General features: G+C 41.6%; 1 protein-coding gene and 1 pseudogene across 5 annotated transcripts; one reads left to right on the forward strand and one right to left on the reverse strand.

Moving 5' to 3' along the window:
• Window positions 1–10,171: 10,171 nt before the first annotated feature.
• Window positions 10,172–188,749, reverse strand: OSBPL3 (oxysterol binding protein like 3). 5 transcript variants are annotated; one of them, XM_047831566.1, is made up of 24 exons: window positions 188,449–188,749; window positions 141,746–141,867; window positions 100,200–100,438; window positions 78,021–78,137; window positions 77,787–77,840; window positions 76,700–76,813; window positions 73,221–73,388; window positions 72,542–72,665; window positions 70,599–70,702; window positions 70,318–70,410; window positions 69,118–69,274; window positions 59,455–59,585; window positions 56,076–56,183; window positions 48,339–48,473; window positions 47,333–47,426; window positions 43,450–43,700; window positions 40,630–40,767; window positions 29,990–30,053; window positions 25,499–25,577; window positions 23,922–24,066; window positions 21,218–21,362; window positions 19,399–19,525; window positions 17,641–17,763; window positions 10,172–13,942 (listed from the first exon to the last, which is right to left on the reverse strand). In XM_047831566.1, the coding sequence occupies exons 3-24, from the start codon at window positions 100,290–100,292 to the stop codon at window positions 13,846–13,848; spliced, it is 2,661 nt and encodes an 886-aa protein (XP_047687522.1). In that variant the 5' UTR covers window positions 100,293–100,438; window positions 141,746–141,867; window positions 188,449–188,749; the 3' UTR covers window positions 10,172–13,845. The 5 variants fall into 5 exon arrangements, with proteins under 5 accessions (XP_047687522.1, XP_047687521.1, XP_047687523.1 ...); XM_047831565.1 differs by lacking the exon at window positions 141,746–141,867; XM_047831567.1 differs by lacking the exons at window positions 70,318–70,410; window positions 141,746–141,867.
• A 74,499-nt stretch (window positions 188,750–263,248) lies between these two features.
• On the forward strand, window positions 263,249–264,360 carry LOC125160858 (homeobox protein NANOG-like; annotated as a pseudogene).
• The last annotated feature ends 7,092 nt before the right edge of the window (window positions 264,361–271,452 follow it).

Genomic DNA, 271,452 nt, shown 5'->3' on the forward strand with positions numbered 1-271,452 from the left:
TCTGTGCTGACAACCCAGAGCCTGGAGCCTGCTTCAGTTCCTGTGTCTCCCTCTATCTCTGCCCCTCCCCTGCTCATGCTCTTTCTCAGAAAAAATTAACATTAAAAAAAATAATAAAGACACATTCCAGATATATCGCCTCTGTTCACAACTTTATAGTCAGGATATAGTCACATGGCCGTACCTAGCAGGACTCTGGGAAATGTCATTAGCTGGTAACCATGTACCCAACAAAAACTTCCACTTTTTGGATTAAGGGGAGAATAAATATAGGTAGGACATCTAGCAAACTGCCATAGTACTGAGCAGATAATACTTCATAATGCCTGTTATAGTCCACACCCCTCTTCTAAGTGGTTTTCTGCATAAGTTGTCATACTGGTACCACGTGACCCTCTGCCCAGGCTCTCGCTGAGTAGAGGAGGGCTGGGCCTATGACCCAAGTATGGTCAGTTACAGTGTCGTCAGTAGTTGACGAGATGGCCTGAGGCGACAGTCTTACCCACCAGGATGTGACCTTTTCTAGAAAAATTGAATTCTGAATGTATTTAGTTGCAGAAGTTGAAAGATATATAGAGAGAATTTAGGCTGTACAAACTGAACAAGCAGAAGCCATGAGAGAGAGAGAAGATAGTCAGGTAAGAGGTTGTTGGTAATGTTAGAATGGCAGGTGTAGAGGCAGAGAAGCGCTCAGGAGGGATTCACTTGTCCTTGAAGAAGAAGAGATGATCTTATTTTTTTAAACATTTGTTTATTTTTGAGAGAGAGAGACAGAGCAAGAGTGTGGGAGAGCAGAGAGAGGGGGAGACACAGAATCCAAAGCAGGCTCCAGGCTCCCAGCTGTCAGCACAGAGCCCGATGCAGGGCTCGAACCCACGAACTGTGAGATCATGACATGAAGTCGGATGCTTAACTGACTGAGCCACCAAGGTGCCCCAAATAGATAATCTTATTGATGAAAGTAGGTGGGATGCTGTATAATCTTCCAGTTCCATAAATAGGTTCCAGTTTCTAGAGCCCCAGGAGTAAGCCTGCTCCTACATTCCCTGTGACACCTTAATTTCAGTTCCCAGGTTGGGGAAGTGATAACATGGTATGTTGTGTTTGTGTGTGTCTGCGTGGGTGGGGTGTCGTTCGTGTGCATTCAGCTGGGAAAAAAACAACAAAAAATGGCCTAATGTATAAGGACATCTGTCATTTCACATATCAAGATGTACAGAGATAGGGCAGCTCCAGGAGGGCTGATTCAGAGACTCGACAACATCATTGCCAGCCTAAGCTCTGTCTGCCATTTCTCACTGCCAATCTCCGCCCCCTGGCATCATCCTCAGGCTCACCTTTTCCTGGCTCCAGGATGACTGCAGAAACAATCCACACAAGTGATGGGCCAAGGCTGGAAGGGGGATGGTCCTTACTTTACTCCCTTTGTCAAACTAAGGAAAACATTTCCAAAGCTGCCAGCAAATACCGTCCCTGCCTCACCTCGCTGCCCAGAACTGCATTCCATGTCCATTCCCAAGACAGTCACTGGAGGAAGAATTGCCATATAGACTTCACCTCATCAAGACGCTGGGGCCAGGGATGGGGCTTGGCTTCCTTTCAAACACAAGGCTGCCCATATCGAAATAGAACCCAAGTTCTGTTAGTAACTAAGAAGGAGGATGAACACGTGACTTTGGGAAACCATCCATAGTGTGTGATACGGGTCTGAAGGTGAGCTGGCTCTTTTGGCTAGCCTCATGGGGGAAGGCTAACCTTCCCCCTTCACATGTCTGGCGAAATCACATTGAATTCCTTAGTGTTGCAGGTTAGAAATGTAATTTTGCCACCTGATACTGTCTGGAGTAATTGACACATCAAAGGCCAGTTTAAAACTTGGGATATCAGTTAACTTATTTGTAATGCAGGATGCACAAAATGTCTCTCCAATGGCTGGAAAACTCATGTTTACTATCCAAGACAGAGTAGCTAAATATAGCCCAATTAATATCCAGAAAGTTTCTTGGTTGAGCATAACATCAAAGCAAAGGATGCAGGATGGTCTGTGTCCTTCTATGTCTGTGCGACATGCTTCCATGTTTCTTTTCCATTGCACACATTATTTTTCTTGCCTAGAACATCCTTATTGTCCTTCCCTGCATAAAAATGCCCATTCAAATCAACTCCAACATCACATCTGTGAAATCCTCCCCAATCCCCTTCCCAATAGATCCAAACTCCCTTTGTTAAGTTTCCATATGTGGCCAATATTCCTTCTAGACCATTTCCTCTACCAGTGTAGTATAATTCATAGTCATCTTTGTCCGATGGCAGAGTGAGTGGCTCTTCTGGAACCTAGAAGTATCTAGAAGAGCGGTTCTCAGACTTTGGTGTGTATAAGAATCACAAAATCAACACAGGACTTTCTTTTTAAAAATCATATCCTTGGCTAGAATATACACTATACACTATAGAATAAAATAAAACTGGCTGTCTTTGACATCTAAGCTTATTTCTAGTCCAACAAATTAGGGGAAACAACCTACAGCTGGCATACAAACCGTACCTATTGTATTAATGATTGGTGGCAGTTCAAAGAACATATTTATAGAATGTAGTACTAAATACATTCATATTTTTCTACACAGCTTTATTGAGATATAATTTCCATTCAATAAAATTTGCCAAAGTAAAAAGAAATCATATTCAGGGGAACCTGGGTGGCTCAGTAGGTTAAGCGTCCAGCTCTTGATTTCAGCTCAGGTCACGATCTCACAATTCATGAGATCGAGCCCTATATCAGGCCAACACTGAGCCTGCTTGGGTTTCTTATTCTCTCCCTCCCCTTCTCATGCTCTGTCTCTCTCTCAAAATAAATAAATAAGCATTAAAAATTTTTAAATCATATTCTTAGGTCCTATTCCCAGAGTATGACTCAGTACATCATGGATGGGGGCAGGAATCTGCATATTAACATGTACCTCAGTGATCTGGTAGCCAGAGTCTAGGCCACATTTTGGGAAACACAGGCTTGGCTGATGATCTTCCTTGCATATATTGTTCTAGTGATGGAGAAATTGCTGTTCACCCGGAAGGAGGCCTTTTTCTCAAGTGTACTGAACGGGCAGTCACAAATCTTTCTCTGTAAAACCTTTCCAAGGAAATCAACAAAATCTCCAAGTTTCTGCCCAAGTCAGTGTGGTTCAGGGGAAAGACCACTGGACAAGGAATTAGAGCAGGAGTGTCTAACTCAAGACAGTCGTCTAAAAAGTGTAGCTGTTTGAGCTGAGGCCTCAAAGAGAGAATGTGTGAGTTTGGTAGATATGGCAGAGTATCCAAAGGCATAGGGACCCAAGGTTGCACATAGCTCAGGAGAGAATAGTGCATACAGGGCAGTGATGAGACGACTCAGGGAAGTCACAAGTCAGTAAATCTGTTATTCATTTACAGAGTCTTATAAAATAGTAAATGTGATCATTTACTGAGCCCTCATTCTCCATTAGACACTGGGGTAAGCAATGACATATATTCTGTACGGCTTAGTGCTGTGTTTCTCAACACCAAATTTGGTCTCAAGACCAAATATGCTCTTACAACCGATATGTTCTCCAGAGAAACTTTATACTCTTGAAAATTATAGAGAAATCTAGAAAACTTATATTTATGTGGGTTATACCTATTGACATTCACTGGCAATAGAGAAATTTAGAAATTTAGAACTGAGATATTTAGAAATATGAATTAATTTAAAATATCAACAATAAACATACCGTATGTTGACCTACAAACATACTTTCAATGAAATAGAACTACCACTGCCAAAGCAAACAAACAAATACAGGGAAGAATAGCATTGCTTTACATTTTTGCAAATATCACTAAATGTCTGGCTTAATGGCAGACAGCTGGACATAACATCAACCTGCTGCATTCTCATGTCTTGTAGCTTCTGGAAAAGTCCACCGTACGCTCATGAGACAATGAGAGTGAAAAAGGCAAATGGTGTCTTAATATTATGATGAAAACATAAGATCTTGCACTTCCCCTGGACGAGTCTTGAGGGCCCGCAGGGGGGCCCAGACCACTTTCTAAGAACTGCTGGCTTAGAAGCTAAGAACACCTGAATCCTGGCTTTATCGAGTATGAAGTTGTGCCTATGCGCTAGTTACCTAACCTAAGTCCCAATTTTCTCTTAGGTAAAGCAGGAATGACAAAGGAGAGTTGAACTAGTGATTGGCACAAAGCGCTCAGCAGACGGCACTAATCTGGAATCCTCATAGGTGCCCTGGGGGTTGACTCCAGTTTAGAAATGAGGAAGCTGACACTCAGAACAGCAGAGTCCTGGGCTCAAACCCTAGTCTCTCTGACCCCAACGTCTGGTCTTATGACCACTGCGTTACACACACCCCATGCTGAGGTGTTCTGAGCAGAGAAGGATTATAAAGAGATTAATGATATAATCAGACTTTAGAAAAATCACTCTCTTTGCGGCTTGGAGGATGGATGGGAAGGAGTTGGGACTGCAGACAGGGGCTCTGTTTGCCAGACTGGAACTGACAAGAGCCTGACCTGAGGCAGGGGCAGTGGGGCTGAGGATGAAATTCACAGGTAGGCTGGGCAGGACTCAGTCTCAATGTGTGGGAATGAGGGAGATGGTGGAGTCTAAAATCTCTTCCAGTTTCTCAGGGAACACATCCCAGCAACTGTGTGTGACAACATATTCAGAGTATTGTCAACCAGGGAACTTGGTTTCCAGGCTCAGTCCCAAAGGCATGGAACACCCATGTAGCTGACCGTCGTTACTTAGTCTCTGACTTGCCCAGAGGTCAAACTGATACAGCATAACCAAAGTCCCCACTATATAACATTTTGAGCATTTAGCAGGGCCAAGGTCCCAGGTATACAAACCACTCTTATCTGGAGGGATATTCCAAAGGCTTGGAGGGCATCTCCCAGGAGATGGGCAAGGGCCAGTCTTTGTTCACACGTGCAGGGTTTAAACAAGCCAAGCCTGCTGCATTACCCTTTACCACACACCTATATCCAGTTGCCTACTTAAGAGTACCTCTTGGAAAAAATCACCGCCTAACTTTTTTTACCAGAGCACCCAGATCGACTCTGTCCCTAGCATTCCTTAGCTCATGGCAACTTCATCCTTCTAGTAGATCACAACACAGAACTTGGAGTTGCCCTTGACCTCTCTCCTCACACCTCCAAATCCAACTCCTCAGCCAGTCTTACTGATTCTATCCTCAAAGGATCGCCAGTTTCTTACTGCTTCCCTCTACTCTCACCACTTTTGCCCTGGCCCTAACCACCACTGTCTCTCTCTGGATTGGGCTCTTGGTTTTGCCTGTGCCTGCTAGTCTCCACCAGGTAGCCAGATCATAAGTTAAATCGTGTTCCTCTGCTCAAAACCCTTCACTGACTTTTAATTTCACTCAGAGGAAAAACCCAAGCCCTCTGATCCCCAATATCTCCCAGCCCTCATTTTGACTTACCATCCTGCCCCCTCCACTCATGGCTCCACCTGCACTGGCCTCCCTTGCCACTTCTCCAATAGCACCAGCCACAGCGCCTCGCTTCAGTCTTGTATTTGCTGTTCCCAGAACTTTCTTCTGCTTTTCCTCTGCATTCACTTCAAGTCCCTTCAAGTCCTGGACTAGTGAAACCCTCTCTCACCACTCCCTGTAACATGCAGTAGTAACACCCTCCAGGCTTGCCTCTCCACATCCTGGAGAATCTTGCTCTGCAACACTTTCGTGTCTGTCGCATCACACACTTGTCCGTTTACGTGCCACCCCCACCCTCTGCGCACTAGACTCTAAGCTCCAGGAGAACAGAAACTTAATTTTTTCTCTCTCTGCTGCATTCCCTGTATTGTTGGCTGGATGAACATGTAGAGGCCAAGGACCATCTCGATAGGTTTGTGACAACTGCTCACTCTTGGATAATTTTGATTCTACAAAAGCATGATGATTCAGAAGCTGGCAGATTTTGCTAAATATGTGATCATCATTGTTCCATACAGCCAAATAATTCCCACTTTCAGGATAAAATAGAAAAGAATATTTTTTTAATGTTTATTTTTGAGAGAGAGGGAGAGAGCATGAGTGGGGGAGGAGCAGAGTGAGGGGAAGACAAAAGGTACAAAGTGCGCCCTGCGTTGACGGCACAGAGCCTGATGTGGGGACTCAAACTCACGAACCATGAGATCGTGACCTGGGCCGAAGTCGGATGCTTAACCGACTGAGCTACCCAGGCGCCCCCAAAAAGAATACTTTAAAACAGATTCTGCAATTTGTAGGTAAGCTCTATGAGGACAGGGACTGTGTCTGGCACCTGTTTGGTGCTCATGGATATTTGTTGATTGACCAAAGAACATTTCCCCTGTTCTTGAGAGCACACAGTGGCAGCATAGAGAGAAACTTAAGAATAATCTTTCCATTTACTGTTGGGGTTGAAAGAGACTTGTATAGGGTAAGTGACCTACCCAAGGTCTCACCACTAACTAGAATTAGGTTTCCCAAGTCCCAGCCCACGCTTCTTTCCCATCCTTGAATTGCCTGTGTCAGCCTCAGAGACCTGAGGAAAGCTTTGGAGAACAAGTTCTCGTTCTTGGAAGGCACAAGGGTGTTGGGGTCCCATTGTTTGCCTCTCATTCTGTAGCAGAAGGAGCTGCATTCAGACCAGAGATTGCTTATGTCCCCATCCCGCTATTAACTACTTGTGTGAGAGTTTGGTCAAGTCGCTTAACTTCTGGTCCTCAGCGAACCATTCTGTTACGCGGGGGATTACCTAAATGGGGCTGCCGTGAGGCTTCTGCAGTGCGGCTGCAAACCTGTAACCCACACTTCCACTTACAAGTGAGGAAAACACAAGGCTTCCATCTTGTCCGTAACTGATCTGGTTTTCCTCATGAGCCCTTCAGTGATTGATTGGCAAGAAAAAATTAACTCAAGATCCAATTTTGTTTAAAGCTTAGTTTAAATGGGCACAAATTCCAGGACGAGACAATGAAAAGGTTCTGGAGATGGGGAGTGGTGATGGTCTGACAACATGAATGCCCTCAATGCCACTGAACTATACACTTAAAAATGGTTACAATGGTAATTTTTATGTATATATTCCACAATAAAAAATTAAAATAGAGGCACCTGGTGCTCAGTGGGTTAAGCATCCGACTGTTGATTTCAGCTAGGGTCATGATCTCACAGTCATGGGATAGAGCCCTAAGTCAGGCTCCATCCTGACAGCACAGAGCCTGCTTCGGGTTCTCTCTCTCCTTCTCCCTCTGCCCCTCCCCCCTCTGCCCCTCCCCTGCTCACACATGCGCGCTCTCTCTCTCTCTCTCTCTCTCGCTCTTTCAAAAAAAAAAAAAAACCCTTTATCTATTCCGGTAATTCACATGCTCTACTCTGGTAATGCTTAATCACTCTTGGAAAGATGATCAACCCCTCAGATTCCTCAGGCTTAGGCTTGCTTTCCCTCACTAAAACTGTGTTTGGTTACGTAAGTGGGTGAGTGGGTGCGGGGAAACACTGGAGATGGCAACTTATGTGATCTTGCAGCAGAGGAGGAAGAGTGAGGTCCTGGCATATGACTTCCTTGGCCTGCTTCAATCCCCAGGGGTCCCTGGAGGCTGCCTGCCAGGGCTCACCACCCTTTGTCTCATAGCTCCTGGCTGAGGAAACCCCAGATATTGCTACATGTCAAAACTTTCACTGTGGTGTTAGTTGGGAAGCTGAGTTGTGGCTTAACTGGCATGGAGAGGAACCGTGAGTCACATGTGGCATTTTCCCCACCGCCAGCCTCCACCATTGCCAAGTCCTCTCATTTTCTTCACTGTCTGCGGTCTGTCCCTCCTCTCCGGGCACACCTGCCGCTCCCCTAGTCACTTGGGCATTCTCTGTACTGAGCCTTCTTAACCACACTGGTTGTTGACCCACCACTGGCTTCCCACCAGACTGGAAGCTCCAAGGTAGAGGGAGGACTGTATATTCCCAGTGTCTGCGACCATTCCTGGCTCAGCAAATTTTTTCAAAGAATCCCTCACAGCAGCTGCTGGTTGCTCCCTCTGTGCAAGCCCTTTTTAAAGCACCCATCAGGTGTCACAGGAGAAAGAAGCGGCAAGGCCCTTACCTTTACATTTCGAAGAAGGTATAAAAGCAATATACAACATTTCATGAAAAGAAACATGCAGCTGTGGGCCACCTGGGTGGCTCAGTTGGTTAAGTGTTCAACTCGATTTTGGCTCAGATCATGATCTCATGGTTTGTGAGTTTGAACCCTGCATCGGGCTCTGCACTAACAGTGCAGAGCCTGCTTGGGTTCTCTCTCTCCCTCTCTCTCTCTCTCTGCCCCTCCCCTGCTCATGCTCTCTCTCTCAAAATAAATAACTTAAAAAAAATGTGACAACAACAAAAAATATCACAGAGAATCAGAGTTGTTACAAAGCATAACTAACCATAATTCATCCTTGGTAAAATAACTCGGAGTCAAAATGATTTAATAAATTCTATCTTCTCAAAAAAGAAAAATTGGCTCTTAAGCGTATTTACTTACTGAAAATTCCTCTGAAAGCCCAGATGTGAACTCCTCCAGTGAATATAAGGTCCAGGTGCTTGTATTTCTTTTCTTTTTTTAAAATGTGTATTTATTTTGAGAGGGGGCACTGGGGAGAGGCGGGGAGAGAGAGGGAGAAAGAATCCCAAGCAGGCTCCTCGCTGTCAGCACAGAGCCGGAGCTCATGACCTGAGCTGAAATCAGGGGTCGGAAGCTCAGCTGACTGAGCCCTTTAAGGGCCCCCTGCAGGTGCTTGTATTTCTGTTCACCACTGCCCGCCCCCTGCCCCAGCAGCTGAACTCTAAGAACTGGGGTTGCCTGCTTGCTTGGGTTCAGCCACCAGGTAGGATGGAGGCCATTGGAGACTGAGGTTGGGACAGTTCTTCCTTCCTCTGGGCTGGATCTTCTAGCAGAGCCGTCCCTCCACCACAGCTCCCCATGGCCCGATGGCCCCTCCCTCCTCTGAAGCTTCGGCTCCTTCAGGGCGGCAGTAACAACTTCCTGCTGTTGCTAACATGCCTTTAACCTGTGAGAAGCCCCTCAAGTAACCCCTTCATTTTCATCTCTTTAAGTACTGGAATTAGATTTGGTTTTCTGCAGGGACCCTTAGTAATAAGTCCATAATAAGAAACCCTTGCCTGAGTGTGCAAAGGACAGTGATGTCCTGAGGTGCAGGGCACTGGTGTCCATTCATCATGTTAATGCTGGTATTCTATTGGTACAGCTAGAAAATAATAGGACTAAGTTTGTAAACCAATGGCCTGGAACTCATAGATTCAAAATTTATTGCCTCCTTGAAGTCGACACTTCTAGATGCTTTAAGACCTATTTCAGCAATGGCCAACATGTTAAACGGCCAACATGTTAAAATATTCTCAGGTTGCTTTTTAAGATTTCCGTTAGTGTTCATAACCCATTATTTTGAATGAGGTTGGTAAATAGTCCTCCTTTGATGGCAGATTCGATTCAGATCAACAGGCAATATCAACACATATTTGAAAATTAGCAATAATTTCATTAGGCTTCTATCCAATTTTCACTAATTATCCTCAAAATGTCTTTTATACTTTATTTTTCTTTTAAGCCAGGATCCAACCAAGTTTCATAAATTGCCTTTGGTTGTCTAAGTATTTTTAGGGACACAGAGATGTGAGTTTATGCACATAACTGCGATCCAGTGCCTTGTGTAACATGATGTATTTATCTTGTCAGTGAACCAGGTGGGCCTTTAGTGAAGATGAAGAATGTTCCTAGCATTGCAAAGGACACAACTTGGATATGGGAGGAGGAGAGGAGCCACTCATAAGGGCCGTTAAATTGGTGTAAGCAGTCAGCACTTTCCTTTTTCATGTTAGGGCCCGCAGAAAATCTTATTTCCATAGTGTGCTGGGGTAAACACAGGGCTCCCTCGTCCTGAGGGCTGGGGGACCTACATTGGTAGTACATCCTGAAAATGTGCGGCAACTTTTTGGGTTCCCAGTTTATGTCTCAGGGTATTCTTATTTCAAATCTCTGTCATTTTAGGTAACCTGGTGTGTTTCTTCCTCCAAAGAACCTAGTTTAGAGTCTTACTCTGTCCCTTTCAGCAGCCACTAATACCCATTAATCTGGAAAAACAAAGACAAAGTTGGCCTTTTTCCATGTTGTTTATTCCCAGTCAACTAGCTACATGAGGGGGATAAACAAATTAGTAGGAGCTTTGTGGAGATAATGAGGTATGGGTGGAAGGGTGGGATTTAAACAGAAAATAATCTTATACACAGCTAGATAGAAGATTTACAGACATCCTTTTTTTTTTTTTTTGTAAGTATCCTCTGAGGGTAACAGAGGAAGATAAAACCATCATGAGTAAAATAAATTAGCAACTTTTTATCATTGCATAACCCAAACAGAAGTCTCAGGAAGTGGTTTGCATTTTCTGTCATGATTTACAGATACTTATGTGATACATATTTCCAACACAGGGAAATAAAGACTAACACCGAATAACAGATTCATATATGCAGAGGGAAGTTGAGCACATGAAAATAGCTATCATCTGGTAGCAAAAATAGATTTATGCTGATGTTAATATCAAAATTAAAGACATTCAAATAAATTATGCCAATACATTGGAACTATTATTCCTAACATCACAAGAACAACTTTATTGCTCCTACTCACAACTTTAAAAAAAAGGTCTGAGAAAATTATACGATAGTTTGAGGGCATGATAGAACTTCTGGAATATGTTAGTAAGCCTACAACAAAATTCAACAGCGAAATAAAAACTTTATGGTTTTTCTTTTAGGGTTGACACTGTTGATGGTCGAACAAGACCACTCATCATAAATCTGGAAAATACGGATGAGGGACGATACTTGAAGTTCAAGTAAATGATTTACTGATGGTAATTATAAGCAGAATGTGAGAAAGGCAGCAGCTCAAATAAACAATCAAGTATTTTTGAGGTTTGTTTTTCTCTTCCAGAGAGCCCCACAGGAAGCAAACAAAGATTGTGGGCTATTGGGGTACTTTCCTGGATAGATAACTGGACTGTTGTCCTAAAGTGAACTCTGGTTCGATTAGTACCAGAACTGGCCTGACTTTTGGGAGGCGAATGGCATGGAGAGCCGCCTTGTGATTCTGATTATTACATTTGACTCGGGAAATACCAGACTGTGCTTTGGGGTCAGCAGAGGGAAGCCATGTGCTGTCTGGATACACTGGAGAGTGCTGGTTTCTTTCTGAATGAATCACCTGCAACTTGGGGTAATCGATAGTGGCCATAGGAACTTCTGAAGTACAATGTGGTTGACGGTGCAAAGTCCCATTCCCAAGAGTATCTGTGTAATTCCCCATGGATTTGGGATAGACTCATCAGGAATAAAATGGAGGTTGGTTACAGCATATCTTAGATGGTGCAGTGACTGCTATTGTTTAATTGGGATTTTCAAAGTTCAGAAAGTCAGATTCTACTTCAATTCTTCCCAAAGAATGCCACGTTTGTTTTCTTTATCTTAAAAATATGAAATACTCTTGAGCTACAAATGACATGGGAAGGTGCTTTTGAGAATAGGGACTAAAGGAAAAAAGAAGCCATTTCCCCCTCAAGGTACTTTTAAGATTGTAACAGTATGACTCACTAAGCTGTTTAAATTTTAGAAAAGCCCTTTACATATGCTGGTACTAGTAGCTTTTTAAATTTGCATATAGTTCTGTACTATATTCTAATTCACCTCTGTTTCCATCTCAAGTAAGAGGACTACAAAGGTGGTATTTGGTCCATTTATCTTTGTGACTCCAATATAAAGCATAAAATCAATTGAAATAACAGCACGGGGACAATTAAAAAATTTCCAAATACTATATAACAATGCTACACCCATTCAGGTTGCCCATCTTGGTTTTGTTGTTGTTTCTTTTTTGAGCCAGCCTCTGGAGGAGGCCTATTTCATAGTCGATATGGCTAAAAGTCCACATTTTCCTTCACATTGTGAAAACTAGGTTTGTTTTCCCCTAGAGTATCCTTACATCTACAGCCTGCTTCTTCCTCTCTGTGAGCAGACTTTGGATATATGCTTGAAAAGAAAAGAACAAAGCACGTACCAAAGAATCTGATTGTGTCCTTTAACTGCTTAGAAATGGAAATGACATTCACATTGTGTTCATCTTGACTTCTTGATAAAATGGAATGAATGAATGTAATATTTAAGGAACCATTTGTTGTTTTAAAATGCTAATCATTTGCAAATTCCAAAAGGCCATGACTCACTTTCAGTAACTCTACATTTTGAAAGTGCAATACTGTCCAACTAGTTGATTATTTGGTGTAAACTGAAAAAAATCATGTGTTCTTTTTTCCTGATACTTATTCTACTTTTCATTCCTAGAATTCTACATGCTCTGAAATTATTTAAATATCTGTAAGTGTTTTCTGGCGAAAACTGTTTAACACACCATTATACTTGATATTCCATAGGACTGTTATGGACAATAGAGTCAAAGACTTAAAAATTACGCTTTGGTTTTAATGTAATCTGGGCAGAAGTTGGAACTACTTTGATAACACACTTCAACTACTGCACAGATTCTATTATTGTACTTTAAAATAACATATTTAAAAAGACAAAGTTTCCCCTTTCAGGAGTTATCATCTGTATTATTCAAGACTGCTGCAAGACTCACAAAAGAGGGAAATGAGTAAGAAGAAAGTGTAGGAAAGAGATAAGACAAAGCTTCATCAGAACACAACACAAAGGAAGAACATCAATTCTCTATATTTGTCTATAAGGCAGATGGTCAAACTTCTTATACAAGATCTAAAATATGGTGTTATTAAGAGGTAGAAAATACCAAAACAGTATTTAAGAAAAAACTGTTGAGTTCTTGAAAACAGTTATTTTGCTAAACTTTTAGAAAGTCAAACTGCTGTGTGGAATGCACCGTATGTTTTATGCTAAACTGGAACATTCCATACTCAACAGAAAAGTAGGGAGTGGGGAATCTAGGGGTGGGGCTGGGGGGAAGCAGAAAACAGTTTCTTGTCAAGAATTTGGTCCTCACTAAGGAGAGATTTCCTACTGTGTCTCTGGGATGCCATTATAGTGTTTAACTAATGGGCATTTCTCAGATTGACAATTTCTCTGAGTAACAGGGTACAGTTTTGCACATAAGGCAATAAGAACTCTAGGGAGGGATGAGCTCAAATGCTTTTCCTCTTCAGGAAGGTGCCATATCTATGTCATATAAAAACGTACATCCTACTAATCTCCTACCAGCCTCCCAACCACCAAAATGGAAGTATTCTTCGGACTCCAGCACCAGCAGAATTGTTCTGGATGAGCAATTCAAGAGCTGTCGGAGGCAAAAAGATATCTGAGCTACCAAATTAAACTTGGGTAGCTTACGCATGAGTGAGTAACCCTGGGTATTCTTAGTTCTTAATGCACCTGGGAGAGATAAATTTTTTTCTCCAACATAATTTTATAAGGCATGAATTTAATTTGAATTTTCCTAACCTTTGGAAAATTAGTGTTAAAGCTTCTTTTTTAACCCACACATTAACATTCAGTCTTTCATTTTTATTAAATAGCTTATATATAAAATGAAATATCAAGGTGTTCTACATTCATATAAACAATTGTGATAACATTTGAAATTATAAAGGAAACTATTGAAGAAAATACATACTTAAATACAATGCTAAGCTAAGCACAGGTAATCATTCTAGATAATTTCTTTTAAATATATAGACACAGGTTTGTGGCTTCAGAAAGCAAACACAGGAGAAGTACAGGTGTATCATTCTTCTTTCCTTTTTCACCACAAGACAGGATGGTCCAGTTTGGAAAAACCAAGATCTTTTCTAAGTTCCAAATAGGTGCCATTGCTCACCCAACAGTCATCATTGGATTTCCTGTGAAGGATAAAAGAATTTCTTGAAGGCTACTGAAAACACTGCCATATTCTCTCCTTCCCTTTCCCTCCTTTCTTCCTCCCAACCCTGGGCCAGGCTATCATTCTTACAGACATACAATGTCCCTGATAATCTCATACGGGAACTATGAGGGAACAGGAAGCCTGGAGGCCATTTTGTCACTTCTGACTTTGACTTCTCAAACTTAGAGGCTGTGAAAAATGGTGCTTGAGAGAAGCATGGATAAGGGAACAGTTTGTCATATATAAAACATGGCTGGGATGACAGCCACACCTTGGGTGTGACTATGGAAAAGCTACAAATCAACTAGATTGTTCAATGAAGTGATAAGTTAACATTAAAAACAAAAGGAATTGGAAGACATAAGAGTCAGGAGAGAATAGCCTTGGTTCACTATCCTTTGAATAGATAATATATTAAATAGATGAAAATTCAAAAGGTACAAAAGGGTAGATAGCTAAAAGTTTTCTTCTTATTCCTATCTCCCAGATTTCCAGTCCTTTTCTTCAGAGGCAATGATGATCTTATAAGCTTCATTCTTTCAGGGAAATTTCATGCATGTGTGAGCACGCATGCATACACATACATACTCCACTCCTCTCCCATTTCTTCCACAATGACAGCACTCTATGGTGTCCTACCTTTTGAGTTTTTGACATAACAATATATATTGGAGATCATTTTCTGTTGTCACAGTAAGTTCAGCAAACTACAGCCCAAGGGCCAAATCCAGGCTTCTGCCTATCTTTGTAATGCTGTTGTTTTTTTTTTTAAGTTGAAATATAATTAACATAAATTGTTATATTTGTTTTAGGTGTACAATATATTGATTCAACAATTCTGTACACAGCCATTACATCAGTGGTCACCATAATAAGCGTAGTCACTATCTGTTACCATACATTATTACAATATTATCAACTATATTCCCTATGCTGTGTTTCTCATCTCTGTGACGTATTTATTTTATAAGTAGATACGCTTTAATCTTAATCCCTTTTTATTGGAACACCACCATGCCCATTTGTTTAACTGTTGTCTATTGGTGCTTTTATGCCGCTCAGTGGGTTGGAATAATTACAACTAAGACCTTATGGCCTGCAAAGCTAACAATATTTACCATTTGTATTTTATAGTCCCCAAAAGTTTGGGGACTCTGTGGCAATAGGTAATCCTGATTTTTTTTTTTTAAGTTTATTTGTTTATTTTTGAGGAAGGGGAGGGGCAGAGAGCAAAGAAGAGAGAGAATCCCAAGCAGGCTCAGCACTGTCAGCACAGAGCCCGACCTGGGGCTTGAACTCACAAACTGTGAGATCATGCTCTGAGCCGAAATCAGGAGTCAGATGCTTAACTGACTGAGTCACCCAGGTGACCCTGATTTCTTTTTAAACAGTCGCATGATATTCCATTGTAGAAATGGACCACAATTTAACAGGTACCTTACTGGTGAGCCTTTAGAAGGTTGTTTTTAATCTCTAGCTATCACAGACATATGTTAATAATAATATGATAAACATATAACAATATGTAATTTTGTACATATGTGAGTATAGTCACATTAAAAATTCCAGTAAGTAGAACTATGTCAAAGAGGGTGTACATTTATAATTTTGACTGATATTTCATATGCTTCAAAAGCATAAGTGGAGAGTGCCTGTTTCTCCAACCTCCCAGAAACAGGGATTCTTATCACACTTGTTTCCCTATTCTAATAAAGGGATGTGTCTAAAATAAGCCAGTCTGCATACCTAGTACTTGACTATGAAACAGAGGAGCCCAGTTCTATAGGAACTGTAGTTGCCACTTGGAATTTCTGTGGACACTTCCCTTGTTCCCACATTCCTCTGTCACCTCTTTGCCAGGACCACTACTGCTGAAGAATTCTTGCCTTTTCTCCAGCTCTTCATTTGCCACATCTAATAGCGTGATAATTTAACAGACAATCAAGAGGAAAAAGAGCCACCTGGCTGCATCCATGTTCTGTCCTTTTCCATTCCAGACATAATTCTAGATGGTTTCAACAACAGCCTAGATAATGGTTTATATTTTGCATTTAAATGTTAATTTATTTCCCATAGAGCTCCACAGACTTTGTGGACTTTCACATTAGGTAAAATTGATGACTCTCCCTACCTAGTTCTTGAGACAGTTTAGTTACCTACAGTTTTTAATGACCCTGAATATACTGCAATGAACATCTTTATAAATCTAATTTCCCTTGTTTAAAAATGACATGAGGTGCGCCTGGTTTGCTGCGTCAGTGAAGTGTCTGACTCTTGATCTCAGCTCAGGTCTTGATCTCAGGGTTGTGAGTTCAAGCCCCATGTTGGGCTCCATGCTGGCCGTGAAGCCTACTTAAAAAAAAAAAACAAAAAAACCCACAAAAACTAGACACAAGACCCTAGATGATTTATGAAAGAAAAAGAAAAAATTAGCCTACTTAAAGGTATATGTGTATATCTATCAATTGATCAGCAAATCAACTGATCAGTCTGTTAATCTATCCATTTATCTATCTCTTGCCTTTAAAAAATAGTTAAAGATGTCTTGTTTTTAAAATATTTAAACAAAGTTATGAATATTCTGGGATGAAACTCTGGTTGATCTTCATTTGCTTATCTCCTGAGTCTGGGGAAATGATCAGAAGGGATCTGGCAAAACCCACATTGACTCTAGGGGGAAAAAGCATTATATTTTGGGGATGAATAGTACTTTTTGCTATTTTGGAATACAGACTTTATTTCTGCTGCTGACAGATTAGTAGCTAATTCCTCCTAAAAGTGTTCATGTTATCCATTAAAACACAATGGCAACCAAAACAAAACAAAAACAAAAAGCAAAAAACCGAAAAACCAACCAACCAACAAACAAACCCCAAACAAAAAAACCCTGGCTTCCCTGAAAGCAAGACTGGGGTGGAAGGGGTAGGGCAGAAGCCTGTGGCTTTTCTATGTGCGCCTGTTTTAATGTTGATTTTTTTTTTTTTTTATTAAACGAATAAAAAAGCCCCTAAAACCATACAAAGCCCTGGCCAGTAGTCAGGAGAGCCAGGTGCCAGTCCAGGACATTTCACTGGGGCCTCCTATGTTCCCTGGGCCTTTGCTTCTGCCCAGTTAATATAAAAGAGGGGGTAAAGGGCTGATGATCTCTGATGCCCCTTCTAGATCTTTAAGTCTATTTTTAACAGGACTTTAATGGCAAGTTATTTTAAAACTAATAGTAAATGTTCCAAATCCAAACTGAAGTGTTTTGTAACTTCTGCAATTCAAGAATTAGACCACTTGCAGGGCACCTGGGTGGCTCAGTCCGTTGAGTACCTGACTCTTGATTTCAGCTCAGGTCATGATCCCACGGTCATGAGATTGAGCCCCATATTGGTCTCTGTGCTAAGTGTGGACCTGCTTAAGATTCTCTCCTTCTCTCTCTGCCCCTCTGCCCAACTTGTGCTCTCTCTCAAAAAAAAAAAAAAAAAAAATTAAAAAATTAAAAAAAAAGAAAGAATTAGACCACTCAGAATTTCCATTTTCCAGGGGAGAAGTTTCTGTACTCTGAAGCAAGAAAAACACCAAGAAGGCTCTCCTTTGGGGAGGGGACAGCCCATTTACTCTCTTCATACTGGAAGCATCAGGTGTCACCAGTACCTATCCACCAATGACCCACACAATATGCACACACACCTGAAAAACCGCGGCTGGTGTTCCACATTATTTTCTTCTAAGACCCGTCGCCTTTCTCTCTGTAGCTGTTCAATCCTCTGCTTTTGTATTTCAGCTTCTTCCAAGTTCCCTTCTTCTAGGAACCTGAGGCATTAGGGAAAAAAAACAACACAAATTCTGAGAAAATACTGTTAATCATTACTTCTAGAGTTATGTATCTAAGACTGGATATTCAAAATGCTTCCCTATAGGTAAGAACCCCCCTTCAACCTTTAAAACAGTATTTTGAGGTAGTTAGGGAAGACATCATCATCATCATCATCATCATCATCATTATTTTAAATGTTTATTTATTTTTGAGAGAGGGACAGAGAGTGAGCAGGGGAGGGGCAGAGAGAAAGTAGGACAGTGGATCCAAAGTGGGTTCTGCACTGACAGCACAGAGGCCGATGTGTGGCTCAAACTCATGAACTGCGAGATCATGACCTGAGCCAAAGTCGGACGCTCAACTGACTGAGCCACCCAGGTGCCCCAAGATATTATTTTTTGAACCGGAGCCATACATGGCTCAAAAAATCAGATCTATAAAAAGGAATTTGTCCCTTTCATCCCCATCTCTCATCCCACCTGTTTCCTCACCATACCTTTTGCCTGTAGCCTCAGAGTACATCAAACTTTTGAATCTTGCTACCTGATACATTAAGAATTAGTATGTTTTTTAAAAATGCATTTTTAAAATGCATTAATATGCATTAGTATGTTTTTAAAAAATATGCATTTCTTGGGGCACGTAGGTGGCTCAGTCGGTTAAGCATCCAACTCTTGATTTCAGTTCAGGTCATGATCTCACAGTTCGTGAGTTTGAGCCCCACATCGGGCTCTATGCTGACAGTGCAGAGCTTGCTTGGGTTTGTTTTTTTTCTTTTTTCTTCTCTCTCTCTCTCTGCCCCTCCCCTGCTTGCTATTTCTTCCCTCCCCCCAAAATAAACTTTTTAAAAAATTTTTGAAAATATGCATTTTTCAGTGGGACTAGGCATCTTTTCATATGTTTAAGGGATATCTGCATTTCCTACTTTGTGAACAGTTCATTTTCCTATGTCTTTTTTTTTTTTTTTTTTTTTTTAGTGAGTTAATCTTGATTTTTGAAACCAATTCATGAAATGAGTTGAAATATAGATTTCCCAGTTTGTCGTTTGTCTTTTTGACTCTGGGTATAAAAATATTTTTTTACTTTGCCATGAAGAAGTTTGTTTGTTTTTTTTAAATAAAGTCAAATATATAATTTTCCTTTTTCCTTTCTGGGTTTTGAGTCTTAATTAGGCCCCAGGGCAGAGATAATTATTTCTATTATACAGAATAGGAAACTGAGACTAAGAAAGATGACACAGCTTGTGGCCAGCAAACCTAGAATGAGAAGTTAGGTTTTGTGCACCAAAATAATTTAAATCTGAAGTGTAAAGGAATTGGGTGTTTTTCACTCTTTCAAATACACAGTTATAAGTTCTATATTATTATAGGCAGTAAAACTCTTAAAAATAAACACTTTGGGGGGATATTTCAATAGAAATAAGGCTTTACTGATGAATAAAGGCCAGGCCACATATAGAATTAAGCTGGGCTCCATACCTTCCATGACATGATTGTTTTCAGTCCTCCTAGACCTCTACTCCTAACGACATTGTCTCTCTCCAGCTCCTCTGATGGCCTGGGAGTTGTTAGTAAGACTCTTTATAAAGAGTTTTACATCTCTGGAGATAAAGATCTTTAAAAAGTCCTTACCTTTGGTCTGGTCTAAATCGAGTGTCAGTAGGTGGTAATAAAGACTTTGACAATGGATCCATTTCATTTAATTCTAGGGCAAACTGTGTGAAGCCATAATATTGCTCATAGCCTTTTGGCATGGGATCTAAAAGAAAAAGAAATCATTCATTTCCAACTTCCTTTCATTTACATTACATTTTAATTCCTTCACCTTTTTCATCTCAAACCAGCTATTATTTTTTCTCTCTCAGCTCTAAATTCTTCCATTTCTATTAAAATATTCTGGCTAACAAATAGGTGTTGAATGTTCCTCCATAAATCTTTTTCTAAGTTTTCTTCTACCTACAAGGATAAGACCTCTTTTGTGTGGTCAGATAGGGAATTTATGTAATGCTCTGAAGTTTTTATACTGTGCAAGTTATAAAAATAATTTGTTACAAAAATAAACATGTGAAAAAGAACTCTGGGTCCATGTTTTCCTGACTAACAACACTCTCACTCTGGAGAATCAATTTTTCATTTAAGAAATGTCAAATCCTCCTGGAACTCTGTCTAGTACCTAAAATAGTGTTGAACCCATAGCAAGTGGTCAATGTTATTCTTTTTTCCATTCCTGCCCTTCCTTTTACCAAGTCTTGTCCCTCCATATCTTACACATTTATATTTAAAACTAACTCAGTGGAAGCCGGGAATAGACGTGGGATTATACCGGCAGAAATACTGCCAGCTGGATGTCAAGGGGACCGAATGAAGTAAGGGTGTTGGACCACTGGCATTTTACAGGATGCTTCCATCAAGTTACCCAGCTGCAAACATGTGTTAACCCTCAAGCAAAGGGAAGAATGAGTGGGAAGGTGATTCAGAGATTATCAGGGCTACCACTGCCACCACAGGCCCAGACGACAAGGCCCAGCGGGGGAAGGATGCCTCCACCCTTCAAAGGATGGGGCCACTGCCACAGTTTCAAGCTGCCAGGCTGCCACCACCCAGAGCCTTGGGCCCCTGCAATGTATCAATGCTACATTGGGAGTGACAAAATGTGTCCTCAATGGTCTGTGCTCTTGACACAGCTAAGTTGCCTGTATAACAAACACGGACCATCCTACCCCTTCCTTGTTAAGTAACAGCACACATCCTAATGATTTAAGTCACTATTAGAATGGTTTTGTTTTATTTTGTTTTGTTTTTATCAGCCCAAAGCATTCTCGTGGTGGTATCTCAAAATGATGGTTTTATAATATGACCAAGACTTAAAAGATGGACAAACGTCTTAAAAGGTTTTGGGGGACATGTTATGAAGGTTTGGATTCCCTAGCCCTTTCTCCCCACAGCTGCTCAAGGGCTATTTTTCTAGAATTACAAGAGACATCAGAGTGGTTAATGGTATTGGGTGAATCCGGGAGACCCCTGACTTTTGTAGAAGCCCCAGGTCACTCTTCTTGTCTACTGACAGTTTCCTCTTTATTCATTCTTACTCTAGAATGACTTCCTGTGCTTCACTAACACTCCTTAGTGCCCAAGATAGGCATAGGAGTGATGTGTGTGGCCTGGAAGATTTCCTCAGAGAGAGTGACCACGGATTAAGTGACCAATGGCTTTGTTCCAGGATTAAGAACCCAGGACCTAGCAGGCCAAGTGAGGTGTTGTTGAGAAGCATAAGGATGAGGCTGAGATAATGATTACTGAATGAAAGAAGGGCTGGCCGCTCAAATGGAGTTCAAAGCAGGTAGAGGCTAGAGGTACGAGACAGACACTGCTGCCAGCCCGCCTGCGGTTCCTCTGGCCATGTCCCCTACCAGACAGAACTGGCCCAGAACTGATTAACCCGAATACTAACTTGCTCTCCAGACACAAGTGGACGAGGAGGAGCCCCCACAGTAGATGCTTTCATGCCATTTCCCGAAGAGCCGATGCACGGCTTTTCCATTCTTGTCAAATACCGTACCTTCAATCTCACGGGCATTAGTGCTCCAGTATTTTGCCTAGGATTCAAATATAAGTTATCTGTTTAGTACTTTGGGGTCAACTTATTACAGATATTAAGAGGAAAAGCAAAGGAAAGAGAAAAAAACCACAAGAATGATTCTGCATTAAAACTTTTTGTAAACCAAGAAGGAGGCTCCTTAAAATTGGTCATAATAAAGCAACCAATTTTCAGTTTCTCTGACTATTTCTCCCCCAAACTAGATTTGTTCATCCAATCCATTGGAACATTAGGCAACCCTTGTTTACACTGTGGAATGGTCCTGGTCTGAGAGAGCAGCTCAGCTCAGCTCAGCCTTGTGGGTTTTATACAGTACCAAAAGGTGGCCAGCAGAGGGTGGTCTAACTCCCTAGAGTTGTGTGGTTTTTTTTTTTTTCTTTTTTTAATCTCCCCATTACCTGGCTGCCCCAAAAAAATCTCTAAGAAAGAACGGAAGGCATTACTTCATAAATCAAAACTCCCAGTGCTATTTTCAGCCAAAACAGAATCCATATTTGGAAACCAATAAAGTTGAGTGGCATTTTGGGGCCATATTCTGGTGGTTTGGTTTCCCCCTTGTGTGTCTACGAGGAAGATGGAAGGAAGGACAGAGTACAGCAGCATCACACAGCTGAATCAGAAATGTAAACCTGAGGTCTCTACTCAGGTAATAATGGAGGGAAGTGGCAAAAGATACCATCCAGGCTCTTAAGTGTATTCTGAAGCAGGAGTCTGGTTTTCTATTATAGACATTTGCTGACAAATCCAATGCTGGCAATACAAGGGGATGCCACAGAGGAAGGGCTGTGCTCCATTGGGAAGGGCCACATCTGCTTTCAGATTCTCTTTCAACACCAGAGGTACGTCCAGTGTGCCAATCCCCTCATTTCTTGTAGCCACAGAAATCTATTCTCTGGCCCTAAGTGTGTGAGTACTAAGTAGACGGTAGAAATGGGATTCAAGCACATTTCCTTGGGGAAAGTGCTGAGAACCAGGTGGCCTTCACCTGGGTCAGGGTGCTGAGCTACATGAAGTTTTCAAGGCAGAGTCATTTTTATATTACCTCAAACATTACTAGTCTGATTTATAGGATATAATAAAGACCTCCTTCTATCTCGCCATAATATCCCCTACAGGCTACAGGTGGTGCAGAGAGGTCCTGCATGAAATGCCACAATTAGAGCCTAATCTCTTGGCTTCTGATTTTGATCTTAATTAAATGCAAATGTTCCTTTAAGACCATGTTAAGTACATGATAATTTTAAGGGGAAGAGGAATCTAAGGGAATTGAGGCACTTGGAAAGGTAAGCAGACTATTCCACGCTTTTGCCTTTGGCCAATCTGTTCATTTACCCTATGAATGTTCATGAGCCTTTCCAGACATCAGCCTACAGCAGTGAGCAAGATTAGACCAGGCTTTTGCTTCTCCAGAGTCACGGATGGTGAGGCGGGTGTGGGGAACAGAAGATGAAAACACACAAGTAAACCAACAGTGAGCAAGCTAACTATAGATGGGAATAAAAACTTTGAAGAAAATGGGATATGATAGAGACTAAGAAGACAGGGCTGATGATGAAGGATCTGTGGGGAGGGCTCCAAGCAGGAGGAAATGGAGAGAGAGAAAGGCCAGTGTGGTCAGAAGGGGAGGAAGTGTTGGTGGAAGCTGAAATTGGAGAGGAATGAGTGTGTTTGTGTGTGTGTGCGCGCGCACATATCCATATAGAGGCAGGTATGTGTGCATGTGCGTGTTCATATATGTGCGGCCAGCTGTGTGTGTGCAGGTGTGTGTGTGTGTGTGTGTGTGTGCATGCACATGTGTTCGCATGTGTGTGTATGTGCCAGTGTGCGTGTTTGTGTGCATGTGTGAACATGGGGGGGGGCGGTGGGCAGTGCATAGTGCACAGGGCCTTGTGGGCCATTGTCAGGAGGCAGGCTTTTACTCTAGGAAAGACAGAAGTTGTTGGAGGAATTCTGGGATATACAGTGTGACTTTTGTTTTTTTCATTCTAGTAAAACATAAATAACAAAATGTACCATTGTGATCATTTGTAAGTGTACAATTCAGTGACACTAAGCACATTCACTATGTTGTGTAACCATCATCATTTTATATTTCTAGAGCTTTTTCATCTTCCCAAACTGAAACCGTGTATCCATGAAACACTAACTGCCATTCCCCAACCCACCAGCCCCGGGCATCACCATTCTACTTTTTGTCTCTATGAATCTGACTGCTCTAGGTACCTCAAAAGTGGAGTCACACAATACCTGTCCTGTGTCTGGCTTATTACACTTAGCATAATGTCTTCAAGCTTCCTCCATAAGGTAGCATGATGCATTACATTGTATAAGAGTCCCTCTGGCTGCTAAAGCGAGGACAGACCACAGGGGAGTAAGAGTGGAAGGAGGGAGGCTCGAAGGCACCACAACCCTGGTCCAGGTGAGAGGGGTTGGGAGGGGGGAACACCAGGGATCCCCCGACATTGCTTGCCTGATGGCACAAGGGTGAAGGTGAAAAGTTCCCTGGGATGTCCCGTGCCCGGAGGCCCTGCTCTGCCAAGGCCTTTCTGGCGGTTACCTTTATGAAATTCACTTTGCAGTGGCAGGAGTCATCATTCAGGTTCTTGATGACAATCTCCCCATAGTGCTCAATCCATCTCTGCCCGCTTAAGATGTTATGGATGCAAGAGGTCACTTTGTTCCACTCAAAATGATCTCCAAAGCTAAAAAGGAGGAAATGGTGGCATTAACAATTCCCAGAAGAGCCAGCAGCAAATGCAAACAGATATTGCTATTAAAAAAAAAAAAAGTCACATAATGAATTACTCCTTCCTTCATTTCCAGAACCAACTGGGTGCCTAAGCCATGCTGGGCATTCTGACTTCCACTCCCCCAGGAGTCATCCGTGTCACAGAGGGGAGCAGCAGTCAGAGACGGCCACTCTGGAAGCTGACAGGGACTTCACTGGAAGCTGGTGATGTCCTCGAACAACCCACTCTCTCCTTTGACAGAGGAGAAAACTGAGAGCCAGAGGTGACTTGCCGAAAGTCACCAAACTAGAAAACGGAAGAGGCAATGGGGAAGGTGGGGGCATCTTCCACAATCTGCTCTCTACACACATGTGCACATGCATACACACATATGTGTATATATGTGCACACGCATACATATGTATATATGTATATGCAAAGACACATATCTATGTTATATCTATGTTATAGATAAATCTTTCTTTAAAAATTTTTAATGTTTATTTATTTTTGAGAGAGAGACAGAGCGCAAGCGGGGGAGGGGCAGAGAGAGAGGGAGACAGAATCTGAAGCAGGCTCCAGGCTCTGAGCTGTCAGCACAGAGCCTGGTTGCAGGGTTTGAACTCACAAACCACAAGATCATGACACGAGCAAAAGTCAGACGCTTAACCAACTAAGCCACCCAGGCGCCCCTGTTTTATATATAAATCTTACACATATCTTAAATCTTTTTACAATGAGAAAGTATTCAGACTTACAGAGTCATATAATAATTATGAGGATAATGATAATAAGACCAAACACTTACATGGCATATACTATTTGCCAAGTACTCTTTAAAGTGCTTTATGTACATTATTCCTTTAATCTTCATAAGCCCTGCAAAGTAGGTGGTTTATTTCTCGTGTTTTATAGATGAGGGAACTAGTGATCAGAAAGATTAAGTAACCTGCCCAAGGATTTGCAATTAGTAAGTGGCAGGGTGAGTACACGAGTCCTATTAGCCCAGTCCCGGAGGCCACACTCACAGCCATTTGGCTTTATAAATGAGTACCAATAATCTCTGTAGGATCAAGTCCATATCTTTCTTTAAAGGAATTCTGACAGTGAGGTAGGGCAACAATGTTAAGGCAAACCACCATTCTTAATTTTGTTAGAAGTGGAAACGAGTTTTAAAAGAGCTTTTTTTTTTTTTGTTCAATGAACTTTGGTTTCCAGGTGGCATTTCCATTTGAAGGAGAGAAAATGTGAGCTTGTCAAAATGAGGTACATTTGAACTTACTGTCAAACCAATGAAAAGGGAAAAAACATATACTCAACACCATGGGGGACAACGGGAGTCCCATTCCTAAAGCTGTATCTTGGCCCTAAATTCTATAAAGTTCCTAAGCACAGAAGAACTTACGCTGGCAGAGTCACGTGGGTGGTGCCAATGGGGACAATTTCCATGGATTTGCCCCAGAATTTGTTTTTCCATCTCACATCTGAAATGAAATACCAATTAGTACATATTTAAAAGGAGAGCCACACAGATCAGAGAATTCTTAGGCTGCATGAATGATCAACCACTATATAGAACCTCTTCATAATAAAATTCATTATTATACAGGATAAATTTTCATTCAATATATGTACCAATTGAGTATCTGGAACAGAATCGGGGAACTAAAATTATAAGGTAAGTTCCTTCCCTTAGAAGAACTCACAGTATGAAAGGGAGACAAAAGTGAAAACAAGTAATGCCCACAAAGAGAGGCACAGGCTGTAACTGAGTATGTTTAAGAAGAAATGGAACCATAGAAGTAGGAATGACCAATATGGGTGGGGAAAAGCATCAGTAGAGGCCTGTCTGAAGGGGGCACTTAGACTGGGCTCTGAAGAATAAGCAGGAGTTCACTAGGCAGGAAAAAAAGCAATAGAAGGCAGAAGACAGCTTGTTCAAAGGGAGAGAGGTATAAGAGAACATGGCGTGGTTCTGTCCCACAGGTCTTGGATTGTTCAGCGAGACGAGCTGAAAGACAGACTGAGTACAAAAACAATGGGCCCTAGAAGCCAGGCTAAGACATCAGGTGTGTATACGCTGGGGGAAAATAAGATGTTTGGTTAGACAGAAAACTCATGCGATTAGATACAGACTTTGCAGAGGCAATTGGGACCAATACAGAAAATGGACCAGGAGCACAAAAGATGAGAAGCAAGGTGACAGGTTACAAGGTTGCTGTAATTGCTCCAAGGATAAGTGAGGGTGAAGTGACCTAAGGCCGTAGCAGACAGAGTAGAAGGGAATGATCCCAAAACCAGGAAAAGAAGTAGGAATAGAACTAGCTGACAAATTAGATGCCGATTGTGACAGACAGGGAGAATTAGTAGATGGTCTCATAGTTTTCTCATTTGCATAAATGGTGGCACCAACTGGAAGACACAAACGGAAAAAGAACAGAGTAAAAACAGAAATTTTAAAAAAAGGAATAGAAAAACAATGGCAGAGAGGGTGATCCCTCTGACTGCTGCATGACAATACACAGACCATAGGGGAGCAAGGTGAAAGGAGGGAGGCTGGTAGAGGGCCGTGGCCATGATGCAGGGGAGTGATAGGGCTGGGAGCAGGCAGCCCTTGGCCACATGATTTCACGTCTATAAAATATTCCTAATAGGCAAATCCATAGAGATAGAAAGTAGGTAAGGGATTGCCTAAGGATGGAAGAGGTTGATGGAAATTAGAAGCTGGGGTGGGGTAGGTACTGGTAGGTAGGTGGGGGTGGTTTCTTTTGGAGTGATGAAACTGTTCTGTCGGTGGGAATGCAAACTGGTGCAGCTGCTCTGGAAAACAGTGTGGAGGTTCCTCAAAAAATTAAAAATGGAACTACCCTACGACCCAGCAATAGCACTACTAGGAATTTACCCAAGGGATACAGGAGTGCTGATGCATAGGGGCACATGAACCCCAATGTTTATAGCAGCGCTTTCAACAATAGCTCAATTATGGAAAGAGCCTAAATGTCCATCAACTATGGATGGATACATACAATGGAATACTACTTGGCAATGAGAAAGAATGAAATCCTGCCATTTGCAGCAACACGAATGGAACTGGAGGGATTATGCTAAGTGAAATAAGTCAGTCAGAGAAAGACAGATACCATATGCTTTCACTCACATGTGGATCCTGAGAAACTTAACAGAAGACCATGGGGGAAGGGAAAGGTGGATAAAGTTACAAATAGAGAGGGAGGGAGGCAAACCATAAGAGACTCTTTTTTTTTTTTTTAATTTTTTTTTTTCAACGTTTATTTATTTTTGGGACAGAGAGAGACAGAGCATGAACGGGGGAGGGGCAGAGAGAGAGGGAGACACAGAATCGGAAACAGGCTCCAGGCTCTGAGCCACCAGCCCAGAGCCCGACGCGGGGCTCGAACTCACAGACCGCGAGATCGTGACCTGGCTGAAGTCGGACGCCTAACCGACTGCGCCACCCAGGCACCCCATAAGAGACTCTTAAATACAGAGAACAAACTGAGGGTTGATGAGGGTGGGAGAGAGGGGAAAGCGGGTGACAGGTATTAAGGAGGGCCCTTGTTAGGATGAGTACTGGGTGTTGTATGGAAGCCAATTGGACAATAAATATTTAAAAATGTTCTAAAATTGATTGTGATGGTAACTGGACAACTTTGTGAATATACTAAACCTCAGTGAATTATACTTTTTAATAGGGGAATTGTATGACATACAAATTTTATCTCAATAAAGTTGTTACCATAAAAAGATAATTGGCTGTTTAAAGCAAAAACAGTAATGTTGTATTGTGGGGTTTATAACGTACGTAAATAAAATGTTATGTTCACAGTAGCACAGAGGTCACAGGTTAGGAGAAGGGAAATGGAGGTATACTTTTGTAAGTTTATTACACTATATGTGAAGTGGCATATTACTTGAAGATAGACTATATTAAAGATACATAATATAAACCCTAAAGTAACAACTAAAACAATGAAACAGAGGTTTTAGCTAATAAGCCAACAAAGGAGGTATGATGGAATCATAGAAAGTACTCAGTCCCAAAGAAGGCAGAGAAAGAAAACAAGGTGAACAAAGAACAGATGCAACAAACAGAAAACAGATAATAAGAGGCCACATTTAAACCCAACTTCATCAATAATCATAATAAGTGTAACTGGTTTAAACAACCTGATTAAAAGGCAGAGAAATGTCAGATTGGATTAAAAAGCAAGAGGGGCACGTGGGTGGCTCAGTTGGTTCAGCGTCTGACACTTGATCTGGGGTCAGGTCGTGATCTCACAGGTTTGTGAGGTCAAGCCCCACATTGGGCTCTGTGTTGATAGCATGGAGGCTACTTAGGGGATTCTCTCTCCCTCTCTCTCTCTCTCTGTCTCTGCCCTTCCCCTGCTCGCTCTCTCTCTCTCTCTCTCTCTCTCTCTCTCAAAATAAATAAATAAACTAAAAAAAAAAAAAAAGGCAAGATTTGGGAGTCATGAGCCTATGGGAATAGGTGGGATTGCCCAGGAAAAGGCTGATGAGAAAGGAGAATGGAGACTGAAGAGAATACTGTTGTGTAAGGTAAGGGGCACACAGAAACTACTTGGGAGAAAATCCTTCCCATCACATAATACATCACATCATCATCATCATAATATGCTTCTGTGGTCAGTGACTCTTAGCAATTAGGAAGTTAGAGATCTTATAAGAATTCTTCCCAGAGGGTTTCAGTGAAAGTTAGAGAAGTTTCTAATCAAGCTTCAATTCTAAACTTTACTGGCAAAGATTCCGAAAGGGAACTACGGTACTTGCAACCTAAAGCGATATTGTCTCCAGAGAGAGGAACTGAGTGGCTGGGGATTGGGGTGGAGGGGGGGGATTATTATTATTATTTTTTTTTGCAAAATATTCTTTTATATCTTTTAACTTTTATAGGGTTTTTTGAAAAGGCAATGTGGTAACTCAGGTGTTATCACTGTGAGCAGAGAAAAATGCTTTAAAAACTGATGTGTGCTCATTGTTTGAAAATCATTGTTTGAAAACCCAGGATGTTCAAATTCTCCTCCTAAAGTACACTCTGCCTTTTGAATAAATATAAAACTTAATAAAATTAATTAATCCATTTAGGAAATATTTTCAGTCTTATTTATTCTTCAGAACAACCCACCCTCCTCCCAAATCCAAAATATAAACTGAATATAGGGACAACAACTCCCCAACTAAAAAAAAGTCAGCAATATAAAATGTGATGTTTAGGGGTGCCTGGGTGGCTCAGTCGGTTAAGCGTCCGACTTTAGCTCAGGTCATGATCTCACAGTCTGTGAGTTTGAGCCCCGTGTTAGGCTTTGTGGTGACAGTTCAGAGCCTGGAGCCTGCTTCCGATTCTGTGTCTCCCTCTCTCCCTGTCTCTCCCCCGTTCATGCTCTGTCTCTCTCTGTCTCAAAAATAAATAAAAACATTAAAAAAAATTTTTTAATAATAAAACGTGATGTTTAAAAAAAAAATTAAATTTTTTAAAAGCAAAAAGAACCCTGTTGTCTAGACTCTGATAAATGCCTGTAAGTATTTAGTGTCTCTTAAAATACACAAGGCATTTCAAGTGGCTGTGGAATTAGAGAAAAAAGTTACAGGAATAAAATGGTGGTGGCCTAGACATAGATGGAAATTTTTTTTTTTTAAGGGAACAACTTAAATTATCCTCCTGAATCCTTAATTATGAAGTAGACAAACATCAGTAACTGTTCAGAGATGAAGGCATGAACACCAAGTGGTGTAATCCATCCGACAAAGCCCAAGTCCAGGGCATACTTTTGATCTTAACAAGCACTTGCCATAGTTCCTGATTAAAACAAATCTATAACATCACAAAAAATGATGGAGGCCAAATATATTAGCACATTACCTTGCCAGAAAACAAAATTTCCAGACTCAGCGTGACATGCAGAGATAGGTGGATGGTGGCTGACCTAATGGAAGTAAAATCCAGAAAACAAAAAATTAATTGACTTTCACGTCTCATAAAATCCATTCCTTCACCCTTGGCCTTGAGATGTAACAGTGTGCAGTGTCAAAGCGAAGAAGTTTAGTTTTCCTTCAACAAATCTGTCCTCAAGAGGGCGCTCCTGATACACTCAGCCCTGATTTGCTCAAATTCCTCAGGCCTAAGAAGAAATCAGATGATGGAAGCATCTGGAAGCTCTGGGAAAAACAGCCAAAGAGGCAAATGTTGAGGATAAAGAGATGTTTTGGAAAGTGTGAAGCAAAAGCAAGGGCATGCAAGGGCGCCTGTTCATAAACCATATAATCTGACACTGGCTACCAATGTCAAAATCTCTATTAGCTGTTGTGAAAGTACCTGCAAATGTTTTAATTAAGATGTCAGATAATAGATATTTTAGAATGCTGCTTCTGAGCCACACTAAAATGCTCCAGCTCAGATTTTGCTCCTTTGAAAGCTCTGTATCACAAAGCCCAGCCTCTTTCCAAATCACCTAAAAGACTGATTGATCCAAGATAATTTTTTAAAAGAATAATGTTTCTATAAAAGAAAGAGCCAGGGCACCTGGGTGGCTCAGTCGGTTAGGCATGTGACTTTGGCCCAGGTCATGAACTCGCAGTTCATGAGTTCGAGGCCTGCATCAGTCTCTGTCCTGACAACTCAGAGCCTGGGGCCTGCTTCAGATTCTGTGTCTCCTTCTCTCTCTGCCCGTCCCCTGCTCTGACTCTGTCTCTCAAAAAATAAAACAAAGTGTTAAAAAAAAATTTTTTTTTAAAGAGCCAAACAATCATTGAAGAAATGTTAGCCAACTGCTAAGATACACATTTTATTCATTTTCTGTCAAGATAAAAATATCTTCAGTAAATAATGTAATTTTGTTCTAGGAAAGAGAATCCCCTGGAATAGAGACTATGGCACATCCCCCTGTGTTCTGTCACTGGGGTCATTATTTCTGTTTTATTCACTAATGAAGAAGCTAAAGGAAACATGGCTCCTGAGTTAGATTTCCTTGTTATCTTAGTAACTCCAGGCATGTGAGTGGCGAATGTACCGTTACTAGGATTCAGTACCAGTGAAACCAGAGTTATGCCGACAACAATGTTTCAAAATTTCTGTGACTTAGCTGGTTCTCAGTGAAGTATCTTATACTTAGAGCATCTAGCCTAATACCTTCACGTCACACGTGAGGAGACCAAACCCAGAGAAACTAAGTAACATTTCCCAAACACATTGAGAGGGAAGAGAGAGAGGTGAAAGGCAGCGGTTTTGGTGCGTATCAGTGGTTTCCAGTGAGGAGGTGACTCCTCTTACCTTGCTCTGGACCCTCAGCTGTAACAAGGAACATGATATGAAAACCACTCATAGGTGCCACTCTGCTGGGTGAGGAACTCAGGGAGAGAGCCGTGCCACATACACATTTAACTGATGGCATTTCAACTGTGCCAGCTTGACCCGATTTCAACAGGGCAGGTATCTTTCAGGTCTCAGTGACCATAAATCCTAGTTCTGATACAAGGTGGGAGATGCAAATTTGCTGTCCCTTGGATGGTTTTAGTTACCACAGACCTCTTAAGAATGTAGCCCCTCTCCAAACAGACACAAGCAAAGACGCTCAACAACACTCATCATCAGGAAAATACAAATCAAAACCACAATGAGATACCATCTCATACCGGTCAGAGTAGCTAAAATCAATAACTCAGGAAACAACAGATGTTGGCGAGGATGTGGAGAAAGGGGAACCTTCTTGCACTGCTGGTGGGAATGCAAACTGGTACAGCTGCTCCGGAAAAGAGAGTGGAGGTTCCTCAAAAAATTAAAAATAGAACTACCCTATGACCCAGCAATTGCACTACTAGGAATTTATCCAAAGGATACAAAAATGCTGGTTTGAAGGGGCACATGCACCCCAATGTTTATAGCAGCGTTATCAATAATAGCCTAAGTATGGAAAGAGCCCAAACGTCCCTCAATGGATGAATGGATAAAGAAGGTGTGGTTATATATATACAATGGAGTACAAGTCGGTATGAAAATGAATGAAATCTTGCCATTTGCAACAATGATAGAACTGGAAGGTATTATGCTAAATGAAATAAGTCAGTCAGAGAAAGCTATCCCATGATTTTACTCGTTTGTGGAATTTGAGAGACTTAACAGATGATCATAGGGGAAGGGAAGGAAAAATAAGATAAAAATGGAGATGGAGGCAAACCATAAGAGACTCTTAAATACAGAGAACAAAGTTGATGGGGATGAGGGCACTTGTTGGGATGACCATTGGGTTTTATATGTAAGTAATGAATAAAAAAAATGTAGCCCCACTCTGTGCCTATGGGATTTTTCAGGTCATTTTTTACTTCCAGCATGCTTTAGAAGCCTAACTCCTAAAATGCAACTCTCTGCTGGCCTTCATTGTCTTCCTTTTTATTTTTTAATATAATTATTTTTTTAATGTTTATTTATTTTTGAGAGAGAGAGAGAGAGAGAGAGAGAGAGAGAGACAGAGCATGAGCAGGGGAGGGGCAGAGAGAGAGGGAGACACAGAATCCGAAGCAGGCTCCAGACTCTGAGCTATCAGTGTAGAGCCCAGCTCCGGGCTTGAACCCACAAGCCTTGAGATTACGACCTGAGTCGAAGTTAGATGCTTAACTAACTGAGCCACCCAGGTGCCCCATTGTCTTCTTTTTTAATTGAACTCCTTTGGAGATACTTTTTATCACAAAATGTTGCAAACCCATCCCTCTTTTCTCCCCACTGCCTCCGCACCCCTGCCGACCCCACACCCACTCCGGACTATCAATGAAAGCAGTGGAGTTAATTTTTAAACCTTGGGATCATATAAAACTAAATGAGGCAAGACAACACCCACACCCTACTTCTCCCCTCCCTTCCCCCTGTAGCAGGTGAGGAGCTATGGAATGTTCCCCCTCCCCCATAACGTAGGCATATTTTAAAGTAAACTATTAAAAGGCGATCGTATTTATTCCCGCAGAAACAATGTAGTAAAAAATGTAGGATTCACAATCTTGATCAAGAATTTGGCATTTAGTAGGTGGAGCCAAATGTAAACATTAAAGCAAAATACAGTATATACAAACTATAAACCTCTTCTGTAATAATTTTAAATCCCATAAAACAGGGATAAATACACTGTCCACATGAATTACAAAAGAAGCCCTATCAGTCCATAAAGCATATATATGTCCCATAAAAAGGCAACCTCGACCTTTTAAAACTATTATGTCAGATACATGAATCAGTGCTTCGCAGAATGACTTTACATGGGTTCAAAGGATGTTTCCTGAATGAGTAAATCTCAACATTCACAGTATCAATGCTTTTGCTTTTTTTTTTTTTTTCTGGCTTAAAAAGGCCTTTGGGAGTGATTTATTTGGTGCACATTTCTTTTAAGAAGTTTACAAAGCTTCTCAGGAAAATGAAATTGGTGTCTTCGTTTTCTTCGATGTATTTCCTCACAACAGGTATTTATTCATGAAACATTTCTGGAACATCTGCCATGTGCTACACTAAGTGTCAGGGAACAAGGGAGCACTTTTGGGGTTCCATAGATATAGGTCCTAACCAGGCAACATCATCTACTGGCCGAATGGCCTTGAGCAAGTTTTTAAACATCTTGGGCCTGAGTGACCTCATCTGTAAAATAGGGCTAATGCCAGTGACTTTGCAAACAAAAAGAAGACACAATTAACATGTCAGGATCATCCACTGGTATGAAGTGGGCGGATACTAAATTTTAGCCATTTTTCATGAGTAGTATTTCCACTTAGTTATCATGGTAACCTTGTGTCTTCACTCGCCTTATTTTATAAATTAGGAAACAAAGGACCCATCCAATGCTACACAGTTACTAAGTGACAAGGGGTGGTGCTTTACACCAAGGTCTTCTGATTCCAAATCCAATGCTCTTTGCTTTATGTCCTAGCTGCCTCTCTATGGCTGTTCTCAAGGCTGAGCTCTGGTCACTTCCCAAAGCCTCCACACACCATTAAGTTCCCATCCCGAGGATATTTAGACAAAGAATCTTTGGAGTCTGACCTTCTATTCTGAGTCTCATTTATTTCTTTGTAAAATGAGGTCTGAGGATCCCTCTGACTTCAAAATGCTCTAAATCTAACATCTATTCCCAATGGTCTTCTTCAAATCCCAGCATCAGTGGATGTCAGCCAAATGGAAAAAGATTATACCAGGGCTTAGACTAACTCAAAGGGCCCATCGAAAGGGGGTAACTCAAGGTTCGTAATTTAATCTTTGTTGATGGCAATCTTTCTAAAATCTACTGGAGTAGAGAATGATGGGCACAATCTAACCTTAGTATGGGATTTGATTGAGTTTCTATTCCTGTTATATCTTAACCCAGATGTAACCCAGAAAGGCATTGGATTTTGAGTTTGGGTCTGAACTGACCCAGTCCTGAAGCAGACACTGTCCTGTCTGTCAGGCTACTGGATAAATCCAATTTAAAGGGGTTCTTATCATCCCTCTCCACCATCCCAATCAAATAAGAGCACTTTCTAATTGGTAAAGATTCTCAAACATTCAGGAAATTAGTATATATGGTTTTTATTGTGCAGGTATTTATATGCATCTTTCTTTCCACAAGCCCAAAACCAGTGAGTTCCCCTAGTGGTTGAAAATTCTTAGAATTTATCTGTATATCTCAAGACTTACCTAATCATTAATAATTTCTGATTAGAACCTAATCATTTTTGATTTATATTTTGAATGTACTTTATAGAAGAGGCAAGTGGTATGGGGAGAGGCAGATGGGGAAAGAGTATATTTCAATATTTGTGTATTTTTGTAAGTATATCTTTTTTAAATTTAGAAAAATATCCCTTAGATACATCACTTCTGCAGCTGTCCAGAGACCTAATTTTTCAGTCTTCCTAGCTCCTGACTCACCTCCTATCTTGAAGGTCAGCTTGTGGAAAAGAGGACAAGTGCTAGGTAAGAAATCATGCAGAGAGGGACCAAGTGGCCATTCTTCCCACAGCATTTGTCATTTACTAATCAGTAAAAAGAAAGAAAAAAAAAAAAAAGAAAAAGCATATGATATGTCAGGCACTGTCCTTGTCACTGGGGATACAATGAGAAATCAAAGAAACAAAAGCCTTCATGATTGCAAGATAGATAATAAAGAAATGAGTACATAATTTTTCAGTTGTGCCATGCGTTAAGAAGAAAGCAAGGCGTGAGGATGGGGGGATGGTAAGCGGGAGTGCTGTTCCAGACATGGTGGTAGGGGCAGGACTCTACAGTGGAAGTGTCTGGGGCTAAGAGAAATAAGGAAGTTAAGCACGTGGAAAACTGGGATAAGTGCATCCCAGACAGCACGGGCACTGCTCAGGGCTGGCAAACACTCCGTATGTTTGAAGAGGGGCAAAAAGTGCCTGGAGCTGAATGAGCAGAGGTGCGACAGGCATGCTCTCTGGAGCTAGCATCTTGGTGGGGCTTTCTGGGGCCATGGCCAGGAGTTTGGATTTTATTCCAAGTGACAAGGGAAATCACTGGAGGTTTTAGAGCAGGTGTTACTTGCATTTTGAAGCAATCGCTCTGGCTGTTGGGTGAGGAATTGGCTATGGAAACAAGAGACCAGTGAATGAGTCTATCACAACAATCCCAGTCACTGACTGCCATTGCTTGGGCTTGGAGGCTAACCCCAGTGGGGGAGGCAGTGAAAATGGCTGGCTTTGGAAGGAAGGCTTCTGAAGGAAGACCCCAGGATTTGCTGATAAATAGGATATGGATTCTAAGAAAAAGCTATTAAGGATGACGCCAAGGCTGCTGGCCTGATCTTTGGGAGAATGCAACTGCCAATTATTTTCTCTTCCCCCATGTTCAGAGTTAATCACCTGGTTTGACAAGCACGTGGCTTCTTGCCAAAACAGAAACAAAAACACGTGAAGCGAGGACTTGACCCAGACGTGAAAAGCACTGGTTTACTTGCCTTGTATTCCATTTATTGCTAGTTTTATTTGAACAGCCTGAATTTCCTTTCTGATAACGTCTTTAAATAAGATGCCACTTTAATCAGTAGTAACTAACTCTGCCTACTAGTAGATCAAAGAACCACTGAGGGGTGACGGGCTGGGAGAGAAGTGATAGGAGTGGTATTTATAAGTCTGTCCAAGAATATATGTTCGGGGTTCTCTTGATGAGTAACCGAAAAGCAAGAAGGGCTGAGGCTGGAGATCAAAGGAAAAAATACTTCATTTGAACCTGTTACATTTTAGTAACCTTCAAAAACTCCATTCAGCTTTTCTGTCACGAACTCTCAACAGTACATGGCTGGGGGAGGAGGGTCCGGGGGGTGGGATGAATGGTAAAAATGACTCGAACAGTGATCGGACAGCTGAAGTTCCAGATAATCAGGGATAGCCACTTTTAGGTAATAGCTTAACTGCATATCCTTTAGATACCAAACCTCTCCCAAAGGTATAAAAAGAGAAGCAAAGTTAACTGAAACAAGTTTTCTGACCTGTCCAGTCCCTGATGAAGCCCTGAGCCAGCTTGCTAGCCCTTTGCCAGGCAGCAGGGGAACTGAGTAAGGAAGAACCTACCAGCAGGATGCTTAGTCCCTGAGGAGAAAAAGGGGGAATTCAAAAAGGACTTCAGAAAAAGGAAGTCATTTTTGAATTCCCCTTTCTCTGAGCTTATTTAGACAACCGAGGCTGAATCACATTTCTTGGCACAAAGCAAACTCCTCCCCAGAGAAGGTAGAACTGCCAGGGGTTAGAACACAGACAGGAATGTTTATGACTTACTCCTGAATGCTGCTCATTCACAAAGACCACTCCCCAGACCACAGTGGGAGCTGGGAACAAAGTCCTATGTGGGTTTGGAGGATGAAAGGTGTAAGTGACAATGGCAGGCAAAGTCCCAGAGTCTGATCGGCGCACATAATGCTCTATTCCCATTGGTAGCCAATGGCCTTGGCAGCTCTGAGTAACTACACTTACAAGAGACTCCAAGAAAGGTGAGGCAGGGAGGCCACCGGAATGGAAACATTCCAACATTTCTGGTGCAGGGCACTGGGAGATGCTAATGTTCCAGGCCTCCGTCTTCTTGCCTAGAATTGATCCTCACCTCATCTGCCACACAGCGGGTACTTTGAAGATCAAATAAGATCCTGCACAAGTCCGAAAAGCATAAAGCACTCCGCAAACCTAACAGTTCATTTTTCTGAGGAAAATGTGAACAGCAAATGCTTTCTCTGGTTTCTGACCCCATGAGTCATTTTCATATTGCATTTGGGGGTTGCTTAGGTGAGAAACAATACAGAGGAGCAAGCTGTGATGCAACCAAACTCTGCGAAGTAGCAATTACTTCAAATTTTTTGGCCTCTGACTGCGTCGAACATCCACACCCCCAACCAAACCACAAAGCAACAACATCCAAAGGCTTCCGGAAAAGGACAGACACTGCTTTTCAAATCTAGAAAACTCAGTGGAAGAGCTGAGTTGCCCTAGTTTCCTTCCAGGTCCTTTCACTTGGATACATGGTTTCTATCAAGGTCCTTGTTAGAATAAACTTCCACCCTAAAATACTCATTTGGAGGTCCTACCCAGTTTATTAATCATTCGGTAAACTCTACTCACTGTGGAGAGGTGTAATAAAGCAAAGAAGGCCCCAAACTCTGAAAGCTGACGTATTATCACACGTATATAATGCATGACGGTAGAGTCACGCTGTCTCCATAAAGGGAGACTGTCTCCTAGGCCGGAAGCAGAAAGGGCCATCCTGGCAGGTGCCGGCATGAGACACAACAAACACCCTGGCACGCTCTTTAGATGTGTTAAGTTAGGTCTTCTTGCACAACGGGTCAGCTGGTCATCATAAGTAAGGGTGAGGGGGGAGTGCAGGAGGCTGAACTGAAGAGTCTCCTGGTGGCCCGGAAAAGGAGCCCTGGACAAAACCCTTTCCACTCCTGGGGCAACGGGCAGCGGAGCACATCAAATTCCACAGCCACCTCCCCTTCTTATTGTACACTTACCTGGTGATTAAATTCCGGGTTCCCAAGTGACCTGTTTATGGCGAAAGTATGCTGGGTCATGCAACCAAGGCCCTCTGGTCCCCATAAGAGGTCTATTTTTTTTTATAGTAAATGCATAGAACAGCACTCTTGTTTATATATCAGTTTCCTAAAGGATTAGCTAGAGTGAGTCTGTGCCTGAAAGACTCATCCATTCTTGGGTATCTGAGGCCATAGGCTAAATTCCAGACGGGTGAAGTGGCTCCATCATGAGCAGGACTGCTGGTGCTACCATAGGGACGTCAGCTGTGAGGACTCCCGGCCGCCTCGTGGCTGACTTTCTGTCAGAGACTCGCCAGTGACAGGATGCCCTCTTCAAACCATTTGAATTAGTGGAATAGATACAGTATATCTTATTTACTATTCTTGACACTGCATATTAGAAAGCACTTTAAAAGCTGCCTCTAAAAATGAGAGCAATAACCACGTGCTGAACGTTTACCGTCTTCAGTGCAAGTATTTTATATCTCAGTGTATTATTTCACTAGAGCCTTACTGCGACCTATGAGTCGCAGCTAAGCACAATCATTCCTATTTTATAAAGACACTACTGAGGCTCAGAAAGTTGAAGTAGCTCGTACAAGGCCACACACAGAGCATGTGGTGGGGTTAGGGTTGGAAAGCGGGTCTACGTTACATCGAGCACACCTTCTGCTACTAACAATGACTAGATGTCTTTCTTGCTTATTTCTTTGGGATCCATTTCATGGAACCAAAGACTAAGTTATGTAATGCTCTTTCTGTCTTTGTGCCCATGTGCCCAGGAGCTCTGCTTTCTCTCTCCATGGCACCACTGGAGGTACACAAGCAGATCCGGAATTTGGCCCTGCCCTGTCAGGGGCTCATGGGATTGAAGCTCAGCTTTACACCAGCTCACGTTACTAACTCTTTCCTTATACCACTCATCCTGTCCTGATTGTCTGCTGTAGTCCGGGCTATTTTTGGCCTTTATTTTTTCGCATGAACGCATATAATGCCATGGTAACCAAATTATATTTTCATTTATTCTCATTCCATTTTAGCATTAGTATTTAAATAACCCAGTTGAATCTGAATCTAATTATCTTACCCTTTTAACTACTGATTTAACCCCCCGCATCCCCAATATCAGTGTTTAATTTCCTGTTTTAGCTTCTAACTGGCAATCTACTAAAGATGTGCTTTGGGATTATTGTATATTCATTCTCCTTTGGGTTTCAGAGAACACTGCTTGTAATTTCTAGTTGAGACAAGCACCATACTCTTAAGTCTGTCAGCTATACCAGCTTTCCTTTCCTACCCCCCAAATGCAAATCCACTGATAAAGGGGGCAGCAAGACAACAGGAAGGAAAGCAATATTCTAGCAAAAATCCACCCATTTTTCCTCAGTTTTCTAAGAACTGGGAGGAGAGAAATGTAGCGAAGCAACTGTGTTCCATGTTCCTGGGCTAACATTTAGGGACATACAGAGGGCAGACGTGTCCAGTCGCTGTCATAAGCAGGGGTGAGAGGATTATTTTTTATTATCTGTATCAATGCATCCTATCTTAGCGAAATAATTCCATATTGACAGATCCTTGAGAGGTTCCCAATATTCCGCTATTACCAACTACGCTGTCATAATAACGACAGCAGACACCCATCTAAGGCTTTATACTCCATGTATCAGACACCGTTCCGAGTGCATTGTAGAGAGTATCTCATTTAACTGTCACAAAGCCGTCTGAGGTCTGCACCACTGTTACTATTTCCACTTTAAGGAGGAAACTGAAGCTAAGTAATTTGTGCTGGGTTACAAACAAACCTGTTGAGAGCTAGAGCTGAGATTTGAACCTAGGCCAGCACCAGAGACCCTGCTCTTTGTTCCTAAAAATTATTACCTGCTAATGCTTAGGTGGGCAAGTCTCATGGAACCTCAAGGAACTCAGGCTACATAAGTATAAAGTATGTCCATCCATTACAGGAAGACCGACACTGACCCCAGCCCCCAGCCCACTGCAGTCTCCCCACACCTGGAACAAGGCTGGATATGTGTGACATGCTCGGGAAAGATTCAGTGATTAAATAAATATATGAATGAATGGTTCCTCTTAAATGGAATCAAGAATAATGCCGTTATTTGATGCTATCCATTCTGATGGGGGCATTCATCCTCTAGAAGGACAATGTCAATGAGTAAGGGGGCATCTTACTTTAAACCTTAAATCACAGTTTGAAAAGTTGCCTCACTATGACTTTACACAAAGGGTGCTGTTGATGCCTATGGTCAAAGGCTCGCTCAGCATTGCTAGTACCTTCATGTGCCTGGGGGCAACTAGGTTTCAGGTGAAGGGAAATCGTTCCTTCTCTTTATGTGTAAAAGCACTGTAATTATCTAAGTTGCTTAAAGCCAGCGAAAAGTGGACAATAAATATTTCAAAAGCAGATGTAATAGAAAGCGTAAGCGACTCCTCTAGCACCAGTGGACGAAAAGGGTGTACATAACAAACAGAAAGGGTACATATCCACCTGCTCTGAGAAAAACCGGAAGCCTTTGTCCTCACGGATACACTCATAGGTTTCTCCAAGAACAGGATTGAAGGGCTTGCTCCCAGCTCGGAAATAGCTAGATGCATATGCTGATACAGCAAAGGCTGCCACGTACACCTGAGGAGAAGGAAGAAAGAACTTTATTATTTCTTGGTCTCCAAGAAATCGTTTTACAAACACATGAAGAAAATAAAACCTTTATTTCTCTCTTTATGGTTTGTTTTGGAAAGCCAACAATTTGTCTCTGGTTTAGAGACCACCAAACTAACTTTGGCTTAAAGTTGCAGGTTTAAATAATGTCCATCTTGGCCTAGAGACCAGTGAAGCAAACATTTTCAAACTGTCCATCTGTTCTGATGCCTAAAAAGAGGCTTTCAAGAGGATGATATTTATCAAGGGATCTACCCTGTTTTTGAGCTGTTAAGTTCAGTACCTCTAAACCTGACGAAATCTGAGAATCCTGATTTTCAGGAAGGAGAAAGAAGAGCATAAAAAAAGCCAAACTTCCCCAAATCCAGGAACAAGCAACCCTTCCTAATTTGATACTGTAGAAACCTACAAACTCATTTTGACAAAAGAAAATCTGTGATAGTAATCCCCTGTCTGGGTAACAAGTCCCAGGACAGGGCACAGTGCCTTTAAAAGTGTCTTGCTTTCTGGGAGGAAAAATGAAAAATCAAAAGATAAAGGAAGGAAAAAACTATAGGTAAACATGAAATAAGCACTCACTGTGAGGCTGTCACCATCAAGTTCTCCTTTTGGGGCATCAAGGAGATGCGTTATTCTTTTTGCCTTTTTTGGCGAGGGGTGGGGTGCAGAAATTGAACCTAGTTAACAATCTCAATGTCTCCTCTTCCCAGCACATTTCATGAGGTTTCTTATATTGTGTGTTGGCGGGGTGGGGGGAGGAAGCTGAGTGTCTTTCACTAGTCATCTAACTTTTCTTAAGCCTTCTGCAATAGGACCCACCTTAACCACTCACACTATAGAATACTGCAGAGCATCTGGTTAGCTTACAAAAACTCAGTTCAGGAGGCTCAATTCTGTCTTTGTTCTCAAAGTCCGGGTATCTGCTCTTCTCTTTGCTTCCCCATATGTGTTCTACTGGCTGAAGAAAGTTCACACTGCCTCTCTGGAATGTTGGATCGACCCTGAATCACCTTCACAATTTAAAATGTAACAACATTTATGACAGAACCTGGTGTCATCCATAATGCTGGGTCGGGGGAGAAGTGAGGGAGGGGAACAGGCACAATGAAGCATACTCCTTTGAGGCAACATGAGAGAGAATCTATTCAGGGGCATGAGCTGACCTGCAGGGCAGTAAACAACCCAGGGACAGGGTTGCTGCACAATGCCTTCCTGCACTTTCCCTTCCAGATGCATTGTACTTGAATGCAAAGCCTTCCCTCAAACTTCTTCTCAAGGTCAATTCCACCAATCAATCAGCTGACATCCTAAGGGGCTCTCAATCACCACAAGAATGAAACACCTTGAAGAATATTTTCATCTTCAAAGCCAATCTTTTCTTTAAAGAAAAGAGCTGTCCACGAATGTTGACTTTTCACACTTGCTTTAGAAGCTACTTGCCTCCCTTTGTTCAGCAAAAATTCTCTGGGAAAGGGTAACAAAGAAGATAACACACACACACACACACACACACACACACACACACACACAGCTTGTTATTTTCTCTCTTGCTCTTATTATCATTAGGATCAAGAAAGTCTCTTTGATGGAGAAGTCCCTGGAGACTGTGGACCTGCAGCGGGATGTCTCTTTCATCCATAGTTAGATTTCCCCTTCATCTTCAAATCACTAAAATAATGAAGTTTTAATGAGGGTCAAAACTAGGGACTGCTTAGAATTTAGAAAAGAATGGTGTCCTCCATCAGTGAGAGGATGACTTAGGGTTAGGTCCATGAAGCCCAGGGGGTGTGCAGACTCCGATATGGCCCATCAGTAAATGCCCAGGACAGAGACTCTGCATTTGGGGGAAGACACTGAAGTCCCAGCCTCCCATTCAAACAATGACCTTACTGCAGAGCAGGTAACATATGAGGGAGCAAAAAGAGGGAAGAATACTCATTTTCAAAGAACAAATTCAGCTGGTCACAGAAAGGGCTGATTTGGCCATCATCTTATAACCATGGTCCCCTTATCTCCACCCCATAAGACAGGAGAAGGATGTGAATCACACCACTAAGTGTTTCTAGGCTCTAAGTAGAGCTTTAAAAAAAAAAAACAAAAACTTACTCTACAGAATACGAGTGGGGGTGGAACAATAATCTTTCTTACGTAAAAACCTCGAATGTTATTTTTCAAAAATCTAGTTGCTAGTGGGACAACTCCCAAAATAAAAACATTCTCAAGGGAAATTTACCCTGGAAAAGAAAAACAGCACAAGAAATTAAATTCTGTCCACCCGGGATAGTAAAAATAAACACACAGACAGCCCTCAAGACAATGTTTTACAGCCAGGCATAACAGAACCATCACTTGGAAGGTTCTGGAGAAAAAGGAAGCATAAAACCACAGAGCAGAACTACCCACAGGCACCAACTGTCACAGAGAAGCTCCCCCACATGGCAAATCCTATCGAGGTGACTGAAAATAACCAGGCACAGGGGAACTAGATGTTGGTGAGAAATGAACCAATTTCAAGGATAATCCAAACGAAAACCAGAGGAGCCGGGGAGCTCTGACCCTGCCCGTCTTAGCTTTGCCGGGCCCCCTGCGAGGGGCCGGCTGACTCCGGAGCAGGGGCCAGACAGCACAGCCGGAAGAGTGACTCCTCACCATCCTTTCCAAGGCGCTGGGGACTTGTGCGGCCTTGTCCAGAAGCTCGCTGTACTCCAGCTCCTCGCAGAGCCGCTGCAGGGTGTTCAGCGGCTCGTTCAGCTCCACCGGCATGGCCACCTTGGACAGGTCCTTCCCTATGTTGTTCCTCAGGATGTTCCACAGGCTGATGTTACTGGCGTTGGGACACGGAGCTGGCAAGCAACTTCTTCTTTTGGACTTTGCGTCCCCACCGCTTTCAAGCACAGGCCCTGAAAGGGACATCAGCCTCACTGTCTCTAGAAGACTTTTCATTTTATTATTTAGGTAAAATCAAACAAACTAACAAACAAAAAAAACGAAACCGTGAATAAAACCCGACCCGACAAGTACTCAAGTTTACTATTAATCTCAGTTATCTGGAATATGACCGAATGTCAGAAAATAAAAAGAATTCTGCATGGCTAAATGAAGTACCCAAAATTACATGCACTAAAACTCACGGAGTTTATTCGCAAGGGAAGTCTTCAAGTTCCTGCTCAGACGTTAGTGACTCACCGCTTATATACACTTATGATAAAACTGGAAACTAGATTTCTATGCTCACAGCAGTTTACTATTTATACCTTTAAACTCTTTAAATTTTTAAAAAGCACTTGAAACCCTGCTTAACAACACTTTTAAGCTCTTTTTAAAAAATCACGTCCAATTCTGATAAAAAACAATTGTGCTTACTACAGAAAAATGATAAGGGAAATAGCAGTCGTCCATTATCCCACTACCTGCATATAATAGCTGTTTATGTTGTGGAGTGTTTTCATGTAGCATTTTCTCCATCCATATAGCTCATACAGCACGTCTAGTTTTATGTTCTGCTTATTAACATAACTATTTCTCCATGCTATTCAAAATTCTTCCAAAATATCATTTGTAATGACTGTAAAAAAAAAAATTCCATGCTATAGATATGCCATAATCGACTGAATCATTCATCTACTGTTGGACTTTTAGATTTGTTTCAGTGTTTTGCTATGATGCAAAAAAAAAAAAGTATTCAATATTTATATTCTTGATATTTGATTATATCTCTGAGTATTTGCTTAGGATATATAGACATGGAATTGCTATGTCAAAGACTATAAACATTTTTAGACATTTGATTCAGATGATCAGATGGCTCCTCAAAAAAGGTACATCGATTTCCCATTTATCAACAGCATATGTGTATCTATCTCCTGAGGCCTTTTCAGGCTTGTCATCATTCATGTTGAATTTTTGGCAAATTGTTGGGTGGACGGTGTTATTTCCTTGCTGTAACTTGCATTAAAAAATTCCTAGTAATTCTTTCATGAATATTTCTTCTTTTCTGAATCATCTGTTTTCCTATTTACATATTAAGGCATAAATTTTTTGTTTTTATATTTGTTTTACAATCAAATCCCCATTTGACACTGATCTTTAAGTTTGGTCCATGTGGTTAGCTGACACATAAAACACTTACACTTTAGGTATTTACATCTATCAATCTTTTCCTCTGTAACAACTTCCATTGACTCAGGCTCTGAAATTCTTTTCCCATGCCAGCTGAGCCTATTTTCAAATAAAAGCTTTTGCATTACACCAACACATGAGAAACAGGCATTTTATTTCTACATATTTATTTATTTAAAATGTTTAACATTTACTCATTATAAAGCCAATCACTCTGAATAGAGAGGCTGCTTTGAGGAACAGAAAAGTATGAAACTGGGGTCACACTTTATAGTCTCATGTTAATCTAAGCATCCAATTAATTGTTGAATTGGTGTAAGCAAAAGTCTGATTTACCCAAGTAAACAGCTGCAAATGATGGTAGTTTTTAAAAACAGTTTTCCATGTAATCTCAAAATAGTTTCTTTGATTCTGCTAATCCAGATTTTGAAACAACACTAGATGAGTGACTACTACCAGTGAATGAATAATACCTATCTAGCAAGTCTTCAAGCATTTTACATATATTATCTATTTTTACATATACTTTACATACATTATCTCTTAAGTAACTTGCACTAGAACACATAACCAGTGAGTGCAGAGCTGAGGTTAACCAAGGAAGTCCGGTCATGAATCTATATTCCTAACCCCTGAACCTCCCACAGCACCCATCATGGTGATAGATCCCAATATTTGCCTCCTGATTTGGGGAGGAAGAAATTAACAGGAATCACTCTAACTATCTAGCATTTACTATAGGTTCAGAGAAACTCTAACATCATAAATTATCAAGAACTTGATCCAATCCCTATTTCCTTTTGTAGGCAAAGCTGTGTCGTATGATGCTAAGGTTAGGTCTACATCCAATCTTTTCAGTAGAGTACTGATGTTTAGAAATCTAATCTTCCACAGAGACAGTTAAACTGAAGGACACCTATTTTGCCTCCAAATTCTGCTGACGAAGAAAGCTGGGTTTGGCCCAGTGTTTGTTGAAGCCAAGGCAATGCACTGATCACCATTCCAGCCAAATGGCTGTGGAATAAGATAGAACCAGCTTTGACTTCTATGCTTTTCCTGGCTGATGTCACCTCAGCACAGCTGGAGTCTTAGGGCAAGTCTTCTGTTTCTAACCTTGACCTCTGAACCCTCTATTCCTGTGCTCCCCTTGGCCCCTCCCTCAGGCCTCAAAGAGAAAAAGACTTCAACATTTGTCCATCTTCCTCATCCATAGTGGGAGTGCCATTTTATCGTGTGTGCTGTTTGTCAAGGGGATGTGATGTTTCTTGATTTCTCTTTCAATCCACCTCCTTGTTTTTCTAGAAAAACAAGGAGCTCCTACATTATTGGTCTTCTCCTTTGAACCAATGGACTTTTCCACCAAAGTGTTCATCTCTCTGGAAACATTTCAAGCAAGATAGAGCAAAATGAGCATCAGACTTCCAGCAGATATGATGCTAAAAGGATGTACTTCCAGAAAATGGTAAAATTACCTGCCTTTTTTGTGGTCCCCAAAGTGTAGGCTCTTTGGCATTCATATAACAATTCATCATCATATTTCACACATACTTTCTGAACTGGGAAGCACTAAAATACAAAAAGCCCCGACATGGTCCCTATCCTCTGGGTAGATATGAAAATAGGTGGTGCTCTGGGTACCCAGTATGTGGCAGAGGCCAACCTGGAGACCCCGAGGCACACTGAGTACCAAGACTGGGAATGTCTGATGCTACAGGACCCATGCAGAAAACTGTCCAATGGGCCAATTCTTCTTAAGCACATTTTCTGAAACAGACTTCAGTATGCTTACTGAACTCCTAAATCAGAGCTATTTGGGGATAGGCAGACACTCTAGGTACCCCACAATGCAAACTAACATTTCCTCAGCATCGTTTTGCTCTTGGGATCAAACAGTAATAAAGGGATGTCTTAGATACCCTGACGGCCCATCCCCCCCTTCTAGGAGGTAGCCATTTGTTACTTTTAAATGTGTTATCTTAAAGAATCGGAGGTTGAATTACCACTTAGATCAGGTGTTCTTATTACATAAGCCTTACAGAATTCCTAAAGCATGAAAACCACTAGATATCTAAAGGCAAAAAGCTATATTGTAATGTGCTTGCTGAGAGAATGTTTGACCATATTAGGGGTATCTATTGCACTAATTTTTGGTATTTATATGATAACTGGTATACCCTTACTTTATAAAATCAAACTTTTCATGGGCAGACAAATTTATTTGAATGAATATATATTTCACATGTCAGTGCTGATTCCCCACCTAGATTATATAAACCTCAAGGATGGGGACCATGTCTTAATTTTCTTATATAAAACATGTTACAGTTCTATACCTGCAGAAGATACTCTATTAATGCTTATTAGTATTCACTGAAGATGCAATCTTTCAGAGATCAAATAATTTAAATCTTACCCAAGGTCTGTCTCTCATTATCTAAATCATTACTGAGATTGTCTAAGGAAAGGTTATCACTTATGTCACTGACATAGGAGTCATCCTCAGAAATCTATGGGAAAAGAAAAATACATTTGAGTAAGAATAAACAAACCAGATTTTCATTAAACCTTTACTCCAAATCATCAAACATTTTGAATCCCATGTTAAAAACCTACAGAAATAATTTTGGATTACTTTCATAGAGGTCCAAATGCCAGTCTGCCTGAAAGCCGTTCACGGCAAACACCTGTTATTAAAATTTTTATACTTTCTTGAGCAGTTATCACAAAGAAAACACTCAAGATCTTAGTTATTACAAAAAATTCTTATTATTTCAGACTGCACTTTCAGAATTTGCTAGTGTTTGCACAGAATAATTACAATTTGTCTTTCAACTATTTGTGGGGAAAAAAAAGGATCTTCCATGGAAATTAAATAAGATTAGTACTTCTATATGAAAGGTGTAAAATCATCAATTCACATTTTCACAAAGCAATGCCAACTATGATACTTGCTTATTTAGGAAAGTATGATTTTTATGCATCAATATAAAACCGTATTATTATATATTATAAATTAATTATTATAATAGCCATATTAAAATAATTATAGTAAAATAATTGCATGTTATAAATTAATATTGGTCAAATTCAGTGATTAAAAAAATAAGATACTAATTTCCAACCCTGTAGTAGAAATATTACATTATGAAATAGCTAATAGTCAAAATCATTAGCCACTAATTGAAAAGAGGTATAACAAATCAAGAAACAGAAGTGAGGAAGTACCCAACACCTTCTACTTTTGCAACCTTTTCCCTGAGGTCTTGTATCTTTTCGTGTTTTCTTGGGGGGGGTGGGAGTTACAAGAAGATCCTCAGAATGCAATGGCAGAAAGAGCCCACTGAGTTTAGCATTTCTAAACAAATGAGTAAAGCAACAAAAGAGATTTTGAGGCACCTAACTGAAAACAGTGCTCAAACCTCATTTTCTGAAGAGCTTGGAGATAACAGAACTTCCTGTGCATCAAAAAACTCTGAAAGGGAGTCAGTGATGGAGAGTCTACTTTCATTGGAAAGCTGATGGACCAGAGCTCGGTTGTCATCTCTGGAGTTTTCCTATTTGAAACACAAACACAAAAATGCATATAATTAGAAACAGTCTCAAGAGAAGCAAAAATAAACAACTGATTTCGCTGCATGATACACAAGGTCACAGGCACATGCAAACAAGCAGCTCAAAGCAGAGGTCAGCTCCAAAGTCAAGGAGAAGCAAGCCTCACACAAAACAAAATGAAAAACAAAAGTGTCCCCCACACGGACACCTCACTTTATAGGCACTATCCCTGCTTAGGCACCTGCAACAAATCTCAAAGCAAAAAGAAACTGTCCAAGGTCAGTCTCGGTTCCAGTTAAGAGGGGGAAAATTCTAACACTCTCTGAATCATATCCTCTTATTCTCTACCACTGCAGGATGTTTCTTTTCATCCTAAAATTTCCTCTGAATTGTGCTCAATGTATGTCCTTGCGTGGCTGATTTGCAGCCACAATGCCTTTTTCTGCCTCCACGCTTTCCCAGAAGCCAATATGCTGTTCTTGAGGCGTCCCTTGACAAATACACGGCGTGTTTTGGTCCAGAAGTGCCCCTGGTGGCAGATCATTCATTATTCATGGATGAATGAGATAAATTCTCTTTGTCTCTCTCCAACCACAAATAACTCTGAGAGGGATGGAAACTCCCAATCCCCTTGATAAACCTCTCTACAAACAACATAATGGGGTATCATGATTTTTCCCTCTTGCATGGCCCTCCCTTCCCTACTTCACTGGGTCTAAACTTCCCCGCGGGGAAGGTCCTAAATACTTTGTTTGGAAATGTGCATTCTATTCAATTTGCAAGTGAAAATTTAATACAACTCAACAAATTGAGCAACTGCTTTATGCTGGCTTTGGAGAGACATAAGGATGCACTGGCCTGAAAGAGTGGCGCAAAGAATGCACTCAACATATGAGACCAAGACTGTAGAAGAGAGGGTACTACAGAAGGGAAGAGGAAGGTGAGGCTGATTCTATTTCGGGCTTTGGTTTGGAGGGAGAGGTGACACCTTGAGGAATGTTCCCCAGTCTAAATTCCTTCAATTCAGAGAAGATTGTTGCCCTGAACTTCCCTACAGTTCACAATTCTCATGGGGCTGATAAAGGAACAGCTTCTGCATCACATGTATGTCATAAAGGAGTCTCAGAATATTTGGAGAGCAAAAGTTACAGCAGATTATGTCTTTTCCAGAAGTTTTATGAGTTCAGGATACGCTCTTCAGTCTCATAAACAAACTATATCCAAGATGGGGATGCGATAACAGAAGGACCATAGCAGATTTTTATAATTAGTAAAGGACAAGTGGTCCCTTTATGAAATGTTTACTTCAGGAACACATTTAAATGGGTACCCCTTCCTCTTGGATTCTTCCTACGTAAGACACCTGGTTATTCAAAGGTCTTACCCATTTTAATACCCATAAAGCCTTGAGAAAAGCAGGCTTCTTTTCTGCCCTGACAAAGAGACCACATTAGGCTCTATAAACAAGTGCCATAGCTGTCACCTTCAAGGGAAAGGAATGTCTCCTCAAAACAGGAGACACCATAGTGAATGACTGAGCGCCTTTAATGCTCACTGAAACAGCAGAATCTTCCTGTGTCTTTTGGTGTGTCGCTGCCACATAAGACTCTAATGATTTATTTACTTGTTCTGTTCATTAATTCATTACTAGTCGCTCCTGCTCTCTATCTTCCTTCTCCTAGTTGGATGGATCAGAAGGATTTCTTGGCTCACCAGCAATGAAAATAATATACCTAACGCTAGCCCCTTCTGACGTTCTACCTCCAGAAACGTCCTATCAATACCCACTGAAAAAAAAAAAAACTCAATGGGGCTGCAGCAGCCCCAAGCCTCAGCATACTACCTTACACACACAGGACCGCACTTGTTACATATCAACCTGCTCGGTTCACTTCAACAATTTCCCCACGAGGTTGGAAGGCCTCCATGGTTGTCTATCATCTTTTTTAAATCAACAAAGATAAACAGAAAAAAAGGGAATGAAGGGAACACTCATAATCCTATCACACTAAAACTACTATAAGCATTTTTTAAGGAAATATAAACTATTATTATTTTTTAAATTTTTAAAATTTTAATTTTTAAATTTACATCCAAATTAGTTAGCATACAGTGCAACAATGATTTCAGGAGTAGATTCCTTAATGCCCCTTGCCCATTTAGCCCATTCCCCCTCCCACACCCCCTCCAGCAACCCTCAGTTTGTTCTCCATATTTAGGAGTCTCTTAGGTTTTGCCTCCCTCCCTGTTTTTATATTATTTTTGCTTCCCTTCCCTATGTTCATCTGTTCTGTATTTTAAAGTCCTCATATGAGTGAAGTCATATGATTATTTGTCTTTCTCTGACTGACCAATTTCACTTAGCATAATACCCTCCAGTTCTATCCACATGGTTGCAAATGGCAAGATTTCATTCTTTTTGATTGCCGAGTAATACTCCATTGTATATATACATACCACATCTTCTTTATCCATTCATCCTTCGATGGACATTTGAGCTCTTCCCATCCTTTGGCTATTGTTGATAGTGCTACTAGAAACACTGGGGTGCATGTGTCCCTTCGAAACAGCACACCTGTGGCCCTTGGATAAATACCTAGTAGTGCAACTGCTGGGTCGTAGGGTAGTTCTATTTTTAGTGTTTTGAGGAACCTCCATACTGTTTTCCAGAGTGGCTACACCAGTTTGCGTCCCCACCAACAATGCAAAAGAGATCCTCTTTCTCTGCATCCTCGCCAACATCTGTTGTTGCCTGAGTTGCTAATGTTAGCCATTCTGACAGGTGTAAGATGGTATCTCATTGCGGCTAAAACCACTATAAGCATTTTGATACATTTCTCTCCCATCTTTTTTATACATATAGCTTTGCTTTAAAATAATTGTGTGTGTGTGTGTGTGTGTGTGTGTGTGTGTGTGTGTGTGTATAAACTTATATAAATATATAAAACTGGGGCAAATGGAACTGAGTAGTGAACATGTTCCCCAGTCCATTGATTTATATATAATATATATTTATAAACTTTCCCTAAACAACACTGTACCATAGTCATTTTTCAAAATTAACATTTATCTTGAGGATGAGATAACATGTTTAAAATGGAAAAAAAAGAAAAATGTAAATAAAATACCTATCACTTAAAGCCTCATTGCCCAGATGTGGCCCCTATTAACCTGTTGGTGTACTTTTTATTATTAAAACGTGTGTGTGTGTGTGTGTGGTACATATATGTGTATGCATGTATATATATTATATAAAGATACAGATTTAAGTTTGAAAAACTAGATCACACTGTAGTCTTTATATAGTCTGCTATATTCATTTAACATTATATTACGAACTTTTTCACAGGATGTTAGCTTCTTGAGACATTAACTTTAGTTCATAGATAATACTTTGTTATATATGTGTGTCACAAAGTGACACTTTTATGTATTAGAAATTAAGGGCATTTCCAAATTTGTAAAGATCATGAGCATGTTTGCAAATGTCTCTTGTAAACAATGAGATAATACTTGTATCTCACTATTTCTTAGAATCAGTCCTCAGAAGCAGAATTATTAAAAATGTTAGAGGTAATACATATATGATTTAATCACATTAACAAAAGAACCTCTGTTTTCTCTATATCTTTAAGGGCATAGGATACTATAATTTAGAAAAGCTGTATGTTAAACAAATTGTTGTAATTTGCACTTCTTTGTTAAGAATTAGGTCTAACATTTTTTTCTTAAAAAAAAAAAACAACCTATAGAGATGTTGACATTAGGGGAGGGTACATCAGGGTGGATGGGACCTCCCTCTGCATTTCTTTGCACTTTGTTGTGAATTTATAAGTATCACAAAGTCAAAAGTTTCAAAAGAACTGTATGTATTTGGGTTTTTTGGTGAATTGGGTCCCTTTCTTCATTTGTTTATTGGGGTCTTAAGTTGCTTATTACTTATTAATTATTTACATATTAAAGACATTATCACCTAGTTAGCATTATCTAAGTCTGTCATTTTCACTGAAAATATTTTTCCTAGTTTATTATTTGTCTCTCATTTTTCCATATACACCATTTCTTTCCTAAAACAAAGGTCAGATCTAGTTAATGTGTCTTTTGCAATTTTTCTATTGCTCCCAAATTTAGACAGTCCTCCCTACTCTAGCCATTTGATAAATATTTACGTCAATGGATTTCAGTTTGAGTTTTTATATTTAACTCCAATTCACTTACAATTCATTTTAGTGTGCAATGTGAAGATTTAAAGTGCTCAGTCAAAAGATCGCCTTTGAGCTGTGCCAAACAAATTTGTTGAATGATCCATCTCCTGCCCATTGCTTTTTTTGTTGCTTTTATCATGTGTTTGTTTCTTTTATGTGAAATGGTTTTTACGTCTGAGATAGTTTTTCAGTCCATTCTCACACCATCCCCAGCATATTTCCACTGCTGGCCTGGCACATTTCCTCAGTATATAGCAGGTGTGATGTTATTGAGAAAACACTGTGCTTTGGGCTCACCAGATGTGGATTGACATCCCAGCCAGGTCTCTTATTAGCAGTGTGCCCTGGGGGAAGTTATTTAACCTCTCTGGTTTCCTTGTCGCTAAAATGAAACTACCATCACCTACCTCATAGAATTGTGGTTAGGTTTTCGTGAGTTAACGCATTCAAATGCACATGGAATAGAGCAAACAGATAGGCAATTGAAAGAACTAAATTCCCTGCTTCTCTTTCAGATGTATCTTTAAAGTTCTTGCCTACTTAAGCCTCTGAAATGGACTGTAGATTAAATAGAGTATTACCACCAAAGTCACCTAGCCTTTCATTTGGAACCTAAAATAATATAAGAACTAATAAGCTGAAAGTATTAAATATTCACATTCAAAAAGATAAAATATGAGAACTTACTAGAATGTGGGAGTCATTTCGATGGGAGATGGGTAATCTGAGCAAGTCGAACGGAAGGGAAGGGAAGGGAAGTACAGAAAACAGAGGGTCCTAGGTTGACCTCACTGTGGGGACTGCCATTCCTTAACAGATTGCTTGGGGTGTCTGTGAGCTACCTAAGAAAAATAAACAGGAATAGAATTTTTAAGCTCTTGGGGCGGCCACTTCCAGTCACTCTCTGGTTTCCTGAAGACAAGAATGGCTTTTCCATTTCTGGGAAAGTGAGCCTGAGTCACTCAGTGAAAAGCAGGATAAAACATGGAGAATATAAAATTACTGAAAGAGGAAACAGCAAGGACGACATGCCATCAATTCAAGACTTCAGTCTAGTGTGGCAAGTGTGAATTTGGGGGACACTACTGCTCCTCCTCCAGGACAGTTTACAGCATTTAAGCCTTCAGGTACATTCCTTGTGAGATCAGTTTAAAAACATGCATTTAAAAAAAAAATTTTAACATTTATTTATTTTTGAGACCAAGAGAGACAGAGCATGAACGGGGGAGGGTCAGAGAGAGGGAGACACAGAATCTGAAACAGGCTCCAGGCTCTGAGCTGTCAGCACAGAGCCCGGACGCGAGGATCGAACTCACGGAGCGCGAGATCATGACCTGAGCCGAAGTCGGCTGCTTAACCGACTGAGCCACCCAGGCGCCCCAAAACATGCATTTTGAAAAGACTGATTCTGGTTTCCTTTCCAAAACACAAATAGCCCCAAGCATGCACACTGAGCATAAGTACATAGAACCATAAATGAAGTGTCAACTTGCTTAAATAAATGTAGTTGGTGGAAATGCTATTTAAAAGGTAAGCACTGGGGCACCTGGGTGGCTCAGTCGGTTAAGCGCCCAACTTTAGCTCAGTCATGATCTCACGGTTCATGGTTTCCAGCCCCACGTCGGGATCTGTGTTGACAGCCCAGAGCCTGGAGCCTGCTTCAGATTCTCTGTCTCCCTCTGTCTCTGCCCCTCCCCTGCTCAAGCTCCATCTCTCAAAAATAAGTAAATGTGTAAAAAAAATTTTTTAAATAAAAATAAAAGGTAGGCATTGCCTCCCAATAGACATAGAAACCCCACAGAATGCCAGTGTTTGGTGGCAAAGAACACCCATGATGGCCAGTCGTGGAGACTGAGCCCTGCTTCAGCTACTGTGCAGATTCAAAAGAAAGCCCAACTGGGGAGCACATTTCTTTGCCCAGGCCTAAAATGAACGTCACCACAGGTCATGTTCGGGTGCCCAACTTTAAAGACCATTCAGTTCAGGTATGGGTTTAAATGGCTGAGAAGATCTGTTGGTGGGGAGGGAGTATGTAGAGGAATGTCGTGGTCCACCACTGACACACATCTCAGAAGTAGCAGCAGGCCTGGGAGCCTCTGCAGAGAGAGGGTAGGTCCCTTGTCAGAGAAGAGGGTCCCCTTGGCGTGCGGCCACGTGACTATGGATGCCCCGGCCTCGCCCTCGGTGCTGACCAATTTCAACCCCTAGTCTTCTCATTGCCTGTACACATGGCTTCCCACAGAGTAAAGAACTATGTGGGGGTTTTGTTTTCTTTGAGGACAGGAAAAGGAGGAAGAGGGATTAAGCTTCAACGTTGGAAACTCCTTTTATTAATTTACAGACAACACTCACGTATACACACACACACACACACACGGACATACACCCCTTGTATATTACCTTCTTCCCCTTTTATTTCAAATGTGCTCAGTCCAATAGATTTGTTAATAAAAAATTTAGCAATTCTGAGACAGGCATATAAATATGATAGCTAAAAGCAGTTTTAGGCCTTATTATCCCTTTTTTACTTATTTTCTGAATAATCCATTTATATTTTTCTGCAGTTTCTCATTTTAAACCTTCAAAGAACATTTTGGATAAACATCCTGTCTTGAGAAAAGACATTTTTAACATACTATTAGTGGACCAAGACACTTCAACTGTAATACAATATTTTCTCCCTCAGAAAATACAGCTGTGCTTTTTTTTTTTTTTTAAATTTTTTTTTTTTTTCAACGTTTATTTATTTTTGGGACAGAGAGAGACAGAGCATGAACGGGGGAGGGGCAGAGAGAGAGGGAGACACAGAATCGGAAACAGGCTCCAGGCTCCGAGCCATCAGCCCAGAGCCCGATGCGGGGCTCGAACTCCCGGACCGCGAGATCGTGACCTGGCTGAAGTCGGACGCTTAACCGACTGCGCCACCCAGGCGCCCCCAGCTGTGCTTTTTGAAAGAAAAAAAAAAAATCACAGGAGACGGAGAAGGGAAAGCCACAAAGAAAGGGGAGGGGGTTCTCACAGAGGGAGCAAGGGATACTGGCAGGGAATTAAGATACCGTAGGGCAGAGAAAATTAGGTCTCTTCAGAAGTAGCAGGAGAAAATGTTTGTCTTTCCCCATTCCAGCAAAATCTAGTAATGATACTTAGGAGGAAAATGGGGTAAAGAAATACAAAAGGAAGAAGACTTCTTGGGGTGGGGAGGGGAGGAAGCAGTTTAACAATGCAGGAGGCACATATTCCAGAAAGCCTTCAGGGGCTCCCAGACCCTGCAGCAGCTGCCGGAGGTGGGCAGAGATGTGAGCACCACTCCCGAGAGGGAAACAGGGGCGACGTGACAGAGGATGTCAGGTGAGGGGGTGGCGGTCGTGGAAACATTCCCAGACGAGAAGCCTCACCCACCTCTGCCAGACTGTCACCCGACTTGGCAGCAGCAGGGGATTCGAGCAGCAGAGACTCAGCATGGATTCTGCATGAGCGTTCTTTAAGGTCTGTGTTTTGTGCTAGGGCCTGGAACATGTTAAAAATAGTGGGGCTCTGTTAATAAACGGATGTATCAGAAAAGCACAGCAGTGGGTCCAGTGGGATGGAGCCTTGAGTGGGGCACTTCCTGGATTTTCTCCTTGAATGCTATCCCACAGGATACTGGTTCGGAGATGCGAGGGGGATCAAAGATACTAAACTTTGGTAGTGATGTCCCTTCTCTAGTCTCACTTCTGGGGATGGAAGAAAGGGTTGACGAAGCTTTCCTTTTGGTGGAGAAGGAAGTCACCAACACCTTCAGCTCTTACTGAGGCCAGGGGTTTCGTGGCCCCTCATCCTCCTCAGATCTCTCCCAATGATCCCACGCTTCTGACACTGCTCCCACCCATTTTGATTGGATGTCTTTAAATGCTATCTAATTTTCACACCAGTTTTACTGGATCTTGGGAAGTGTGCTTAAAAACAGTATTCTGAGGAAGATTAATTTTATTATTTTCCAATACAGGTGATGATAGTTTTCTTCATTCTTCATGACTAAGACATATTATTGAAAACAGCAACAATGTACTTTCACTTACCTGGATAAAGGCTAGGAACCAGGGTCCTGGGAATGGGGGGAGGGATGTGAGCACACACAAACCCACCCCTGGGCAGGTCTGATTCCCTGTCCTAACCTCCCAGTGGGAAGCAACTGGCTTGAAGGTAGAGGGAGATGTTTCCAAATGATCTGTCTTTGGAAAGGAATAAATGTGCCTGACTGTGACCCCCAGACACTCCCACAATCAGCTCCTTGGGTGCTTGTACAAAAATCGGTCCTGTCTGTCTGTCTTCCAGGCTCTATTCCAAGAATCTCAGATCCTTTCCCATCCATTAGTGCCCACAGGGTCTACCTGCTGAGACCACAGAAGGATATGGCACTGTCTGGCCTACTGCCTGGGTCTCAAACAGGAGGTTGGTTTTATTTTTTATAACCAGGAATAGAATGGGCTTTTTGGAAATACTGAGTAAATGTTCTTAATTCACACAAGTACATGTAACAATCTCTATGGGTAGTCCCTTATTTCTGACCAACATGTTGCTGGTATCTAAGTGTAAGTGGCTAGAATCTATACCAGTGGCTATAATCTTAGTATGGCCTGAAAAAAAAATGTGTTACTTTAGCAGCTTCTCTTTCCTTCATAAGCCACGGGCAGAAGGAGAATACTGACTGCATATACAGCCCAAACATATCCATTCTGATAGCCTTGAGATGGCACTAAAAATTTTATTTTTAAAAAACAAGTCTTGGGGCACCTGGGTGGATTAGTTGGTTAAGCATCTCTTAGTCACCAAGCAACTCTTGGTGTTGGCACAGGTCATGATCTCATGGTTTGTAAGTTTGAGCCCTGTGTCAGGCTCCCTGATGACAATGCAGAGCCTGCTTGGAATTCTCTCTCTCTCAAAATAAATCAATAAACTTAAAAAAAAAAAAAAAGTCTGGAATCTAATCCAGGATCCAAGCCGAAAAGAGGAAAGAAAGGATCATTCTGTTATATCTTTAGTTTCCAAAATCCTGGACATGGGGGAGAATTCCTTATCAAAGGTAACAACTTTGGCCTAGGATACCCCTGCCCACTACCAGACAAGCAGACTAACAAGATAAGGCTAGACCTCCAAGGGAGGAGGGCGGGAGAGAGGAAGACCACAGTGAAAGGAATTCTGGGGAGCCCATTAGAGGAACCTTTTAAATGCACAAAAAGTCAACCTACCGGGAACAGCAAAAAAAGCTTTTTAGCACTAAAAAATAAACTCAAAAGAGAACTCACTTTACTTTTCCCAAACCAGAGTAGCACCCAGTATGGCTGTCCACTACAATCCAAAAGGGGGTGTTTCTATTTCTGACCTTAGAAAACCCAGAGTTCCTCAGGGTGGATGACATTGAGACTCTCTACATAGACTAAGCCCACATTATTTTTTTTATTTCTTTCAAGGGTAATATACTTGGAACTTCCACTGGCTAAATATTCCTCAAGTATGTTTCAAGAATATGTACTACTGCTAATGTATTTCCTATTAACGTCACACCAAAATCATTACTTTACTTTTCTCAGTAACATGATGAATCGAAAAGATGAATGGATATTTTCTAGTTCTCTCAAAGCCTGAATTAGCCTCTGAAAACAAGATCCTAAAGTCCATCTGCCCGACCTGACCCTAAATAAAAAGTTCAGTATTGCTTCATCTAGTAATTTTCACTTCAAAAGTGCACATGCTTTCTCTTTACAATAGGAATTCTAAAGGACAGCAAAGATCAGGGGCAAATAAGTATGTAATTTTAAAATTTCTCCAGCTTTTCAATAGATACAGAGTGAGCAACCAGACAACATCCGCTATTCAAAGTAAAATCCTAGTGGAACCCAACTGGAATCAGGGGGAAAAGTAGAGAGAGTGAATAACAGAAGGGCTTAGTGAAAAACATCTGAAGCTTGGCCGTGATTTTCGTTGTTATGAAAACACAATGGTTATCTGACATTCCATATGACTCATCTCTTTGTGCCTGTACAGGAAAAAGAAGCTAAATGTTTTATATTACCCAAATCAAATAAAATAACTTCCAAATAACTTTGAAACGGTGGTAAACAGGATGAGTGCTGTGCAGCAGAAAACATAAAAGTGAATTCGAAATTGTCCTTCTGTTATCTGTCATTTGCAAAGCCAATCTAAGCATAAGAAATCTTAGGTACATCGGGTACCTGGGTGGCTCAGTCAGTTAAGCCTCTGACTTCGGCACAGATCATGATCTCACTGTCTGTGGGTTCGAGCCCCGCTTTGGGCTCTGTGCTGACAGCTCAGAGCCTGGAGCCTGCTTCCGATTCTGTGTCTCCCTCTCCCTCTGTCCCTCCCCTGCTCACGCACTCTCTCTCTCTCTCTCTCTCAAAAATAAAGATTTAAAACAATTAAAAAAAATAAAAAAGAAATCTTAGGTACAGAAATCTCCAAACTGTTGGATTTTATATCAACAGACAAATGTCTGTGAGAGTCACACAAACACACAACAAAAGCTTTACAGAAACAGAAAAAAATCAAGATAAATAGAAGGAAACCAAACTTAAAGTATCTAATGCTCAATGAAATACTAGCTACTAAGATTTGAGTAGACTCAGTTTTGGTATTCAGAATTAGCAAATCTGATGAAAGGTTAAAATATCATTTGGATAATTTGTTTGGTTTTCTCATGAATTTTCAACACAACCACGGAGTTGGAAAATACAAATAAATAAATAAAATCATGAGCCTGGCCACATGACATGCAACTTACAGATGACAGGGCGTGCTTCAGACCAATGACCTGGGCCGAGGGGGAGGAGGAGACGTCCTGTTCCATCAGCTGCTTGAGTTTTTCTCTCTCCGTTGATATGGTATTAAAAGCTGACCTTAAAGTGAAGTAAACTATAAAGATATAATCATTATAAAAAGGAATAAAGGAAGAGGCTTAATTAAAAACAAGATAAAGAGAGATGTATTTCTTTTTTTTTATTTATTTTTTTTACATTTATTTATTTTTGAGAGACAGAGAAAGAGCACAAGTCGTGGAGGGGCAGAGATAGAAGGAGACACAGAATCCGAAGCAAGCTCCAGGCTCTGAGCTGTCAGCACAGAGCCCGATGCGGGGCTCGAACTCACAAACAGTGAGATCATGACCTGAGCCAAAGTTGGACACTTAACCGACTGAGTCACCCAGGCGCCCCAAGAGATGTTATTTCTTACAAAAGAACTTAGAAAAGTAACAGCCCTCAATAACGAACTGAATTATGCAGCAAATGCACACTAATTGACTTTTAAGAAACACATCTGGAAGGCACAACACCAAGTGGGAACTCTAACTTAAACTATGGACTCTGGGTGCTAATGATGTTTCACTGTAGGTTCACCTGTTGTAGCAAATGGACCATGCTGGTAGAATGTTGACAGTGGAGGAGGTTGTGTGTGTGTGTGTGTGTGGGGGGGGGGGGGGTATATGGGAACTTTGTACTTTCTGCTCAATTTTGCTATGAATCTAAAACTGCTCTCAAAAAAAAGTCTATTAAAAAATTTAAAATCATACACATTTGTCAATTCCAGCCGCCCTAATCCACTATAAAATCCCAAGAATTTATGACTTATTGAGCTATTTTGAGACTTGAAAGGACACTTCTGGATTCTCAATTATCAACATTTAGTTTTGTTTGTATCCCCCAAGACTGCAAATATTTGGAAATAAAGCTCATTGCTTGTTGGGGGAAATGGTGACAATCCAGCCAAGAAAGTAGACAGCACCTTAACCAGGTGACCAAAATTAATCCCCCGTGAGGCTCAGCTGGACTCCAGGTGTAATATCTTGAAAAAGATATACCTTTGTTTTTGTTGTACAGCAACCAGGGACAGACAACTCCAAAATGAGGAACACCTTATTTTTAAAAATTGACCTGATTCTCCAAAAGTATCAATTTCACAAAAAAAAAAAAAAAGTTGAGGAACTGTTCCCAGTTGCAAGACACTGAAGAGACATGACAATTAATGCAGTACATGATCATGGACCAGATCCTGTACTGAAGGGGAAAAGTACCATTAAAGGGCATTATCGGGACCATGACAGCATCTGGACATGGAAAATAGAATAGACGAAAGTATTGTTTCAACACAAAATTTCATAACTAAACTGTGGTTAAGTAACAGACTATCCCTATTCTTAGGAAATATACACTACGGTATAAAGGCATACAGAAAGATATCATGTAGGATTCCCACTCTCACACGGTTCAGAAAAATAAACACATGCACGCATGTGCACATATGGTGTGTGTGTGTGTGTGTGTGTGTGTGTGTGTGTGTGTGTAAAGAGAGAGATAAAATATATGTGGCAAAATATTAACAAATGATAAATTTGGGTAAAGGATACATGGGACTTCTTTGTATTCTTCTTGCAACTTGTCTATAAATTTGAAATTATATTAGGGTATTACCTACCCTCTTTCTTATCAGTCTTCCAACTGCTTGACCCAGAATCCTCCAGCTCTAAGCCTGGCATCCAGCCACTCTGTTCACTTTAGTGAGAGCTTAGCACCTCTAGGAGCTCAGCGGCCTGAACTAAAGTTTTTAAAAACCGCTAACACACATGACAAAAAAATTCATCAAATTTTGACCACATTGAGTTATCTCCTAGGGATGGGGAACCACCATCTAAATTACTGATCATGGATACCCTATTTGGATATTATCTTTCCAGTCTCCTTTACTATATTTTGTTTTAGAAAGGTAACCAAGGAAGAGACAGAGACATACTTCTTCTCAGATGGCCTGGCATATTATTGAATTCCACAGGGTTGCATTTTTAGAGGCATTGTCATTCAAGAGTGGCCTATTTAGTATCACAGAAACTAAATACGTATTATTGACTTACTTCCTCATTTCACAGCCACAAGGACAACTGCACCTCCCTATAGGTTGTTGCTGAACTTGTCTGAGGCTGTGGTGTTCAGGGATGGATTTAGATCATCTTCATAAAGTCATGGTACAAATAAGCAATTTGTTTAAACACACACACAGTTTCCTAGGTTATTAGTACAATTCATGTCTTCTCTTTTGCCAACAGAAGACAGGGTAAATAGGTACTAAAGGCCAATAGGCATCAAGTTTTCTAACAATGTCTACGAAACACACTCAACTCTGATTTAACCAATTTCATTGAGCAAAATAATGGGCAGTACAACCAAGTAAGCAACAGTGTGGGCTCTGAACCAGCCCTGGATTCTTCCCAGCTCTTTCACTTATTCACTGCATGACTCTGGACAAATATATGCCATTCCTGAACCCCAGTTTCCTCATTTGTAAATAAGGGTCATAACAGTGTTTGCTTTGTAAGATGATTATAGGGATTAAATAAGGTAATGCAGCAAAAGCAAATGACCCAATGGATAGCATAGAATAAATAATCAATGTTGCTGCAATAATAATAGTGATGGTGATAAAAGCAACATGGAGGCGAGCAGTGGTGACTGCATTCTCTTGAAATATGGGCAGCAGTTTTAAGGGAGTCCTTGGGTCTCTTGCCGGGACAACACTGGTAAATAACTGCACACAGGATGCAGGGTCTATGAATGAGGGAATGACCAGCGTCTGTTCAGCAGAAGAACATTCTCAGCTGGGGGGCAACAAACCCCACAAGTAACTCAGCATTTTACGTCCTAGTAGATAGACAAGCCCCCCAACACACACGCTCCAGAAGACACCCATGCCCATCTGAGAGGGCCCCGGGGGAATACCTCTTCACTATCATGGTTTCATTGTTGTGTTTTGGTCTTTTTTTAAGATTGATTGATTAATTGATTGATTGATAGAAAGCAGGGGCAGAGAAGGAGATAAAGAGAATCTGAAGCAGGCTCCATGCAGCACAGTGCAGAGCCTGACACAGGGCTCGAAATCATGAACCACGAGATCATGACCTGAGCTGAAACCAAGAGTTGGGTACTTAACCAAGGGAACCACCCAGGTGCCCCTGTTTTTTTGTCTTTGGCCTAAGTTTCCTTAATGTATTATGACAATTAAGTTGTTCTCTTTAAATTGGGGTATAATTAACATTAACATTATATTAGTTTTGGTGTATACCATGATTCGGTATCTGTATCCACTGCAAAATGATCACCACAATAAGTCCAGTTAACAACTGTCACTTCACATAGTTACAGAGGAAACATTTTTCCCCCCACGTCACATGTAGTGCTTTAAATGAAGTAAATGTGGCACTCAGCTGGCTGGCACTTTAGCAGATCAATTCCTCTGGCTTTCAGATGGCCTGCCGTAAAGCAAGGCTTTCAACCTGATGAGAACATTCCATTTAAAGTTGGCAGAATATACACCACTTGGCTCAAAATGGATAGCTGACAAGACTGCAGCGGGCATAAAATAAGCAGAAAGAAACTCAGATAGTCACTATATTGGGTTTTAAGGTGTGAAGGGCTTTCTAAACCACCTGACAAAGGAGCTTGGAAGACCAGACCGCCATGCACTGAATTTCTTAAATGACTGCTTAGGCCCACTCAGAACTCATTCACAGCATAAGGATCCAGCATACACAGAGGGACTGCTAGAGGTTGATCACGGGAGACGATATGTATATTAATCATTAAAGACACATGATCCCAGAAGTGAGGAATATTGTCTGTGACAGAATGCTTTCTTACTAATTTCTAACATGATGCTAGAGAAAAATTAAAAAACTTACAAAGAGAGAAAATCCAAATACATATATCACATTTATGGATATCTGACAACGAGCAAAACCACACAGAAAGTCTTCAATGCTCAGAGCCACAGAGAACCCCAAAGATCACTAAGGCCACCTGCCATATAGGATGACCAACTCCTCTCCATCTCCAAACTTTCTTGTCAGTGGTTTTGGGCCATGTTTGCCAGGGCATTTGCTGTCTCCTACAGCAGTCTGTTCTGCTCCTAGACGCTGATGTGGGGAAGGAAGCCCTCCTGTTCCCAAGTCGAAATTTTCTCAGGGCCTCCTCATTGGCAAACCAAACTACCTCTTCATTCAAGTGGTGTTCAAATATCAAAAGGCAATTCTGACATCTCTATTTACACGTCTTTCCCAGACTGTCTTTAGCCATTCCTCAGACCGCCTCACTGTACTAAGAGAGTGGGACGCAGGTTGAGTTTTGACAGAATGGAACGCCATAAGCCTCAGACTATTGACTCTTGGTGACCACTACCTTTCCCATTTCTACAGGCTTCCACGGTATTCTTTTATTGAGTTACACGGTGAGAGTACGGTTAGCACGTTTGGATGGTGAAAGGTGGTACTTAAGGACAGCTGTCGTCTTAATTTACCTGAACTCTATTGTTTAATGTGTTCCTTCTCCAGGAGTTTCTCAGCATCACAAAAAAATAGGTCTTGGGGAAGACAGTTAGGAATACCATGGACACCACTTCTATGGAGGCAGTGTGGTCCAAAGGAAAGACATTTTGTAATAAGGCAAATGTGAACTGAAATCCTACCCCTACCTATTTGTTGCCATTTAGATTTTGGACAAATCCTTGGTTTTCACATCTGTACATGTTTCTAATGCCCACATCTCAAGAGTGCTTTAAGGAATCAGTGAGAAAATATGCTATCATATAGCACCCAACCCAATTTTTCATTCCCTTTTTAATGAAAAGCACACGTACGAATTTTCTTTAAAATGATAACACATCTAAAAGATCAGACTTGATCTTCTGAAATCTGCTTCCTCTAATTTTCAAACCTCATAGGATATCCATGGTTCAAACCTCACAGGCTATCTAACTGATATTCTATCCAAGTGGTCCTTTCATTTAGATACAGTAGGTAATTTGACTGAATGGTCCTACTTACTTTCTGATAATTTACATAAATACAATTGCTCAGCAGATTTTTATGCTGAATCCTAAATTATGTTTGATAAATGATCTGGCTTTTCTTTAAGTTCTGTATATCTTCTGACTTTTAATCTGTGACATGCTTGGCTTTTTATCCAATGCTTCCATAAACTCAAAACAGTTCAGAAGATGATCCTTCAACAGTTAAAAACTCAGCACAGCAAAAGAATCAGGAACAAAAGGACACTAAATAATAAAATACAGTTTAATTTTGTTCTACTTTTAACCTTTTCATTTGTAAATGAGGATTTCCCTCACCGAAAATGCCCTCGGGAAGTATCATTAAACCTACCTGCAGAAGTATCATTAAACCTAACCTTTTTCATCCACAGTAGAACAGAAATGGCCACTTCCAGGGGCACCTGGGTGGCTTGGTCGGTTAAGCGGCCGACTTCGGCTCAGGTCATGATCTCACGGTCCGTGAGTTCGAGCCCCACGTCGGGCTCTGTGCTGACAGCTCACACCCTGGAGCCTGTTTCAGATTCTGTGTCTCCCTCTCTCTCTCTGCCCCTCCCCTGTTCACGCTCTGTCTCTGTCTCAAAGATAAATAAACGTTAAAAAAAAAAAAATTAAAAAAAAAAAAAAAAGAAATGGCCACTTCCATACTCTGGACCCTGTTCTTATCCTATCCCTTGCTTTCCCACCCTAAAACTGTTCACCATATTCAGTCATTCCTGTTTTGGCTACTAATAGAACCCTGTCTCATAAAACCTTCTTGTACCAATAAGCGACAACATGAATTCTTTCTATTCAGGACAAAATAACCAATCAGAGAAAAGAGTTACAGAATCTGAGACCCAAAAGTCAGTAGAACTGCTGTAGGACATTTAATGGATGAGGCAACCAAGGCCCAGAGACATTAACTGGTGAGATCAAAATTCCACAGCTGATCATAACAGACTGGCCTAGAATGAATGCCTGTCTTCTGACTTTTAAAAGCATTTTATGGGTAAAGTGTTCCACGAAATATATTTGGAGAGATGTAAAAGTTAATATATGCAATGTAAATTCCTTAAGGACTTTTAAGTTTTAGTACTTTTTGTTCTCTATTTGCTTACATGTGTGTCAATTATGCATGCAAAGCCAGACACATGAACCAATGAAAACTATTTCAACGATACGCCGTTAAAAGTCAAATTTAGTTTATAATATATAAGAAGGACTTTTTCAACGATGATGGGTATACATTAGCTGTCTACCCTTTGATCTAATCTTCTACAAAACAGGCTTCAGATGCATTTAACAAATTAAAGGAAAAGTAGGTTACAGAGACTATGTTACAACATCCGTGGAATTCTTACGTTTAGTTTACTTGCTCCGAATCACAATCAATGGATTAGTCATACAGTCAAGAAACTGCAATAAAAACCATCAGTGACAAAATCAGGCTCACACAAGGCAGACAGGTCAAGATGCTGTGAGCTTGAATGCATGGAAGTGAGAAAGCACGCAAGGTCACAGAACTGAGGACAAACCTGAGCAGTATCTATTCCACGAGGCCTCTGAGTCCCAGCCTGTGTAAAAGGGACTCCCAGAGATCTTTTCAGTGTGTGCAACTGTACTTTAGAACCACAGCAATGAAACACAGCTTGTTAGGCTCCCTGTGGAATTCAAGTCTGTAAGCCCATGGGGCAAAGGCTGTTGTTCAATAAACACACCTGGTCTTTTCTCAGAGCACAAACCTTGACCTAGTCTAGGTATGGGGCAGCCCTGCAGCCAGCTGTTTTGAACAAAGCCTGAAAGACAAAACAGCTGGCTGGAGCCCAGTGTAGACTTTCTGCAAGGTCGAGCCCTCTGCAGGAGGAAAGGATCAGCGGATTGACTCAATACAGCAACCTCTCTCTGTTCTGCCGAGGAAGCAGCTTCTTCAACGTCTAAAATTCAGGATATCCCTTCTCTGAGGAGGCATTATCTTCTCAGTAAAAAGACGGTTTGGGTTGTTAAAAAGTAGTGCTCTTTTGCAGGAATTCCCTCTCACAAAGCCTAAAATGCAATGCCGTAATTGCACTCGACCCTTTAATACTAGAGAACATGCAAGAGCCTGCGTGAAGAGCTTTGAAGGGGTCGGGGGAAGCAATTCTTCCCATTTCACAGGTCGTACAACGGTATTGCAAACAGTGACAGAGTTCTAATGGCAACTAGAACAAGGGTTTGAGGTGGGAATTTTTAAAGGACGTGAAGTGGTTTCCTCATAGCCACATGCTTCATGTTTGCGGGGTAAGGGAAAAAAAGCTGAAAGAATCAGTAAGGTCATGGGAGAAAAACATGGGGCTGGGAGAAGAAGGCAGTAGATCTCGTACCTTCTTTTCTCTCACTTCAAACACTGTCCCCCGCCCCCACTTAAAACTTTTAAACCCATTTTCTCCTTTAAAAAATAACACACCGGGGCACCTGGCTGGCTCAGTGTGTTAAGCAGTCTGGCTGTTGATTCCGGCTCAGATCATGATCTCACGGTTCTTGAGACTGAGCCGCGTGTCGGGCTCTGTGCTGACAGGATGGAGTCTGCTTGGGATTTTCTCCCTCTGACCCTCTCCACCTCTCGCACACACGCTCTCTCTCTCAAAATAAATAAATAAACTTAAAAAAAAAAAAAGGCAGTAAGAACATAATAAGTACTTATAACTCTAGCCTCCATCACTAAAATGCTGGTGTAGATCCTTCCAGACGTTTTAGTATGCCTATATATGCCAGATTTATAAAGTTGGGGTTTTTTTCTAAAAAATAGAATCATACCTATATCGTTTTGAGACCTGTATTTTTACACAATGGTATGTTGTGAACTTCTTCCTATGTCTATAAAAGTAGCCCTGGTCACCCCATCCCTCAGGGTGGTGAGACACAGGTAAGGAGCATAGACTGTGGGCCAGGGAGGATAGGATACAAGTCTCAGGTTGTCCACTTTCTACCGCTATCTTACACAGGAAGCTCTTCAGCTTCTTGAAGGTTCAGCTTTCTTATCTGTGCAACAAAAATTACAATAACATCTGCTCCATAGGTTGCTTCTAGAATGAAATGAAACAGTGCATGGAAAGTGCTTAACAAATACCTGACATAATAGCTATGTGCTCAATATGAGGTTGCTATTTTTATTATTGTGGCTGTCGAGTCTTCTACCGTGTAATTATATTATATTAAAAAATGCAATTTCCCTATTGTTTGGTATTTAGGTTATTTCTAATTTAAAAAAAAAATTCTATTTTGAAATCATCATAGATTTATAGGAAGTGGCAAAAGTAGTATAGGGAAGTCTGGGGTACCCTGTATCCAGTTCCCACGGGGGTAACACCTTACATAACTATGCTACACTATCCAACCCAGGAGAACTGACATCTTATTCAGCCATCACCAGTTTTACATGCTCTTATGTGTGTAAAATATAGGTCAAGGCAATTTTATCACATGCATGGGTTCATGGAACCATCACCACAATTAGGATCAGAACTTTGCATTACCACCAAGATTCCTCCTGATACCCCTTCATAATCACACCCATACTTTTCCCCTTTCCCTCCTCCCTCTCCCTAAGCCGTGGCAACCACTAATCTCTTCTCCAGCAACACCATTTTATCCCTTCAAAAGTATTAATAGGTGGAAGCATATACTATGTCACCATTTGAACCTGGCTTTCACTCATCATAATGTCCTTGAGATCCATCCAAGGAACTATGCATATCAGTATCTGTTCGTTTGTATTGTTGAGCTGTATCCCACTGTGTGGACGTCCCATAGTTTGTTTAATCATGCGCCTGTTGAAGGACATTTGGGTTGTTCCAATCTTTGGCTAATAGCTAATACAAATAAACCCGCTCAGAACATTTGTGTGTAGGGTTTTGTGTAGACTTAAGTTTACATTTCTCTGGGATAAATGCCCAGGAATGTGAATGTTGAGTTATATGGTAAGTGCATGTTTAGTTTTATATAAAGCTGCCAAACCATTGTCCAGAGTGGCTGCCCCATCTCTCATTGCCGCCAGCAATATATGAGAGATCTAGTTTCTCCGTGTTCTCACCAGCATTTGGTACTGTCTTGTTTTGGAGCTATAATCGGGGTATGGTAATCTCATCCTGGCTTTAATTTGCATTTCCCTAATGGCTAATGATGTTGAACATCTATTTCTAATTTTTGATATAAGCAGTGCCACAATGGGTATCTCTATTTGGGTGAATTTTAAATTAATTCCTACGAATGAATTCTTCAAAATGGAATTGCTGGATAGATTTTTTCTTTTTAACTTGAAACATAATGTCATACTGCTCTCTGGAAGAGTACCAACTGATAGCCCCCATCAGCAGCATGTGAACCACTCAGCTTTTAAAGAATACCTAACACTCTCACTATTTCCCCTAAGGGCTTAAAAAGAAACTTCTTGTCAATACATTCCCTAGTACCCGAGAAATAAAGTAAAAATTAGATTGCCCCAAATCCTAACAGAGCAGAAAATGAACCAACCAAGATTCCCTCTCCAAGGACATCCCACATCCAGACATGCATCTAACATTTTCATCAAACACATTAGGAAGAAAGAAAACTCATTTACCTTTATGAGCAATATGACACAGTTCTTCTTGCATTTTAGAAAACTCTGATGAGGTTTCAGAGCCATCAGAATAATTTTTCTCTTCTCCAAAATCTAATGTTGACAAATTAGGGTTGGAGGAATGTAGTCTTACTGGGCCAGGAAAAGGTTTAGGGACCTAAAGTGACACCAAAGGGAGACATTTCTTTTCAGATGCAAATGGCTTAGAATATTTACTGTTTCTAAGATTAGAAAGTAGTGCAAGAAGAACATTTTCTAGGTACATCTTTCTGTTGAGATAACTTAAAAATAAATGAAAACCCAGGAAAGCACTTTCTCCAGCAACTTGCTCTGGCTTCTTGCAAAAGAAAAATGGGTGAGAAATCACATGTTCTTTTGAAGATGATAGAAGCATTAAAGCTCTAGGTTGAAATGACAGCTAAAGCTGCCAGGCTCTTTCCCGTTGATACTCAATTCCTTCCTCCTGGCAATAATCACCCAGTATCTATGTTGTTAACAGTGCATAGGTTTAAAAATGTTTCTTTAATTTGCATCTGGTGCTTCTACAAAAGCAACTTCTCACATGCTTGTACACAAATCACTCTTTGCTTCAAAAGTTCTTAATCTCCACCCCTAAGGTGCTTTGAACAAAGAGTGTATAAGAGTATAGCAGATGACTTATCCATTACGCTCCTGATTTATTTGACCCTAACAATGTCCCAATTTAATATGCAATGGCTGAGCTGCAAATCTTGGCCTCTGGCTTGGCTGTGCACTGGGAAAGTAGGTGGCCAGTGTAACACAGTGAAACTCTGATGGGAGTTTGGGAGGTTGGAGACAAGAGACAAGACAGAGTCTGCACAATGTCCCATTTCCAGAGAACTCAGTCAGTGGGCTCAAAGGGATGAGTTGTCCATGGACTGGCAGGAGAACAGGCGGGTCAGAGCACACACACAAGGAGGGAAGAGGGCAGGCAGGCCAAGCATATATAAAGGGGAAACCAAAGTCCTAGAAATGGCTGCAGCCCCTCCAACCTCATACCATTTTCCCCTTACCCAATTCTACTACATGCTTATCCTAGTATCCAGAAAATCTAAGTGATTAAATTTCCCTCTGCCCAGGGTATCTATGAGAACAACTATAGAAAATCCACTTGTCTATTCTATTTGAGTCCAAGCAGCCCCCAGCATGCGGCATGGAGAGCAGGGAAGCGATGGTTACCTGCAGTGTTCCTTTAGCATCTTTGCCAATAGCTCTGGACCGCCACCTCCTGTGTGATCTTTTTTCCTTTTTAGGACTCTCAAAAGCGCCACCCTTTGTTTCAAAACAGGAAAGAGAGCACAGAAAGTAAGGGAAAACTGCAAGCAAAGTGCCCACCTCCATCCCCTTGAATTTGGCTGAAGCAACCGGCCAGATAATGTCCTACTGTTAGTACGAGGCTGGGGAGGAGAGAGGAAAGCAGGAAAACACCAGAATGCACACAGAAGAGGGATCTGGCTGACCTGGATGGCGTTGATAGCTGGCGCCGAATAGGTCCGATGCAGGACGTCCATACTTTGTAGGAGCTGGCTCATTTCCACCAGGTAGGCATGACAGTGTGCCAGGTCTGGGGGACAGGAGCAAAAGGAAGCTTCATAGCTCTTATCTTGGCATCCAGGTTTTGCTATGCTAGTGCCAACTACCTTCTGTACTCGTCTATACTATTTGATTTTCATCTGTACGGGGAAGAAATTTTATTTCCTTTTTTACAGAAGAGGCAGTACACTGTCACAGTTAAGCGCACAGATTTGGAGCACCAGGCTGCCTCGGTTTGAACACTTCATGAACTGTGAATCTTGGGTGAATTCTGTAACTTCTCTGTGCCTCAGTTCCCTCATCTGGGAAAGGGAGATAATTATATACCTGCTTTCATATGTTGAATGGTTGACATATGCGGCATGCTTGTAGACTGCTGGCATACTGTGAACACTAAATAAATCAACTATCATCATTATTACCATTATTTCAAGTATTACATCATCTGCTTATAAGGACTCCAGACAGGCTAAATGAATAAAACAAAATGAAGGTTATATTGGTCTCTAAGGAAAACTGTGGATCAGGGACCCATATGCGACTTTGATGATCCTCTGCAGGTTGACCTCAGAGGAACTAACCTAAGTCCTCATACCAATTCCTCCGTCACTAACTCCAAAGATAGTCCTTAATCTGCCGCTCACTGGATGATGCCTTAAGAGAGTGGCTTTCAAACTTTGGCATCACCAGAATCAACTGGAGAACTTGTTAAACCACAGATCATTAAGATCCGCCCCCCACTCCGGTTTCTGATTTGGTCTATCTGGGTTGAGCCTGAGAATCTGCATTTCAAATAAGTCTGTAGGCCAGGCCAATGCTGCCAGCCTAGAGGGCACTTCAAGGACTACCTGTGCCAAAATGTCAGTCCGTGAAGCTCTTGACTGTGAGGGCCAAACCTATATGGCTCCAGGTGTGACAGTATCTTCATTCAACAGGAGAAAATGCAATTTTCAAGGCCACCACCTGGTATAGTGGCTCTCAATCATGGCTCTGCTTTAAAATCAACTGGGGAAATTTTTAAAATTATCTATGTGCAAGTTCCATCTCAGATAATTAATTCAGAGTGTCCCCAATCCCACTGGTGACTTGTTTTGGGTTTTTTTAGTTCCCTGGGTGGTTCTGAGCTAATTAGGGATGAGACCACTGAGCTTCCTTATGGAAGAGTTCTTAATCCTGACTCTTTATCAGAGTCATTTGGGAAACTTTAAAAAATTAGTCATACCAAGACCCCAGTCCAGGCCAATTTAAAGACACTCTTGTGAACAGTGGGTACTCTTACATTTTAAAAGCTCTCTTGGGGCACCTGGGTGGCTCAGTTAAGCGTCTGACTCTTAGTTTTGTCTCAGGTCATGATCTCATGGATCATGAGTTCAAGCCCCGCATCAGGCTCTGTGCTGACCGTGTGGAGCCTGCTTGGGATTCTCCTTCTCTCCCTCTCTCTCTCTCTCTGCCCTCCCCACTGCCGTCTCCCCCAGTCTCTCTCAAAATAAATAAATGAACTTAAAAAAAAAAGCTCTCTTGGTGATTCTAGAGTACAACCAGGGTAGAGAATTCCTATTTTGTGGGGATCTCCATTTGGTTCACCCACTCACCTTTAGAAGTGACTCCCAATCTTAGATGTGCACCCCTGTCATTTTTGGCACTTAAAAGAAATAGCACCCTTGAAGACTGTGATCTAGTAGGTCCAAATGGAAATCAGACCTGAGTGCTTAAAGAATATGAAAAGCCACCTGTGTGCACACACACCCAGGCACGGATGTCAAGTTCAAATGTAGACCATTGATAGGGAGACTCATCCAAGGTGTAAATACTAACCGAGTCCAATCTACAAGCCACGACTGCAAGAAGCAGAGTTTTCAAGTCACTTTACCTTTCGAGCACTTTTCCATGTCCTCTGAAGACTGTAACCATATTGGAACACGGGTCTCACCACCACAAGAAAATGATAAATTGCTTCCAGTTTGAATTGAATTCTGCTTTGATATACTGCTACGCTGTTGCACAGATGACAAAAGCACATTATAAATGAAAACAGAGCCCAGTGAGAACACTTTAGGGTAAAGGACAACAAAGTAAGCTAGTCGCTAATGGAAGCCATCTGCCTGTAATGGGGAAGAAGCTTCCACAAAGCGCTCCACTAGAAACTTTAAGCTCTGGCTGTCACCTCAGCCTGGCCAAACCATGCTGTCGTGCCTTGGACTGTGGTCCTTAATTTCTTCTTCTGTCAAATGATAATCATGACAAAATAATAGCATAAATGTTGGGAAATTTTGTAATCCTGTACAGCTATAAACATACTTACTGCATTTTACAAGCAGATAAGAAAATCAAAGTCAAAATGGTCAAGGGAAATCTGGAAGAATCAGGACTATTAAATCCCTCCTTATGTGCTATTCTTCAGTTACTGTCCCAGAGATAACGGATACTCCTCGGACCCTGAGTCTGACCAACTGGACAAACAGATTTCTCCCCACAAGCTGTTCTTCCTTTAGTCAGAGCCCCCCATTTGGGACACCCCCACACAAAGCCACTCCCTTCCTTTAAATTACCTTCCTACTTGAAATGGAGTCTAAGACACCAGACGCAGAGTCTGTGACCGTGGGTCCTTGGAAATAGTGATTAACGTCATGTGGAAACATGGCGATTTCATTCTGACGATACATTCTGTGGTGGCGGAGTTTAGATACCCACTCATCAAAGATTTCTTCTGACTTTACCTAAATGATATTAAATTGAAAGAGGGAAACAAGAGCGTCACTCACTCAAAGAAGCAATTATTCATCAAATTGAGACACCCTCTGTTTTCATGTTGGCACATGGAGAAATGTAGAAATATCAGTTTGTTGATTTAGTTTATATTTACGTGATTTATAGGAGCAAGTTTGAGGAGGAAATGGAGAATAAAAATGATCGAAACCTTCACTTAGGCTTTCAATGAAAGGGCCCAATTGTTATGCTATTATTACAAAAGCAAAACATTACTACTTATATTAAACAAATCAACTAGAATTCATATTTATCTGTCTCTTAAAGCATTTCCAAGTTCACATGTCCCCACTCCTCGTATTCTTACTGAAGACACTAGCACTTTTATAATTCAGACTTTTCAAATCAATCTTCTCTGAACTGGAGCAAATTTGTAGATTCCTCCTAAAATATTTAACTTGTTAACCTTCTCTGACAAAGAATACATTGCTCAGGAATGCGAAGGTTATTTTGAAACACATTTCTTCTGTCCTTGGAAATAGAAAAAAAAATCTGGAAAAGTATTATTGGTGATTTCCGAGATTTTTCAAACACACCTACACAAACATTTAGCCATTTTCTCCATAAATGAGTATCTATCAAAGTTTACTTCCCACAAAGAATAATGTTTATAACTAGCAACTTTTATTATCAAGTATTTCATAAAAGCACTAAACAGAATGTAACAAGCACCTATACAGTAGATATTTCTTAGTAGTTAATGCTTTGTGTGTATAAGGGTATATTAATATTTTCAAAATGAAAAATGAGAAATATCTATATATTAGAACAGAGACTCATGAAGTGGCAACTTAAAAATCATCCAAAAGGATGCATGGTAGGTTAACTTCCAAAAAGAAAAATCCAGGTCAATCTGTTAAAATCGTCTCTAATGCTACTGCTGAGAGCAAGGATGTGGAAAGAAATGTCAGCAGCCATCACTCATTTAGGAAATGGTATGTCGGCTTTTAGGTTTATTGTGTTGATTAGAAGTACATACAAGACTTAAAACCCCTCCAGGTGCTTATTGAATAGATCACTTATAAGAAAAAGCAAAACAGACTTAGATCTTTTTGTCTCCCCCTAAATTATGTTCTCAAAATGTATTTCATTTCCCAGATGTGGTTACAGCAGGAATTTTACAGGAATCTTCTGTCATCCTTTGCACTGATCTGCTCTTAGAGGCCCTTAAAAAATCGGCACCCAAAGTATTCATCTTGACTCATTTTTTATTGGTTAAATGAGGCAGAATAAAAGTACTTTATTAAATAACTGTTCAGGGTTCTGTTCCAAACTCACAAGTAGTTATAGGACTGTAGGGAGACACCCACTTAACCTCTCAGCCGCCCAGACTCTTCATCTATAAAAATAACAAAATGGGACTGGATGGCCACCATTTAAACACTGCCAGACTCGGGGCACCTGGGTGGCTCGGTCGGTTGAGCGTCTGACTTCGGCTCAGGGCATGATCTCGCGGTCCGTGGGTTCGAGCCCCGCGTCGGGCTCTGTGCTGACTGCTCAGAGCCTGGAGCCTGTTTCAGATTCTGTGTCTCCCTCTCTCTCTGCCCCTCCCCTGTCCATGCTCTGTCTCTCTCTGTCTCAAAAATAAATAAACGTTAAAAAAAAAATTAAAAAAAAAAAAAAGCTGCCAGACTCTGAGGCTATTAAGGAGGACCCTCAGATGACCACACATATCCACACTAACACTCACAGCTGACGGTCAAACAAATGAACAAGAAATACGAACAGAACTTAAAGTGAACCAACACAGAGAAATATTAAACTGTATTTATCATGATATCAGTATTCAATGTTATTTTAAGGCACTCTGGTTCTTTAAAAATTAGGAATTAATCATTACTTTTATTCTGTTAACTAGAATAAGTGGATGAACAAGAACCTCTTAATTCCTGACCATGTCATAGCAGTAGTAAGAGTCACTGGAAGTACGTGGAGAAACTGAAACTATTCTAGAGGAGAATGATCTTTGGAACAGGGGGTGAGTGGGATATTCTTTCTTAATTTTTTTTTTTCAGTCATTCTCAACCAAGGAACATTTGGCAACGGGAGACTTTTTCTGGCTGTTATAATTGAATGGGGCTTGTTACCAATATCTAGTGGGTAGAGGCCAAGGATGCCCCTCAACATCCTATAATACACAGGACAGGCCCCACAGCAAAACCCTCTCCAGCCCATGATGTAAGTAGTGTCAAGAGTGAGAAACCCTCCTTTACACAAGTAACTAGGGGCTAAGGCTAGGAAACAGTATAGATTTGACCATCCTGTGCAGTCAATCAAGCACCTGTCTTATGCATATGTTGGCATAAGCACCACATATATGCTATGGGAAGAGTATGGGGCATCTTAAGACGTGGAACTCATCATCTCATGCTTTCATTTTTCCATCCCCCAGCTCTAATTCCCAATATTCCAAGTAATTTGCACAAGTAACAAAAGAGTCTTAATATCTTCTCAATTAATTCCTAACATTCGGGTACCACCTAATAATTATACACAAAAACTAAACCTATTGAGCTTACTGAAGGCTGGGCATTATGCCAAGTTTCCTACATGCATCCTTTTCTACATGGGCTCTATAATAATTCCCATTCTGGGGAAGGGTGGTGAGGAAACGGAGACTTTCAGGGATTATAAAATGTGCCAAAGGCCAACAGCTAGTAAGTAGCCAGGTCCAGATCTGGTTCAGAAGCTCTTATACCGTGCTTAGAACCATCTACACCAGCTGTAAGGGACAGGGCAGAAGATGGTAGTTAAGCAGCTTTCAGAGGTCCTACTTGGAAGCCCATACTCAAGGAGAAAAGTTCCTGACATCCGCTGTAGAATGAGAATTTTAATTAGCTGAAGTGGTAAGACTAAATATTCAATATGGTGTTTCAGGGAACGTACGTTAACCTTTGGTAAGTGGTTCTTCACTAAAGTAGGTACAATCTGGGGGAAGGAGGGGTTATTTGGAAACATGAAGATTTTTTTTATTATTGATTGTTGTCACAATCATGGTATGTATGTGGGGGGGATACCTAGGGGATAGGGGACAAAGATGCTAAACCTTTGGCAGTGTGAGAGACAGTCCTGCACAATGAAGAACCGTCCCATTTAAGATCAATAGCATCTGTTAAAATTACTCTCACAGTGAAGATCTTCTACACGTTGGTTGGATCATTTGAAATATTCAAAAGCCATCACCAACAGTACTATAACTGACATCCCTTTGCAACACAAAGAAACTGTGCAGTAGGAGGTAGCATCTGGGAAGCAATCTCACCTTCAGATGGTAGATGTGCTCTTCGGTATCCAGATCTATGCATTTTGATGACTTCTTCACAGACATCACTGAGAGCCCAACGTCAATGCAGCCATGAAGCTTCTCTCTCTCTATCTGCCGAGATGCGGAGAGGGCCACTTGAGGTTTGTGGTGTTAAAAACAGTAGTAACATCCCTGACGTTCCTTTCCTCTAGCCTCACTTTCAACATCCACTAATATAAGTATAATAACTATGACTTATCAAACATCTGGTGTGAACCAGTACTGAATTAAGTGCTGCACATGCATGATCCGTTTTAGTCTCTGAGGGGTTCGGTAACAAGTGGCTGGCACAGCCAGTGAGTGAGAAAGCGAGAAAGTAAGTGACTGACTCCCACAGCAATGGATTCACCAGTTAGCTGTACTGCCTTCCACAGAATTAGTTTCTAGTATCTAAGTTCATTTGGAAGCGATTTAAAAAGAGGAGTAAAGGCAGAAAGCTAAGACAGGCCACTGTGGGTGAGGCATTTTCTACAAATTTTCTACAAGCAACCCTACAAGACAAGAACTCGAGGAGTTAAGGGAAGTGAGAAAGAAGAGAGAAGTGCTGGGTGAGAGAAGGACCCGCACAAGGGGCAGGGCCAACAGTCATTCCAGCCCTCGGGGGCTATCTGCCTAGTGTTAACACAACAGGGAAATTCACATCACCTTCATCAAGGGCCTTCTCCACCAAACCCCCTTGGTCACTGTAAGAGTGGGAGTGATACTTGTATGTTTTGCTCCGGTTATCTCAGGGGGAAAACATGTTTTCCCACCCAGACAACCCCTCAGCCCAAACCTAAGACCAGAAAAGACCCCTGGATGTGCAGTTAGGTGTGGAGAGGAGACCTTCACCCTTCACTTGGTGGGCAAACTGAGCCCACCCAAAACCCAGGGCCGGGACACCGTGGAGCACACACCTCTGGTCCATGTGAAAGAACTATTCCTCCCTATGGTTTCCAGTTCAGAAAAAGGCCATCCCCAAATGTGTATGATTTCATCCATGGGGTGACAACAATTAGCCCTGCAGAGTACTTTTATAACATATTTGATTAATAAGAAGACTTACATCGGTTTGGCTCTTGGCATATTTCAAGATTCCTTTGTCCAGATAGAAAAATCTCTGTGGGGAAGAAAGTAAAATTCACTAAGATGTTCCATTTAAAGATCCATCCTTCCCTGGGTCCCAATTTTCAACTTCAAATTAAAGGCAAGTGCCTGAGAATCGACTAAGTACAGCACCTAAGTACTGATGAGGGCAATGTGGGAGCAAATAAAGGTAATGTCAAGGGCAATGTCTTACCTTGTGCCAGCCTTTCAAGGGCCATTTCCTCTTTTTCAGCAAGAATCCTTTCTGCATGGGTGGCTCCTGGGTGTAACTCATCTCTCCTCTCAGCCCTTCTACCACCTCCCAGCTGTCCTGTTCCAATAAAACGGCTCGTGTTTAAATGGCTACCTTTAAAAATAATAACCATGTTCAGAAGCACTGTGTCCTAGTGGGAAATCCATCCAAGACGGTGAGGTTGGCTGGGTTTGTTGGGGAGAGTAAGTTAAAATTTAATTTTCATACAGGTCCTAGACTTCATGGATTTAACACTGTAATTTAATGGCATCAAATTTGATTTTTTTTTTTTTCCAAAAAAAAACCATTGCCTAGAAGGGAATGTTTCTCTCTCTTTTGGTGCTTGAACACAGTTAATGGTAAAGCTTTTACTCTAAATTCTATTTTGGTTACCTTTGACATCATCACACATTTACTGTTTACTCGCCACGAGACTTCAGTCTGAATTTTAACCAAAAGCTACATAAGTCAGGTGGGAATATGAGAAAACTGGCTTAAGAACTGGCTGAAAAGTATGAGATGGAATGCAAGTTGGTAAACACAACAATTTGGTCGAAATGATGATTCAGTTGCAAGCTAATCTCTTCAAATTCCAGATATTTAAATATTGGAAATTGTAAAGCATCAAAAAGGTGTTTATGAAACAAGCATTTTTACCCTTTGTTCCCAGAAATGTCCTCCACACCCTTCTTTTGTTTCAAAAACTTTTGGGGGGAGGGCAATTTTTGCTCTACTGAGCTGTTTGTAATTTTGAAGAGATACAAACAGTTATTACAACCAATCTTCTGTTGTTGGCTATCTAGGTTGTGTCAACTAATTGACTGAAAAAGGATTTAAAAGGGAAACACTAAAGATTCTGAAAATTTATTTTTAAATGCTTAAAAATGCACAAACTATTGCAAAACTACCAAGATAGACCAAAATTGACAATACTTTAGAGGCTGAGATAATGGATTTTTATTTTACTAATGGATTAGCATACATGAAATGTACAGATATTAAGAGTACAGCCTGATGACCTTCAACACCTCTACCATCAGTAACTACCATCCAGATCAGTCAGAAACATTTCCAACACAGGATAAATAAGTTTGGACGAACATGTCCTTCCCCAAACCCTCCAGCTTTTCTCAGATATTACTGGCCTATAACACACATAAGTTGAAAGTATACAATGTGATGAATTGATACACCTCCATCCTCCCCATCACTACCACATTTGGGGGGGGGGGGGGGGGGAGCAGTGATAACATTCCAGATCTACTTTCTTAACTCTCAAGTATATAATATGGCATCGTTCATTACAGCCACCATACTGTACATTAGATCCCCCAGGATTTATTCGTCTTAGGGCCAGGAGTCTGTACCATTTGACTAGCATTTTCCCAGTCCCACCCCTTCCCACCCCCGTGAGAGACCATTCTACTCTCTCTTTCCAAGAGTTCAGCTTTCTTAGATTCTGTATATAAGTGGCAACACACAGTATTTGTCTTTCTCTGACTTATTTCACTTAGCATTATGCCCTCAATGTCCACCCATATTTTTGCAAAGGGCAGGATTTCCTTTGTTTTAACGGCTGAATGATATTCCCCTCTTGTTTGTGTAACTCATTTTTTTTTAATCCATTCATCCACTGATGGACACTTAGGTTGTTTCCTTGTTTTGGCTACTGTGAATAAAGCTGTAATGAACGTGGGGTGCAAATATCTCTCTTCAAAAAACAAACCTGTTCTTTTGGCTAAGATTTCATGTTGACTAACTTGCTCTTCATCAAATCTCTAGACTGTAGGCAAGGATTACAGGTAGAGGCCAGAGGAATCAGGGGATGTGACAGTAAGTCTGGACCGGAACCAGGCAGCAGAAGTATTATGATTCAAGTCTCAGGGAACAGTCTAATGGGAGGGCACGGGAACCACAGGGGGTCCTGGGTGCTCTGGCTCATTTTCTGTATTGTCAAGTTCAACACGTGGGAAACACCTGATAACAGGAACACTCCTCTATTTTAGCCAGTGAACTCTTTATATAACAATCCTGGCAGACCTGCCTTATATCTGATTGCACTTTACAGTTAAAAGGTACAGTTAAAGGTACATTCCAGACTTTTGAAATGTGGTAGTGGCATCCCAAGATCTGGAGTTGTAAAAGGGAATTCTTCAATGGAAAAAAGCAAAGCTTATCTTTAGTTCTTAAATTAGAGGACTTTTTCAGAAAGGTAGTGATGTCAAATGAGATTTCTTTATAGCATTACCAATTATTCAAGGTCAGTTATATCCAGACAATAAATGGAGAATTCATATTATTAAGTTTTGAGAAGCCACATGCACACACGTGCAGGTGCACACACACATACACACACACAACTTCTGTTCACATGTATTTCAGCTTAAAAAGCCACTCCTCAAAATTTAAAAATGTTAATGAATTTTTAAGGTTAAGTTAAAAATTCTACCTCCTTTAGGAAGCCTTCTTCAAAGGAAAGTAGTATTTCATCCTAGAAACTCCATCAGCATTCCATCTTACTTTTCCAATGGTTCAGTGCTTACTTATGATAGTATATGTGAAATTTTATCATCCCTACTAGACAACAGACTCCAAAAGGGTGTCAAATGTCTGGTTCACTTCTGATTTCTTCACAATGCCTGACCTGCTGTCCTGTGAATAATATGCTTCTGATCGGCAAATAAGTAAACTTGGTCTTGGAATAACACTGCACACAGATTTATGTTCTTGGAATATCAAATATTGGTATGCATTTGAAATGTGCCCAGTATCTTTGGGCCAAATGACTATTTACAAATTAAATACAGCACATTCATATTTGTGAAAGAGGGTGTACGTGTGCGTTATCATTGTGAAATGAAAATCTATGGCTCAAAACCTTTTGGAAAGTACTCTAAGGAGGACTAGGTCCTTTCGATTTGTTTTAAGATACCCAAGCAGAAGGCAACATGCAGTGATAATACTAGACAATCACGCGCATCTGCTCAACACATTCAGTTGTGCAGAATGCAAATGCCGAGAGGGATTAGACGTTTATTGCATACTTTGCAAAACTGAAAAAAAAAACGGAATGAGATCATATCTGTAGTTGAAAGAAAAACAAGAATTAAATTTCAAAAATGTTTCAAGGATTCATGTTAGAACTAGATCTCTCCTAAATTCTTCAGACATAATACATTCCTGCCAATGAGCCAACGTGGAGGGCAGGGAATTATACTGCATTTGTTGGCATTTAAAGTAAATAAGCCAGAAAGGGTTTGCATTTATTCTAAACCAATATCATCTTTTTTCCTCACTTTATTTCTACCTGGGCTCAGAACTTAAAAACTCTTACCAGGTTGGAAAAGCCAGATTTAAAGTATTTAAGAAAGTGAAGACTCTTCTTGACTGAGGAAGAAAGCTCTGTAGCCAACTCCTTTTCTGGGCTTGCCATCCAACTCCTCCCCTCCCAACTTCCCTGTCTGTCACTGTCCTTGAGTCATGCTGAAACCTGAGAGCCAATATGCAGCCAGCCTTCTCAGCGGGCGGGGGTGGGGAGGACAATACTCTCCCCTCTGCGGCTGCTGGAATCATGGGGGCACTTTTAGTTATCATGGTATCTCTGGTCTAATGGCCGAGATCCAGGAATGGTAAATGTCCCACAATGCCTCAGTCTTTTAGACAATGAAAAAGCTGTCCCACTCAAGACTTTCCAAAGTGCCAGTGGACATTTTTGTGGGTGAAACCAGTTTATAATTACTTGAGCACAGAACTTGACTCTGTCTCACATCCATACCAAAGTATTTCTGCATGGTTTTTATACACTTAGAATTCTTGGTGATGCAACTACCAGATAACTGAGGGAAGACTATATTTCCTTCTGTTTGAGACTTTAACAAGCATCACACGCCATTTTGGAGAATTGTGTCACTGAAGGCGATGCCACTTGTGGTATTTAAGTTATTAGCACAACACACCTGTATGGGTCTGCATCAGTAGCTGCCACATTTTATATACATGTATATCTGACCACATCATTATATCTTCTGGTATAATCACATGGGGGCTTCCATACCTTAAAATAAATATTTTAGTATGAACCACTTTGAGCTTTCCTTTATATTATAATAAAGCATTATATTAATATTTTCAAAATTATGTGTGCAGATGTTAATAAATTAATAACATAATATAATAATAAATTTCATTTGAGGGGAGCAAAGGGGTTATTAAAATAATGGTCATAATAAGGGGACATTGTTTTGGTGGAGTTAAGAACCACTGTTAAGGGGCGCCTGGGTGGCGCAGTCGGTTAAGCGTCCGACTTCAGCCAGGTCACGATCTCGCGGTCCGTGAGTTCGAGCCCCGCGTCAGGCTCTGGGCTGATGGCTCAGAGCCTGGAGCCTGTTTCCGATTCTGTGTCTCCCTCTCTCTCTGCCCCTCCCCCGTTCATGCTCTGTCTCTCTCTGTCCCCAAAATAAATAAACGTTGAAAAAAAAAAGAACCACTGTTAAACCTGACACAAATTCTATGAGAAGAAACGCCAGGCCAGGACATGGCATAGTGAAATTGCTTTGCAAATGAGAGGGCTTAATTTCTCATAAATAAGTACAATTGGTTTTATCCTCAAAATGTTTATCTTCTGTGTCTCTTCTGTGTCCCTTCTGTTCCCTAGGCACCACCCTGACCCAGGCCCTCATCCAACGTGGTTTCCCAAGGCTCTCCACTTCTATAATCATTTATGGGGCTCCATTATGCCCTACCCTCCATCCAATATAAAAATGAATATAATGTAACGCATGTCTTCGTATCCACTTCTGTGGTACATTTATATTGTTCCAGCCTCCCAGAATCGTCTCTTGATCTTTTCCACCTATGCAAACGCTTCAAAATTTTAGCTCAGTTTCTGAAAGTTTCCTACATTATCCAAAACACATCAATCGTATACTCCTGTAAATACAGTAGCAATATTACTGTCTGCTACCAGATAACTCAGGGTTTAATTAATTCATCATTTTTTTTCCACTTTTATCCCCAAGGATAAAAGTTTCTGAAATGGTTTCTCCCTGACCATCTTTTCAACTTGCTCTTTAAAACCCCAGCAATGAACTAAATATGCATAAATAAAAGAATTCTCCTGGGCTTATTAATTGTTGGGGTTTCAAACCAGGAAATGGATTAAGTTCTCAAGCCAAGTAAACAGTACTAGGTAGTTGGTTAACAAGGAAGAATTAAGTTGTATCCACACTTTAATATAGCCTGCCATTAAAATTTTTTTTATTGTTTATTTTTGACACAGAGAGAGACAGAGCATGAGTGGGGGAGGGGCAGAGAGAGAGGGAGACACAGAATCCGAAGCAGGCTCCAGGCTCTGAGCCATCAGCACAGAGCCTGATGCGGGGCTTGAACTCACAGACCGCGAGATCTTGACCTGAGCTGAAGTCGGATGCTCAGCCGACTGAGCCACCTAGGCGCCCCTATAGCCTGCCATTTAAAACACAAAAGGGTAGTGCCCCGGGAAATACTATCAAATGGGTCTACTAACACAACACATAAATACAACAATATAAACAATAATAACATAAAATAACTGGAGAACACTTTCTAGCTCCATGAAAGCAAGAACCTTTTCTATCTTGTTCACTACTAATAGGGCACAATAGATATGAACCAATATGTTGAACAAATAAATGAAACACGATAACTAAATATATTAAGCATGTACTATCTGCCAGGTAATATACTTACATTATTGCACTTAATCCTTGAACGAGCCTGTGAGGTTGGATTAGTATCCTTATTTTTGGAACGTGGAAACTTTCGGAAATTTTTGGAATGAGGAAGAGAGCATCAGATAACTTCCCCAATGCTATAAAGCTACCAAGTGGTAAAGCCACCTGATTTCAGAACCTACATTTTTAACCATTCTGCTACGTTTTATAATATATTGCATATTCTGCTATAATTTAAATATATAAATTCTGATGATGTACCAGAGTAAATGCCAAGCAGTGGCCAAGATCCTGAAGCAATTTGAAGAGGTTAGGAAGCTTTGTCCTATGGATAGAAGACAACCAAGTTCTGGGGTCCTGCTCAGAGCTACCACGTTTCCTATCCTATAGTCCCACCAAACTGGGGCAGGAAATCAGCCTGTACATTTTAACTCAGCCAATTCTTTGCATATTTTATATTTCGAACGTCTTCGCCATCTCCATCTTAGCCTGCGAATTCTCACTTGCCCCAAACCTTCTCCTTAGGGCACAAAGTCTCTCCCTCCTCAGCACTTATGCAAATCTCAAATGAGTCTCTCTTTGAGCCAGAAGAATGTGGGTTCTGTGAGGACAGGGACAGGGTCCTCTTTGTAGAGATCTCACTATTGGGGACATAGGGGTCCTGAATAAATGAGTCATTGATTGAATGAGTCTGAAGAACAAGGCGGGTATGAAAAGGGGCCAACAGAGCCCTCAGGGCGAGGGATTTTAATCATGTGTGCTGGAATGGGGTGAGCGGGTACTCAGGGCAGAAAAAAAGCCAAGATGCCGGCTTCTCTGGACTAAAGGGACCAGGTGTCCTGAAGTGGCTGTTTGTGCTCTGCACACCTGGTGACCAGGAGTAGGATATGTACCTTGAGCTGAATGCAGCACAGGGTGGACTTGGGCCCCCAAAGATCAAGGTCCTGCTGACTTAGCCCAACACAGCTGAGCCAATCTCCCGCCCTGGGGGTGTCAGGCTAAAAGCTCACCAAGAATACAAGGTAGAGAAATGTGACAGGGGTGGGGGGGGGGGGGGGGGGGGAAGCGGCTTCTTAAGGTTTTTGCCTCAGTTTAACTGAAGACAGTCTGGCACTGTCGTCCGGCATTAAATTCAGTCTCTTTTACTGAATGTCAAAAAAGTGCCAAATATAGAAAGCTGCTTTGTGGCTGGAAAGGCAGCTAAGCATTCATCCATGCTCACGCGCTGGCACAGTTCATTTCCATATTGCTGACTGCACGAGTTGAAAGCGCTCCCCCTCCCCACAGCACAGCTGTCTCCACAGTGTACGTCTCCTCTGAAACTTTCAAGGGCTGGATTCTCTGCACTGTCCTTGTAGTGATGTCAGAAATAGAAAATGCCTTAAAACTTCCATTCTTCCTGCAGCTGAAGACTGCTGCGGAAGGAAGTTTGGTGGCTGCCTCTCTCTATCTGGCATGACTGGGAAGTAGGCTGTTCTGATTATTTATTTAATCTGCTTATCCGGTTTTTAAAATTCACAAAGCAGTACCCAGCATTAAATCATATGGAGCATAATTTCACATGTCTTTAAGGACTCTAAGGGCATTTCCGATTTTGTGAAGCCTTGGGATCATCAATATCATCTTTTAGGATTGTACTGTGAACGTATGGAAATACCTGTCAATAGATTTTCAGTTAGTATAATGACAGCTTTAACTGATGCCAGATCAATTCTGTACTTATATTTCAATCGCTCTGAGTTGGGGTTGTTACTTCTTGTCCAACTGTTTCTTCCTCAGCTAAAAATTTTTGAGCACCAGCAAGCCTGATAACAATAGCAATTAAAAGAACAAATTAGGGGTGCCTGGGTTAAGGATCCAACTCATTCGGTTAAGTGTCCGACTTCAGCTCAGGTCATGATCTTGCGGTTTGTGAGTTCGAGCCCCGCACGGGCTCTGTGCTAACAGCTTGGAGCCTGGAGCCTGCTTCGGATTCTGTGTCTCCCTCTCTCTGCCCTTCCCCTGCTCATGCTCTCGCTTGCGCTCTCTCTCTCTCTCTCTCTCTCTCTCTCTCTCAAAAATAAATAAACATTTAAAAAAAATTTTTTTTAAAAGAATTAGTTGGGGTGGGATGATCTAATGCAGTGCTTCTCAAAGTGTAACGTACATACCAATCACTGAAGATCTTGTCAAAATGCATATGTCACGTCAGTAGGTCTGGGGCGAGTTCTGAGCTTCTACACCAGCACAGGTGAGGCCCCTGCGGCTGGACCACAGGCCACGTAGAGTAGCCACGCTCTAGGAGCCCAGGCTGTCTTGAAGAATTGGGGTTTCACTTGATAGGTTATGAGGGCCAAACCAGGACTAATGGGGTGAGAACTATAAGGCCCCAGATCCCACCTCTGCATCAAGGACAGATCATCCAATATCTAATAATTAGCACTATGAACAATAACAAAAGTGACACGGGCAGCTCTATGAAAGATCCAGTTCCCTAATCACTGGAGACCTCCATCAGAGGCTGGCAGAGGGACTACAGAAGGATTCCTAGACCAGGAAGGAGGTCAGAATAAATGAGCCATAAAATCCCTTCTAAATCTTGTATTGCAAACTCATGTCATATAAAATGGGTACGAAGCCTCAGTTATTCAGAATGAAAGTTCTAAAAATCAGGTGTACAACACTATGCCAACAGTTAACAATATTGTCTTGTGCGTGTAAAAACTTATTAAGATAGATCTCTTGTTAAGTGTTCTTACCATAATAAATATATAATAGAAATGAAATAAAATAAAAATATTGACTGATAAAGCCTACTAAAAGCAAATAAAAAACCAGTAGCATTTGCTTCTAACTAGTAACCTCAGGTATAATCCCTGATCTTAGGATCTAAGTGAGAAGGCTGAAGAAAAAGGGAAGGCTGGGCAGGGAAGAGCCCACTCAGACTCAGAAGGCTATGCGGGGAATAGAGTCATGACCTGCCAATGGCCATGTCTTTCCTCTCCTTTAACCCCCAGAGACACAGCTCACCAACCCACACCTGGGCAGGTGAGGAACACCCAGATGACTTCAGTCTCCCAAATGTGTTAAGTCTTAATTACTTGGGTAGTCACAGACCAAAACACTCATGCCTTGATTTCTTAGATAATGGAGCATATGCACTCAGTCTTGGGGGTGAACTTTTGAGATAGCACAGGAGGTAAGGGAAAGAAAAGGAAGGTCATTGGCAGCAGATGACATGGACAAGGCAGAGAAAAAAAACATGTGAGCTGTCAGCTCTGTTGCTGACTCCACCTGAGGTCCAAATAAGAGAAAAAATCCATCTGTGCTAACCACTGATGGATTTATAATTAAAATAGTATTAATAAAAACCTTTAATGTATATATAAATATTATTTCTACCCCGTTGAGCACTCAGCAGTTACGGCTGCAATTACACTGGTAGTTTTTTAGGATCTTCAAGTAGATTTGTGGGTTATTAATATCTGTTAAATATCCCCCTAATTGTATGTAAGCCATTCAAGACTCTGGACAGCATCTTCTGTGCACTCTTTTCTCTGTAATGCTCTGCTCTGTCAATGAGGGCCTCTTGAGAGCTACAGTGACCATTAAAGATGGAGACACCCAACCCATAAATGTCACTGTGCTCTGGCCGTGCAGCCCACCAAAAGAGTGAGGCGATTTATTGTCACTGTAGTAGTGATGATAGTAATACAAATAACAACTACTACTTGTTGAGAATCTTCTATGTGCCCCCAATGACTTTATAATGGAGGTATTATGACTCTTATTTTACAAATAAGGAAAATGAAGGGGCGCCTGGGTGGTTCAGTCAGTTAAGCACCTGACTTCGGCTCAGGTCATGATCTTGTGGTTCATGAGTTCAAGTCCCACATCGGGCTCTGTGCGGACAGCTCAAAGCCTGGAGTCTTCTTCGGATTCTGGGTCTCCCTCTCTCTCTGCCCTCCCCCATTCACACTCTTTCTATCTCAAAAATAAATAAATATTAAAAAAATTTTTTTAAAGAAAATGAAGCTCCAAAGCAGTCTACCCAACATTACAAACTATTAAGTGATAGACCCCATTTGTGGGCTGCAGACCACACGCAGAACCTCTCTATTCAATGTCCACCCTGGATAAGATCACCTACAGTACATTAGAGTCCATCCAAGGCCACCTACTGCCCTGCCACTCCGGCCCCTCGCCCCCAGCGCTGCTACCTCTGGCAGAATCGGTCTATCTCTGGCAGCACGTTCCTGCACCGAATAGGCACGCAGGTTAACCAGTGAGGACAGAAAGACTCTGTCTACTCAAGGGACTCAAGAGTCTCTTTTGCGTTTTCTTTTTCAGGGTGCAGAAGTAATGATTTGTGTTCCCTCATAGAGTCATGGAACAGTTCTTCTAAACCTCCAAGTTGGAAAGAGAATGTGGAAGTCACCCACCCAGCTCTTTCATTTTAGAGACGAGGAATCTAAGATAAATGGTTTGCATAGGGCCACAAAAATGAGTGAAGGACTTCTGAGGACCAGGACCAGTCTTCCAACTCCAACCTAGTGCTCTGCCCACCGCCCCTTTCTAAGAATTGCCTCCCTGCCTCAGTGGCAGACACCCTCATGGAGGAGCCCCAGGGCTCACTCATCACACAGGAGCAGGTGCACGTGACGACCAGGAGAATCTCCCATACAGATTGCTAGGTGAATGGAACTTGGCCAGAGGCACAAAGGAGGGGAGTTGGATACCTTCCAGCATCATTTTAATACTTTATATTTTATACCTTTTCGTTAAAAAAAATCATAGTGTCTTTGGCATATCGTAGAGTGTCTGAGCCTGAAGAGAATCACAGACTGTATTCAGACATAACATTTTTCACCTCAATTACAGGGCACACAACTCCTGAAGAAAACCCACCTCGTTGCTGGGTGGCGCTAGCTGATAACAGTGTTTTCTCTGACAAGTGTGCTCAAAACTGTTTTTTCAGAGCTAATTGAAATTTGCAATCAAAGTAGAGACACATTTTGGCTAACTAATGCGCATATAATTTAGAATCATAGGAGTAGGCGCCAGAATAAACTCTTCCTGTCCTGATCCAAATCATCAGTGATTTCTTCCCTCAGTCTGTAGAAGAATAACTGTTCTCATAACGAGAACCTAGCGACAGGATAAGATCCTGGAGAGCCTTATGACTCAAGGAAGGAAAGATTTTGCTGTTAAGTGAGTTATATTCTGGTTTATCGCTGACCTTCTATTTAATAGGGCAGTCTTCTACTCAAAGGTCTGAAGCTTAGCACCAGGTACTGGAGATTAAAAGATGTAAAACCAGTGCCGGCCCCTAAGAAGTTAGCATATATTAAAAATAAAAAGATACCACGAAGCTGAAAACCTGAAAATGCTGAATGGGAGATTCCAAGAAATATGCTGTAGGAGTTCTTGAGCACAATCACACAAGCCAGACCCACCTTAGGCGGAGAGCTTGAGCTGGCAATCAAAGGAAAATGGACACAGAGTGAGGAGCAGCGTTTCTGAGGCTGTCTTAACAACCGGGTGGCTTAGCACAAAAGCAATTTAGTCTCTCACAGTTCCAGAGCCAGAAGTCCAAAACTGAGGTATCAGCAGAGGTTCTAGAGCCCCGGGGGAGATTGCGTTTGTATTAGCTAAGGTTGGTATGATAAAATACCACAGATTCAGTAGAGGCTGGGAAATCCAAGATCAAGGTGCTGGTAGATTTGATTCCTGGTGAGAATCTTTTCCCTGGTTTGTAGACAACTGCCCTCTGGCTGTGTGCTCGCGTGGTCGTGTGTGAGAGTGAGCTCTGGTGTCTTTCCTCTCCTTTAAGGGCACTAATCCCTTCAGGAAGGCACTACCGTCATGACCTCGTCTACACCTAACTACCTCCGGAAGGCCCACCTCTCAATAGCATCATGTTGAGGGTCAAGGCTTCAACATATGCATGGGCCAGCAGGGAGACACAAACATTGCAGCCCATAATAGCATGATCTGCCTCTTCCAGTTTCTCATGGCTTTTGGCATTCCCTGGCCTGTAGCCACATCACTCCAATCTCTGACTCTGTGTTCACATCACCATTTCCTCCGTGTCTGTATTTTCCTCTGTGTACTTCATATAAGGACACTGGTCATTGAATTTAAGGCCAGCCTGGATAATCCAGGATGATCTCCTCATCTCAAGATCCTTAAATTAATTACACCTGCCAAGACTCTCTTGCCAAATAAGGCAACATTCACAAGTTCCAAGAAACAGGCTGGACATACCATTCAGGAGATGGGGACAACATTCAGCCCACTACCCGGCAGTAGGAACTGCTAAGCCAGAGTTTTGCCAGGGATGTGCTTCCTCTGGCGTGGAACAGAGAGAAGGGGGCTTTAGTTGCGCTGTGGGATTGTGTACAGATGCGAAGGGAAGATACAACTGCATTTGATCGTGGAGTCAGCATATGGAGGACTTCAGGAGGACGTCAGATTATCTAGAGAAGTCTTCTGTTTTGCCTCTGTCCTACTTCTTATGCTGTCATTTCTGGGCCTTTAGCATTTTAATATCACCATATCACTGAGGTAAATTTAGACTCTCTCCTTCCTAGGAAAGGGCTGTTGAGTCCATTCAGTTCATATCTGCATGTATAGCTTCTAGAACCTATAGCAGTAAGCTGTGTTCTCAACAAAAACCTGTGGGTTACCATTCAGCTTCCATGTATCCTGCACTATGGCTGATGCCAACCATAAATAAATAAATTGACTTTCTTAAGGCACCCCATGTCGTTTCTACTAAAGTAGTGTTTCTCAAACCCGCCAGCAGATATTTGCTGAGCTTGTCATCCTGGGATTGCATAACAGCACAAACAGGTCAGCAACTTCCAGAAGGGTTTCAAGAGTTCAATTTCTCCTGCTCTTCAGTGTGGCATGTAGCTGACGGTCTACTGTTTGCAGACATGGAGAGTAACAAAGAGGTCCCAACAACTCAAATATGTCATTTTAGCTGACGTCTTCCCCTCTCTCTTCTTCAATCAAATGTTTGTTTGCCTTTTCCTTCCAAGACTTTGAGTGGAAATGTAATGAGAATTGAGCCTTGTATCTTTGCCCTCCCTACTTTCAGTGTATCACATCCAGTGTGACTTGTTTAGGTATGACCAAAAGGTAGGCAGTAAGACATAAAAGGCCCAGAAAACGAAAACCTGGAAAACTAAGACAGAAACATATAGCTAATTATTTTTCTCTGTTGGGCCCACCAGAAACACAAAAAACAAAGAAACAGCTCTAGACAGACACCTCAGGGATCCTAAGGCCCCTTCCCTCATGGATGTTATTCTTATCCCTGCATTCACAGAGATGTTAGCTCATGGAGGTTTGTTTCAACAGCAATCATTTGTACATAAGGCACCTGGAACTTGAATGAACTTATAAAGAAGCTTTCTAGTACCTAAAGAAATCCAGTTTTCTCCAAATACATGGTTACCTGCTCCCCTACCACTTAGGAGAGGTGTGATGAACAAGTCGGTTAATGTCTCTGAGCCATATTTTTTTTCCCAAAGTGTAGAAAATAATATGGATCTCACTCGGTTGTTTTGAGACTCCAAGAGACAGTGTGAAAGGATAGTACAAACTGTAAAAATGGTAACAGGTAACTGGTCATTTCTAACGTCCCTTGCTAATACTCTTCCTCTCAGAGCAGCCCAGACAGAAGCAGCCAAGCCATTTGACTCCACCTTATAGCTGAAAGGAGGAAGCAGGGAAGCAGTCACCATGTGGTATTGCTGGAGGGCTCCAGGGCCTCCTGCTTATGGAAGGAAGGTGAATGGTTTACGTATCCGACACTCACACCACCTACTGAATGCAGGCTTTCTTCTAACGAAGCAGTTTGCACAGTCTTATAAGACACCAAGGCACAGAGGGATTAAGTAACTTGTCCAAGGTCAAACTGTTTATAGATGGCCCAAGATTTAAACTCAGGCCATCCACCTCCCAAGCAAGTTCATGCTTGTTGCCTGTCACCTTTTGTGACCATCCCAGAACAATTGACACAATCATGAATCGTCACATGCCTCCTCCTTGACTGGCCCTCTTGGTGGTGTTTATACAGCTGAGACTTACAAAAGGCAGCTGTCAAATTGCAGTGTCTCTAAAGACATGATTATTTAAAAGGAAGAAGTAGGACTAAGCATTTTCAATGCCCAGACAGCTGAAAATATAAACACCTGAGCACTGTAGCTTCAACTCACTTTTCACCCCTTGGCATATCCTCTCCCATTCAGCCCCCTGTCTTATGGGTTCTGGCACCAAACACAGACAGCCTGGGCTCCCTGAAGCACAGCATAATCTAATAGCCTGCCTAAATAAACTCTCACCGGGTGACCCTGGGAGAACTACACCACCACCCCAGATTGGCCCAGGGGCAGGACTGTGGCAAGAGCAAACTGCATAATTGTATGGAGACTTACCTAGTAATGACTATCTCCATTTCAAATCCCCTTGAATCATGAGTGAAGCCCTTGCCAACTATTTTAAAAGGATTCACTTTCTGATTTCCAGCTTATTATACAGCAAATACTAACAACACATAAAGTAGAAAGTAAGCATGCTCTCTTTACAAAGCAGTCTTCCTGACAGAGGCAATTTCTTTTTTTTTCTTTTTTCTTTTTTTTTTTTTTTTTTTTTTTTTTTACATTTTTAATTTATTTTTGATGGAGGGAGAGACAGAGCACAAGTTGGGGAGGAGCAGAGAGAGAGGGAGACACAGAATCCGAAGCAGGCTCCAGGCTCCGAGCTGTCAGCACAGAGCCCGATGCGGGGCTCAAACTCACAAACCGCAAGATCATGACCTGAGCTGAAGTCGGACGCTTAACCGACTGAGCCACCCAGGCGCCCCGCTATTTCTTAATTATAGTGGTCTATTCAGCTGTCCTTTGTAGCTTCACAAATCCCTGCCCAGGGTCTTTTAATAATAGCTTCTCAATACATATTGGCCGAAGAAATAAAACTTGGGCATGTAGGACCTCTTTCGATAAAGACAAAACTTATTGGGGCGCCTGGGTGGCGCAGTCGGTTAAGCGTCCGACTTCAGCCAGGTCACGATCTCGCGGTCCGTGAGTTCGAGCCCCGCGTCAGGCTCTGGGCTGATGGCTCAGAGCCTGGAGCCTGTTTCCAATTCTGTGTCTCCCTCTCTCTCTGCCCCTCCCCCGTTCATGCTTTGTCTCTCTCTGTCCCAAAAATAAATAAACATTGAAAAAAAAAATTTTTTAAAAAAAAGACAAAACTTATTCATTCATCTTTATCTAGCTCAGTCTGGCTCCTGAAATGTGTTATTTTGAAAGTTCTAGGAAGGAAATGTAAGGGGGCAGTGGGAAAAAGACGAGAGGAAATTACTCATATTTTACAAGTTTGGAAATAGCAATTCTCTCTCCCACTTAGGTATCCCTTAACCTACTTAATATATCCACAGAACTTTGCAAACAGTCATCTTTCAACCTAGCAACTGCATGCTTATTCAATTCATTAATCCACACTTACCTAATGTCTACCATGTGCCAGCCTAGGTATTTCATATTTATTATTTCATGTAGTTCTCCAAAGTAAGCACAGTGATCCTAATTTCACAGCTGAAGAACGGAGACTCAGAGGTTTTATATAACATGGCAAGGTCACCCAGCTAGCAAAAAGCAGAGCCAGTGAGTGGGAATGCAGGTCAGTTTCGACAAAGACAATCTTTGCTTCTGTTCCATACTTTCCAATAGAGTGCTTGTGCAGAGACCACGGGTATAAAAAGCATTTAAGGATTTCATCGTTTCGCAGAAGAAACTCAATGTCGAAGCCTTTGTTCATTTTTGAAGATCCTCACAATATGTCACTGGAGGAGGGGAGCTCAGGAATTTGTGGGCCTTTGCTCCCATTCCCCATGTATACCTGGCCATATATTCTAAGCTACCCTGTTGGGTATTTGCTGCTGGCATTCAGCAATTTGCATCTGCCATGTGCAAAGCCTTGTGCTGGGTTCTGTGAGAACTAAAAAGATGTGTAAATAGAAACCCAGGACTCTGAAAACTATACACTCTTTCAACCAATGAATTAATCAAAAGAGGGTTATCCACGTGGGGAGAGAAAAGGGCAGTGGGTAGGTAGCCTGGCATTTGTCAGGCTCGAGGTTCCCACACAGAACATGTGTGAAGGCCTCTCTCAAATCCCGTCTGGAGGCCCGGTAAAGTTGGGGTGCCCTCTTTCTCTGTTCCTCTTCTGTCATGAATGAGCTCTAATCTGCCTTTCACACCTACCTCACCCACTAGACAATGCCACCAATGACCTCCACAACCAACAGTCATTCTCAGGCTTCAGTTTATGTGATCTATCAGCAGCCATTTAAAAGTAAATGAATTAGGGGCGCCTGGGTGGCTCACTCAGTTAAGCATCCAACTTGGGCACAGGTTGTGACCTCATAGTCTACAAGTTTGAGCCCCGCGTCAGGCTCTGTGCTGACAGCTCAGAGCCTGGAGCCTGCTTCAGATTCTTTGTCTCCCTCTCTCTCTGACCCTCCCCTGCTTGCACTCTGTCTTTCTCTCTCTCGAAAATAACTAAACATTAAAAAAAATTTTTTTTAATAAATAAAAGTAAATGAATTAAAGTACTGCACTTTAACATAGATTGCATGTGCCTCAGCAGTGATCTAGAGTGAGCATACATTATTTTTATAAAAGTTATTTTTAAAGTGTTACAGCAATAAATGAAGATTCTTTTCCAGAAAAAAATCACAAAATTCAAAAGGACAGAACAGTTTCCCATGGATCAGTCTAGCTAAAGGGGTAGCTGAACCAAAGCCCGAGACAGGGAAGGAATGCCAAAGCAAAGACTGACGTAGAACACTGTATAAATAGGGTATGAGAGCGACAGTCAGCCGGGGACTTCCTCAAGGAGAACAGGTTCCTAGCATATAGGTAAAGAAAGGCACTATATCTGAAGGATGCTCTGCTCTTCTTCAAAGACATCCACTTCTTCCACAGACTATCAGGGTTCTGGAAACAAGACCATTTCCATTCTGGCTCTGGAGCTGACCTGGGTTCAAAGGGAGATGATCTGTGATTGTAAGAGTTTCTTAAATTTATAGAGGATCTTTCTCCCAAGAGTTTCAACAGTTTTTTGGTCAGCAAAAACACTCCGTTTTCTCTCACAACAACCCTGCATAGGAAGCAGGAGGAGAGCTTTGTCTCCATTTTATGCAACAAGAACTGAAGCAAACTTCACTTGCCTAAAGTTCCTGCAAGTAGCAGAATCCAGAGACTATAGCAGAGATGGCTTGATTTCAACGCTCTGATGTCACTAGGGGGTGACCAACGTGGCACCTGTGCTGCCGTTCACCCTGCCTATGGGAGCCAGAGCTAAAAGCAAGGCACTCTCTCCCACTGAACTCAGACTCAACTGTAGAATCCTTCTCAACACAATGCTCTAAGCAGCTATGACCAATGGACAGTTGCTGGCATGGGAAGAGACAAAAAGCATTTACACCCAGAAAGGACAAGCCTCAGTAGAATGGAATAATAGCATTAAGAATTCACCAACTCTTTTCACTTGTTTTAGGTATGGATTATGCCAGGTATTGACGATATCAAATGCAGCCCCTGTGTTAAATATTCTATTACATTCTTCTCTAGAAACATTTTGTTAATGTGTATAAAGGAAGGCACTTTTTATTTTAAGCATATATATTCATATGTACATCGTATACTTCTGTGGGCTTTTGTATACTCAAGAGGTATGGGTAGGCACACGTATGACACCTGTACAAGTTTCTGGGGCAAAAAGCAGACCTATTTGCTATGAGCACTTATCTTTTCATAAATAAGAATGAAGTTCAAATTAATGTTAACTATAATAACAAAAATAAGCGTTAATATTAACTCGGCACCTAGTTTGAGTCTGACCCTGGATTAAATGCCTTAGTTTTTTTTAGTTTTTTATTTTTTAATGTTTATTTATTTTTGAGAGAGAGACAGAGGGCAAGCAGGGGAGAGAGAGGCAGAGAGAGAGAGAGAGAGAGACGCAGAATCCAAAGTAGACTCTAGTTTCTGAGCTATGAGCACAGAGCCTGACGCAGGGCTTGAACCCATGAATCACGAGATCATGACCTGAGCCAAAGTCAGACGCTCAACTGACTGAGCCACCTGGGTGCCCCTAAACGCTTTAGTTTCAATCTTCACAATAATCCTATGCAAAAAGAACTGTTATTATTCCAATTTTACTGATGAGAAAACAGAGGCTTAAGTTTCGGTGTTAAAGGTCAGAGAACCAATGAATGGGTGGAACCCAGACTTGGGAGTTCAGGTTCTAATCACCGCACATACCTTCCTCCCCAAATTATCTAGGTAAGATTATATTTGCAGGTTGTTTCCATACTGACAAAATGAGACATACCGTATTTAAAATATCAAAAGCCCTAGGGGCGCCTGGGTGGCTCAGTCAGTTAAGCGGCCGACTTTGGCTCAGGTCATGATCTCGAGGTCCGTGAGTTCGAGCCCCGCATCGGGCTCTGTGCTGACAGCCTGGAGCCTGTTTCAGATTCTGTGTCTCCCTCTCTCTGACCCTCCCCTGTTCATGCTCTGTCTCTCCCTGTCTCAAAAGTAAATAAAAGATGTTAAAAAAATTTTTTTTTTTAAATATCAAAAACCCTAGTATTGGGGCGCCTGGGTGGCACAGTCGGTTAAGCGTCCGACTTCAGCCAGGTCACGATCTCGCGGTCTGTGAGTTCGAGCCCCGCGTCAGGCTCTGGGCTGATGGCTCAGAGCCTGGAGCCTGTTTCCGATTCTGTGTCTCCCTCTCTCTCTGCCCCTCCCCCGTTCATGCTCTGTCTCTCTCTGTCCCAAAAATAAATAAACGTTGAAAAAAAAATTAAAAAAAAAAAAAACCTAGTATTTAAGTTAAAAGATGATAGAACCCTTCTCCTTGGGTTTTCATGGTTCCAAGCTGTAAACTCTGTCTTAGGTCACATGTAAAAGCAAAGACACCAATCACAATTAACGCCCAGGTCTCGATCATTCTGTCCTTCAAGGAAGCAAGCTCTTCTAATAGACATTTAGATGAAAGACACATAAAGGCCTAGCTCCTTGAGATCTTACGTGAGGAGGCTCTGGGACAGGAAGGACAAGTTCAAATTCACTTCAAGAAACAAGGACAAGGGGAAAGCCAATGCAAGCAACCGAAAGAAAGCCAGTGTAGCTGGAGTATAGAGACTCTCCATGTCCCCTGGTGATGACGAAGGAGAATTTAAGACAACCAAGTTTTTCAGCTAGGTCTGTATTGTAAGTTTGCAGTTAGTGGCCCTCTCCTGGCTCCAAACAGCAAAAATATACAAAGTTACAAGCATGTAGGGTATGTGGGGGGGTGGGGTCTGTGTGTGTGTGTGTGTGTGGGTGTGAGATTAAAAAAAAAAACAACAACACAAGATTAAACATCTCTGTCGCTCAAACACAAAATAGAAAGGCAGACTGTCCAGGAGCCCTATTTCTGTGGGTAAATGGGGCAAAAACTCTGGCTCCAGCTGGCCTCACTGCTGGAAATAAGCAAATAAGGAGGGGGAGCTCCACACCACAATGAAAGGGGGCTTGAAAACTCCTTATCCTGGGAGGTGGCAGGAGGCAGACCACCACCAGACTTGACCCATGTGTGCTGGCTGCTGGTGGATCTTGGATATTCGATCATCGATGTGGAACAGAAACCCCAAACTGCAAATACAACACTTGGCTCTGAACCGGGGTCCCCAGAGGTGAGAAGCAGGAAATAGCAGATCCCTAGATACGGCAGGGTGAGTAGCAGAGAAAGAACATGGAGAGGCAAACTCAAGATGACACTCTAAACCATAATTCCAAAGCATATGAGAAAAACCAGCCTTTTAGAGAGTCCATTACAGTCAATATCAGACTTCTGCACCACTCCCCCACGAAGTGAAAAGACCAGAACTAGCTAATAGTGACTTTAAACTGGGGCTTTAAAAACAAGTAGTTTGGGGGCACCTAGATGGCTCAGTCAGTTAAGCATCTGACCTCTGCTCAGATCATGATCTCATGGTTCATGAGTTCAAGCCCCATGTTGAGCTCTGTGTTGACAGCTTCAGATCCTGAAGCCTGCTTCAGATTCTGTGTCTCCCTCTCTCTCTGCCCCTCCTCCGCTAATGCTCTGTGTCTCTGTTTCTCTCTCTCAAAAATAAATAAACATTTAAAAAATTAAAAAATGGAAAAATAAAAAAAATAAAAACAAGTAGGTTGTTGCACAGATTATCAGATTTCAACATTGCTCACATTAAATTTCTTTTTTGTTGTTTATTTTGAGAGAGAGAGAGAGAGCCCCTCCTCTTAGTCTTCATGGCATAAGCTCAAAAGAGTCCTTTGAAAACCAAAATTAATCAATTCAAATAACACAGTAAAAGAAGTTTCTGTGGTATTCAATCGTAGGATGTCACTGCACTGTTCCAATTCCTCTGGTGTTATAAGCACTGGCCATTGAAATGAATCATGTTCTTGGAGCACCTGGGTGGCTCAGTCAGTTAAGCACCAGACTCTTGATTTTGGCTCAGGTCATGATCTCACATTCATGGGATTGAGCCCTGCGTCGGGCTCTGCACTGACAGCATGGAGCCTGCTTGGGATTCTCTCTCTCTCCTCTCTCTCTCTCTGCTCCTCCCTGCTCCTTCTCTCTCTCTCTCTCTCTCAATAAATAAATGAGCTTTAAAAATAAATAAATAAATAAATAAATAAATAAATAAATGAATCATGTTCTTTCTCCTTTTATCCAAGAGGGAGATATCAGCGGATGCTACTAGGTGCAAAGGGTGAGGGAAAGATCACATATTCAACCTCTAATCCCAATCAGAATTTTGGCCAGGGAAAGAACCACCCCCCTACCCCTCCACCCCCATGGAAAGCTGGCAAGGAGGGCGAGCATACAGCTACCCTTACGAAACTGGAACTCCAAAAGGAGTCATGATGCATTAGCCAAGGACTAATTTTAGCCTTTTTTTTTTTTTAATCAGAGACAGAAGTGATTACTGTGCTGAAAAAATTTATCTTCCTAAACCCCTCACAGGAGATCTTGGAGGGCTCCGTGAATGTCCAGCCTCAGGCAAAATCTAATGTGTCTACAATCACAGATTCTGATGACATGAAGCAGCACCATGAGGTGGCAAGCTCCATGGCCCAGGCAGTGTTCAGACGGAGAGACCCGTGATGATGTGTCATAAATGTGCGGACGTGCCTGCCGTGGGAGGTCGCCTGATCGGTGCTTCCAAATCTGGAACCAAGAACTCTCTGGGACAATTCCTAGGCCAGCACTTCCCATGAGGGAAAGATATGCCAACACAGCCAGCAGATGCTGAAAAGGCTCAGAGACCGTTTTGATTGTGAAGCCACAACTTCTTGACACAACTTCTCTCTCTACTGAACTTATGGTGGTAGAATTATAATGATTCATCTGCATTTACCGCCACTGACCTAAAACCCGCGAGTTCTGCCAACAGATTTATTAGAAAGAAAACCAAGAAACGACATAGAATTACAGCTGACAGTTATTTAGGAGTTAATGATTCAGTTCTTTGCTTCACTTTTTTCTTCTTCCTACTTAATACCTTTTGACCACTGCTCTGTGGATTCGATTCCCTCATCCATGGAGAAATAAAGCAGGTAAGACTCAAAGTCACCAGCAGGGCAATCTGCGCTCAGAAGCGGTCGTAAATGACTTATAAAGGGAAGGAAGAGGAGGGCAAGAGGATATTAAACTTACTGGAAAAGTGATTGTGGGGGTTTTTTGTTTGGGTTAGTAGGGTACAAAGGAAAGTGTGGACTCTGGAGTCAGACTGAGCTGTGGTTTCTTATTCTGCTGCTTACTAGCTGTGTATCCTTGGGCAAATAACTCAGTTGGTCTGACTCAGCTTCCTCATGGAAAAAAAAGAGATATTAATATCTGTGTCAGAGGACAGTTCCAAGGATTGGATGAAATAACGCAAAAAGCCAAATACAGTTCCTTCCCATCTGGTGAGCACTCGAGCTGCATTATTAAAATTACCTGAAGTTTGGGGCGCCTGGGTGGCTCAGTCGATTAAGCATCTGACTCTTGATTTTGGCTCAGGTCACGATTCCATGGTTCATGAGATTGAGCCCTGCATCAGGCTCTGAGCCTACAGTATGGAACCTGCTTGGGATTATCTCTCTCCCACCACCACCCCTCAGCTCCTCCCCTGCTTATGCATGCAAGCGCTCTCTCTCTCTCTCTCTCTCTCTCTCTCTCTCTCTCTCTCTCAAATATTTTTAAAAATTACCTAAAATTTACTCTTCTCATATAATTAAGGTATGACTGAAAGCAAATGCTATTACACTGAATAGTAGAGGTTCCCAAGTAAATGTACACATCTTAACCTGCAAATTTCTTGGTATATATTTGCATCTTAAAATTTGCACTGGTTAAACTTTACCTGTCGACTTCCCTGCTTGGAGGAGCAGCTACTGGTGCTCCTTGAAGGTGAGACCAGTTTTTGAGACACCCCAAGGTTCTTCTCATCACTCATCCTGAACAGCAGGTCACTTGGCCCCGATGCAACTCAAAATGCCATCCGAAGACAATACAGGAGAGTATGGAAGTCCCACACAGGCAGGTGGCTCAGTTCTTATCCAATATGTTTTGACAGCATTTTGGATGACCCGTAGGAAATCTCTAAAAGCAAAAGAAAAGGATTACAGAAAGGTCAGAGGAATCAGACACCATCTATGATTAGCCACTGATTCTCTACAAGTGGTTTGTCTACACTACAGATTACAGAGCCATGCTTAGCCATGTCAGGAGCTGTGAAGGAAAAGATGTTTTACACCCATCTTTTATTGGAAATCATGTATAGGTGGTTCGTCATGTAGCTTTGCGGTATGACAGAATTACGAACACTGGTAAGAAAAACATGGGTCCAGACCCACACAAAATCAGTATATACAAACCATCCCAAACCACTGTGAGATACCTAAGCATCGTTTTTTAACTGGAAAATAACAAGTGCTGGAGGAAACTGGAACCCTCGGGCATTGTTGGTAGGAATATAAAGAGGTACAACAGCACGGCTGGAAGCAGTTTGGCAGTCTTTTTTTAAGTTAAACACAATCATCTGATCCATCAATCCTACTCCTAGGCACATACCCCCAAAGAACTGAAAACAAGTATTCAAACAAAAACTTGTACAAAAATGTCCATAGCAATGTTATTGGCAATAGCCAAAGGCAGAAACAACACAACGTCCATCAAGTGACGAATGGATTAACTACCTATGGTATACACTGTGGTCTGAATTTTGTGTCCCCCCACCCCCACCCCTGCCCACCACCAAATCCCTATGTTAAAAATCCTAAGCCCAATGTGATGCCATTAGGAGGTGGGGCCTTTGGTGGGCAGCTAGGGCCTGAGGACACCGCTCTTATGGGTGGAATCAATGCCCTTATCAAAGAGACCACACAGAGTTCCCGAGCAGATACAATAAGTCTGCAACCTGAAGAGGTTTTGGGCTCCCAGCTTCCAGAACTGTGGGGAATAAGTTTCTGTTGCTGTCTGTAGTATTCTGTTATAGCAGCCCGAATGGACTAAGGCTATATATCCATACAACAGAATATTACTCAGGAATTAAAAGGAATGAGGTAGTGATCCGTGATATAACATGGATGAACCTTGAAAACATTATGCTAAGTGAAAGAAGCCAGACACAAAAGGCCATATACATATGTTTCTGTTTATACGAAATACCCACCGTGGGCAAATCCTTAGAGGCAGAAGGCCAAGTCGTGGTTGCCGAGGGCTGGGGGAATCGGGAAACAGCGTATGACTATGCGGTTTCCTTTAAGGGTGATTAACTAGAACTAGATAATGGTGATAGTTGCACAACACTGCGAATTACTAAATGTCACTAAATTGTACACTTAAAAATGGTTAAAAATTGATTTTATGTGCATTTTACTACAATTAAAAAAAATCTCTGTTTTTTGAGGGGATGGGGTGGAGGATTTGTTCTGACAAAGGTTTTGGAGACATCCTCTCAAAACACTATTTCATTGTGTGACACAACTGTAACGGCAAACAGAATTTCCCGTATCATCTATTAGTATACTAGTAATTGAAACGATAATCATCTGTGGTGTCCACACTACTTAACGGCCACATCCTAGAGTAAGAGTTTCCCATAAACACAATCTCATTTAATCAACCGTTTGATGGGAGGGGATTAGCTCACTTTTCACAGTAAAGTGAACAAATCTTAAGCACACAGACATCTATCAGAAAAGAAACTGAGTCTCTGAGAAGTTACATAACTTGCCCAGCCATGCAGCTGCCAAGAGACTGAATTCAGGCTAGACCCCAGGGCTTTAACCTTGCTGTCGGAAGTGAGCGTGCTTTAATAGCCAGGTCTGGCGATACGCGCTACTGCCCAACTCTGCGACCTACAGAACTGAGGAGCTGACGGGAAAGACTCTGGAGGAAGCATGTCATACGCCAGCTTTGCAGAGGTACTGCCCCATCCCTTCCCCCAGCACAGTACCAATCTCTAAGATGGCAGCGTGTCTACAGTGGAGAAGGGGACAGACCAGGGCAGACACAGGGACACCCCTTACAAGTAGCTAGCTGGGTTGCCACCTGCCACCTGCCACTCTTCAGGGGTGAACCCCTTCATCCACAGCCCTGAGTTACGGGTGACAGACATGTTTGGTTTTGCCTTCAGCAGGCCAGCCTTTTATGTGACGCACTAAGTTCAAATAAACTGTACAATTTTCCCAGGTATGTTAACAACAATAAAAAAAAATTACATCCAATCCAAAAACAAATTTTTTAACACTTATTTATTTTTGAGAGACAGAGAGCAGAGCATGAGCAGGGGAGGGGGAGAGACAGAATCCGAAGCAGGCTCCAGGCTCTGAGCTGTTTGTTCGCAGAGCCCGACGCGGGGCTCCAATTTATGAACTGCGAGACTATGGCCTGAGCTGAAGTTGGACGCTCAACCGACTGAGCCACCCAGGCACCCCCAAGTAGTCTAATTTTAGAAGACGGATGTTACATAATTGTCTATCAGCTAGATATTATATCAAACCTTTCGTTAATTAAGTACATAATCTCCTGTGCCTTTCATTAACACCAAGTTCTTTAAAACTGAGTATACTAATAAGGACCTAGTGTTGTACGAAGTGATGAATCACTAAATTCTACACCTGAAACCAATATTACGCTGTCTGTTAACTAACTGGAATTTATTTATTTATTTTTTTTATGAAATTTATTGACAAATTGGTTTCCATACAACACCCAGTGCTCATCCCAAAAGGTGCCCTCCTCAATACCCATCACTCACCCTCTCCTCCCTCCCACCCCCCATCAACCCTCAGTTTGTTCTCAGTTTTTAACAGTCTCTTATGCTTTGGCTCTCTCCCATTCTAACCTCTTTTTTTTTTTTTTTCCTTCCCCTCCCCCATGGGTTCCTGATAAGTTTCTCAGGATCCACATAAGAGTGAAACCATATGGTATCTGTCTTTCTCTGTATGGCTTATTTCACTTAGCATCACACTCTCCAGTTCCATCCACGTTGCTACAAAAGGCCATATTTCATTTTTTCTCATTGCCACGTAGTATTCCATTGTGTATATAAACCACAATTTCTTTATCCATTCATCAGTTGATGGACATTTAGGCTCTTTCCATAATTTGGCTATTGTTGAGAGTGCTGCTATGAACATTGGGGTACAAGTGGCCCTATGCATCAGTACTCCTGTATCCCTTGGATAAATTCCTAGCAGTGCTATTGCTGGGTCATAGGGTAGGTCTGTTCTTAATTTTCTGAGGAACCTCCACACTGCTTTCCAGAGTGGCTGCACCAGTTTGCATTCCCACCAACAGTGCAAGAGGGTTCCCGTTTCTCCACATCCTCGCCAGCATCTATAGTCTCCTGATTTGTTCATTTTGGCCACTCTGACTGGCGTGAGGTGATACCTGAGTGTGGTTTTGAATTGTATTTCCCTGATAAGGAGCGACGCTGAACATCTTTTCATGTGCCTGTTGGCCATCCGGATGTCTTCTTTCGAGAAGTGTCTATTCACGTTTTCTGCCTATTTCTTCACTGGGTTATTTGTTTTTCGGGTGTGGAGTTTGGTGAGCTCTTTATAGATTTTGGATACTAGCCCTTTGTCCGATATGTCATTTGCGAATATCTTTTCCCATTCCGTTGGTTGCCTTTTAGTTTTGTTGGTTGTTTCCTTTGCTGTGCAGAAGCTTTTAATCTTCATAAGGTCCCAGTAATTCACTTTTGCTTTTAATTCCCTTGCCTTTGGGGATGTGTCGAGTAAGAAATTGCTACGGCTGAGGTCAGAGAGGTCTTTTCCTGCTTTCTCCTCTAAGGTTTTGATGGTTTCCTGTCTCACATTTAGGTCCTTTATCCATTTTGAGTTTATTTTTGTGAATGGTGTGAGAAAGTGGTCTAGTTTCAACCTTCTGCATGTTGCTGTCCAGTTCTCCCAGCACCATTTGTTAAAGAGGCTGTCTTTTTTCCATTGGATGTTCTTTCCTGCTTTGTCAAAGATGAGTTGGCCATACGTTTGTGGATCTAGTTCTAGGGTTTCTATTCTATTCCATTGGTCTATGTGTCTGTTTTTGTGCCAACTAACTGGAATTTAAATAAAAGCTTAAAAAAGTGAGTATGTTCGGGTGCCTGGGTGGCTCAGTCGGTTAAGCGTCTGACTTCGGCTCAGGTCGTGATCTCACAGTTCGCGGGTCTGAGCCCCACATCATCGGGCTCTGGGCTGACAGCCCAGAGCCTGGAGCCTGCTTCGGATTCTGTGTCTCCCTTTCTCTCTGCCCCTCCCCTGCTCATACTCTGTTGCTCTCTCAAAAGTAAATAAACATTAAAAAAAATTTTTTAGATGATTATGCTAAAGCCATCAACTACAACCAACACAATGAGAAATATCAACATCTCAGAAAATAAAGGTACTTGCAGCTGTAGAACTCAATTCCCATGTTGCTTTCATAGAAACCCCCCCAAATCTCTGTATTCATTATTTGTTAGATCCAACAATAACTAAAACTAAAACCAAACCAACCCCAGCTTCTTCATAAAGTTAGCTTTACTTGTGGGTCATGACTAATTGAAGTCAGAAGCCAGTGCAGTCAAGTTCAAAACTGCCAAGAAAGGCTGTACAGATATATTAATAGTTTGTTTAATAGCATGTTGGCTGTTGCTGTTTAAGAAAGAGAAGAGGAAAAAAAACATGACGGGAACCCCAAACGATGAACTCTGTGTGTTGGGGGTGGGGGTGGGGGTGCAGCCATTGCCATGACAACTGATTCCACAGTGGATTGGGAATACCAACCAAGGGTTTCTGTTTGTGTGTGACAGTATTCTTTTCGTGTTTTAAAAAGCTGAGGTTCTGACAGGGAGAGTGCAGGATGAGGGTTCTTGTATAACAGGTGCAGCAAGAACAGAAAGGAATCCTCAGGGAAAAAAGAGTCACAGGAATCCTGAAACTGCCAAATTAGAAACACAATAACCCTGTCCCAGAGTCAACTGATATATAGGGTCATCTTTATCTCTCAGCTCTGCTGCATTTCCCCTTGGAGGAGAGAGCTACCAGGGCCAGGGCTGTGAGCAGGCCAACCACCATACTCATTTAAGTCGGTAGTTAGAAGTAAGGCTTCTCCTCAAGTACAGAAACCCTTCGTGGTGCCTCCTTTTCTCCTTCAGAGAAATAAGAGGGTGGGACTCCAGCCCCTCCCACATCCATCCGGAGTGAGCCTGGGATTATCACCTGGGGAAATATGTCTTGTTTCATCAGCCAGAACCTTCCTGCCTCGCCTCATCAGAAATTCAGTTAAAATCACTAGTTAAAATTCAGTTCACTTATGGCTCAAAGGACAAAAGAGGTCAAATTCTGGGGAAAGGACATACTTAAAACACGGTAGGTCAAAGTGTGAGGGCAACAGAGGCCTGAGACTAAGGTGCCCTAGGAGCAAAGTGGTCATGGGGAATGAGGTTGTTATTGTGTCCCCCTAGGGGACCCCAAGGGCTGCCCCGGGTCATCGGAGGGAAAACCTTGATGGGAGTCCCAATACAGAGGACCTTAACAAAGAGGGGTCACACTGAAGGTTGGTGTCTTCTACTCCAATTAGCTGACTTCACGGTGCTGACCTAGCAAAATGGGGAGGACAAAGCCTTTAGGGGCGACAGATATAGGCCAGGGGCTGCTGATTCAGGGGTGTATGGATGATGAGGCGGGTACAAAAGAGCTTTGGTGCTTCCATCTCTCCATGACCCTTCTGTGGAAAACCTCTACCTGAAGGGGTCTGTATAAAATATAATAGTTTCCCTGCTCACACGCTGTGAACATGCTGTGAAGGATAATAATTTATTTCCTCCCTTATTTTTTTTTACTGAGGCATAACTTACACATAGGAAAGTGAACAAATCTTAACCACGCAGACAGCTCTATGAAATTTTACAAATTTACAATTTGCAAATACTGAAATAATCACCACCCAGATCAAGAAATAGGATGTGTGCAGGGGCGCCTGGGTGGCTCAGTCCGACTTCAGCTCAGGTCACAATCTCCAGGTTCATGAGTTCCAGTCCCCGCATCGGGTTCCATACTGACAGTGCAGAGCCCGCTTGGGATTCTCATTCTCTCTCTCTCTCTCTCTCTCTCTCTCTCTCTCTCTGTCTCCCACTTGCACGCATTCTCTTTCAAAATAAATAAACTTAAAAAAAAAAAGAATGTCTGCAACCTCCTCAGAAGTTTCCTTCATCGCTTGGGCATTGATCTGACAAGTTGGGGGTGGGGGGAAGGGGGCCTATCCTCCTGCTGAATGCTTAGTACCTGACCTCTCTGGCAAGTACCTGTCTGTGCCCCAGGGACGGGCAGCTGGGGCTTCTGTCTAATCCCCAGGGAGAGACTGCTGGGACTTCCCGAACTTACAGTAACAGCTTGTATGACTGCTCATACAACTGTGATGCATTACAGATTTTAGTTTGGGACCTGCTTTCATTTCAACAAACCACCTGTTGCCAAATCCAACAGGTGTGAAAAGCTCAATGTGCTTAGGTCAATTTTAAAAATGTCCTTTGTGTGCTTCTGAGATGAGCTAGGTCCTCTCTCACCATTGCTCCTCACCTTAGGAGCAGAGGGGTCAGGCCCAGGTGAAAATGGCGTTCCAACTAAAAGTCCAGTGGGCATGAGACACGCAAGCATGGGGCTTCCATTAGGGAAAACAGAATTCTGATTTCCACCAAGAATGGGGAAGAATAAATGATCATGGCACTGCCATGCCTTTTGGCAACAAGGCTGATTTTAAGATTTATTTTGGCCATTTTCCCATAAAAAAGAATACATGGTTTAGGAAAAAATGCAAAGGAGACGTACACAGCAAGATGTACGTGCCTTGGAAGCAGCCAGACCTAGGTTTGAATCGGTGCTCCCTTATTATAAACTGTGCACCCTGACAGATGTAGTAACCTCTCTGATCTTTAGGGTTTTTATGGAGGAAATGGGGCATCGTGAGGATTAAATGAAAAATGAGGACGAGGTGTCTGGTGTGGACAGAATAGATACTCCACAGATGTTAGTTCCGTTTCCTCCTCTCCTGGCTCCCTGAAAGTGGCATATACAATACCAAATTAGATCCTATACTTTTCTTGCAACCAAATAAATAAGTACAAACAAATAAGGACTCTATGGAATTTTAAAACATATTAACATTTCCCCAAATCCGTAACACAAATGTGAACAGATTTTGAAATCAACAAAGCAGCATGCTTACTTTGAACAAGACATAAATGCAAAAAGATAAAAGCCACATTATTAAAAAAAAAAAAAGAAAGAAAGAAAGAAAGAAAGAAAGCCACATTATTCATCATTGGCCTTCCAAGAAACCAACTTAATATTAACTAGTGGGTTTGAAACAGTGGCGTATAACACAGCTATTTTTTATTCTATTAGGCCTGGGGTCTGCACTCACACACTTGGTCATGTTTGGCTGGGAAACAGGTTTTGCTTCCATCCTTGAAAACAACTCGCATGAAGACCAGAGGGCATATAGTTCTAGTTAACTTAAAATTTCCCGGTAAAATATATCGAAAAATTATCTCCGGAATTAACACCAGAAAAATACATACTGGAATATCCATTTCTGATCTTCTGGTCTTCTTTGGTAAAAGAAAATTATTCAAATCCTGGGTGTTCAAATCCAAATTATCCAAATCCTTAGAAATGATGCCCACTGAAACACCTTGATTTTCAAGATGTTACATGATCAACAGTAGGGCTTTGGTTATTTGGCTCTAAAATCCAAAAATTGATCAGAGGTTTCTGGAAGTGGGTTCTAACCACAATGCCCTCAAATAGCTGATCCCGGACCTCTGTGTTTAATGCCGGCCAATCTGACTACCTGGATAGCTGGCCTGATGCTGGGATACTGCTGACTATCCCTGGGGGAGGGATGAGTACCGAGGCTCACGAGACAACCTCATCTCCAAAGAAGTCTGTCCTAGAGGGTTTTTCATGTAGAGTTGAAATCTGTCTCAGTAGGACACATTGTTCCTAGACCTGCCGTCTGCCATGACAGAGGACGAGATGAATAATTTCTTTTTCATCAACACCTGCATTGGAACCAGCACCATCCCTATCCTATCCAGCAAACCTTTTCCTCTCCAGAGCACACAGTCACATTTTCATCCGCCATTTTGTATGTCAGATCATTATGATCAGACATCCAATTCTGATTAGACTTCAGTTTGTCTGTGCTTCCCCAAAAATGGTGCTCAGATCTCACAACAAGCTCCAGGTGTGGTCTGGCTCAGAGTAGGAGAGAGGGGAACACTCGCCTCCCTTGCCATGTGCACACAGCAACTGTGACCCAATGCCTCAGTTTGTCTTAGCTTTGGGGATACCTATACCTCTTCCTGGCACTTGCTGTCTTGACAGTGTTCTCCAGGACTCTGAAGTGATAGGGACTGTGGAGAAGCTGGGCTTTTCTTTCTGAACAAGACTCCCTCCTTTAGCTGAAATTCAGGACTTGACTATTCTTTTTTATTATCATCTATCCTTATATTAGTTTTGACCCATGATTCCAGCCTGTCAAGACATTTCTGGGACCAGTCGCCATTCAGTGTATTTGGCCGGCTTTTCCTCTGTGGAAGCATTCACAGACTGCATAGGCATGTGAATTCTGTCTTCCATCTAATAAATTATACCGGAAGACTTACTAAGAAGAGCATGAAGGGCATTGAAATCCTCTCCATAGCTTGATGTTAATTTATCCCTTAATTCACACTTCTGGGTTCAAATGTGCCAACCCACTCTAACCCCCTAACGGTATGGTCACATCCAATTTCTCAAAGTGTCCAGATCCATCTTCTTCTAAGTCTCCTGGATTCTCGTTTAAAATGCAGACTTTGGAAGCTCTACTTTGGATGGATCAAATCAGAGTATCTGGGGATGGGCCTGCTAACCTATATAAGTAACACATTCCTCATGGGATTCTGTGCATGACACAGCCAGTAGTCTTTAACCCTTCTTATTTTACCGAGCCAATCTTTCTGTTTGTGTGTCTGTGATAAGCAGAGTGGATAGGAAGCCCAAAATCCCTTTTATTATTCTAGACCTGCGGTTTTCAAAAAGTGGTCCTCAGATCAGCACCATCACATGGGCTTCTCAGAAATGCAAATCCTCACACCCTATCAAAGACCTGCAGGGTCAGGAGCTAAGGGTGGGACCCGGTAACCCATTCTTAGTAAGTTTTCTAGGCGATTTTGATACACAAGTTTAAGAACCACTGTCCTAGGTTAATTTGCTACCCATGGCATAGATCCTTGAGGCCTCTGGTATCTATTTGTCAGGAGACTGGAATGGACCCTGAGCTCTCCTCTGAGGAAGATTCTGTCCTGTTGCTTAACTATTCCTTTAAACCAGAGATGGCAAATGCCAGATACATGTGCTTCCAGTCCCCATTCCCATGCTTACTCACCATGGCAAATTTTCTTAAACAACCCTTCAAGAAACTTAAAGAAGAGAATGGGCCAGATAGATCCTATCCTGCTGAGGCCCACATGGGCATGATGGGGTACGTGGAGGCCCCTGCATTCTTTTCTCACGATTAGGAGCCTTCATTTCATGAGACACTAACTGCCGTCTGATCACAAAAGTCACCATATACTGATCTGTCCTTGATCCTCAACACAAAATATCTACACTCGAGGCTCTTGCCAGATATCATAACCTCAAATGCTGTATTGTCCAGACTCTATAGACCCGTGGATCTCAACTCTGACTACACATTAGAATTATATGGGGAGCTTTTAAAAATGTTAATGACCAGGCCCTATCCATGATCTAGTATGGTGGGGCTAGACTTTAAAAGTCCTAAAACCTCCACAGGTGTCTCTGATGCAGATCCAGAATTGAGAGGCATGAGTGCTGATCCAAAAAGCTAACACAGTGTGTGCACATAGCTCATGCCAGATCATCACATAGAGGAGTTGGTCAAACGGCACTGCCTCATCTCGGAAGAACTTCTTTGCCAGCAGTGCCCTCTGGGCTATGCCCTTGGCCTACAATGAGAGAGGTCAAATATACAAAAACGAACAATCCACCCTATGATCTTAGGAAGCTTTATGGAATAGTGTGATAATTAAAGCCACAAGCTCTGGATTCAAACTGCCTGGGTCCCCAACCATCCGTATTAAGTGGCTTTCAGCAAATTTTGAGCCTCTCTATGTCATCAGTGTTCCATGTGACAAATGGAAATAATGAAAGGATTGCCCCAAAGGGGCTGTTTAGGTGATTAGAGGAACTTAGTGTACAGAAACACATGAAAGGTGATGGCCAGTGTATGAACGATGTTGTTGTTAGTCTTGTGCACAACATCACAGCGGCTGCTTTTCTCTTAGCATCAGAAAAATAAAAAGGATATTTATAAATATCCATATTCTGTGGGGCACCTGGGTGGCTCAGTCGGTTGAACATTCAACTTCAGTTCAGGTCATGATCTCACAGTTCGTGGGTTCCAGCCCCGCGTCTGGCTCCATGCTGACAGCTCAGAGCCTGGAGCCACCTTTGGATTCTGTGTCTCCCTCTCTCTCTGCCCCTCCCCCACTCACATTCTGTCTCTGTCTCTCAAAAAATAAAGCATTTTTTAAAAATTTATAAATATCCAAATTCCTATCCCCCTAACGTTAATAGGTCTCCATCCTTATTTATACAGTATTTTATTTTTATACCTACCATTTTCCTGGCTTTTAAAAAAATTATCTAATAATATCGTAGCATACATTTCTTTCTCCAGCTGGCTTATTTTCACTTACAGTCATTACACCTGCACACACTCTAGTTCATTCCTGTAACACGGTTTCATGGTATGAGTCTCCTTGTTGAACTTACTCTTCCTTCGGGTTGTCTCTTTGCTCTTAGAAACAGTGCCGCGGGGTCCACCCCTTGTGAGGGTGTGGTGTGATTTTCTAGAAGAGAGAGGACCTTCACAAGAAAATTTCCAGGTCGTGGTGCCACTTCTAAATGACAGGCGTGTTCTCCGCTTTTGGACCCTGGGAACTTATGTACGAGAACATACCCCTCTTTTTCTGGGGTAGCAGGACAGACAGAGTCAGGTTAGTGGCACGCTGCTGCTGAACGACGGTGGCCAAGAAGGGCATTTCTGTGCCTGGCTTACCTTATTGTCACTGTGTTCTAATTCTCTCAACCTCCCACTATTTGCCTGGGTAGTGTGTGTATTCTTGGGAACCACTTCAAGTACTTTATGAAATAAGACAATATTTATATTTAATTTTTATTTTAAGCTAGAAAGTTACACAAGCTGCTGTTGGCAAGATGTCCTGATAGTGGGCAGTTTTCTACTCAGCTCTCTAGGATGCCTCCGTGTTGTCTTTCGGGGGAGCTGCAGGCCTCAGCCTGACAGTCCAATTGCCTCGAGATGCTTGGAACAAGTGAGCGGGGAGGGAGGGAAAGACACACAATAACCCCCAGCTCACAGGATTGGAAAGGAGCGTATCAAAGGTACCCGCTGGTGAAGAAAGGGAAGAGGACAATTGGGGGAGATCCTGGTGGCCACGGCTGCTCACGCTAGCCTTTCCAAAGTGTACAGATGGATGACTCAAAGCTGGCAGGGCTTCTAGGACAGAGCACTTACACACAGATATGGGGAAGGAGGTAAAGGTACCTGCCAAACGATTATTATGAAAAGTCCATGTCCTACAACCTAGATGAATCCCGTCCCTACACCTAGATGAATCCCCTCCCAAAAGAGGAGCTTTTGACTCAGACCTTAGTTTTCTGCCTGATTCACAGGGATCAGGAGAGTGGCTTTTACTGCTGGCATGATTTCATGAGGCTGTGTCCTCCTCCCCAGCTACCACATTCTCACTATTTTGCCTCCCAGGTGGTCCCGAGGTGGTAGATCACATGTATTAGTCCGTCCCAAGCCTCCCAGAACAAGTTCCTGAGCTCAGAATGACCTTCCCCCAATCCCCACTTATCAACTGGCAGAAAGATCTATCATATCTGTGAGGTTTTTAATTTTTGATTCATTTTTATGATCCAGTAACCAAACCACAAGGGGAAACTAGAATAATTCAGGATGACTTGTCTTACGTAAACCCAAACTGACTCCTTTTTTAAACATAAAACGTTCACCTGATTAGGAATACTACATTAAAGAATTCTGCCATGGATGGACAGAACTCATCTGTATGCAGTTGGGATTCTGACCCCTGGGTGCTTGTGGGAGGATCCTACAGGGTGGTACCATGTCCTTAGCATGCTTTAATCATAAATGTAGGGGTAGGACCTGGGCAGCAGTGGTTTGGTAAGAGTTCCCCAGGAGATTCCAATGTGCAGCCAGGATTGAGGACCACTGCTCTGGAGTTTCCAGAAATTTCCTCTCTTTCTAATGATCTTGACAGCATCTACCCATTTTTAGGCTTCTGATACCTATCGCAATCCTTTTCATCTGACACTACTTACTCTCAGAGGTTCAAGAAGACCAAAGTAATTCAGTTTTGGTTTTGGTCTGAACTGGCATCCAGAACCTGTTTCACAGGGCTAGGTACCTATTTCCTATTCCTTCACCTGTCTTGGTTTTCAATTTCCTCTTCTCTATGTGTATTCAGTTCTTTTCATAGTACTTCTCCTTTTGAAAATAGAGGTAGGGGGAAAAAAGTGGAATTGGAACAATTCTTTTCACTCACGATGTTCTGCAAAGAGCAAGTTTCCACACTCAGAACCTTACTTTTATTTGTTCATCTGGCTCTGGATATACGTTTTGTAGCTTTTAACCACTTTTTGAAAGCCTCAGCTATTTCCTGACGTTAGTTCTGCAGACCTTATTCTAGCATGCTCGCGTAACACTCTTAGTTCGTTCCTCTTAGCTTTCAAGTGTGGCTCCCTGGCTCCTGTTTTTCTCTCCAGGCACATAGGCATTGACTCAAGTTTGGTCCTTCATCCACTTTCTTCTGTGAGCTTTAGTTCTTAATCATCTCACCCATGCCCCTGACTTTAGTAAGGCAGCTGTCTACCCACTCTGCTATCTTCACCCTCCTCCAGACCACAGCCTGGTGGATGGCCCCTGGGTTTGTCACTGGAACCTGAAGCCTACTGCTTACTTCGAGAGCAAACTCATCCATCCTTCATGCTGATACCTGGGCTGAGTTCCCAGAAATCCAAATACCTCAACCCTTGCATTATTTTCTCAGTCTTAAAAATTAAACAATCATCAAAACAAGTCAAGAGTTTATCAGAAATTAGTGGAATGAGGGGCGCCTGGGTGGCTCAGTCGGTTAAGCATCCGGCTTCAGCTCAGGTCATGATCTCGTGGTCTGTGAGTTCGAGCCCCGCATCAGGCTCTGTACTGACAGCTCAGAGCCTGGAGCCTGTTTCAGATTCTGTGTCTCCCTCTCTCTGACCCTCCCCTGTTCATGCTCTGTCTCTCCCTGTCTCAGAAAAAAAAAAAAAAAAAAAAAAAAGTTAAAAAAAAATTTAGAAAGAAATTTGTGGAATGAAACTTCCAGTGCTTTTATCAGCACATTCGGCAGCCCCTCTAGACTTACAGTCTCTGGGGAGAAAGCATCATCTGTCTAGTAATCCATAATATCGGTCCTACTACAACAACATTTCTGTGGCTTTTTTCTCTCTTACCCAGAAATTCACCTTTAAGGTCTGGATTTTCATTCGTCTACTTCTTTAAAGCAAAATATTCCCTTCTAGAATCATAGGTTAGCCATGAGAACCACCCTCACCTTCTTGATGAGATGAATCAGACCATCTTATCTATGTCCAAATTTTAATGTTTCCCGTTTATTTTGCTTAGTCCTCATAGGCTGCACAGAGGCCGATAATACACAACCACCCTGCTTCCCAGGTGTGTTTATGAATTGCTAAAGTTCTCCTCTGTTACCGCACTCCCCCTTTGCTATGCCTATTGTTCTCCATCCAATCAAGTTTTAATGTTTTTTCCATGCCATTAAATTTCAGTTGAACTCTATTGATCAGGATGGCAAGTCTCTTGCCAAACATGCTCATTCTCAAAGATGCCATGAGGCTTCCCCATAAACCAAATCTGTCTGTCAACACCACCTGTGCTATGGTTATTTGTCCACTTTCTATATCCTCTTCCAACTCACGGGCTACCTTCCTCTGAAAGGTAGAAATACCACATGGCCCCCTCGAGACCTTCAGTTTCCTACCATGACATTACAGCACTAGACATTCATTTGAATTTTTGACAGTTTAGTGTATTTTTAACCAAACCAGTGAACAGGGGTGATAGTTGGTACATCTATGTGGTCAGGTTATTATGCATCACTTGGGTTACTGCTCACTGGTATCCATTCTCTCTTTGTTTACTAAGAGAACTTTCAAGCTGTACTTGGCCACAGGGTCATCTGAATAGAAGCTACATTTCCGGCCGTCCTTGCAGCTTGGTGAGGGCTTATGACTAAGTTCTTCCAATGAGGTACCATGGAAGCTGTGCTAACAAGAGATGTGCACACGCTCTCTGCCCTTTCCCCATTTCTGAGGGCTGAGACACGGTGACAACTAGACCCAGAAAATGAAAGTCATTGGTGGAGGATGGTAGTGTCACTGTGCCAGCTCAGGAATAACCATATCCGGACAGTTACATGAGAGAAATAAACTTCCATCTTGTCAAAAACCACTGAATTTGGGGATCTCTCGGTTACGGTGGTTTAGTGCCAATAACGTATGCCATCATTATGTCAATGATGTAGCATACCTAAAAATTAGGAATCTTGGTCACCTCTGTACCCATCAACAGAAAGGTACCAACCAGCCATTCCCTGGTCAGCTTCCTGGGCCAGAAACAGGGGCCCCTGAAACACCGGCAGTGAGAATCCTCACAGTTTGACAAAGTAAAGAAAGCTATTGTTTTCCAGTTCTAGGGGTATCTTCTCCTGGAACAACCCCATATTCTTGGGCTTTCGGGCAGAGATCCACTCCCCCAAGCGTTTTTTCTTTCTCCAGCTGGACACCCCGCTTCACGTTGTATGTGCCACTCACCCACGAGGTCCCGAGAGCCGCTCTAGAACAAGATGTTCTGTGTGGAGAAGGTGGAGTCCACAGGTCAACCCCTCCATGCCTGAATGGCACAATCAGAAATGGTCTGTGCTCCCTCCTCCTACAGTGTGCCCACTCTTACTTGGCATGCCACATCTCAAAGAGAAGAAACACTTATGGATGCATGTGGGCTAATAAAGTTACAGTGAAAATGCAAGAAGCCAAAGGAGAATGGCTACACTGATGAAAATCCAACTCAGTACATGTCTATAAAGTACATACTGAACATCCACAGCTGTACTAACCCCGAAATGATGGAAACTGAGTGACTGCAGCTGAATGCAAGGAGGAAACCACTCTGATCAAAGAGATAAGATGTGTGTAGATGAAACAAATGAGAACCCAGTTCAGGGCGGGATATCAAGTCGGTGTTGTGGGCAGTCACTGGTGAACAGCTCAGTGGGGTTGGAGTTGTGAGCAAAAGCTTGAAAGAGATGGCCTGCAGGGAGCAAAATGGGAATAGGACCCGACCAGGTAGAGGGGAAGGTGGAGGCGGAGAGGACACCTCATGTAATAGTGCTCAAGCCCGGCTGCATGATGGAATCACCCGGGGGAGTTTCTACAAAATACCAGTGTCACCCCACTCAAACCAATTCATGCAGGCTCTCTGGGATGAGGTCTCGGCCCAGGCGAAGGCGTCTGAAAAGCTCCCGAGGTGATCCTGATGCACGGTGAGGGTGGAGAACCACTGCCCTAAATCTTGCATCCAGAAATGATAGAAAGATTTACTCCACAGAACTGCCTTCCTTTATTTTGGCACTAAATTTCATTTTAGTATCTAACGCCAGACCTACGTCTACTGCATCTAATTTATAGCAAATTAAAATGCAAAACAGGATGTGACTTAGCAGTTTGAAGGGTAAGAAGAGAGAGCGCCACCCAAGAACTTAAAATAACATCTGGTGGTTTGAATTTTATCAGTGGGTGTTGTTATCCATCCTTAACTGACAACTGCCGGGGGAAGCGGGGTAGAGTTTTAACAATTGGCAACCACAAGCTGCGTTTCAGTATTTATCTAAAAAGACGATCAACTGAGTCAGTGTGAAATGTGAATACACATTTTAAAAACTTCTCTATCTCCTTTAAAAATCTACTAATTGTCTTTTCAGAAATGTAAACATGAAGCTAAACGTAAACATGAATAATGCTCCAGAAGCACTAGCCGAACCGACTCAAATGACAAGAAACTAAATACCTAGTGGCTGGTGTATCAGATGTGCACATTTGATGTCCCTTTGTCGGCCTGACTAAAAATAACGCTAGGATGGAGAATCTAAGCTTTAAAAAAAATTCTATGAAACGAATTTCTCGATATACAGTTTGGGGGGGTCCTTCCAGAACTGCTATAAAATAAACAATGCCTTGTAAGAGGCTCGAAAGAAAGCAAGAAATCACTAAATTAGTGAATGCAGGCAGGGAGAAAAAGGGACATAGGAAATTTTTACACACTCCTAGGGGAAGGACTGTTGCAAGAAAATGAATGTGCAACACATTTAAATTGTGCAAGCTGAACAAAATTACAAGGAGAACTGGATGGAAAAGGCAGAGAGAACAGATTTTTAAAAACTGGGGTGGATATCAGGAGACTAGAGCTAAAAAGGGAAGAAAAACGTAAAAGCACCTCTGTAACTAATGCTGACAATGCCACGGTTATTTTTTCTCTCCAGTAGTGCACAGACCAGAGGCTATTTGAAGGCAGTGTCTTATTCTTTTTTGGTTTTATCTTCTAAATTGCCTACAACTGGACAGAACCTGGCACGTGGCAGGTTATTTATCAAATTGATGGCCTGTGGGTCCCCTCCCCCATTACATTAGCCACTAGGAGGTTTTTACTGAAATTTATTTTAATCTCAATACTGGAAAAAGATACAAGTATCCCCATTTATCAGACGTAAGAATGTGGGGTGCCTGGGTGGCTCAGTCGGTTAAGCGTCTGACTTCAGTTCAGATCATGATCTCACGGTTCATGGGTTTCAGCCCTGTGTTGGGCTCTGTGCCGATAGCTGAGAGTCTGCAGCCTGCTTTGGATTCTGTGTCTCCCTCTCTCTCTGTCTCTCTCTTTCTCTCTCAAAAATAAATTTTAAAAAAAATTGAAAAAAAAACTTTTTTAATAAAAATTAAAAAAAAATAAGGCTGAATGGATCCTGTTTAGAAGCTTGTATCTTATGAAGGCACTACGAAAGAGTAGTACGTAATAGAAATTACAAGAAAACCTAAGTCAGAATGTGAGGTGTAAATAATGTATCTAAACTCTAGCTGAATTCCATTAAATTAATGTTAGAAATGATTGTCAGCGGCCAGGATCCTGCTCTTCATCCTGAATTCCCTTGTGTTGTGCAGGGAGGTTAGCACACTGAAGGTGTTTCAATACCCTACTTTGTATTCAGATAGCATCTCTCATCAAAGAAGTCCCACTGCTATGCAAATAGCAATCCCCCACCAAAGGCAGGGCAGCTCCAGCACCCAGCAATGACAATCATCTCCTGAAAAGGAGAAGTGCCCCAGTTTCTAGACACAGGTCAGATCTCAAGCCTTATTTATGGCTCAGAGAGAGCTGATGCCAATTCTGATTCATCATTACCAGGTGTGGAAGACATATTTTTCAAAGATTACAACACAAACATACATTTCATCTCCAAAGATTCCTTACAAAGTAACACTGACACCACTCCATTGATTTCTGGGGTCTATGTTCCCTTCCCTTGAACCTCAGTGGGCTTGTCATTATGGCTGAAGTGACACTATGTGACTTCCAAGGTTACGTTAGAAATGGTAACACATGGGGCGCCTGGGTGGCTCAGTTGGTTCAACATCTGACACTTGATTTCAGTCCAGGTCATGATCCCAGGGTTGTGGGATCAAGCCCCATGTCAGGCTCTGTGAGGAACATAGAGCCTGCTTAAGATTCTCTCCCTCTTGGGCGCCTGGAAGGCTCAGTCGGTTAAGTGCCCAACTTTAGCTCAGGTCATGATTTCATGGTTCATGGGTTTGAGCCCCTCATCGGGCTCTGTGTTGACAGCTCAGAGCCTGGATCTCACTTCGGATTCTGTGCCTTCCCTCTCTCTATTCCCCTCCCCTACTCATGCTCTGTCTCTGTCTCTCAAAAATGAATAAATGTTAAAAAAAAAAAAGATTCTCTCCCTCTCTCTCTGTCTCTCTCTCCCTGTGCCCCTCTCTGCCTGCTCACACATGCTCACTTGCTTGCTCTCTCTCAAATGAAAGAAAGAAAGAAAGAAAGAAAGAAAGAAAGGTTAACACAGCTTCCACTTGATGATGTGTCTCTCTTGGGATGCTCACTCTACAACTTAGCCATCGTGACATAAGGAAGCCCAGACTAACACTTGGAGAGGTCCATTTTGAAAAGAAGTGAGGCCACACTCCCACAGCAGCTAACAGCCACCACTAACTCTGAGGCATGTGAGTGAGTCTTCAGAGGTTCCTACCCCCTGCCTTCTCACCATGCCAACCGACAGTGAGTGGAGTGGGATCCAACCTCCCTCCGTCCCGCCCTCACAAATCCTGTTCATATTGCAGGTTTGAGGGCTAAATGTCAATGTTTTAACCCACCAAGTCTTGGGGTCGTTTGTCACATGGCATCAGATGACTGTAACACTAGGTGGGAACCCCTGGCAGACTCCCCTCCAGGTGGGAAGCATGAGAACATGGGGTCAAAAGACAGTTCAATCAGTGGTTATGTCTCCTTCTTCTGACCCTCAGGCCAGCAGGCTCCTCCTACCAGGGCATCCTGCTCCTGTCGTGTAGGTCACCTTTTAGCACAAACCTTAAAATTTCTCACATACACTTGGGCATTTATCAACTGCTTAAGCAGTGAGTGGCTGGGAGTAAACTCTCAGCTTGCAAATGAGCCACACAGAAATTCTTACTGAGGTCATAGGGTCAGCATGGGCATATTAGGACAGAACCCAGGGCTGTACTCTCCATCAAGAGCATACATCCAGAGACTAAGAGGAAAGTGAAGTAAAAGTCCTAAGCAGATACGTTTAAATATTTCTAAAGAGCGGTTTTATTGTTAAATTAGAGAGTCAAAATCCCAAGAACCATTGAATCCTTTGGTAAGAACACTGACTAGAACTAAGAACTCTTGGGCCTTGGCCAGAGAGTTGTCCAGCTGACCCTTCGGAGCAACGATCTAATCTGGGCCACACACAGGGTTCCCAGAGGGCACCAGCGAGGCAGTAAGAACACCGCCTCACCATCTGAGCTGGAGCATATGAATGACTGAAAGCAGAGGGAGGGAGGAAAAAAACCCAGAAGACCAACTCATAGGGGCTATAATGAGCCCCGGATGATCATGAAATCATGATCAGCATATAAACCGAAGCTATCCAATAGAACTTTTAGGTGCTGTCTGATACCACAGTCTCTTCCCCACATGTGGCGGTTGAGCACTTAAAATGTGGCCAGTGCAACTAAGACACTGAGTTTTAAATTTTATTTAACTTTAAATAATTTAAACTCACATAGTCCCATGTGGCTGGTAGCTGCCATGTCAGAAACACAGCTTTACCACACCATTCTGAGCGGCTGATTTTTCTCTCCACTTTCCTTTGGCACAGGATGAGAGAACACCTCGGGACGTCTGGCTCCTGAAATCCTCCAGATGTGTGCTCACCCATACCAACTAGAAAAAGTCAATGGCTGCTGTACAGCTGAATCACCATAAAGGATGATGGCCAAAATTTAAATGTTGTAACTCATCTGGGAAATTTTCCTTCCCATCCTCTCCATCGTTTGGAGAGAATGAATTAAAAGGTGAGATGGGCTATTAGTTTTCTACATAAGATCAGTGGGGAATTTTAGTAAGAAGCCCAACTTTAACAGGTACTTCAAACTATGCCAGTACAGAGATGAGCTTCTTTAAAAAGATCAGATCCTCAGGGCGCCTGGGTGGCTCAGTGGGTTAAGCATCTGACTTTGGCTCAGGTCATGATCTCGCGGTTCATGAGTTCGAGCCCCGTGTTGGGCTCTGTGCTGACAGCTCAGAGCCTGGAGCCTGCTTTGGATTCTGTGTCTCCCCCTCTCTCTGCCCCTCACCCACTCATACTCTGTCTCTCTCTCTCTCAAAAATAAACAAACATTACAAACATCAGATCTTGGGGCGCCTGGGTGGCGCAGTCGGTTAAGCGTCCGACTTCAGCCAGGTCACGATCTCGCGGTCCGTGAGTTCGAGCCCCGCGTCGGGCTCTGGGCTGATGGCTCGGAGCCTGGAGCCTGTTTCCGATTCTGTGTCTCCCTCTCTCTCTGCCCCTCCCCCGTTCATGCTCTGTCTCTCTCTGTCCAAAGTTGTAAAAAGTTCACATGTCATTTAGGAATGGCTTATAACGGCTGCTTAGTTGTAAGGCAATAGTCGGTGATAGGAAAAAATCATATTTTGGAACAACAACAACAAAAACAGTTAATTCACACAATTATCAGACACCCATTTTTTTGGTAGATAAAAATATTTACCACTTGCTACTATCTTCAGAAGGCATCAAAATCCACTCTCCACCAGCCAGGTGCCTTTTCACAGAGTGGGGAGTGAACGTGAGAAGCCTTTTAAGAGTGGTCCTGCACAAATGACGAGGTCCTAGAAACAGTTCCACAAAGCTGTCCAGCAGTTACCATCTGGCCTGCAGGAAAGCTGTAAATGTGGCAAGCAAATAGGAAATTCACCAAGAAAACAGCCAGTCTCCCAACAGTCAAGGGCTTTTATAATCTGATGTCTAATTTACCAACTTAAACTTCTTTCAGCCACTGCCCAGTATAATCACCACCATTTCAGGCAAGCAGACATTCCTAAAAGTTCGCAATTCATGACAGGCATATTCTCACAAATTGCAAGAAGACTGTAAATCAGCACTACCTCTTCAGAAGACAATGTGGCCACAGCAAGGTTGTCCTTCAAAAATAAAGGCAATAGGCAACAGTTTCCAAAAACAACTCAGAAAATATGGCATCCACAGGCCCTTCCCCCACCCCCCCAAAAAGAAAAACCTTAATGACAATGAAGCCCACCAAATGTTAAATTACCAAGAACGACAAAGTCACGGAGAAAAGACCAATGGTTAACAGTGCACTGATTAGGATTAAAGAAGCAGGGGAATAACCAGGGGAATTAAAGCTAGTGAGTGTTAAAAGTATAAATCCTGAGGCACCTGGGTAGCTCAGGCAGTTAAGTGTCCGACTCCAGCTCAGGTCATGATCTCACGGTTCATGAGTTTGAGTCCCACATAGGGCTCTGTGCTGATGGCTCAGAGCCTGGAGCCTGCTTCGGATTCTGTGTCTCCCTCTCTCTCTGCCCCTCCCCTGCTCATGCTTTGTCTCTCTCTCTCTCTCTCTCTCTCTCTCTCTCTCTCTCTCTCAAAAATAAATAAACATTAAAAGAAATATTTTAAAAAGTATAAATCCTAACAAGATTAAAAATAAAACAAGTGACAGACACCTGAAATCAGGGAGGGACGCCAGGCAAAAGTGTCAGATTGTTTATTATATTGCCATAGTGTGTGCAACTCATTGGACTCCCAAGCTGTTGGAGGTGTTCGTCTTTCTTCTGAACTAACAGAACTAACCCTCTTCAGATAAAGGATAACTTTTCAGAAGATTGGCAATTTATTTTCCTTTTGTTAAATGTAAGCAAGATCAACTAGAATAGTTTTCCTGTATAACTGTTTAGTTGGACCTCAGTCTTACACAATTATTTCTGCCCATTGTTGATCTATCCATCCCCCTCTGTCCATCTCTCTCACTCTATGCATAGAGGCAAGCCTGAAATCAACGTCAACACTGGTTATTTTCTGGTTGAGATTTTTTGGGTAATGTTTTAATTTCTCCTTCGTATTTTTGTTTTGTTTTGGTTGATTTTTAAAAATAACGAACACGTATCGGGGATATAAAAATGAAACAACAATTACTTTTCTGATTTGCATGGTCCATTTTCCCCAAACAGTCACCGGATCCATGCTTCTCTTATTTCCCCAATACTCGCCAACCTCAGATTTGGACTCGAATACCCTCAGCAGTCCTTCATCTCTGATCCTTCTTTCTTTCTGGTTATGTCTCTGTTGTTTGAAAAACATTCTGCTCCTGGACAGCGAACTTGCCTGTGTCATACCCTGCCTCCACCGTCATCAAGGAGGGCAAGGCAGAAACCCCCAAGAATGTAGATGAGAAAAAACAGTGGTGCTTAGGTCTTTTCACTAGAGGTCTGACTGGAAACCGTTGACACTGGAAATCTCATCTGGGCTGCTGTGCCACCACAAGGGTGACATACCAACCCACAGGATTTACCAGAAGTGAAGGTAGCTATACCACTAAGTCCTCTTCTAACCTCTATCTCTTTCTCTTTCTCCCTCTCTCTCTCCGCTCTTCCCCACCCCCTCTCTTTTAAAGACAGTTAAATAAATAAGCCCCCATCAGACTTGGAAGCAAGAAGGAAGGGTGGGTGTTTGGGTGGAGGGAGGGAAGGTAGAAGGGGAGGATCCGAGTCGCCTGCATCCACATTGGTGACTGGATACAGTCTGCTCTACCCCAGAACTCCGGGAAGGCATCCAGTCGTAACAAGCTGGGTCTGACAACCCAGAGCAAGGTGGCTGTCCATGCTTTGTTTATGCCATAGAAGTCAGTGGCCTTGTTCCCTAAGGGTCCTCTTTCCCCTGCATCTTCCTGTCCTTTACCTTAAGGGGTATGGATCAGAGCAAAAAAGCTGCAGAAATTAAATTTGACAAATTCATCAGATCAGGGATTAATAGGCACTACCTAAACCAAGCTATGCATGTAACAGATTAAAAATAAATAAATATTTAGATCCTGGAAGGTAAGGTATTTTATAAATTTTATGTACATATATATGGGTTTCAGGAGTTTGATTAGAGCTCCTAGTTTAAAAGCTGACTTTTTTGGACAGGCTTCTTAGTAACACAACGGACACAATCAGCTTCTACGTATACCAACAGTCATGACTCCCTAGAAACAGGAACTCAAAAAGAGTATAAAATCAGAGTTCATGTCTAAAAAATTAAGGTGTTACCCTGGATCATAATTATTCAAAATGTGCTCTGCTAAATACCAGACCCACAGGATTCTCTGTGGAGAGAAAAATAAGTCCCCCCACACCAGTCACCTTGGGAACTGCTGCTCCTACCTTCCCTCTTGAAGACACAGTGTAATATATGTGGGCACATTAAAGGCTCTGACAAGTCCTGCAGTTAAAACAAATACCAAATCTGTTAAACAATTTTGTTGAACCTATTCCAAACCTATTTGACCATGGAATGTCTTCTTTGAGGTGACACTTAAGATATTCCCTCAGCGTGGCGATCCTGTCTAGCTTTAAAACTCAGTTATCCTCTGAGTCCATGAAATGATCTGAACCTTTACCTTTAAAGGTTGGTCTATCCATCATGCAGATAATAGCTTAACATGCACAGACACCATTTCTTGGTTACAATTCAGGCTCACAACAGCCAGTAAATAACATTTAGATATTCTTTGCTTATAATTTCATGTCTAGACTTGGTCTAGAGAAACCACAAGAAACCATGACAATCATATAAAAAACAAAAGCAAGTCTCAGAACTGAGGACACGGTTCCCTATTTGACCCAATCTTCCCCTAAAAGCCCTTCCCTTGTCTCCCATTATCACATACCTTCCCCCAAACCCAACTTCCCAACTCCCGTTCCCCTATTGCTTTCTCAAATTTATACTCGGGACTCAGTCCTTTCAACTTCAGTCTGAAATTGCCCCGAAGAGGAGACATCTGAATGGGAAGTATGGCATCATTTGGAGAAAAGAAGTAGCACTCCAGAGAAAGGTACTGTAAATTGACTGGACAAATTGCTAAAAGAAATCTTGTGGAAATTATCTCAGAAAGTAAGCACTTATGCAACTGTTATGCAGGCTCACTTAAAAACAAACACATCTCCAGGGGCGCCTGGGTGGCGCAGTCGGTTGAGCGTCCGACTTCAGCCAGGTCACGATCTCGCGGTCCGGGAGTTCGAGCCCCGCGTCGGGCTCTGGGCTGATGATGGCTCAGAGCCTGGAGCCTGTTTCCGATTCTGTGTCTCCCTCTCTCTCTGCCCCTCCCCCGTTCATGCTCTGTCTCTCTCTGTCCCAAAAATAAATAAACGTTGAAAAAAAAAAAAATTAAAAAAAAAAAAAACACATCTCCAGTAATCTGCACTGTATTTACCCAAATAAAGAAGAAAATGGGATCAACACTTAGTATTTACTTAACAAATGTTTACTGAGCACTTACTATTGGTCAGGGACAATTCTAGACGGGGATCAAACAGTAAACAAAGCCTGAAACACTGTACTACAAACAATCCTACAGACCAGACTAGAAAACTTAACCATATGATAACCTTGGGGAAAACAGTTTCTAAACTGAAGAAGGCTGATTTTAAGGAAGACCTTAAAACCATCTCATAAGGCACAAAGAAAATTTTCTGGCATCCATGAGAAGGGAACGGGAAAGGCAATACATACTTATTTTGGACCTTTTATTTCCCAGACACCATGCTAGATGCTTTTACATATGTTTAGGATGTTTAATTCTCAGAATGCTGCCTTGACTTAGGCTTTAAGCTTCATCCTTACAGTTAAGAAACCGAGACAAAGCTAGTGGTCAAACTTTTGCAACATGCCCGGTTCCAAATCCATACATTTCATACGTGGATAGTGAGACTCAACCAGAAACAGAATTCAAAGCTGCTTCAAAGCAACATTTCTCATAGCACTTTAAGATGGCAGAGAAAAGATGTATCAAAACGTGTGATGTAAAAGAGTGGACATCAACATCGTATCAAGAAATAATCTTCACAAATCTGTAGGAATCACAGTTTCCAATTTTAAAACTTACTGCAAAGCTACAGGAATCCAGCCAGTATTCAGTGACTTAAAGGGAGGCATACAGATGTAGGGAACAGGATTGAGAATGCAGAAATTAAACCCACAACGTGGTCAATTCATTTGGAACAAAGGTGACAAGACAACTTAATGGGCAAAGAACAGTCTTTTCTACAAATGGTGCTGGAAAAAGAGTGGATATTCTCATGTAAAAGTGGATATTCACAATGTCATACCATATAAAAAAATTTACTCAAAATAAAGACCTAAATGTAAAAGCTCAAACTCTAAAATCTTTTAAAGAAAACACAGGGATAAACTTTCCTGACCTTAAATTAGGTCATGCCCTATTAGCTATGACACCTAAAGCAAAAGCAATAAAAGAAAAAAGTAGTAAGTTGGACTTTATCAAAATTAAAACCCTTTACGCTTCAAAGGATAACATCAACAGAATGAAGACACAATCCAAGGATGGGAGAAAATATTTGCAAATCATATACCTGAGACAGGTCTAGTATCCAGAAAACATAAAGAGTTCTTACAACTCAACAGTGAAAAAGCAACCCAATTTTTTTTTAAACAGGCAAAGGACCTGAAGAGATACTTCTCCAAAGAAAACAACACAAATGGTCAATAAGCACATGAAAAAACCCCTCAACCTCATTAATCATGAGAGAAATGCAAATAAAAGCTACAAAAAAATACCACTTCACACCCTTTAGGATGGCTGCGATAATAAATAAAGAAACCAACAAGCCCACGGGCATGTCAGCAAGGATGTAGAGAAATTGGTGGGGATGTATACATTGGGAAACTGTCTGAGGGTTCCTCAAAATGTTAAACACGGTTACCATACGAGGCAGCAATTCCACGCCCAGGTATATACCCAAGGGACTTGAAAACATATGTCCACAGAAAAACTTATGCAAGAATGTTCACAGCAGCCTAATTCATAAACATTAAAAAGTAGAAAATCCACGGGGTGCCTGGGTGGCTCAGTCGGTTAAACGTCTGACTTCAGCTCAGGTCATGATCTCACAGCTCGTCAGTTCAGGCCCCACGTTGGGCTCTGTGCTGACAGCTCAGAGACTGGAGCCTGCTTCAGATTCTGTCTTCCTTTCTCTCTGTCCCTTCCCCGTTTGTGCTGTTTCTCTCTCTTTCAAAAATAAATAAACATTAAAAAAATTTTTTTAAATAAAAAAAACTTTAAAAAAAGCGGAAAATCCTATGTCTTAGCAACTACTGAATGGATAAACAAAAAGTGGAATATCTATATGTTATGTGTTGAATGTGTTGTCATCCCAAAATTCATAAATTGAAGCCTAATCCCCAATATGATGGTTATTTGGAGGTGAGGCCATTGTAAGCTAATTAGACCATGAGGGTGGAGCCTTCATGAACGAGATTAGTACCCTTCTAAAAAAAAAAAAAAACAACAACAACAAAAAAAGAAACCTTGCTTCTCTCTGCTCTCAGCCACATAAAACTATAGGAAGACCATAACCATCTACAAGCCAGGAAGGGGGCTCTCATCAGACACTGGATCTGCCGGTACCTTGACCTTGGATTTCCCAGACTCCAAAACTGTAAGAAAGCAATGCCTACTTGCTATTGAAGCCAACGAGTTTACAAGTCATTTGTTAGAGGAGCCCAAACTGACTAAGATACCATATAATGGAATATTATTCAGCTATAAAAAAGAATAAAACATTGAGGCATGCTACAACATGGATGAGCTTTGAAAACATGCTAAGTGAAGGGAGATTAAAAAAAAAAAAAAGGCCACATATCATAGGACTCCATTTACATGAAATGTCAGAATAAGCAAATCTACAGAGACAGAAAGTAGATCAGTGGTCTGAAGGTGGGCAAATGGGGAAGAACAGAATTTCTTTTGGGTGACAAAAATGTACCAGAATTAGATGATGGTGATGGTCACACAATCTTGTGAATTTACTTAAAAAAAAAAAAAAAAACAAAAAAACAAAAAAACAAAAAAAAAACACTGACTTATACACTTTAGAGGGGTAAATTTTTTGGTATATGAATTGTATATCGATAAAATAATCCCCCCTCCTAAAAATAACCTTTGAATGAAACAGAACCAGACACTCAGTTATCCATCTCTCCACAACAACCACTGGCACGAGGTAAATCCACTTTTGCTGAGTCAGATATGTGACACTGGGATCTAGTCCTAAGACCCAAAAAAGAACTATTCTGTATTCTGAAAGAGACGACGCTTCGGTGGGAAGTTTTACGAACCCCCTGCCGTGACTGCTGTAAAGCAGGATATTCAATTACAAACACATGAGCAATGTTAATATCAACATGGGAGCCTATCGCTTCAGATCAGTCTACATGAGGCCTCTGAATCTAGATGCTCTAGTGAATGCACTGGAAAGGAGAGAATGAAAGAGCTAAGTCAAAGGTCAAAGTCAACTCCAACACATGGAGACACCATTACAAATGACAAGAGTGGCCCACCCTGCATGCCTCATTAGTCATCCTACGAATCATGAACAGATCACGGACACGCCACTTCAAGTGAGAGGTTGCTGACAAGCATACCCAGAAGTGAAACACAGGGTCTTCCCTCCAAGATCTCGAAGCCGTTCTTCTCTGGAAGGCAGTACCAGCCTCTCCCACCAAGGGCCTATTTACAAGCAATCAGGGGTCTAACGAAAACCCTCACCGAATGATTAAAAGCCAAATCTGGATATGGTATTACTTTCAAGCTCTGAAACGGTTGATCTTTGATCTGTATGCCTGCTTTACATTTAGCAATGACTCAGACCCACGTCATAAAAAAAAAAAAGAAAAAAGTTTACTATGACTTTAATTCTCAGAAATACCGCCATGTAGGTTAAAATAGATAACGTGTACACACATAGTCACATGAGCCAACCCATCACCAGTCAAAAGAACGCGGAGCTAATGAAAAGCCTGAATCTCATTGTCTACAGTAAAAGAGCAGGATAAAACTGAGCAAGCACAAGTAATTCCAACTTTTGAGAGGTTATGTTCTGAAAGGCAGTTATAACTCAGCTGTTTGAAACTCAAAGCATTTTTCCCTAGAAAGCTGTTAGCTTGTGATCATATACTCAGGCTAGCCTAGAGAGACCTATGCAATGCACTTATAGTAGAGAGACGACGGCACTTCTTATAGGGAGGGAAATGCCTTCCAGGTTCAACTCCAGAATGCAGTTCAGCAGCAGCACCCCAACCGCAGCATCCAGAAATAGGGTGGGAATGCTCTGGTCCCATCACTCCCCAGATGTTCCAAACTGGTGGACAAATACAAGACACAGTCCACAGTGGGAACCCCTTCTTACTCCCATGCAGACACAAGAGTCCTTCACAAGGACCTCTAAGGCTGGGAGAGTCTGTGGTTCTTTGCTCCTCTCCCAAAGTTCTAATTTCAGTAAATGTCTGCTTATCCTCCGGAAACGAAAGCAAACCAAAGAATTCACAGTGCAAGGTTTTTTTCAACCTTTGTTGAACTTCAACATTCATATAGCAAGTCGTATTGCTGAATTTTAAAAAATACACGTTTTAGGGGCGCCTGGGTGGTTGTCGGTTGAGCGTCTGACTTTGGCTCAGGTCATGATCTCACGGTCCGTGAGTTTGAGCCCCACGTCGGGCTCTGTGCTGACAGCTCAGAGCCTGGAGCCTGTTTCGGATTCTGTGTCTCCCTCTCTCTGACCCTCCCCCGTTCATGCTCTGTCTCTCTCTGTCTCAAAAATAAATAAACGTTAAAAAAATTTTTTTAAATAAATAAAAATAATAAAAAGAAAAATACATGTTTTAGAGAAGATACACGAAAAGTGGTGGATTTCAGCAACTTCTCCAATGTTTCCACGGTCACTGTAGATTCGCTTTTCATCACTCCTGTATCCTGCACCTAGTAGAGAGGCTGCACATAGCAAACACCACAAGGACACCCATGGAATCTGTACTTTTAACATCATCAGTATTGTACATGTCATTTACTTTTAAAATACCTAGCGTTTGTACACTGTGACAGGGACTGACAGGATTGGCCTAGCCTCAGAAGAGATACCACTTCGGTGAAAAATAGATAATAATGATTACAAAATAATAACTGGCCACAAATGCTATAGTGTCTGGACTGTGTCACAAAGAATTCCAGGGGCGCCTGGGTGGCTCAGTCAGTTAAGTGTCCGACTCTTGATTTTGGCTCAGGTCATGATCTTGCAGTTGTGAGACTGAGCTCCATGTCGAGCTCTGCATGGACAGCATGGAGCTTGCTAGGGATTCTCTCTCTCCCTCTCTCTCTCTGCCCCTCCCCCTGCTCACTCATGCACATTTTCTCTCTCTCTCTCTCTCTCTCTCTCTCTCTCTCTCTCTCTGTCTCTCTCTCTCTCTCAAAATTAAAAAAAAAAAAATTCCAACAGGAAGCAGTGAGATACACTGGGGGAAGCACAAACTTGGGTGGTAGAAAGGCAGGCTTGACCTCACCACGGCATGACTTTGAAAGAGCTCCCTCTTTGTGCCCCAAGTTCCTCAACCACAGAACTAGTCTCACTCGGGGAATTGTGTGGCTGAGTGGCCAAGGTGGGAGGGAAATTAAATTTTCAGTGGATACCCTTGGTGACTTCAGAATGTGGTTTCACAAATTTGAACCACTCATTGAACAACTGAAGTAACAGGATGCATCAGGAGACTGACCGTTACAACAACCCCACATGAGAACTGGGAAGCATGGAACAGCTAAGGCCACCTGTCCGAAGCCCTTCTCTCACCACCTCCTGGCTCTCCTCTGATGTACCCTGAGCTGCCGGCTCAGCCCCCAGTTTAGTCTGACCTCATTCTAGTCTGACCACCTGGTTCTGACTCACAGCCTTGCCGTTCACCCTCCTGGCTAATCCCCCAGCCCCGCTTCAGGTTTTCAGGTCAAGGATCTTTGTCTCCGCCACACTAACCACAACCTGCCATGCGTGCACTAACCTGGAGCTTCTTGGGTAAAAGTGATAAATTGCCCTCCTTATAGAAAGCCACAGGGTTGATTCTGAATACAAAGTGAGCTTATTACCTTAGGGTCAATACAGAAAGAGGAAAAAAAAAAAAGGAAAGAAAAAAGAAATGGCAGGGATGAGTTAACACTTCTAGGAGCAGAAAAAAAGAAAAAGAGAAAAGCAAACCTGTTTAAGTAGGACCATCAGAGATACTCTGCAGTATACCCCATCTGCCCATCCTGCACACATGGGGTCGAAGATGGGCCAGCCCAGCAAATTCTTCTTCACTTCAGGGACAGCAAATCTCATCCTAAGAGATAGTTTCCATCAACTGTGATAGATTACCTTTCAAGAGAGGGTGTGCAGTAATCTTTCTTGGATAGGCCCACAAAGAACACAAGACACGTTTTTGAGTTGTCTTGGCAGAGAGGAGCTCATCACGATGGGGGTAATGGGGAAGGTGGTGTCAGGACTATACAGAGTCTGGGGTGACTGTGGCTCAGTTGGTTAAGTGTCTGACCGGCTCAGGTTACGATCTTTCGGTTTGTGAATTCAAGCCCCGTGTCGGGCTCTGTGCTGACAGCTCAGAGTCTGAAGCCTACTTAGGATTCTGTGTCTCCCTTTCTCCGTGTCCCTCCCCTGCTTGTGCTCGCTCGCTCTCTCTCTCTCTTTCTCTCTCTCTCAAAAATAAATAAACATTAAAGAGAGAGAGAGAGAGATGACTATACACTGTCTTACGATAGGCACCAAGCAAACATGAGAGAATCTCAGGGCAGGGAAGGCAGACAGAGAGGGACTGAAAGACGAAGAGAGACAGGCCGACCAGAAACACAGAGGAATGCAGAACGAGGCTCACAGAAAGACAGACAGACAACACACACAGGCAACAAGACACAGCCAGGGGCAAAGTAAGAGAACAGAAGAGACAAATCAGATGGAGAGGCCAAGCGGGGTGGGAGGCCTGGCGGGGGAACGCAGACTTTGGTGGATTGCTGCCATGTCTGAGGCCTTGCCAAGTTCCAGCTGTGCTTCCTATGGCCTGCCCTGGGCATGACCTGTCACCCCCCCCCCAGTCATGCAACAAAACCCTCCTTACCTGACCCAGTTGTATGTTCTATTTCCACATGGAAAATTAGAAAAGTAATTTAAAATGTCAATACCCAATGATGGGAAGGACTGGAAAATTTTGACACCTATTACTGATAGCAGTATAAATAAGTAAAAATATTTGGGAAACCTATTGAGCAATTGTTTATCAAAATGTTATAAACTACTCTCACTCAATATTTATAATAGGGAAAAAAGTAGATACAATCTTAAGGCCCAACAGTAGGGGAAAAGTTAAGCAAATTAACACTAGAATATATTATTTCATGTCAGGAGTAATACTGCCTCTAAAATCATCTGTGAGGAATGTAATCTGTAAATCGTTCATGTTGAAAGAAACATGCTAAATATAAAAGTTCAGAAAACTAAAAATATGTTATAAAGATCATACACTTAACATTCAAAGAGATAATGGGGGACTACATTTGGATGGCAAACCGAAGGGGTTTTTCCCTTTCTCCTTCTTATTAATGGACTTTCAACATTTTAATAAGAATATATTCAGGGGGCGCCTGGGTGGCTCAGTTGGTTGGGCGGCCGACTTCGGCTCAGGTCATGATCTCGTGGTCCGTGAGTTCGAGCCTCGCGTCGGGCTCTGTGCTGATGGCTCAGAGCCTGGAGCCTGTTTCAGATTCTGTGTCTCCCTCTCTCTCTGACCCTCCCCCGTTCATGCTCTGTCGCTCTCTGTCTCAAAAATAAATAAACGGTAAAAAAAAAAATTTTTTTTAAAAAGAATATATTCAGGATGATATATCTAATCACTTAAAATGAGGCAGAGGAAACAGTGAGAATCTATTCCCTTCCACTTTTGCACTTGATTTTCTCAGGCTGTGACTCACCCCTATTGCTATGGTCTCGGTATGGATTCGTGCAAAGAACTGCTACTCCAAGAACTGGGGTCGCCCAGTTAACCTTCTTGCCAATACTGTTACGGGGACATTTATTTACTACACATGCCTGCCCACCTTGTATGAAACTGAGTTTAACTGGTGCAGATACACTGATGGGGTGACTTCTTACTTTCCGAGGCAGCCATTCCACTTTTAAATGTTTTTTTTTGTTTTTGTTTTTTTAAATTTTTTTTGTAACGTTTATTTATTTTTGAGACAGAGAGAGACACAGCATGAATGGGGGAGGGGCAGAGAGAGAGGGAGACACAGAATCGGAAGCAGGCTCCAGGCTCTGAGCCATCAGCCCAGAGCCCGACGCGGGGCTCGAACTCGTGGACCGCGAGATCGTGACCTGAGCTGAAGTCAGACGCTTAACCGACTGAGCCACCCAGGCACCCTCCACTTTTAAATGTTTTGATGATGTCAATGATGTCCAGCTTAATCTGCATTCCCGAGGCTTATGGGAAAGGCCTGTCAACCTCCCGGAAGTCAGGAGACTATCCCGTGTCCCACAAGGTCCCCTCTTCCCCCAGATATTGAGACTTATAGCTGTGCTGCTCAAAGTTCTGCCCAGGGAATCAGACTTGTCCTGGCTCAGGCTGGTCGTTGATTTTCCCTTCTTTAGGGATAATTCAAAGTAGCTACATATAGTTGTCACTCGTGTCCCCTTTTTCATTTCTTTTTTATGTACATACGTGCATACATGCAAAGGGGACAAGGGAGGAGGCATATAGTAATTTACTGTTTTTACATATGCCTTCGGGTCTTTACATCATAAGAGCACAGGAGACCTATACATATAATAGACATTCAAAAGTGTTATTAACGATTACTAAATGACAAAAACAAGTAAGTAAATAAAGATTACTAAGTGCCACAGAATTCAAGATTTTAAATACCACATATGTGAGCATGGGGTCTGAGCAAAAGGAGCCAACAGATGAAACATATCACCCTGGTAGGTCACCCCTTTTAACATGCAGCCCAGAAGCATGGGTAGACGGAAGGTAGTAAGGTTGGTGTATTTACCTGACTTTCTTATTTGTCATCTAGGCCTTGGAACCCTAGAAAGGATGCCTACCTATGTCATAACGTGGCCGGATGCCTTTTCAAGACTGGAAGTAATATCCTAATTCCGACCCCAATACTCCAAGGCCCAAGGCATTTCCTACACCTCTCCTTGCTGGGCCTCTCAATTAATAACAAAAACTTTCTTCCTTCCAAGAGGCCAGAAGGCAGGCCTGCTTGAAGCGAGGTATCAGATGATTTCTACAAGGACGGCTTTTCTTTCAGATTCAATTCCTGAGGATGGAAAACTTCACTGCAGGAGCAATCGCTAGCTTCTCGGGGCTACAAATGCATTCAGCAGTTCCTACTCCCATGGGAATGTTCCACTGCCCTTCTCTGTCAACTGTTTGTGGCAAACAGTATAGCTGGTTTGCACAGAAGAGGAGAAAAGCAGGAAGAGAGCAGGTTCTACTAACTGTGTTTAAGTAAGGTTTTCTCCTTTATGCTTCAGTGTGGCTAGAGGCCAGAGAGCTGGCTGGTTTGACATGGACAAGCCCACGGCCATGATCTTCCCCGCATCTGTGACACGAGAAAGGTTAAGTGGAACAGCTGTTTCGGCTTCCGTGGATCACTTTTAAGACAGAGTGACACTTTTAAGACAGAGTTTTAAGGTATAAAACTTACTCTGGTACATTAAAATGATCCTTAAATAGCTCTAGAGTAAAACCTTGTCAGCCTTCAGGGTTGCACCCGTGTGGTGAAGAGGCAGACAAGATTGCTAGGTGGACCCCTCTCATTTGGGACGAGTGGCCACTGGAAACTGTTACATCTTTACGACTAGAACAATGACCCTCTGAGGGTTCTGAGTTGAGGGAAATGATAGTAACTATTCGCAGCTATGGAAACAGTGTTTACGAGATGGACACCCTTCATATAAAGCTCTGCGGTACTTGGTTTGAACATGTCAGGACGTGTCATGCCCCTGTTCAAACGTCTTCAGTGGATACTCATGACCTACAAATAACAGACAATCTGGCTGTAAATCAGAATCATCTGTGCACATTTAAGAAAACCAAACATGCTCAAGTCCTCTTCCTGAAGATGCTAATTCAACAGTCTCGGGATCTAGGTATGAACATTTTAAAAACAAGTTTTCCAGACGTTTAAAACACACTGGATCGAGGGCTACCTGTTTACAGAAAGACGTCTCAAGCCTTATGTGCTACCCACAAGCCTCAATTCCCATAACTAGCCACCTCCAACTTCACCTTCCAAGGACACCAAACCACGTGCAGTTCTGCACAAACTGTCCCTGAGCCTTTGCAGGACCCACCCCTGCCCCCATTGTGAGTATGAAAGATTAGCCACCATCCAGGTTGCAGCTCAAATGAGGCTTTCTGACCATCCCTCCCTAACATTTTCAGATACACAAAAGATACAAAGGAATGTAAACATACCACTACAGAAATCATCAAATCACAAAGGAAGAGAACAAGAAAAGAATAGAGGAACAAGGGAATTACAAAAGAGCCAGAAAATCATTAACAAAAATGGCAATAAGTACATACCTATCAAAAATCACCTTAGGTGTAAATGAACTAAATTCTCCAATCAAAGATGGAGTGTCTGAACGGGTAGAAAAAAAAACAAAAAACAAACAAACAAAAAAAACCGACAGAAGTAAAGACACATCGACTGAAAGTGAAGGAATTAGAAAAAGATATTCCATGCAAATAGAAATGAAAACTTGGATAGCTATACTTCTACCAGACAAAATAGACTTTCAGGCAAAGACTATAATTAGAGACAAGGAAGGTCATTATATAATGATAAAGAGGTCAATCCAACAAAAGGTGTAATGTGTGTAAATATTTATTATGCACCCAGCATAGGAGCACCTAGATATATAGAGCAAAGGTTAACAGATCTAAAAGAAGAAATAGGTAGCGATACGACAATGGCAGGGGGTCTTAATGCCCCACTTCTGTCAATGAATACATCATGCAGACAGAAAATCAGTAAGAAAACATTGGCTTTAAATGACAAGTTAGACTAGATGGACTTAACATCCCCAGGCTGGCATACCCCAACCAGACAGCCCGTGCACATAACTTATGCTAGCAATCACATTTGTCACAATGCAGTATTTATTTGCATGCCTCCTTACTGAACTGTGAGCTCCTGGAGAACCCACATTACTCTTTTTCTTCTTTATATCCTGCTGTCAGGAAAAATACCTGTCATATGATAGGTACTCAATCAATTTTTGGTGAATGAACTAATAAACACACCCCTGTGAAAGTAACATAACCAAAAGTGTAACAAAGGATCCTGTTGGCATTCTTTTGTTTCAGTTGAGGAAAAGAAAACTTCAATAAATAAAAATCACATTTTTATTCAATTAGATTCTCCATAAGGTGCCTTGGGTTCTAAAAGTTACTTAATAATCGTCAAGCACACTAAAGGGAAAGCTCTTGGGAATCTCAGACTCTGCTAGAAGCAATGCGGCTTTCATCTTATGTCTAGAACTCATTTCAAGGGGACTCCGATGACTTCAATTCTAGTCTCAGATATTGCTGAAAGAAGTCTCTGAAAGAAGCTTGCAGGAGAATTGGCAAGACAAAGATATATTGTATATGCAGTTGAGACTTTTCTGAATAGCATTTTGCTAAGCTACAGGCTTACAGAATTTAAAATATGACTCAGAACATCGACTGTGATGCCAACATTTCTATTTTTAGACTTTTTAGCAGAGAATATGGCTATAAATTCAACCTACTCAGTCTACAAATCCTCTAAACTTCCTCCTAGAGAACAGAAAAGCACTTGGCATTTCTCCGGGTATTATTTTATTTGCATATGTAGTTATGCTGGTAAAATTTTGGTAACTAAAGAAGAATTAATAACTGAAGCTCTAAATGATTCCCATGATTACTGCTTAAGTTGGCAAAATATCCTCAAGCACAGAAGAAACTTGCTCATGGAAATGTACATGGGTGGATTGTTCAGTTTTTTTCACCATGGTAGGCTTGCTTGTAGTTACATCTGTGTTCTCAGACAAGTGCCACAGGGACCATCACACAAGGACCACAGATATTTTGAGAGAGAAAACGGGACCACAGAAAATTCAATGGCATAGTCAAAATATTTTATGCTTTATACCAAGTGTGCTTTGCTGTTTGACACCCTGGCTTCTCATGATCCTATTTCTTATTTTTTAAAAATTCAACTACATTGAGGTATGATTTATATACAACAAAATCCACCCCTGTTAAGTGTATAATTTGATGATTTGGACACAGGTATACACCTATGCCAACTACAGAGCACCTCCCTCGCCAAAAAGTGCCCTTGTGCAATCAACTCCCACACTCACTCACTCCTCGGATTTCTGTCACTTTCAGTTAGTTTTGTCTGTTCTAGAGCTTCATATAAATGGAATCATGCAGAATTTGCTTTTTGTGTCTGCTTTTTTCCACATGGTTTTGGGTTCCAGCTACGGTATATCAGCAATCCCTTCCCCTTCTTTGCCGGACTAGTATTCCATTGTATAAATATATACCGCAAGTTATCTGTTCACCAGCTGATGAACATATGAACTGTTTCCAGCTTTTAGTTGTTATAATAAAGCTGCATTGAATATTCGTATATGGGCCTTTCTCTTGGGTAAATGAATAGGAGCAGAACTGTTAGGCCACAGGGAAAGTGTGTTTAACATTAGAAACTGCCAAACTGCCTTCCAAAGTAGCTGTGTCTTTCTCTACTCCTACCAGCCATGCCTCCTGACCTCTCCAGTTGCTCTATATCCTAGTCAACACTTGATATTGTCAGTCTTTTACATTTTAGCCATGCTGGTGGATACAGGTGTACCTCATTGTGGTTTGATTTACAAGGTATGAAACCTGTTTCCTTCAGCATTCAGTCCTGGAACTGAATGTTACCTTACATGGCAATATGGTATAATAAAAGATCACTGGGTCAGTTTCTGGAGTCTTGAATTTTATCACCAACTTTGTCCCTAAACAGTTGCATAATGCTGTAAAACCCATCCATCCTGACCTCATTTTCCCCCCTCTCCATAAAATGGTTAAGTCAGCCCAAATGAGTCTTAAATTCTTGCTCTAAATAAAAATGAACATAAGTGAGTTTTATCAAAAGCAACAAATTCCTTTCAAAATAGTTATGCATTATTTTTACATAATGTCCCACAGTTATCAAAGAGAATTTGTATCAGGGCACCTGGGTGGCTCAGTCGGTTGAGCGTCAGACTGCAGCTCAGGTCATGATCTCGCAGTCTGTGAGTTCAAGCCCTGCATCAGGCTCTGTGCTAACAGCTCAGAGCCTGGAGACTGCTTCGGATTCTGTGTCTCCCTCTCTCTCTGCCCCTCCCCTGCTCACTCATGTGTGTGTGTGTGTGTGTGTGTGTGTGTGTGTATGCAGTGTACTTCCAAAGGCCTTTTATCTATCAAGGGGAAAAGGAAAATAATCCACCTGCCATCAATTCAATTGATCATTAACCTTTCCTGGGTCACTAAGATCTTTAAAAGTCTAATGAAAATTAGACATTCCAGAAAAACAATCCTATGGCTTTGCATAGCCCCAAGAGATTCAGCACCATGAAGGCCTTCTGTGGAGCCTTAAAGGCTCAAGGACCCCGGGTTTAGAAGAAGGGCCCAATGAAATAAATTCATCAGTGTGATTTCTGCTGACAGTAATTCAAACATAGCCTATATATCCAAAAAGAAGGCAGCAAACCTCTCCTAATCCAAATCCCCAATATATACATGGTATAAACTGAAGATTTTTTTGTTAATTCCAAAAAGTATTGAATATTCTCTCAAGAAGTATATGTTCAGAGGTAGAAAGTGAGTATTGGGGATGCTCCTGGACATCCATTCCCCAATCATGGCCCCTCCAACATCAGAGTAAGCCAACAAGTATGCATAGTCATTTGAGTGGGTGATGTCAGTGCCTTCTGTTTCTAGAATAGGTTTATTCTAAAAGGAGGAATTCATTATGGGGCACAGAGGAAGGAGAGTAAATGGCTAGAAAAATGTATGTGAACAAACTGATATGATTTAATGTTGAGACATTCAGAAATCTGGGTGAAAAAAAAAGATAATTTGAGAATTCTGGCTCATAAGGCAAGTGTCTGTGGTAAGTGGAATAACAACCCCCAAATATATCCACAGTCTAATCTCTGGTACCAGTGAATGTTACTTTATATGTCAAAATGGACTTTAGAGATGTGATTAAAGTAAGGCCCTGGAGACGGGGAGATTATTCAGGATTATCCATACAGGGCCCATGCAAGCACAGGGTCCTTACAAGAGAAAGGCAAGAGATCAGTTAGTAGACAGCAATGTATTGAGATGTGAGGATGGAAAATGAGATGTGATTGATGTGGGGCCACGAGCCAAAGAACGCAGGTAGTCTGTAAAAGTTGGAGAAAGCAAAGAAGTACATTTTCCACAAAAGCCTCCAGAAGAACACAGCCCTGCTGACAAACTGATTTTAGACTTCTGACCTCCAGAACTGTAAGGGAACAAATGTGTATTGTTGGAAGCCACGAAACTAAACAATTTAGTTCTGTTACAGCAGCAATAGGAAACTAATACATTCTCCATCTTTTTTTTTTAGATGGTAAGGAAGCAAAGGGAAGTATGAAACTGCATATGAAAAAAGTATTTTCTGATGAACAACAAATACCTCCATTGACAAGGCTAAGAATAGTTCAGATGTGGCTCTGAGCTAGCAACACATGAGAAAGTTATGTGAAAGACATTGAACTAGGAGTTAGAAAATATGGATTCTCATCCTTGCTCTAAGTACAGCTATGTGTCATCAGGCAAGCACAAACTCTGGGTCTCAGTGATTGACTTTTAAAATGAAACACAGACTACACGAATTGTAACGTCTCCTTAACAAAGGCCAGAGGACTTTCTCTACTGATTAGTTCTAACCAGCAGCTAAGTTTTCACATTACCTACTTCTTACATGTCTTATCTGAATCCTTTTACCACCTGTGAGGCTGGCCACACATTTCCTGTTCTCACCTGAAAGAAGTGATATCATTTGCTCATCATCTTTGGGATTTGGATATAGGTCTGTCTGACTGGAGGCCGCCTTCTTATCCACTGTTTTCTGCTGTCTTTGATGGCCACCAACACAAACCAGGAGCATGGATATGCTGGAGAACATTGCAGGGCAGTGAGAAGACTAAACTGCCTCATATCCAAGCATTTTAAATGCCATACATTCAAGAATGAACTTTCTGGGATGACTTTTTAAAACAAAAGAAACCTTTCAAGACACAAGGTGGCCTCAGAGGGCAGACACCCAACTGTTCTATAGGGTAAAATGCTATGTCACAAGCCAGTGAAACGTCTTTCCTTCACATTCAAATTCCACACTGGGCCTACACTGCTGCAGCCACTCCAGTCTTCACGGTTCACAGGAGGAGAATGGAAAGGCTGCTGCCCAAAATAGTTTAATAAGGCCAGCAATGATTCATGGAGTAATAACAGGCCAAGCAGGCAGATGCCTGCAGAACTGGGGCCCAGCTGAGAGGGGGGTTCATGGCTCAAGGTTACAACAGAGAACAAAGAGGACATTCATTACACATGTTCAAGGAGGGAAAGATCATTAGTACCACCTGCAAAATCCCAAAAAGGAAATCAAATGTGAGGTAATTCACCTTGACAATTTATTAATGCCGTCCTAGAGTTTAACGGCTTTGTTTGTTTTGAGAGAGAAAGAGAGAGAGACAGCATGAGAAGGGCAGAGAGAGAGGGAGACACAGAATCCGAAGCAGGCTCCAGGCTCCATGCTATCAGCACAGAGTCCAACGCAGGGCTTGAACTCACAAACCGCGAGATTATGACCTAAGCTGAAGTCAGATGCTTAACCAACTGAGCCACCCAGGTGCCCCAATGCTGTCCTAGATTCTAAAAGCAATAGACTCATAAAGGTCAAAAGCAACCATGCAAACAAAAGCCTTTAGCATGTCTTCTCTCTCAAAGGCTCTCTGATTTAGTCTCAAAATTTATCTTATGTTTATGAATAGTTGAAAAGAAACAGAAGATGTAAAGGAGAACAAAACTACTCAGAATATTATAAAGATACCAACAATCATAGGCCAGTCTAAAAACCAAACTTGAATAATGTCCCAATACAGAACACTTAGGTCATTAATGATATTTCTGATTATACTTCTGTTCCCAAAGAAAACTAACAGTTGAGCAAAAGTTTAAGCATGCTATGCAAAAAAAAAAAAAAAGAAAAAAAAAAAGAAAAAAAGAAAAAAGAAAAAAGAAAAAAGAAAGAAAGAAAATTGGCTTTTTGATAATTAATCTATCTTAAATTCCAGTTGAAGCAAGTATTTGCATATGCTTCCAGTTCTGATCTGAGGTCAATGTTTACATAATTAGCTATTAGACAAGTACACAGATGGGTAATTCACAAAATTAATCACTATCTGCTTTTGCTATCAGAATTTGGTACTTCAGTCAAAGAGAGTCAAACATACCTATGCAAAGATAACATATAAGAGTTACATACAGCACAAATGGAAAGGGTAAAAGAATAAACACTAAAATGCATTGGCATTACAGTGGTTTAATCTAGAAATAGCAGCATGGATAAGACGAGAAAAGCAAAGTTTAAAAGAAGGAAGAGACAGAATGTGATGAAGCGGATGAGAAAAAGCAGGCCATATGTGTAATTGCTCTAAAATGGGACTCTGAGAGAAAGTCAATTTTCTCAGCTGGAGTCAAAAGTAAAGAGTCTGGAAGTGATGGAGGAAAAAGGTCATGTGAGAGCAGTTTTTTACATGTGAAAAGGTAAATCTCACCACTTCAATGAGTTTTTCTGCCTGCCTCTGGTATAAAATACCAACATCCATGACCTCAACACATTTTTATTCAAATGCTAACAGATAACCACAGCATGCTCAACACTGATCTCATGGACAAGTAGAAGTCTTCTTTGTTGGACATGTGAGAAGCAATAATCTTTTCATTATATTCCTCTCCTGTGTCTGAGTTGGAAGCTTTAATGACAAATGACTGAGTTCCTGAGATCAAAGACAAAATTGCCCAGTAATAGAAGTAAAATGAAAACAACTGTCAAAAGACAACAACAAGAAAAAAATACCTACAGCAAATATTAGAGTATAAGGTACCTGCTGAGCCAAAATGGAAAACAACCCTCATTTAATAGGTACTTTGCCAAAAAATATATCTTTGTTCCCCCTAAGCACTGAGGAGTAAGAAGTACATTATGTTTTCCAGAAACCTGTGTCCAGGCTGGTCTTCTTAAAATCAGATTAAAAATCAGGATGAACAGAGGTGCCTGGTTGGCTCAGTTGGTACAGTATGCCACTCTTGATCTTGGGGTCATGAGTTCAAGCCTCACAATAGGGTGGGTAGAGCTTACTTTTTAAAAAATCAGGATGAACACCACCAGAAAAACTTAGTATAACTACTCAGATGGTTTTATCCTTTAAAGACTATAAAACTGAGTTTGCCATGCAGCTCACCTTTGAGTGAATCTTCTAGAAAAATTTCACCCTTGAGAAGCAATGTAATGACCTATGTTTTAGACAGGATGCACTTTCATTTATATCTTCGATTCCTTGGTGCAGAGTTCAATATCCTTGGGCTTTGGGCAGATGGAAAAAACAGAAGTTACAATTTTGCTGAAATGCCTTCTTCCTGAGAGAGTTAATAGTCCCCACCGCACAGGGCTGACTCACTTTATGTAATGCATGATCTTGAAAATTGTAGTCATTGAAAAGTGATTTTTAAGAACATAGTAGTAGCTTTTTCTTTTTTGAGATAAGATCCCTTTCGAAAAATACGTACAAGTTCGCTCATCACAAAGTTATTTGTACGAATAAAACCTCCAGAAAATGAATGGAGAATTGGTTATATAAACTATTGTATATCCATACAGTAACCTGTAAGACACCCATTAAAATAGTAAAACAAGAATGAGGAAGATTTCTTTAACTTAAAAAAAAAATTATTATAGGATCACAAGAAGTTGCCAAAACAATGCAGTGTTCAGTGTACCCTTCACCCAGCTCCCATCAATGGGACTAGTTATGTATAACTAGTCAAAATCAGGAAATTAACATTTGTACAACACAGTTAGCTAGACTAGAGACTACTCTGATTTCACCAGTTTTTACATGCACTTATTTTGTATGCATGTACACAGTTTTCTATAAAATTTTATCACGTGTATATTCATGTACCCATCACAACTAACCTACAGAATTGTTCCATCACCACAAAGGAACTAAAACAGAGAGCCTTTTGAAGTACAACTAAGTGTTAACATGTCTTAATCTGGGTGATGGTTAACACCATCTGGTGATATGGGTGATGCTTAACATTTATGTGTTTTAGAATGTAAGTTGCCTGAATTTAAAAAGAATGATGATGGGGTGCCTGGGTGGCTCAGTTGGTTAAGCGCCTGACTTCGGCTCAGGTCACGATCTCAACAGTTTGTGGGTTCAAGTCCTGCATCGGGCTCTGTGCTGACAGCTCAGAGCCTGGAGCCTGCTTCAGATTCTATGTCTCCCTCTCTCTCTACCCCTTCCCCTGCTCATGCTTTCTCTGTCACTCTCAAAAATAAACATTAAAAAAATTTTTTTTAAGAATGATGATAAAGCTTTATTGATTGACATGGACAAATATTTCAGATTAGGTTAAAACAAGTTATAAAACAGTCTTTACGAGAGGATCCCGTTTTCGTATAATTATATGTCTCTATGTACCCAGAAAAAGAAATCCCAAAATGCTAAAATTTAATTATCTTCTAAAAATTATATTTTATGTTTCTGAATATTTATTTTGTAATGTATAAGAATTACTTTAATAAAACAGAGGGAAAGACACCCCCCCCCCATGCATATATTTTCAAGGAGGGAATCTTTTTTTTTTTTATCACCACCTAATTCATTCTTAGGTTTCTCCTGGTTGAAAAGTTAACTTTTATACCTCCAATACAATCCTTTTTATCACTCCTCTAAAATGCAATGTCAGTCAACTTTACAATGAATGGGCCTCAGGCTATCAGTTCTAGTAAAAGATGAACTTGAAAAGGCCTTCCTCCTGAAGCTCAGTGTGTTAGAATATGTCGTGATTTTTCAAAGGAACCTGACACACTAAATACAGACTGTATTTAGGGCTAACTTTTCCTCTCACAATTTACAAATACAAAACAAAACCACTACATTCTTTAGATACAAACTTCAATGATCACAGACCATGGGCTAACTTATACAAAAGGGTTCCACGGACCTCAAAATGCAGAAGACAAATATCCTGCTCTTAACAAGGTCAAAATTGCAATTCAATAAGCCAAGTTCTATACCACCAGCAAGAATAAAGTCATGGGATGGGGGCCTGGGTGGCTCAGTCAGTTAAGCCTCCGACTTTGGCTCAGATCATGATCTCGCAGTTCATGAGTCCCATTCCTCTCCCCTTCCATTGACTGGCTTAGGCAAGGGCACGTGATACAATCCTGGTCAATGGGAGCCCAGGGCAGTTTGAAGAGGAAATACATCTACCATGCTATGAATGGCAAGGAGGAAAGACTAAAGAAGTGGGATCCTAATGATGCTGTCAAACCATTACAATAAGCTAATCTGAAACTGCCCTACTTCTAGATTTCTTTTATGTAGCCTCTAATTTATGCCTCTTGTGTTTGGGTTTTCTGTAATTTAGGCCAAAATCATTCCAAATGATGGAATAGTCAACAGTATCAAACTTATAGACGGGCAAGATGTCATTGGGAGGCCCTGGGACATGGGATTTAGAATGGAATAACACAGTTCTGTCACTGAGGGGGGGAAGTATCAATAACTCTGGGGGCTGCATATAAAGTTGGGAAAATTGCTCCTTAGTGACCTATTTCTAGATAAAATGAGGGTAAGTTCAAATGCTGAGAATGAGATGGAAGAAAGTTGCATCTTTTTTTTTTAAGTCTATTTATTTTGAGAGAGAGATAGAATGCGTGCAAGTGGAGGAAGGACAGAGACAGAAAGAGAGAGAGAGAATCCCAAGCAGGCTCTGTGAGTGCAGAGCCCTACGTGGGGCCTGAGGCAGGGATCAAACCCAGGAACAGTGACATCATGACCTGAGCTGAAGTGGGCCCCTTAACTGACTGACCCACCCAGGCACGCCAAAAGTTGCATCCTTAAAGAAAATAATAAAGGTTTAGAACAGCTGCTACAGAAAATGGGAAGGGATGCAACTTTGGACCAGCAAAAAGATTTCCAAGTAATCTCTTAACTTCTGTTAACCTTAAAATCATACACTGGAGTAAGGAAGCCAGCGGCCAGTTATAGAGTGAGTTCAGAGTTAGAAGAGTCTGTGGTTTCAATTCAGAGATGGAAAGAGAAGGGAGTACTTCTATAGAAGGCCAATCGTGAAGAAACTGCTGTTGACAGAGTGACAGTCATCTGCCAGTGACAGATAATCAAAACTATTGACTATGCCGTCCAGGTACACCAGGGAAAAAGTGAAGGAGTGGGGAAAGTAAAGGCCAAACACAGAAAACAGGGTGGGGATCAAGGGAATAAGTACACAGACAGTGTGAAGAACAGGTTTAGTGGGAGAACGAAGACAGGAAAGGTAGAGGCTCTGATGGAGGGAAAGGCATCTCAGAAGCGAGAGTCCTAGGCCACTGAGTGGGCTGTCGAGGTGGTGTGGAGAGGAAGGTCACTGACACCAAGGAGACAGGGCACGGTGAATGAGGACATCAGATTAGTCCCCAAAACAGTGCAGCCCAGGCCAGGAGCCCAAAGGAAATCAGGAGACAGTTACAGAGAGCTGATACCCGCCCCAAACAATTCTTCTCATGTTTCTTCTCGTTTCTGGACACTTATGAAATCCAAAGATTCTTTTAAGGAGAACTCTTCTAGCCTAGGCAACGGTTTCAGGCAGGTAGCTTTTTACAGATGTATACAAAATGTGACCATGAACCCTAGGTAAATCCTAGAAAACCCAGTCTATTACCAGATAAGTCCTCCTAATTGGGTCTTCCTTCCTACCAATTTAAAATGCCCTTGAGGAATGAGGTGGGAAAACTGCATTTAAGATGTTTCTTAAAGTTTCTGCTTCCAGCATTTCCCTTTTTTCTTTTCCCACTGCCACCTGACAGGCTCTGGTACAAATTACTGATCCTTGCCTAGATGACTATAATAAGCACCTGCCTAGCTTGCCAACCGCTGGGCGCTCCTCGCTCAAACCAAACCAGTCCTCTTAGAGTAGCTCTGTGATCACATCTCTCCTCCCTGCAAATATCTGCAGTGACTCATCATGGCCCAGGGCGCTGACTTTCAAGGTTGAGCTCTTACAGCCACTACATTCCCTGAGAGGGTTCCACGTGCTCCCACTATGGAAATCAAATGAGGCAATCCTTTCTCAAACTGCAAGAAGAAAAAAAATAATAGATGTAACAGATACTTTTCCTCCATTTTAAGTTTCTCTCTTTTTCACCAACTCCCTCTTGTCCGCATTACCATCTAATAGAAGAGATACCTAATGTAACGTAATGGATTTAGTTACTTGAAGCATGAGTACATCATTTCATAGAATTCTTCTGTGTGCAAATCTTGCAAACAAATGATACACAAAATAAAGTCTATCTATGTACAGGTGGTATTTGAGGCCCTCCCCAGTTCTGACCCAACCAACCTCCCTTTCCAATCTTATCTCTCACACTTTAGTCCACTTACCCTAAATGCGAAGCAAGCTGGACCGGCTTCCTAGTTATTTATATCCACACTGATCTCCCTAAGGACACAAGCTGCGTGTTGCTCACACTTCTCTATGTCACATAGAACACAACAGGAAGGAAGAAGCTTTGCTCTGCAGGCCCGCTGCTGATCTGCTTCACATACTTTGGCCACAACCGTAAATGAATGTTGAGTCCACCTGACTCAAGTAACCTTACCTTAAAAATCTCAGGAATTTATTTTATGAAACTTTAGAAAGAAAATAATGGATTACCTGAAAAGAACAGAACTTGCAGAGTATGGAATACTCTATGCCAAATGTATTAAATAGTCCGGGTAAGTATAGACGTTCTCATATACCACAATAATGAGTGCAGAGATCAAAATAAAGAGAAGAGCCGCCCCTCCTGACACAGCATTAAGTTCACTAGAAGCCGTGGGTGACTAAACTCATGACCGTCCAGCTCCTATCCAGACACTTTGCTGCTTTGTTCCCTGGCTTTAGATCCTTCACAGGCCTCTACTCTGCCGCATGACAATCCACATATGCCATGCTGCTGGTCATCGGAATAGGAACGTCCTGGTAGCAGGTCTCATTTACTCAGAGAGAGAAAATTCAAAGTCCCGAAATGGGAAATTAGGACAAATGCGAAATACAAATGTTCCTGTGCTTCTAGGATCGTGGCCATTCTTCTTCCTGTTGGGTGCAAGTCTTCAGTCCCTTTGCTGAAATCTTTGAGGCCAGAAATATATAGAATTGGTTTTGTTTTTAATTTTAGAAAGGTAATATGGCATGTATGTCATATAAGAACAGCTCCAGCAGGACCGGGAGTGGCATCTCATGGTCCAACACAATAATATTTTTATAGCAAAATGTGTGAACGCTCCTATTAACTCGAACAAAGACCACACATAAATAGCTTCAGGCCAGACTTGGCCATCAAATGAGCTATAAAACAAAACAAAACAAAATAAAACAAAATCAAAACCTGTTGCTATCCAGATTCACAATTGTGGGAAGAGACCGAGCTATAACTAACTGTGCAATGCTGAGCTTAAGGAGGTGACCATTGCTATTGTCCCTTCTGCAAAGACAGCAGGCTGTTATGGCAATGCCTGCCTGGAAAGGCCATCCTCTGTGGCTCAGAAGAGAACTCGGATTCAGGGACCACAAGAAATTTCCAGGTCAGATGGATGCTCAGAGGGCTCCCCCCATAACTTACAAATTTCCTCAATTTATTAGTTATTTTAAGCGCTATATATCACTAATACGTATCCTGACTGTGGCAGTGCAGGGTTTTAGGATTTAACCGATTTATGCCACTTTCATAATTGCACTAGGCACAGTGCTGTATGGCAATATTCACACCCAAGAATCTGACTCATTCCACAGTGCTCTGGTTCAGATCATAGCAAGTCATGACACAGTGAGCCACGCAAGAATGCTTATGTCACAGAGGCAGCTTTACATATCTGCTTGCTACTCCTACAAGTTCAAGGAACAGAGAGGAAATAATTCAGTCTGTTCATTCATTCAGTCATTTCATTCCAAAACAAAAATCACAAAAAAGGACTCTAGCTTCTCAACTGGCCCCTCTCCACCAAAGATTATTGAGCATGAGGACACGCCCATTTACAACTTTCTAGGACCCAGCTTCCTGGTATTTAGTAATCAGCAAGTTCATCAGCATAAAGTTTAAACAGGAAATAAACAAAAATGAGCCAGAAAAAAATGGGCACATGCAATACCCAGGGATGTAAATAAAAGCGTTTATGTCAATTTGCCTCATTATTTATGTGTGATGTCAGTTTGCATTTCCACAGATTAGGTTTCGGCATAAAGGCACACCTGTATTTGACATAGATTGGAGGAAACATAGCCCAATATTAAAACCAAAACCAAAACCTATATTTCTCTATATTCTCTATATTTCTCTAAAGTCTTCAAAGCTTACAACTGAGAAAGGAGAATCCTTTTTCTCATATCAATAAATAGGAAATGCTCACTCTCTTTCAACAGTCCTATGAATTGCGTAAGTTGCTGGGATGGGGCTTGGGATTTGCCAGATACATGGATCCACATTATCTGCTCCTTTTGGAAGACCTATCTGTAGTGACACCTAAAAATTATTTCCCCCCATCCATATCTCCACCTTCAAAATCACCCCTACAACAAGATACCAAACTCACAATGAGAAATGTAGCACCTCAAATCTCATCTTCATAGCTTCTATATTTGCTTTTCTAGACATTTTAATGACCTAAATAAGAACATACTTTTCTAAGAAGGCCATTAAAGAAGATCAGGGTTAACACCATAAATCTATATCTATGCATATCTCCAAGGAAACCCATCTAATATTAGAGCCATGCTAAGAAACAGATTCAATTTTGAAAGAAACCAGGCAAGTAGAATTTAATAAAATGGAAATGTGACTCTAAGAAGAGCTTTCATGTTCCCTGATGCTGACTGTATCCTCACTACGACACAACTAAATTGGGATGAACTACTGAAAATGTCACTAACCAGAGTCAGTATTATAAACAGATATGACTTTGGCTGGTCCATTCTGAATCTTCCTTGACACTCATCATTGTACTCTGGGGTAATCCGTGTCTGATGCTTACCTTGTGTTTCAGGTTAAGCACAAACTAGAAGAGGCAATAACAGTCAAATTAAGAATCCTTTACTCAACCAGTCTTCCCCACACGAATATGAAACTATAAGTAGTCAATAATTTCCTTTAAAATGCAAAACAAAAAAAAAAAAAAAAGGAAGAAATTAAAGTTTGTCAATCTGAAGTCAAGAATAATTCAAGAAAATAATTTTGGGGCGCCTGGGTGGCTCGTCGGTTGGGCGGCTGACTTCGGCTCAGGTCATGATCTCGCGGTCCGTGAGTTCAAGCCCCGCGGCGGGCTCTGTGCTGACAGCCCAGAGCCTGGAGCCTGTTTCGGATTCTGTGTCTCCCTCTCTCTCTGACCTTCCCCCATTCATGCTCTGTCTCTCTCTGTCTCAAAAATGAATAAATCCTATAAATAAATAAATAAATAAATAAATAAATAAATAAATAAAAGAAAATAATTTTATTGGTGAGAAACCAAAGATTAAAAAGCTATTTGACTTGGAGGGATAATGGGGTGATCACATTCTTTATATTCTAAAATACCACTTTCTGGTTACAAATGTGGCTGTAACATCTTACTTATTACACTTATGATGAAACTTTGAGCAAGAGCTTTTATTTTCTTATTTGCATTAAACTTACCTGACTCAGTTACTTAGATTACAATGGTGATGCTAAGAAGAAGAAATTTCATGTGTTAAAAATGTCTTTAAGAATCAAAAATCTCAAGGCACCTGGTTGGCTCAGTCGGTTGAGCATCTGAGTCTTGATTTTGGCTCAGGTCATGATCTCAGGGTTCATGAGATTGGGATTCTCTCTCTCCTTCTGTCTCTGCCCCTCTCCCACTTGCACACAGGCATTCTTTCGCATGCTCTCTCTCTCAAAATAAATAAACATCTTTTTAATATAAAAAAAAAAGAATTAAAAGCCTCAATAAACCTGACCCCTCTCTCCCTCCTAAAAGACAAGGAATGCCAAGGACTCTTCTGTAGGCTCTATTTTATCCAAAGGTTTGTACCACAAAATGGTATTTGTATTTTTCTCATCTGGGCAAGGTATGTAACTCCTCTGTGAGGCCATTCTTATTTAACAGTGACATATAAATTAATGAGCAACCTACATCTACACTGTCATTAAAAATACTTTAGAAACCAAAAATAACCAGCAATAACTCTGGCCCAGTGAGTCAACATCTGATTTTTTTTCCCCGAAGTATTCCATGGTTAGCTTATTTCTTATATTTGAGCAAGCAACATCCATAAGCCAAAACAGCCACCACCAAGTTACTTGATAAATTCCACTGAAGGCACTATTTGATAATAAAGAGACAAAAGAAAATCTACTTTATTTCAAATCAAGCACCATTTCTCTTCCACATGACAAGCTTTCCTCCCTTCAAGCAAGTCTTCTTTTTCCAGGCTGAGCATCTCCATTTCATTCACTCATTTCCCACAACAGTTTCCTGTCTCTTCTCCATCCCTGCCACTCCCCTAAGGACAGAATCTGTTGTGAGTACATGTTCTGACCACCTGACATAGTGTCCTGTATCTACTCAGTCAACAAACTCTTAGTGAGCATCAAGTGTTACTCTAGGAATGGAGGATACACCCCGGCAAAGTCACTGCGCTCTCCAAACTTAGCATCTCATGGAGCACCTAGAACAATGCTTGACACAAAGTAAGCACTCACTAATTATTTTTAAAAATATCTCTCATGAGGGGTGCCTGGGTGGCTCAGTCGGTTAAGCGTCCAACTTTGGCTCAGGTCATGATCTTGCGATCCGTGAGTTCAAGCCCCGCGTCGGGCTCTGTGCTGACAGCTCAGAGCCTAGAGCCTGTTTCAGATTCTGTCTCCCTCTCTCTGTCCCTCCCCCATTCATGCTCTGTCTCTCTCTGTCTCAAAAATAAATAAACGTTAAAAAAATTTTTTTTTAATATCTCATGAAATGTAGTACCTGCATTTGAACACGATGATTCCAAATGTAAAGTTTGTGTTAAAAGTGGCATACTTTTATATGTGTTATAATGACATGATTACTGACAGCTAGGGAAAAGAAAAAACTAGTAGTAGGTGCAAGACTTTGAAAAGCTTATCTGTCTAGACTTTCTTTGCAACTCATTGTATAGCTCAAGGACATAACTACGTTAGTCACAGTGTAAGATATAAGATGTTCATGGTTCATAAGAGGTTCAAATTATGTCTGCACTCTGTTCAAAAGTGCAGATAATACATTTTAGAGAGTTGCAAGACACAGATGATTTGAAAAATTTTATTTCTTTGTACTTGTTCCAATTACTATTGCTATTTACATTAGCAACTTTGAACAACTATTGTATATGGCTCATAATTCAGAAGGGTCAAGAACTTAGGAAAGGCTTGGCTGGACAGTTCTAGTTCAGGGTCTCAGATGCTAGATGGGGCAGATGTCATCTGAAGGCCCAATTGGGTGGATGTCAAGATGGCTCCCTCACAAGGCTGGGAACTAATGCTGGCTGTTGGCTGGGAGCTCCTTCACATGGCTTTTCCAGCACGGAAACCTCAGAGTAGTCCTATTTCTATACCACACTTAGCTTCCCCAGAACTAATATCCCAATAGAAGTAGGCAGAAGTTTGATGGCCTTTTATGACCTAGTATTATAAGTCAAATAGTGTCATTTCTGCCATATTCTATTGGTTGAAGCAGCCACAAGCCAACTCATATTTAAGAAGAAGGGTACACAGGCCCCACCGATCAATGTCAGGAGAATCCTGGCCACTTTTTAAAAACCGCCACAGTTCTTAAGGGATAAGTTTCAATTATTTTTAAAATGTGGCTAGGTAAAATACTGCATTCTAGATATGAGTCATTATGAGGGAAACATTATCTGTTACTTTGCTCAGTCCAAATGTCTTCTTTTATTAAATGAGTTAAGCTTACCCAATTGATTTGCTAACAAGAGAGTCACAGAACAGCTTTCAAACTTTGGTACTCCTAAGCAACAAAAGGCCACAAGAGCACGGAAGTCCTGCTCTTAAGGACTTCTTAAGGACAGGTTCCAGGCCCACCTTACCCGCTCCAAGTAGCAATGATTTCTCCCTCCTCTTCTCTGCTCCCTTCACTTCTCATCATGTACTTGGAATTGATGAGCTACAGAAGCAGGTGGGAGCAGAGGCAGTGAGAGAGACAGAGAAGAGACTCCATCTTTGTGATTAGTTTTGTAAGGATAAGAACTATCTGAATTCTTTCTATCCCACAGCATCTAGCAGCCACCCAAAAAAGGTCTGCTCTTTCACCTGTGTTCAGAGTCTTAGTGTTCATTATTCTTGCCCCATTCATACCTTTAAATAACTGAAACAAAGAAGACAATCTGGATGACAGAGGCTGGACTACTGAGTTCTAGAGAGGCTAAGAGCTGTCTAAAGCAAAGATGGGGAGTTGCCCATTGCTGACAATGGTCAAGTCAAGGTGTGTAAAGAGGAGTAAAACACCACAGGGAGATTGGACTCAAAGACTCTCAAGGGCCCTTCTGAGCAAGAGCTCCATAACTCCATAATATAGGATTTATAAAATAAAAGCAAAATTGAATTCCGATAAATGTGTTACAAATTAACTTCACTATCCTTCCAAAAATGTATTAAAAATAGAGAAAAAGATGGCTAGGAAACTCTGAATAAAGCATCTTAGTTGGGAGGGCATGGGGGAAACTCTCTGGAAAACAGCTTTTCTAAGATGTGTATGGAGAGTATACGGTTGCATATGATTCAGCAAAGGAAACCAGTTGTTCTTAGTGGTGGTATTGCCACTTAGTCAACAGAGCAGTAATTAACTGAACAATATTCAGGAGAAAGTTTTAGACGTGACTGTCATGATCTGCCATTGAGTTACCGAAAGACACCACAGTCATGATTTCTCTGGGGCTCCATTTCTTCCTTGTCAATTTCTTGGCACCATATACATTCTCACTGTGAAATATCATTAGGCAATCTCACCACACCGGGAAGAATTAATGTTAGCAGCTCGGTGGGAATCCACCTAGAATTTACGGATCTATTCATTTACATTAATGGAATCATGTTTTACATATTGTTGTATGTAATGTATACTACAGATTTCATTTAACAACACATTCTGGGTATCCTTCCATGATACATAGAGACCAAAGCATAGCTTCATAGTATTCATTATATACTGTGTTTCACCAATTTTAGAAAATGCTTTTTCCTACATTTTAACATCTCTGATATTAGGTGTGCCTCACATTTAATGGCCACCATAGTTTACTTGGCAGCATATTTTTCTTCTTTAGTGGTACATTTTCTTAGTGGCAAATAAATTAATGGTGGATCTTAGTATTAACAGCCTTTGATTCAATGATATAGTCAGCTGTACTTCAAATGTACTTTAAATAACCAATCTACTTTTGGTGTTGGTGTTGACAACAGATACTCTTGATGCCCCTTGTCACATTCCCCCTGCCCAGTTCTGATTTTGGCCATAGCCATGGTAGGGAATTCCAAGTGGGGTAGATACAGGCTGACAACTCCCACCACAGGCAATACAAGGACCTCCTTTGTTTTCCAGGGCCATCTCTGAAGCTAAACACCAACTAAGTCTGACGACAGAAGTATGAAGGCATTCATAGCCTAGATTACAACCTCAACCAGGAGGCTGCAGGGGAGCTGTGTAAATGCACTAGCCTCCTTCCTTTCCAAAGGAGGAATCAGGGGGTAGGATCAAGCCCCAATTGCCTATAGTATCAGCATCACTACACATTCTAATTTTGGCTTTTCCTCCCACCCTACCCCTTCCCCTGTTCCCTCAATACTGCTTCTTGAGATTGTCTCCCAAATAAACTACCAAGCACACAACTTCTTCCTTAGGCAGTGTTTTGGGGGAAATCAAAACTAAGGCAGCGGTCATTTCGGTTATCTCTAGGTCTGTTTCTTTACCTATAAAATGAGAAAATGGAACTAAAATCCCTTCAAACTCTCACATTCTTAGACTCTAAGGGATCTCCTTCTTTATATCGTAATGAGGGTGACCTCTTCAACCCAGAGGAGCAAACTGCTTCTTACTTTCTCCTGAAGCTTGGTAACCCGTCATCATACCAATAAGCTCTGATATTCCGAAACTTAATCATGAAACTTCTTGGTAAATATAGGACCAGGCCTTTGAAGTAGGACAAAGAGGAAGCATGAACCACTCTTAGATGCCATAGTTGATGAGTGATCTGCTTCAAAATGGTGATAATCCCATTAACGAACTCACTAGACACATCATTAACACAGAGAAATATAAGCCTAACAGGAAAGCTGACCTTACTGACTATTTAAACAGCCTCCAATTTTCCAATGTTTTATGTTTCAAAAGTATGTTTGTAAATCAACTGCTCAGCATTTGCAATTTACTTTTCCTGCAGAAATGCTATAAATGATTAGGCTCCCAAGCCAAGTCATTGAAAGTATTTATTCTGCAAAAGCACCAGCAAACAAGTTCCTAAGGAAACACATAGTTTTACCATGCTTCATTTCTTAACCACAGAAAGTATTTAGTTATGCAACCAAGACTCCCAGAACAAATATTTACCCCACCCCAACACAAAGACTACAAACACACATTCTGGTGAAAGATGATTTCTCAAGAATCAAAATGCCTATACCATGTTCATTTAAGTCCTTATAATTGGTGTTGAAGTGAAGGTAAATCAAGAAAAAAAACCTTACTCTCACCAGAGCTCTCAAAGGTGAAAACAGAGACAATTAAGTTCAATAAAACACGTAAAACTTCTCGGCCAAAGATAAGAGTCAAAGGAAAGAAAAAGGGCCATTCAGAACAAGTGTGCTCAGAATTAAAGTGGTTATATAATATGGAACTCAGATCACCACAAAGTACTGTTTAAAGTCAATGCCCAACAGCTGAAAACCAAGTTACAAAAATCACAAGAGACCAAATCTGAGTTTAAAAAAAGTTTCATATTTATATAAGGTTAAGCCTTAAATCTTAATTAATAGATCAAAATTGCATCTATATGAAATTCTATAAAAACCATACAAATAGTATTTGTTCACTTAACATTTAAATCAACCACCAACCACCACCACCCACCCTCATAAAAAGACTGTCCTGATACTTGCAAATCACGTATCTCACAAGGAGTCAATATCCAAAATATAGTAAGAACTCATGCAGCTCAACAGCAAAAACACCAATCTGATTAAAAATGGGCAGAGGAACTGAATAGACATTTTTCCAAAGAAAACATCCAGATGGCCAAAAGGTACATGAAAAGATACTCAATGTCACTAATCATCAGGGAAATGCAAATCAAAACCACTATGAGATAGCACCTCATCCCTGTAAGAATGGCTATCATCAAAACAAGAAACAAATACTAGCAAGGATATGGAAAAAAGGGAACCTTGTGCACTGGTGGTGGGAATGTCAATTGGTGCCACTGTGGATAGTAGTGTGGAGGCTCCTCAAAAAATTACAAATAGAACTACCACATGATCCAGCAACTCCACTTCTGGGATTTATCCAAAGAAAATGAAAACACAACCTCAAAACGCTATCTTTACCTGCATGGTGATTGCTGCATTATTTACAATAGCCAAGATATGGAAACAACCCAAGTGTCCATTGTTGGATGAATGGATAAAAAAAGTTGTGGTATTTATATACAATGGAATATCATTCAGCCATAAAAGAAGGAAATCTTGCCATTTGTGATGACAACATAGATGGACCTGAGTGAAATAAGTTAAAGAAAGACAAACACTATATGATCTCACAGGTGAAATCTAAAAAGAAGAAAGGAAGGAAGGAAGGAAGGAAGGAAGGGAGGGAGGGAGGGAGGGAGAAAAAATGAACTCATAGGTACAGAGAACAGATCGGTGGTTGTCAGAGGTGGGGATTGGGGGGTGGGCAAAATGAGTAAAGGTGATCAAAAGATAAAATCCTCCAGTTATGAAATAAATAAGTCCTGGGGATGTAACATACAGCATGGTGACTACAGTTCATAATACTGTATTGCATATTTAAAAGTTGCTAAGAGAGTAAACCTTAAAAGTTCTAGGAAGGAAGAGGAGGAGGGAGGGAGACTGACTTTCCTAACACCAATTAACTGATAACTGGGGCATCAGGGAATAGAAAGTGGATAGGAGAAAAATGAAGAAATCTGGGATTGTGGAAATTGTCAAATAAATTACTCATAATCTTATGTAAAAATCTTTTTTAATGCCCTAACATAAGTGGATCCTTAGGTGATCTTTTCTCAAGTTTCTTAAAAATAAAAATGCTTTTAAAGGAAAACAACTCCTTGATCAAGTAAAAAGTAAACCATAATTATTTTTTCAATTGTGCACAGAGGATTTGTATTTAATTTCATATCCCTTCCAGTCAAAAGAAGAGAAAAATGAAAGGTAAATGCAAACCAAAACCGTCACAAAGTGATATTAACTATATATATATACAGCCCATGGCTAAAAATGTGGACACCAAAACAAAAAACACTCCCAGAGGCAGGAAAAAAAATTTGATTACAAAAGCCAGAAGATTATTAGTGCTTAGGACCTAAACCTTATTATTGTACATGTTCTGTTTTTTTTTTTTTTCTTTTCCCCCAAGTTCCCTAGTTTACTGGTAAAGACGTAAGAGTTGAGCTTAAAGAAACAATATTCTTTCACTTTTTTCTCCCATGTAAGGGCTGACAAAAAACACCACAGGGGAGAAACCTGTATTAATCATCCTCATGGTTTGCAAGAAAAGCTCTTTATTAATTTCTGTCTAAACAAATACAAGTAAACAGAGACAAAACACTCTAGACACTACCTGCTGCAAAAGCTCTCAGAAATCAGACATAACACCCACAGTACATCTTTCAGCTTGAATGAATAAACACTTCCCGCAAGACCTCAAATGTTTTCATTTTCTTAAAACATAAAAGGGAGTCATGTTAGTTAAGCATGAATGAGACTGTAGAGAGCTTTTATATTGTTGATAGCAGCAATTCTTGGAGATACTATTAACTGGATTATATCTCCGAATAACTAAAAGGAAGAACATTAGTGAATGTGGAGGGGCCTCCTCCCAGCCATTCTTTGAATGCTTTGAAAACAGAGCTCAGGCATGGGTAGCTTTAGAATGCAACAGTCAAGAGGCACTTGAACTACCCAGGTACCAAAATGACACACAAAATTCTATGAATAAGGCTAGTATTTGATTGGGTTAGGATCAATAATCTAAACAAAATTAAGGAAAAGAATTTAAGGAGCTAATTAAAACATAAGTAGGTCCGCCTTTTATTTTAGGGGCAGGGAAACTGAGGCCCATAGACAGATCTGACAGCAACCATAGAGCTGCTTATCTAGGTCTATCTTGTGACTGCTTTGACAGTCAGTACGATGCACTATAGCAGATAGAAACCTCAGAAGATAAGCTCTAATGTTCCCTGTCTGAAAAATTATTTTTAACATCTTTTCACTTTGTGTGTGGTTTTTGTTTTTTGGTTTTTGTTGCTGTGTTTGTTTGTTTGTTTGTTTGTTTGTTTTAAGCAAGTTCTAGGCCCAAAGTGGGACTTGAACTCACAACCCTGAGAACAAGAGTCGCATGTTCTACCAACTGAGCCAGCCAGGTGCCCCTGTTTTTAACATCCTTAAACAGTACATACAATTGGGTGACATTTTTGGTGTCGTTCTACTAATTAAGGAAAGCCTCCCTGAGCCATCTCAAGCAACTAGGTGTTAAAATTTTTCACCTAGTTCAATGTAATTCATGCCAGGCAGACATATATTTATAGACAAAATTTTACAACATTCTTACTTCTATGTTGTTAATTCTATTCTTAATTCAACCCTAAAGAGATTATGCTTAGGTAATTTCCAGGATTCCCCCACCCTAACAATCTGCAAACCACCATCTACATCTATAAATAAGAGTACCATTAAGAATACCGTCAGAGTTCCCAGATCTAAACATCCCCCAACAAGTTCCCTTTCCCCTCCTCCATCTCACCCAAAATAACTCTGCACTTTTTCAAACGCAATACCACCCTAAAAGGTGAAAACCTTAACTCACTTGAGTAGTGTGGCTTCATCAATCTAACTGTTCTGGTGACCCATCGACAGCTCGATTCCCAATACCCAACCATTTGTCAGCTTTGCCAGGGAATCAGTCCGTATCTCTCCAAAGCAGGCAACTCTTCCCCGGGTTTTTTTGTTTTTTTGTTTTTTTTTTTTTCAGGGAGAATTACACCAGCAAGTTCTAATTTCCCATCCCTGAACGAAAGGTTGCTCAGAGCTTGAGTTTTACTGCCCCTTATTGAAGTATAGCCTGCCTGCTGATTTACAACCAAATTTTCAATCATCACCTTAAATAGGAGTTTATTAACTGAGCACCTGTTATTATTCTCAGTATGACAGCCAAATAGATTAACAGAAAAAGGATTTAGTGAATTAAAAAACAGTCAGATGGTATCACTGATTAAGTACTTTGTGGCCATGGCCAGAAGCTTGCTTTACACAGAAGCTGCAGATTTATATCCACTTCCCATTTCAGGACCTGGCACAACAGATCCTCAGTAAATGCTGCATGAATGAATGAAGATAAAACCCCACATCACTTCACACCAAGTCACAGCTGAGGCTCCATTTTATAGATGGTCAACGCCATCTGGCACTGCATTACATGCTCAATGGCATGAACTAGAAGGATGCTGCATGTAGCCCAGGATACCTCTTGCTAAACTGTTAGATACAACAGTTCACAAAGAAAATAATCTTCATGCTAATCAACGTGGCAACAGTGATAGACAGTCGGAAACACATCCTCCATCGTTGGGACAGGCTTTAGAAACACACTCAGAGAAAGGGTCTGGGTAATACCGGGGAGAGCAGCCCCAACTAAATCACATGCTTTTTTCCACTCAAGACCATTCTTCCTCTTTCATTGTATTCCGCTCTACTACCTTCCCCAAAAATTACAGTTTTCGTGTAGGAAAACAAAGGAGCTATGAGGTCCAAATATACAGTCACTCAAGCCAAAACACTGTCCTGAATCCCAGGAATAAACTAGCTGCTTTATTAAGTTACAAAAAGTCTTTCGAGTCAAACATTTTGGATTGTTCTATTTTTATGAATTTATTATTTATTCTCTGTACCAAGACAGACCGTTATTTTTTAATCCTTTCTCCATATGGATGTCAAAATCTTTCAGCCTCAAGGTAAGGCCTCAAACCAAAATGGCTTTAAAAGTCCCATATAATTAAAAAAAAAAAAGTCCCATACAATTATAAATGTTGTTACAGCTACTCTTATGCCAAGAATCATGTTACACCATTTGAATTCATATAAACACATTCCCTGGAGACCCATTTAACCTGAGCATTTCCACTCCAAAGACAGTATTTAGACAAACAGCACTCTCACCATTCCAACCATATCATTCAGTGCTGCCTGGACAATTTTCTCATACAGGTCAGGAAAAGGAGAGGAGGGGATCTGCAAAAAGGGAAGTCCTACAATCCTTCTCACCCCACCTCCTGCAGATAAACTTAGGTTCTGTCCAAATAGCATAGTAAAAAGAATTTAAAACTTCACCCCTAAACAAAAACAAAAATAAAACAAAACAAAAAAATCATTCTGCACTGACACATTCTCTTTGCATTCAAACCTAGAAAAAGTTTTGGCAGGACTATGGTGGCCAGACCATGTTACCTAGAAATAGTAAGGGTAGAAGACACATCAAAAGGATTTTTTTTTAAGCATAAGAAATATCATACTGAGTCTGGTAAGTGGTCACTCTGGCCAAGGGTTCTTGCCAATGGGACCAAAGGGGATGGAGTCAAGGATAAAGCAATTGGGCAAATAAGGGAAATGTTATTATGCCCTCCATAATCAGGACTTCAAAGACCCATGATATCCTCTGATCACCAGAAGTTTCATGAGAATAGGGATTTTATTTTGTTTACTGCTATACATAACGCCAGCACTTGAACAATGTTGGGCCCATAAGAGGCTCCCCCAAAAAACTACTTCTGAATTAATACATTGTTACAGTGAATTTGCTTAAAGACAACAGCACATGAATTTACCAATTAGCTCCCCAATAACAAGGCAAAAAACACTTAAACCTTTACCGTAAGACTGGGTGCCACCAGGTCATTCAGGGATTCATTTATCCCTGCGACAAAGATACACTGAGCACTGCAATGTGCTGGGAGCTTTTCTCTACTCTGGCTTTATTGCCCACCTGCCTATTCCATGTACTTGTTATGAAGAACTGAAGAGCAAAGACTAGAATATCTGTTGCCTTCTTCCTGTCTTCCTTCTCTTAACTACCAAATCAGAATCTTCTTTGGTCTTGGTCTTGTGCACAGGATGCGTGTCTTTCTCACAGAAGGTGTTTTTGTTTACAAAGCTGGTCTTATTCTACTTAAAACTTCTGGATTTTGTGTATTCTTCCTTGCGAATTTGGCCCTTTTTCTAAATTTTTTGGTTTTCCCAACTGTCTTTAGGCTACCTGCGTAATTTCATTTTAATAATCAAATTTTATTTTTCAGTGAGTACATACTGTTTTGTTCCTCTACTTTTTAAAAACTCTTTTACTCTCAGCTATTACTCTCTTCTCATGGAGTTCCTCTGGTATTGAAATTTCTTTTTACGATAGATTCTCTCTGCTCTACTGAATTTCTAGTTCCTGGGTTCATGGCTGGCTCCACCAACTGAAGTACTGAGATCTTGGGCATGTCCTTTCACATTTTTTTTTCCTCCTCATCAATGCCTCCCCCAATCCAAAGCTCCAATGTTAAATACTCAACAGAATGTTCTAACTGCGTATCAGTGTAACTGGAATAAATCATGTCCTATCTGTCTCACCTGGCACCTGGCACTTGGTCAAATAAGACCAACTGGATAGGAATGGTTTCTCAAACCATTCTAGAAAGTTTGTCTTTATACTTGAATAGGCCCTTTGCTTCTGACAAAAGAGTAATTTAATACTCTGAAAGGAAGGGGTCCAATCCTACTGAAGCAACATAATTCGCTCATGTGGTCTTTGTTGAGATCATGGCAGAACAGACACAGACAAAATTCACCCTCATCAACTAAGATTTGTGAGAAACAAATGCTTCCCATCGATACAACAGTACTATACTTCCAGACCCCCAAAACAAACAAATCCACAGGTTGCATTAAGCAAAGTGTTGTCAAGCCTTCAACCACCTCCTTCTTAATGAATTTCAACTTTTTCACCCAGAGATAGTTTGAAACCCAGCTCTAATCCAAATTGAACACCTGAGATCTGATCACAGCACTAACAGTGGATGCAGATAAAAATTGCTTTAAAAACTTCTCAAATCACAGCTTCAACTACTATTATCAGAACATATTCTTTCTGCCTAAAACTACCTTCACATTTCACCTTTTGCCCTTTTATTAAAATTCTAGTAAAAGAAGTCATTTCTTAAATAATATACTTGATGGCCTCAAATCTAATATCAGCCACTGAAAGATTTTGTGCAAATCGCTTAAAGATCTAAGTCTCAGGTTGCTCATTTGTAAAACAAAAATAAATTCTGCTTCTTCACTTGGCTATTGTAAAGATTAAAAGAGGGAACACAGGAGAAAGAAGTTTGTAAACCCTAACAGAATACACATAAGCATAGTTTTGAGACCACACTTCAAAGTACTTTGTGATCTCATTTCCTATTGGGGGGGCAGGGGATAATTTTTCTTATTCTGAATGAGTAATACATTCGCTCGGTTCAAAATTTAAAAGTTGCCAAAGGGTGTATAGCAAAAAGTCTCCCACCTAATTCTCCTGTCAGGGAGCAACTAATGTAATCAACTTCTTATTTATTTTTTCAGATACATGGGCATTTTCCCTCAATTTTTAAATAAAGGCTATTGTACTATTCACCATTTCACACCTTTCTTCCAACTTAACCATACATCTTGGGAATTGTTTCGTTTCCATATATCCATTGAGACAGAGAGACAGCCATTCTTTTCACTGGCTGCACAAGAAGCCATTGAGTGGAGGAACCATGACTTACTTCCCCGTCTCCCACATTTAGGTTATTTCCAATCTTTTACTGTTACAGCCTTTTGCTCATATATAAACATATTTGTAAGATACATTTCCAAAAGGGAATTGCTGGGTCAAAATGTATACACATTTTCAACTTTGAAAAAGACTGCCAGATTGCCTTCCATAAGAGCTCATAGCAATTTATTCTCCTTCCAGCCATAAATGGAAACAATTTCTCCACATACTTGTCAATACAATCTCTTGTCGAATACTGTTGTTAAGTCTCAGCCAATAGGAGAGTAAAAAATGGTATCTCTGTGTGTTTTAATTTGCTTGTTCTAATGAGTTGTTTTGGTCCTTTATTGATTGATAGTCGCTCTATGAATATTAAGAAAATTTATTTAACTTTCCTCCTCTATATCCCTCTGCACATTCTAAGATTCAGGCACTCTGTGCTGCTTGCTACCCCTAAATGGGTGGCATTTCCCAAAATGTGGCCCATTCCTTCTAGTTCCACTCATAAAATGTTTTGACAGTCAAATTTAAAGGCATTTCGTTGTTTATTCCTCCCACAGGACTTAATTCCTCCTTCCTTAGGGAGCCCAGGGCGCAATGTTAGAACTTTATATAGCATCATTTCACTCTGCTATGTACATATAGGAGCTTCTTAAAGTTTAACACCAAATTCTCCACCTTAGCATCCCCTATGATGTCCAACACATTTGCTCAACTAATGTGAGACGAAAGATTGAATTAGAAATAGAAACTGTGGGAGTGCCTGACTGGCTTGGGCTGAGGGGCATGTGACTCTTGATCTCAGGGTCATGAGTTCAAGCTCCATGTTGGGTACAGAGATTACTTAAATAAACAAACTTAAAGAAAAAAAAGAAAGAAATAGAAACCATGAATTTCTAATTGTATGTGTATCCTTAACCTTCCAAAACAACATTGTAAATCTAATGATGGGGATAATAAAATAAAGATTTAGAGACTTGTTCTTTGGCCTAGAACATCACATCACAACTTAATAAATGCTAGTAAAGCCTTCTTCTAAGTTTTTTGTTTAATGTTTGTTTGTTTGAACACCAAAATCCTGGCTGTGACTTAAATGACTAAAGAACATAAGTAAGATCAAAGTATTTTTGTAAAGCAATATATTAATTCCCAATAAGCCCAAGGAAAGGGAATTCACTTCTTTATTAATCAAGGAAATGCAAACTAAAAATCACAAGATACCATTAAACAACGAACAGAATGGCTGGAATGAAAAAGACAAAAAATGTCAAATGTGAATATAGATCAACTAGAACTCTGATGTACCACTAGAGGAAATGCAAATGAGTATAGCCATTTTAGAAAACTGTTGGGGGAAATCAATTTAAGCTACATATATGCCAGCCCTGTAGCCCAGAAATTCTACTCTAGGTATATACTCCACAAAAGCACACATGCTGCTCACCAAAAGCTGTACAGCAGCATTCATCATAACAGTCTAAAATGGGAAAAACCCAAATTCTATCAATAGAATTGATAAATTTCGGTACGTTCATACAATGGAATTCTAACAGCAATGGAAATGAACAAACCACAATTTCACACCAGAATATGAGTGAACCTCACACACTCAAAGAGTCTATACGATCCTATTTATATAAATTACAGAAATAGGCAAAGCTAATCTGATGGTGCTACAAATCAAGAAAGCCCTTTGGAGTAGGCATAGGGACTGGGAGATATATGAGGGAGCTTTTGAGGAGCAAATAATATTCTGGTTTTCCAGATCTGGATGCTGGTTACACAGATGTGTTTACCTTATGAAAACTCATTAAACTATACATTGGTGCTTTGTATACTTTTCTGCACATGTATTCTACCTCGGTAAAAAGTTTACCTAAAATACAAGCAATAGGCTAACCCTCCAAAAGAGAATATATTTCTCCCAAAATATCTTTCATGAATAAATGGGTTCTTTTTAATGTCATGGTGATTACCAGCCACTTGGAAACCCACATGATGTGCATTGGTTTGACCCAAGAGCCTACTGCTAAGAAGAGATCCCAGAAAAAGCAATTTTCTATTTCTGAAACAAGGCAGGAGCTGCAAATGGTATTCAGAATTGTTTGATTAAGGAAAAAAAAATGAGATGACCAAAGGAGATCAGCTGTAGGGAATGAGCAAAGATTGCAGAAAAGATGAAAAGAAACAGAAGCTCCTTAAAATGCACAAAAATAGCAATTACTCCTAAATGAGACTTCTGTTGAGCTACTAAGAAAAAACCAACTATTTATTCCAATGCAGATATGTGCCTCAGAACCCTGCTTCTGTCCCAGTATTATTTTAAAACACTGCACAACAGACAAAGAAAGAGAGAGTGCCATGGGAGTAGTAATTAATGGCAAATGCAGGTGTCTGAGTAGAGGAAAACCAAGGGAAATGAAACACAAACCCTTCCACTTCATTAGTGTTCTAAAAATATTCTCGTAATACAAAGGCATGCCCTGCATATGTAGTATATATACATGAATGAGAAACCTAATCAAAATGGTTTTTGTGAATCTCGACCATAGCCCAGATACAAATACTTTAGAGATTCAAAATGGAAATTAAAAAAGTAATGGCACTGAACCAGTCAAGCAGTGCTTCAAGTAAACACAGAAATAGACAAAATAAATGTAAACTCAATTGTGCTAATGAAGGCAGATTTTTAAATTTTTTTTTTATTTGGAGGTGCCTGGGTGGCTCAGTCGACTAAGCATGTGACTCTTGGTTTCAACTCAGGTCATGATCTCACAGTTCATGAGTTCGAGTCCTGCATTGGGCTCTGTGCTGGCAGCGTGGAGCCTACTTGGGATTCTCTCTTTCACCCTCTCTCTCTGCCTCTCCCCAACTTGCGCTGTTTCTGTCTCTCTCAAAAATAAATAAAATTTAAAAGAAAAATCTTTTCTATTTGGCTGTGAAATATAAAAATAACACACACTCCAAGACTGATGAACAGACACAAACACTTATCCTCTTCTGAACTTGACATTACTTCATGTTTAACTTGACCTCAACAGGACTCAAGAAAGCAAAGAGAAAGAGCTGAAGTCCAGGCAACTAGTAGAGGGAGGTGACTTTGCAGTCAACATTCAAACTCCTGTTGTAAAACTAGACATGAGAAAGATGATTAAGTAGAATTCACATAATCCATCACAGTTCATGTTGGTCAATGTACAAACTGGTTTTGCACAGAAACATAGCCAAGGAGGTAGCCCTCCAGGAAAAAAGAAAAGAAAAAAGATGGGATGCTGTCAAAGTTTTAATTACATAGATTCCTTGATCTTATCTTATCTACCTTCAGGCAAAGGTGCTAATAAGCAGTGAAATTTGCAGAAGACAGGTAGCAACAAGGAAAACAAGCAAGAGATTTGCATAATCAAACTTTCAGGTAAGTTTTTTCTTAAACCTGGAACTAATAATTCTTGGATCATGTAGGGGCGCCTGGGTGGCTCAGTCAGTTAAGCGTCCGACTTCAGCTCAGGTCATGATCTAGCAATTCGTGGGGCTCTGTGCTGACAGCTCGGAGCCTGGAGCCTGCTTAGGATTCTGTGTCTCCCTCTCTCTCTGCCCTCCCCCACTCGCGCTCGGTCTGTCTGTCTGTCTGTCTCTCTCTCTCTCTCAAAAGTAAATAAACATTAAAAAAATTTTTTTTATTATAACTCTTGGCTCATGTAATGATAAAAAATAAAAACTGGTCTCCCTTTATAGGAAGAAGGACTAGAAGTAACTACATTGATCTGAGCTAGAAATAGCAGTAAGGAAAAAAAGATCAGAAGTTACCTCCCTTCCCCCAATAGCAAAGCAGATTTATTACAGGCATCTCTGCTGACTATTCTGCCAAAACCAATCATAAATTGTTTAGCTTTGACATAGGTTCAAAGAGAGGATCACCATCATCTAGCCAAGACCAACTGAAACTGGCCTTGAAATGAGCAAAAACAGCAAGAAGAGTATCTGCTGAAGGCCTAACGAGGGCTGGCAGTCAAGTTAGTACATTAATCAAGGAATGACTAGGCAGTCTCTCTAAAAGAACTCACAAGTCCACAAAATAAATGAGTAGCTTGAGAAGGGGCTAAATCAACAAATGTATAGAGAGCATGAGAGCTGGGCGTTTACTCACCCACCAAGCATTTACTCTAGGGTTAACAACACTATGAAGAATGGACATCCATTATTTTTGCTTGTCCAGCCAATTCATCTGTCTGGTACCAGCACCTAAATTTCCCCTTCCCTCTTCCACAGGAAACACCAGAGACCCACCTGGCCAATGACAGCCCTGATAACTCTGGTTCCAGTCACTGGCTCAGAACTAGGAGCATGACGAAAGGCAGGGGCAATTGGGGGCAATAAACGTCTGCAGAATACAGTTGCTTGGCATGTAGGAAATAAGCCAGTAGCTGTTAAGAGCTACTCAGGTGCAAAAATTCTGCCTGAGAATGAGGCCAGATAAGAACAGGGTGGAAGTTGGCAAGAAACAGGGCCCTAATGACATGGTTTGAGCCCCTAGATCCAGCCATGCCTGAAGGTAGACCTACTCTTGGACTTTTTGCAACATAAGCCAGCACATTTTCTTTTATTTTTTTTTTATGCTGCCTTTTATTTTTTTTTTATTTTTTTTTTATTTTTTTTTTAATGAAATTTATTGACAAATTGGTTTCCATACAACACCCAGTGCTCATCCCAAAAGGTGCCCTCCTCAATACCCATCACCCACCCTCTCCTCCCTCCCACCCCCCATCAACCCTCAGTTTGTTCTCAGTTTTTAACAGTCTCTTATGCTTTGGCTCTCTCCCATTCTAACCTCTTTTTTTTTTTTCCTTCCCCTCCCCCATGGGTTCCTGTTAAGTTTCTCAGGATCCACATAAGAGTGAAACCATATGGTATCTGTCTTTCTCTGTATGGCTTATTTCACTTAGCATCACACTCTCCAGTTCCATCCACGTTGCTACAAAAGGCCATATTTCATTTTTTCTCATTGCCACGTAATATTCCATTGTGTATATAAACCACAATTTCTTTATCCATTCATCAGTTGATGGACATTTAGGCTCTTTCCATAATTTGGCTATTGTTGAGAGTGCTGCTATGAACATTGGGGTACAAGTGGCCCTATGCATCAGTACTCCTGTATCCCTTGGATAAATTCCTAGCAGTGCTATTGCTGGGTCATAGGGTAGGTCTATTTTTAATTTTCTGAGGAACCTCCACACTGCTTTCCAGAGCGGCTGCACCAATTTGCATTCCCACCAACAGTGCAAGAGGGTTCCCGTTTCTCCACATCCTCGCCAGCATCTATAGTCTCCTGATTTGTTCATTTTGGCCACTCTGACTGGCGTGAGGTGATACCTGAGTGTGGTTTTGATTTGTATTTCCCTGATAAGGAGCGACGCTGAACATCTTTTCATGTGCCTGTTGGCCATCCGGATGTCTTCTTTCGAGAAGTGTCTATTCATGTTTTCTGCCCATTTCTTCACTGGGTTATTTGTTTTTCGGGTGTGGAGTTTGGTGAGCTCTTTATAGATTTTGGATACTAGCCCTTTGTCCGATATGTCATTTGCGAATATCTTTTCCCATTCCGTTGGTTGCCTTTTAGTTTTGTTGGTTGTTTCCTTTGCTGTGCAGAAGCTTTTTATCTTCATAAGGTCCCAGTGATTCACTTTTGCTTTTAATTCCCTTGCCTTTGGGGATGTGTCGAGTAAGAGATTGCTACGGCTGAGGTCAGAGAGGTCTTTTCCTGCTTTCTCCTCTAAGGTTTTGATGGTTTCCTGTCTCACATTTAGGTCCTTTATCCATTTTGAGTTTATTTTTGTGAATGGTGTGAGAAAGTGGTCTAGTTTCAAACTTCTGCATGTTGCTGTCCAGTTCTCCCAGCACCATTTGTTAAAGAGGCTGTCTTTTTTCCATTGGATGTTCTTTCCTGCTTTGTCAAAGATGAGTTGGCCATACGTTTGTGGGTCTAGTTCTGGGGTTTCTATTCTATTCCATTGGTCTATGTGTCTGTTTTTGTGCCACAGCACATTTTCTTTTAAATTGTCTTTAAGCTCAATGGGTTTCATTACTTACAAACAAAATGCCCTAATGTATCACTACTGCCCTAGTCCTTTAAACCCCTTTGTAGGAATAATTTTTCAGCCAGAGAACTCACCCTCAATTATTAAATTATTTTTAATTTTTTTTTAACGTTTATTTATTTTTGAGACAGAGAGAGACAGAGCATGAACGAGGGAGGGTCAGAGAGAGGGAGACACAGAATCCGAATCAGGCTCCAGGCTCCGAGCTGTCAGCACAGAGGCCGACGTGGGGCTTGAACTCACAGATCACAAGATCATGACCTGAGCCGAATCGGACACTTAACTGACTGAGCCACCCAGGCGCCCCTCAATTATTAAATTTTTTAAAAATACCTTTGAAATGAAACATTCTGAGAAATGGATATGAAATAAGTTTGTCCCTTATTATTCCCTACATTTTAGGAACCTTTTGGTGACTGGATTATTTCCTCCCCCAGAGGAAAATAAGCTTCTCAGGGTAATTGATTATTCACACCAGCTCCTAATAACAGGTTGTTTGGGCCTTTAGAACACCAAAAATCTTTTTGTTCAGCTCTTTGTGCATCCCAGGAGTTCACAGGATGAAGTAAAATTTGAAGGTTTTTGCTGCTTGAATTCAATTCTTTCTGCCCCCTCCATTGAAAGGGGAGAACTCCACTGAAGAGTGCATGAATTCTACGAACCTCCCTTCTGTCTCCACTTCCCCAGAGAACAGAAGCCAGTCGTATGATTGAACCTCAGTTGCTAAGTGCTAATGTAAGCAGTAACATACTATTGGTTTGTAAGTTGTCCACCATTACAAAATCCCATTCTAATTGGAAAACACACACTTGCCATGGCAGTTTCCACAAAGAATCTGGCCAGTACTCTCTTATATCTATTGTGAGTAGACAGCAGGACATCCGGTTGAGTTCACATCTGACTACGCACAATGTGGGTGAGGTGGGACTGTGCTGAACTAGGTTCTGAGTGGAAAATCTGCCAACATAAAATGATAGAAAAGACCCAGGACTGGAAGTCTAGAGGACCTGGACCTGGTCCTGGCACCAGCTTTGCTTCCAACTATGCATGACCCTGGATAAGCCATTTCACTGTTTAAGATGCTGATTTCCTTACTTTTCACATGTGATGAGTAGAAATGGATCAGTGTTTTCACTGCGGATGGTGACTCAGGTAGCAGATGATGAAATCAATTTAGTGGATCAAGACCAACATTAAAAACACTATTCTAGGGCTGAGGCAGGAATCACACAAGATGAGTCTAGAGCATCTTGTAGTTCCAAAAAGTAAGAACATGTTAAAAAAAAAAAAAACCCGACAACGATGGGTTTATGTCAAAGAAAACAGGAAGGGTGGCTGGGTAGCTCAGTCGATTGAGCATCTAACTCTTGATTTCGACCCAGGTCATGATCCCAGTGTCCGGGGATTGAGACTTGTGTCGAGTTCCATGCTTAGCCTGGAGCCTGCTCAAGATTCATTCTCTCTCTTTTTCTCTCTCTCTCTCTCTCTCACTCTGCCCCCTCCTCCACTCTCTCACTTTCTAAAAATTAAAAAAATAATAATGTTTTAAAAAAAAAACACAAGAGCCAACTGAAAGTGCACCTACTAGTCAAAGCTGGTACAATTATAGTGACAAAATAAATAAAGCACTATTGGATTATAGCCCAAAGTATAAAATAAATATCCATGAATCCACACGGATATAAATACTGCTTAACTGAATAAATCAATAAATGGAAGACAGACAAACCTCACATGCAGAAAATACCAAACAATGTATGTAGATATTCCACCTTCAAGGAGGTGAACATAACCCCCCACTCCTTCCGTGTGGACGGCACATAGTGGGTTGGGGAAAGAGTGACAGGACAGTGGAGAAACCTGGCAAACACTACCTCAACCAGGTGATCAAGGTCAACACGAACAGCGATAAATCATGTTGACAGTATGTACCCTCAATATGATGCGGGAAGAATGGCACCTCACCTCTGTAATCTTTCTCCCAGAAACCCATTAACACTAATCTAATCATGAGAAAACCAAGAGACAAATCCCGAGTGAGGGACCTTCTATAAAATGCCTGGCCAGCATGCCTCAAAACTGTCAAGAGCATAAAAAACAAGGAATCCTGGAACAGAAATAGGATAGCAGGTAAAAACCAAGGAAATATGGACAAAGTAGAGACTTGGGTTAATAATAATGTATTAGTGTTAGTTCATTCACTGTGACAAATGGACCTTCAAAATGTCCAACAGAATTGACAGAGGAAATTGAGTGTGAGGCATAAGGGAACTCACAGCTTTTCTGGAGATCTGAAACTGTTCTAAAATAAAAAGCTATCTTGGAGTTGGAGGGTGACTAAAACAAACTCTGAGCATTATCAGAGCAGCTAATCTCTAAGCTTTTCAGTGGCTTTAAAGGCTAGTGAAACTAGAAGGAACTCTAAAGCTACAGTGAGAAAATCTAGACGCAGTCTCAGCTCTGCAATTCGCACTCAACTTACCAAGGTGCTCAGTCTGATTTTCCCCAACTATGTAACAGGGTTTAATACATGTCCAGCCTACCTCACAGGGTTGTTTTGTTGTGAGAAGCAAAGTACATATGTGAGTTACAAATGTGGAAATACCATATAAGATATGGGGGTTATGATAACCTAACCATGATGTTAACCAGAATTCTCTGGTCCCTTCCCAAATCAGAGTAGACTCAGGGTTACTGAAACTCAGTCTTCTGCCTACTGAACCAGTATTTGGGTTTTCAAAGGGGTCTCCAGACCACCAGCAGTAGTATCACCTGAGAACTTGGAAACAGAGTATCTCGGGCCCCACCACAGATCCACTGAATCAGAAACTCTGGGGGTGGTGGCCAGTAACCTGTGTTTTGACAGGCCCTGAAGGTCATTTTGGAGCTGCTGAAGCTTGGACCCACCTCCCCAGAGAAAATGACAGATAATCGTGATAACTGTGAGGCCCATTCACATGGGTCACATTCCTCTAGCTGGCTTCCTGCCCAACTAGCAAATATGCGACTCTCCAGAAACCCCCTCACATCTACTAACACTTGGCTAATTCTCATAACTCCTGAGAGAGTGGAGGACAAACAGTATTACCCACAGGGATGTAGGGAAGTCCGTGATATGCTAAACCTTGTGCGAGTTAACTAGCTAGAGCAAGACACAAGTACATGGTTATTTTTCCCAAGTAATCTGTGAAATTCTTAGCGATAAAGGAAAATCAGGGCACCTCTCAGGACCATACACCAGTTTACAAACACCCAAATTCCAACATTCTGTCCTTCTGGTCCCAGGCAAATTTGTCAAACAAGGTGTCTTAATCTGTGGATCAGAAAAGGTAGATAAACATCCATCCACCCTATCTACATGCACCTATGAAAACAAAACCTTTAAATGCCAGAAAACAAAAGAGACTTCCAGGCCCTTAAGCAAGGCACAAAAAATGCAGAATGAAAAGTAATAAACAAACTAGAACACTACTAGAAAAACAGGAATTACCAGTCAAGAGAGCCACATTTTAGCAGGTTTGCATGAAGTCCATGCAATCCTTTCCAGAACCACGTTTAGGCCACAGCTATTACCCTTTTCCTTGTTAACTCATTATTGATATTATTCCCAAGGATACACATACAATAAACGTAAGACAATACTGGGCTAGAAAAAGATGGAGTTAAACACCTAATTAGGGTGAATTTCACACTGCTTGTGCACAGGTATATTTACAAGGTAGGAGAGCTGCTGGCACGAACAGTGTCTCTCAGAAGAACAGACACAGGACTTGCTTGTGTCTGGAGACAGAAATATTATGTCTCAGCACAACTCACAAAGAAAACATATGCTTAAACATATATGTCACCCAATAATCATTCCTTCATTCACCTCCACTTTCCTTATTCCTCATTGACAGTCTTCTGGAAGATAGAGACTGTATCCCATAATTTAATGACAGATGAAAAGAAACAAGATAAATGACATGCCTATCTCATAGGTAAATTCGCCCCGAGTGAACCATCACAACTCCTGCCTGCAGATACTCGGAATACCTGTATTCATAGGCCATCTACATGATCTAGCTTCTCCTGTTTCCCACCATCCCTCCTCCCCACCAATGAACACACAGTAACACAGCATTTGAATACCAGCCAGACTAGTGAAAGCATATTCCCTAGCTCAGAAACACTCTGTGGCTCTCCGAATGCAGAAAACGGGGTAGCTGTGCACTGCCCTCAAGCTTCCCTGCATCTCTATCCTCCAGCTACGTCAGACAGCACCTCCTTCGGCCATTGCTCAATACTCCCTCTGCCTGAAATGTCTTGACCTTTAAAATCTTACCACCTGCTCTATTAACATCCCCCCCAGGAGCTCTCTCCAAGTTTACTCTTTGGAATTACTCTCCTGCCTTCACTGGCAATCATGGAAGTAACACTCCCCTCCCCCGCCATTGAGTGATTCCAGGAATTAAATCAGGTAACATTTTTTCAAAAAGTACTGAGAATAGTGTCTCACTTTTTGTACATAATCCATTAAAGAAAGCTACTGTTATTGTCATTATAGGGTCCTCCTACCCTTCCCCAACCTACCTCCCTCTTAGCTGGCTTTCCCCAAGGGACCACATGCATCCATCCCCCATTCTCTCCGGACACCTGCCCAAAAGGTTGTACAGCTGGGGCCTCCCTTGGAAACCTCAACTGCCATAATTTCAACTAAAACCACAGGCTCACAGAGGTGACCACCAGCTTTACCCTCTCTTCTGAGTTACCTGCTGGATATCTCCACTGATGTCACCCATATACTTCAAGCTTAGTCTGTTCAAAACCAAAAGCATTCTTTTTCCCTAAAATCTATTCATCTTTCTATTTTCCCTTATAGTGTTCATGGCACCTTAAATAAAATAGTCATATAGGCCTGAAATTCTAGAGTTACTTTTTTTGTTGGCTTTAATATTTACTGCAGAATAATATATTTATGTGGAACCAAATTTGAGAGATACAATTTCAGTCTCACACTTGTCCTTTGCCACCTATTCTCCCTTTCTTGGGGAATCTGATGTTACCAACCTCTTGCAGATCCTTCAAAAGATAGTTTATACTTCTGATACACAGTGGGTATGTGTATCAGAATACCTGCTTACCAACCAGTTCTCTGGAAAAACAAAAACAAAAGCCCTGATTTATTGCCTTTGCTGATTTCCATGGTGTAAAGACTCCCACCATGGCCAATGTCAAAACAACCAATGCAAAGTCATTGGCCAAGGAATTAAAAAGAGATGCACACAAGTGGTTCTCACAAGCTGGTAAAAGCTGGCTTCAGCCCACCAGTTTAGGACTGTGTGTACAAAAGCATAAATATGTACATGTCTATGTATAGATAGATACAAAATATATTCTCAGAGATTGTTCCTAATCAGCAGCTGTAGAGCTGCCTCTTTTTTAACTGCTCCATCATTTATTAACCAGTCCCTACTGATGGACAATTAGATTATTTGCAATTTTTTATTTATTTGCAATTTTTTATTTATTTGAACAATGCTGCAATAAATAACTTTCCACATAGGTCATTGTGCACATACACATATCTGTAGGATAAAATTCATAGAATTGTTATGGCGGGTTCAAAGGGTGCATGCATTTGCAATTTTGATAGATCCTGCCAACAGCGCTACACAGGGCCATTTTCACTTCCATCCACCCTAAATAGTGAGTCGTCAAATAGGTTACTGCCAACAGTGTTAACACATCTCATTATATTTGTCAAACTGATAGGTTGGAAACAGCATCTTATGAAAGTTTTAATTGGCATTTCTCTTTTTATTTATGAGGTTATGGTTCTCATATGTTTAAGAGTAATTGTGTGCTCTTTTGTAAACTGTCCATATTCTTTGTCTCTATAGTAACTGTTCTTTCTCTTACTGATTTGTTGTAATTCTCTATATACTTTTAAAAAAATTTTTTTATTTACTTACTTTGAGAGAGAAAGCGTGCATGCGTGCACACCAGGGAAGGGCAAAGAGAGGGAGAGACAGGATCCCAAGCAGGCTCCTCGCCATCAGCACAGAGTCCGACACAACCCTCAAACCCACAAACCTTGAGATCATGACCCGAGCCAAGATCAAGCAGGACACTTAAACTGAGCCACCTAGATGCCCCTGTAGTTCTCTATATCCTGATGAAATTACATCTCTGTGACATGTATTGAAATTATATTTCTAAGTTTATTCATTGCCTTTGACATAGTTTTCTTTTTTTCATTTCAAGATTTTATTTAAATTCAGGTTAGTTAACATATATGGTAATACTAGTTTCAGGTGTAGAAGTTAGTAATTCATCACCTACATATAACACCCAGTGCCAATCACAAGTGCCCTCCTGAACACACATCACCCATTTAGCCCATCCCCTGCCCACCTCTCTCCATCAATTCTCAGCTTGTTCTTTATAGTTAAGAGTCTCTTATGGTTTGCTTCCCTTTTTTTTCCCCTTCCCCTATGTTCATCTCTTTTGTTTCTTAAATTCCACATACAAGTGAAGTCATATGGTATTTGTCTTTCTCTGATTTATTTCACTTGGCATAATACACTCTAGCTCCACCCATGTCATTGCAAATGGCAAGATTTCATTCTTTGTGATGGTGAAGTAATATTCCATTGTATATAAATATCACATCTTCTTTATCCATTCATCAGTCAATGGACATTTGGGCTCTTTCCATAGTTTAGCTATTGTTGAAAATGCTGTTATAAACATCGGGGTGCAGGTATTGCTCTGAATGTGTATTTTTGTATCTTTTGGGTAAATACCTAGTAGTGCAATTGCTGGATGGTATGGTAGCTCTATTTTTAGTTTTTTGAGGAACCTCCATACTCTTCTCCAGAGTGGCTGCACCAGTCCGTATTCTCACCAGCAGCACAAGAGGGTTCCCCTTTCTTCACATCCTCACCAACACCTGTTGTTTCTTGTGTTGTTAATTTTAGCCATTCTGACTGGTGTGAGACGATATCTCATTGTGGTTTTGATTTGTGTTTCCTTGATGAAGAGTGATTTTGAGCATCTTTTCATGTGTCTGTTAGCCATCTGCATGTCTTCTTTAGAAAAGTGTCTGTTCATGCCTTCTATCCATTCTTCACCAGCTTGTTTGTTTTTTGGGTGTTGAGTTTGAGAAGTTCTTTATAGGTCTTGGATAGTAACCCTTTATCAGATATGTCATTTGCAAATATCTTCTCCCATTCTGTTGGCTGCCTTTTAGTTTTGTTGATTGTTTCCTTCTATGTGCAGAAGCTTTTTATCTTGATGAAGTCCCAATAATTAATTTTTGCTTTTGTTTTCTTTACTGCCAGAGACCAGTAAGAAGTTGCCGCAGCCGAGGTCAAAGAGGTTGCTGCCTGTGTTTGCCTCTAGGATTTTGATTCTTTCTTGTTTCACATTTAGGTCTTTCATCCACTTTGAATTTATTTTTGTGTATGATGTAAAAAAGTGGTCCAGTTTCATTCTTCTGCGTGTAGCTGTCCAGTTTTCCCAGCATCATTTGTTGAAGTGATGGTCTTTTTTCCATTGGATATTCTTTCCTGCTTTGTCAAAGATTAATTGACCATATAGTTGTGGATCCATTTCTGGATTTTCTATTCTGTTCCATTGATCAAAGTGTCTGTTTTCATGCCTTGTCAAAGATTAATTGACCATATAGTTGTGGATCCATTTTTGGATTTTCTATTCTGTTCCATTGATCTAAGTGTCTGTTTTCGTGCCAGTACCATACTATCTTGATTACTACAACTTTGCAATACAGCTTGAAGTCAAAAATTGTGATGCCTCCAGCTTTGCTTTACTTTTTCAAGATTGCTTTGCCTATTCAGAGTCTTTTGTGGTTTCATACAAATTTTAGGATTGTTTGTTCTAGCTCTGTGAAAAATGCTGGTGGTATTTTGATAGGGATTGCATTAAATGTGTAGCTTGCTTAGGGTAGTATAGACCTTTTAACAATATTTGTTCTTCCAATCCATGAGCATGGAATGTTTTTCCTTTCCTTTGGGTCTTCTTCGGTTTCTTTCATAAGTGTTCTATAGTTTTCAGAGTATATATCTTTTACCTCTTTGGTTGGGTTTATTCCTAGGTATCTTATGGTTTTGGTGCAATTGTAAATGGAACTGATTTCTTGATTTCTCTTTCTGCTGCTTCATTATTGGTGTGTAGAAATGTAATAGATTTCTTGGGGTGCCTGGGTGGTTCAGTCAGTTAAGCGACCAACTCTTGATTTCAGCTCCAGTGATCATCTCAGGGTCATCAGATTGAGCCCCCGACTGGCTCCACACTGCGCATGGAGCCTACTTAAGATTCTCTCTCTCTCTCTCTCTCTGCATCTCTGTGTGTCTCTCTCTCCAAATAAATAAATTAATTAAACAGAAATGCAATCGATATCGGTACATTGATTTTATAACCTCCAACTTGGCTGAATTCGTGTATCAATTCTAGTAATTTTTTTGGTGGAGTCTTTCAGGTTTTCTACATAGCGTATCATGTATGCCTTTGGACGTAGTTGTTTGTTCTGGTTTTTTTTTTTTAAGTTTACTTTATTTATTTTGAGGGGTAGGGAGGGGCAAAGGGGGAGAGAGAGAGAGAGAGAGAGAGAGAGAGAGAATCCCAAGCAGGTTCCGTGCTGTCCAGTGTGGAGCTGGACACAGGGCTCAATCTCATGAACCATGAGATCATGACTTGAGCCAAAATCAAAAGTCAGACACTAAACCAACTGAGCCACTCAGGCACCTCTTGACATAGTTTTAAAAAAAAAAAAAAAATCTGGCCCTGCAAACATTATATGTAGTCAAATGATTCAATCTTTTGTTTTATAAGGTCTAGATTTTGTGTCATATCTTGAAAGAATTTTTTAACGCCATTATCATTAAAATGACATTTTGGTTTTTTTCCAAGTTATTTCAATGTTAAGGTTTGCATCCATGTGAATTTATTTTAGTGGAAGTTACGATGTAAGGCTCTAACATTTTTACCTGATTGTACCAACTCTGCTTATGATCTCCCATTGGATCCTATTTGCCTTCTCCCTCAACCCCATCCCTCAGATCCCTGGAGTTCCAAGGGGCCGTCATCCTAACCTTCCAGCGTTTCTGAGTGATCTTTCGTTTCTTCTCCATTGTTACCACCCCAGTTCGGGCTCACCGTGCCAGCACTCCTAGCCTCTGACGTTCTCCACCAGCTATAGAATACTTCCTCAAAGATAGCTCCCACCATGTCACCTCCTTGTTCACTGTCTACAGAATAAGACCAGGATCCACTCCAGTTGGGCCCCAACCTACCTCTCCATTCTCATATCCTGTCACTTTTCCCATAAAAAACAGTCCACTTTTCCTTAAAACAGTAATTATCATACTAGAGGGTTCCTCACTCCTTAAAAATGCTACACCCTGACTCATCCAGCATTCTCAGCAGGCTGTGCTTTCTACATAGTCCTCTGTTCCCTTCCTTTGTCCCAATACTATGTGTCCTTTGAAGCCTGGCTCAAATGCCCACTTCTCTGCAAAAGCACCTCACATTGCTCTTTCTGCGCTTCTCTAGCATGGCAATACCTTGTTCACAGCAAGGACCACCCCTCCTTGTCTCTCACAATGTTCCTTAAGAGCAGTGGCTGTGACCAATTAATTTTTTCATGCTCCCTGCTTCTACGTAGCACCTCATGCACAAGAAATTGTTTTTAATGAAATGAAAATGCCTTTAGTGCATATCAGAATCACCCGAGGGGCTTGTAAAAACACAGATTGCTGGGCCCACCTGCAGAACTTCTGATTCAGTAGGTGTTGGGGGGAGGCCCAAGAATCCACATTTCTAACAAGCTCCTGGGTGATGCTGATACAGCAACTGCTAGGACCCACTTTGAAAACCACTGCCTCAAACCACATCACAAACCTCAAATTGAAAGCCTTTAGAAACTAGGACACAGTATGTCCAAAAATCTCATGGAGAAGGAAATCTTCTCAGGCTGGGTGTCATTTAGATATGGGTAGATTTTTTCTTGTCCATCCAGTTCATCCTAAAAAGGTAGTGAATGGCCCATGACCACCAAGGTAGAGACACTGCTATGATTAGATCCATTCTCTGGCTCCCAGTCCAGTGCTCTCCCCGCATTGAGGGGCCCTCTGGTCAAGGGCCTGGCATTAGAAGCAGAATGACCAGACTGTTCCCTTAGTGACTGTGAGTGAACTACTTAAGCCACTCTAGGCCTGTGACAGTCAGGGGTTGAGCGGAAGCAAAAGAAACCAGCCTGGCAAATGAAACCAAACACAGTATCTTGGAAAACTACCGGTGTCATGAGCACGCTATGCAGGCGCACATACAAGTTGTGTCTTTCCGCGATGTCGGTTTTATTCAATCCTAAAGCAAAGTTAATCATAATTATAAAGCAGGTTCAGGATTCCAAACTCAATGACATTTCACCATGTGATTAAACCTGCCTTCTTACACAGCACACAGAGCAGAACCTAAGACAAACCACACAACAGACAACAGAAGGGTGTAGGAAGTTAACGAACCAAATGTGAAGTCAATCTGCGAGCATGTAGTTGAGATAAGGCCTTGGGCAGGCCCAGGTCAGCTCTGGGCACTAACTGCTTATTATGTTCAAGCAGGAAGGATCTCGGTTCTTTTCAGCAGCAGTTGTCTTTTTTTAAGGGGTTAGGACTCAAGGATCTGACAGTTTGCTGCAAAAATCCTCCCCTTTTTAAAGGGATTGAATCGGTCATGGGCCCCTGCAGACCTCCTCTGTTTCTGTTTGTTATCAGTTCTGGGGTGTCAGCTGATGCTGGTCCCGGAGATACCTCATAGCTGCAGTACCTTTAACTCTTTGCGTCATTGCTTGACTGAGGCCCCTGCTTGACATGTGAGACTCCATTTTGCTCTCTACAACCAGTTTAAGGAATTTAAGAGGAGGCTGGAGAGGCCAGCACTGGCATAGCTTCCTGGGAATGGAAGCCAGGCCACAACAATGTGGTACAGATAGGAATGGACTTGTCAGGACACACCCTCAGCAGCAGAATCTCCATGGCCCTTGGCACTCACCCAGAGTCCAGCAAGAGGCATGTGACTGGCCTGGCTCACAGGGCCACCCATGGCCAAGGAGAATGGAGCCCTGGTTCTGGACTCAGCAAACTGTAGGCAAAGAAGTGATTCCTCAAATGGAAATCAGGAAGGGTAAGTGGATGTTGGACTACTAAAGAGCAAGTAATCGCTCCTGAGCCTCTGTTCAGTCATTGGTAAACTAAGATGATGATAGCCACCTTACAAGTTATTGAAAATCTAACAAGATAGTATAAGCAAAGCACTTGGGCTGGCATGCGGTTGAGTGCTTCACAGTTACTAGGTGCCATTGCAATTTTCATTATTCTTTGTAATTATATGCCTTTAAAGGCAGCATGGCTCCAAATCCCCCAATGACTCCAAAGGATACCTCAGTTAATTCTATAGACAGCAGAAATCTGCTTGAAGCAGTCCTGAACCTGTGAGGAAAAAATCCACTTGGGTCTTCCCCATATTCTTTGAGGCTTTCAAATACCCCACACTCACTGCATCTCAGATGCTAGACAACGGAGCAACTCTAGAATTTGAGCCAGCAAATGATTTTAAGCTACTTTCATGGCTTTGCTAGAGAACAGATTGTTATATCTCATTCAGTTTCAGTTACAAAGGTGGTAAAAACTCAACTTTGGATTCAATTCCCAGCAGCAAATAAACAAACCTTGTGTAGCAACAAAGAAAGCAATTCAAAAGCTCAGGACAGGCATTAAACCCCTCCTTCTAGTCAGTTCCACCTGGCCTCCGGCAAGCAGTACAAAGACACAAAAAGGGTAAGATTTTGCTTGGACCATCATCCTCGGAGGATCCCGAACCCCATTATCTCCCCTCCTCCTTCTTCAGACAATCAGCAGCCTGAATCATGACCTACAGAAAAATAGAACTTTCCTCCCCAGGGCCCCAATTAAAATCCAGACTCATTCCCTTTGAGCCACATATCCCCACTGTAACAAACAAATTCTCTGTGATTGTTTAATATATCTGTCCCCTTTGAAACTGTAAGCTCCTCGAGGGGAGGTTCCACTTTTGGACAGTTCATCACCATATCCTATGTACACAATGTGGTACCCGACACAGCGTGTGTCCTCAATAAATAGTTCTTACATGTCTGAGCAGAAATCATATTCCATGTTTTCATTCCAGGGAGGCCTTTACTTCAAGTTTAATAATGTCTGTGAGACTAAAAACATAATATTATTTAGTGAGATTTAAAAAATAACTCTTGCTTCGAAACATGTAAGATCACTCCCCACTCACAAATGATTTGGAGAAAGAAATTTGTTTTATTACACTTATACTGTAACTTTACATTTCCTGTATTATAACATTTGATACCAAGAAAGAAAATAAGTGTGGGAATCTTTAATGGCACTATATTTTAATACATATGTGGAGAAATGTTATATTGAGAAAAGTGACCCACACATTTTTGAAAAGTCAGGTTTTAATATGTTAACTGTAGAGAGTAAACAAAATAATAAACTTGATTTTATACTGACAGTCACAGATCCCTTGATGATCTCTTGGGCTGTTCATGGTGATTTAATTCTGTTCTGCTTAACAGTAAAGCTATTTTTCAATTCAGGTCCACTCTCTAGGAGTAAACACAGACATTCAGAGAACAACATGATAATCGTCTAAAAAATTTTATATGAAGGCAATGTGTTTCTCAGCTGTAAATCCAGGTATTGCTATTTAAGAATCATATTCCACTCATATTTCAGGGGTCTTGGGGAGCCTAGAAACAATCACATTCTGACTCACAAACAAACAAATTTAGGCAGAGTGACTATAAATCAAGTCCAGAAAAATTCAACTTCAGGCTATAAACACTATGACTAAGAACAGTGAAGTTACCATTGCATTTTCTGTATTTCTCCAAGATGAAGGAAATATTTAATCAACTTTAAAACAAAAGAATCAGATAAATAACTAAAGGAACAACTCCCTCATGCTGCTATTCCATCTATTATAAAAGAATTTTTAAATTTTCACATACAAGCAGCCCAGGAAGGGCTGTACAAGGCTACAGTCTGCCTGTTGTAAGCTTCTACAAAGAATGATCTTTGAATAAATCCATATTTATCAATCTTTTCACATAAGAGGAATCATTTCCGAAAAATATTTTACTTCAGACTTTTTTTTTTTTTAATGTTTATTTAGTTTTGAGAGACAGAGAAACAGAACCTGAGTGGGGGAGGAGCAGAGAGAGAGGGAGACACAGAATCTGAAGCAGGCTCCAGGCTCTGGGCTGTCAGCACAGAGCCCGACACGGGGCTCAAACCCACGAACCGTGAGATCATGACCTGAGCTGAAGTCGGATGCTTAACCAACTGAGCCACCCAGGCGCCCCTACTACAGACTTTTAAAAAAATTCAAATGTCTTTGATTTTAACTTACGAAAAATCTCCAACATATGCAAAAGTATACAGCAACACTGTCTCAAAAGAAATGTAATATGACCCATATATGAATTCTAATTTTTAAGAAACCAGTTAAAAAAAGTAAAAGAAAATAAGTAAAATTTGTTTTAATTATATATTATCATAATATATCCAAAATATTATCATTTGAACATATAAACAAAAAATATTGAGATAATCTTATTCTTTTTTGCACTCTTTGTATATTACCCATACTGTATATCTCAATAAGGATTAGCCACATTTCAAGCGCTCAACAGCCATTTGTGGCCCATGGCTGCCCTAGTAAACAGCTAATATAGACAACAGTACTAAAAATCTCATGAATTCTCCAGACAGCTAACAGACACATGAAAAAATTCTCGAGGGGCGCCTGGGTGGCGCAGTCGGTTAAGCGTCCGACTTCAGCCAGGTCACGATCTCGCAGTCCGTGAGTTCGAGCCCCGCGTCGGGCTCTGGGCTGATGGCTCGGAGCCTGGAGCCTGCTTCTGATTCTGTGTCTCCCTCTCTCTCTGCCCTTCCCCCGTTCATGCTCTGTCTCTCTCTGTCCCAAAAATAAATAAACGTTGAAAAAAAAAAAATTCTCGACATCACTCATCATCAGGGAAATACAAATTAAAACCACAATGAGATACCACCTCACACCAGTCAGAATGGCTAACATTACCGACTCAGGCAACAAGAGATGTTGGCGAGGATGTGGAGAAAGAGGATCTCTTTTGCATTGTTGGTGGGAATGCAAGCTGGTGCAGCCACTCTGGAAAACAGTATGGAGGTTCCTCAAAAAAATTAAAAATACAACTACCCTACGACCCAGCAATTGCACTACTAGGTATTTATCCAAGGGATACAGGTGTGTTGTTTCGAAGGGGCACATGCAACCCCATGTTTATAGCAGCACTATTGACAATAGCCAAAGTATGGAAAGAGCCCAAACGTCCATCAATGGATGAATGGATAAAGAAGATGTGGTATACATATACAATGGAGTATTACTCAGCAATCAAAAAAAGAATGAAATCTTGCCATTTGCAACTACATGGATGGAACTAGAGGGTATTATGCCAAGAAAAATTAGTCAGAGAAAGACAATCATATGACTTCACTCATACGAGGAATTTAAAACACAAAATAAATGAACATAAGGGAAGGGAGGCAAAAATAATATAAAAACAAGGAGGGGGACAAAAAATAAGAGACTTAAATATAGAGAACAAACAGAGGGTTACTGGAGGAGTTTGGGAAGGGGGGTGGGCTAAACGGGTAAGGGGCATTAGGAAGACACTTGTTGGGATGAGCACCGGGTGTTATACATAGAGGATAAATCACTAGAATCTACTCCTGAAATCACTGTTGCACTATATGATAACTAACTAGGATGTAAATTAATAAATAAATTAATTAATATTTTTTTTAAATCCCATGAATTCATCACCCAACTTCCATAATCATTAACTCATAGACAGCCTTGTTTCCTCTAAACTCTCTCCCCAACCTCAGATTATTTTGAAGCAAATGCTAAAAATCATAGCATTTCATCCATGTTCAAATTTCCTTCATCTTTTTTTTTAACAGTTGTACATTTGTTCAAATTGGAATCTAAACAATCAACTATGAGGATCTCTTTTTAATGACATTTTTGATGACACCAACATAACAGGAGTTGTACTTTTAGTAAAATGCTTCCTTCATTCAGATGTTTATTCCACATCTATCTTGCGTCAAACACTGGTCTAGTCCCAAGACACAACCACGAACAAGACTCAAAGGAACTTGTGGCTTAGTTCCTGCCTGCACAATAGGACCACTCAAGGCAGCTTTAATAAACAGTAACAGTTCCATCAATGGGCAAATGGATAAATAAAACATGGTATTACATACAATGGGGGCGTTATTAGGCAATAAAACCGAATCAAGTACTGATTCATGCTGTAACAGAGATGAACTTTGAATACAATATGTTTGCTGATAGAAGCTACACACAAGACCACAGAGTGTGATTCCAATTACATGAAATGTCCTGGATAGGCGAATCCATACAGACATAAAGTAGGTTAGTGGTTTCAGGGTGAAAGAAGAGACTGCAGATAGGGGCGGATTTCTTTGGGGGGGTGATGAAATGTTTTAAAATTAATTATGGTGATAGTTACACACCTGTGAATACACTAAAAAATCATTGATTTGTATACTTTAAGTGGGTGAATTGTATAAAATATGAATATCTCCATAAAGCTATTATTTAAAAATAAGTAACTAGATAAAGTATGTTACACACAATGGAATACTACCCAGCTATCATACAGAATGAGAAGTCCTTTAAAACAAAATAATTCCAGTGACCAACCCTCCTTACCCCAGCCACCTGATCCAGAAGCTTAGGGAGTGGGGCCTGGGTAGGGAAAATTTTTTAAAAGATCCCTAAGGGATTCTAATGTAAGTCAAACAAGAGTCAGCGGTTTCAAGGAAGATTCAGTCAAGTGATCAACAGTTACAAAACGGTATGATAATGACTCTCTATAAAATGGGTAGGCAGAGTGGCAAGAGTGTTCTCCGACTTTAACTTGGAGGTGGGAGAGGAAGACTTCTTGCAAGTGAAATCCACGCTGAAATGTGATGGACGAGTGGGAATTAACCAGGTGAATATGGGTGAGAAAGAAGAGATTACAAAGACGGAAGTTTGTGCAAAATGGGGAGACCAGAGCACATTATGCATAGCCCTGGGGATACAGGCAGGGTGCTGCATTTAGTTCAACGTGACTGGAAACCACAGAGCAAAGTGATGAATGATGAACTGTGAGCCAGAGGTGATTCACAAAGGTTCTGGTAAATCAGGTTACAAATGTGAAATGCTCATTTATCAACAAAAAATTGACCAAGATATAGTTCAAATTCCATAAGTTTTAATTCATTTTTAATAACACCACCATATATATGAAAAAATAGTGCATATAAAAGGCTTTTATTCTACAATGTTTATTTGTGAATGGGTCTGAGATCTCCTTACAATATCTCCAAGGTGAAAACAATCAGAATGGGTACCTCCCCAGGGATTTAAATAACTAGGATTTCTTTTACTTCATCATAAGTTGATGAAGGCATTACAATATTGTGGATCAAAAAGTAGGAAACAAAATGCCACATTCCAATTACATTTTTCACAGAATATTCTAACAGAATATAACCAAATACAATCCTTTCATATTCTCTTTTTAATTGAGCACCTGCTGTGGACAGGATACCACACTTAGTGATCTGAGGAACAGAAATAGAGGAAAGTGTACTAGCTGTGCTTTTAAGGCATTTACAATCTAGTAAGGGAAGCAATACATTTGAATAAATAACTAGGCCAGGAGGCAGAGGGGTGGGGGGATTGCTTGGGTGGGCGGAGGTAGGAAAGGAACAAAGTACTAAAGGAAAGAAAGAAGCCAACATATTCAGTGGTCAGAAACTAAACTGAGGGCTCATTTTTTTTTTTAAATGCTATGAGAGATTAAGTTCAAAGACATTATTGTGGCAGAAGTGGCTTATGAGTTCAGCCTTTAAAGAGTTGGTTTTTCACAGCTAGAGACAATGAAAGAGCTTTCTAGGCAACGAGAGTGTATGGGCCAAGGCAAAATGCTCAGTTGCTGAATAAAGTGCTCAGTTGCTGCCGGTGCACAGAGTTGGGGAATGAAGGGGGAAGGCGGGCCCTGAGCCCAGGCTGCAGAATCCTGACTATAGGCTGGGGACTCTACACTTAAATGGGAAGAGAAAGGACTTGGCGTTTCAGGCTCAGATCCACCTGTATTAGCTGTGAAGCAGCCTCATCTGGAGCACAACTTTTCCAACCCTGACCCGGAATTATAATAACAGTGCCTGCTCTGGTGTTGCTCTGAGGACTAAAGGTAGTAACTCATATACGGCACGCATGACAATAGGGCACAAGACGTTTGGCAACTACTGCTGCTGTTATTAATGTTATTACTATTAACTATAGAAGCCACTCAGGAAGTTTTAGCAACATAAGGACAGCACTTAAAGCATTGACCTGAATGTGATATGAAGGAGACACTATAGGAGGAAAATCTGCCTGTAAGTAATGGTAGGACAGTGCAGCAGTCCTAAGACCCCGAACTGAGATGGTGCAGGGGCAATGGGAATGGATCCATGTGAAAGATGCTAAGACAGGGACGAGAGTTGGGGTGAGCTTAAACGTGGCCTGAACAGTAGTGACTGGAAAGTCAAGAGGGAATTTTCCAGAAGAAAGGGGTTAAAAAGCGGATGAGTAAGATGTAGACAGAAAAGAAATTCACAGAGAACTAGACAGCTCTCAATTATGCCTGGAAGGCTCTATCTTCCTTCCTGTGCACCCCCCCATCACTTCTGTGGACATTCTGGGTTGGAGGGTTCCCCAACCCTCGCTGGAGTACTCCTAAAATGGAATTAACCATTAAGAAAATATAGTACTGCCAAGAGGCACATTATAAAACTGGATTATCCAGACTCTCATGCAGGGAAAAATGTTATATTACCCCCTAAAATGGGAATGGAAGAAGAAAAACAAATGATCGCAAATTCCTTTCCACCCTATTTTGCCATTAGCCCTTTAGGCATGGTAACCTTAAAACTCTTATCTAACTTCTCCTTGCCCTCAGTTTTATTACAAGAGTACAGAGCTGAAATGTAGTTATTTTACTAAAAGGTTGCTGCAGAAGCTTTTAGAATTAGTAGTGATTTCTGACTCTCCTCTGTTCTACATATGGGAACAGAGGAACTAGCTGTCTTTCCAGCACTTTCCTTAAGAAGCATAAAGCATTACTGCGTTCAAAGTTCATTTACCACAGTGAATAAAACCCATCAGATTTCTCTTTAGACTTAAGTGAAAGGTTCAATTTAGATTTAGGTGGAAGAAGAATTTCCTTCCCTTTTATATTATTAAAAGTCCCCCATCTACCAAGCCCACAAAACCATAAACTCAACCACAAAAATCAATGGCAGTAAGAGTCTCAACAATTCAGAAAATAGTACAACTAGACACGTGATATCGTCAGTGATAACTTTATAGCCCAACCTCACATGGTTTTAATATATTGTATCATTGGACCCTATCCTAAGTTAACAACTAATTAAGCAGTGGGAACAGGAGAGATTTCTATGTAGTTGAACGATCTAAAGATTTGGAGTCAGAAAAACCATTGACAAAACCGAGCTCAGCAATTTACTATTGACCCTGGGCACGTTCCTGAACCTAGGCTGCGGTTTTTTGATCTGAAAAAACGGAGACAACCTCACAACATTGCCTATAAGATGGTAAAAATTAAATGAGATAATACAACCTACTGCAGCCTGGTAGTATCTGTCCTACAACATAACTATTAGCTATTATTGAAACTGTTACCTCAATGACAAATATACAAATAACAAATATTCTTTTGGCTAAGCAATACAGTTTTGTCACAAATAAAGTTAAACAGAGTCACCTGGGTGGCTCAGTCAGTTGAGCATCCGACTCCGGATCAGGTCATGATCTCACGGTTTGTGGGTTCAAGCCCGGCGTCGGGTTCTGTGCTGACAGCTCAGACCCTGGAGCCTGCTTCGGATTCTGTGTCTCCCTCTCTCTCTGTCCCTCCCCCACTCTCTCTTTGTCTCACTCTGTCTCTCAAAAATAAATAAATGTAAAAAAAAATTTAATAAAAAAATTTAAAAAAACAAATAAAGCTAAACATCTATTGGTTTTAATGGTGAAAAATACATTTTAATTTCTTGGAAGTGGTCCAGCACAACAGAAAACGGAATGGAATTCTAGTTCTGCCAGGATAATCCTGGGGAAATTGGTTAACCTGCTAGAGCCTAACGTCCCATCTGCTTAGAAATACCTAATAATAACATTACAGTAATGTTTAATGAGGTAATCAATATAAGTTTCCAGCACATATCCAGTTCTTAGTAGGTACTCCAACAATAGTAGTTACTGGTATTTGTTAATTTTCTGAATAGAAAAAAAAAAAGGATAAAAAAGCATGAAAATCAAAACCAGCTATGTAATCACCATTCTTCATATTTTACAGAGAAGTTTTTATTCGTTTATTCCATAAATTTTTCTTGCAGGCACTGTTGTTGACTTTGGGGATGCAGCGATGAACATGACAAAGTCTTTGCTTTCCTGGAACTTCCATTCTGGTAGGGGAAGCCAGACAGTAAACAGCCCAAGGCGATCGTTTCAGAGCCACGAGGAACACCAAACTGGGAAGGGGGTTGGTAGGCGAGGGGTAATCGTCATTTAGCTAGGTGCATTTCTGCCCAGGCCTGCGTGAGTGGTCTCCTTTGGCCAGAAGGGGGAACTTCATCTTGTATGATGCTTAGGGGTAGAGTGTGGTTATCAGAAGTCAGACCTACATTTTTTCCTGTCTGTGTGAGGATCTCTTTTGCAGCTGCAGCTTAAAATATTTCTAAACGACTCAACCCAGTTCTCAAAATCTGAGGCTCAGTGCAACATCAGCGGGGGAGGGGGAGGCGGTGGAGGCTTCAGATGCACTTCAGCACAGACCCCTTCAAATGCACAAACTTTACAGACCCCTCGGCTAAGGGGTTCCGACTGAGCCTGGTAGTTTGTGAAACGGGGGAGGAAGAGTACAAGTGTGCAGAAGGTGGCTGGCAAGTTCATTAACCCGGTTAAGAAGTATCTCAACGATCTACCATTATGCCCTCCGATGACTCTAGAGGCTGCAAACGCTTCCCAGGACGCTGGAAGGCCCGAAGGGGCGGATGCCCTCAGCCGGGAAAACCGGGAGTGGGGCGGGCCGAGTCAGGGGACCCAGGCGAGCCGGGCGCTGCAAGGCCAGCGTCGCCCGCGTCCCCCCAGCACGCCCCATCCCGCGGATGTGGTAAGGCCGCGCGCTCGGCCCACTTAAACAGGTTTCCTTTGCCTCTCGCCCCGGCGCCGCGCCTCTCGGCTGCCCAGGACAGCCTCTCCGTGCCGAACCCTCCGGCGCCCGGACCCAGGCCCCGGCGCTCCGAGCCTTCTCGCCGTGGATCCTGGCCAAACCGTCCCTCCCAGGACGGAGCTCCAGGGTGGGCAGCACCCCGGCCCTACCTCCCCGGAGGCTGGCGCCGGCCCCGACAGCAATCTCCTGCTCGGGGCTGCCCCACCAGCCAGGAGCGACAGGAGGCAGACTCTGGTCCTACCGAGACTGTTGGAGCCCCTCAAACCGGGGTCCTTGCGAGCCAGCACCGCCTCTGGCCCTCACCACCCCAGAACCCTTCTGGCGAGCGTCCCGGCGCTTACCTGCAAGCTCCGCCGTCGGGGACTCCGCCTAGTTCTCCGGTGCCCGTCTCCCGGCTTCGCCCGCAGACCCGGGAGGAGGCAAAGCCGGCTTCTCCGGTCCCCCTGCAACGCGCAGCTGACAGTTCCCGTGCCAGCAGCAATAGACGGCGGCGGGGACGGCCACTAGCGGATGGACAGCGGGGCCGGAGTTCGCGCCGCGTACTGGCCGCCGTGCGCTGGGGTCCCCGGCGATGCCAGGATTGCCGGCGCTGCGAACGCGCAGCCGGTTCCCAGTACTTTGCCCAGAACTTCGCCGCGCCGCCAGTAGATTAGCAGGAGGAGCACAGCCAGGGGCGGGACGAGGAGGAGGAGCCTGCGGGGGCGGAGCCACACAGAGGAGGGCCGCGGGAGGCGTGGCAAAGTGACCACACTCCCACCAATCGGGAGTCGACCCGAGGAAGGAGGTGGGGCGATGGTCTAGTAAAAAGCGAGTGGTTTCCGTGACGCAGTCGGGGCAGTTGGGACCCCCTGGTTTTCCGCAGGTGGGAAGGGCGGAAGGAGGGGAGAGCTGCCGCAGCGTCAAAGAGGGGCTACTGGCAGCTCAGCGCGCAACCTGTGTGCTGTAGTTGCTCAATAAATGTTGGTCGAGTGGCATTTCCAGGACAGGGAAGGAGGGAGAAGAGAGGGCGGTGTGGGAGGGGCTTAAGGAGAATGTTCCTGGGGATACACGTGCGAACAGGCAAAGAGGACTCCATCTCTTGAGGAAGTCAGAGGCAAAGGGATTGAGAACGGAGAAAAAACGTGGTGAAGGGAGGTTTGCAGGCATTGGACGACGAAGAGCAGAATCGGTGTGGGACCCCGCCCAAGACAGTGACCCTAACATCCAGAGGCAGTGGCGCAGATTGGTGCCGAGGCCCCAAGAGAAGACCTGAGGGGAGTGTAGTTGTTCTGTTTTATGCTGTTCCTGTGCAAAGGGGAAGGAAGAGAGAGCATCATCGTTACAATTAAAATGCCAGAGCCCCTTGGTAGATGAGGAAGTCCACCCGGCTTAACTGCCCAGTCGCTCCTCGGCCTCCTTTGATCCTAGCGTGAATGCAGCAACTGCTCACCTGGGGTCAGTTTGGAGCCTGCAAGATGTGCGAGTGCCGGAGGTGGCGGGGTGGAAAAGGAATGACCAGTTACGGGGTGCCTGACTATGTGCGCCTGAAGCAGATGTGGCCTTGCTTCAGGGATAGCGGCACACCAGGTTCCTGCTCTCAAGGAGCTTACGTCTTGGTGGGGAGACATACCATAAACCAAGAACATACACAAATATAAACAAACGGGAAAGTAAGTACTGATGAACTATGAACACTGACGCAATTGCTAAGCAGAGTTTTCCTAAAGTGTTGATGTATGAGACAGGGAGCTGTGAAATGCCCTGAGGGCCTCTTGGAAGAGGAGGCTTTTTTTTTTTTTTTTTTCCGGGTAAGAGGTGCCACACCCCAGTCTCCGGGAAGAGCGTTCCAGGCAAAGGAAATGGAAAACGTAAGCTGTTTTAACCTCCCTGAAGACCCATGTAACTAACCTACCAGACCCAGCTGAACAAGGAGTGTGGCTCGCTAGGCTCCGTGCTTGGCACAGACTACAGGCTCCAAAATGTTAAATTCCAGCGCCACACATGACCTGTGGCGCTCGACGTATTTCCTAGTCTCCCAACTACCCCAAACTGAGATGTTTAAGTCTCTTGCCGGAGCCACACTATTCACATGTCATTCGTAGCTCTCGGTTTTTCCGCTCTCTGGAACCGTCCCCGTCGCGGAATGTCTGGGACCGTCGGTTTTCGATGTGGCAGGCGGCGAGCGAGGTTGGGAGGCCGGACACGCGGCAGAACCAACTGACTGTGCTGCTGCCCTCGTCGGACACACGGAGAACCTTAGCGGAGATCTCAAATCTTAGTGACTCGGGTATTCTTAAGTCACCCCCCTCCCCCACCGGCACCCGAGGAACGCCAGGTGGATGAACTTGTCTGGCAGGTACCCGGACCACTCATTCCGAATTCAAGGAGGCACCAGGCCCACGCCCCTCCCGGAATGTCTGAGAAGCCCAGACTTTGTTTTCCCAGTCCTTCCTCCATTTTTCCGTGATTCCTCTCCGACAGAGAAGCTCGCTCTTTCCTCCTCCTCCAAGCTCTTTTTTCTTTTTTCTTTTTTTTTTTTTTTCTTTTTTCATTTCCTCTCTCCACCTCCCACTCTTCGCCCTGTTTCATTAGCATTGTTTTTTTCCCTGCGGGAGAGAAGCCTTAAATCCTAAAGGAAGTGATTTGCATAGGGCGTCATTGTTGAAACTAGCTCACTGTTCTTGGCTTTCTCTTCAGTTTCTTCCAAATTCACCAAGTGTGTCTATTTGTTTTTTTCTATCCGTACTTGAGGCAGTTAATTGGACAGGATGAGAGAATTATTCATATTCATATTGTCCCCTGCCTCCAAGAAAAAAAAGGAATAGTACTGTGCCTTTTCATGGTTTCATTTCCTCTTCTCCTAAACAAGCTTCCAGGCTTACCAGCTCCTAAGACACAAAAGGAAAAAAAAAAAAAAAATTGAAGTTGAATACCATGCAGAGCTAATTATTCTTGAAAAAGCTCATTAATGTCCTAAATTAGCTTTCTCCTCAGAGTTTTATTTTAAAGCAAGGACCCGAATGTCTACTCTGGTAGAGATTAATGGTGCCATAGTAAGAGCTTCTAAAGACCTTCTCCTTTGAACTGTTGAACAAATACTTGTTATCTTTGGAGACATACCCACCACGGTGGGAATTTTGCAGAGCTGGCTGAATGTTCTAAGCTTCTGAAATTCATAATAGGTAAGCAGACATGTCTTGAGCATACATATTTTGATGGTAAAGGAAGCTGGTGATAATAGAGGCTCATGGTGGGGAACCAAAGCAAGACCGAATCAAGACCGAATCAAGATTACCTGGGTTCCTGTCCTGCATGGCCACTTCCTGACTCTGAGAGCACCTTTCTTCATTTTCTCATTTTCTTCCTGTGAAATAAAGGCATTGGACTAGATCAGGGGTGACATATTTTGCCTTGTTTGCTGCCACTCCTGTCCATGCCTCAAGCCAGACATCACTATGGAGTCAAGGCTGTCTTTCCCACTGAGTCCAAAAAGGGCCTCAGAATCATTCTCAACACTGTGCTTTCAGAAGCTACGACTGATAGATCAGTGTCAGCATGTAGGTGATGCAGATTTATCATGCTGGGGTCTTATGATCTTTAAGTTTTTTAAGATTAAGATCTTAAATCATCATAAGATGAGAGCTTCGATCTTCTAGAATGGTGACTCTACGAGACCAATGTGATGAGAAGGAATGATAGGCCATCACCTCATCAATCCCTTTTATGAGGGAGAGGAAGAGTTTCAGCATCTTGACTAAAATCATACAGCCCGTGAGTGGTTAGAGGTTGGGTCCCTACCCTCTTAAAGTGTCTGTCCTCTTTTTACTACTGTCCCCGTCAATGGGAGGTGGAAGAAACACTAGTCCAAAGCAGTATGGCAACCCTCCCCATCCTGTACCCATTTTTTCTTCTCCTTCACTTTAATCTGGAGTATGAATCAAAGTATTTAGTGGAATAGTTACAACACATTCTAAGCATTCTTTCAAAAGTGTTAGTCCTCATGACTAAGGCACAAGAATTCACCAATTCCTCCATTCACTATAGATTGACAGCTTCCTTTGTAAAAGGATCCATTCTTAGCAGGCACTTTAAGAGATCCAAAGATGAATCAGTGGATGACCTGCCCTCCATGTTTTTATAGTTTTGTCTATTGGACAGATCAGAAATGGATATATATAGCTCTGATACAGGCTGAAAAATAGAAAATGTCCTGAGAGAGGTACCAAAAATATGTTTAGAGAAGGAAGAAATTATTTGGGGAATTGGGAGCAAAGAGTCACTTCCTGCATGTCTTTGTTGACATTTTTAACTCTTTGACCAAACATTCTTATGTATTACAGCCGAGTTATCCCCTGTAGAGGAAGTTGCGATGTTGTTAGGCTTCCTGGTTTAGACACAGTTTCTGCTTAGTTTAAGTGGATCCTATCAGTGCAGCTGAAAGGCACAGTTCCTTCTGACTCTCATAGCATTTGTCATCAGATGTTTAAAATTTCTGGGATGGTCTAGAGGAAGACTGCTCCTCTTTAATGACAACAGTCTAGCTTTCTCCCAAGCATCTGACAGAACCAGTTTTTCAACACCTGATACCTTGGGAGCATAGGCTACTTGTAAAAAGGAACATAAAAGGAGTGAAGGGACATCAACGTCATATACGTTAAGCCGTGGAACAGTATTTCCTTCAGGACTGAATTACCTCGGAAGTCAGGCTGAGCGTTCCATTATCCATTAGGTACTATCTTCATAGCACACAGACATCCAACAGTAAGTATTCTTTTTTGGTAAATACTAAGTATAATAACAGCCCACACGTATTAAGCATTTATGTGGCAGCCATTGCCGCAGTTAAGCTGCTAAGATGACTGTCACTCCTGCCACCGCCAGGAGGCCGCCTGTCAAACCAGAAAGGCTCAGCAGAACTGTTGGAACCACACCCCTCCCGCTACAAGCCACACCAGCAAACCCCGTGCCTCGAATCCTGCTTCTCCTTTGTTACCTCATTTCCCAGTTCATGCCTTGCATAAAGGTAGCTGGTTGGTACACTCCAAATCCCAGTCACAAAAGTAGCTGCAAGGAAGGCTGGGAAATGGGATTTTTGGCTTTCCGGCCTCTGCAGTAAGGCACATAAGGAGGAAGTTGGGTAAGACTTGGAGTGAACCAAACCACAGCATCCACCGTGTCTTTTCCTTCAAAACTCCAAGAGTGTTGGCAGAAAAAAGATTTACATGTTATACCTTCTTTGATGTGTTTCAGTTGTTACAGAGTAACCCAGAGGGCCTACTCCTTTACCAATCCCCCTAAATATCCATCTCTGTCTCCACCAGCAACACCACTGTTGTCCAAACCACCATCATTTCTTGCCTATATTTCATTGGGTGCGCATCTTACATTCCCCTCTGGGTTATAAACCTTTTTTTTTTTTTTTATTCCAGGATGTATTCCCTTCTCATAGCACAGTGTTCCTCCCACAAAAGATGTGTTACAATTGTTTATTGAAGAATTGTATAGACCTATTTTCCTCAAAACTATAATCTAAATTCACTTAGCAAGGTAGTAAAATTATATTCCTTTTGTCTGCTAGAACACTTTGGCTTCAATAGAAAGTTCTCTTGTTTCAAGAGAAAACCAATTCAAAATCACTTAAACAAGAAGGAGATGTTTTACCTCCCATAACAGGAAGTCTGTACACATAGTGACTTCAGTATCGGTTTATTCAGTAGCTCAAACATGTCAGCAATAGACCCAGGTTCTTTCTGTCTTTCTGCTCTGCCAGGTTCGCCCTGAGGGCTTCTTCCTCAGGCTGGATGTGAAGCAGATGCAGCCGTTACCAACATCATGTTCAGAGGCAGAAAGAAGATCCCTTCCTTGAGTCACATTCTATAAGAAGCCTCTGCTACAAGTCCCCCAGCCAGGTGATCTTCATGTTTCATTGGCCAGAATTGGGGCACACGCCCATTCACACTTAAAGCAGTCACTGGCCAAGTGTCAGCCATGATTGATTTAGACCACAGGCTCATACCAGAACAATGAAACAAAACAAAACACTGGAGTTCAATTAGCAAATGTTGTAGAATGTGTTACATTTCACCAATATCCTCTTTCACTAAGACAGAATTATGATCCCCTTCCTCCCACCCACAACCCCATCCCTACCACCCACTGAAGAAGTCTCAGTCTTGGCCACATGACCTACTTCGGCCAATAAAATGACAGTAGAAGCTTTAAGAGCCAGTCCTTGCTTTGCTATGCAAACGTCCCCTTACCATAGGCACCAGCACTATTCCAGTGAAGGCCTCCATCTACCTGGCAAGATAAAGTGGCAGGAGTTGGACCCAACTGAGCTGAAATGCTCTCTCAGCACAAATGAGAAATAAACTTTTGTTGTTACATCGTTAAAATTTTGGAATTGTTACTAAAGCATATCTTAACCCCTTCCTACTGTGATAGCAGGAAAAAGCGGGAGTTAGACATTGAAATGCACCCCAGAGGTTGCTGTGTTTCCTTTCATTCCTAATAGAAAGTATCACCTGTATGAACATAGAAGTGACATGACACAAAGCAGTCCCTTGGGCACAGCAGCTGCCTTAGTTGTGCTTTCCCAACTCTCCAGTCACCAGTCACAGCATCACCGCCCTTCCCTTCACTGGAGTTCACGGCACTTGTTCTGAATTTTCCCTTCTCTTGCCAGTCTCTTCCCATTTGCTGTCAATTTGTCATAAAGGTGACTCACAGGCACATTGCTGCTTCTAAGCCCAGCCACCTGTCAGGGATAACTCCGCAATTCCTGCACAAGTATCCATTCTGGTCTTCCTGCTTACACTCAAATCCACCGGGCTCAGAAATGTTGGCACGCTCTTCTTCATTTACAGTTTTCTCCCCACACACAATTCTACTTCTCAAGAAATAGCCCTCAAAGGCACTTGGGTGGCTCAACCAGTTGAGCATCCGACTCTTGATTTCAGCTCAGGTCATGGTCCCAGGGTTGTGGGATCGAGCTCCATGCCGGGCTCTGTGCTGAACATGGAACCTGCTTAAGATTCTGTCTCTCTGCCTCCCCGCCTCCGAGCCCTCCCCCACCCCCCAGGTCCTGCCCCCCCACCTCGTGCTTGCTGGCCCTCTCTCTCTCTCTCTCTCTCTCTCTGTCTCACACACACACACACACACACACACACACACACACAAAAGATTCTCTCTCCTTCGGCCCCTCTCCCCCACTCACACACTCACTCTCTGTCTCTAAAATAATGATAATAATAAAGACATTCTGTTGCAGGTCTCTGTAAAGCCATGTTTATTTCCCATACCTAATACTAAGTTTTGATGGAAATGCATCAATGTGGTATCATAATCATCCCTGCCTTTTTACCCAGAAAATACTGACCATAGTTTCACTGTTAACTTTCACTTATGATTCAGTCTCTATTTCTTACATTGATTGTTGAAGTGATACAATGATGGCCTCGAGAATTACTGGGATATATAAGGTTATCCACCCTGATGCACACTGATTCCTGGTGCTTTTTGAGTTCTTATATATTAAAAAAAAATAATAAAACAATAATAAGAATTTGTTGAACTCTGACCATGTTCCAGGCATTATTCTAAATGGTTAATTCTCATTTAATCATAAGAGTCCCAAAAGATAGGTACTATTCTCACCACCATTGTAGAGAGTGGCAAAAGTCAGGGAACACATGAATGTTTCTAGCAGCATTATTCATAATAGTCAAAAAGTAAAGACGACCCAAACACCTTTACACTGATGAATAGACAAGCAAAATTTAGAATATCTATCCAATGGAATATTATTTAACCATGAAATAGACTGGAGTACTGATAATATGTCTAATGTGGTTCAAATTTGAGGAAAACTTATGCTGAGGGAATGGAGCCTTTTACAAAAGACCACCAAAAGAATTGTAAAATTCCATTGATATGGAATACCCAGAATACATAAATCCATAGAAATCCATGGAATGCAGATTTGTGGTTATCAGGGACTAGGGGGAGGGGAGAATGGGGAGTAACTGTTTAATGAGTATGAGGTATGACTTCGGAGTGATAGGAATGTTTTACTAGTAGATAGGCGTAGTAGTTGCACAACACTGCGAATATTCTAAATGCCACTGAACTGCTCACCTTAAAATGGTTAGTTTTATGTTATGTGAATTTCACCTCAATAAAGTAATTTTTAAAAAGTCAGGGGACAGGGAAAGAGTCAACATTTAAAAAATGCTGCCTAGAGAAACAAATCATAAAATAAGGAGTGTTACTTTCCCAAGGAAGGCTTTGATGTCTATTGAGAGCAGTTTTACAGGTTAAAGACATATATATATATATATATATATATATATATATATATATAATAAATGTACTCTAGGCCATGAGGGAAGCATACAGGGACTGTACAGGGACCTTTGTTTTTAATTTTTAAGTTTTTTCTGGGTTTCAGAAAGCTGGGATTACTAGATAATCAATCCTTCAAAACACACTTCTCTCTTCTGGCTACATTTATTCTACATACATTTCAATTGTACACAGTTTGAAGGCCAAGAATGGTTTCTCTACCTCTATTGCTCTCTGCTTCCTCAGACCATGCTATGTATACCAAAGGCTATCAGCAATGCATGTCTGTTTATTGTAGCTGGATCTGCCCTCCTGGCTAACACAGCTGCAGTCACCTCTCTGCCCATTCCTTAGTCAAAACAAATGAGTCACACAAAAGCCAGAAGCATTCTGGAGTTGTCATTCCCAAAGTTGGACAGCAGAAAATTGCCCTCGATGCCTGGGGCTGCCAGGTTCTGGGCCATGTGGGCTCCACCATAGATGAGGGGAAATGGGTGAATCATGGACTGTTCATTAGCATATCTGACCCCAGACCATTTGGTTCCTGAATCTGTCCTGAGCACCCTGAGAATGATCCAACTGGTAAAAAAGTGCACTGAGAAATTCCAGGGTGTGGCACAGAGTTCCAGCTTCTGAAACACCTAGTCTGGATGAGAGACTCACTTCAAAGAAATCTCTGAGAAGCACATAATAGAAGTCCAAGCTTCAGCCAATAACTCCCTGAGGACAGTCAACCTCAGCTTCCTGTATACTCCTTGTTCATTATTCATTTTTGTTTCCCTTTCTTAAAGAGCTTTAGGTCATTCTCTAAAATGTCATGCCTCTGAAGTTTTGTTCTCTTCAAGCTTTGGGTAACGTTTGTATATATTTCTACAGCATCTATCACTTTAGTAAAAACAAAGCTTGGCCTAAATCTACGAAAAAAATTGAATTTTCCAAATGCGTTATGACCTGAGATCGGGTGCCACTTAACGGTTAAGGAGAAAACAAAACTGGCTTAATTAATGTCAGCTGGCCAGTCCCTGTTTTCCAGCACCCTCGTGGTTTCTTAGTGTGTTTTCCACGAAAGGTAAAATAGTCTCCCATTTGTTTGATTGACTTTTCCTGCTTGTAACCCAGAAAATTATTTTTTGTAGAGTAGACTATATTCTATAGTTACCTCAATGGGGGTACTATCACTTGAATGATGTAAAAGTTCCAATGAGGTCAAGCAACCAGTTTTGTAAACATTTGGCTTAAAGAGTCTTTTATTTCTGCTAACAACTGCTTCTCTGTGTCAAGGAGCCCCGAGACCACCTCCACGTTGGAGGATTCGTTATGAGGATGCACAGGACCCAGCACCCAGCCATACTCATGGCTATGATTTATTCCAGCAAAAGGATGCAAAGCAAAGCCAGCAAAAAGAAAAGGCACATGGGGTGAAGTCTGGAGGAAACCAGCCACAAGGCACAACTAAGAATCCTCGCCCCATAGTGTCACACGCATGTCACAGGATATGCTTAATTTCTCCAGCAATGAGTGTTGTGACAAGCCAGTGAAGGGCCACCAACAAGGAAAGCTAAGTGTCAGGGTTTTTACTGAGGGCTGGTCCCGTACGTACCCCCTGCCTAGCATATGCTGCAACTCCAGACGCCCAGAAGGAGAGCAGGTATTGAGCCTAAGCCGCATGGTTTGTACCAATACTTCAGGCACAGTGAGCCACTCTGCAGTTAGGGAATTGTGGGAACTTTCCCCACATCTAAGTTCCCGATGCCAGCCAACAGTCAACCTCGGAAGCAAGCCTTTCACAGGATAGTAGTGTGAGGCCTGTCATTAACTCTTTTCCGCACATCTTCTCTACACTTGAAGCGTGTCTTACCTACCCACAAACTTCCTTAAGATCATGAACTTTCTTTGCTTCTCAAGAGTGGGCGGAGCAGGTGCATTTTCAAGGACCTCTTTTCTGTCTTGGCTGTGTGTTCACGGCAGGACCCACACAACTGCTTTCAGCCAAATGAAGCAACGTTTTCCTGGGAAATGTGCAAAGTTAGACTGCGGGAGCTAGTGTGGAAGCCCTTCTAGGGCTGTTCACAGAACAGCCAAGGCACGTCAGTGAGGCCTTGGCCACATCAGAAAATAATGAGTCCGCGTATTCACTCTCATTTTTTTAAAGGGCCTTACTCTTCAGTGGCATATATAATCTTCACGTCCATCTTGTCCGTTCTCTTGTCTGCCATCAGTGTCATTGGTCATCATGAGATACATACCAAGTAGTCATCTGTTTCTAAGCACTTGCCCTTATTTTAATAATGAGCAAGAAAATAAGTCCGTCGTTGCCTTCGCTAATGGAAGGGAAGTCACATTTTCAAATAATGTTCATAATAGAGAAACGAAGGCCTCATAATGTCAGCCAACATGCCAGGGACATCCCACAGTGTCATGGTAGGGACGTAGTAGCTGAGTCTGTGCAGCAGGTGTTGCCCCTGGTTTAGGAAGAGGATGATCACCAGCAATCCTATGGAGCCTTTCCTTCAAAGTCGTTGCGGGTTTGGTTTATTTTCCCAAGTATGATGATGGATTTGTGTTGCTCAAGCTGTAGGTTGGGAGTGGAAAGAATAGAATGTTCTTTATTCTGCAGTGAAAAATCGGTATCTTGGCTTTTCGCAGTGCCTTTAATTTGCAACTGAGTGGACCACTGCTATGGATTGAATCATGGCCCCGAAAATTCGTATGTTTAAGTCCTAACCCCCAGTACCTCAGACTGTGGCCTTGTTTGGAGATAGGATCTTTACCAAGGTAAATTGAGGTAATTATGACTGGTCCTGGTTCCACATTACCAGTGTTCTCGTAAAAAGGGGAAATCCAAACACAGACACACACACAGGGAGAACACAATGTAGAAAGTGAGGCAGAGATTGGGATGGCATGTCTACAAGCCAAGGAATGGCAGAGATTGCCAGCAAACTACCAAAAGGTGGAGAAAGACGTGAAGCAGGTTCTTCTTCACCAGTCCCAGCAGGACCAATCCTACTGACAAATTGCTCTCAGACTTCCGGTCTGCAGAACCACGAGAGGATACGTTTCTGTTGTTCAAGCCACTGTGTTTGTGGTCCTTTGTTACACCAGCTCTAGCAAACTTAAGAGGATGAGTCATTCAATTCAACAAAAGTCAACAGAGCCCAGAAAGGGCAGAGAAGACAATTAGGTGCCATGGGGGTGAAAACACGCTGTGGCATGCTGCAGGGGGATGGGGAGAGACAGACAGACACCCAGGCGGACACACTGCGGGCTGCCGGGCACCCCTGCAAACTCCCGGCTTTGTTTTGTCTGTTTTCAGGAGGATCCCTTTCTCCCCAAAAAGTATCTATAAATAGTTTATACTGTTAGGTTTAACTAAATAATAAGAAACAAAAAACAAAAAAAAAACTTAGTAATAATCAAGATTGCTTGGGGCGCCTGGGTGGCTCAGTCGGTTAAGCGTCTGACTTTGGCTCAGGTCATGACCTCGTGGTCCGTGAGTTCAAGCCCCGCGTCGGGCTCTGGGCTGATGGCTCAGAGCCTGGAGCCTGTTTCCGATTCTGTGTCTCCCTCTCTCTCTGCCCCTCCCCTGTTCATGCTCTGTCTCAAAAATAAATAAACCTTAAAAAAAAAAAAAAAGATTGCTTAAGGTTCTAATCCATTAATAATATTGATGACCACAAACCCTTCTTGAGGCTTTACACCTATGTAACATCTCATTTAATCTCACACAAACTCTGCAAGATGGCTCTCAATTTATCCTCATTTCTCAGACTAGGAAACTGGGGTTCAGAAGCTTCACCTCTTATCCCAGGTTACACATTTCTCATGTGACAGAACCCAGTATGGCTCCAACACACTCAACTCCAGACAGTGTTTTAACGCATTTGGTCAGTGGCCACATCAGGATCATTCTAGTCACTTGAAAGAATAAAGAGTTTGGGACCCAATCCCAGAATTATTGAATTACTTAATCCCTGCTCCTGAGAAATCTTTGTTTGTTTGTTTGTTAACACAAAGTCTCCTGGTGCCTCTGATTGACAGGCACTGGTGTTTTTTTTTTTTTAAGATTAAGAAAAATAATAGTCTCAACACCCAACGTGGAGCTCAAACCCACAACCCCAAGATCAAGAGTCCCATGCTCCACCGACTGAGCCAGCCAGGAGCCCCTTGACCGGCACTAGTAATGCAGGAAATGAACTCTGCTACCTTTGGAGAACTTTCCTGCACTTATCCCTTTAGAATCAACTGAGTAGCTTTTAAAACTCCCAACCTCCCCTGTCCACCTGAAGCAGAGCCCCCATCAGTGGTCTAGGGAATGATCTCTAAACATGCCCCAGGTGATTTGAATGAACAACCTCTACTGAGAACTGCTAGTGGGGCATCCATGCTTTTAATTCAAAATGTTGGACTCCACCTTAAAAACCAAAAGGCAAATCTAAACAACAACCAAACAAACTTTGTGTTTTTAAAAATTTTTTTAATATATATTTTTTTTAACATTTATTTATTTTTGAGACAGAGAGAGACAGAGCATGAACAGGGGAGGGGCAGAGAGAGATGGAGACACAGAATCTGAAACAGGCTCCAGGCTCTGAGCTGTCAGCACAGAGCCCGACGCGGGGCTTGAACTCACGGACCGTGAGATCATGACCTGAGCTGAAGTTGGATGCTTAACTGACCGAGCCACCCAGGCACCCCAAAATTTTTTTTAACGTTTATTTATTTTTGAGAGAGTGTGAGCAGGGGAGGGGCATAGAGAGAGAGGGAGACACAGAATCCGAAGCAGGCTCCAGGCTCTGAGCTGTCAGCACAGAGCCCCATGTGGGGCTCGGGCTCAAACTTGTGAGTCACAAGATCATGGCCTGAGCCGAAGTCAGATGCTTTACCGACTGAGCCACCCAGGCGCCCCCCCCAAACAAACTTTTAATAGCTAAAGGTTTAAGCCATCTGAAGGTAGAAAGACGATTCTGATCGAGAAAAGAAGACCATGAAATCAGTGGGCACCTGAGGAGGGAATAGACTGAAGTCAAAGGCGGAACACTAATAGATAAAAGGCCAAAGAGCAAAAGGGGGAATTTAGGACAAGATGTTCTGACTTCACAATTAGCCTTAAATTGACTTCCGGAAATGCTGCTTCAATATCCAAAATGCATAGCACAACTTCTACAGCAGAGAATTATCTGGTTCAAAATTATTTGGTCAGTAGTACTGAGGTTGAGAAACCCTGGTTTAAACACTATCATGGCCTTGAGCTTAACCCCGCTGAACCTCACTCCATCTTCCCCTATGAAAAATCGGGCAAATAAAACCTATGGCACAGGAGTAATACCTAAAACTCTTAAGAAGAGCTTACTATGGGCCAGACACAGGAAACCAAGACATAGAAGCTGACGTTCAGAGAGGTTGGTGACCAGCTCCAGTTGCACGGCTGGCCTCCTCCCTGAGCTCTAATCACAATGTTGTACGTCCATTGGCAACAATTTGTTCATCTGGAAAAGCTGAGGTGTCAAAACAAAACAAAACAAAAAGTTGTAGCCAGAAGCCAAGAATGGAACAGAACTGACATCCGAGTATCTCCAGAGGGTGGTGATGCATTGCGATCAGTGAATAATAGTCTTGCTGAATGTAAATGGACAATCTAACGTCACTTTTTCAGGAACAAAAAACCCTGACTCTAGCTTTTCAGAATCTTAGGGTATTTAAAATTTCCAACACTATGCCCTTTACTGCTGCCAAACCAACAGCTAAAGTGCTTTAGCTAGAAGCTTCTTGCTCAAATGGGTTTCTTTAACAGACAATGATGGCTCCATAAACATAAGTAATAAAGGTCTTATCTTTTTCCTTTTGTGGATATATACTTCCATTGCTTTTCTGTCTTCAAACCTGCAACATTTATTTTTTATCCTGAGAAAGATTTTGTGAACATAGCTTACAAAATTCTAATGTGGATATTAGATATGGCTCTAACTCTGGACATATTACCCAATTTTCCTGGGTTTAGAAGTCCAGATTTAAAGAAAATACATTCTCAGTTGTAAGTAATAATAACAGCCAATTATTGCATGTATATCATATCCCACGTGCTTGACATGTACTATTATTCCCATTTTACAGTTGAGGAAACTGAGACTGTTTCCTGACAATGGCTTGCCCCATGTCACAGGAAATGACAAACTCAGCATTTAAAACTGGGGCTCTCTGAATCTGAGCCCTGACATCATGCTGGACACCCCAGCAATGACAAGTATGATGCAAGCACAGTGACCTACCATGACAGCCTCAAAGAAGAAATGGAAATTCCAAAAGTAGGATTAGTCATATGTCTTTAGGATGGGATTTTGTCTACTTTGCAAAAGGCAAAGGGTGGTTAGTAGAAGTAGGGAATTTGGAGTCGAACTAGACTTAAATCCCACTTAATGAAGTGACATAATCTCATAGTGATATAGTTTTCCTTTGTAACTTTACCAAAATTATAATTATATATTTATTTGTGTAATTATATGGAATTTCTCCCCCACATGCTCCAAGAAATTTGAAGGCCTGGGTTTTTGGATTTGTTTTCAAAGTTTATTTATTTATCCTGAGAGAGAGAGAGTATGCAGGAGGGGCAGAAAGAGAAACAGAGAGAGAATCCCAAGCAGGTTCTGCACCACCAGTGGGAAGCCTGATTCAAGACTCGAACCCACAAACCGTGAGATCATGACTTGAGCCAAAATCAAGAGTCAGACGCTTAACCGACTGAGCCACCCAGGTGCCCCTGAAGGCCAGGGTTTTTTAACTTTTTTATTCCCTGAACCTAGTATAGAGCCTGGCACATAGTAAGTGCTCAATAAACATTTGTTAGGTAGGAATGAAGAGAGGGAGAGAGGGAGGGGAAAAGGTCACTGTTTGATTTTGAGTAAGTCCCTTAATTCTTCTCCCCTCAGTAACCTTTATAATGGAAGTGTTTACAAATGCCCAAATTACCTCCTTGGGTTGATGCTGGACAATGTGATGAGTCTGTTTTCCACATAGTCCAGTCTCTGAATAGTGTTGGTTTCAAAGGAATGTAGTTCATCCACAAAATATTAATTAAGAAGCATTTCCAATCCTTGTACCCACCTCATGAAAAGCCTTCAAGTTGCCCCAAAGCACTTCAGGGCACATACTATAATTCACAGCACATCCTATACTTTTCAAGCTCCTCTGGGATCTCTGATACACTACATCACAAAACTTTCTCGAGCCTCAGACTCACGCGTATGCTTGCAGACCTCAGTCCTTTGCCACACAGGCCTCTCTACAAGGTTGCCTCAGGACATGGCAGCTGGGTTTCCCCAGGGTGAGTGAGTGATCTAAGAGAGTGAGAGACAGTGTGTTCAAGACAGAAACCAAATCCTGTTTATAACCTAATCTTGGAAGTGACATCTCATCACGTCTGTCCTATTCTGTTCATTAGGAGAGAATCAATAAGTCCAGCCACACTCAGGAAGAAGGGATGACACAGGGACATGAATGCTAGTAGGCAGGGATTTTGGGGGGCCACCAGAGACTGCCTACCTTATTCCTTTAAGTTATAACACAGTATTCCAAACTTTGGACAGACTATAATTTCCTAACTATTAGCCATGATTTCTTGTTTATTTTCTTGAATTTTCTTTTCACATCCTGCTTTTTGTTTGATTGGTTCTACCTTTTTCTCCAGTGTTTTGGAACTTATACATGGTATTCGTGTTGACTAATTGATATGTTTGTCAGGATCTGTATCTTACTACCTACCTAATCCCAAGAATAAGACAAGGCTCTTAGGATGCTTTTACTTCCCATCTACTTCTTTATTTTCTTAAAGTCATCTACACTCTTAGGTCTAGATGTCTGCTGTCCCATATGGTCACCCTAGACACATGGGGCTATTGAGCACTTAAAATGTGGCTTGTCTGAATTCAGAAACACTTTGAGTATAAAATACACACTGGATTTCCAAGACTTAGTATGGAAAAAAAAAGTAAAATACGCCGTGAATAATTTTTATACTGATTATATTTTGATTATATTTCTGACGCTGGTGTGCAGTCAGGGTTGAGAATCACTACTGGCTTTAAAATACACAACAGTGGAAGAGGAAGAGGAAATGAGAACCTCTTATCAATAGCAAACATACCTACATTATCTGAAAATCAGAACAAACTAGTGAATGCACACATACACACACACCCTTTTAAAGCAGACTTTAAAAAAACACAACACAATAGGTTCACAGATATGTGGGTTGGTTGGCCAGAGTTTTGTGCTTAGAAATAGAAGATATGAGGAGTCTGCAATGGCTTTTTAAAATGATTTAATATTAAATTCTAAACCATAGCAAAGATTAGCTAGCCTAAGCCTGGCCCCTACTGACTCTAACAATCACAAGACTTTGTGACTTTGACCACAAGATTTCAAACCCTGTAGAAAAAAAAAATGTTCTTGATGGTGTCTCCTCCTCTCTGTCCATTCAATGGATGCTGCTGGAAGACTGAGGACATTGGGGATGAAGGGCTTTGTAGTCTGAAGACCAAATGTTCATAAACCCTAACTCTGACCCAATTTTCCGAACATGCTGAGCCAAACAGAAAAAAAAATTTAGACTCTAATGTCCAAGTGCTTGCAACTATTTTGGAGGAAGGGAACAGTGGAGAGGAGTTCTGTAGTAACTCTAACCATTGAAGGGGATTTCATAAACAGTCACTTGTTTATGTGCTAAAACTTGCCCAAACTAACACCCTTGAGAGATGAAAGAAGGGTCTTACATATGTTGCTAGGAACCAGCGCTCAGTTCTACAATGAGCTAGAAACTCAACCACCTGCAGGACTGAGACAAATGATCAAACACAGATGACACACTGGTAATGAAAGGCAGTGGCAGCTAATTAAATCTTGAATATTGATCACTGTGGTTCTCAGGGTGGCCTTCCTACTTGACCATTTGTCCTTGAATTCCAACAGGCACTTTCCAATTTACTGCAAATACGTGGGATCTGGTTTTGTAGTTTATTATCAAAAGCAAGCACTGCGGCTATGTTAAAGCCTAGAGGGAGTGCGTGTGAACAAATTTCTTTTCTAATCTTTCGAAGCAGAGAAGTGGATATTTAAGCATCCAGAACCCTCAGGGTCTATGTGTCATACCTCCCACCTACCGTATATCATCCTTTAGAACATGTATCGTCAAACACCTTTCAAAGTGCTTTCAAAGAACAATCTCTTGGGACAGGCAGGAAGTATTACTGACCCCAATTTAGGAGGCACCTGTCAGGAGAACTTCAGCAGCAAGTAATGGAAAACCCACTTTACATAATAAGAAACACTTATTATCTCACATAACAATTGCAAATAAAGACAAACTAGTTTTTCCACAGAGGAGAGGAAGTCAGTTACAATCACTACCTGACAAGATGGAATTTACATAATACTGGTTACCTACAATTTACAAAGAGTTGCAAAATAGCAACTGGAACTCACCAATTGCAGATATGAGTCAAAATCTTAACTAACTTAACTAACTTAACTAACTGAGCCACCCAGGCGCCCCTCCCATTTCTATTTTAAACAAGGTTTCCTCTACTCATTTTCACACAACCAAAGAGAGAGTTAGCATCAAACTCAGACACTAACGAGAGTGTTGGCACACTGGGCCCAGAGTGATACTTGCAGAGAAGAACATGTCCCAGGGTCAGAATTTGAGCAAACTTGAGGCAGGCACAGGAGGGGTCTGAGCTTGAAAGAAGTTGCAGAAACTAGATGGTGAGGCTAACTCCAGAGTCAGGTTCCTGGTGAACCTCTATTTCAGTTCTTGGAGATCTGAGCAAAGCAGTTGGTAGAAGACAAAAGGGTCAGGAGAAGTCTAAGAGCAATCTGGACCCAGTTTTGGGATGCAAAGTCAGGGGAAGGGGATATTTACTGATCACCTACAGCATGACAAGCACTCTAAACACACATCCTCCTTAATCCACTAACGACACTAGCAAAATTATGCCTGGCATATTCTGCTTATGCCTTCAGAGCTACTTCTTACCGTTCTCCACCTTTGCACCTGGACATCATCAATGGTTCTCCAAGTGTGATTCCCTGATGAGCTGGATCAGCATCACCTGGGAACATGTTAGAACTGTAAAATCTATCCCCCATCTGCCCCCATTGAATCAAAGTTTGTTTTTCAGCAAGACCTGCAGGTGATTCTGATGCTGGCTCAAGTGCCCGAACCACTAGACTTCATCAGAAGGTCCTCTTGCCCTCTGGATTCAGGTTAGGTTCATCAACCAGGAAGCACGTGTGGCAGGTGAGAGGGAGGAGGTGTCTGAGCATAGGTTACTTGTTTCCCCAGCTGCTCACCCGTACGGTCCCATCAGTCTCCACAAAAGGTGTAGCTCCTGTCGGGTTGGCCTCTACAAGATGTGCTTCCTCTGTGTTCTGGTAACTGATCCTCTCTTCTTACACGTAGGGGTGGAAATGACCTCCACTGTTTCTAGCCATGAGGTATGCACTATCTCTGTGCACCTTAACTTTGCCTGCAGACCCTTTATTACATTTTGTAGATGCAGTCTCTTTAATAATTTTACCAACTTCAGGGTGCCTGGGTGGCTCAGTTAGTTAAGCGACTAACTTTGGCTCAGGTCATGATCTCACAGTTCCTGAGTTTGAGCCCCGCATCAGGCTCTGTGCTATCAGCTGGGAGTCTGGAGCCTGCTCTGGATTCTGTGTCTCCCTCTCTCTCTCTACCCTCCTCTGCTCATGTGTTCTCTCTCTCTCTCTCTCTCTCAAATAAATAAACATTAAAAATTTTTTTAAATAATAATTTTACAAGCTTCTCAAATTATGTATTTAGAAGACTAAATGTTGAAGGTATGCTTCAAAAAAGGTATGTTTCAAAAAAGAAACAGGTCTTCACAAGTTAACTTATAATTTTAAAGTATTAGAATCTAGAATCTCAAAAGGCTGTTTTGGAACTCAAAAGAGAAAGAAGATTCCAAAGTTTATTCATAAGGGTAAACAGACTAGTATAGTCAAAATCGTGTGTGAAAAAGATGAAAATGATTGGAAAACATACCTAGCCCTGCCCACAAAAAGCCCACACATTTTTTAAAATTTAAATATATATATATATTTATATACATAATTTTAATTTTAATTTATATCTATATATACTTGAACTGGCATACAAACCAGTGGATCAGGATAGATAGCTAAAAAGCAAACCAAAGTATACAAAATGACTCAGTTTATTATAAAGGAAGCCTTATAAATCAATTAGAAACAGAAGAATCATGCCATTAATAAAAGGGAAATTGACTTAGGTATTAGTGGGAAATAAATCTATTTAGATTCTCACCTCACAATATCATCCAAATAAATCCTACATGAGTCTAAGAGCTAAATAAATAAATAAATAAATAATAAGATAAAAAAAATCACCACAAAATTAGAGGAAAAATACTTGTCCTAAGACTTTTTATTTTTTAAAAATTTTTTTTGTTTTTAATTTTATTTATTTTTGAGAGAGAGAGAGACAGAGTGAGAACAGGGGAGAAACAGAGAGAGAGGGAGACACAGAATCAGAAGCAGGCTCCAGGCTCGGAGCTGTCAGCACAGAGCCCGACGTGGGGCTCAAACACAAGAACCGTGAGATCATGACCTGAGCGGAAGTCGGATGCCTAACCAACTGAGCCACCCAGGTGCCCCTCCTAAGACTTTTTAAACCTAAAGTAAATGGAAAATAGTCACAAAAGAAGAAATTATATGATTATATTAAAATCTTTTAAAAATAATTACAAGGCAGGGGCGCCTGGGTGGCTCAGTCAGTTAAGCGTCAGACTTCAGCTCAGGTCATGATCTTGCGGTCCGTGAGTTCGAGCTCCGTGTCGTGCCCTGTGCTGACAGCTCAGAGCCTGGAGCCTGTTTCGGATTCTGTGTCTCCCTCTCTCTCTGCCCCTCCCCACTCATGCTCTGTCTCTCTGTCAAAAATAAACATTCTTTAAAAATTAAAAAAAAAAAGTTCAGTCTCATTGAGCATCAGAGGATGCAAATTTAATACGAGGAGAATATGTTCAGGACCTTGAGGTGTACAAATTTTCTTTAAAAGGACACAAGTATTAACTATAAAGGGAAAACATGGATAAAGGAGTCTATTGAAATGGGCATCTTTTGCTAATGCAAAGTATAGTGAATATAGATAACAATACTGTATTGTAATCATCAAACATGTTAAGAAACTAGACCATACTTATTCCAACCATTAAGGATAGATATGGATAGAAAGGATAATTATGTGACACTATAGGGGTGCTAATTATCACTACAATGGCAATCATAGTACAATATATAAATGTTTCAAATCAATATATTGCACACCTTAAATTCACACAATTTCATATGTCAAATATATTTCAATTAAAAAAAGAAAAAATTGACAGAGGAAAAAAAAAAAAAGTAACCAAAACCAGACTCTTAACTGTAGAGAACAGAGGGAAGGTGGGTGAGGGACAGGGTGAAATAAATCGAGGGGATTAAGAGTAGTACACTTACCATGATGGGCACTAAGTAATGATGTACAGAACTGTTGAATCACTGTTTGTGCACCAGAATTATGTTATATGTTACCTATATTGGAGTTAAAAAAACAACACTGAATACATGCTGCTGCCCAATCGCAGAAAAGGAAAAAAAAAATTAATTAAAAAAAAGAAAAAAAAGCGTATCTTTTGTTCATCAAAATACCACTCAAAGAAGAAGGCAGCAACCCAAAAGGTAGAAGATACTTGATACCTTACAAAGGATTTTAATCTAAAATATTACAATTGTGGGGTGGCTCAGTCAGTTAAGTGTTCGACTTCTGCTCAGGTCATGATCTCACAGTTCATGAGTTCGAGCTCCACATCAGGCTCTCCTCTCTCAGTGCAGAGCCTGCTTCAGATCCTGTCTCCCCCTCTCTCTTCCCCTCCCCAGGTCATGATCTCTCTCTCTCTCTCTCTCTCTCTGAAAAATAAATGAACATTTAAAATAAATAAAATATTAAAATTGCTTATACAAGTCAATGAGACAGACAATTTAATTTAAAAATGGGCAAAATAAGGACTCCTGGGTGGGACCTGGGTCGCTCAGCCAGTTGAACATCTGGCTCTAGATCTCACTCAGGTATTGATCTCAGTGTTCTGAGTTGAGCCATTGAGCTCCACACTGGGCATGAAGGCTACTTAAAAAAAAAAAACATTTTTTAAAAAAGGACAAAATACTCAAATAGACTATTTACAAAAGAGGGTATTTCCAAATGGTCACTAAACACATGAAAAATAGTTCAACTTTACAAATCACCAAGAAATGCAAATTAAAGCCACAATGATAAATCCCTACATAGCCCAGCCAAGAAGCTAAAGTGAAAAAAGACTGATATTACTTTTAAAATGTTTATTTATTTTGAGAGAGAGAGAATGTGTGCAAGCAGGGGAGGGGGAGAGAGAGAGAGAGAGAGAGAGAGAATCCCAAGCAGGCTCCAGTGTCAGCGCAGAGCCCGATATGGGGCTCAAACCCAGGAACCATAAGATCATGAGCCAAGATCAAGAGTCAGATGCTGTATCAGTCAGATACAGCAGTCAGAAACTAATACTGTTTCTTTTTTTTTATTTATTTATTTACTTATTTTGATAGAGCGAGAGAGGGGATCCCAAGCAGGCTCCACTCCCAGCCTGCATGGGGCTCAATCTCAAGACTGTGAGATCATGACCTGAGCCAAAATCCAGAGTCGGTCACTTAACCCACTGAGCCACCCAGGTGCCCCAAGATTAATAGTATTAAGTGTTAACCAAAATTTGGAGAAGTTAGAGCTCTTATATACTCCTGGTAGAAATATAAATTGACACAACCATTCTGGAAATTGCTTTCTGGTGGTATGTATTGAAACAGAATATAGGCATAATCTATGGCCCAGGAATTCTACTCCCCGGGTCATGCCTATCAAAAATGCATACATATAGTCACCAAAGGAAATGTACAGAATTGTTCTTAATCCCAAACTGAAAACTCCCAGATGTCCATTAACAGCAGAACAGTTATGTACATTGTGATACACTGTAGTTATAAAATGGAACGCTGCACCTGAATGAGAAACCAAATGGGACTAATCTGTTGTTAGAAATCGGAATGGCGGTTATCCCTTTGTCAGTAATAACAGGATTGGGGGATGAAGGGGCTTCTGAAGATGGTGAGTGTTGTGGATGCTGATTACTTAGGTGTGTTTGCCTTGTGATAATCAGACACTTTTCTATATATATCTTTATGCTTCAATAAAAGGGTTAAAAATAATAATCAAATAGCATTTTTTGTTATTTCTAAATTGATAGTTCTCAAGGTTGGCAAGGGAACAGAAAATGGGTACTTTCATATACTGTTGGCAGAACTACAAATTGATTCTACCTTCCTGGAAAACACATTAAAAATATGCATAAATTTTTCTAAAGTCTATGCTCTTTGACCGATTAATTCCATCTACATGAATCTATCTTAAGGTGATTATCCACTCAAAAAACTGACAAGGAAAAAGATTTATGACAGGATGTAAAACTATGCCTAAAACGACGTACACACAATACAATCCCAACTATTTTAAATACATTTAGAACAAAAAGAAAACACTGGAAGGAACCATGCCCAAATATGATTGTTATGTGTTGAATGTTTGTGTCCCCCACCTGCACACACACATTCATGTGTCAAATCCTAATCCCCAATGTCATGGTATTTGGAGGTGGGGCCTTTGGGAAGTATTTAGATTTAGATGAGATCATGAGGGTGAGGCTCTCATGATGAAAGTAGTACCCCCCCTTTTTTAAAGTTTGTTTGTTTTGAGAGAGAATGAGCAAAGGAGGGGCAGAGAAAGAGGGGGATAGAGGACCCAAAGCAAGGCCTGAACCCACAAACCATAAGATCATGACCTGAGCTGGAGTCAGATGCTTAACTGACTGAGCCACCCAAGTGCCCCAAGAGTACCCTTTTAAGAAGAGATGTGTGAGCTTGTTCACTCGCTCATTCGCTCTCTCACTCGCTCACTCACTCTCACTCTCTCTCTCTCGCTCTCTCCATCATGTGAGGATACAGTAAGAAAACAGCCATCGACAAGCCAAGAAGAGAGATCTCACCAGAACCAGACCATGCAGGCACCCTGATCTTGGACCTCCTGGCTTCTAGAACGGTGAGAAATAAATATTTGTTGTTGGAGCCACCCCAGTTTATGGTATTTTGTTATAACAGCCAAATTAACAGAGCAAATTAGGGCAGTGATCAATAGTCAGATTTGGGTTTATGAGATTATGAATATTTTTTTAATCTATTCTTTTCATTTTTTTCAAAATTTCTACAATCTTTATGAATTACTTTTTAATTTCTTTTTAAGATATATTTCTTTATTTAAGTAATCTATACATTTAAGTGGGGCTCAATCTCAGAACCCTGAGATCAAGAGTCACATGCTCCACTGACTGAGCCAGCCAGGCGCCCCTAAGTTTTTATTTCTATAAAGCATAATTACTCATTCACACATGAGTGACTAAACCCCATTGCACAAGTCAAACAAGAGAAAGATAAAGTAAAACATAATAAGTCCCCTTTAACATATTCTCACCAATCCCCCTTCCCCAAGTTTGGTTTCTTAAAGATAAGGACCAAGAAAAATTTATATGTATCTTTCCAGGTATTTTATTTTGTATTTGTAAACATGCATACATATATAAGTAAATATGCATATCAGAGTTTTTTATTTTATTTATTTACTTTTATTTAAATTTTAGTTAGCATACGGGAGTAGAATTCAGTGATTCATCACTCACATACAACACCCAGTGCTCATCACAAGTGCCCTCCTTGATACCCATCAGCCATCTAGCCAACTCTCACCCACCTCCCTCCCTCCCTCCATCAACTTTCAGTTTGTTCTCTGTCAAGAGTCTCTGTGGTTTGTTGCCCTCTCTTCTTGCTTTCCCTCTACTTAGCATATATTCATCGATTTTGTTCTCTTAAATTCCACATATGAGTGAAATCGTATGGTAATTGTCTTTCCCTGATTTATTTCGCTTAGCATAATACATTCTAGCTCCATCCGTGTCATTGCAAATAGCAAGATTTCATTCTTTTTTTTTTTTTAATTTTTTTTTCAACATTTATTTATTTTTGGGACAGAGAGAGACAGAGCATGAACGGGGGAGGGGCAGAGAGAGAGGGAGACACAGAATCAGAAACAGGCTCCAGGCTCTGAGCCATCAGCCCAGAGCCTGATGTGGGGCTCGAACTCACGGACCGCGAGATCGTGACCTGGCTGAAGTCCAACGCTTAACCGACTGCGCCACCCAGGCGCCCCTAGATTTCATTCTTTTTGATGGCTAAGTAATATTCCAAAGTGTGTGTGTGTGTGTGTGTGTGTGTGTGTGTATGTGTGTGTGTGTGTGTGTGTGTGTGTGTGTGTGTGTGTGTGTATACATACCACATCTTTATCCATTCATCAGTCAATGGACACTTGGGCTATCTCCATAGTTTGGCTATTGTTGATAATGCTGCTATAAACAGTGGGGTGCATGTACCCCTTCGAATCTGCATTTTTGTATCCTTTGGATAAATACCCAGTCATGCAATTGCTGGATCACAGGGTAATTCTATTTTTAGTTTTTTGAGGAACCTCCATATTGTTTTCCAGAGTGGCTGTACCAGTCTGCATTCCCACCAGCAGGGCAAGAGGGTTCCCCTTTTTCTGCATCCTCACCAACATGTGTTGTTTCCCGAGTTGTTAATTTTAGCCATTCTGACAGGTGTGAGGTAGTATCTCATCGTGGTCTTGATTTGTATTTCCCTGCTGATGAGTGATGTTGCGCATCTTTTCATGTGTCTTTTAGCCGTCTGGATGTCTTCTTTAGAAAGGTGTCTATTCCTGCCTTCTGCCCATTTCTTAACCGGGTTGTTTGTTTTTTGGGTGTTGAGTTTGAGAAGTCCGTTATAGATTTTGGATACTAACCCTTTATCAGATACGTCATTTGCAAATATCTTCTCCCAGTCTGTAGGCTGCCTTTTAGTCTCGTTGATTATTTACTTCTCTGTGCAGAAGCTTTTTATCTTAATGAGGTCCCATTAGTTCATTTTTGCTTTTGTTTCCCTTGCCTTCAGCAACGTGGTTAGTAAGAACTTGAGGCAGCCAAGGTCAAAGAGGTTTCTGCCTGTGTTCCCCTCTAGGATTTTGGTGGTTTCCTGTCTCACGTTTAGGTCTTTGATTCATATTGAATTCATTTTTGTGTAGTGTAAGAAAGTGGTCCAGCTTCATTCTTCTGCATGTTGCTGTCCAGTTTTCCCAACGCCATTTGTTGAAGACTGTCTTTTTCCCATTGGCTATTCTCTCCTGCTTCGTTGAAGATTGGTTGACCATATAGTTGTGGGTCCATTTCTGGATTTTCTATTCTGTTCCATCAATCTCCGTGTCTGTTTTTGCACAGTACCATGCTGTCTTGATCATTACAGCTTTGTAATATAGCTTGAAATCCAGAATGGTGATGCCTCCAGTTTGGTTTTTCTTTTTCAGGATTGCTTTGGCTCTTTGGGGTCTTTTGTGGTTCCACACAAATTTCAGGATTGTTTTTTCTAGCTCTGTGAAAAATTCTGGTGCTATTTTGATAGGGACTGCATAAAATGTGTAAATTGCTTTGGACAGTATGGACATTTTAACAAAATGTGTTCTTTCAATCCAGGAGCATGGAATGCTTTTCAATTTCTTTTGTAAGTGCTCTACAGTTTTCAGAGTATAGATCTTTTACCTCTTTAGTTAGTGTTTTTTAAATTATTACTTACGAACAGCCTTCAGGAAACTGGCTACTCCCAGTATAGTGTTTTGTTTGACAGACATAATGATTTAAAAGGTTGCATAGCTACACAAATAGTACTCTTCTACAACATAAACAGCTTGGCACCTGTTGTCATGTACCGGGCCCTTCACAGTTTTAATATGTGCCTGACCTACCTAGGTTTTTGTCTTTGTCACCCTCATCTCTTTAACATATTGCTTTGTAAAATTTTAAAAAAACACAAAACCCCCCACAAAACACCAAATAATAAATATGTTTGCATATCAGTATATCTGCCTCATTCTTTTCCACTTAGCATTCCATAGTACCCATTATTTTTATAATCAAGATTTTGGAAAGCACATATTTTATTTTAAAGGAGTTTAGATGCAAATTTTCAATTTGATTCAAGTTTCCAGAATGTGTTCTTGTCTCACATAGCTCATTAGGTATGAAGCAGGAAGTCTTTTAGTCCCTGTTTAATTTTTCATCAAAGATGGTTTGTGAAAGGGTGCATCAGTGATCTGGAAGGCGTTCTTATACTGAATGCTACATCAAGAAAGACTCCTGTTTGCACAGTGGAAAAGCCAAATTATTATTTAGAAACTCCCTTGAGGAAACTTGCTTTTTGCACAGAATGGATTATTTGTCTAAATGTCAAAGGACTCTCTATAATTTTTGTAAATATTTCTCATGCCCAGAAAACAGTTGGTTGAATATTTTGTGATTCACAATTGCCTCTGTCATTCTAGATATAGCTTAAATCTTTGATTATACTCAGTTCCATACATTTCTGCATACTGTCTTGTATTATACATTCCAATCATTTCATTTAAATATTTAAGCCCTGAATCCCCCAAATATGGTAATTTCTTGGAGAAAAGGATTCTTGAATCTCTATGTAGACAAAATAAAACCCAGGCACCCACCTGGCTCTGTCTCAACAGGGAGTTGCAGACTGATTCCAGCAGTCAAGAGTAATTAGGAGTAATTCCAATCTTACTGGCATCTCTCAAATATCATTAAAGTGGATCCAAATCATAGCCTATGGTGACAGTTCTCCAAATGCTCTTTCCCTAGTCATCTGCATTACCTATCTTTCTCAAAAGTCTGGCTAAATGCCTTTCTTCCTGTAGCTCTCTCTAGTGTCTCCCTTTCCAAAGCCAATCCCCATCCTCGCTTCTCTGTTCTTCCCAATGAATTGTCCCCGATGCATTCTTTGGAACCCTGGAGTAGGGGGCAGACAAGGAAGGGCACAATCCCATCAGACAACACCAAAATAAACCTAGCAGGAGGGGAGAAGGCATGAGAGATGGAACAAAATCTAGATAGTTCTGTTTAATATATTTTTTGTGCATGTTAACTAAACCTACCATGACTATATTTTTCAGATGAACAATTTATATGCACAGTCAACAACAGGGCAACATATTGAAGCTCAGATTATTTTGGAAAATCAAGGGAGAGGTTTTTTGTGGTCTGTTTGTTTCTTAAAAAGAGGAAGAAAGTGACATGTATTGAGTGTAAGATACTGTGGAATGACCCATTCGCATGTGATTTTGTTCAACTGGCACAACAACCCTGAGAAGAACATTTTATATGTGAGAAATGTAACAGACACCTTTAGTGTATCTGTCCATCCATCTCCTAAGGAGCCCTGCATTCTCCAGGGATTGTCCTGTCAAATTCCTGGTCCACAAAGGGACTGGCTTCTCTGGCCAGCTCTGACTGGACCAGAGGTGTGAGCATGTGACACAAAGTGGGCCAATCAGATATTCTCTCGCAAAAATTTGGAATTGCGATTCAGAGAGGGAACCAGAACTTGTAAGACAATTAACCCTCTCCGAGAGTGGGTCCTGATGTCTGGAGAATCGTTGTTGGAGGATTGCCATGGTGGGTCGGGTCGTGTGTTGAGAATTCAGTCAACTCTAGAGGCTGGGAGAAGTTCATGCCCCTGCTTACAAAGGGTGAGAGATGGATAAGTCTGGTGGAGGTGAAGTGGGTGGGGAAGGGGAAACTCCGGGGCAAACTTGATGTTGTGTAGGGACAAAAGAGAGGAGCCCTTGATTGGCGCATTGCTGGGAAACTTTGGGAACACTGGAGAGATTTGGAAAATACCCTGGGCAGTGTGCAGGGTGACCCCTTCTCTGTCTTTCCCTTGAACTCCACAGTACAAGTGGCTGAGTTGCTCATGAGAGACTCCAGAGAGCAGGTTGTTTCCAGAGTGGTGCTAAGTCAGGTGTCAGGGGTGGGACAAGAACAGGGAGTGAACATGGGGACAACCTGCATTATTTGGGCTGAGTGGGTAAACTCAGGGGCTGTGGAAGGTCCATGTGGAGAGGGAATGGGTAAAGCTGGATAACAGAGAGCGAGGAAATCTGACATGCAAAGAGAAAAAAAGGTAACAGAATAAAAGTCTTGTTTTGTGGGTGGTGTTTTGTTATTCCCAGGTCTTGGTTCAAGTTCTTTCCTGCCCTTGCTTTCTGGATGACATACTGTGTACTTACTATAAATTCTCTTTTTTAGTTCAGCCTAGCTCAAAGTTGGGTACGGTTGTGGCTGAAAATCTTCATAATTACAAGGAATCTATGGTTGCTAGAGACTAAATTGGTTGAGAAAAGTTCTGTGGCTACTTAGTGGTAGGAGATGGGGTTCAGACCCTGGTGCACTCTCCCCCTCACGCTCTGCTGAGTGACACTGGCCAGACTGTTTATCCCACAAACACAAGCTAATGCCCAGCCTAGTGGGGTCCCTTCCCCCTGCCCAGAACAGGCTTAAAGGCCATTCCTTCATCACATTTAGGTCTCAATTCAATTGTCGTTCAGAGATACCTACCCTAACAACCTCACCTAAAATAGTCACTCTCCAGCCTCTTTCTGTTTTATTATGATTTTTTTCCCCAGCGCTTATCACTACCTGAATTTATGTTACATAGTTATTTCTCTATCTGCTCCCACCAGAATATAAGCTCCTTGGGGGCTGGGATCAACTCTTGTTCATCGTCATATTTTCAGTATGCTGGCTGAAATAGTATTTGACTTACAGAAGGCACCCAACAGATATTTGTTTAACCACTTCATTAAAGTCCAATCTGTTTGGGGCACCTGGGTATCAGTTAAGTGTCCAACTCTTGATTTCAGCTAAGGTCATGACCTCACGGTTCATGGGATCAAGCCCCATGTTGGGCTCTGTGCTGACAGTGTGGAGCCTGCTTGGGATTCTCTGTCTCTCTGTCTCTCTGTCTCTCTCTCTCTCTCTGCGCCCCTCCCCCACTCCACTCTCTCTCTCAAAAATAAATAAATAAACATTGAAAAAAACAACAACAACTCTGATCTGCTTCTGACTTCCATGCTATTTTCATGGTCTCACAGTGCATGATACAATTCTAGAACCACTGGATTAAGGATGAAATTCATGTCTGAAAGGCATGGGGAAAGTTGGCTCATCTTCACAAAGGGACGTGCTGGCTATTCACAGGGACTGAAGGCATGAGGGAAGTTGAGGCAGCATGCTGTGGCCCAGCCTTTATATGAACCGAACTGAAAGTTGGTAAATTCATCTCTAGCTGTTGTCTCCTAGTTAGTTCCCTGGCCTGGGCAAACAGAGCTCCAATGACAGTAAAAGTACTCTTGTTCCCATGGTGCCACACGTTAAATTGCAAACGACATCTACTTTGCTCTTGGGTTAATATTATTTTCTGGGTCCGTTCCATAAGGATGCTCACGTTTGTCATTCTCACTGTCCCTGAGCTCACGTGTCAGCCTGAGGCAGGTTCTGGCTTGCTGAGGGTACCCTGTCCCTCCAGGAGGAAACCTCCTGGAGACTCAGTTGGAAGCTGAGGGAGGAGGCAGACAAAATAGCCCATGCTCTCATCAGAGCCTCTCCAGGCTCTTTCACTGTGTCATTCTGAAACCACACTATCAAACAGGGAGTCACTTTGGTTATGGCTTGTAGATCCTGTCCCCCACCTCTAATGCATATACCAATGTTAATGATGGCTCCTAACTTGTTACCCTACACATGTGTTGTTTCATCTATTGATTAGTTCATACCTGCACATTACTCTTAATGACCCTAATGTCTTCACTTTCACAGCACCTAGTAAGTAAGAAACTCACCATGATGAAATAAATGGCTGGATTGGGTTCTTCAGCTAGTTAGTGTGGCAAGGCCAGAATTCAAACTCAGACCTCTAGGCTCCAAGATCAGGGCTCTTCCCACTGCACCTGACTCTCTATCTTTACATTCAAAGGATGGTTTTGCTATAATAATTATTTTTCATAACTATGTTGTGTTGCTAAATATGCAGAATCTTTGAGGGCCACAAATTCAGGGAAAGCTAAAGATAAATCAGCAGCCTGTAAAAGACACTTGGTAGCGTTTATTTGGTAAATTACAACACTAAGTCAGACATTTCCCCAAGTTTGGGTGATAGACTCATTTCTCCTGAGAGCCGAGACTGATGCAATGAAAAGATTTACAGCACCCATCACCACTGCCCCGGATGCAGTGCCTGGAGACTTCCTAACTAGCAGCTGGAGTCAAAGTCACCAACTGGTTCAGTTCCACAGATAGCAAAGGACACTTCGCTCCTTAACTGACTCCTACCAAAATTAAAAACCTGGCGTTGGAATGGCCGAGCAGATGTCTTTCTTTTACCAGACTCCTCATAGAAAATAAAGTGGTGAATCCAGTAACTCTCTACCTAATTCCAGCAACTTTAAAGATGTTAATAATTAATTCCAATTTTCCCTCCCTTCCACCACTCACTCATGCCAGACAAAGGGGAGTCAATGTTTGTTTGAACTATCCAGATAATTGCTTATTCTTTCCACTTGCCTGAGCATGTTCTAAAAGCATAGATATCAATTACCACCAGGAAGTGGTTTTCCCCCTTACGTCTTTGTTTTATCATTTTTTTTAAAGTGTAATGTGATCAGACGGATAGTTCCAGTGCCCAGAGGCTGAGACATGTAAACAGATTGGGATGGCAGAAGGAGAAGGGCCCTGACTGTATATGGAGATCTACAGGTGGGAGACAGGACTTACACGAAAGAAAGACAGCAGGAATAAATGTCCTTACACTTTGCCTTTATTTTTTTCAATTTTTTTCTTTTTTTTTTTTTTTTAGTTTAGAGAAAAAGAGAAAGGAGAGAGGATCTTAAGCAGGCTTCATGCTCAGAGCAGAGCCCAATATGGGGCTCGATCCCACAATCCTGGGATCATGACCTGAACAGAGATCAAGCGTTAGATGATCAACCGACCGAACCACCCAGGCCCCCTAAACTTCACTCTAAAAATCCTAGTCTTGTACCCAGCAATTCCACTTCTGAGAATTTATCCTTCCATCAGTGGGGGTTTAACCTGAAAAAGAGCAATCTCTCTGAGTGGTTACATCAGGGCTGTCCAGAGTGGAGCACCGTCAAGAAGCCTCTCCAGCTCCCTAGCCAGAGAGGAAGTAGGTGAGAGGACCAGGGTCTAGGGTCACCTGATGGAAGCGAGGACTTCAGTGCACCTGCCGGGCAGTGGTGGAACCACTGAGGAGAGAAAGACTCAGTGCAGGAGCCCAAGGCCCCTCCACCCTCTCCCATTCTTACCTCCCACCGGACAAGTCCCCCCTGGAAATGGACGGACACAGGAATCTGAGGAGGCCAGCCTGCAGGGTCTTCCCACTGCCAGGGACACAGAGTCCTCAGGGAGGGTAAGAAGTGGCTCTGAGGGCTCATAGGCCCAGGAAAGCAACCTAGAGTGAAACAATATGTATTTTGATAAGTAAATTGCTTGCAAATGGGTAGGTGAGGTCATAGATGCCTGTCCCTTCTTACAAAGAGTTTAGATTTAAGAGAAACGAGATCATCAGAAGCACTCCAGGAAAAGAGGTCCCGGAAATGTAACAAATATATGTGGAATAAAAGCTAGAGTTCAGATAGATGAAAGTAGAATACATATTTGTAAGTAATAAGAGACAGAGAGGGGAATAACCCTGGCCGAAACAGAGAAAACAAGCCAAGGCAAACTACACACTACGGTTTACTTTCTCACAAATGAGCTGGGCCTTATTCATAACAGTAGAGTGTCAAAGTAATTCCCTGCGTGATGACGTGAGTGGGGCCAGTGACAAAGAATCATAGAAGGTATGATTCTCTATCTTGAAGTCTTAACTGCATGTCCAGGCACATGTTCAGTATCCGGAGACTCTGGACTTTATATACTGATAAATGATCAGAAATAAAGGATGAAATGGACAAAGCGACAGTAACACAAGGGGTCATGATGAAGTTGGGGTATAGACCTCTAGGGATGTGATCAGAATGATTAAAAATCGGCAGGCAACTCAAAGGGAGGACTAACAGTGATATCCTAATTGTTATTTGGCCAAGAACAGCCTAAACAAACAAACAAACAAACAACCTATGAACTACAAATACTGTATATCACTAAAAAATAGTAAGGTAAGAAAAATCTTAGAATAAGGCCAGGCCTTTAGATTGAATACATTTAGATAAAATAACACTATGTTGTCTGATTTTTCTCCTTTTGCTACAAGGCTGTTTGGTAACTACCGGATTTTATGACCCCTGAACCTCTTCCTATTCCCAAGATTCTGTGATCCTGCCCTATTTTGTTAACACAGCTTGTTTTCTGTAGAAGGCACAAGCTGAACAGATTCCTAGAGTTAAGAGCAGATTTATATTTAATTGATATCTTGCCAGGTGATTTACTCACCATCCATCACCACTATTGGCAGCAGGAAAATTGCTCTCCTCAAAGGAAAGAGGAAACGTAGCGGGCACACCCTCATCCCCTGCAGACCCCTTCACCATGTTTGTGCCAGATGAACATAACTTCCTTTGGCTGCAGTTCTTTGGACCACATGCATCACTTAACCCCCGTGTAATCAGTGTCCAAGTTGGTCAGAAGTTCAGGGTCGGCCCTGGTGCAAGAAACATTGTCTAAACAGGGATGGTGATGGCTCCGCAGCCTCTCGTTCTTTTTGAGAATTTGACTATGAGATATATGTGGAGAGAATTTAGTTTCCGATTGTTCTAGTGGTGGTACTGTTGTGAAGGTGGAGATTTCCTGATGCCAAGAGAGGTAGCAATTCTCTCAGTGGCTTACTATCTGCAGTGTAGCTTTGTGAGTGGTTCCTGAAAGCCTAGTCTTGAGCTTACTTTTCCCCTCCCAATGACTTGATAAGCCACGTAATATATCCGCAGTAAATCCTTTCCTGCTTGAACTGGTTGGAGTGGATTCTGTTCTCTGAAATTGAGCCCTGACTGATAGAGATGTAATTTCTGCATTAAAGGCATTGCAGCCTTTTGGGAAGAGAGGCATGTGAACACGTCCCTGAGGATGTTGCTGTAATTCAGGTGCATACAGAGTACCCTGGACGCAAAGAAGAGCAAATATCTAAACTTGAGGGTGCAAAGGAATGATTCACTGAAGGCAGCACTGAAATCTGAAACACTGAGGAGGTTAGCAGAAGCACAAGAAAAGGAGGGCATTGCACACCAAGGAAATGGCAAAGATACAGATGAGAGGGTCAAGTTAGAGAGTTGAGTTGAGGGGCAAGGACAACGAGAGAAGAGGCTGGTCAGGTTGTAGGTGTGTGTGTGTTAGAGCTACAAGAAAGTTTGGACCTGTTCTGGCGCAATCCATTTATCTTACATATCCGAAAACTGAAGCCAGAGAGGTGACATTGACCAGGTCAAGACCAAAAAACTAGCTTCCATGTCCATGCTAGAGCACAGATCTTCTGACTCCCCAGGTCAGTGTCCTTCTAGGTATTATGTGTTAATTCCTAAATGTATCGCGCAGTGATGAATGTTATAAACAACAGAATAGAGAAAGTGGGTGAGTGACAAAATGTTCAAAGAGCTAAGAAGGGCGAGGTTGTTTAGGAGCCCCTGTGAGTACCCTGAGCCAAAGTGGCAAGAACTCTCTGACTTCGCTCTTCCATGTAGCAGGAGACTCCTGTGGCACATTCCTGTCCATCAGCCATTTGCCTAATGTATGCTTCCAGTGGCCCATGTAGGTCAGTCGTCATGGCTGTTCTGTAAACCAAAGACGCCTTGGTATCCTGATCACTGGACATAAAGGAAGAAGACGAGAGAGACTCTTGGTCGGTAGAATCACTCAGATCTGTGCTCAAAGCTGCTTTTGGAAAAAATTGTGAGGATTATGCTCTCCCCTTCATCCTCCACATCCAAAAATCATTTATCAGTCTCTTCAACATCCATCCATCCACCTATCCATCTGTCCAACTGTCCATCCTTCCATCCCTTCATTTATCCACCCACCTATCCTTCTCACCACTTATCTGCTAATATCTCTATGTATTTATTCATGTATCTACAGCTGTAAAATGTCAAATCCTCACCTCGTGCTTCCCCTATGTCAGGCAGTGCACTGTGATGTATTGTTTTTTTATAAATTTATTTATTTTGAGAGAGAATGAGTTGGGGAAGGGCGAGAGAGAGAGAGAGAGAGAGAGAGAGAGAGAGATTTCTAAGCAGGCTTTGCGCTGTCAGCGCAGAGCATGATGTGGGGCTTGAACTCACAAACCATGAGATCATGACCTGAGCTGACATCAGGAGTCGGTTGCTTAGCCAACTGAGCCACCCAGGCGACCCTGTGATACATTGTTTTTATCTCCATTTTACAGATGAGGAAATTAGACACAGAGAGATTAAGTCACTTGCCCAAGGTCACACAATTCCTATCTATCTGTCTACCTTCCTTTGTGTTTACATCCCTTCTCGTTCCTTGAAGGGTGATTCATCCCACTGATGACAGAGTTTGTTGCTTCTATTTTTCAGTTACCTCTCCACCTGTCTCCTTTCAAGTCAGTTCAGGCTTCCTCCCCAGCCACTTGGCCAGCTCCTGATTTGGGATGATTGCAGTAGTGTTCCTACCAGTCGCTCTGACTTCCTCCACTTCCTCTCCCTCCACGCTTGACATGTTTCCCCAGCACAGGTAGAGTGATTTTTTTAAACAGTGTTTCTCCAGGGAGCTGTCCTGAGCATCGAGGATGTCTGGCAGGCCTGGCCTTGGACCACTGTTAGCAGAGGCACCCCTCAGTCACTGTGAGAAAGGAAATGCCCCCAGACATGTTCGGACATCAGCGTTGAGAACCTCTGTTAAAAATCCTACATAAGATCATCTCTCTTAAACCTACTTAAAATCCTTAGGTGGGTTTTAACAAACAAGTATTAAACAAATATTTGTTAATCCCTTCCCATACCAGGCACTGGGCTAAGTGGTGGGGAGATAGCAGTGAACAGCCAGTCACGGCCCCGTCCTCATGAAGCATACTATTTAGAGGGGATGCCGGATATTGAACAAATCCTCACGGATGAGTTCAATGTGGCACAGAAGTGCAGTCGGGGGGCACTGAAAGCCTGAAGAGCCCGGAAAGATCCCCTGAAGGATCAAAGATTTAAGCTATAACCCAAAGAGCAAGCAGGAGGCAACGGGGCACAGCGGGCAGCAGGGACAGGGTGAACGTTCTGGGTAGAAGACCCGCATGGGCATAGTTCTCAAGGGAGAGAAAGGCATGTTGAGTCCTGCAACCAAAAGCCTGGTGAAGCCAGGGCAGAGCAGTTTGGTGAGATTGTTTGCCAACGTGGAGATAAACCACAGATTCAGTGTTTGACCCAACGACTTAGAGGCACCAAATGCTACCTATGAGATGGGAAGGAGATAGGGGAGTGGCTATAGATGGGTAAAGGATCAAGGAAGGGATTTTTCTATTTGTACATTTATTTGCTACCTTTATTTATTTACTCGAGTGGAGCAAGATACAGTAAAACCATGGATTGTAAGTAACTTGTTCTGCGAGTGTCCCACAAGATGAACAAGCATTTCTAATAAATTCTAACTTGATAAATGAGCAATGTCTTGCAATACACGTAGTTTGTGATGTCAAACGTCATGTGATCACAACTGAGCCGATGGTTCTTCTCTGTCTCTCTCCTTTCTCTCTCCCTGTGGGATTGCGGGTGATCATCTCCCATACTCGGATGCTCAGTCTCAGGCCACAGTGTTTAGCAGAAATCAGTGATGTTTCAGAACATTGGAAGGTGCCCACAGCTGGCACTAGTGTATTTTTTGTCACTTCAAAGCACCTATGGACGGTCCTTTGTTTTTCCATACAAGAGTAAGGTTAGGAATGCTTTGCTTCCTTCTAGGTCAGGCTGCCTGCAGATATAGACCATTTTTCTCTGCTGCCTTATTGCCAGTTACATTACATACAGTAAATGACAAAAGTTTACGAATACTGTATTGTAGTCAACATCTGTGTGAGCATATCCAATGGCCCCCATCCAGAAAAAGATTCCATTGAGCTAAAAGATTACAGTGATTCCGTTAGTGATAGTGAAATCATCCTACACAATAATTCTCCTCTCTCTTGTCTCCCTCACACCAGCCACGAAGGTTTTCAAAGGTAAGTGCAGGTTAATTTATTTTTCTTTACATTTTGTATTTTCTTTATTTCATATTATATTACAGTATTATCATCATTTTTATATGAATATTTTTGGGTTGTGGAATGAATCATCCGGGTTTCCATTATCTCTTACAGGGAAATTGGCTTTGATATGCAAGTGCTTTGGATTACAAGCATGTTTCCAGAATGATTTATGCTCGCAAACCAAGGTTTTCCTGTATTTCCTTTCTGCTCCCAGCCACCTGCCTTTTGTCCAAGGAGAGTGCAGTCAAACTCAGATGGGTGCCTGGAAGCAGGGAGATAGAGACAGCATGTTTCCAGTAGGAGGAGAGGAACCAGAAAAGAGGAGGATGCTGCAGACACAGGAGCGAGGGGAGTCACGGGGGCGTGGATGGGAGACTGAGAGCAGCAATCCTCAGTGATGCCTCAGGTCCTTACAGGCTCCTAGGGACAGAATTGGTGGGAAAGTCTTCTCACAGAAATGGATTGTGCCAATTATTCAATTACTTGCACTTATAAAAATTGGCATGATAGTTGGTACCTGCAAGAGGCAGCTCAGGGGAAGCTGTAATTCAAAACTGAGATAGATTAGCTGAGCTCCTTGATGAGAATCTCACTGACCTCTCCCTTCATTTAGCGGAGCTCTGGCCATCCCTTAAGTCTCCTTTTAGGAAAATTGATTTCGGTTGCAGTTGATGGCTCTCAATAGCATAGGCACAGCCCGTAAGTACAGAGCTGGGAGGTGGGGAACCCTCTCCCCGCTGCAGAAGACAGTCTTTCTACCTCCTCTACCCTCTGATCCCAAGGACGGCCTGCGGTGATGTTCTCTTTCTTCAAACAGTGGGAAGAGAACCAGATCCCCAACACTTCTGTTCTCAGGAAAGAACAGCTCTGCCAACGTCAGTATATTACATTGCAGACGATTATATGTTCTTCACACATAATTATGCAGATGCTATCAACATGTTAGACCCTGAATTTTTTTTTTTAAAGATTTTATTTTTGAAGTAATCTCTACACCCAGCATGGGGCTCAGACTCACGACCTCGGGATTAAGAGTCACATGCTCTTCCAACTGAGGCAGCCAGGTGCCTCAACTCTGAATTCTTTTTAAAAAGGGAAAGACAGTAGCTTCTCTATATCTCATGGCCTGTTGCTTATCTACCCTTTATAAAGCTTAACATATGATACCGAGTTCTCTTCTTTTCATGTTTATCATCCCCACTATTCTGTACATTTTCCAAGAGCATCCTTTTGTTCTTAGTGCCTAGCACAGGGCCACTTATAGTGAGAAAATACCACTGTTTAGTCAAATTATTTAAACAATGTGTGAAATGTATTTAAGGGAAGAAAAAAAAAACACCACACCAGTATGTAAACATTGGCTATAACTATACATTGAGAAACGTGTCTTTAGCAAAATATCAGAAGAGCATTTGTAGTTAATTCATAAAATAATGAAATGTATTGTGGAGGTTTCCCTCATAAAGTTATGTCCATTAGGAATTTTAAAAACTTTTTTCTTTTGAGGAGGACCTGGGTGGTTCAGTCAGTTAATGGCCCTGACTCTTGGTTTTGGCTTAGGCTGTGATCTCACGGTTTGTGAGTTGGAGTTCTATGTCAGGCTCTGTGCTGACAGCATGGAGTCTGCTTGGAATTCTGTTTCCCTATCTCTCTCTCCCTCTTCCCTGCTCACTCTCTTTCAAAATAAGTAAACTTAAAAAAAAGAAAAAAAGAAAAAACACTTTTTCTTGAATAACTTTAAACACACAAAGTTGCTCAACAAGGGGGCACCTGGGTGGCTCAGTCGGTTAAGTGTCTGACTTTGGCTCAGGTCATGATCCCACGGTTTGTGGGTTTGAGCCCCATGTTGGGCTCTGTGCTGACAGCTCAGGGACTGGAGCCTGTTTCAGATTCTGTGTCTCCCTCTCTCTCTGCCCCTCCCCTGCTCATGCTCTCTCACTCTCTCAGAAATAAACATTAGGAAAAAAAAAATTCAAAGATGCTCCCAAAAGTACAGAGTTCACGTATAGCATTCAAACTGCTTCCCCCAATGTTACCATCTAACATAACCTTAGTACTTGTATAAAAATCAGGAAATTATCATTAGTATAGTACTGTTAATTAAATTAGCACAGTGTTTGAATTCCACCCATTTCCTCCCTAATGTCTTCTTTCTGTCCCAGGACCCAATCCATGATCCACGTCATATTTAGTTGTCATGTTTCCTGACTTTCCTCTGATCTGTGATCATTCCAGAGACTTTCATGACCTTTACACTTTTGAAGAGTACTGGTCAGTGATTTTATGGAATGGTCCTCATTTGGGGTTTGTCTGATGTTTAATAGATTGAGATCCTGCACTTGGAGGAGGAATCCCCCAGAAATGATGTTGGGACTTTCTGAGTGCATAGTATTGGGGGCACATGATGTCCAGATGTCTCACGACTAGTGATATTAAACCTTTGATTGCTTGGTTAAGGGGATGTCTGCTGGATTTTTTTTTTTACTGTAAAGTTACCCAATATCCTAGAGGAGAGGCTTTGAGACTATGCTTACATACTGTTTTTTTCAAGCTTTCCACCCACTGATTTTAACATCCAGGTTGATCTTTCCTGCAATGGTGATTTGCTATTTTCTTCCTTTGTTCAACATTTTTTTTTTTTCCAACGTTTTTATTTATTTTTGGGACAGAGAGAGACAGAGCATGAACGGGGGAGGGGCAGAGAGAGAGGGAGACACAGAATCGGAAACAGGCTCCAGGCTCCGAGCCATCAGCCCAGAGCCTGACGCGGGGCTCGAACTCACGGACCGCGAGATCGTGACCTGGCTGAAGTCGGACGCCCAACCGACTGCGCCACCCAGGCGCCCCTTGTTCAACATTTTTAAATGAGAATTTTTCTATAAGAAAGACTCATCCCTTCTTTTCCTTTTAAATGTTAATTAATTAAAATCACGGATTCATTTTATTTTATGGATTATAATCAATGTGGCATCATTTACTTTGTTGGTTAAATTGTTCCATCTTTGCCCTCTGGGAGCCCACTTTCAGTTGGTTTTATAGTTTTTTTGAGAAGCCCCCAAACTTTTTCAGGCACTTCTTTATTTTTTGGTACCATAAAATGTTCCAAGCTCATTTTGAATTTTTCCTACCCAAACTCTGGAATCAACCACTTCTCCAAGAAGCCTTGATTCCTTGTACTGGAAAATCATTATTGAGAAACTGAGATCTGAGTGCTAAGGTGTTTTTGTTTTTGTTTTTGTTTTTAATTTTTTACTGAAGTATAGTTGACATATAATGGCTATGTTAGTTTCAGGTATGCGACACAGTGATTCAGCAATTCTTTTATTGTTTTTAATGTTTACTTATTTTTGAGAGAGAGAGAGACAGACTGTGAGGGGGGAGGGGTAGAGAGAGAGAGAGGGAGACACAGGATCTGAAGCAGGCTCCAGGCTCTGGGCTGTCAGCACAGAACCCAATGGGGGGAACACGACGGGTGCCCGAACCCAGGAACCATGAGATCCTGACCTGAGCCAAAGTCAGACACTTAACTGACTGAGCCACCCAGGTGCTCCTAATGCAATATCTTTTAAAACTAAAAATCAGTGCAAAATGATGAGCAAATGCCAAAGTTTTAAATAAAGAAGTGCCTTGCTGAGCCATATTAGAGCCTGAGGCAAAAGGAAAACTCAGTAACTCTGATCCTATCTTCATTTTAAAAATTTTGTGTTAAAATATTATCTTGATGACTGAGGCTTTGGCACCCACTTAAATTCTGCCTCACCGTCACCTGCCTTACCCTAGCCCTGGCCCTGGCTGGGATACTCCTGGATTGTTTAAGATACTATCGCCAACTCGCTTTTAGGTTTAGCTGAGGACAGCAAGCTGTCTTTTGTCTATGACACCATCCTTGCCACTCTTCAGTCTCCTCTTTTACAGAATGCTTTCGTCCTACTAAACCCTCGGAAGGTCCCAAATATTCTTCGCCTTTTCATACCTCTGTCTGGTGTATATGTTAAGCCTGCTGCTTGGAAGGCTCTTCCCCCACTTGATAAATTCCTAGTCATTCATCTGCCCCAGCTGAACCATCACCTCTCTGAGCCTTCTTTTACATCTCCAATTAGGATTTACTATTTGCTTCCTCCTTCCAAACACACTCCATTGCTACTATTTATTTATCGGTGTATTAAGAACAAATGTTCGCTTTAAATTGGTTTCAGAATACCATTGGGGACAGAATTGTCTTTGTGTCCTCTTTGAGGGCACAAGACATTTTTACTTAGATATTAAAAGCAAGGTGACTCCATAACATTGGAAGCTTTGGGGATAGACGCATTTTCATTTCCCAGGGGACTGTTAGTTTCCTGAAGACAGGGATCGCGTCTTTCTTATCTGCTAGTAGGCACGTGGTGAGCTTTCGGTAACATTTTACTAGAACTTGGACTCAGCGTGCTAACACTGCTTCCATCACCCCGGTCCTACTGGTTAGTGGTGGTATATGTCCGTCAGTGGAACAACAGAAACAAAACATTACTATTAAGAGCTCTTCAGGGGCGCCTGGATGGCTCAGTCAGTGAAGTGTCTGACTCTTGATTGCAGCTCAAGTCTTGATCTCAGGGTCATGAGTCCAAGCCGTGCTGTTGGCTCCGCATGAGATGAAGCCTTACTTAAAAACAAAACAAAACAAAACAAAAAAACCAAAAAACAAAAAACAACAAAAAACTAATAACTATGTGGAAAAATAACCAAATGTGAATTTAGTGGTAGAAATATAGTTAGTGATGAGACATAGAAACCCTGCAGCAGCAAAGGTCTGGAAGCCACAGAGGACAAGAGGCTGGTTAAGAAGACGGGGACAGAGTTAATTCGGGGTGAAAGGCTTTAGGGGCATAGGAAAATAATCACTGCGCTGCTTTCAACAGAATTCTTAGGATCAGAAATCTATTCCTTGGGGGAAGGAAAGGATTAGCAGCTGGCTATTCCCTTTTTCCTTGAGAAGCCACTGGAAAGAAACAAAGGAAAGAAGGAAAATAAAGGCAGTTGACTCTATCAAATCTCCTTGTGAAATTCTAATGATATGCTTCCTGGAAAGGAAACTAATAGGTACTTATTAATGAGAGAGCCCTTATCTATGAAAACTTTTTAGCAGGATGTACCTGGTCAATCTAGGGTGGCTTATGATAAACACGCCTGAAATCTAAGGATTTATAGGGCAGAGCTCTCTGGAAAATGACATGGAAACTATGTAACTATGTGAGTATAACACTGAGGTATTTCATGACCCGTGTGGTTCTTTTTGCTTTAGTAATGACAACATGTATCACTTGAAGATCTCCTATGTTAAATCTGGGCCAGAGCAAATTCTAACATAGCAAGAAAGGACCCACAGGGCAGTTTTCACAGACCCAGGGTTTCCAGAATTCACCTGTACCCCATAATTACCTTTACTCTTGAAATTATTAGTAACTCTTATTACTGGGCAAGATCGTATCTCCTGTGAGTCTGATTTGACAATCTGACCCTTTGTGCTATCTTATCTTGAATATCCAAGTCTTATACATAGTTTATATTTTCTTTATTTCCCTTATTTTTTTAGAAATATCGCTTTAGGTGAGATATTTGTAAAATCCTTGTGCCTGATACATAGTATAGACCTCAATACTATTAGTTTATCCTCTTTCTTGTTCTTCAGATGTGTAGGCTTGTCTCAGTTATGCTGTTGGAAAACAGGAGAGGGCACCATGTGGTAGTGGCATGTGAGATGGAGTTGAAAGATTTCACAAATACAAACGCTCGACATGAAGACCTGTTGAATATCTATACAGCCTTCCTTTCCTTTTTGGAGATTTTTCTCTATCAGGAGCTCTTCTCTTGTTCCTAGAGGAGTTCCAAAAAGAAGCCCAGGGAACACTCATGGTAAGGCCATAAAGGTCATGAGTGGAAGGTCAGGGCTCATTCAGGCAGTGTGCCTTTCCTGTTAATGCCTCTCTCACTGTGGAGCATCGCTCTCAGGTCCACAAGCTCAGATACCTGATTAGTTAGTGTCTCAAAAGAGAATCCATCTTTCAGGGACAGGCTCACATTAACTAAACCCACAGAAGCTAAAGTACACAAACACAAGCATGCCTGTATTTATTTATATGAAAAATGCAGGGAACAGGAGATATCCGTGTCCTCTGGCTGGCACATTCTCTATAAGCAGTCTATTTGGAAAACAATACTGGAGTCAGAAGGTCACTTGGTGAGCAAGCATTCATTCTGAAAAATTTACTTAGTGCCTATTAGGGGTACTAGAAACCTTTGGGAACAGAGGTTACAACCGGCAACAATATTTACAAATCCCTCCATGGAGGGGGCGCATTCCTAAGGTTGAGGAGTCAAGAAACAAGTAAACAACAATTAAAACTATCTCCAGATAGAGATAAGTCCTATAAAGAAAATAAAACAAGATGAGGAGATAAGGTGTACTGGGTGACGAGGGGAAGGCGTGTTAGTTGGGAAAGTATGACAAGAAAAAGCCAGCCACATGAGCTGGGGCCAGGGAAATAGGTGCGAAGGTCCTGACGCAGACAGAGTTGGCAAGTTTGAGGAACAGGGGGAAGGCCAGTGTGGCTATAGGAAAGTGAGCGAGGAGCAGAGTGGTGGGTGACCAAGGAGAGAAGGAAAGTGGAGGTCAGTCCTCACAGGGCTTTAAGGGCTACGATGAGGAGTTAGAGCACTGTTCTTTGTGCCGTTGGAAGCAACTAGATGACTTCAGGCAGAGGACTAACTTTGTAAACGACTGTAGGGCAGCTGGGTGGACAACAGATGAGAGGGCAGAGAGGAAGCAGGGAGACCAGTTAGGAGGCCACTGTAGCAGTCCCAGTGGGAGATGATGGGGTTTGGGAAAGAGCCACGGTGAAGACTGGAAGATTCGAAAAACATTTTGGGGGTGCTGCTGATGGGGCTCCTTGACTGGATGTGTAGGAAAGGAAAGAATCAAATAAGCCTCCTGGGTTTGGATAGTCAGACAAAGGGTTTTAATGGTGCATGTTTTGATATCTGGCTGTATTATCCTTCTGAATTCTTCTTTTTGCCTGCCTCCAAGACCAGAGAGATGAGCCAAGACTGTCATTCTCCAGGCACAGGAGAGGTGATGGGGCACTGCCTAGTGCTGCCTTCTGATCCTCTTTCACTCTGCATCCATTCAACCCATTCAACCAGTATTTATTAAGCACTTCCTGCATGGCTAACACTGTTTTAGGTCTTGGGACTACAGCAGGAGAGAAATAACACCATCAAATATCAACAGTTTGTTGGGAGAGTTTGTGCTCTGTGGGAGAGTTATTTGCCATCCCTCCCTTCTCTTCCCTCTTCCTTACAACCTCCCCACTGTGCCATAAAGCTTTCTTTGGGTCATTCCTCCACCAATCCACCCTCCCATCCAACCTTTCCACCTCTGTCCTCACCCCACCCTGGGCAGAGCCTCAGCGGGCTTATGCAGTCAGTTTCCCCAAGACGCTCTATTTTCCTTCCCCTACCTCCAGCTATGGTCACTCGGCTCTTGTGAGTCTTCCCAATCTAGCTTGGCAAACCAAAGACTGGTCATCTTGCAGATGACGCGAGGCTGGGTTTTCTTTAGACACAATCTGAGGGATGAACTGAGAGACTGCAGGAAGCAGCTGAAATCACCATGAGTTCATGAAACCAAGGGAATCCTAAACTACCTAAAATACCTTTATCTCTGTGTCCTTAAAAAGTCCGCCTCTCTCTGGGTGCCTGGGTAGCTCAGTCGGCTGAGGAGCCAACTTCGGCTCAGGTCATGATCTTACTGTTCGTCAGTTTGAGCCCTGCATCAGGCTCACCGTTGTCAGTGCAGAGCCTGCTTTGGACCCTCTGTCTCCCTCTCTCCCCCTCACCCCTTTCTCAGCAATGAATAAACATTAGGAAAATTTAAAAAGCTCACCTCTCTCATTATCTCCTGCATCACATTAGAGCAGTGATTGGTACTGACCAGACCTCAGCTTGTTAATAGAGTGGTCTCTCCTGGACACTTTTTCCTGCCCTCTCCTCATTCTCTATAAGAACAAGTCACTTTATAATTGTACAACATTTTGCAAGTTAAAACGTGCTTTACCTATCTGACAAAGCGTCACTTCATCTTTAAACAACCCTGGGGAAGCAGACAGTGCAGATATCGACATGTCCTCTGAACATGAAAATGGCTTGTCTGAGGCCACAGAGCCTTTCAGTCCAGTGTTATCATTACTGTGGTCACATTACCCTTTTGCTTAAAGCTTTAAAAAAAAAAACATGTTCTTTAGTAATCCCCATATCTCTATTAATATACACGTATGTGCTATATCTAAATATGGAAAATGCCCATAATCTGAATGTATGTTGCCCATGGTTGCTTTGCTCAAAGATATATTCCTGGAAACTATCTGATAAAGCCGATCCAAGTTTCCCGTAGAAAAATGTAATCTCTGAGAATTACGTTGCCAATGACCCAGTATCAACTGAATCACAGATTAGAATCAGAGTGTGTTGGAAAAGCAGTGTTTTATATCAAGTAGAAACTTCTAAAGCTATCTGATTTACCGCTTAAAGTGGCAAATAATAGAATTTTAGAGTTAGAAGGAACTGTGAGGTCATCTAACGCAGTTCATTTATTTTGCAGATAAGGACCCTGAGACCCAGAGAGGCAAAATGAACCCCACAAGGTCAAGTATATATCTAAGTCAGGGAAGGGACTGAGACCAGAAGGAAGCTTCTGGTTCTTACCTGGTGCTCTTTCTACCACTCCACTTAGCGGTCTCCCTTTTAAGTCCTAATTTTGCCGCACTGATTATTTGAAAAATCCCTGTGTGAGGGGTGGGGTGGGGTTCTTGTTTCAATTCCTGGTTCTTTTTTTGAATCTTGAGATATAAATTATACACAGAGGTTTTAAGCAAATAGATTGATGAATCTTGACAAATAAAATCACCTTAAAAGTTGTATCTTGGAGTCAAATAATGGGTAATAGGGTAGATACATAACTTTGAGAGCTCCAGCTTCTCCACATCCTCACCAACACTTGTATGCTCGGTATTCTAAATTTTAACCAATCTAGCGACTGTATAGTGCTCTCTTATTACAGTTTTAATTTATATTTAGCTGATGATTAATAAAATCCATCTTATTATGACCAATGTACTATTAAGCATATACAGAATAATTTATAAATCCAACCAAATGAACAAACAAGCTAAAGAGTGATAATTTTGTTAGTATCCTTAGACTTAAGGGCTTCCGCAGGAAAATGTGGATATTCTGGTTTTCTTCGCATGAACTCTCCAGGCAAGATTCAACTGACGGTTTCTTTGCTGTCAAACAAATTATTTGTAGCAAGCAGATATATTCAGGGGTATGCCATTAGTGATTCTTTCTAAAGTGGTTGTTCTAGCAATTAAATATTTGATGACTTCAGTAAGGAAATTAGTTACAAAAATTTAAGAAGGCATCAGAGGAGTATAGGGAACGTGTGGCCTTTGAAGTCATAGAGAACTAGATTTTGATCCTGACTCAGGTTTTGTTTTTCTCACCTGTAAAATTGAGACAAGAATACCTACCATATTAGTTTTTTACTGATGCTCTAACAACTTACACAAATGTGGTGGCTTAAACAAATGTACGTATCTGGAGGGTGGAAGTCGCGAGTGGGTCTCACTGAGTTAAAATCAAGATGGCAGCAGGGCTGCCATCCCCCTGTGTCTCCTTGCCTTTTCCAGCTTCTAGAGGCTGCCTGCACTCCTTGGCTGGTGGCCTCTTCCATTTTCACTCATGGCTTAACATGTGTTTTCCCAGGTCAGGGTCCTGGGAGCAAAACTGGCTACCATAATAGCAACCAAAGGGTGTTTTTCTGGGGAAGCCCCGGCCTGCAGAATTATAGGACCTCCAAACTACGCTCCCATCCCCACAAGAGCCTTTCAGTCCCAATGGAGACATGGGGCAGTGCACAAGCTATCCCTTTTGCAGATTACATTTCTAACCACTACTCCCTAGCAGTGGACCTTGCCTGTGCTCCCTTGTATGCAGCACCTCCCTCCGTCCTCTGCTGATGTGCCGGCAGCCTCAGCGAAACTGGTGAGATTAGGGCCACGTCCTGAGCCAAGTCACAGCCGGACCCATGAACACCTACCTTCTCCAGGTCTCCACCTGTTACCTGGTGGGGGCCCCATGACAGGGTTTACACTGTTGCTGTTACCACCCACAGGCCAGTTCGCCTGTGTGCTCACCCAGGCCTGGTGTCCAATGAGGTCCCCGAAGCCAGGCCTCATTACCGTCCCCTCACCCACTCCTCTGACCACACATTGTAAATCTCTACAGCACCATTCACACCCCCGAGGCTGTACATGTGCATGTCAATTATAAAAACACTCCAACAGATGGTAGTCTGGAGCCTTCAGGAAGGGACGCTTTTTGTTTTTGAGTATAGTTGCAGGGGTACAACATACTGACTCAACTTTAAAAATTTTTTTTTAATGTTTATTTATTTTTGAGACAGAGAGAGACAAAGCATGAACAGGGGAGGGTCAGAGAGAGAGGGAGACACAGAATCTGAAGCAGGCTCCAGGCTCTGAGCTGTCAGCACAGAGCCCGTTGCGGGGCTCGAACTCACGGACCGTGAGATCATGACCTGAGTCGAAGTCGGACGCTTAACCGACTGAGCCACCCAGGCACCCCGGTACTGACTCAACTTTATACATCACACTATGCTTACGAGTGTAGCTACCATCTATCACCATTCAGCTCTATCACAATACCGTCAACTAGGGACATCCTTTCTATTTCACAAAAAGGTACCGGAAGGACTAGCCGCAGTGTCCCTGACACAGAGGGGCCTCAAGAGCTTACTATCCCCCTCCTGAAACATGTGAGGCAGATTCAGCCCTGTGGATCCTGTGCTTTCAACTGCTGATATCAGCCCAAAGGATCGGGAGAGCAAGTGTTAGCATCACTAAGCACGAAGGTGCCCAGCATGCCCTCCCACCCAGGTTAAAGGAGAGGAGTGCCCCTGCTGTGCTGCCCGCCAAGGACCTTCAACCCCTTTCTGTCCCTGGAGCAGAAGGCCTCTGTCTGAAATGTGGGCAGGATGAAGCCTAGTACTCTCCCTTTCTGCTCTGCCCCCAGCTGCTGCAGGTGCTACCTCTCAGATGTATGGGGGCGGGGGGGGGGGGGGGGGGGGGGGTGTTGCGGATTGGTTTCCTTTGCCTGGGTAGCAAAAGTTTCTCCTTTCCTGCTCCGTGACTCCATAAAGCACTGCAAATAAGGGGGTGCCTGTACACGTCTTAAAGAGTGACATTCAAGGGTCCCTTAGGTGGTCTTGAACGTGCTCAGAGTGAAACCAGAGGCGTGAGAAAGCTCAAGCTGTCTGTTTGGATAGAATGAGTCACACTGAGCAGAGGGTGTGAAATATTAAACAGTTCAGCCCAGAGCACTCTGATAGTTTAAATGCCAGTCACTGCCCCAGGAAGCAGGGCTGCGCTGCGTGGGGTGGCAGGAAGTCGCAGACACTGAGGCTTAGGTGACCAGGGCCAAGCAGACTGTCACCACAGAGAAAACAAGTTGTCAGTTGCCCATTATGTCAATTAGTGGTTGCGTGGGTTGGTGGAACAGGTGACACCAGAGGAAGATGATTTCTGCGAAGGACCCAGTCTGTGTGGGGAATGAGCTGGTTAGTGACTGATAAAGAAATTAGTGATGAAGTTAAGGGTGAAATTAATGATGAACTGGCCATGAGTGGCAAGTCAGCAAACATCAGCAAAGAGATTTCTACAATGGAAAAACTTTCCAGACCCTCTTCCTCCTTTCTTCCCAAGACTAGGAGTGGATGAAGGGGCACGTGTGCACACAATGCACATGCATGCGCATGCTCAGTGAAGGTGAGGAGGGTTGGGGGGAGGGGGGATTCTTCAGTCTCCTTATGTCGTCTACACTGCGGTCAGAGAGCAGTTTTCGGAAGATAGCTGTGTTCTCCATTTCTGAGCCTCTTCTCTAAAATGGAGCAAGTCTCAGCTAGCCGCCGCTTTCCAACCACTGCTTTCTGGAAAGATGAATAGTTCTAACAGTGATATAATGAAGTATAATAGTAGTAATAATGATATAATAATGTCATCTGACTCTACTTTAAAATCTTTCCTATGCATTACCCCATCTGAAGCTATCAGTATTAGGGTGCTGTGAACAAAAGTAAATAAAAGTGTTGCAAAGTACTTTGTAAATAATTAAATATCTGTCCTTCATCCCGGTAGTATTTTTTTTTAACAATACTTTTTACATTTAAAAAAATACCATGAAATGCTTAGGTGTAAATCTCACAAATTACGTGCGAGACTTACACTCCGAAAATTATAATATTGTTAAGATAAACTGATAAAAGCTAAATAAACGAAGATGTCATACATATCTGTGCCCTGGAATACTCATCAACCCTAACATACCATTTATCTACGCATCAATCAAGAGTTTCAATTGAATCCCAAGCAAAATCTACAAACTGATTCTAAAAGTTATATGAAACTGCACAGGATCTAGAAAAACAAAGAAACAACTTTGAAAAAAAAAAAAAAAGGTTGAAGAACTCAGATGTTCTGATTTGAAGCCATAATGTCAGGCTACAGTTCTGGAGATTGTGCTTTTCTTCAGGGCGAGTGCATTTCATCCCAAAGGGGAAAGGAGCCTTAGGCCATGTTAGGGGCTTTCACCATAAATAAGCCACCATAAAATCTGTTAACAGCAGTCCCCCCCTTTAAGTTGTCCTTCTGTCTTTTAAAAATGTTGCTGTGCTAAACCAAAAGGAGGAGAGCAAAGGTTTCAAAGCAAGTGGATAGAATGGCTTCAAACAGGCTCCTTAGCCAGGAACAGAGTGCAAGATTAACATTTAATTGCACCAACCCCTTCACAAAGTCATTTTATGACATTTTTTTTTTCTTGACCTTTCAGCCAATACACAGAGTCATGCTTCTCCTGGGGGGACCCACCCCCACCCCACCTCAGACCATCTCACCCCTTGGTAGGAAACGTTACCCAGGAGATATTTTTTTCCATTACCCTTTTAACAACGGTGTAATTAGCATATAATCTAAAAGGTTAAGAACCACCTACATTTTGATTTACTTGTTTTCCAAAAGAACAAGCCAGGTATAATAGTTAATTTTTGTTGCTTGCCTTCTGGCTCTGAGGTAATACTACCTTACTTCAAAGTTACACATTTGCAGGTTAGTGGTGACCCCCTGTCTTTAAACAAGTAAAGGTAGTTTGTACTTTTTGTCATTTTGCTTTTTTGGCTTATTTGATATTTGCCTGAAAACCACTGATGATTACATAATAATGGGCAAATTCCCTTACCCCCCAGGAATGTTACATATATGAAATGGTCTGAGGCTTGAGGATGAAAAGAGAGAAAGGATTCCCCCGACTGTGGGCCCCAAGATGCACAGCTCAGGGTAGAGGGGATTCCCCAGGACATTCTGGGGCTGCAGTCGGTAATCTTCTGTGGACCCAGCCACCTTGGTGCTGATGGGATGTCTCTGCGGAAAAATGTGTGTGTTTACACCTAAAGAGGTATGTCATTAAAGGGCTATAGTGTTGGCCTGAAGCACCCATGGTGACCCAGGACTCAGAGGCATGATGGTAGACCAGCAATCATGAGCTCATCAGTGGTTCTAACTCATCAAAACCTTCACTTGGGTGAACAGAGATCATATCAGACTATACTATCAACAGGTATCGGTGGTGAAATCTGCCTAAATCACCACAGATGATCACACGGTGACTGGAAAGAGGGTATCAGGTGACTGGCTGGCCCCGTTTATTTTTTTACTTTTTTAAATCTTCATTTATTTTTGAGAAGAGAGAGAGACAGAGCATGAGTGGGAGAGGGGCAGAGAGAGGGAGACACAGAATCTGAAGCAGGCTCCAGGCTCTGAGCTGTCAGCACAGAGCCTGATGGCCGATGTGGGGCTTGGACTCATGAACTGTGAGATCATGACCTGAGCCAAAGTTGACGCTTACCAGCTGAGCCACCCAGGCATCCCCAGCTGGCTCATATAGGGATCATTTTTACCCTGGACAGGACGCTTTGAAAATGTTTGCAGTGACAGTTTAGGGATATTATTAGTGAGTTTGTAAATCATAACCAAAAACGGTTGTGAATTTATAAGAAAATCAATTACAATTGTTTTCTATTGACTATTAACAATAACTAAATATTTAAATGCAATAAATTTCATTGATTTTATGAGGATGTTTGCTAAGATGATGTCAGAATTGTGGATGGCTGATTGGCTGTTGGAAGTGTCAGCGTGTGAGAGGATTTAAATGTTGGAAGCATTAGGGGTGCCTGGCGGGCTCAGTAGGTAGAGCATGTGACTCTTGATTTAGGGATTGTGAGTTTGAGCTCCGTGTTGGGTATAGAGATTACTTAAAAAAAACAAACATTAAAAACAAACAAACAAACAAATAAATAGTTGGAAGCATTTATGTGTGGCACTGCGAGTATGTGGGGAATACATAATTTGACTGGCTGGCTTCTGAGGCCCAGGCACAATACAGGTCAGCACCAGGTAATGTTCTGGTTAACGCCCCAGATCAATATATCCTGGCGGAGCCAATTCCAGCAGACTGCCCCCACTTATAGCCGGCTTCCCTTCCGTCCATTGTTGTAGTAAATATCTACTGATTGGCCTTTCTAGCTCAGCTATTAGTCTGGGTGCTGGAGAGAGAGCACTCAGCAAAGTCCTGACCTCATGTACCTTCCATTTGTAGCAGAAGAAAACAAACAATAAACAAATATGTTAACATATAACCTAATGTCAGGAGGTGATGGGTGCTCTGACGAGAAATAAAGCAGGGCAGTGGGGAGGGGCATGTCATCTTAGCATGATCAGGGGAGGCCTCCCTCATGAGGCCACCTAGGAGCCAGGTCCTGAAGGGGGAAGAGGACTTTGAACATACATGGCCAGTGAAAGGCCCCTAGTGGCTCCTGAAGCTGTCAGAAAACTCCCGTGACATGAGGGAGGTGAGTACATGAAAGAGCCCTAGGAGCTACAGTGGAAGAGAGAACCAGGAGTGAGGTCAGGTAGACCTAGGCAGGCCCCGGTAAGACATTTGGATGTCGTCTTCAGTGGAATGGAAGCCACTGGAACATTTTGATCAGGGGAGCGACCTGATCGAATTTACTTTGTTAAATCAGTTTTTGGGAAGAAGTTCCCTGTTTGCCATGCAAAAATTGGCTTGCAGGTGGTGGGTAAGGTCAGGACAGCTGGGCCAGTCCTAGTTGTAAGACAGTGGTGACGTGTCTTGTGGAGGTGTGATAGTGGAGATGGTGAGAAGTGATCTGTTTTGAAGCTGAAGCCAGTAGGAGTTCCTGTTGGGTTGGGTTGGATTGGATGATGGAATCTGAGAGAAAAGAGCATAGGATGACTCCGCCGTTTGACCTGAGCACCTGGGTAAATAGAGATGCTCTTCACTGAAATGGGTAAGACTTGAGGAAGAACAGGCTTTGAAGGGAAAGGTAAGAGTTAGTTATTGATAGGCTAAGCTTGCAACACCTGTTCAGTGACAAAGTGGAGATGTCAAACAGGCAGCTAGATACAGAGGCTGGGGCAGAGGGAGGGGTCAGGAATAACATATTAATTTGGGAATTATAGAGTATAGATGATATCCAAAGTCGCTGGGCTGGATGAGATCACCTAGGGAGAGGCACAGCTAGAGAAGATGTCCATGGCCCAGCAGTCCTCAGTGAGGGATCATGAAGGTGAGGGGGAGTTAGCCAAGGCTAAGAAGGAGAAGCCAGGGAAGTCATAGGCAAGTCAGGAGAGTGCAACCTGGAGATGAGAGGGTTTCAGCAGGAACTGGAGTGTGATCAACCCTGACAATTACAATCACGATCGATGAGGACTATGAGTCAACTGACCATTGGATTGGGCAACAGAGAGAAAAGAGGGGTTTTCAGGGTACATAGTGGGCATAAAACCTGATGGGGGAAGAAAATGGGAGAAGAGGAAGTAGACACCCTGAGTGTAATAAACTCTTGAATTTTCCTCTGAATCGGAGCAGAGAAATCAGACAGAAACTGGAGGTGGTGTGGGGCCAAGGGAGGACTTTTTTAAAAATGGGAGACATTGTAGCATGTTTGTTTGCTGGTTGGAGTGATTCAGTAGAACAGAAAAAATGTGATGATGCAAGAGTCCAAATGAATCCCAAAACAAATAACCCAGTCACTCAAAGCTTTTGGATCCCAGGATGTATGCTCCCTTCCTTCCCCACCTGCTTCACTAACATCAAGAGTATAAATTGGTAAGGGTCCCAGATCTAGAGCAGGTAGATGGTAATCATAGGTAACACATGTACTCAAATGTTCAAATTTCTCTTGTAAATTATAATCTTATTATATCTTGACATTTAACAACAGGATTATACATTTATGTTTGCATTCTTCAATCTGTTCCTTAAAAAAAAAATCTCTTAAAACAAGAAAAAGAGTTAATTGGACCCTTGTAGGGCGGATAACTCAGGTTTCAATAGCGACACCTAGTGGCAGTAAGTAGCTCTAGCTGAAAAGAATTGAATTCCTGACAGCCAATTTTCCATTTTTTTCTTCCTCAGGTAGTAGTAACTGAGACCGACCCTTTGTATTGAATAAACATCCATGAAGTTTCTTGAAGTCGTCTGAGGAGGTAAGTCCCCAGAGAAGGGAAAAAGCCACTTACTTGGTGGATAGGACCGGGGCGGGGGTGCGGGGGTGGGAGGGGGTGCGGGGGGGGGGGGGCAGTTGAGAGTCATAATTTAATTTGAGTAATAGGAAAAAATTCTTCTGAGCTTAAATGCTCTTTGAGTAATTTGGGGGGTTAGGTTCTCCCCTGACCTGAATTTTCTGAGAAATAATTTGGGCTGTTACCTACAACTCGTATGCTAAATAAACTGAGCTGAGGGTTGGAATAGACTGGTCTACAGAAGGTCTCACCTTATGACTTCGAACTATGGAGTAGGGGCATAGCAGGTGTTCGTTTCCGATGAATTTTGGTTGGCTCTTCATTTACAGCTTCTCTCAAGAACATAGAGGAGCACCACAGTCAATTTTAAAGGCAGGGTTAAATTTCATCTTTTTTGCCATTCGCTTGATGCTGCAGAATGTCCTCAACAATCTACGATTCCCCAGATGCGAGAGCTCCTGCAATTTTATTAGTGTCACAGGCACATCATATTCTGAGTCTTTATTTTAAATAATGAAACGAATAAATTGTGCAAATAAATGAAAACATCCAAAATGATAAAGGAAGAAACTCACACAGCTGAAGAAATGTTTCTACCCTGAAGTATTTACCATAATAATACCATAAAAGATCATGACACATATGGGAGTATTACAGGGATTGGGAGATGAATAAAATTCATGGGTTGAGCTTGGAAATCAACTTCTCATTTGGATTTTGAGGCAAAAGAAAAACACAAGGCAAAGTGCTGGTAACTCTCTAGATTTGCAGTAGTTTGGTTTTCAAGTACTTTGTGAAAACAGGTTGCTTCCCATTCTATTCCAGCCTAGTGTGTATTTTTATATTAGCTTCATTCTTGGCACTTTTAATATGTAGGGAAAAATTTGTGTTTCGTTGGAAATTGTATGCTGTTTATACTCTAGAGGATACCCCTCTGGCTGTTACAGGATTCTGATGACATGGAAGCCATTTTGTAACTTTGCAAACTGTAGATTATTGATAGTAATAATGCAGGAGGGATGCAGAATAATTCTTGTGAATAGACATGCAAATCCTGTCCTGTCTAGGAAAGGCTCAAAGGACTTCCTACTCCTACAGTGAAAGGGGTCAGTTTTGCCTCTATTTGTACATTCAATATTCCTGCTCTTTAAATATTTCATTAAAAAAATCTTTTTAATGTTTATTTATTTTTCAGAGAGAGACAGAGATAGAGCATGAGCAGGGGAGGGGCAGAGAGAGAGGGAGACACAGAATCTGAAGCAGAGCCTGACATGGGTCTCGAACTCACAAACTGTGAGATCATGACCCAAGCCAGAGTCCAACACTTAACTGACTGAGCCACCAAGACATTCCTAAATATTTAATTTTTTTTAACTTCTTCCTTAAACTCATTGTAAGACCCTTGCCAGTTTCATGAAAAAAATCTTTTAACACATTTTCACTGTATATCTATATTTTATGTCATGGTTCTGCCTTATTTTGAAAATTATATTTTGAAATGATCACTTTTGAAGTTATGAAATTATTTTGAAAACAATATTTTTGAAAATTGTCATTGTTTCTATCTTTTTCTAAAAAAAATCTTATGTTACTTTGATTTTCTATTGCCTTGCTATATTTTATATAGTTTTTAAGTTGCCTTAAATCCTTTCTGAAATAAGTTGGGGTATAAATGAATAAAGAGTAAGCACTTGACAATCAAAATGTTTAGGTGATCTCTAAAGTTCCTTCTTTGATAGTCTATTCATCTGGGAACAGGAAGTTCAGAGTAAACCTTTTTTTTCTGATACAACTTTTCTTTTGTTGTGGTAAAATATATGTATAACATACAATTTGCCATTTTAATCATCTTTTAAGCCATATGATTTTGAGAGAGAGAGCCAGCGAGCGCTGGGGAGGGGCAGAGGGAGAGGAGAGAGAATCTTAAGCAGACTCCATGCATAGTGCAGAGCCTGGGGCAGGGTTTGATCTCAAGATCATGAGATCATGACCTGCTTGGAAACTAAGAGTCAGCTGCTTAACCAACCGAGCCACTCAGGCACCCCTTAAGTCATATGCTTTAAAAAACAGGAGGGTATGAGAGTTCCCCGAGAATATACAATTAATCCAGGAAACAGCAATGTCTTAGCCATGTCCCAAGTTCAAAATTTGACACCCCCCCCCCCAATCTGCCACTGGGGTGCTCCGTCAGTCCATTTTCATGATTTAGAACAAAGGGCATTAATAACATGTTGTGGTTGGGTAGACAGAGCATGGGTTACCCCACTTCCTACTGTCACTGTTGGAAACCACAAATGCTTGATTTAAATAAGTTTTTGAAGACAAAATTCAGCTATGAAGTTTCTTGTAATGACCACGCTACCTGTGACAATAGTTAAGTAGGGAAAAAGCAATCAGAGTACTCAACTTCATTCAGGACACTTGTGATATATGCTGACTGTTGGTTTTACTTCAGGAAGTTGGAAAAAATGAGGGAAGGACTAGTTTGTGATTGGCCAGGGTTTTTAATCATCTGTATAGCTCAAGATAGAAAAAAATGTCTTAGTGGTTTTAGAAAAGACTCCATTTTATGATCTGTCAAAATTGAAGGTGCTTTCATTGCCTGGGACAGACCTTTCATCATTGTTGTCATCATTGGCATTATTATTGATGAAGAAACTGAAGACACAGGATGGACAAAAGGATGCTACTATCCCTCTTGTCCTTGATGAAATACAAGACCAGACGTTATTACCCTGAGCTCATCTGCACTGTTATTGCACCTCTGCCTGAAGGAGCATGTCTTAATTATCCAAATAGTCCAGAGCACCAGGACCCCGGAAAATGGGGTGGGTCATGCAGGGATGTGGCTGTCCCCACCCAGCCATTGAATCTCTGCCAAGGTGAGCAGGAGACTGTTCCAAAAAGAGGTGTCCTGAAGGCTTTAATTTCTTTCTTTGGGACGTAAAATGTGAACTAGAAGAGACACTCAGTCATAACTCTCAGAGACAATGATGGATGAAAAATTTTTTCCTTAATGGAAATACTTTTTAAATACCCAGCATAATATTTTTATAGAGATGTTCTTCATAGGAAAATTGCAAACATCACAAATACCCTTCTGAAGAACAAAGTCATACTCTGTGTTTTGGGAAGGTACACACAGATGTTGACTATACTTCCCTTAAGAAAAATAGGTAATACTGAAGAAACTTCTCATTTGACCTATTATAAAATAATATGTACATAATGTATTTGTATACTTTCATTTTTTGTACATAAATCACTTCTATAAAGCATTATTTGTGATTTGGGGTTTCCTTTCTTGAAATAGGGGCCGAGCTGAGCAGGCTCTGTAACATGGCCAATATGATATTTTTTAGTGGCTCAGTTTTATCACTGTAGGATAAGAATTCTATCCCAAAGAAATAATTTTAAAAAATGAGAAAGTGTATGCACCAAGGCGATCTCTCTGTCACCATCCATATTAATGAAAGAAAAATTAATGTAGCCTAAATAAAAAGTAGCATTTGCCTATCCAAGAAAATACTAAAATCTTATTAGAAAATTTTACAATTATACATAATGTGATAGAAATGTTTATTATAAAACAAGTGAAAAGGATATAAAATTATAAATGGAGTCTGATTAAAATTATTTTAAAAACATACTGTATATTGAAAAATAATATACCACATCCTCTCCTCTCTTCTTCCAAAGTACTAGCATGTGGCTTTCCATTATCCAGCTTTATTGCTTTCTACTAAGGATGATTCCCCACATCACTAAGGTGGACTCGGTGCCCAGGATGGTTCTGACACTGGGAAAATACAGACTGAGAAGAGTGTGACTAGCATTTCCTGCTGACCTCTTTGGGGCGGGGCTTGAGGACCTGAACTAGTGACTCCAAGAACTGCTACAGCCTTTCTCATGCTACCAGGCCCTTTAGAGAATCTACTCATTATCTCTTTACTATCCATGACCTTCTCCACTGAGGGCCTCACTTCTAGAGCATATCAAGACTTAAAAAAAAGAATTTTTAATATATTTTAATTATTAAAAAATTACTAAGTAGTAATAAATAATAAAGAATCATTGCTAATTACTAATTTGTAATTGAATACAAAATAGCAAAGTGTAATTTAGTTATAAAAACTAATATTTGCTCATTAAAAGTGCACAAGCCGAGAGGGAGCCAAGATGGCGGAACAGCATGGAAGTTTTTTGTGTGTCTTGCGTCCGTGAAATACAGCCAGACCAACACTAAACCATCCTGCACACCTAGAAAACTAATCCGAGGATTAACACAACAATCTGCACAACCTGAACCACAGAATTCAGCAGGTACACGGCGCGGAGAGATGAACTTGGGGAGAGAGAAGGCACGGAGGGTAGGGAGCCACTTTTACATGCAGAGAGAGGATGGAGACGGGGTTGGGGGGTAGGTTTCAGGAAAAGCACCCCTCCCCCCCAAAATCAGCTGGAGAGAAAGTGGAAAATTGGAAACAGCCACAGGGACTAAACTAAAAAAGGGAGAAAGGAGAAAGGAGACAGTTTAAATTCCATTAAGACTGTAAACAGGGGGAGTGCAGAGCCTGCAACTCCGCAGCTCGATACCTGGCGGTGCTCTGGTGGGAAGGGCAAATTTCCAGGAGCAGAGTGGAGTCCGGGGTTCTTCAGGTCACACAGGGAGAGGCGGGTCCACTGCTGGAAAGACATTTGTAAGAGGCTGTGAGGCAACCTGGGCCCAGCAGATCCAAGAGAATGGCGACATTCGCTGGTGCTGGAACAAGGTCATTAAGGGTGAAGCCTGGTGCCACATGTGTTGTGATTTTCCATAATCCCTGAAACGCTGCTGGTACACTGTCTCATGAACTTTATCTGGGGTGGGCTGGCACCTGGCCGCAGTCTCGGGGCACCAGCAACAGCACAGTCCCATGAACTTTCCTGGGTGCAGCACCCAGCCATTGCTCGATGAGAGCCTCTGCAGAAGGGCGGATCGGGTCAAAGCAGCAGTCCCTCAGAAGTAAGGAGCCGGGGAAAACAGCCGTATCAGAGACAAAACTCGGGAGAGAGGTACTGCCTGGGGCCTGGTCGCGGACAATGAACAAGCAGGGAGTGGATGAAAGCTGAAGACAGAGGACAAATGTGCAATTGCTGATTGGGAAGAACAGAGTTCCGATACCAGAGACTGGGTAGCTGGGTGACGCCATTTTCACCACTCCCGCGCATGCACATACCCACCTACGAGGGCAACACTCCACCCCAGTAGGTTAGCAGCACCATCTAGTGGAGAACAGAGATGTTACACTGAGCCCCACCCAACTGGGCCAACCTTGCTCTTCAAGAACAGAAGTCTCACCACCTGGTTAGTTTATGGACTATAAAGTGCTTCATATTCTGACTTCTAGGGGAAAACGAAGTAATTTCAATCGTATTACAGGCTGTTAGCAGGTCCATCTATTCAATTTTCTTTTTTTCTCTTTTTAATTTCTTTTCTTTTTCTTTTTTTTTTTTTTTTAAAAATTTTTTTTTCAACGTTTTTTATTTATTTTTGGGACAGAGAGAGACAGAGCATGAACGGGGGAGGGGCAGAGGGAGAGGGAGACACAGAATCGGAAACAGGCTCCAGGCTCCGAGCCATCAGCCCAGAGCCTGACGCGGGGCTCGAACTCCCGGACTGCGAGATCGTGACCTGGCTGAAGTCGGACGCTTAACCGACTGCGCCACCCAGGTGCCCCTCTTTTTCTTGAATACAGAAAGAAAAAGTCATTTTTATTTTCAATTTTTATTAAAAATATTTTTATTTAACTTTTTTACCATATTTTTTACTTTTGTAAAAGTATATTTTTTCAGGAGTGCCTGGGTGGCTCAGTCGGTTGAGCACCCGACATCGGCTCAGGTCATGATCTCATGGTTTGTGAGTTCGAGCCCTGCGTCAGGCTCTGTGCCCACTTCTGATTCTGTGTATCCCTCTCTCTCTGCCCCTCCCCCACTCATGCTCTGTCTCTCTGTATGGCATAAATAAACATTAAAAAAAAAGTAAATTTTTTCAAATTCTATTTTACTTCCATCATCTTATTTTAGTCTACTTCAGTGTATTCACTTTTTCAAATTTTCAAACGATTTCCTTTTTGTCCTTCTTTCTCTTGTTCATTTGTTTTCTTTTTCTTGAATACAGAAAGAAAAAATTAATTTTTATTTTCCATTTTTATTAAAAATATTTTTCTTTAAATTTTTTTACTATATTCTTTACTTTTGTGTACACTTTAACAAATTCTATTTTACTTCCATCATTTCATTATAGTCTCCTTAAGTGTATTCATTTTTTCAAATTTTCAAACTATTCTCCCCCCTCCCTTTTTTCTCTATTCTATCAAGCCACTTTCACAACCCATACCAAACACACCTAGGATCTAGCATCACTTATTCGATTTGTGTGTGTGTGTGTGAGTGTGTTTAATTTTTTAATTTTAATAATTTTTTAATTTTAATATTTTTTAATTTTAATTTTTTCTACCTCATTAATTCCTTTTCTCCCTTCAAAACGACGAAATGGAGGAATTCACCCCAAAAGAAAGAGCAGGAAGAAATGACAGCCAGGGATTTAACCAACACAGATACAAGCAAGATGTCTGAACCAGAATTTAGAATCACGATAATAAGAATACTAGCTGGAGTCGAAAATAGATTAGAATCCCTTTCTGTGGAGATAAAAGAAGTAAAAACTAGTCAGGATGAAATAAAAAAATGCTATAACTGAGCTGCAATCACGAATGGATGCCGCAGTGGCAAGAATAGATGAAGCAGAACAGAGAATCAGTGACATAGAGGACAAACTTATGGAGAATAATGAGGGAGAAAAAAAGAGGGAGATTAAAGCAAAAGAGCATGATTTAAGAATTAGAGAAATCAGTGACTCATTAAAAAAGAAGAACATCAGAATCATAGGGGTCCCAGAAGAGGAAGAGAGAGAAATAAGGGTAGAAGGGTTTTGTGAGCAAATCATAGCGGACAATTTTCTTAACCTAGGGAAAGACACAGACATCAAAATCCAGGAAGCATAGAGGACCCCATTAGATTCCACAAAAACTGGCCTTCAACAAGGTATATCATAGTCAAATTCACAAAATTCTCAGGAGAGAATCATGAAAGCAGCAAGAGGAAAAAAGTCCTTAACCTACAAGGGAAGACAGATCAGGTTTGCAGCAGACCTATCCACAGAACCTTGGCAGGCCAGAAAGGAGTGGCAGGATATAGCCAATGTGCTGAATCAGAAAAATATGCAGCCAAGAATTCTTTATCCCGCAAGTCTGTCATTCAAAATAGAAGGAGAGAGGGGCGCCTGAGTGGCACAGTTGGTTAAGCGTCCGACTTTGGCTCAGGTTGTGATCTCACAGCTCGTGGGTTCGAGCCCCGCGTCGGGCTCTGTGCTGACAGCTCGGAGCCTGGAGCCTGCTTTGGATTCCATGTCTCCCTCTCTCTCTGCCCCTCCCCCACTCACACTCGGTCTCTCTCTCCTTCAAAAATAAATAAACATTTTTAAAAAATCCTCTTTAAAAAAAAAAACAAAATAGAAGGAGAGATAAAAAGTTTCCCAGACAAACAAAAATTAAAGGAGTTTGTGACCACTATACCAGTCCTGCAAGAAATTTTAAGGGGGACTCTCTGAGGGGAGAAAAGATGAAAATATAAATAAATAAACAAATAAATAAATAAGGACAAAAAGCAACAAAGATTAGAAGGGACCAAAGAACACCACGAGAAACTCCAACTCTACAAGCAACATAATGGCAATAAATTCATATCTTTCAGTACTCACTGTAAACGTCAATGGACTCAGTGCTCCAGTCAAAAGATATAGGGTACCAGAATGGATAAGAAACCAAAATCCATCTATATGCTATTTACAAGAGACCCACTTTAGACCTAAAGACACCTTCAGATTGAAAGTAAGGGGATGGAAAACCATCTATCATGCTAATGGCCAACGAAAGAAAGCCAGAGTAGCCATACTTATATCAGACAATCTAGACTTTAAAATAAAGACTGTATCAAGAGATGCAGAAGGGCATTATATCATAATCAAGGGGTCTATCCACCAAGAAGACCTAACAATTGTAAACATTTATGTGCCAAATGTGAAAGCACCCAAATATATAAATCAATTAATCACAAACATGAAGAAACTCATCGATAGTAATACCATAATAGTAGGAGACTTCAACACCCCACTCACAGCAATGGACAGATCATCTAATCAAAAAATCAACAAGGAAACAATGACTTTAAATGACATGCTGGACCGGATGGACTTAACAGATACATTCAGAACATTTCATTACAAAGCAGCAGAACGTACATTCTTCTCCAGTACACAGGGAACATTCTCCAGAATAGACCACACACTGGGACACAAATCAACCTTAGCAAGTACAAAAAGATCAAGATCATACTGTGCATATTTTCAGACCACAATGCTATGAAACTCGAAATCAACCACAAGAAGAAATTTGGAAAGGTAACAAATACTTGGAGACTGAAGAACATCCTACTAAAGAATGAATGGGCTAACCAAGAAGTTAAAGAGGAAATGAAAAAGTATATGGGAGCCAATGAAAATGATAACAACACAACCCAAAACCTTTGGGATGCAGCAAAGGCGGTCATAAGAGGAAAATATATAGCAATCCAGGTCTTCCTAAAGAAGGAAGAAAGATCTCAGATACACAACCTAACCTTACGCCTTAAGGAGCTGGAAAAAGAACAGCAAATAAAACCCCAAACCAGTAGAAGACAGGAAATAATAAAGATTAGAGCAGAAATTAATGCTATCAAAACCAAAACAAGAAACAAACAAACAAACAAACAAAAAAACCAGTAGAACAGATCAATGAAACCAGAAGCTGGTTCTTTGAAAGAATTAACAAAATTGATAAACCACTAGCCAGTTTGATCAAAAAGAAAAAGGAAAGGACCCAAATAAATAAAATCAAGAATGAAAGAGGAGAGATGACAACAAACACAGCAGAAATAAAAATAATAATAAGAGAATATTATGAGCAATTATATGCCAATAAAATGGGCGGTCTGGAAGAAATGGACAAATTCCTAGAAACATATACACTACCAAAACTGAAACAGGAAGAAATAGAAAATTTGAACACACCCATAACCAGTAAGGAAATCGAATTAGTAATCAAAAATCTCCCAAAAAAGACAAGATTCCAAGGCTGGATGGCTTTCCAGGGGAATTCTACCAAACATTCAAGAAGAGTTAACACCTATTCTCTTGAAGCTGAACCAAAAAATAGAAATGGAAGGAAAACTTCCAAACTCATTCTATGAACCCAGCATTACCTTGATTCCAAAACCAGACAGAGACCCCACTAAAAAGGAGAACTATGGACCAATTTCCCTGATGAACATGGATGCAAAAATCCTCAACAAGATATTAGCCAACTGGCTCCAACAATACATTAAAAAAATTATTCACCACGACCAAGTGAGATTTATACCTGGGATGCAGGGCTGGTTCAATATATGCAAAATAATTAACATAATTCATCACATCAATAAAAGGATAAGAACAATATGATCCTCTCAATAGATGCAGAGAAAGCATTTGACAAAAGACAGCATCCTTTCTTGATAAAAACCCTCAAGAAAGTAAGGATAGAAGGATCATACCTCAAGATCATAAGAGCCATATATGAATGACCCAATGTTAATATAATCCTCAATGGGGAAAAACTGAGACCTTCCCCTGTAAGGTCAGGAACAAGACAGGATGTCTACTGTCACCACTGTTATGCAACATAGTATTGGAAGTCTTAGCCTTTGCAATCAGACAACACAAAGAAATAAAAGGCATCCAAATCAGCCAGGAGGAGGTCAAACTTTCACTCTTCGCAGATGATATAATACTCTATATGGAAAACCCTAAAGATTCCACCAAAAAACTGCTAGAACTGATTCATGAATTCAGCAAAGTGGCAGGATATAAAATCAATGCACAGAAATCGGTTGCATTCCTATACACCAACAATGAAGCAACAGAAAGAAAAATCAAGGAATCAACCCCATTTACAATGCACCAAAAACCATAAAATACCTAGGAATAAATCTAACCAAAAAGGTGAAAAATCTATCCACTGAAAACTATAGAAAGCTTATGACAGAAATTGAAGAAGACACACACACACAAAAAAAAGAAAGAAAGAAAAAGATTCCATGCTCCTGGATAGGAAGAACAAATATTGTGAAAATGTCGATACTACCCAAAGCAATCTACATATTCAATGCAATCCCTATCAACATAACACCAGCATTCTTCACAGAGCTAGAACAAATAATCCTAAAATTTTTATGGAATCAGAAAAGAATAGCCGAATAGCCAAAGCAATCTTGAAAAAGAAAACCAAAGCAGGAGGCATCACAATCCCAGACTTCAAGCTATACTACAAAGCTGTAATCATCAGGACAGTATGGTACTGACACAAGAACAGACACTCAGATCAATGCAACAGAATAGAGAACCCAGAAATGGACCCACAAACGTATGGGCAACTCATCTTTGACAAAGATTTATTCCAATGGAATAAAGACAGTCTCTTCAGCAAGTGGTGCTGGGAAAACTGGACAGCGACATGCAGAAGAATGACCCTTGCCCGTTTTCTTACACCATACACAAAAATAAAGTCAAAATGTATGAAAGACCTAAATGTAAGACAGGAAGCCATCAAAATCCTCAATGAGAAAGCAGGCAAAAACCTCTTTGATCTTGGCCACAGCAACTCCTTACTCAACATGTCTTCGGAAGCAAGGGAAACAAAAGTAAAAGTGAACTACTGGGACCTTCATCAGAATAAAAAGCTTCTGCACAGAGAAGTAAATAATCAATGAGACTAAAAGGTAACTTACAGAATGGGAGAAGACATTTGCAAATGACATATCAGGTAAAGGGTTAGTATCCAAAATCTATAAAGAACTTACCAAACTCAATATCCAAAAAACAAATAATCCAGTGAAGAAGTGGGCAAAAGACATGAATAGAGACTTCTCCAAAGAAGACATCCAGATGACCAACTGACACATGAAAAAATGCTCAACATCACTCCTCATCAGGGAAATACAAATCAAAGCCACAATGAGACACCACCTGACACCTGTTGGAATGGCTAACATTAACAACTCAGGCAACAAGAGATGTTGGTGAGGATATGGGGAAAGAGGATCTCTTTGGCATTGTTGGTGGGAATGCAAACTGGTGTAACCACTCTGGAAAACAATATGGAGGTTCCTCAAAAAACTAAAAATACAACTACCCTATGACCCAGCAATTGCACTACTAGGTATTTATCCAAGGGATACAGTGTGCTGTTTTGAAGGCATACATGCACCCCCATGTTTGTAGCAGCATTATCAACAATAGCCAAAGTATGGAAAGAGCCCAAATGTCCATCGATGGATGAATGGATAAAGAAGAGATGGTATATATATATATATATATATATATATAATGGAGTATTACTTGGCAATCAAAAAGAATGAAATCTTGCCATTTGCAACTACGTGGATGGAACTGGAGGGTATTATGCTAAGTGAAATGAGTCAGTCAGAGAAAGACAAAAATCATATGACTTCAACTCATATGAGGAATTTAAGAGACAAAACAGATGAACATAAGGGAAGGGAAACAAAAATAATATAAAAACAGGGAGGGGGAGGGGCGCCTGGGTGGCGCAGTCGGTTAAGCGTCCGACTTCAGCCAGGTCACGATCTCGCGGTCCGTGAGTTCGAGCCCCGCGTCGGGCTCTGGGCTGATGGCTCAGAGCCTGGAGCCTGTTTCTGATTCTGTGTCTCCCTCTCTCTCTGCCCCTCCCCCGTTCATGCTCTGTCTCTCTCTGTCTCAAAAATAAATAAACGTTGAAAAAAAATTTAAAAAAAAAAAAAACAAAACAAAACAAAAAACAGGGAGGGGGACAAAACAGAAGAGACTCATAAACATGGAGAACAAACTGAGGGTTACAGGAGGGGTTGTGGGAAGGGGGGATGGGCTAAATGGGTAAGGGGCACTAAGGAATCTACTCCTGAAATCATTGTTGCACTATATGCTAACTAATTTGGATGTTAATTAAAAAAAAATTAAATTAAAAAAATTTTAAAAATAAAATTTAAAAAATAGCTTTAAAAAAAGTGCACAAGCCAAATGTATAAAAACACATATAAATCCTCTCCAACTTTTCTCCATTCTTCATATCTGAGGTAACTGAAGTTAATAGCTTATGTATAGCCTTATAAATACCCACAAACAAGTATAGGTGACTTCATGGTTTGATATTTACAAATATTGGATTATAGTGTACATGTTGTTCAGCAATTTGTTTTTTTTACTTAATAATAATATTTCATATATATCTCTCCAGGTCAACGGATATATTTGCATATAAGTTTACTTATTATATCAAACGAATTACAAAGTACAGAAACTTAAATGAGACAAAGGTTTATATATCTGTGATGGTTAATTTTATGTATCAATCTGACTGGGCTAACACAGCTATTATAACTATGCTCCATAAGCATAAACATGAGGTAAAGGTAAACACACTTGAAATGAGTGGAATGGTAAAAGTCCTCAGCAAAGATACATAAGCTATATAAACTTTAGAACTAAAAAAATACAGTATCTGAAATGAAAAATTTACTGGATATGTTTAATGTCAGGATGGAGAAAAGAACCAGTGAACTTGAAAGTACATCAATAGAAATTATCTACTCTAAAGAGCAAAGAAAAAAAAGATGGGGGGAAAAAACAGGTCCAGAAACCTGTCAAAAGGTTGAACAATATGTTTCATTGAAGTCCCAGAAGAAGAGGTAAAAAATTTGGATTAGACAAAAATTTTAAGTAAAAATATGGCTGAAAACTCCTCAGAATTGGTGAAAGACATAAATTTAGAAGTTCAACAAGTTCAGCCATCCCCAAACAGGACCATTCCTAGACACTTCATAGTCAAATTGCCACAAAAAAAGAAGAAAAAAATTTTAAGAGCAGCTAGAGAAAAAGTATACATTATTTACGGGGATGGGGGGGCGGTGTGGTTTGGGATCACTATGGAATTCTCATCAGAAACCACAAAGTTTTTCTCATCAGAAACCACAGACAATAATAGAGGAACATATTTAAAGTGATAACAGAAAAGAATTGTCAACCTAGAATTGCATAGCCTGACAAAATTACCTTCCAGGATGAAGATGAAATAAAAGACATTCTTGAAAGAGGAGAATGAATGGAATTTGTCTCTAGCAGCCCTACTCTGAAAAAACTGTGGGGGCACCTGGGTGGCTCAGTAGGTTAAGCTTCCAACTCTTCATTTCAGCTCAGGTCGTGATCTCACAGTTTGTGAGATCAAGCCCAGTGTTGGCGTCTGCACTGATGTGTGGAGCCTGCTTGGGATTCTCTCTTTCCCTCTCTCTGTCCCTCCCTGCTCTCTCAAAATAAATAAATAAATAAACTTTTAAAACAGTTGAAATCATACAAAGTGTGGTCTCTGAGCAAAATGGAATTAAACTAGAAATCAATAACAGAAAGATGTCTGGGAGTCCAAATATCTATAAATTAAAATTTAATAAATATCGGCTGAATATTTTCCCAAGATTTTAGCAAAGCAAATCCCCATATATGAGAGTGTTTGTCCCACGGAGAGAACTTCTTTCTTCAAAGGTGGTTTAGAGGACAAATAAGATTCAGGACTAATCTCTGGTACAAACACGTTAGAAGAGGGAGTATATTAATAGAAATAGCATGGCGTCTGGGGCTAATTGTGTGACATCAGGAAAAACACTCTACCTCTGTCTCGCTTCCCTATAGCAGAGTCACTATGGAACTCGAGTGTGAATATTGGGCTTCCAGTCCTGATGCCATCACTTACTCATGTGTGATCTTGGGCAAATTAATTAACTTCCCTGTGCTTCAGTTTCACCACCTGTGTAATAACAACAACAACAACAACAATAATAATAATAATTCAGGTCAGTGCATGTCCTGGTTTGTCTGGGACAGTTCCCTTATGTTTGTTATTTGGCTGTAATTAGTAACAATGTCCTGGTGTTGGGAGTAAATTACATGCTCACTATAATAATAGTACCTATATATCACTGAGTTGTTGAGAGGATTGAGTTTGTAATGATGCATAGCGTTTTAGAATGGTGCAGGCAATCAGGCTCATATCCATCCATCCTTTTGGTATATCTGAGTGCCTGCTGTGGTCCAGGCACTTTCCTAGATGCTAGGCTATGGTGCAGATGCCACACTCAGGGTCTGGGGCCTGGCGTAGGGATTAAGCACACAGACTGTGATGCCAGACTACCTGACTATGAATCCTTGCTCTGCTCTTTATTAGCTGCATGACTTTGAGTGAGTAATTTTAGTGTACGCCTGTCCTGAGTTGTTACAGTTTGAAATGGGTTAATATTTGCAAAGCACATAGATCGATACCTGGTACATAGTAAGTACCATATAAATATTTGTTGAATAGAACTTACATTCCAAATGTTAGGAAGATTAAATGCATTGGTATATGTAATGTTTATATGCATTTATACTGGAAACTTGCCTTTTATTACTCAAGTTGTCCATTCTGGTGTTTTTCTCCAAACAAAGGGAATCTCCTCCAAAGGTGAATTGACGGCTCTTCTCCTTCTAGACAGTAGACTTCCAGGAACTTTTAGAAGACATTTTTTTTCTAGCTTAAAAAAATACAGTCGTGTTGTATTCTCACAATAACCACAGTATTATGAATACGGTTCTTATACAGGCCGGAAGACTTGCCAAGTTCACAGAGCATTGCGTCTTTTTTTTTTTTTTCAACGTTTATTTATTTTTGGGACAGAGAGAGACAGAGCATGAACGGGGGAGGGGCAGAGAGAGAGGGAGACACAGAATCGGAAACAGGCTCCAGGCTCCGAGCCATCAGCCCAGAGCCTGACGCGGGGCTCGAACTCACGGAGCGCGAGATCGTGACCTGGCTGAAGTCGGACGCTTAACCGACTGCGCCACCCAGGCGCCCCGCATTGCGTCTTTTTGATCAAGTCTTTGGCAAAGCTATTAAGGTGAATGTTGCATTTCAGTGTGCTTCTAGAGGACAGCAAGCAAGCTTCTGAATGAGTCCAGAACAAGTTCAAGTAGCGCACTATCAAAACCAACACGAAGAAGCGAGATTGTTCCATTATCAGAGATAGAAAAGCTGTAATAATGAAATCTCCGTTCAAACACAGGCAGTCTAGCTCCAGACACCATGTACAGAAAATTGCAGCAATAGGAAGGGAAGAGATCCTAGAGTTGACTATAAATACAATAGTCAGCCCTTATCTTTCATGGGGTGAGATAACACAACCTCCCAAGTGGGCCTTGTAGCCTAACCGTACCTGCCACAGTGTTCAAGGACCCTTTGCACCCACCAACTCCCTAGCTTTGATGGATTTCATCCATCACCATTTCCAACATCCATATGCACAGGCAGCATTTTATTTTCTGTGAAGAGACTCCAGACATTTCCAATGGCTAATGCTTGTGGGTCTAATTCAGGATTTGCTGGCTGAAACCCGACTACAATGACATTTATATGCTATAATATATGCAACCGATGCACTCAGCAATGCTCCCTCCTCACCCCCAGCCTCTTGGAATGTGCAAAATGTGCCTGTTAAGTATCATAATCCTTTTTACTTGGAGTGCCTTTTCCCCTGGAGCCTTGCAAGTGCTCTCCGCTAATGGCCTATTTTTAAGGATCTCCTGGAGACCAGAGATGGCACCCGGGCCTTAAATCTAATAGAATCAGAGCCTGTCCCCATTTTCAACATTTCTAATGTGCTCAGAAAGAGGCCCTGAGACATGGGCTGTCTTTACCCTTGGTTTCTTATGGGCTCTAGGGAAGTCCTGATTTGGAAGATGTGCCTCTCACTTAAGCTTAAGCTGCTCCTGCTGATGACATATCTGACCGTGAGCTGCTATTTTGTATCCCCAAAGTGGGCCATCAGCCTTTGACCCGTGTCCCAGTCTTCTCTGGATAAATGTGTGGTTTTTCGTGAATCTAAATGGAAAAGAATAAAAAACATAGACTAAAAATTTCAGAATTGTAAAGAAGGGGAAGACATTTTTCTCTTCCAACACGAATCATTTTAAACGTGTAATTTTAAGGATGCATTTAACCTGCTTGACAGTTCTTGCAAGGAAGACTTCCTTTCCTTTCTTCATTCTGTTCCTGGACTCCCTTCCAGCTATTAGCTAAAGCCAGAGGTGAGACCCTATTGAGCAAAACTGCTAGGAATCCTATGATTCACTCAGTGGGTGGTTCTGAATGGTTAGTCTGGTGGTGGGTGTTACTTTTACTACTGGTTATCAGTCTCCAACTCTTGAGATGTCAGGCAAAAACATTTGAGAGAGAAGACAAAGGATAAAAGGATGAAGAATCTGAGAAGATGTGCTTTCTCCCTGGAAGCCCTTTCTGTCTCCACTCCATGGGGAAGAGCAGAATCATGAAAAGCCCATTTATAATTAGTGGTAGTGAAAACAGGGGCTTTGGGGAATATCAGTCCTGAACAAAGGCAAGAGTGGCAAATCTTTTTTTCTTTTTTTTTTTAAATAGGCTTCACACCCAGCGTGGAGCCCAATGCAGGGCTTCAACTCACGACCATGAGATCAAGACCTGAGCTGAGATCAAGAGTCAACCTGAGCGGAGATCGAGTCAGACGCTTGACCAACTGAGCCATGTAGGCACCCTAACTGTGGCAAATCTTGATAAATTTTGCAAAAGACACAGGAATTTAGAGAGTTGAAATACAGAATGTCATACATTAGTTGCTAAACTCATAGGGTTCTACTTAAGGTAATTTTTAAAAATAAATGTTATAATGTTGTAAGAGAAAATTCCCTTTAAAATACATATATATATTGGTAGGCATGAGCTTTTATTCTGGAAATTGCCAGAGCCACATGTCACTGGTCCACATCATGCTGATTAATGCCTGATCAATGAGAAAAATTCAAGGGTGAGGTATTCGGTGTTGTCAGTGAACTGGCCACATTGGTCTCCAGGATTTTCCCCAGGGGATTAAATGCTTACTATCACCAAGTGTAGCCACCAGAGAAACTTGTACTACCTCTGTGCTTCACCAGGGGCAGAGAAGACCCAATAAGAGTAGTTTTCCCCAGTTATCTGAAATTGGAGTGTTCTTACGAAAACTTCCGAAAGCGGGAATGGCATAAATTGAAGCAATTACCATTAATCTATATGGAAACTTTATTGAGCATCCCCAGACCAAAACCAGAACCTCTCTTAGGTTTCTCTAATACCTTAGGATGCATCTTGCTAACAGATGCACAGCATAAATCAAGATAAAGCACAGATACTCACTGGACACAGTTCAAAGCCAGGCGGCTTGCTGCTGAAATGTAGCTCCCAGGGAAGGAGTTTGGTGGGATCACTCTCACTGCCTCTACAAGCCTCACTGCAAAACCAATGCCAAATACTATTTTCACTTTCACCCTTTTTTCCTAAAAGCAAAAATCCTCTTGAGATTACTTTCGGTTAGCGAAAACCCGTACTTCTGTAGCTCTTAGTAAAAGTGGTGTCGCGTGCACTTCCGAACAGCGGGAGATACCCGTGTTAGGGCCGTGGCAGGGCTTGAAAGGGCTTGTCTGCATGGAGCCAGCAGTGAAAGGGCTTGTCTGCATGGAGCCAGCATGTGAACTCATGCAGAAGCCTCCTCTGAGTTACTTATTAGGCTTGTCTTCCTCCTCAGCTCCAGGACATCCAGGGATGCATCTTGGTTTTCTCCCTTTTTCCAGTGAGAGCCATCCAACTGGCCACGGGGTAGCTATTCATTCTGCATTTACTGCTCAAATGCAGGCAAATCAGCCCATTTACCTGCTCCAAAAATACTGTGATGTAAGGTTATGCTAATAGAACATGTGAGTCTCTAGGACTTCCTGGCATTCAGAAGCAGAGGAGCAAGTCATACCGTACTTCATCATCAGGTTGTTATTATGTAGCTCTGCACTATTTACAACGTTGTTGTTCTTTGTGTGTGTGCTTGCTTTGGCCGTACATATGTTAAATAATTTTTACCAGCATCCTATTAATTTGCAGGCAGCTTGGTGGGGGACACATGTTTTCGAGTAAAGCACAGCTGTATTTTAACTCTGGGGCTCCTACTCAGCAACTCTGGGACCTCCAGAGGGGAACACTTTACCCCTCTAACCTCTGTTCCTCATTAGAAAATATGGGAGATGCTACCCAGCTACGGAGGAGTGAAAGTGATACCATATTCAAGTTCTTGGTGGAGTGGCTGGTCCGAGGAACACACTTTGAGAACCAGAGCCTAGCGCGTACTATCATCTTACTATATTGTGTTTCCTTAAACAGGACATAAACTTATTCACCATGATGGCTCTTGCTTTTATTTTTCTATCACTACCAAAATTTTAAAAGTACTTCCTTGACAAAATCTCCTGTCTTCAGTTATTAAGGTTTTTTCCCCTCTGTTATGAGTGGAATTTTTATAAATGTTATAATTTGCATTTCTTTGTGTAGCAATGCAATTGACTTGCGTGGTTCTCTTATATTCTGCAACTCTCACTAATTTTCATTTCCTTCATTTTGTCATTGTGTTTGTTGACTTGCTTAAGTATACAAATAGTTGTGTAACAGGTACATTAGCTGAAAACAAGCACAATCAGAAAACGACTTTATTCTTTCTCCCACTACCTGTTAAATCACTCTTTCTTTCTGCCTCTGGACAAAATCTGTGGTAGGTCTCGTGATTTCTCAGCTCAGTCTTCAGTTTTTAAAAACCCTTCAATAGTAAAAGTCCTTAACAGTTGTTTGGGTTTGGCTCCAAATCTATCAAAACTCAGGCTGGCCCAAGTGCCGGAGCAGGCTTCTGGAAGCCCCTCTGTTGGGCCAGGTGAGACTTCTTTAATTTCTGCATCTTGCAGCTGATGGAAGGTCCCAGAAGAAGGGTCATGTTTTCGAAGAAGGGTCATGTTTTCTGTGTGTGTGTGTGTGTGTGTGTGTGTGCGCGCACGCACGCACACCTCAGGGAGAATAGGCTGGAACATTTACCTTCTGGTATAGGACTACTTGCGTATTTTTTTTTTAATTTTTTTTTTCCCAACGTTTATTTATTTTTGGGACAGAGAGAGACAGCGCATGAACGGGGGAGGGGCAGAGAGAGAGGGAGACACAGAATCGGAAACAGGCTCCAGGCTCTGAGCCATCAGCCCAGAGCCTGATGTGGGGCTCGAACTCACGGACCTCGAGATCGTGACCTGGCTGAAGTTGGACGCTTAACCGACTGCGCCACCCAGGCGCCCCACGTATTTTGATGACTGGTTCAGCCCTACTGGTGTAGATTGGCTCGGATTCAGTCTTATTCTTAAGTAATAAAAAATCAACTAGTCATGTCCAATGCCAAGTCCTTGATTAAAATTTTATCTCATATAGGGGTGCCTGGCTGGCTCAGTTGGTAGAGCATGTGACTCTTGATCTACAGGTCATAAGCCCAAGCCCCACGTTGGGCATGGGACCTACTTAATTAAAACAAAAACCAAACAAACAACCAAAAATTTTATCTCATATATTAGCCATAATGCTAAATTTAATTTTAATATTAAAGACTTTCCTCTACCCTAGATGAAGAAAGAAAGGAAAAATCAGCTTCTCTCTTTCCTTGCCCATACTTTCTGCTTCCCTCTTTTCCAGGCGCCAGGATGACTCTGGCAACTCCATGGGTGACAGGGCTGGGTGGGAGGCCGGGGAGACAACTGAGGAGAGAGCCAGGAAAGGTGCAAATTCACAGGCACAGATGTAATCTGGCGCTGGAGTCTTTGATGCTGGCAGTATAGAATACTGTCTGTAAAAAGTAGATAACTACAGCCTACATTTCTAAGATTGTAACAAATCGGAGCGTATGTTAATCCGGGCTATGGTTATGAGCCTACAGGTGGCAGGAAGGATCAAGTGTTGATACTGCCACCAGCTGGGCAAAGAATGTAATGCAGCACTTTCTCAGACCAAACTGAACAATAGTCTATGCTTTTAAGAAAGACCATTAAAGAAAGAGGTTGAGGCAACATGTATACACCTTTTAAAAATAGTTCAGTAAAAAGATGGAGAGAGAATAAAAAGTAGCTAAAATGTACATATGTATATTTACCACAATCTTCAATGATCAAACCACATTACCAAGAAATGCAAAATATATAGAAAAAAGAGAAGAAAACAGAATCCCTCCACGCTAAAACAAATATGGTTAAAATGTTGGTGTATTTTCTTTTAATATTTTTCCTGTAACAATAATTACTAGGTAGAGGCGCCTGGCTGGCTCAGTCTGTAGAACATATGATTCTTGATCTCGGGGTTTGAGAGTTCAAGCCCCACATTGAGTGTGGAGGTTACTTAAAAATAAAATCTTAGGGGCGCCTGGGTGGCGCAGTTGGTTAAGCGTCCGACTTCAGCCAGGTCACGATCTCGCGCTCCGTGAGTTCGAGCCCCGCGTTGGGCTCTGGGCTGATGGCTCGGAGCCTGGAGCCTGCTTCCGATTCTGTGTCTCCCTCTCTCTCTGCCCCTCCCCCGTTCATGCTCTGTTTCTCTCTGTCCCAAAAATAAATAAAAAACGTTGAAAAAAAAATTTAAAATAAAATAAAAATAATAAAAAATAAAATCTTAAAAACAATTACTAGAGAGCCTGGGTGGCTCAGTCGGTTAAGTGTCTGACTCTTGATTTTGGCTCAGGCAGGTCATGATCTCACGGTTCATTGGTTCAAGCCATGGGGTTGTGTGGACCATACCTGAAATTCTCTCTCTCTGCCCCTCCCTGCTCATGTGCTTGCTCTCTCTCTCAAAATAAATAAACAAACTTAAAAAATTACTAGGTGACATTTAGCAAGCTCATATTGTATGCCAAATACATTTTAAAATACTTTAAAAATATTATCTCAACAGATGAACGAATAATAAAATGTGGCGTATACAGACAATGGAATATTACTCAGCCTTAAAAAGGAAAGAAATTCTGACACATGCTATAACATATATGGACCCTGAAAACACTATGCTAAGTGACATAAGCAGACACAAAAGGATAAATGATCGAATGATTCCATTTATGTGAGTTTCCTGGAACAGGCAAATTCACAGAGACAGGAAGTAGAATAGAGGTTGCCAGGGGCTGGGGGAGAGGTTTCTGTTTGGAACAATAAAATAGTTTTGGAAACAGATAATGGTGATGACCACACAATACTGTGAATGTGCTTAGTGTCACTCAATCGTTTAAAAATAATTAAAGGGTAAATTTTATGTTGTGTGTATTTAACCACAAAAATAAGTTCTCATTCAAATCTCCTAATAATCCTATAAGTTATACAATAGATGGATTTGACCCAAGCAATCTGACTATAGATCCCAGGTTATTTTCCCATATTTTTAAAAAGAGAGAGAGAGGGAGAGGCAGAGAGGGAGGCACAGAATCTGAAGCAGGCTCCAGGCTCTGAGACATCAGCACAGAGCCGGAAGAGAAACATGAACCCACGAACCGTGAGATCATGACCTGAGCTGACGTCGGACCTTAACCGACTTCACCCAGGTGCCCAACGGTATTTTCATCTTTAATGCACTTTTCAGTGAGTACACCATCCCGTGAATCTGAGTTCTTACTTTCATCACGAAGAAGTTCTCCTGCAAACAGGTCCTGTGGCCCCGGTTTTCCCGTTCCCCACCCATTCTGGACTACCCAGCAGCTACCTTTTGCATGACAATGGCCTTGCAACATGAATACGGATCCAGCTCAGCTCCACTGCCTGCCTTGCCCCAAGCGCCCGATTCTAGGGACTCTTCTCCAGTGCCTGAGATTGATGGGCCTGAAGAAAATTATGCATCCCTGCAAATGTCATCTGCTGAGACCCCCCCACACGGAGACCATCTCTCCTCTTCCTTCCTCCATGGATCTACTTGTTCAGGACAGCCCCGATTCTTCCACCAGTCCAGAGTAAAAGTGCTACCCACTTCTGCAGAGGAGATCACCGCGAAGAAGGACGATCCAGCTCAGGGCAAGAAACAGAAGATCAGAACCGTCTTCTCTCAGACCCAGCTATATGTACTCAATGATAGATTTCAGAGACAGAAGTACCTCGGTCTCCAGCAGATGCAAGAACTTTCCAACATTCTGAACCTTAGCTATAAGCAGGTTAAGACCTGGTTCCAGAACCAGAGAATGAAATGTAAGAGGTGGCAAAAAAACAACTGGCCAAAGAATAACAACACTGTGACTCAGAACAGCTCTGCAAATCCAGAATACCCAGGCTTCTATTCCTATCACCAGGGATACCTGATGAACACTTCCGGAAACCTTCCAATATGGGGCAACCAGACCTGGAACAGCCAGTTGTGGAGCAACCAGACCTGGAACAGTCAGTCGTGGAGCAACCAGACCTGGAACAGTCAGACCTGGTGCCCCCAAGCCTGGAATGGCCAGGCCTGGAACAGTCAGCTGCACGACTGTGGAGAGGAATCCCCGCAGCCCCAGATACAGTTACAGCAAAATTCTGTCAGCGATTTGCAGTCCATCTTAGAAACGACTGGGGAAAGCCACAGTGTAATACAGCAAACGGCTAAGTATTTTAGTGCCCAGCAAATAATGGATTTATTCCCAAACTACCCTGAACATACAGCCTGAAGTCGCGTGACCATGAGCGTATTAATCTGTCTCCATTTGGGCGATGGCTGTATTACTTCTAGGATTTGTCTGTTAGGGTCCTGTATCTCTGCCTTGATATTCTGTTTTTCATTATGTTTATTCTGTCCATCAAGGGGGAACGGCAGGAGTCTCATCAAAGAGGATTCCGTAGCTTTGGCTGCTTTGAACAACATGCGGAAATACGTTTCTGGCGCTAGATAACTAGATATAATACTAATTTGTATATCTTTAGGCTCCAGAATTTAACCACAAGAATAGGAAGTAAAGGGGCGCCTGGGTGGCGCAGTCGGTTAAGCGTCCGACTTCAGCCAGGTCACGATCTCGCGGTCCGTGAGTTCGAGCCCCGCGTCAGGCTCTGGGCTGATGGCTCAGAGCCTGGAGCCTGTTTCCGATTCTGTGTCTCCCTCTCTCTCTGCCCCTCCCCTGTTCATGCTCTGTCTCTCTCTGTCCCAAAAATAAATAAACGTTGAAAAAAAAATTAAAAAAAAAAAGAATAGGAAGTAAAAATACAAAGATGTGATGAAGGATTATTTGTATTTTCTGAGATAATGAGGCTTAACAACCTCAATTGTTAACGGTGGAGGGTTAAGTTATAATGTGCGTCGTTGATTTCCTCTGCCCCCTGTGCTGGTTTAACTACAACTCCTGATGTGTTCGTTATTCCAGTATTTGTAGAAAACTGTTTTTATATTTTATGTGTCGTGATGATAGGACCAGTTTGGCTGGTGGTTTATTATAGATTTAAGTACAAATAAATACCCACTTTATCTTTAAAAAAAAAAATAAAAAGAAAGAGCGAGAACAGTATAAAGAAACCTCTGTATACACCTCATCTTGCTTCAACAGTTTCCTGCTTATGGCCAATCTTATTTGCTCTGTTCCCCCTCCCACTCCCAGTCCTACCCCTAGGCTATGTTGATGCACATCCAGACATCATATCATTTAATCTGCAAATACTTCAGTGTATACCTCTAAAAGAATAATTTTATTTGATTTTATTTATTTTTTAATTTCAAATTTTATTTAATTTGAATTCTTTTTTTAAATGTTTATTTATTTTTGAGAGAGAGCAGGGGAGGGGCAGAGAGAGAAGGGGACACAGGATCTGAAGCTGGCTCCAGGCTCTGAGCTGTCAGCACAGAGCCCTATGTGGGGCTCGAATTCATGAACAGCAAGATCATGACCTGAGCCGAAGTCAGATGCTTAACCACTGAGCCACCCCGGCACTCCTAAATGACTAATTTTTAAAAACAGTGCTGTATAATCTAAAGCCCCCCAACAATTGCTTCATATTGGGTATGCTATTATTGTTCACATTTCCCCAATTGCCTTATATTTTATTTATTTTTTTAATGTTTATTTTTGAGAGAGAAAGAGAGAGAGAACCTGGATGGGGTAGAGAGAGAGGGAGACAGAGAATCCAAAGCAGGCTCCAGGCTCTGAGCTGTCAGCACAGAACCTGATGCAGGGCTTGAACTCACAAACTGTGACATCATGATCTGAGTTGAAGTCAGATGCTTAACCAACCCAGGTGCCCCTCCAATTGCCTTATAAATTAGGACCCAAATAAGACCCACACATCGTAATTGGTTGACGTTTCTAAGTTTTGTAATGGTAACAGTAAGTTCCCCTCCTTCTTTTGTCGTTGTTCTTACAGGATTTTGTTGTTGGTTGGTTGGTTGTTGTTTTGTCTATGAGGTGTGTCATTTGTTCTGTGGAATATCCCACAGTTTGGATTTTGGTCATGGCATCTTTTGGAGTCACCGAATGTGTTCCTTTGTCCCCTGTACTTCCCATAAACTGCTGGTTGGATCTGGAGGCTTCATCAGTTTTAGGACCTGCTGTTTTGGCAAGAAGTCACAGGTGGTGCTCTGCACTCTCACCAGGAGGCACAGAATATCCAGATATCTGTTGCACTTTTGTGATGTTAGCTGTCACTAATAATTATTGTTCAGACCATTAATTCACTGAATATTGGGAAATGATGGTGTTCTCTCTTAACGTATTAGCTGGAATACTTTTATAAAGAAAAATTTTCCGGGGCACCTGGGTGGCTCAGTCGGTTTAGTGTCCGGCTCTTGGTTTTGGCTCAAGTCATGATCTCACTGTTTCTGAGTTCGAGCCCCACATTGTGCTCTGTGCTGGCAAGTGCGGAGCCTGCTTGGAGTTCTCTCTCTTTCTGCCCCTCCCCACTCATTCTCTCTCTCTCTCTCAAAATAAATAATTAACAAAATTTAAAAAAATAAAGAAAAATTTTCCTTTATCAGCTTTTTGGTTGCCAAGGTACAGTTTGTATGGGAACGGCAGGGTGAATACTTGATCATTTCCCTTTATACCAGTCTTTCAAAAACTGTGTCAATGGGAATGCAAGCTGATGCAGCCACTCTGGAAAACAGTACAGAGGTTCCTCAAAACACTAAAAATAGAACTACCCTACGACCCAGCAATTGCACTACTAGGCATTTATCCACGGGATACAGGTGTGCTGTTTTGAAGGGACACATGCACCCCCATGTTAATAGCAGCACTATCGACAATAGCCAAAGTATGGAAAGAGCCCAAATGTCCATCGATGGATGAATGGATAAAGAAAATGTGGTGTATATAATGGAGTATTACTCAGCAATCAAAAAGAATGAAATCTTGCCATTTGCAGCTATGTGGATGGAACTGGAGGGTATTATGCTAAGTGAAAAGAGTCAGTCAGAGAAAGACAAATATCAAATGACTTCACTCATATGAGGACTTTAAGAGACTAAACAGATGAACATGAAGGGAAACAAAAATAATATAAAAACAGGGAGGGGGACAAACCATAAGAGACTCATAAATAGGGAGAACAAACTGAGGGTTACTGGAGGGGGTGTGGGAGGGGGGATGGGCTAAATGGGTAAAGGGCACTAAGGAATCTACTCCTGAAATCATTGTTGTACTATATGATAATTTGGATGTAAATTTTAAAAAATTAAAAATAAACACACACACACACACAAAACTGTGTCAGTTTCCTGACAGTGAGCTTTGTCTGAATATTATTTTGAGCTTATGTACTTAAACATATTTGATGTGTTTCAATCTGTTGTAGTTACCGTGGTAGGCCATGTCCCATGTCCACATCCCTATCCCAGGAACCTGTGAACATGTTCCATTACATGGCAAAGATAAGTTAAAGTAGCAAATAGAATCAAGGACGTTAACCAGTTGACCTTAAAATAGGGAGATATCCTGGATGACTTGGGTGGGCCCAATGTACTCACAAGGGTACTTAAAAGCAGAAGAGGGAGGCAGAAAGAGGAGGTTAAGGGTCATGGGATGTGAGGACTGTTGCTAGTTTTGCAGATGGAGGAAGGTGGTCATGAGTCAAGGACTGCCTGCAGTCAGTCCCCTTGCATTCCTTGGGAAGTCATGCTGGAAAAGGCAAGAAATAGATTTTCCCCCAAAGCTTCCAGAAAGGAGTGCAGACCTGCTGACACCTTGATTTTAGCTCAGTGAGACCATGTTGGCCTTCTAACCTACAGAACTGCAACTTTATGTTGTTTTAAGCCACTAAGTTGTGGTAACTTGTTATAGGGACAATAGAGAACTAGTACAGTTACCATCCTTACTGATGTTTATATTGATTCATCTTTGGCCAGTGTGATCCTTTTCAAACTGGCTTCTAAATCCTTGAGTTTTCTTGCTTTCTGGTATGACAAGATGTTCCTGGCCCACCTACTGGTAAGCTCTTGGAATTTGACTTCTATTTAAATTTATCGTATTCCCTTGACTGTAATCAGGGATTTTCAATAGGAAAATCCAGTCCTTACCATTTGTGTCTTCTCTGCAGAACTTGACACTATTCATTTCTTTCCAAAAGACATCTATCCTCCCCTATACCACCACAGAATCTTGTTCCATGCTCTTTTTGGGTCTTACTTCCTAACTCCCGAAGGCTGTCCTCAGGCATTTCTTCTTTCTCCACACTGGTGCTTAGTAATCTCATCCATACAATAATCTCGGCCTACACCCCCCCCCCCCCCCATGCCAGTGGGTCCTAAAACTGTATTTCTCTACCTCATCTCTCCTGGTACCAATACAGGACCTCATTTCCAACTGCTTGTTGTTGATAGCAGTCACCTATACAAACAGCTGGCACCTCAAATTCACAGCAAAACCTTTACTATCATTGCCTGCCATCTCTTTTCTAGTTCTGCTAATGGTTCTCTCTGGCACTCAGATTCAAACTCAGGGTGCTATTTTAAAATCTTCCTTGTCCTACGACCCTCCTAAAATTAGAAATGTAACTACCGCCAACTAATTACAATATTTTCACTTTTGTTTTGTTATGCCATAAGAAATAAGAATTTTTAAAGTTTATTTTGTCCTTGAGTGTCTGTTTATGGACAAAGACCCTCCTCCCTCCCCCCATGAGAATCCAAATAACCATCAGAGATTGCTTTGTGAGCAGGGAACTAGAGCACAGGGATTGGATGGTTTGAAGAGTTAATGGTGTCCAGCTACAATGGTGTGAGTAATGTGGGTCTTATCACGGAATTACAACATTTGAAGTCTTTGCTAAGCATCCCCCTTCACTGAAAAAGCTTAGGGGATCTCTGCCAATGCTTCTGCATCCTTTCTATACCCCATGCCTGACCAACCTTCTTTTGATTTCCTTAGAAATACTGGTGTCTTCAATTTGGTGGCAGACAAATCTTTCAGGCATATAAAAATCACAAAATTAACTGAGATGGGTATCTACTAAACTAGAAGTCGACATAGCTCTCTGTTATGTTAAACATAACATAACATAAACATAAGTCTCTGTTTAACATTTGGTATAACCTCTAAGAAATATCACTTGAAAATTACTAGTTGTATGTATGCCATGATATGGACCTTAGTGGCCTGTGCATCATTGTGGAGTTCAGCGCCCTCTTGTGTTCACTACGAAGCCAAGCACAGCGGCTCTCCAGGATTTGCCAATCATATTTTGAACCGCATCTCTTAAGTTCATGGGGAATGTGTGAATTTGGCTATCAGTTTTTTTGTTTGTTGGTTTTTAAATTTTTTTTTTTAATGCGGGGCTTGAACTCACAACCCTGAGATCACTACTTGACTGAGATCAAGAGTCAGACGCTGAACGGACGCTGGATAGTCACCCAGACATCCCTATCGGTTGTGAAAAGGATCTGTCGCCCTGAGAAGCATATGTGCACAGAGCCAGCTGTAGGAAAAACTGAGGACGTAAAATTCTTTAGCTCCTTTATTTTCTCGTTCATCCTATTCTCTCTCCAACACTTTCCTTTCCCCCATTTTATAGCCTCCAGAGCTCCCAGATCATATCTGATCCTGTAACTTATTAAGTCATCTAAATTTATATATTTTTTTCATGCTTCCAAGAAATATTTTCATATATTGGGCATCAAACTATGTTGTATAGATTGATAGATGGAACCAAAGAGATAAGTGATTATTTAAAAATTAAGTGCCATAGCTCTAGGCTCCAATGGGAAAAGCATTTAACCTCAGAAATGAGCTGGCTTTTTAGTCAAAGGCATGGAACTAACTGTGAAGAATGGGAAAGATTCACAACTCTTCCAGAATCTCAAAATGGCAATGACAGCTACAAATCAATGGACATTCATACCGTAGCTCAATGTTAAGGCCCCCCAAAATATCCAGGATACACTAAACAGGATTAAATTATACACAGTCATAGAATTCTTCTGGTTCTCCCTTCAGATAACTTAAAAAAGCATTTATTTTGAACCCTGTGTAAGGCCCTTAATGGACAAGCCAGTTACAGGGCCTGACAGGCCCATTAGCCCCGTCCACCTCAAGAATCTCAAGCTAACTAAAGGGGGTCCTTGCTAGGCTGTTTTTGGATTAAGAAAAGACCACCAATTAGGATAGAAGTGGGCACCTGGAAACCTATTAAGTGGCTTGGTTTAAAAAGCTCTTCTTATCAGGGATAATTAATAAAGTAATTGGATTTTCTTCCTCAGGTAGTTGAATGGGAGTCAGCTGGTTGATAACAGGTGTAGACAAGACAGAAAAGAGAAGCAGTCGAAAACAGGAGTCATATTAATGGCAGCATGCTGGGTTAAAAATACAACAACTCCTGCTGGAGGAGCAAACATGTTAATCTGGCCCCCAGAGCTGCCTTAGACTGTGAACGGTGCTGTTCTTAGAAGCCTGTATGATCGTGGCCTCCCTTGTCACAGTGAGTTTGTTTCCAATAACCCCCCATTACCTGAAATAGCGTGAGACCTCTGGTTCACGCAATCAAATAAGAGTAATTAACAGCAGCATGGGGATGAAAATTAGAGGAGACGGTTTCTGCCGTCACAGAACTTAAATTGTAGTTGGGAAGATCATGCATATTAATTCATGGAACATTCGTTTCCTACTGTCAAGTGGTGTGTATATATATATTTTTTGTTGTTGTTTATTCAATGTGAGAGAGAGAGAGAGTGAGAGAGTGAGGGAGGGGCAGAGGAGAGGGAGAAACAGAATACGAAGCGGGGTCTGGGCTCTGAACTGTCAGCACAGAGCCAGATAGAGCCGGACCCGGGGCGCCAACCCACAAACAGTGAGATCATGACCTGAGCCGAAGTCAGACGCTTAACTGACTGAGCCACCAAGGTGCCCCTGTCAAGTAGTATATTAAGTGCTAGGGAAAAAAAGATAAGTAGAACAGAGACCCTCTGCTCCAGAGGCTGAGACTCTGGCAGGAAAGGGACGGTGTGCAGGGGATACCCAGCACACAAACGGCATGGGGAGGGGCAAGTCACCAATGGTTGTGCCAAGAATCTGGATTTTATTTTTTCAGATATAACAAGGTATTTAAAAGCTTTCTATCTTCTTTGTGTGTTCTCAGCCACTGACTAGTACTTAGGCATAATATTCTTCAATTTTGTTATCAGTATCTAAAAGTGTTCTGTGTGTCATTGCATTTTAACTGTTCAGTCAAGGTGATGGACTGTTCTGAGTCACCCACAGTCTCACTGGGGGGATGATCATGATTACTAGACTGGGTTGAGGTTACAAATTGCATGTGGCATCAGACAGTGAGAATTAGGGGGCAGGAGCAGAATGTATTGGAAAGAGTAAGGGCTTTGGACTCAGAGAGACTTGACTTTGAATCTTAGTTCTACCATTTACTGATGAGCAATGTAACATCTCTCAGCTTCATTTCCTGATAAAGAGTACTCACTAATCCCCCACCCTGCATAGGATTGTTGTGCTAAATGAGACCAGGCATAGAAAACACCCACACCCATGCAACCTGAGAACAAA

The sequence above is a fragment of the Prionailurus viverrinus genome, chromosome A2, assembly GCF_022837055.1.
Source record: "Prionailurus viverrinus isolate Anna chromosome A2, UM_Priviv_1.0, whole genome shotgun sequence".
Classification (NCBI taxonomy): domain Eukaryota; kingdom Metazoa; phylum Chordata; class Mammalia; order Carnivora; family Felidae; genus Prionailurus; species Prionailurus viverrinus.

Coding starts and splice junctions, on each gene's coding strand:
- OSBPL3 (XM_047831565.1), bottom strand. CDS start 100,292: ATGAGTGATGAGAAGAACCTTGGGGTGTCTCAAAAACTGGTCTCACCT. Junction 70,411..70,598: donor CAGCTATCAACGCCATCCAG/GTCAGCCAGATC, acceptor TTTGAAACAAAG/GGTGGCGCTTTTGAGAGTCC. Junction 47,427..48,338: donor CAAGCTCTTCAGAAAATGAG/GTTTGAGCACTG, acceptor CTTTTCCCATAG/ATTTCTGAGGATGACTCCTA.